The sequence below is a fragment of the Hippocampus bargibanti genome, linkage group LG14, assembly GCF_051943395.1.
Source record: "Hippocampus bargibanti isolate YZ-2025 linkage group LG14, ASM5194339v1, whole genome shotgun sequence".
Classification (NCBI taxonomy): Eukaryota; Metazoa; Chordata; class Actinopteri; order Syngnathiformes; family Syngnathidae; genus Hippocampus; species Hippocampus bargibanti.
Genome location: NC_142747.1, coordinates 8,545,347 through 8,822,086, shown reverse-complemented (window position 1 = coordinate 8,822,086; position 276,740 = coordinate 8,545,347). Strand labels below are relative to the sequence as shown.

General features: G+C 41.8%; 18 protein-coding genes, 1 long non-coding RNA gene and 1 pseudogene across 43 annotated transcripts in view; 8 read left to right on the top strand and 12 right to left on the bottom strand.

Moving 5' to 3' along the window:
- The window catches only part of dscamb (DS cell adhesion molecule b), a 114,845-nt gene extending 62,140 nt beyond the window's left edge, over positions 1–52,705 (top strand). The window contains exons 4-33 of one of the 4 annotated variants that reach the window (XM_089013631.1): positions 13,972–14,118; positions 15,025–15,303; positions 15,389–15,664; positions 17,202–17,498; positions 18,068–18,340; positions 20,217–20,495; positions 21,169–21,288; positions 24,459–24,638; positions 33,176–33,372; positions 33,556–33,652; positions 33,910–34,038; positions 34,764–34,931; positions 35,425–35,495; positions 35,917–36,160; positions 36,731–36,877; positions 37,357–37,512; positions 38,548–38,687; positions 38,830–38,983; positions 39,065–39,182; positions 39,379–39,545; positions 39,800–39,898; positions 40,097–40,285; positions 40,388–40,678; positions 41,669–41,845; positions 42,523–42,553; positions 42,644–42,759; positions 42,834–42,983; positions 44,305–44,505; positions 44,577–44,879; positions 50,097–52,705. In XM_089013631.1, coding sequence (XP_088869757.1) covers positions 13,972–14,118; positions 15,025–15,303; positions 15,389–15,664; positions 17,202–17,498; positions 18,068–18,340; positions 20,217–20,495; positions 21,169–21,288; positions 24,459–24,638; positions 33,176–33,372; positions 33,556–33,652; positions 33,910–34,038; positions 34,764–34,931; positions 35,425–35,495; positions 35,917–36,160; positions 36,731–36,877; positions 37,357–37,512; positions 38,548–38,687; positions 38,830–38,983; positions 39,065–39,182; positions 39,379–39,545; positions 39,800–39,898; positions 40,097–40,285; positions 40,388–40,678; positions 41,669–41,845; positions 42,523–42,553; positions 42,644–42,759; positions 42,834–42,983; positions 44,305–44,505; positions 44,577–44,879; positions 50,097–50,575 — 5,675 coding nt within the window. In that variant the 3' untranslated portion in view covers positions 50,576–52,705. Of the gene's footprint in view, positions 1–13,971; positions 14,119–15,024; positions 15,304–15,388; positions 15,665–17,201; positions 17,499–18,067; positions 18,341–20,216; positions 20,496–21,168; positions 21,289–24,458; positions 24,639–33,175; positions 33,373–33,555; positions 33,653–33,909; positions 34,039–34,763; positions 34,932–35,424; positions 35,496–35,916; positions 36,161–36,730; positions 36,878–37,356; positions 37,513–38,547; positions 38,688–38,829; positions 38,984–39,064; positions 39,183–39,378; positions 39,546–39,799; positions 39,899–40,096; positions 40,286–40,387; positions 40,679–41,668; positions 41,846–42,522; positions 42,554–42,643; positions 42,760–42,833; positions 42,999–44,304; positions 44,506–44,576; positions 44,880–50,096 lie in introns of all 4 variants that reach the window. The other 3 variants (XM_089013632.1, XM_089013629.1, XM_089013628.1) reach the window with 3 other exon arrangements.
- LOC148888184 (5S ribosomal RNA) lies at positions 26,197–26,315 on the top strand (annotated as a pseudogene).
- A 5,113-nt stretch (positions 52,706–57,818) lies between the features above and the next one.
- Positions 57,819–76,822, bottom strand: pcp4b (Purkinje cell protein 4b). Its single transcript, XM_089013609.1, has 3 exons — positions 76,715–76,822; positions 62,336–62,384; positions 57,819–58,381 (listed from the first exon to the last, which is right to left on the bottom strand). The coding sequence occupies exons 1-3, from the start codon at positions 76,721–76,723 to the stop codon at positions 58,251–58,253; spliced, it is 189 nt and encodes a 62-aa protein (XP_088869735.1). The 5' UTR covers positions 76,724–76,822; the 3' UTR covers positions 57,819–58,250.
- An 11,236-nt stretch (positions 76,823–88,058) lies between these two features.
- igsf5b (immunoglobulin superfamily, member 5b) lies at positions 88,059–97,357 on the bottom strand. 3 transcript variants are annotated; one of them, XM_089014253.1, is made up of 10 exons: positions 97,222–97,357; positions 96,987–97,094; positions 95,939–96,247; positions 94,266–94,393; positions 93,636–93,801; positions 92,938–93,069; positions 91,606–91,630; positions 89,652–89,740; positions 89,301–89,365; positions 88,059–88,592 (listed from the first exon to the last, which is right to left on the bottom strand). In XM_089014253.1, the coding sequence occupies exons 2-10, from the start codon at positions 97,033–97,035 to the stop codon at positions 88,482–88,484; spliced, it is 1,074 nt and encodes a 357-aa protein (XP_088870379.1). In that variant the 5' UTR covers positions 97,036–97,094; positions 97,222–97,357; the 3' UTR covers positions 88,059–88,481. The 3 variants fall into 3 exon arrangements, with proteins under 3 accessions (XP_088870379.1, XP_088870380.1, XP_088870381.1); XM_089014254.1 differs by lacking the exon at positions 89,301–89,365; XM_089014255.1 differs by lacking the exon at positions 89,652–89,740.
- A 227-nt stretch (positions 97,358–97,584) lies between these two features.
- sh3bgr (SH3 domain binding glutamate-rich protein) lies at positions 97,585–111,750 on the bottom strand. 9 transcript variants are annotated; one of them, XM_089013939.1, is made up of 12 exons: positions 111,561–111,750; positions 109,147–109,332; positions 108,987–109,067; positions 104,160–104,252; positions 103,429–103,566; positions 102,995–103,021; positions 102,457–102,480; positions 102,064–102,090; positions 101,040–101,069; positions 100,880–100,915; positions 100,746–100,809; positions 97,585–100,079 (listed from the first exon to the last, which is right to left on the bottom strand). In XM_089013939.1, exons 1-11 carry the CDS (start codon positions 111,603–111,605, stop codon positions 100,792–100,794), a joined length of 705 nt encoding a protein of 234 aa, XP_088870065.1. In that variant the 5' UTR covers positions 111,606–111,750; the 3' UTR covers positions 97,585–100,079; positions 100,746–100,791. The 9 variants fall into 9 exon arrangements, with proteins under 9 accessions (XP_088870065.1, XP_088870066.1, XP_088870067.1 ...); XM_089013940.1 differs by having other exon boundaries at positions 100,746–100,806; XM_089013941.1 differs by lacking the exon at positions 102,457–102,480.
- Positions 111,751–112,335: 585 nt separating this feature from the next.
- Positions 112,336–117,250, bottom strand: LOC148888179 (uncharacterized). Of its 2 annotated transcripts, XM_089013936.1 has the most exons (7): positions 117,064–117,250; positions 115,640–115,854; positions 115,328–115,573; positions 114,596–114,733; positions 114,426–114,495; positions 114,123–114,353; positions 112,336–113,979 (listed from the first exon to the last, which is right to left on the bottom strand). In XM_089013936.1, the coding sequence occupies exons 1-7, from the start codon at positions 117,248–117,250 to the stop codon at positions 113,522–113,524; spliced, it is 1,545 nt and encodes a 514-aa protein (XP_088870062.1). In that variant the 3' UTR covers positions 112,336–113,521. The 2 variants fall into 2 exon arrangements, with proteins under 2 accessions (XP_088870062.1, XP_088870063.1); XM_089013937.1 differs by lacking the exon at positions 115,328–115,573.
- Positions 117,251–118,081: 831 nt separating this feature from the next.
- Positions 118,082–125,639, bottom strand: LOC148888178 (uncharacterized). Of its 4 annotated transcripts, none has more exons than XM_089013935.1 (8): positions 124,869–125,639; positions 124,584–124,792; positions 122,884–123,129; positions 121,649–121,786; positions 121,474–121,543; positions 121,270–121,397; positions 121,070–121,145; positions 118,082–120,265 (listed from the first exon to the last, which is right to left on the bottom strand). In XM_089013935.1, the coding sequence occupies exons 1-8, from the start codon at positions 125,053–125,055 to the stop codon at positions 119,121–119,123; spliced, it is 2,199 nt and encodes a 732-aa protein (XP_088870061.1). In that variant the 5' UTR covers positions 125,056–125,639; the 3' UTR covers positions 118,082–119,120. The 4 variants fall into 4 exon arrangements, with proteins under 4 accessions (XP_088870061.1, XP_088870060.1, XP_088870057.1 ...); XM_089013934.1 differs by having other exon boundaries at positions 118,082–120,259; XM_089013931.1 differs by having other exon boundaries at positions 124,584–125,639.
- Positions 125,640–126,071: 432 nt separating this feature from the next.
- On the bottom strand, positions 126,072–132,201 carry LOC148888177 (lebercilin-like). Its single transcript, XM_089013938.1, has 8 exons — positions 130,568–132,201; positions 130,276–130,487; positions 129,002–129,247; positions 127,490–127,627; positions 127,279–127,348; positions 127,071–127,198; positions 126,852–126,927; positions 126,072–126,759 (listed from the first exon to the last, which is right to left on the bottom strand). Exons 1-8 carry the CDS (start codon positions 130,740–130,742, stop codon positions 126,323–126,325), a joined length of 1,482 nt encoding a protein of 493 aa, XP_088870064.1. The 5' UTR covers positions 130,743–132,201; the 3' UTR covers positions 126,072–126,322.
- A 202-nt stretch (positions 132,202–132,403) lies between these two features.
- get1 (guided entry of tail-anchored proteins factor 1) lies at positions 132,404–133,756 on the bottom strand. Its single transcript, XM_089013949.1, has 5 exons — positions 133,631–133,756; positions 133,343–133,508; positions 132,986–133,053; positions 132,759–132,873; positions 132,404–132,673 (listed from the first exon to the last, which is right to left on the bottom strand). Exons 1-5 carry the CDS (start codon positions 133,718–133,720, stop codon positions 132,600–132,602), a joined length of 513 nt encoding a protein of 170 aa, XP_088870075.1. The 5' UTR covers positions 133,721–133,756; the 3' UTR covers positions 132,404–132,599.
- A 486-nt stretch (positions 133,757–134,242) lies between these two features.
- hmgn1a (high mobility group nucleosome binding domain 1a) lies at positions 134,243–138,772 on the top strand. 2 transcript variants are annotated; one of them, XM_089013951.1, is made up of 6 exons: positions 134,243–134,406; positions 135,219–135,251; positions 137,498–137,527; positions 137,621–137,668; positions 137,743–137,853; positions 137,937–138,772. In XM_089013951.1, exons 1-6 carry the CDS (start codon positions 134,392–134,394, stop codon positions 137,991–137,993), a joined length of 294 nt encoding a protein of 97 aa, XP_088870077.1. In that variant the 5' UTR covers positions 134,243–134,391; the 3' UTR covers positions 137,994–138,772. The 2 variants fall into 2 exon arrangements, with proteins under 2 accessions (XP_088870077.1, XP_088870076.1); XM_089013950.1 differs by having other exon boundaries at positions 134,249–134,406; positions 137,734–137,853.
- On the bottom strand, positions 138,513–140,224 carry LOC148888174 (uncharacterized). The gene is made up of 2 exons (XR_016117182.1): positions 140,091–140,224; positions 138,513–139,746 (listed from the first exon to the last, which is right to left on the bottom strand). It is a non-coding gene; the product is annotated as an uncharacterized LOC148888174 (long non-coding RNA).
- Positions 139,687–157,313, top strand: brwd1 (bromodomain and WD repeat domain containing 1). Its single transcript, XM_089013930.1, has 44 exons — positions 139,687–139,876; positions 139,985–140,043; positions 140,160–140,189; positions 140,390–140,449; positions 141,275–141,425; positions 141,753–141,851; positions 142,161–142,321; positions 142,683–142,904; positions 144,659–144,759; positions 145,069–145,139; positions 145,235–145,335; positions 145,435–145,475; positions 145,587–145,688; positions 145,860–146,013; positions 146,095–146,229; positions 146,421–146,549; positions 146,668–146,816; positions 146,932–147,008; positions 147,093–147,296; positions 147,392–147,575; positions 147,763–147,853; positions 148,185–148,307; positions 148,410–148,477; positions 148,594–148,834; positions 149,285–149,401; positions 149,570–149,677; positions 149,845–149,969; positions 150,086–150,168; positions 150,474–150,585; positions 150,682–150,743; positions 150,924–151,079; positions 151,214–151,334; positions 151,456–151,581; positions 151,683–151,749; positions 152,107–152,157; positions 152,293–152,418; positions 152,510–152,662; positions 153,124–153,281; positions 153,379–153,551; positions 153,710–153,826; positions 153,943–154,137; positions 154,205–154,534; positions 154,649–154,780; positions 154,856–157,313. Exons 1-44 carry the CDS (start codon positions 139,840–139,842, stop codon positions 156,217–156,219), a joined length of 6,666 nt encoding a protein of 2,221 aa, XP_088870056.1. The 5' UTR covers positions 139,687–139,839; the 3' UTR covers positions 156,220–157,313.
- Positions 157,314–158,564: 1,251 nt separating this feature from the next.
- LOC148888172 (mitochondrial intermediate peptidase-like) lies at positions 158,565–197,036 on the top strand. Of its 3 annotated transcripts, XM_089014472.1 has the most exons (20): positions 158,565–158,903; positions 159,584–159,689; positions 159,860–160,033; positions 161,778–161,866; positions 161,944–162,030; positions 162,381–162,444; positions 162,536–162,718; positions 163,411–163,567; positions 164,639–164,687; positions 165,299–165,359; positions 165,451–165,503; positions 165,926–166,079; positions 166,176–166,253; positions 166,621–166,828; positions 167,661–167,770; positions 167,866–167,940; positions 168,048–168,164; positions 169,440–169,561; positions 169,639–169,712; positions 196,847–197,036. In XM_089014472.1, exons 1-20 carry the CDS (start codon positions 158,890–158,892, stop codon positions 196,945–196,947), a joined length of 2,076 nt encoding a protein of 691 aa, XP_088870598.1. In that variant the 5' UTR covers positions 158,565–158,889; the 3' UTR covers positions 196,948–197,036. The 3 variants fall into 3 exon arrangements, with proteins under 3 accessions (XP_088870598.1, XP_088870597.1, XP_088870599.1); XM_089014471.1 differs by lacking the exon at positions 158,565–158,903 and having other exon boundaries at positions 159,132–159,689; XM_089014473.1 differs by lacking the exons at positions 158,565–158,903; positions 159,860–160,033 and having other exon boundaries at positions 159,132–159,689.
- A 664-nt stretch (positions 197,037–197,700) lies between these two features.
- tnfrsf19 (tumor necrosis factor receptor superfamily, member 19) lies at positions 197,701–214,032 on the bottom strand. Of its 2 annotated transcripts, none has more exons than XM_089014474.1 (10): positions 213,896–214,032; positions 212,699–212,792; positions 212,492–212,605; positions 207,182–207,360; positions 206,906–206,991; positions 202,419–202,583; positions 202,156–202,284; positions 200,611–200,749; positions 199,909–200,093; positions 197,701–198,299 (listed from the first exon to the last, which is right to left on the bottom strand). In XM_089014474.1, the coding sequence occupies exons 2-10, from the start codon at positions 212,762–212,764 to the stop codon at positions 198,295–198,297; spliced, it is 1,068 nt and encodes a 355-aa protein (XP_088870600.1). In that variant the 5' UTR covers positions 212,765–212,792; positions 213,896–214,032; the 3' UTR covers positions 197,701–198,294. The 2 variants fall into 2 exon arrangements, with proteins under 2 accessions (XP_088870600.1, XP_088870601.1); XM_089014475.1 differs by having other exon boundaries at positions 200,611–200,701.
- Positions 214,033–217,739: 3,707 nt separating this feature from the next.
- sacs (sacsin molecular chaperone) lies at positions 217,740–239,331 on the top strand. The gene is made up of 11 exons (XM_089013276.1): positions 217,740–217,982; positions 218,267–218,380; positions 218,617–218,767; positions 220,836–220,926; positions 221,009–221,094; positions 221,189–221,300; positions 221,552–221,698; positions 222,843–224,331; positions 224,622–224,713; positions 224,875–224,901; positions 225,464–239,331. Exons 2-11 carry the CDS (start codon positions 218,358–218,360, stop codon positions 237,016–237,018), a joined length of 13,773 nt encoding a protein of 4,590 aa, XP_088869402.1. The 5' UTR covers positions 217,740–217,982; positions 218,267–218,357; the 3' UTR covers positions 237,019–239,331.
- Positions 239,332–240,957: 1,626 nt separating this feature from the next.
- Positions 240,958–257,680, bottom strand: sgcg (sarcoglycan, gamma). The gene is made up of 8 exons (XM_089013278.1): positions 257,364–257,680; positions 252,874–253,075; positions 248,399–248,503; positions 244,677–244,767; positions 244,485–244,601; positions 242,771–242,843; positions 242,551–242,674; positions 240,958–242,167 (listed from the first exon to the last, which is right to left on the bottom strand). The coding sequence occupies exons 2-8, from the start codon at positions 253,066–253,068 to the stop codon at positions 242,000–242,002; spliced, it is 873 nt and encodes a 290-aa protein (XP_088869404.1). The 5' UTR covers positions 253,069–253,075; positions 257,364–257,680; the 3' UTR covers positions 240,958–241,999.
- A 2,287-nt stretch (positions 257,681–259,967) lies between these two features.
- rps25 (ribosomal protein S25) lies at positions 259,968–261,275 on the bottom strand. Its single transcript, XM_089013894.1, has 5 exons — positions 261,207–261,275; positions 260,607–260,696; positions 260,354–260,537; positions 260,114–260,212; positions 259,968–260,032 (listed from the first exon to the last, which is right to left on the bottom strand). The coding sequence occupies exons 1-4, from the start codon at positions 261,207–261,209 to the stop codon at positions 260,118–260,120; spliced, it is 372 nt and encodes a 123-aa protein (XP_088870020.1). The 5' UTR covers positions 261,210–261,275; the 3' UTR covers positions 259,968–260,032; positions 260,114–260,117.
- Positions 261,276–261,381: 106 nt separating this feature from the next.
- trappc4 (trafficking protein particle complex subunit 4) lies at positions 261,382–262,797 on the top strand. The gene is made up of 5 exons (XM_089013893.1): positions 261,382–261,681; positions 261,991–262,165; positions 262,240–262,343; positions 262,430–262,556; positions 262,660–262,797. The coding sequence occupies exons 1-5, from the start codon at positions 261,507–261,509 to the stop codon at positions 262,736–262,738; spliced, it is 660 nt and encodes a 219-aa protein (XP_088870019.1). The 5' UTR covers positions 261,382–261,506; the 3' UTR covers positions 262,739–262,797.
- Positions 262,798–263,302: 505 nt separating this feature from the next.
- Positions 263,303–267,362, bottom strand: slc37a4a (solute carrier family 37 member 4a). The gene is made up of 8 exons (XM_089013892.1): positions 266,313–267,362; positions 265,975–266,207; positions 265,434–265,677; positions 265,013–265,171; positions 264,786–264,871; positions 263,911–264,024; positions 263,689–263,827; positions 263,303–263,469 (listed from the first exon to the last, which is right to left on the bottom strand). The coding sequence occupies exons 1-8, from the start codon at positions 266,458–266,460 to the stop codon at positions 263,303–263,305; spliced, it is 1,290 nt and encodes a 429-aa protein (XP_088870018.1). The 5' UTR covers positions 266,461–267,362.
- A 268-nt stretch (positions 267,363–267,630) lies between these two features.
- Positions 267,631–276,305, top strand: cfap45 (cilia and flagella associated protein 45). Of its 4 annotated transcripts, XM_089014517.1 has the most exons (13): positions 267,631–267,756; positions 268,226–268,327; positions 268,394–268,494; positions 268,666–268,810; positions 268,887–269,057; positions 272,675–272,853; positions 272,946–273,075; positions 273,140–273,286; positions 275,254–275,337; positions 275,411–275,524; positions 275,642–275,835; positions 275,909–276,133; positions 276,204–276,305. In XM_089014517.1, the coding sequence occupies exons 1-13, from the start codon at positions 267,754–267,756 to the stop codon at positions 276,262–276,264; spliced, it is 1,656 nt and encodes a 551-aa protein (XP_088870643.1). In that variant the 5' UTR covers positions 267,631–267,753; the 3' UTR covers positions 276,265–276,305. The 4 variants fall into 4 exon arrangements, with proteins under 4 accessions (XP_088870643.1, XP_088870645.1, XP_088870642.1 ...); XM_089014519.1 differs by lacking the exon at positions 275,254–275,337; XM_089014516.1 differs by having other exon boundaries at positions 268,226–268,494.
- The last annotated feature ends 435 nt before the right edge of the window (positions 276,306–276,740 follow it).

Below are 276,740 nucleotides of genomic sequence, written 5' to 3'. Positions count from 1 at the left end.
GTGTATGTGTGTGCGTGCGTGAGCGTGTGGCAACATCAGTGGTTTAATGGTTTGAATCTAACTTGGAGCAATTAAAAGGCGGGCCGCATGCGCCGGAGTGGGCTCCTATTCATTTCAGGGGAAATCGAGGTTGAAATGAGCCATTGTCGGGCCACACGACCGCTGTGCATACTGAGAGGTCAGCCCGCAGCAGCTCTGCTCAACACTGTGCTTTACCACAGAGGAGAGTCCCTGTCCGAGGCAGGAGGCCGCGGACAAGGAGCAGCAGTGTTTACTTTGAGCTGGAGAGGAAGGATGGAGGAAAGGATGGCCTGAGACAGGGATGCAGACAGATGCGACGAGGGGGCGGTGGGGGTGTAAGAGGAAGAAGATGGCAGTGAATGACAAGTGGCCTGAGATGAAGGTGCGGGGAGTAAGTCTAGAACGTGATGTGCAGTCAGGGGAAGCAGGTGAGGACGTGCTTCACCTATCATCATGGAAATATCAAATGAAAAAATAAATTAAACAGTTATATTTATTTAGTGATTTGTACTTTAAAGTTCTTTTCCATTTAACTTCACCGTTTTTGGATTTTTTTCAAAATCGCTGAATTTTTACATTTACAGTTCAAATAGTCAGTAGAGACTAGCGGTGAGGCAGCAGCCGGCTAAGCCTCACCATGGATTGCGCAATGACTATGCTACCTGTGCTGGCTTGCTCTGCAGTCAGACCGCATTGCTGTCCCTCTGCATATCGCAAGTAAAGTGTTCAAACACTTTTAGTATATGAACTAAATTTCTACAGTTTAGCTGCTGTATATAATGTACTGTACAGTCACTTTACATTATAAACACTGTACTACAGTTTAATTTTAAGCAGATTCTTTACTTACAGACAGTGTAGGTGTTAAAATAGCTGACATATTTCGGCGACTACTTCCGCCTTCGTCAGAGTGTACTACAGTGTTTAGTTTATTTTATTTTATAAAAACTGTGTGCATAGGTGAGGCACACAGTTCTCCTGCCTCATGACAGGGGGCACTGTTGATTCCAGAGATTCTTCTTGCAACTCCTCGGCTGCAGAATAATAGAATTAGTGACAGCAAGCGACAGTAAACAGTTAGCAAGTTAAGTGCAACCATCCAGTCATTTTTTCGTGTTGCTTGGCACTTATTTTCAGAATGGAGGATTACATATCTAAATTAAAAGAATTTTCTAAACTGGACTTTCAATCAAAGCAGGAGATAGTAATTAAAGGAAAACCAACACCGGACTGTAGAGCTCACAAACGGTGAGGGATGGATGTAAATCTCCTGGACAGCTTCTCAGCTTTTTTGGCCCAGAGGGATCTCATTGAAACTATTCCTGAGGCGACAAAGTTGCTCCAGCTCGTGCTCACTGTTCCAGCTACTACAGCATCAGAGGGGCGGTAATTCTCAGCACTTAAAAGACTGAAAACATACAGTCGGAACAGGACTGAGCAAGGACGACTTTCTTCACTGGCAGTGATCTCCGTTGAGACAGAAATACTTTAAAACCTGAAGAAAGATAAGGAAGGCTTCTACAAAGAAGTTATCGATGCCTTTATTTAGAAGGAGCTGCGCATGGACTTCATTTATCAGTAAAGGTAACACGATAACGTTTTTTTTATTATTTTTTTTCTATGCTACAGTTTGTATATATAAAGAATGCCATTTTGACATTTTGAACAAAACACGTTAACTGTTGCCAATTAAATGGTGAATAAGCTACTCTGTAGAGTTCATATGCTTGTAAATCTAACTGTGCTGAGGTCAGCGCCTCACCAGCCATGAACCTCATCACACGTCACTGGTCTAGAAGTACCTTTCGAAAAGACAAACCAACAAAAACATAATCTAGATTAGCAGCCAGTCAAGTGTAGGCCTTCACTCCGGAGGAACTAGTGCATTAAAAGAAGAGAGGTGGGGGGGGGGGGGGTAATTGGAATACTTTGTTTATCAAATTCTGTTCAGGCTTGATGTAATTTCTGTGATCAGGAGGAGGTGCTCTGACAATATGATCTTACTAAAGGCTAATCTTCGGTTTTAAAAGATTTCAGGGACCATTTTGAGTTTTAATGGAAAGGTGTGAAAAAAAATGAATAAATGGACAGGACTGGACCAATTGTCTTTCTGAATTGGCACCAAAATCTAATGGTTAGCAGGCCATAAAGTTTATCACAGTTCAATCAAAACAGATTGAGTAATGTTTGTCTGTGTAAACTCTCAGTCGTACAGGAGTGGTCCATCGATGAGAAGGTTTCTTCAGCCGTCATCTGTACAAATGTGAAGGTTTCGGACGTTTCGCCTCCTATCCAAGAGGCTTCGTCAGCGAACTAAAGTCTGACTGGTCGTATCGGCCCTATTTATATATCCCTAATGTCCAGACATGGTGGCGCCGGACACAGCTATGATAGGTCCCTACACTTTGAAAGGGGGGTAAAAGAAGCGATTCTTATAAAACAACAAAATCCTTCATTAAACCGGTCCGGTGGGGTGAGGTTCAATTTGGATCGTTCATACAATAGCCTGCTTAGGCAAAACAGGTTAGGCAACTTTCGTAATGCTGATGAGGGTCGTTATGCTGATGAGGTGATACCGGTGGGACTGGGGGTAATAGGCCAGTCGTTAGTCAGGAATGTAGGAACAATCAGTGGGGCCACAGGGAGGGGTCCTCTGCTCCCCCAACCTGAGAGTAGGGACCTATCATAGCTGTGTCCGGCGCCACCATCTCTGGACATTAGGGATATATAAATAGGGCCGATACGACCAGTCAGACTTTAGTTCGCTGACGAAGCCTCTTGGATAGGAGGCGAAACGTCCGAAACCTTCACATTTGTACAGATGACGGCTGAAGAAACCTTCTCATCGATTGAGTAATGTTACAATATAATGAATAATGTTAGCTTTTGTGCTTGCCTGAGGTGAAAAATATTCTTGAGAATCATTGACGGGCCGTGCATGTCACCCAGGCTTTCTGTAGTGCTATGTCTGAATCAGTCCACGGCTGCAAGTGTGGTGTGATTTACTACACGTCCACTAGAGGATGTCGTTGGCCAGGAAATAACTTGTGACTTGATGAAACTTAAGAAATACTGTCATTAAATTGTTCGCATTTTACGATAAACGTGTGGATTCATGTTAACCTCATAAAATTGCAATATTTTTTGCTATTTTTGCTAGCTTCAGAGCCATCCAACTTTAATGATGTCCATCTATTCTTGAAAAGTCCGTCCCTGAAAATGGCTTTAACAGTATATCTGCAACCAAATCTATTTGTTGTGGGTTGAAAAAAATAGTATTAAATCAACACAAACTACAGTAAAGTCTCGTTATATCGATATTCAAGGGAGTCCGAAAAAATATCGATATAACCGGGACTATCGATATATCCGACCCTCTTTGCATGTAATTTTCTCCATGCGTGCATAGAAATAGTATCGATATAACCGGGACTATCGATATATCCGATATCGATATAACGAGACTTTACTGTATGTATTTGCTTATGCAGCTCACTACAGATACAGTGTTCTAGCTCTGGCCCGTATGCTCTTATGACTAGCAGCTCGTGATACTATGATTGGCTCGTAACTAGCCAATCATGTCACTCGCCAATCATAATACGTGAAAACTCTGACGTTTCCAGCGCCTTCCAGCAGGCCTTGGGTTGCCAACTAAAAATCTGATTGGTGAAAGCAACAGTTTCATTAACACTTATTTTATGCGCCAGGGCCTGCAGAACTGAATGTGAAAGCAGACAAATGGATTTTTGACCCTGGTCACAAATGATGGCTGAAATTGGTTAAATGCTTAAAGGACAACCGACGTCCCTTTTTTGTTTCTTAACTGACATCAGAAAAACGTTTTATAGCATCTAAAATACCCAAAACACGCAGTATGATAATTTTAGTCAAAAGCAAAATACCAATAAAATGACTTGAAGTGTCCAAAATCTGCAAAAAAATTGAGCTGCGAATTGGGCATTTTCAGAAAGTCGCGGCCCTAGTTCATGACGTCACGCCAAGACGTCTTGCATTGCTGGAGAATCAAAACAATGGCTTCAGATTCGGAGAATATGCTTTCTTGTTACACATCCAGCTATGAATATGATTCAAATAGTTCTGAAGAGGAAAGCATACATGTTTGCAATCGATTAAAGAATTTATTCTGTGCCATTATGAGGCAACATTGAGGGGAAATGTCTCACCGAAAAAGAGGCACAAAATGGCAACCTCCCGTGGCCACCTCCGTTTCTACAGGCTGATAAATTCCTTATATGGAGCTTGCACGCCCTCTTCTGGCGGCTTTTGGGTGCAACACGAGATCCCCAGACCAAACAAGTACAGTGAGACCTCAACTCACAAACACCTTATCTTACAAACTTTTCGTCTCACAAACGTCAAATTTATGAAAATTAAACCTTATAATAAGAACTATTTTCATAATACACACCCACCACAGCTGGCGGAGTGATCTTCGGCGGAAGCACACGACCGAACAGCACCAGAGGTTAGGTTACCAACAGTCCTTATGGAAGGTGACTCTCCTTCCATACGCCATCAACAACCATCAAAAAGGTACATAAAACTTTATGTTACAGCACAGTTTATTTCTTAATTACAGTCCTCATGTAATGCGCCTCTCTTTCCAAACAGCAATTCCCTTTGACCTTCGACCTCCAACGCCATTCCATCATGCCTTAAATGACCATCACAAATGTAAATAAAGTGACTATGATACAATGCAGTGTATTTCTTTCATTACAATACAATAACACATTATACATAGAATAAGGTATGTTGTGTGTAGTTTTAAGGCTTATTTAGTTGAAAAGTATATTTTATGGAAACCCGGGAACAGATTATTCCCATTTTAATGGTTTCCTGTGGGATTTTTTTTTTTTTGAGATACACACTTTTCGCCTTACACACTGTCTGGGAACCAATTAAGTTCGTAAGTTGAGGTCTCACTGTACAGCAAAATACATTGACGTGATGGAAGGACCGCTAGAATGCGTCTTTTTTCGGTCAGGGACGTTCCTTAAGTGACATTACGTACGGACTCGTCACCAACTCAAAAACAAGACTTCCTGAATATTCAGCGCGAGTCTTAAAACGTAAAACATAGCTATATGCGGTGGAATCTTATTAAAATACGCTCAGTAGGAGTCATTTGAAGCCATTTTACAAATTATGGACACAACTTGTCCGGAGACGTCGGTTGTCCTTTAAATATGAAAATACACATCTGGAAGCAGCACAACAGGGGAAAAGCAATGAAAGAAAGCTCAAAGATAATTTGGAATTATTTAATAAGAATTCATGAATAAAATATAATTCACATTAGTCTGTCATTCAGATATTTTTAGGCCAGCAGAGAAGACCAGATGGCCAACCACTGTTGAGAATTTGTACCGATACGAAATGAAATTGCAAAAGCATAAACGGATCCATTTGGATGTGCAGAGCTCTCAAAAGGTGCGATGGGGGTTGCCTGCTACCACTGATGTGAGCTGGAAAGTACAGTGCTGACATGGCCCCTAGAAACCAACACACACACACACACACACACACACACACACACACACACACACACACACACACACACACACACACACACACACACACACACACACACACACACACAACGCACACGCACTCACACACACACACACACACACACACACACACTAAAAATGTCTCCCAAGACAATGCCTTAAAAATGTACACACAGCACATCATGTGCATGTTTCACACAACAAGAAGCTCGAAGTAACTTTGACCGCATTGGATCTTGGCGCCTGCATTCTAATCAACGTCATCCCGTCCCCGATTTGTTGAGTGCTACCTTATAATTCACTTTTGGGATTCAGCGATAGTTGCAAAATTTATTGTCGCAGCCCAAGACATTTGTGTCACATTATCCACTGTGGACACTGATCCTGTGCAGTGTGAAGTGTATCACTTCGTGTTTGGCTCTCCTGTCACAAAGATTTACGAGATTGCATGAGATTCAGAGCATTGAAGACTAAGGAAGGATTTTCATGCGACATCTCAAGCTTTTGCCAACTACAAAGGCTCTTTTTTGTAGTACTTATCATGATGATGATGATGATGATGATGATGATGATGATGATCTGTTATTATTACGGAGTGAGATCCTTCAGAGAGACCCACATCAAGGATAGTTTCGAAACAAATTATTCCAGTGGAATAAGCCTTCATGCGAGAAGGCCAGGATCGACAATAAATATGAGGCTCAAGGTTTGGCCAGTGCTTAGGATTGACAGGCTGCCTAGTACAGTGATACATTGCCAGTGATGCACAACTTTCTCCACTTCAGGGGCCATTGTGTTTTGATTTTGTTTGTATATATTTTTAGAAATGGATCACTGGGCAAAAAAAGCCAGTCTTCCAAACAAAGAAAGGCTTTCCATTAGAGCCGTGGTAAAATTTGTGTCTTTTGTAAACAAAGCAGAGCACAGTCAAGAGTACTTTCTGACAATCACAAAAAAGTAACATCAATATTTCAAACCTGAAAACTTTGCGCAAAAAAGAAAATGAAATTGGCATACAAGGGCAAATGAAAAAAGAAAAACTACATTCAAAATTAAAAGGGAACATGCCCATCCCCTCGTAGGGCACAGGGCAAAGCTACCTGATTTACGACTGGAAGTACCGATATTTATACTTTATGCCATAAAGTTATTGCTTAGAAAATTTCTGCAAATACGTAGTTGTGCCCACTATAACAGGTGCCATGTAGAAGTCATCCACTTAAAGGACAACCGACACCACTTTTTTGTTTCCTAACTGACATCAGAAAAACGTTTTATAGCATCTAAAATACCCAAAACACGCAGGATGATAGTTTTAGTAAAATTCGAAACACCAATAAAAATGACTTCAAGTGTCCAAAAACTACTTCAAATTGAACCCGGAAGTGGCCAGTTTCAGAAGGTCCCGCCCCCTTGTTCGTGATGTCACGCCTAGACATCTTGCCTTGCTCGAGAATCAAAACAATGGCTTCATATTCGGAGAAGATGCTTTCTTTTTACTCATCCAGTCATGAATATGATTCAAATAGTTCTGAAGAGCAAAGCGTAAATGTTTGCAATCGATTAAAGAAGTTATTCCGTCATTTTGATGCATCTGGACAGAAATGTAGCACCCAGGAAAGGCATAAAGTATTGCCAAAGCTTCGTTGGAAATGGGCTGATTTGTTTGTGTCAGTGAATATCAAATTGTTGTCTTGGTGCAACACACAACGATTCACCATCGCATTATTTAGGTGTTTTCCTTCTAATTTCGCCATCAACACGGATCAACACGAAGTTTACAGACCAAACAAAGTACCCAAATGCATTGTGTGTCGCTTTCTCCTGTTGTGACGTCAGGAATCGTCACCAACTCAAAAACAAGACTTCCTGAATATTCAGCGTGAGTCTTAAAATGTAAAATATAGCTACAGTATATGCGGTGGAATTTTTGTAAAACACGCTCAGTAGATGTCATTGCAAGTGATTTTACAAATTATGGACACAACTTGTCCGGAGGCGTCGGTTGTCCTTTAAAGAAACAAGTATTTATTTCTGCTTTCAGTCAACTACATTAACTACATTAAAATTAAAATTAAAATTTACTTCTGTCAGCAGCCACTGACTCAATTTCCCCCGTAGAAGAAGTAGTGGTCAGCCTCTACTGTAGCGCCTTATATTTGGAAAACTTTGATATATTATTATTATTATTATTATTATTACTAAACATTTCATCTCAAGCGCCTTTCAAAGCTCTCAAGGACACTTTACAGTCACAGGCAATCATAGATACAATAATAAATAAAATACAATTATAAATAGAATCCAATAAATAAAATACGTTATAAATTATAATTAATAATTGTAAATAGAAACAAGAGAGAGCTATGCAGAAAATGCAATGAATATTAGTTGTGTTAAGTTCATACTGTCTACTTGTTATCTAATTTACAAGAGATTCTTTTCTCACAGACAGTGGCTTTTCAATTTTAATAGTGGTGTTCAATTACCTTACATGTTTCGGCGTATACTTCCGCCTTCGTCAGAGTGTCACGGATGTTGTTGTTGTGACGCGCCTTTTTCAGCTGATGTTACTATGGGGGCATGACCTACCTGTCAGATCTGACAGGCAAGTCACGCCCCCCACTGTCAGCTCGTTCCTCCAGGAAATTATGCAATGCATATTGTATTTGGAAAACGTTTTATCCATTGAATGTGCACCTTATACTCCGGTGCTCCTTATACACCGGAAAATACGGTAAAGCATATCAATATCGAAAAGCAAAACTTGGAGAAATCACCATGTTTTTTTTTTGCGTTTTTTTTAGATTATGCACAACTCTCATTTATTGGTGATGTTAATTAATTTTAACAGATATTTGTTACATCTTTAGTTTTATTTTTATGCTTTATAAAGCTTTTTGGTCTGTATTACGGGGGGCTTGGAATCGATTAGGGCATTTACATGTAAAATGTGTCTCTAACAATATTTTCTGGCTAAATAATTTCTTCCAAAACCAATTAATTTAATAAAATATACAGACTCTTCCCTACTAGTTACAAACAACGGTACAAACAAACATTGTTGTAGTAACATATGTCATATTCTATTCAGTTGTACATGTTCATATTTTTATAGAGCATATATTTTATTAAATGTTTATTTTTCAGTACAAACCAATAGAGGTGACTTATACAAACCTTAAACATACTTATATAAACCTTAAACATATCTACAAAATATAGTACTGAAGCAACTTAAGAAACGAATTCACCTCACGAATGATCGTTAGGAACGTATCTCGTTTGTAAATTGGGGACCGCCTGTAGTCTAAACTCAAACGCTTCTAAGGTCTGTGTAATCGGTTTGGGTTGTGTTGCTTGTCCATTTTGTGGACGTTTACAGTCAGTGTTAGTGCATTCTATGTTGAATGTATGTTTGTAGCATGCAGTGTGTATGAGGTTTATGCTCTGTTTTCAACCTCGGTGTGTGTATTACACCGTCATCCGATGTGTACTTCAGTCCCTTCCAGAGCAACCAGAGGCATTGATTATTGAGGGGGCTGACCGCTCAACTCGGCGGATGCAGCACAATACATGTTCACGAGGGAGAACCATCAGTTGCCCTGACAACACCAGCGCCTGTCAACACCTCCGTTTTAATAGTGACAAATTGTATTTATTACATCAATGTTAATCCCCCCTACTCACTGAACACCCCCCAAGCCTCCCATCCCAAATCCCCTCAGATGAATTTAGCCATTTGCTCATCAAATTGTGTCGGCATAATTAGTGAGAAGTTGGAACAAAGTGTTATTATAAAGCACGAGCTCAAACGCATTGTCCAGAGTCATCTTCTGACCAATTACACATCATGCCACTCTCCTCCGGGTTGATTAAGTGGGAAGGGCAAAGGGCTTTTGATTTGTACTGAGTATTTGAAAGGTCGTGATTTGGTTTTTGCGCTAACATGGATCATTCATCATGCTGTGATAACAGCAAACCGGCATCCATATTACCTTAGAGCTGGGACAAAATATCCCTTTAGCACAGTAGCGTACTGTAGTTCCGCCGATGTTCTCCCCATCTCACTCCATTGGCCTGCATAGCAACACGCTATTTAATGGCACCGGCTTGTGCGGGGATTACTGGATTGCTCACCTCATCAAAGACATAAACAAGGACATGACTCTGAAACCTGGGAGACCCAACTTTCACTTTCAGCATTTTTGTGCTCGGAGCACGTGTTTTTGTGTGCTCAGCAAAGTGCACAGACGTTAGTGTGAAACTAATCCTTTCTCCACTTCCTCTGGTGTGAGGATGTTGCTAGTATGACATGAATGACAAAGCTGCCACGAAGAAGGCCTACTTCATTGAATCAGTGGAGAATGATGTTTGAAAGCAAGACTTGTTTTTCTGTCGTCATTTTATCAAGACAGCATCTTTCCATGTTTCGTTGTTTGGATTTGACGAAAGGATGAAAAAAAAAAACGATGTGTTAAAAAGCATTGAAAGGCTCTCATTCGTCAGTTGCAGTCGTCCCATTACTGTCCTCAAGCAAACCTCAGTGACCAGTCCCAGTACAAATCTGATGCGGCGTAGGAGCGCTCTCATGATTTATTGATGACGACATCCCTCACATGCTCGCTTGTTTATTAAATATGAATCGTTCATGGCAGTTGCACATTTTTTGCATGGATTACAACGCAGTAATAATTTATGATAAATCTGAGCCAGTTGTCAATATAAGGAAGTGGTTCCATAACATTGCTTGTCACAATAGTTTCCACTTTAAAGTACATTTGCATTTTACGTGTTTGTGGGCGTGTGCATCCGTGTGTGTTCGGGAGTCTGCGGAAATAACATTGTTCTTTCTGCGATTTCGACCTCATTTTAAGCCTTTAACTGCCATTCCCGAATTAAAAATATGACGTGGAGCGCCATTCCCAAATTTGTTCGGGTTTTTATTTTTCTTGCGGGGGTGCCAATAAAGCGCTGGTCAGACCTCTGGCAATTTTTTCCCTTCCACGAGAGGCCAACATTTGCCTTTTGTACAGCCGCCCCCACTTCCACTCCAGACCCATAAAATTTCGGAATTAACTCTTTTTTTCTGATGAAAGAAGAGAGTCGAAGGTTTCTAACGCAGTATTGATTGTTTATAGAGTCCTAAAAATCAATATTCTGTGGGTCCTGGAATGTGAGTGAAAATGACAAAAACCCTGGCAAGGGAGTGGACACATTTTTACACGTCTGGCAGTGAATGAGTTAAAGATTGCAGCAGCACTATACAACTCCAAATTAACATCTTCACATTCACATTCATAATTCCGTAACAGACGGAAGTAGCTTAGTTGCTTACTTTCTGTAATGTTTTAGTGAAGAGTTATTTCCACTGCTTGTCCCAACTTTGCTTGCCACTAAAATCATTGGTCAATGATAAAATGATTGGTCAACTATTTGAGGATGTTTATTTGTTAGTTTGGGGCTAAATGAGGAATTCAAGTCAAAAATATTATTTACGACAAACTTTAAACCTATCTTTATGATTAACATTGCACTTGTGGAATAGCAGTCAAGTGACAAAATCCCCCAGTTTTTAGCCATCCCAAGAGGCGGCCATTTTGCCACTTACTGTCCACTGAAAACGACATCACAGTAATGAACGGTTGAGGACCCTTTCATTACAATGGTAAACACAACTTAGGGTTGATTTCCTCTTTAAGCGTTCATTTATGAGTTCATTATTGTTTGTTTTTATTTGTCAAGAGTCACATACCCGAGAGGATAAAATCATATGGATGAAAAAAGAAAGATGTTTATGGTAGCAGCTGCAAGATTGCAATGTTCGGAGCAAACTAAACACTGCCATAGCATGTAGGACACACACACACAGCTGGAGAGAACGTGCAGGAGGCAGTAGAGGAAGTCGAATGAGCCAAATAGGAACACAGAGGTTTTTGAGGGTAAAGAAGACACAGAGACTCTCTTAGTATTCTCGCACTAATGCCAAAACCCTCACTTAAAACCAAGGACGCCTTTTTCAACAGAGTGTCAATGGCAGCTCTGTCATTCTTGTGCATTGCTGAAATCTATTCACACAGCAGGTGCATTCACAGAAAGACACTTTTACAGGTGCTCGAGGCTTTTTCAATCCAATTTTAATCGTGCCTTCGAAGAAAAACTTGAATCTCAAACTTGGATTATGCCTCAATGACATTCTTTCCAATACACTAATTCCATCTCATGTGCAAATAATGTCATTATTTTCCATTATTCAACTCAAACTTGAGTGATGCTTATCAACCTCTATATAACTTATTTTCCGTTGTATAAGTCACACCGGAGTTTAAGGCGCATCCACAATGAATGACAGAATAAGGCGCACCTTCAATCAATGACCAAATAAAAAAAAATCAAATATAATATATAAATATATGACGTTTTCCAAATATAACGTTACAGTAAAGGCTGAGGTTATGCATGACTTCTTCTACAGGAGGAAATGGAGTTGGTTGTAGTTGCGAGACCTGTTGTGGCTCAATATTACTTCACAGTATTAGTCGCAGGGTCATAGTTTGAAAAAAAATGAAGGCTTTTCGGTGTGCCTTATACAGCAGAAAATATGGTACATACATACATACATACATACATACATATTATATTGGTAATAATATATTTGATTTGTGATTTTTTGTTATAATAAGGGTATATAGGTTCAAAGTCAATGAAATGAAATTAAATTATTTTGATATCTAAATGTACCTCAAATGTATTTTGCTGAGAAAGAGCACCTGCCGCCTCTTGGCAAAGCGGTGATAATTTAGAAATTTTGTGACCTAATTTATTTGAGCTCATCTTAAAGATCACCTTTATAACGTGTTGCGGTTATTTTTTTCCTGCTTTTACCTGAGCGCAAGCAACCATTAGTGATGCAAGCTGTTGACAGAATCCATTTGATCGCAGTCCATCTTATTCTTTTCAGCCTCCCATTCCTCTCTCATTCGATCACACAATAAATTGAGCTATAATGTCTTCAAAAGACTCCGGTTGCATCGAAGCGCTTGAGAAAATTGCGGCGGCTGGCAAAATACAATTTTATCTCACTCAAGATGGATTCCACTGTGTGATTTCGAAGGACTAGTTCGGAAACAAAATGGAGAAGCTCACCGGGAGGAAGGAGAGAAAAGAATGAGAGTAGCAGAAGGGAGTTTACGGCTTCATAATAGACACTTGTGTTTCGTTGCACCAAAACGTCTTTTTACCTTATGCCCCATTTCATCACCCACTTGTTAAATATTGTGAGTCTTTTGCAGAAATGAAACATACACGCAGCCAGCAAGTTTGGAAAATTATATTTAACCGTCTCTTTGATTTCGTATCTTCCCCGCTCCTCATGCCCCAAGAAGATGTCCTACCACTATTGTCAGGAACGCTCACATGCACACATGCCACCAGCACCTAAACACACACGCGCATGCACACACACACACACACGCACACGCACACACACACACACACACACACACGCACGCACGCACACACACACGCACACACACGCACACACACACACACACTTGCACATGGTTAGACCCTCACTACTTGCCTCCATCTTCATAAATTTCACTTGCTCTGAGGATATTTCTACTGCATGTAAACCAGTAAAAGCCCTTCAAGACACCAAATCCGAGAGATCTATTGTCTATTCTATCTAGGTCAATGCTTACAATAGCTTTGCCATTCCTTCGCCTCTGCCACTTTGCCCCGCCCTTCACCAACACACACACACACACACACACACACACACACACACACACACACACACACACACACACACACACACACACACACACACACAAACACACACACACACACACACACACACACCACCCATTTGCCAAGCCCCACAAGGTTTCTTTTGTTTTGTTAGTTTAATCGTCAAAAATGTAAGCATAGTAAACTAACCTTTGCTTTTCTTCCATACAAATTAATCTCAAGAGTAGCATTAAAGAAAAACTTTTGCCGTTTGACATAATTACAGTGCATTTTAATGCTTCTGATTAACATTACACAGCTAATTGCTTTGGACTTTTTGTGTGCGAGCGTGCTGGTGTTGCATATGAAAATATGTGCGGTAACATGGCCGTTTAGTGGGATGGTTTCGTTTGTTATGTATCGGGGTTAACATTATGCGACCATAGGGTGCTTGCATATATTTTTTTAAGCTACACAGACAAACACAACTGCTTGCACATGCATTTTTCATGGAAGCTTGAAGCACCTATCTCGAAAGCCGTTATGGCCCCAAACCACTATTGTAAATATTAAAACTGCAACAGTCTACAATCCAAATACAATACCGTATCCTGTGTTTTGAAGGTATTTGAGCTGCAATAACTGCATAATGTGTGTGCGTCTGTGTGTTTGTGTTTTACAGGACAAAGATATCTCATCACGCCCACAGGAGCCTTGTACATTTCAGACGTCCTGCCTGAGGATGGGCTGAATAACTACCGTTGCACCACACGTCACCGCTACACCGGGGAGACTCGACAGAGCAACAGTGCACGTCTCATTGTGTCAGGTCCGTATGAAGTCACAATAGAAAAGAGACAGAGTGATGCACTGTCATAGGTTATATGACAATATTAGAAGGTCACTGGTGTTCTTTCATTGGATTATAGACGTCTGTACGTATGATGTCCAACAGCCACGGTCCCCATTTCCAAGTCGTCCATTCTCTATTCTCCGTTTTCTCTTCCTCTCTTGTAATTCCCCGAGCTCCACCACGTCTTGAGAAAATGAGCTTGTAGTTTTGGTGTAATCCGGTTGACTGATAAGGGGACAAAGCAAGAATTGGAAGAAAACAAAGTGTCCTTGGCCTAATATTTAAGAGTTTAGTGTTCTGCAAGTGAAGCTTAAATGCAATATGGCTGTAATGCTGCTCTATTTGTTAAAAGCTTGGCGGCTCAGAAAAGCACCAATTCAATTTCTATTTTGAAGTTGGTTGACACACACTTGCTCTTCCTCGCCTACCGCATTACATACCACAGGTGTGTATACCACAGGTATACCAAAGTCAAGCCCTAGATTTTTTTGGGCCCGCGAAAGCAAATAAGACTTGTGAAATTCCATGATGTTTGCTAAAATCTGAACCAAAGTGTCATATTTTTGGATGTAAACCACAATAACAGTCATTATTCTTGACTTCAGATCTGAAAACTACGTATTCATTAATTTGTTGTGTGCCTATATGTAATATGTGGAGGGGATTAAACATTCTAATGGCTTCCCCAAATTCATAACGGCCCTCGAGAGGAAACCATAACTACAATGTGGCCCGCGGCAAAAAATGACTTTGACACCCCTGTTATATACCATCAAGTACAGAATCTTCACTTGACATAATCAACATTTGATTCTGCTTCCAAATGCCGAGCGACACTCAAACCTCAATAACGCTAACTCTAAACTCACCTCTTTTATCCAGACCCCATAAATGCTGAGCCAGGCATCTTAGACGGCTTCGAACACTGCGACGTGATGATTAATCATCGGGTGGAGCTGCCCTGCAAGGCATCGGGCTACCCGTTCCCCAAGTACCGCTGGCTCAAGGACAACAGCCCCCTGGAGCCAGATAGTCGCTTCCGCCAGACCATCGCGGGTTTACTGATAGAGAACACACTGCCGAGTGACTCTGGGACGTATGTTTGTGAAGTTTGGAACAGCTATGGCAACGCAGAGGTCATGGGCCACCTGCACGTTAAACGTGAGGCTTTTTTTCAATTCTTATTAAGTTGCGTTGAGCAAAACCCTTCATGAAATTTCCTGTGAATGGTCCTTTGTATCCACAGAACCTTTGAAGGCAATGGTCAGCCCACGGAAGGTGAAAGGCAGCGTGGGTAGCAAGGTGTCGCTTTCATGTAGCGTGAGCGGCTCTGACGAGTATGAATTGTCGTGGTACCGTAATGGAGAGATCATTTACCCCGGCAACAACGTCCGTTTCACCGGTCTCAACCGGGAGAACCTCATCATGGAAGGAATATCAAAGAGTGATGGAGGGGCCTATCAGTGCTTTGCCAGGAAGGGCAAAATGTCTGCCCAGGACTTTGTGCAAGTCATCCTTGAAGGTAACAATTCAGTCACCGTTTGTGTACATGCATCATTAGCATAGCGCACCATTAGCATCATGATCCCTGATGCCAAAAACACATGCAAAATCACAGCACATGCATGTAATGTGGTTACCTCGGCAGTGTTGCTCAGGCAACTGTCTCCTGCAGCCACGAAACTGTAAAAAGATTATCTATAATCATGTGCGCAGCACACCCGGATTATCTGATAATAAATGGTGGATATTTCAAAATGGAGCTACACTCTTTGTTTGCCTAAGACAACATTCCACCTTCAAATCCCATCTCAAAACCCACCTATTTAAAATGGCATTTTCTGTGTAGCTCTGTCTCTTGTTTCTATTTATAATTGTATTTGATTTATTGTATTCTATATGTGATATTTGTGATTTTATTTATTATAGTACCTATGCTTGTCTGTGACTGTAAAGTGTCCTTGAGAGCTTTGAAAGACGCTTAAAATGAAAAGGATTATTATTATTATAACACCTCCCGAATGAAAATGTAATAAATATGGCTGCCGTCATGTGCCAAACCAAATGACAACAAATACAGAGAACATATTCTGGCAATTTGATAATATGATTATGATAGTTTAAGGCCTGTACAGGTCTTGCTGATAAGATGATCGTTTCAATTGGGTGTGTTGGAGGAAGGATTGATCTATAACAAGCAGGATACGGCTCCAGAGAAAGTGGAGTTTGCCAACCCATTTTTGACCCTTGAAACATCCATCCATCCATTTTCCGTACCGCTTATTCCTCATTAGGGTCGCGGGAGCCTATCTCAGCTGTCTTCGGGCACAAGGACAAGGACACTCTGAACTGGTTGCCAGCCAATCACAAGGCACACAAAGACATACAACAGTCACTCTCACACTCACACCTAGGGGCAATTTGGAGTGGTCAATCTGCCTGCCATGCATGTTTTTGGAGTGTGGGAGGAAACCGGAGCACCCGGAAAAACCCACACGGGCCCGGGGAGAACATGCAAACTCCACACAGGGAGGGGACGGACAGACGGCTCATGCCGTGATTGTGTAAATTATTTTCGTAGGTGCAATATCGTGTGAGATGTCTTGCAGGTTGTGCTTCGGTTTTAAGAAATTTCCTAGATAATTTAATGTCTCATCTGTCAATTAAGAGCTCTCAAGAGGTAACCAAAGTCAAAGTTGTAAGTCGATTAATTCAAAGGAGACTGTCCAATAATGTATGTCTGAGAAAGCTGGAAACAAAGATAATATTTGTCACTGCTTATCCAATTAGTGTCTGCCATCTCACCAATGTGGCACAGTTCATAAAAGTCATAGCTTTGTCTAATTTTACCTGCAGATTTTGATACCGTATGACAGCAATACAGACGATATAGAAAGCAATACATTGAAGACTTTCTACCCGTGAGAGTAAAGAGTGGCGATAATTTCTATCCACCCAGTATGATTGTACCCTGGTGATTGTGCCCTGAAATTGCATGTAGGTGGCCGCCATATTTTATTCATCAGCACATCCCCTTTGCGTCTCATCATCCTCCACAGATGGTACACCAAAGATCCTCTCCTCCTTCAGCGAAAAGGTGGTGAACCCAAATGAGCCCGTCTTCCTGGTATGCAACGTCAGGGGCACGCCGCCGCCTCGGTGCATGTGGTCTCTGGATGAGGACCCGGTCATTAAAGATAGCCATCATCACCTGGGACACTCCGAGACACATGAGGGCCACGTGGTCAGCCAGCTCAACGTGACCCACACGCAGGTGCAGGACGGCGGCGTGTACCGGTGCACGTGCAGCAACTCAGCCGGCCTTGTGTACCACCAGGCTCGAATAAACGTAAGAGGTGCTTGTCAAATCAGCTCCTCCAAAAACAACAATACACATACCTGTCTGTCTTTCTGAGTATCTGTCTGTCTGCTTGGATGTGGCACTCATCTAAGTGTTGAGAAAGAGAAATGTCAATTTGGTTGGTTTGTATTAGTGGGAACCTTTTTGTGTGTCTTCAGTCTGTTTTAACAACTTTCATTTATTTTGTTCATTCATATTTTTTTCTCCCCTCAGCATAACTTTTTTTTAAGTCATTGTGCTTTTTATGTACACGATATTACTTGAATTCAATCCTCCCCTCGGATTTTGAACACTTGAATCTGCATGTAATTCTGTCGCCTTCCGCTGAAACTAAAAAATTGAGGGCTAAGTAAAACAACAGCAATAATTCGCCAAGACGTCAAAGGACCACAGGGGAAGCTGTTTTCCATTTTATTAGCACTTGACATTGTTTTGTGTGATAACTCGCAAAGTGACTGTTTTGTGTACACATCACCGCAGCAAGCGACACAGCTCTCGCAGCCTTACACACCAGCCGATAAATGTCCTCATAAGGAGTTCTTTCTGAACCACTCCCATTCTCAGGCCGTGCCAGCATCCGTTTGATGAAAAACGTCACCGCCATCGCTGGACGGGATGCCTTCATTCATTGCCGTGTGATTGGCTATCCTTACTATTCCATCAAGTGGTACAAGAACTCAGCTTTGTTGCCATTCAATCATCGACAGCGGGCCTTCGAAAACAACGGCACGCTGAGGCTCACCAATGTGCAGCAGGTAGACGCAGGAGAGTATAACTGCAAAGTGATGGTCCAACCCAACAAGATGGACACCCAAAGTGTTCACCTCCGTGTGAGAGGTAAGTATCTATTTTATCTTTATGGTCTAATGTCGGCGGCACGGTGTTCGACTGATTTGCACGTCCGTCTCACAGTACAGGTGTGAGGTTCGATTCCAACTCAAGCATTCCTGTTTGGAGTTTTCTCCATGTGCCTGTATGGGTTTTCTCTTGGTTCTCCGGTTTCCTACCACATTCCAAAAACATGCCTTGCAGGTTAATAGAACACTATATGTAAATTGTCCTGTGGTGAGACGGTTCCATGTGAATGGCTGACAACAGTACACAGTGTACCCCGCCTACTGCCAAAGACACAGGATGAAAAACTACCAGAATACTATTCTGCCAACTTGTGGCCTGGCATGCATAGTACAATATACGTACAGTAGGTCCTTGTGTCTTTGCCCCTTGCAGGTCACTACATCCTAATTTGAAATAAATGTGAAGCAAAAAATTCTCATGTTTATTTTTAGCAAGACTAGATTCAATTCCAAAGTGCATCACTGAGAAAGGCTTGAGCAGGCAGATAAACTAGTAAGCTCACACAGGAAGGGAAGCAGCTAGCGGTTCAATATTTCCAATTCATCACAGACCAAGAACTATAGCTACCTGCTTCTTACCTCATCATGCTAGTTAATGAAGACTGTACGTGCGCTAATGATATCACAGAGCTGATCTCCGCCTAGCTCTTACAAGCTATAATTAGAAAGACGAAGGAGGGTTTCCCCATTATGCTCCATTTCCATCTGATCGGTATGCAAGGATGCCGCTGCTGCCACATTACACTGTGTCGTGAAGCAAGGAGAACAGAGGTGGTGAGAGAAGAGTGAGAACGCAAGAGAGGCCCATGGTCCAAAACAACACTTTCCAGCGGTGCCATGCTGGGAGAATGCATTTGTTAATTTCAACCCGCTCATGCTTAAAATACACAGCGATCTTCAGGGACCGCCAGAGTCCATTATCTCCATTTTGCTGGGGATTAAATAATCAGCCTCACTTATTTTCACAGTTATTTGATTTCACTGGACACTCAACCACATATGACTCGTGCAATTGCTGATGGTTTCCAAGAGACAAGCGTAATATAGCTTATTGCGTAACTCTGTCTTATGTTGGCGGGTTGCCTTTCTACCTTGAGTTCAAGCGCTATTCTTGTCATTGTTGATCAATGTCTTTACCACCCACACAGGAGTGTGGGATACATTAATTACAGTCCAGATTGTGCCTCCCTAATTACTGTAATTATTTAAATAAGCAGGCCATTTGGCAACATATTTTATGAAGGTATGTACAGGGTCGGTAACATAGAGTTTACAGTAGATGAGTGGGATCAAGTTACACTGCCAGAAAATGAGTACTGTTCGAATTCCGCTCTTAAATATCAGACAGGGCGGAAATATTGAACTTCTCCTGGAACTACTCCAACATAACTGTTTGGACAACGGTGTGGCTCAAAATATACAGAAATGTTTTTGAGCGGTAGAATTTTCATGGACATGCATTTAACTCCAGATGTATTTGGATAATGATGCCACCATGTTGGACACATGGTGTGGTATGCTTTGGATGAGAAGTTGTTTCTTTCTTTCTCAATATGCAATCCCCGGGACCATCATCATTTAATAAAACAAGCACTGGACGACTATGCATGAAATAAATGTAAACGTTGAAGCCCTTAAAGGTGAACGTCAGCAATTTAAGTACATATTCCAGAATTCTTCGCTTTTCAGTTTCTTTATGTTCCTCAATGACATTTCCAAAGAACCGTAGTAAGAAAATTACAGGATGTCGGTTGAATTCAAAGAAATAAATGCGCTCTGACATCTGAAATGATTTCTAATTATAGACTATCTACCTTTGTATGTCTCCCCACTTGTCTCCCCTGCTTTTTCTTCAGTCCCCCCCTACATTCAGCCCTTTGAGTTTCAGCGATTCACCATCGGTCAGCGTGTTTTCATCCCCTGCGTGGTGATGTCAGGTGACCGGCCTCTGGACATCACCTGGCAAAAAGATGGACGGCCTATTCCGACTAGTCTGGGCGTGACTGTGGATAACATTGATTTCACCAGCTCACTGAGAATCTCCAACCTGACGCCTGACCACAATGGCAACTACACGTGCATTGCCCGCAATGAAGCGGCCGCTGTGGAACATCAGAGTCAGCTAATTGTTCGAGGTGAGGCCAATGGCAACTCTGAACAGTGCATTATGGTACTCTGAAATATAGTAAAGTCTCGTTATATCGATATTCTCGGGAGTCCGAAAAAATATCGATATAACCGGGACTATCGATATATCCGACCCTGCGCGCATGTAATTTTCTCCTTCGTTCATAGAAATAGTATCGTAATAAGCGGTACTACCGATATAACCGATATCGATATAATGAGACTTTACTGTACTGTAGTTTCATTGGTAAGATACAATTCTACAAGATATAATTTAGAATATCTAGTCAGCCACACTGAGCCTAATCCATTCAAACGCCATGTAGGCATGATTGACATATGACATTTTTCATCAGCGTATGGGGTAGTTCTGGTTGAGTCCTGTGAATTCTGGCAACAAGCGATTACTGAATCTGTTAAGTATCTAAGAATTTAAACGACATGTTTTCCAATCATCATGATCCGCAATGATGAATACAGAAAAAAACAAACAAGCTAACAAAAAAAAAACATCAGCTGGTATGGACTTGTCCACCGTTCGTTCCTATGACGCACTGCTCGTTGAGCCCCATCATCCATGGTGGCCACGACTTTGTTCTCCGCCATTGCCCAAAGACCCCTCTCCACACTGACTTATCAAAGAATAACTCATTACATTTATAGACCACTCTGTGTGTAAAGTTCCTCCTCAGTTTGTGGTTCAACCCGAGGACCAAGATGGGATCTATGGGAAAACTGTCACTCTCAACTGCTCTGCTGAAGGATACCCACCACCCACCATTGTATGGGAGCACTCTAAAGGTACAATATTTGCCGTAAAATGATACTTTCACCTGAGAGACTCATCAGTAAGCACATACGATTCATTGGTCGGATTGGTCATTATTTTGTTTTGAGTTGGCTGAGTTGTATTTAGTTGGGTGGTGTGTGCATTTATACACATGAAGAAGTTGGGGCATATTGATGCATGCACAAAGCACACACATCCATCTACTCAGCTTTCAAGTTGTCACCCCAAATCCACGAGAAAGACCCCATGATGGAAAAAACAGGCAACACACCAGGGCATAAAAGAACAATAAGGGAGGCTGGCGTGCAGACTGGAAGGTAGCAGGTGAGTTCAACCTCACGAGTGGAGCGCATGAAGCGAGGTCCCAGGTGTTTGCTACCTCATCCATATAACTGGGGATGAAAGCTTCACCAACAGAAAGACTGCAACCGATGATGATTTGTGCAAGTGTGTTCATGCACTTCTATGATCAAAACAATGAAATACTGTTTTTCAACCTTTGATGGGATTCATGCACGCACATGTGTGTGCGTGGGGGGGGGGGGACAGAGAGAGAAAGAGAGAGAGAGAAACAGAGAGGGAGAGGAATAGGGAGAGTGGGTGGGAGGGGGGATGGAGTGAGGGGGGAGAGGGAGAGAGACAGAGAGAAAGACAGACAGACAGAGAGAGAGAGAGAGAGAGAGAGAGAGAGAGAGAGAGAGAGAGAGAGAGAGAGAGAGAGAGAGAGAGAGAGAGAGAGAGAGAGAGAGAGAGAGAGAGAGAGAGAGAGACAGAGACAGAGACAGAGACAGAGAGACAGGCATGATCATTTCTGATTGGCATCTAAGTCCCCTGTCAAAGATTTTCAAAGAACACCCGGTACATTAAAGTTATCAGAGTTAGAGGAACTGATACACATCATAAGTTTTTTGTCAAATATGCCTGGAATAAATCCACAGAAATATTCTTTGAAATATTAGAACATTTCTCGGTCGAAACTGAAATGGTTGTCTTAAATTCTGGAGTGACTTTAAGGGACTCTGTTTTTATAGCGAGGCATCACATACCTTGATTTCTGTTTTTTACTATCAAATTAAGTCTTGTTATGTGTGTTTGCCTTTCAATAAAGAGCTAGAGAGGAAAAGAAAATCACTAATTTGGATGATCTTTACATGCAGTTTTTTAATGTCTAACATAGTTGAAATGTGTTTGACTATAAATGAGCAAGGTGAAATCCAACATTTTCACAGTTAGCTCTCTTGATGGCTTAGCCCTTATCCTTGTTAGAGACACATCCAAGTTTCACACTCCTTTCTTTTAATAATTATGGACATCAACGGTGTCTACTTCACGAAGGAAAACCTATAAATCGAAGGCATATGGCATTTTGTGACATTTACGTAAGACTTCAGTTTTTCATGAACTGTATTTGTCATCAAGAAAAATCCATGTTGTGATTGTTTGATCATGACAGTGTTTTTAAAAGTCCTCAAACAAATAATTGTCCTCTTGTTTCGTTATCTTCTATACAAACAAAAAAGATCCTGAGAGTTGTCCACTCAAAACATGCATATTAATCCTTGCCTAAATACAGTCCATCCGACTGGCAAAGCCTCACATTGAGACTGATCTCCATCCGAGACCAATCTGTTGCCTTGTTCAACATGAGCATGACGGCCGCCCTGATTGCATCACATCGGTAGCTCAGCACTCGACGCCACAGTCTGCAGCTGTTGGCCGGTTTAAGGATTTAGACCCGGTGTTAAGAAACATGTTTACAATCCTTCCAAAATCTGAAGGGCTTTGTCATCAAATCTGTAAACACATGCACTCAAATGAAGCACACAGAGTGGGCATCGTAATCATCTTGGTCTGGGTCATGACAACATGTGATAATATGTTTTCATACACCCACGGGAAACTTAGTTAGGAATGAGAATATACTACATGATTGTTCAAAATCTGTGTGATTGCAAACTTGCCTCCAATGTCCAATGTCTGTTGTAATACTAACAAACCAACTAACCAACTAACTACCTAGCTAGATAGATAACTGACTAACTCACAAACCTCATTTAAAATGGAAATGCTTGGTAACTAATAGGAATAACAGAAAACCGCTTACATTTTATTTTTGAATTTATAGCCTCACTTTTTTAAGTTCTACTAAAAATGTTAACAAAAAATCACAAGCAGGCCAGACATAGCCCTTAAATAACATACGGCATGCACCATTCTTTTATCAGGCCCACCAGGGCTCAATTTGGTTCATTGAAATATTTAATGAATTGTGTGATTCATAAAATACAAACATTGTGAACATTTTTTTTCCAAGATGGCGCCTGAGGAGGCAGCCGTCAGCTAGTGCTCTCACGAGCCTTGCCTTTTTTGTAGTTTTTGTCTTGTTATTGTGTTTTCTCTTGTCACTTTGTGTTGTTGTGCGTCGTGTGGAGCGGATGCGGATTGTTTTTCAGCATTTTTGGCCACCACAATCATCAAGGATGAGACTCTGCTGAGCGGTTGCACCTTTCGGCAGCATGAATATGCAAGTACTGTTTTTGAATGGGAAGAATGTCGGTGCCATTTGACTGTCATCGCTGGACAGCTCTGGGGGCATTGTGCTTTTTTGCGCCTGTAATGGGCAGCATCTTCACAGCCCCGCTTTGTTTAGCGGAAAGGTCGGTGCTGTTGGACAGTCTGCGGTTGGATGGATGCATAGCTTGAGAAGCCCGCGATAAAATAAAGGAGCGTCAGTGCAAAGCGCCAATGTGTATGCAGAACTGTCGCGGCTTGGAATTGAAGCGGATTTTTGTGGGACAGGAGATGTGAGACAATGTATTTTCGTCAATGGATGCTACAGCTTCGTGTTTGCTTTCAAAATTTAGCTTGTAGTAGACGTGTAAATTCCACCATGACGTCCCTGATCCACTGCTGAAATGGATGTTTTGATCCTCACCATTTAGAACTGCTTCATGTCATCACAAAGAGGGTACAGGAAGTCTTTGTGCTGTTATATTATTTGTTATTTGTGTTTTTTTGTTTTTCCCAAGATGGTGGCGCGTGAACACTCATTCAAATGACCTCCATCGGTCCATTTTGAAAATCATGGCCTTTGAATAGAAACTTTTTCACCCCCTTGATATCCTGTACATGTAAGTCCTTCCTGTGTATTGACTGACCATTTTCCCTTTCGATGCCACAGGTGCAGGGGTCCCCCTTTTTCAACCCATCCTCCTAAACAGCGGCTCTCGCATCCAGCAGCTGAGTAATGGTTCTTTGCTGATCAAACACGTGTTGGAGGACGACAACGGCTTTTACCTGTGTAAGGTCAGCAACGATGTGGGCGCTGACGTCAGCAAGTCCATGTACCTCACAGTCAAGAGTAAGCCTCTTTTCCTCATCCATATCAGATGTTTCACTTGTGGGTGGTGTGTCTGCTTTGGTGTTGCAAAAAGTAACCATAGAAGATGGGCTGTGGCTGCAGTGGTTAGTGCACTTCAGATCCCTGGGATTAACCTGCCCAACCAGCCACCCACTCCCAATTCCTCCACAAAATTTGATAGATGCTCCTCGAAATGAAGTCGATGACTTGCAAAACTGCTCCACAAAGAAAAAACATATATTTCCAGTCTTATACATATGATGATGCTCAATCACGTTATAATGCAAGTAGAATTTTAGAATATGTAAAAATTTGGTTTATGTTTACATAGTTAGCATCTTTTACCTTAATGACCCAGTGCTTCGCGCAATCCGCCTCTCTGGCTCGATGTCTTGGCTTATCCTTCCTATGTGTTGTTTACATGGCGTTTTCCTAACAATTGTTCAAAATATGTATGTGAGCTCATTTGAAGTCTCTAAATTGTCCACAAGTGTAAATGATTCTTCTGTATAAGTGGCAAATAACAAACATTAACCTCTACAGTGATTTTTTTCCCCTGCTCATTTGTACAAAATGGAACTCCTTTCTTTTACTTGTGCCTTGGCAAAACAATACCTTAATCGCAAAAAATGAAAATCATGAAGATAGGATGTGATTTTTTTTTAGCGGCGCCTCTCCCACCCTCTGTTAGCTCCAAAGATAATAATGTGCATCGAAATCCCCTGTGAGAGGAGTATTTGATTATTAATACCGCCTGGCATGTTACGTATATTCATGTGTCAGTGTAATTAAGCCTTGCAGTGCGCAAAGGTTCCGATCCGCCATGCAGCCCGAGCCTCGGTTGCAGGCGTTTGCACAAACATATACTCTGGCTATCCATAGGTCACTTTCATCTTGACAGCAGCCAGTTGCTATGCAGCAATGGACCTTTGCCCTGACCTTGTTTGTTCTACTTTTCACCACGCACTGAGCGAATACCGGCTGCAACTTATTTTTGTTTGTTTGTGTGTGAATTCCAATTCTACTCTGTTGTATTTTCAGTCCATGTTCTTCTCATTTCCAAAGGCAGCAAAACAAAGGCCATAAAGGCAGGGTTAAAATAATTTATTGTGGAAGAATTTGAGAGAAATGGGGAAATGGTTACAGTACTTGTGTAGTGTATTTTCAATATTAATTCAATCGTTTAAGCATCGTGCAGTTGTCAACTCATGCCCTCCAATAATGTAGGAACAATTCAGCCATTATCCTCTCACATGTCCTAAACATACTCTGATCGTAAAATATAAAAGCCAATTCATACATGACCTCTTATATGGCCGTTCAGGATTTAAATTGGTCTATTTACAGAAAGTTGTAGAGAACAATTCCCATTTCCCCCTAATGAAGCAAAATACAAGAAGTGCCACTTTTTGTGTATTATTGAAATGGAAGCATCTCAAAGTACGGAATGCCAGTTTGGTGAACTCACTTTAATTTTATCGGGATGTCAGAAGATTTTTAAAATTAGTGAAACTTGGGACAAAAATGTTTTGATTTAAAACCCTGTATGTATATGCCTACGTACAGCCATACTACCCTGAGAATGCCCGATCTCGTCTGATCTCGGAAGCTAATCAGGCTCGGGCCTGGTTAGTACTTGGATGGGAGACCGCCTGGGAATACCAGGTGCTGTACATTGGCAGTGGGTAGGTCCTATAGACCTACACGGGTGTAAAGACGACCCCGCCATCCACGAGTCTCCGGAGCCTCTAAGGCGGTCTGGTGGCGAGATCCGCCACCTTTCCGGCAGCTCCTATGGGAGTAAACCCGAAATCAATCCGGTAATGGCGCACCTAAGGCGGTCTGGTGGCGAACTCCGCTACCTTTCCGGCAGCTCCTGCGACCATACTGACCCCAAATTGTATCAGCTCAGCTGTTCCTTGGTCCAGTCAGCGTGGTGGAGAGGGAGAGCAAGCTGCATAGGCGACAACCTGCTCTCCATAATACACCGCCCAGGCACACTGTCCACCGGGACAGTCATCCATGGTCAGCCATGACCGATGGAGGCCGACGACGATATACCTACATTTTTTAATCCAACATTTGCATAAAATTGTATGGTGTAACTACATTACTCTCCTTCAATATTTTATTTCACTGAGCAAACACCATCCTAATCACTTTGAACTTACTTTGCCATGGCTTTAGATTTAGCAGGCAAAAATAGACCGTGTTAAGAAGCAAAACCATTTAGAGCGCGGCCTCTTTTAATAGGACTTACTTAAAATTCATAGTGCCAATGCAAAATAAATCAGCAATTTCCTTCGAAGGGACCTTGGAGCGGAGATGATGGTAGGGGGCATCAGGGAGTAAGAAGAAGGGGCCGCCAGTGAATAAGAGATGAGCTTTAAATGTCTAATGCGCACAGCATCAGTTTCAATGAAGGATTTTAAATATCCACATTTATTAATGAAATAATATAGTACATTGCAAAAAACATAAACATTCACATACATATATAATATATGTATGTTTTATATAATGTATTATATAATATATATATATATATATATATATATATAATATATATATATATATATATATATATATATATATATATATATATATATATATATATATATATATAATATATATCGTCCATCTCTGCTTTGTTCCTGTTTCTGATTCCACAAAGGGTGCAGTTCCTTCCAACTATCGGCCAATAACCTATCTCTCCACAACATGTAAGCTCGTGTCAGGCATCATTGCGGCTAAGATAAGTGGACACATGGATCAATACATGAGCAAAGCACAGAAAGGCATTGATAGAGATACTAGAGGTGCCAAACATCAGCTGCTGGTTGACAGAACATTCGCACAAGACTGCAGGTCCCGACATACCAACCTGTGCACATCCTGGATTGATTACAAGAAAGCATATGACTCGATGCCACACACATGGATCACTGGATGCTTGGAGTTGTATAAGGTCAACAGACCCTGAGAGCCTTCGTTGCAAACTCGATGAGGATGTGGAAAACCACACTTGAAGCCAATGGCAAGCCACGCAAGTGTCCATCAAATGTGGAATATACCAAGGTGATGCACTCTCACCACTGCTGTTCTGCATAGGACTGAACCCCCTCAGCCAAATAATCACCAAGACAGGCTATGGATATCGCCTCAGAAATGGAGCTACATTCAGTCACCTCCTCTACATGGATGACATAAAGCTGTATGCTAAGAGTGAAAGGGACATAGATCCACACAACCAGGATCTACAGCAGTAACATCGGGATGTCATTCGAGCTGGAGAAATGTAGTTGTAGAAATGTTGTGGAGAGACAGGTTATTGGCCGATAGTTGGAAGGAACTGCACCCTTTGAGGAATCCTTCATGATCAGGATTGTTCGCCCTTCGGTTAGCCATCCTGGGTGAGTCCCATCCATCAGCAACTGGTTCATTTGTGCTGCTAGGCGCTCATGGAGAGCTGTGAGTTTCTTTAGCCAGTAGGTGTGGATCATATCCGGGCCTGGTGCCGTCCAGTTTTTCATACCTGAGACTCTTCCTTGTATATCTGCCGCTGTGATGGTAACTGGGTTCTGTTCAGGGAGGTTGCTGTGCTCCTCTTTCAGAGTCACCAGCCGTTGTGCACTGCTGTTATGTGCGACCTCCTTCTCCCATATGCCTTTCCAGTATCTTTCAGTTTCCAGCCTTGGAGGGTCTGCTCTGCTGTTAGAACCCTGCCACTGAGCGTACACTTTCGCAGGTTGTGTTGCGAACAGCCTGTTTATTCTTCTGGCCTCATTCTCTTTCGTGTACCTCTTTAGGCGACTGGACAAGGCCTGGAGCCTTTGTTTGGCAGTTTGGAGTGCTTCAGGTATGTTTATCTGCATGTACCTCTTGGGTATTTTTATTCACACCTCTCTGGATCTCCGTCTATTGACTCACATCTTTCCGAGCCGCCTTGATCTTGGCCTCCAACCGTCTTTTCCATGGTGGGTAATGAATCTCGTGGCTCTCATGGTTGCTCTTGTAGCCAAGCATCTCTAGGATCACTGATGCTGAGGTGTATATCAGCTCATTGGTTTCCGTGATCGTTCCGTCGGGATTGTTCTCAGTGCTGCATTCAGAGTTTCCATGAGACTTTCAGGTGGTACTTCACATAGCCGTTGTAATCGGTTTCTTAGTTGCCCAGTTTTCATTCTTGCCATGATCTTATCTCTCAGGTCAGTTGCTGCCTCGCTCAGCATTTCATTCATTGGGGCTGGCTTCCCAATCTCATCATTCATTGATGAATGATGAGATTGGGACATTGGGACATTGGGGCTTGCCTCCCAATCTATGGTTGAACCTCTTCCTCTGATGTGGCAGCCTGGGGCCCTTCATCTCGGAATTTGTGTTGTACCTCATTAATCTCAAGTTGTAATAGCAATTGCCGTTTGTGGATATTGGAACACTGAGCTACTAGTTGTTTCGTGGTCAACCGTGACTGTGGGTTTCGAAGTAACCATTCAGCCCCCATTCTCCGCATGTAACCCCTCTGACTAGGGTTGCTTGAGTAGTAGCAGCATTCCAAGAGAGCCATGTTATCGCATCTCGTCCATCTCCACTTTGTTCCAGTAGCCCATTTTTCATCAGGGTGCTCTGGTTCCCCAGCACCTGACGCAGACCTTGTTTGGCCGGGCGACGTCTGAGCCGGCATGTCATTCCATTTATTGTCTCTCATCATTTTTATGAGGTAGGCATTAGCATGAAGGGTCTTGCCCAAGCACCCACACTGGATGATGTTTTTGTGCTCATTTTCTCTGCCACAAGTGGGATTCGAACCCTCGTCTCCCATATGCCAAACTGATGCCTTATCAACTGAGCTATCCAGCCGCTATATATATGTATATATATTTCTGGACCGAGATATCCCATGTTGTTCCCGGGATCTGTTGCAACCACTCGTCGAGTTTGGGGGTCCGAGTGCTCCGACCACCACAGGCACGACTGTCACTTTTACCTTCCAGGCTCTCTTCAGCTCCTCTCTGAGCCCTTGTTTCTCGATTTTCTCATGTTCCTTCTTTCTGATGTTTCCGTCACTCGGCACTGCTACATCCACGACAACGGCCCTTTATCTATGACCCCGATATCTGGTTGGTTGGCCATTACCATCTTGTCAGTCTGTATCTGGAAGTCCCGCAGGATCTTTGCTCGGTCTTTCTCTACTACCTTGGGAGGTGTTTCCCATATTGACCTTGGGGTTTCCAGTCCATACTCCGCACAGATGTTTCGGTAGAGATGCCAGCCACCTGGTTATGGCGTTCCATGTAGGCTTCCCTGCCAGCATCTTACCGTATGTATATATATATATATATATATATATATATATATATATATATATATATATATATATATATACAGTAAAGTCTCGTTATAACGATATCGGATATATCGATAGTCCCGGTTATATCGATACTATTTCTATGCACGCACGGAGAAAATTATATGCAAACAGGGTCGGATATATCGATAGTCCCGGTTATATCGATATTTTTTTGGACTCCCTTGAATATCGATATAACGAGACTTTACTGTATATATATATATATAATGAAAAGCCTTTCTAAAAGTAAAAATTGTGCACATCTGTTTTTATGCTTCCATACACATGCCTATTCTAATGTGCGCGTTGAGACACCAGCGTGCCCAGCGGACCTGTCTGCCGCGTATGAATAATCAGAGTGGTCCCTCTCATCATTAAATCATGGTCGTGCTTGAGGAGGCGCATGGAACGAGGGAGCGAAAAAGGATCATAGTTAGCGCTGCAGGGGTACACGCTCTCTCTCCATCCTCTATCGTGTAGTGTGGCTGAGATGTGTCAAGAGCACGAGTTGCTCCGCTTGCCCGCTCCGTCCCACAGCAATGCTGCTGCTCTGACACATACTCATTCTATGTAATAACTCGGCACACCAAAATGGGATGAGGTTCATCTCTTTGTGAAAAAGTAGTCCAACTGTTTAACAACAATTTTGCACCCTTAGGTGTTTTATTCATCCAACTCCAGATTGTTCTTTTTTAGGTGACTGTTGTCCAATTTTGTCCTCCAAGAACATGATGATATTGAGATTTTACTTCCATCACGCAAAGCCCAATTCAATGATAGTTTTGCGTGGATTTTACCTCTGAACTGACATTGATGATAAGAAGAAGAACGAAAAATCCCATTATGTGTTTGGTGATACTGATGAGTTCATTCACACCTTCTGCTCAGAGCTTGAGAACGAATGGAATCCAATTCAGCAGCTTCACACTTTTGCCTCATCATTGTAGCCCAAAATCTTTTGACTTATCGGCCTTAAGTGAGAAGTATAAGTGTGAGAATGAATAAAAAAGATTCTGAGCGGCCTGGGTGAGAGACATGAACAGCTTTAAAACACACACACACACACACACACACACACACACACACACACACACACACACACACACACACACACACACACACACACACACACACACACACACACACACACACGCAGACACACACACACACAGACACACTCTCTCTCTCTCTCTCATGTGCCCTCACAGACTAGTTGTGTTGATAATGAGTCCGGTGTGTGGTTACGGCACTCTGCCAGATAGGCTCTTCCACGATCAGACCGATGGGAGTTCAGTCAAGAGTCACGGCTTTCTTCCTCGTCTCAGCAGCCTCTTCCTCAAAAATCTCCACGTTACCTCTCGCTGTCATCATCAAAGCAGGCGCAGAGAATTTATAAGAAGTGATATGCTCTCTGTGTGTTGCTGGAAATACACATGTATTTTTTTTTTCATGTGTTTACAGATAATGATACCAAACAGGATCGTTCTACAAACTGTGTGCCTAAACATGAACAAATAAATACATTACAAACATAAAATTTCAATAACAAGGTACATCTCCAAAGTTGGTATTTTTTATTTTATTGTTTTGCCTTTGGGTAGTGTCAGGAAGGGCATCCGATGTAAAAGCTTGGCCAAAACAAACATGCGGATCAAACCTCTAAAGATGGAGGACACTGATTTGCTGTGGCGACCCCTTGAAGGGAAAAGCCGAAAGGAAAAGAAGAGTTTTGCCTTTCAGGCACAAACAATTTTTTTGCACGAAAGAAAATGCATTTTCAAAAATTAGTGAGACATTCTTCACACACATTAGAATAATAAGTTTGCGTTCAAAACAGGCTAAACAGCTACAGATTCGACCAGTGGCGGCTGTGCATGTCCCTCCTATGCTTTCAGTAGTGCTTCATCTGAATCAATCAGCTGCGAGTGTGGTGTGATTGTTTTGACACGTCCACGAGAGGGTGCTGTTGTCCAGGAAATAACTTGTGACTTAAAGGAACTTAAGAAATACTCATCTCATCTAATTTTCCGTACCGCTTATTCCTCATTAGGGTCGCGGGGGTTGCTGGAGCCTATCTCAGCTGTCTTCGGGCACGAGGCGGGGGACACCCTGAATTGGTTGCCAGCCAATCGCAGGGCACACAAAGACATACAACAGTCACTCTCACACTCACACCTAGGGACAATTTGGAGTTGTCAATCTGCCTGCCATGCATGTTTTTTGAGTGTGGGAGGAAACCGGAGGACCCGTAGAAAAACCACTCGGGTCCGGGGAGAACATGCAAACTCCACACAGGGAGGCCGGAGTGGGACGCGAACCGGCGACCTCTGCACTATGAAGCCGGTGTGCTAACCACTCGGCTACCGCCCTTAAGAAATACTGTCATTAAATTATTTGAATTTTTACTATGAACGTGTGGATTCATGATAACCCCATAAAATTGCAATATTATTTGCTATTTTGCTAGCTTTGGAGTTGTCCAACCTTAATGATGTCCATCTATTCTGGAAAATTCCATCTTGAAAATGGCTTTAACAGTTTGTCTTCAACCAAATAAAATACCTCTTCTCCTTTAGCCATTGTGGGTTAACAAAACAGCTCTTAAATAAACACAATATATTTGCTTATGCAGCTCGCTACACAATGTCCTAGCTTGGGCCAGTATGCTCTTATCACTAGGCGAATGATAAACTATGATTGGCTAATGACTCGCCAATAATAGCGAAAACTCTGACGTTGCTAGCGCCTTCGAGCAGGCCTTGGGTTGCCAACTTGAACTCTGATTGGTTCAAGCAACAGTTTCATCAACATTGATTTTGATGCAACAGGGCCTTCAGAACTGATTGTTGAAGGCGTACAGGTAGATTTCTTACCTTGGTAATAAATGCAATGTGATTGATTAAATGCTTCAATATGAAAACACACATCTGTAATGCAACACAACAGGGGAAAGCAATGAAAGGACGCTCAAAGACAATTTGGAATTATTTAATACAAATTATATTTTTAGGCAAGTCGAGAAGGCCTTGCAGGCTCTGACGGCCCACCACTGGATTCTACACTCAATTGAGACCAGACTGTTGTTATTTAAGTCAATGTAGTTTTTTTTATATTTGGTGGTGTGCTCTGACTTGTGACGACAACCGTGATCCTAGTTTCCTGGTTTGTTTCTTCTTTCCCATTCTAGTTCCTGCGATGATCACATCGTATCCCAATACCACCTTGGCCACACAAGGCGAAGAGAAGAAGATGACCTGCATCGCCCATGGAGAGAAGCCCATCATGGTGCGCTGGGACAAAGAAGAACGCATCATCAACCCAGAGACCAGTCGATACATTGTCACTGTCAAGGAAGTGGCCGACGAAGTTATCTCAACGCTGGTGGTGTGTGTCAAAAGAGTCAGGCCAAACACAGCTACAATTTTTCTAAGGAAATATGTCTCTTGGGAAGTCATTGTCGGAAAATAAAATTAGTCTCTTGTCATCACATGATCTCCGTATTTCAGATTCTGATTCATTCAGATTCTTGAGTCACAGTGTGAAGAATTGTGCGTTTTCTCTTGACAGATTATGCCCACCGTGCGCGAGGACTCTGGCTTCTTCTCCTGCCATGCCATCAACTCCTTTGGAGAAGATCGAGGAATCATACAGCTTACTGTGCAAGGTAAAGCATTTCGAAAGGGATGATTGGGGAAAAAAAGTCCACTTAAATTCGTCAACTTGCGAATGTTGTATGTATACACATTGACATTTTTAAAACCAGCATTTCCTGCTCTTTGTTGTCTCCTTTGTATCATCTAGTTCTTCTTGTCCTTATATTTGTTTTTTCATGGACAGAAAAAAAGATTGGTATCAAAATAATTGCTCTGATCAAAGCTAAAGTTTTGAAATTGTATTTGTTTTATTCACATTTGACCGCAGAGCCCCCCGACCCACCTGAGGTGGAGATCCGAGAAGTCAAAGACAGGACCATAGCTCTTCGTTGGACAATGGGCTTTGATGGAAACAGCCCCATTATAGGATATGACATTGAATGCAAGAACAAATCAGGTATTGAACACCGATTTGATCTAAAAAGTGTGAGAGCAAAATAAAAATGGAATGAAGGCACTCCAATTGGTGTACCGAAGTCGTATCATAAAAGCACAATTTCACGAATCATGACGCTGCGTCACGAAAGGTCTAAACCGATATAATGCATCCTATCATTAAAAACACCATTCCCGAATTCAATCGGCAATTGAAAATATGATGTACAGCGCCATTCCTGAATTACTTTGGGTCTTGTTTTTTCTTGCTTGGGTGTCTATCAAGCGCAAGCCTCCGATAATGTTTTTTCCCTTCCACAAAGGGAAGCATTTCCCTTTTTTCCATGTTAGCGCTTTGTTCCAGCTTCAGCTGTTGTTAAAGTGCTATATAAACCAATATGCATGTATTGAATTGTATTTTGGACAGTCGCCGTCATTTCAAGCTCAAATATCTCCACACCCATATAACTTTGGAATTAACTCATTTTTTCTGATGAAGGAAGAGACTCTAAGGTTTCTTAAGCTGCATTGAATGTTTATATAGTACTAAAACACAACATTCTGTCGGTCCTGGAATTTGAGTGACATTGACAAAAACCCTGGCACTGGAGTGGACACATTTTTGCACAGGTCTGGCAGTGATCATTGTTTTCTTTTCATCTGATAAGCATGTTTTTATTGGGCTTGTGTCTACACGATGACGAGATATCATTTCTGATTGCCTGTCTTTCTGTCTTTTCCCTCCAGCTTCGTGGCTTTCAGCCCAAGTCACCAAAGATGTGTCACCGCAGCTCAACCAGGCCACCATCATTGACCTCCACCCTTCTTCCACTTACAACATTCGCATGGTTGCCAAGAACGTCATCGGCAACAGCAACCCGAGCAACGAACTCACCATCACCACTGATGAAGCCGGTTCGAAAACAACTCATTTTTATATATTTTTTGTCACATCATGGACTACCTAAGGCATTTTTCTCGCATCTTTGGATATCTGTCAGAGATAAGGGATAAGGGACAACTGCTAGGAGGCCTGTCTGCATTGCAATTTTGTAATATGATCCAATCATGAAAAAAATGCCCATCATTCCGCCGTATTAGCCATTTAAATAAATGTAAATGTATTTCGTACTTTTCCTGTGAGCGCATTCAATTAATGTGATTAAGCATGAAATTCAAAGTAAGTAAAGCATTTGTCACATTTAAATGTGAATATTGTTTTTTTTATTAAGCCATTAAGCTGCAAGGCACATTAAGACTCGTGAGCACTCACATCCCATATTTTTAACTCTACAGCGCCCTCTAGTGAATTTAAACCTGTCAACTAAATTGCTCTTGGTGGTTTCGAATCTGTCCCATTTAAGACACAAGTGCATGGTAATGGTGACTGATAGATTTCTTTCTGTAGCTCCTGATGGTCCCCCACAAGATGTTATTCTGGAGCCCACCTCCCCACAGAGCATCAAAGTTTCCTGGAAGGTATTTTAACATTGACAGCGGGGGTCTCAAGTCTGGCCCAGGGGGGCATTTAAAGCATGCTGCATGTTTCGTGTTTGTTGTTGTTGCTGTTTTTTTTTTTCAACCTGCTACAATTTCATTAAAGGAACTAAAAAACTGAAGAAGAACAAAATCTGCCATAGTGTTTCGATAATCAAAAAAAGAGTCTGTCGAGCTTGCCGTTCAAGTTATGGAAAGATTATTATCCTAAACCAAGTCAGTAATTGTTATGCTTTAATTGAATCAGGAAACAGGAAAGGAAATAAGATTAAAACAGAATTTTAAAACTTCTTCATCATGAATAAAGCTCAGTCATCGACAAAGAAGCCTCACGGCCGATCGGACTGCTCATTGTAATGAGATGCAATTCAAGATGGGGTGATTGATTATTCGTCTTTGGCAGCCTCCCCACAAGCACCTGCAGAACGGCGTCATCCGAGGCTACCAGGTGGGCTACAGGGAATATAGCCCCGGGGGAAGCCACCAGTTCACCATCATTAGCGTGGACACCACCGGAGACACGATGGAGAACATTGTGCTGGACAATCTCAAGAAGTTCACACAGTACAGCGTGGTTGTCCAAGCGGCTAACCGGGCTGGGACAGGTCCGTCCTCACAGCAGGTGGTCACCAAAACCTTGGAGGACGGTAAGCAGTGATTTTTCTTTTCGCTGAATGTCATTTGGAAAGCGTGGTCCACATAAGTGAGGAAAAGTGGTCCGCAGAAGACATAAACACGTGTAATTCGTGTGTGTAACTTGGCAAATTCTTATATTTAGGCATTTGCGTAAAAGCTGACAAACCATCCCTGACCTTTATTTATAGCTGAATGTCATTTGGAAAGGGTGGTCCCCATAAGTGATGACCCCCAGAAAACATGTAAAATGTGTGTCTGTGTATGTGTGTGTGTGTGTGTGTGTGTGGTATGCGTGTGCATGAGTGTGTGCGTGCGTGTGTGTGTGCGTGCGTGTGTGTGTGCATGCGTGTTTACATGTGCGTGGGTTTACATATGCATTTATATCCATGCTCATCGTGATTTGCAAATTGAGTTTATTCAAAATGTGACATTTTTCTTTTTTCATCCATACGGAAATAATATTTCCAGAGAATGGATAAGTACAGTTAAGCACCTAATACTGTTGCTATTTTCAAAAGTTCACATTTCTTGTATGTGTTGAAATACTACAGCAAGATTTATACCTATGCTTCTTTTCTCAGTGCCATCTCGGCCTCCTGAAAATGTGCTGGCTGTGGCCAAGTCCCCTGACGTTATCTCTCTCTCTTGGATTCAACTACCGAGAGAGGCTCTCAATGGCAACCTGCAGGGCTACAGAGTCATCTACTGGGCAAATTTGCCTGACGGAGGTATTCACAGACTGTTACTATTAATTATTATTCTTATTACTATTATTATTCTTCTTCTTCTTCTTTTCCTTTCGGCTTTTCCCTTCAATATTATTACTATTTATTATTATTGTTATTATTATTATTATTATTATTATTATTATTAGTAGTAGTAATATTGTTATTACTGTATTATTATTATTATATAATTGTAGTATTGCACTAGGTGGCACTGTTGCATCGTTATTCTGAACCAGAATGTGCTGTCACATTTTCGAAGAGTTTCTCTCAAGAGTATTATTTTATGTCACAATTTTCAAATTGCATTATGGCTATAACGTTTGCGATAAGAGTTTGGTGAATTTGATTGACGATACGGCGATGGCTCATACAAATTCAAAGTCAGAAGAGTGCAAATACATTTGATAACATAAATTCCATGATGAAACTAGTGCGGTGTCCCTTTCATCATGATAAATCTTGGCCCCTCCATGTGTTAGAACTCGGAGAAATCAGAAACATAACCACCAGTCAGTCATCTCTGGAACTGGATAATCTGGAGAAGTACACGAACTACAGCATTCAGGTGTTAGCCTTCACTAATGCTGGAGATGGTGTTCGAAGTGAGCAGATCTACGTGCGGACCAAAGAAGATGGTAAGACACCGCAATGGAAAACAAACACACAGCAAATGTTCCTGTTTTCTTGTTATTACATATATTCATTTGGATCTTTTGGGGATTGGATTTAAATTGTATTAGCCTTGATTAGTCTCGAAGTGGAGAAATTTACATTTCACAGCAGCAAAGTGAAATCTCATCTCATCTCATTTTCCGTACCGCTTAATCCTCATTAGGGTCGCGGGGGTTGCTGTAGCCTATTTCAGCTGTCTTCGGGCACGAGGCGGGGGACACCCTGAATTGGTTGCCAGCCAATCACAGGGCACACAAAGACTTACAACAGTCACTCTCACACTCACACCTAGGGACAATTTGGGGTGGTCAATCTGCCTGCCATTCATGTTTTTGGAGTGTGGGAGGAAACCGGAGGACCCGGAGAAAACCCACGCGGGTCCTCATTGTGGTGAAATGTGCACAACTGTTACAAGCTAAATGTTGAAAGCAAACACGAAGCTGTAGCATCCATTGGCGAAAAGTGATTGTCTCACATCTCCTGTCCCATGTAAATCCGCTTGAAATCCAAGCCGCGGCAGTTCCACATACGCATCGGCGCTCTGCGCTGATGCTCTTTTCTTCTCATCACGGGGTCCTCAGGCCATGCATCCATCCAGCCACAGACTGTCCAACAGCACCAACCTTTCCACTGAACAAAGTGGGGCTGTGAAAATGCTGCCCATTACAGGTGCAAAAGCACAATCGCCCCTGTGGTGTCCAGCGATGACATTCAAATGGCACCGACATTCCTCCCGAATCAAAAACAGCGCTGGCATATTCGTGCTGTCGAAAAAGCGCAACCGCTCAGCAGGGTTTCCTCCTTGATGAATGTCGTGGCCAAAAATGCTGAAAAACAATGTGTATCCGTTCCTCAGACGCACAACAACTGTAAGTGATAAAAGAAAACCCACAAACAACAAAAAGAAAGCAAGGCTCATGAGAGTACTTGTTGACGGCTGCCAGCTCGGGCGCCATCTTGGACTTCTTTCAAATTTGATTCATTTCTGTCCATCCTAGTTCCTGGTCCCCCTGCTGGCGTGAAGGCTGCCGCCTCCAGCAGCTCTGTGGTGTATGTTTCCTGGATGCCTCCTCTCAAACTCAATGGCATCATTAGGAAGTACATCGTCTTCTGCTCAAACCTGCATCCGATGGTAATAGTGTTTGTGTGCCACGGGATTACATTTTTTTGGGGGCATCGGTTTCATACTGTGAATGACTCAATGCCATGTGACAAGGATGTCGTAATAACCGTGGCCTTCCGCAGTGATACAGTAATCGCCTCTCCTCTCCAATTTGCAGGTGATGAGCGAGTTTGAAGCCTCTCCCGACATCTATTTCTACAGGATCACAAATTTGGCTCGCAACACGCAGTACAGCATCTGGGTGGTGGCTGTGACTGCCGCTGGTCATGGCAACAACAGCGAGAAAATCATCGTGGAGCCTCTGCCAAAAGGTGCGGTAGGCCTAGGATAGGTCCTCTAGCCTCATATCCTCCTCTCATCATTTTGTTCCAATCCTTGTGCCTTATATTTAGCTCCAGCCAGAATTTTAACCTTTAATGGTACAGTGACCACTCCTTGGATGAAGGACATTGTTCTGCCGTGCAAATATGTTGGGGAAAATCCTCCAATGATTAAGTGGCTCAAAGGAAAGTAAGTCAGACGTCAAGAATTGTCACAGCAAAAACATATTGTCTTCTTTTTGCCACTCATATCAAACTTGAAATTAACACAGTAACAATAAGGCTACATTCATTTGTTCACATTTCCAAAGTAATATGGGAGCATGCTTTGTTTTAGATTGCAATGTGTACAGTCTATATTACCCAATCTTTTGTTTTCTGCACAGTACCAATGGGACGCCTGCGCCTGTCGTGGTTGATGGCCGACGGAGCATCCATGCCAATGGTAGTTTCATCATCCGCACAGTCAAAGCAGAGGATTCCGGCAATTACAGCTGTGTGGCCAGCAACAACTGGGGCTCAGATGAGATCACGCTAAACTTGCAAGTTCAAGGCAAGTCACCGTGCACGGATAATCCATTAGAAAACAAAAAACAAAAAAACAACAAGACTACAAACAAAAAATGCCCATATTAGTTTCAACGCAACTAAGCAGTGGGATACCTAAATGGTTATTTATTTATTTATTTATTTATTTATTTATTTATTTATTTGCCTGTCTATCTGTCGGTCTGGCTGGCTGTTTTTTTTTTATCTATTTATTTTTTTATTTGCTGGTTTCTTCATTTTTATCGTTAACATCCGCAGTGCCTCCTGATCAGCCACGTCTCACAGTGACCAAGACCACCTCAACTTCAATCACATTGTCATGGATACCAGGAGACAATGGCGGAAGCTCCATCAGAGGTGAGATATTCTGGTATCAACTTCGGATGCACATTATTTATCAGATGAAACTTGGGAAACAGTGAACAGTCACGAATCAAATCACGCTTGGTGGGGACTCTCTTGGTGGGGAAATCAATCTATAGAAGAATAAGATTGTTATTATTGCTGTTGAGAGATTTTTTTTCAGAACGTATTGTGTCATCTTTTCATTGGCAGGATACATCCTGCAGTACTCAGAGGATAACAGCGAGCAGTGGGGAAGTTTTCCCATCAGTCCCAGCGAGCGTTTGTACCGTCTGGAAAATTTAAAGTGCGGCACTTGGTATAAATTCACTTTGACGGCCCAGAACGCTGTTGGGCCAGGCCGAATTAGTGAGATTATTGAAGCTAAAACTCACGGGAAAGGTATGATGGATTAATTGGTGCATGGATGACATGAATTGTGACGATCAGGTCAAAAAAAGCCAAGCTTCTGCTATACCGGCTGCGTGTGTGTCTGCTCTTCAGAACCGCAGTTTGCCAAAGAACATGAACTCTTCACCAGCATCAACTCTTCCCGCGCCAGACTTAATCTGGTTGGCTGGAACAACGGCGGCTGTCCAATCACCTCCTTCATACTCGAGTACAAAGCTGTGGACTCAGCCACCTGGACCACAGCTCAGCGCACGTCGCTGACCAAGAGCTACATCCTGTACGACCTGCAGGAAGCCACCTGGTACGACTTGCAAATGAAGGTCATCAACAGTGCTGGCTCAGCGGAAAAGAAGCTCACTTTTGCCACTCTGAGTATAGATGGAAGTGAGTTCGAAATTTGGACTCGTTCATTTCAAAGTAGGATTTTTTTTGTGAAACTGTTGGGGAGGAGGAAATGATGTTGTTCTATCTATCTATCTATCTATCTATCTATCTATCTATCTATCTATCTATCTATCTATCTATCTATCTATCTATCTATCTATCTATCTATCTATCTATCTATCTATCTATCTATCTATCTATCTATCTATCTCTGTGTCCGTGTGTCTGTCTGTCTGTCTATGACACTATGGAGAAATGCTTGCACAACTGTCATCTCTAAAGTGGCAAGGACATTTTGCTTCTGTCACACATCCAGGAGTGTAAGAAAACAACTCTTCTTCTGTCATATTTCATTGTAGTTGACAAAGCGAGAGCTTCACTGTGCAACTACAGAGTGTGCCATTCACACCGAAAGGATGCTTTTAAGGCGGACAGACAAGAGGCGATGAGAATGCCACACTCTATCCGACTCATTAATTTTATTTGAGGGCTTTTGCTTGAGGAATTTAAAAAGCCTGTCAGGATGGCAGACGTGTGAGCGTGGATGCGCTTTTCGCCGCATGTGGGCAAACATGATTTGGTGGGGGAGCTCGTCAGTTTGGCAGCTCAGCGACAGGAATAAAAGCTAACATTCAACACTAGTCTCCCGCGGATCATGGCAAAATGTATTCTCTAACTTGGGAAATCAAATAAAAACGGCTGATCCTTTGGAGAAGTATTATCATATTCAATTCACTGTCCACACAGGGTTCTTTATGCAATCTACACAATTGTATTGTATTGGTTTTCTCAAATTAAAAAAAAGACCAATCATTTTGTGGAGAAGGATTTGGCCTGTGGCACAATTCAACAGCGATAAATAAATAAATAAATAAATAAATACATCTATAAATCAATAAACGGAGGGATAAATAAATAAACAAATAAACCAATCAATCAATAAAATAATTGCTCATTTTAAAGAAAATAATCTAAATTGTTTCTTTCAAGGTACCATTCCTCCCCTGCTGAAAACGGGTGATCCCATCTCAGACAACATGTCAGGAAGCGGAAGTCTGAAGATGGTGGTGACCATCACGTCTCTCCTTGTGGTGGCCGCCCTGGTGTTCATCATGCTTATGGTGCTAAAGAGGAGACGCAGGGAGCAGAGGCTCAAAAGACTCCGAGGTTGGCCTTTGGATTAAAATTATTTTTGTCAAGAACTCATTCACTGCCAGATATGTGCAAAAGATATGTCAACTTCATTGCCAGGGTTTTTGTCATTTTCATTCAAATTCTAGGACCCACAGAATATTGCGTTTTAGGACTACATAAACATTCAATGCAGCGTAAGAAACCTTAGACTGTCTTCTTTCATCAGAAAAAATAGTAAATTCCCGAGTTATATGGGTGTGGAGATATTTGAGCTTGAAATGACGGCGGCTGTCCAAAATACAATTCAATACATGCATATTGGTTGGGTCTGGAGTAATATAAGGTGCGAGTGGGGACGGCTGTACAAAAAGCATATGTTGCGCCCTCGTGGAAGGGAAAAAACTTGCTTCATCGGCACCCTGCTCCCGAAGAAAAACCAAAACGCAAACAATTTTGGGAATCGCGCTCCACCTCATATATTCAATTCCCGAATAAATTCGGGTATGGCAGTGAATGAGTTAACATCGCCCAACCTTTTCATCTTCCACGCGTCTATCCAATATTTTCATGGTAAATCATGAATCTGTACTCGTGTGTAATTGTCTTTGTGTATGCATGCAAGAAAGAGCTACTACTTTCCACTTCTCATTTGAATTTTTAACAGCTTTATATTCTTCGTAACTTTCCTTATTTCATTGTTCACTTCCCAGACGCAAAAAGCCTGGCAGAAATGCTAATGAGGTGAGTATTTTACATCACAATCTATGCCTTGTACAATGTAAAGCAACAGGAAAAAATATATACCTTCCCGACCCCCATAAATGTGCACAGCAAGAACACTCGGACTCCAGAAAACGTCAACAAGCAGCAACAGACGCTAAGAATGCACATCGATATTCCGAGAGCGCAGTTGCTCATCGAAGAGAGAGACACGATGGAGACAATCGGTAAGACCTCGACTATCAACTAAAAGAAATAAAATTCCCACACGCTCTCCTATTTGCTTCATTCGACACGGCAGATGACCGGTCCACGGTGTTGCTGACCGATAACGACTTTGGCGACACAAACAAGCAGAAATCGTCCACGGTGACACATACGGTCCACTACCAGTCTCTTTCCCAATCCACTGGACCACTGGTGGATGTTTCCGATGCCAGGCCCGGAACCAGTGAGTCCCACCACTGTTAGTGCCCATTTTTATTTCCTCTTTTCAAAATATTCCATCTTGTTGTTGTACTTATTCCTGTGATCGTTTTCATGAACAAACCCTTTGAACATCCGTTACCGAATTGACAAAGTTCACCTTTGTGAATTTCTGAAAACTCGTCGCCTTATCAATGAGGTGACTTCCAGCTATGATGATGATGATCACTCAGCAACATTGCGATCAAGTAACTTGCTGTTTGTGCTCCAACGAAGCGAAACAAATGAAGAGTAGTTGTGTCGCTGCTTTCACCTGACACATTCGCATTCACACCTCCCCAGCCTTCTTGCGCTCACTTATGCATAAACTGTGCAGTCCCTAGATGGGAAACGTGACCGTGTAGCAATACAGATATATACTGTATGCACTTCATATTTTGTCTGGCATTGAAAAATTCCAGAATTTTCTACTCTGTATGAACGCTTATTTCTAACAGTGAAGTCACACCTTGTGAAAAGAGTATGCATCAAACTCCAATAACAGTGTCCAGAAAGAGCCTCTACCAAGGTCAGAGTGTTCCAAATCAACACTCTAGTTACTGCGCTGTCATGGCCGGCGCCTGTCCTCAATTAAAACGGAACTTAATGCCCCACGCGAAAATAAATACATGATGCCAAAACCATTCTGCACACCCTTCCAAAGTTACAATGAGGTGTGCTGAGAGTCAGAAATCATTTTTATTGTACACAGCGTACACACATTTTTATTTATTTATGTTTATTTCTTTATTACTATTAATTTTATGTATTTGTTCATTCATTTAGTTATTTATTTGTTTAGTTACTTGTTTGTTTGTTTGTTTGTTTGTGTTTGTCTATGTATCTCTTTTTTCTGTTTGTTTTGTTTATTTATTTGGTTTGTGTTTATTTGTTTCTGTATTTATTTATTTGCTTATTTATTTGCTGTTAAGTGCACAGCTGAATCTACTCTATGAGGTAGATGGCTGTTGGCCCACCCAAAAACTCCTCAACTATTTGCATTAACACCGACAATGGAAGGTTAATAACATGCAGTAGAAAATAGAAGCAAGATAAAATTGCGTGACTTTTGCATGTTCTTATTTCATACGTGAAATACATTTCACCTTGCAACACTATTTATTGCTCTTTATGCAATTGGGCACTCAGTCGCCACTTCATTAAGCCTCATTCACTCATGGGGCTCAGTTTTGGCTGACAAACTGAGCGTGACTATGAATGTATTCCTGCATGAACAAGTGTTATTAATCCCACTTTTTTCCTCATCGTTACGGCAAGATAAATTTGACACAGTTCTACCCCATCAGATCCCACCGCCAGACGCACTGCCAAAGCCGGTCCCGCCGCCGCACGAAGCCGATACGCCAGCCAGTGGACTCTGAACCGGCCGCACCCCACCAGCTCTTCACATACACTGACGACCGATTGGAGGCTCCCCACGCCACGCGCGAATGGATCTGTGGACAAGGAGAGCGACAGCTACAGTGTCAGCCCATCACAGGACACAGGTGGGTAACCAATGGACGGTATTCAGAACCGAATAGACTCTTATGCTTTTGGGTGTGGTTGTCATCCTTAGATCGAGCGCGAAGCAGCATGGTATCAACCGAGAGCGCCTCCTCCACCTATGAGGAGTTAGCCAGAGCCTACGAGCACGCCAAGATGGAGGAACAGCTCCGCCATGCAAAGTTCACCATCACCGAGTGCTTCATTTCTGACACCTCCTCCGAGCAGATGACAGCTGGGACCAACGACTACACCGACAGCCTGACCTCCAGCACGCCATCTGAGTCGGGCATCTGTCGCTTCACCGCCTCTCCACCCAAGCCTCAGGATGTCAGCCGTGTGATGAATATGGCCGCCCCCAAAGCGCATAGACCAGGTAAGGGTGTCATCGTGTCGATGCGTCAAGGAATCGGTTGCAATCGGTTTCTGTCAGGGTTGCAAAAGTCACTGCTGCTGGTCCCAACCAACAGTCTATTGCCCTAATCTCATATAGCGTCTCTTTTGGCTGCACTGCTTCCAATGTGTGTATGTCCCATTCCTTGTCCAATCAGATTGCAATATCTATGTGTGCCATACCAAATTTTATCTGCCCAGGACTTTCATTATCAATCATTGAATCAATGATGTCACCTAAACTCTACGAGCCAGAGGAGTGGTTATTTCAATCGAGCTCACTGGTCATGTATAACAGTAAAGTGTCCTTGATAGTTTTGAAAGGCGCTTATAACTGAAATGTATTACAAGTACAATAATAATAATAATAATAATAATAATAATAATAATAATAATTATTATTATTATTATTATTATTATTATTATTATTATTATTATTATTATTATTATTATTATTATTATTATTATTGTACTTGCAATAATAAAAGTTAAAATAACCAATACTAGTTAAATAAAAGTTTTGTCCCCAAGACCTGTGTACCAAAATATACGGGTACACACACACACACACACACACACACACACACACACACACACACACACACACACACACACACACACACGCACGCACGCACACACACGTGCACACACACACACACACACAAACACACACACACTGACTCACTCACTCACTCATCCCATGGCCTAGAAGGCCGTAGGGGTGCCATGATGGACATTTGGGCAGTCAGAGATCTCCAGCGCTCTCGGTCTTCAGCAGTTCGTAGCAGGGTGTGGAAGCTGCAGCCTGTCCATTCCTTAATGTTGTCCATCCAGCACTTTCTCTGTCTTCCTCTTCTCCGCTTCCCTTCCACTGTCCCCTCCAGGATGGTTTTGGATAGTGAGGTATGCCTTATAACGTGGCCAAACCAGGCCATTTTACGACGTTTCACCATTGAGAGTACAGGCTCTTGTTCTCCAGAAAGGGTGGTGACTAGCTGTCTGACGTAGTCATTTGTCTGGTGTTCCCTGTAAGATATATTGAGCATCCTTCTGTAGCTCTTATGCTCAAACGCCTTGATCCTTTACACACATATATAATGGATACAGTAAATCTTTTTGACATTCTCAATATTATATACTGTATGTACTGAATAGAACTGTGAGAGTGGCTGTCTTTACAGCAGTTCCTACATTTTGTTTTTCTGCTTATTCTTTTTCGTTTTGTCTTCCTTTCAGAAGTTTGCTGCTGTGAAATAGAAATTTCTCTCATGTGAGACAAATAAAGGTTATATCATCATCATCAATAGAGGATGCCAAAACATGTATTGAATATTATATATGTACATATATAAAAACTGCAAATTCTTTGTTGGTCAAGCTTTTAGATCAGGGGTCGGGAACCTTTATATTTAGAAATGCTTTTCAGCGAGAGCCACACGCACGCGCGCGCACACATACAAACGCTCACGTGCGCGCGCACACACACCCGCGGCCAGTTTTCAACAAAATATCAGAATGTATTATTTAAAATAACTTTGTGATAGTACTCACCGTTAACACGGATGGTTTTCGGTTCCTCGTGTTTGGTAAAAATCCAGGAAAACGATCGGAATGAAATTCAATTTGCCGGTCCAGAGGCGAAGTTACTGCTAGCTAGCCTGCACACGGCTCATAAGCTTCCACATTTGCTATCTGCAATCTACTTCTCGCAGAAGTATGTCGATGCTAACGTTAACATGGGGCTTGTTAAAATGTCACTGACATTCGACTGTTTCATCGATGGTATTGTTTCATTGCAAATTAGAATCAGAACATTTTCTCTCCTTTAATGCTCCAGTGCATTCACGCTGAAGTGCACAAGTTGGGCTCATCAACATGGCGCTTTCGGCCATTCTAGGTCAGTGTCATCCAATCAAAATTGCGCTTTCCGCCAACTGCAGCCCCAACGGGAAATGAACGATGAAAAAAACAACAATATGTATTATAATATGTAATATTTATCGGCGAGCCATATGCAATCATCAAAAGAACCAAATATGGCTCGCGAGCCATAGGTTCCCGACCCCTGTTTTAGATACTGGATGACTGTGGTTGGTAACTGAATAGAGGGTGCCAAAAAGATGTATTGTACCCATGAGAATTTCTGTGTTAGACACATCAGCCACTGGTGTGTTAATGGAGGTGGCATCTGAAAATTGAGCTTTAGATGAAGAGCAAATCAATATACCTACAGGTCATCCTTCATCATTTTGTGTGTGTGTGTGTGGGGAGGGGGGGTGCATGTGTGTGTGTGTGCAGCACCAAGGAGTGAGGTAAGGTGAACCGATCCATCGCTTTTTATTTCAGGTTTCATTCTCAATGTCAATGTCTTGAATATTTGTGCTGGGGACAAGCGTCTCAAATCACTCTAATGTCCCCCATTAAAATGTTGCTTTCAGAAACAAATAGCAATTTCGTGTCACACTGGAGCTTAGTCGGTGTGTTAGTTTGGTTCTCAAGGTATCAATTGAACGGTCAATGTCAGATAATCAGACTGCACAGAGAAAACAACCCCCCCCCCCCCCCCCACATCCCCCCAAGGTCAGTTCAGGACAGTCGATTGAGAGAGAAAGGCTTCAAATCCACGTCACAGTCAAATGGAAATACTGTATTGGATTGTCTCCATACTATGATGCAGTTATTTCTTTTTAATTGACATGTTAGAGGGATTATTATTATTATTATTATTATTATTATTATTATTATTATTATTATTATTATTATTTTGTGTTTGGGAGTCTTTTACTGAGCGAGTTGCTTGTTCTGTAGCCACAAAGGGACATAAGTCTTCTTGTGCCGGTCCCAAGCCCGGATAAATACAGAGGGTTGTGTCAGGAGGGCATCCGCCGTAAAAGCGTGGCCAAAACAAAAATGCGGATCAAACCTCGAAAGATGGAAGACACTGATTTGCTGTGGCGACCCCTTAAAGGGAAAAGCCAAAAGGAAAAGAAGAAGACACTCTATAGAGCATTGGATTGGATATGCCTTTAGTAGTCTCACAGTGGAGAAATTAACAATCGATATAATAATTTATAATAATTTATAATATACTTTCCGTCTGATCATTCAGGGTCTAAGAGTTTTATATATTTTCCGCATAATGGCTGCAATGAAAAGCTGATGTTCTGTTTCATAACCTGCAATATGGGCAAATTTATTACGTCCTTCCGTGCCATGGTTTGACTAAATGTAAGGCAACGCTGGCCTAGTAGGGAACTAATATCTTCTTACTTTATGTAATTGTGTCGACCACACAGCAGCAACACTTTTATCTCAGAAAACTATTTGTCAAATACAGTGATGTTTTTATTTGACTTTTAAATACAATACCTTTGCATGAATCATGTCAAATTCACTTTATTTCGGTTGCTTTTTCATAAATCAGATAGATACACAGTGGGTGAAGATTGCTATAAGATTAGAATAACGCAGTGGCGGTCCGTGCATTTCACACCGAGGCCTTCACTGAAGTCCTACTTAGTCCGACTTGAACAAATATCCCTCGTAATACCATAATTTATGACACAACGGCTGGAGATATCATTTACAAAGGCACACGCACGCAGTACTGGGCGTGGCATCACCTTAATCATCTACAACACAGGCTATTTTCCGGAGCAATTACACATCAATAAATCTGCATCAGCAATTAGAACTTGTCACTATAGGTGATACTGCAAACACTTAAAAATAAAAGGAAATTTAAAATCATTTGTCCGCAAAGTTTTATTAAGTCCACCAAGAATATGCAATCTTTAACAAGATTTTACGCAAAATTACAAAATGTCAGTGTAATATAAGAAAAACAACAAGACATTCACAAAACGAACTATTTGTTGAAAATAAAAGTAAACAAATCTTTTTCATTTGTTCTTGAGAATAGGCCTACATGCGACAGCGAGTTGTCCTCTCCTTCAGCTATTGTGGGTTAAAAAAGCGAGTAGATATACTTGGTTTTTCTGCTAAAGTTTCCGGGTCTGATCTGTTGTAGCTTGGTTGATTTGCATAGCGCTGCCTCCGCTGATGGCTGAGGTAAAGTGAGTATCCAATCACAGGACGCGTACATGTGATGTTCAACGCGAGGCCCTCTAGCTGGCCTTACTGTGCCAACTCGTGATATGATTGGCTATCGCAACTATATATCAACTACATGTGCCCGTTCATGTAAAGCGCACAGACGCCCTCACTGTTGATTCTGAAGGCGTCGGTCAGATTTCATGCAGCCTGGCGACACAAGCTAGCTGAATTCTGATTGGATTAAAAACTCTGACCTAAAACTACAACACTGAAAGGAGCATAACCAAATGGATATAATATAACATCAAGAAAACAGTATGTAGAATAATTATATATATATATATATATATATATATATAGATAGAAAAAAATACTTTTTTAATGAAATTGACTTTTATTATAATTATGATAATGATGTCTGATTATGTTAGGCCAGCAGAGAAGGCCTTGCTGGCTCTGATGGCCCACCACTGGAATAACGGTAATGTGTATCACAATACCTCCAGGTCCGAGGTGTACCCATGTCACCGTGCAAACGTTGACCACAATGACATTTCCAGCTCTGAGTGCGTTGTCATTTGAAGCGGCGGGATTCTAAAATTGGAGAAAGCATGTCAGAATTCCAACCTGCAGTCGTGGCAGAGGGAATAATGGAGCAGGAACAGTATGAGAGGGCAGAAGGCCCTCCCTAATGTCATCATGAGCCCAATTTGTAAAAGGTACCCTGGGGATAAATCCTCAGCGTTTTGACAGTAAAATAGATTTTTCTGGATTGTATTTGTCAGAAAATGGGATTACATCAGGAATTATATGTATTTTGAACTCTAATGTAATTCAGAAACTCTTGATATATTCTTTAAAAGTTAAGGGAGAGTTTTAAAACTGAATAAATTGGTGATGGAGAAAAAAGGTAATCTGCTTGCATCCCACACTTTTGAAATTTGTCAATGTTTGCATGCGCCTGTCATGTCGTTGGAGTCATATGAGAAGCACTTTTGAGAGGTCAGCCCTATGTACGGGTAGCGTGCGGTCATCTTTGATTGGCATCTGATTGATTGATCGATCGATTGATTGATTTATTGATTGATTGATTCAGTCGCCTTCAACGATCTTCTCTGTGCATTTATATGCTGTTGCCACCCAGGAGGAGAGCTGGTGCACTTGCCGCCTTACCTTCGCATGGACTTCCTTTTGAACCGTGGCGGGCACCGTGGCGGTGGAGCAGGCGGCGGCGCAGGCGGAGGGACGGGCGCAGCTTCCGCCGGCGCAATGGGAGAAACGAGAGGCGCTGCGGGAGGAGGAGCCATGGGCCAGACCTGCCTGGAACCCCAGAGGAGCCGTACCCTGAAGAGGCCCCCTCCGATGGAGCCCACCCTCATGGAAGTGCCCTCACCCAGGGAGGTGCAACAGTGGCAGTCGGGAACGGCGTCCACCCTCCCTCACAGGGATGTCCGGGAACGGGGAGAGGCGAGAGGTGAGGTCAGAGCAGAAGTCCCGCCCACTGGGGATCTGGCCCAAGCACAGGCTGCCAAGCTCAGCACATCCCAGGAGTCCCTGCTGGACTCCAGAGGACACCTGAAACAAAGCAACAACCCCTATGCCAAGTCATACACTCTGGTATAACGCTAGGATGAGCCTGCGGACTCGCTGCTGGACGACGGCCACACCGAGGATGGTTTTCCACAACACACTTTGTTGTATATAGAGCCGTCGTGTCTGACATGTGTCTGATGGTGATGCTTTTCCTTCTTTCTTTCTTTCTTTCTTTCTTTCTTTCTTTCTCTCGCCAAGTCAGTCTCTTTTGCTCTCGTTTCTTTCCTCTTCTGCTCTTTTGTGTTGCTTTGACACGTTTCAGTCCCTCGCACCTTTTTGGGAGCTTTTATTTTCTACTCGATTATTCTTTTATTCTGAAACACAAGAGGGTTTGACAAAGTGATTTATTTAATTATTGAGATCGGGGGGCTGGGGGAAATGCTATTGAATTTATATCAAGGACAATTAGAGACATAATTATGATTACTATTATACTATAAAATTTAGAAAATATTTTTTAAAAATTAAGTGTCATGGAGGAAGCTCACAAAGTACTCTGGAGGTGAAGAATGCTTTCATAATTTATTTTCATGAGTAAAGTGCGTTTGATGATCGGCCGACTGAGAAAGTTTAAGAACCAACCAATCGAGAAGAGATACGGCAATCATAATGTTTATCAACTTCGGGCGACTGCATGGCGGGAAACCACAAGAAAGGTATTTTCTTTTTGTTTGTGTGTCACATTAAAAAAAAATACAATGTGAATATATACAGTAAAAAGAAATCACTTTTATTTGTGGATATTATGGGGAAAATGATTTGGTTAATAAAGTCCTTAGTCATGTTTGCACACATCTGTTTTGGAACTCAAGGTTACTGATGTATTTATTTATTTTTTCTCAAACAAATCTCTTTGGACAACCTTTTTCTTCAACCTTTTATAACAGAGATAGCAAACTGGCATTAATCAACCCCCTTTTTTCTATATATTGGATTGGGTGTACCTTTATTCGTCTCACAGTGGAGGAATTTACATTTTACAGCAGCAAAGTTAGGAAAGGAAGAACAAAAATACAGGATCTGCTGGAAAGGTAGCCACTCTCGCTGCGCCATCTTGAAGTAAGAAAAAAAACAAAAAAAAAAACTAAATAACAAATAATATGACAACACAAAGACACAAAGAGTCATTCATTCTTCAGCACTTTCTGTACCCTCTTGGTGACATGATGCAGTTGTAAATGAAAGAGGAGAGGATCAAATTGTCCTTTTCAGCAGTAGATCAGGGATGTCATGGTGGAATGTGCACGTCCACCCCAAGCTAAATGTTGAAAGCAAACACGCAGCTGTAGCATCCATTGTCGACGAGAGATTGATTGTCTCACATCTCCTGTCCCACATAATTCAGCTTCGATTCCAAGCCGCGACAGTTCCACATACGCATCGGTGCTCTGCGCTGACGCTCCTTTCTTCTTATCGCGGGCTCCTCAAGCCATGCATCCATCCAGCCTGTCCAACAGCATCGACCTTTCCGCTGAACAAAGCGGGGCTGTGAAGATGCTGCCTATTACAGGCGCAAAAAAGCACAATACCCCCTGTGGTGTCCAGCGATGACAGTCAAATGCCACTGACATGCCTCCCATTCAAAAACAGAACTGGCATATTCATGCTGCCGAAAAGGCGCAACTGCTCAGCATAGTCTCCTCCTTTATGAATGGTGTGGCCAAAAATGCTGAAAAACAATCCGGATCCGTTCCACACGACATACAACAACACAAAGTGACAAAAGAAAACACAAAAACAAGACAAAAACAACCCTAAAAAACGCAAGGCTCGTGAGAACACTTGCTGACGCCTACCTCCTTGAGCGCCATCTTGTACGACATCTATATGATATATATGTGTTATTACAGTATTTACAATTGTTTTCCAACTTTTTCAAGTTTCAAAAGCTCACCTTCAATCATATAATCGAGTCTGTTTGAGGTCATATTACAGAAAATAACACAACCAAATAACTCGACAGGTAAAATAAACCCCCTCAAAAATACCCCTTCTATCCAACATGACCTGTCACGTGTCGAATCTGATTCCTGTACCCAGCTAATTGCCAGAGCACGTTCACACCAATGGACAATTTAGTCTTCAATAAGCCCAACATACAATTTGATTAGGAATGTGACTAGAAACAATGAAAATTAATCTCCTTGCCTTGGTCAACAGATGGCGCTCTGACACTTTTTAGATAGCCGGTTTTTCATATTGCCTCACCAAAAAGAACCAGCTCTTCCCAAATGGATCCTCAGTTTTTTTGTTGCTTACATTAATTTAATTACAAAAATAGTGCTAACGTATCTAATGCAAAAAACATACAATATATGATTTTTTTAAATTTATATGGCTTTATTTATATTTTTCTGAACGTAAACCATGGAGTACTACAAAAAATAAAGTACAAAAAGAAAGACCCATCGCAAAACAAAGACAAAACAAATTCCAATCTATGTGTATATTCCTAAGCTTTTAACTTCTTCTTGTCCTTTCGGCTTTTCCATTCAAGGGGTTGCCACAGCGAATCAGTAACCTCCATCTTCAGAGGTATGATACGCATGTTTGTTTTGGCCAAGCTTTTACATCGGATGCCCTTCCTGACACAACCCTCTGTATTTATCTGGGCTTGGGACCGGCACAAGAAGGCTTATGTCCCCTTGTGGCTACAGAACAAGCAACTCGCTCAGTAAAAGGCTCCAAAACACAAAATGGTCATCAGCACAGCAACAATCAAAAAAGCAAAACTATACTCACCATTTGATGACAATGCTCTGATCTTACCATGAAATGGGCTTAAGCTTTTAACTATTTGCAGTAAAACAACATAGCACGAATTTTGACCAATCACGTGCGGCTTCAAATGGGTGCGGGGAGTGAGGGGGAGGAGAAGCGGCTCCTCAAGCGGCCTCATCAGAGCCGGCTCCAGTCGTTCACTTCAAAGAGCCGTCTCCTGCAGTCCGTTCGTGCGCGACCGACACGTTTCTAGTTTGCAGACTTCAGCAGTCGTCGAGTGGTCGGAAGCTCTTGCAGCGAAATTTGTATAACGAGACATCATCAAGGGCAACCCTGCGGCCTTTGCAAGGGTGTACTTTCACCATTTGCAGATTTGCAGGCACACGGAACCTGGAACACTCAATAATTTATTTCAGAAGGCAGACAAAGATGAGGTGTACATTGTCATGATGAACAGATATGTATAAGACGCAAAGAATGCCGATGTGTGCTTGCGCTCAAATATCAAAAGTGATCACATCTTTTGGGAGTTGCAACCTCGGTGCCATTTGCTTTTTTCTTTTAAGTTTTTATTTCTTTTTTTTATGAGACCCTGTCAGTTTGCTTCTGAGCCAGTTATGGATGTATCCGCTTCCAGTGTGTCATGATCTGGTTGGCGACCAACGGGGGGCGCTGTCGGCCTCGCCTGCACCTGCACAGGTGCTGGTCGTCCCGATCAGATTGGCGACCAGCGGGTAGCGACGTCAGCCCTGCCGGCAGCCTCGCAGGTGCTGGTCGTTATAATCAATGACACTTAAAAAGACACCTGGCACGATCATCCGGGGCCGATTCATTGTTTGTTTGCTGCTTGTTTGCAGCATGCAGCGTGTACGTGTTTGTTTAACCTTGGCGGGCTTTTACTTTTGGTCTTCTTTTGCTACTTTGTATTTTTCCATTCAGATCATTTTGATGTTTTACATTTTGTTCCTGCTGACTTTATTTTAATACAATTTGTCAAACAACCTCCTGCTCCCTCCTGCCTGCTTTTTGGGATCCGAACCCGCCATCACCACCTCGCAAAACCGTGACAGAATGAATCGGCCAACCATCGGATCCCGCAGGTACATCGGACCCGTCTCATTTCCACCCTGTGCCTGGCAATGCTACGTCCACGTTAGCGCAAGCCTCGTCGAGTTTGAATTGCGTCACTCGACGAGCCGCAACGTCCACGTAAACGTCCGGCCGAGACCTCCTTCCAGGTGGCCGTCCAGGGTGACCCTGGGTGACTGGCATTGCACGCCCACGTCCAGCCACGCTGTCGTCGTGCATGACGGATTGAGTCTCATCCACGACGAGCCGTGCAACGTCCGCGTCAATGTCAGTCCGAGACCCCACTCACCGCTGGATCCCGGAGCGGCTCTGGACCCGTCTCGTTCCCCCGGAGCCGGGCAGTTCACGCCCACGTCGGCGTCCGGCCGAGACCTGGTCCCATACGGCCGTACGGGGTGCCATTCTGCGCCTGGCAGTTCGACGTCCACGCAGAGCCATGCGCCGTCGCGTGAACGTGCGAGAGGGATCGCACTCACGCCCACGACGATCCGTGCCGCGTCTTCGTCCACCCCAGGCCGAGTCCCGTTCCCATCAGGCCGCCGCCCGTCGTATGCTGGAGAGGCAGCGGTTGCCCTCTCCACCGACCGTTCCCTGGCGAGTGGACCTTTTGGGAGACTGTTGGGACTTCTGGAAGCAGCCCCTTGAAGGGGGGGTACTGTCATGATCTGGTTGGCGACCAACGGGGGGCGCTGTCGGCCTCGCCTGCACCTGCACAGGTGCTGGTCGTCCCGATCAGATTGGCGACCAGCGGGTAGCGACGTCAGCCCTGCCGGCAGCCTCGCAGGTGCTGGTCGTTATAATCAATGACACTTAAAAAGACACCTGGCACGATCATCCGGTGCCGATTCATTGTTTGTTTGCTGCTTGGTTGCAGCATGCATCGTGTACGTGTTTGTTTAACCTTGGCGGGCTTTTACTTTTGGTCTTCTTTTGCTACTTTGTATTTTTTCCATTCAGATCATTTTGATGTTTTACATTTTGTTACTGCTGACCTTTATTTTAATACAATTTGTCAAACAACCTCCTGCTCCCTCCTGCCTGCTTTTTGGGATCCGAACCCGCCATCACCACCACGCGAACCGTGACACAGTGCAGGCACCCAATTAAAAATTTTCGCCCCAGAAAATGACGGCAGTAAATCACAAGATTGTTATTTTTCATTTTTCAACCTAATACGCAATATCAAAGTCTTGCTGCGGGCCCCATAATAGTCACGATTTCCTCTCCAGGGCCATTATGAATTTGGAGAAGCCATTAGAATGTTTAATCCCTTCCACATATTACAGAGAGCACACAACAAATGAATGATTAACTAGTTTTGACATTTGAAGTAAAAAATGAATATTATTGTGGTTTCATGGGATAATTTGAAGGCATCATGGAATTTCACAAGTTTGATTTGCTTTGCGGGCCGAATAAAAAGATGAGGCTGGCCAGATTTGGCCCCCGGGCCTTGACCTTGACACCAGTGCCCTAATAGTTATACCGGTAATAATGTTATTACGCAACTTTTCAATGCAAAATTACCTTCTTGATTTTTCTCCCGTTCTGCATCATCTGGCTGTCCTGCTGGCTTTGCTCTTTTCCCCTTTTTCGTTGATGATAGTTGAGTGGAACCACCACATGCAGTCAGCCCACCCCCGCTTTCGCACCCCCGCATCACTTCTGTAGGGTCGCTGGTCATCAACTGTCGCTGAACATTACTTTTGTTCAAAAGACACGTGCATGTGCCAAAAGCCATTTGCAGGCTTATTACTGCTTGTCGCCTCAATATGCCACCTCAATGATTCAGTTAACTCGCTGCCGCCTCAGCTTTTACTTTTGTGTGCAATAATCCAGACAGTAGATTTTTACCTCACTGCAGTTTAACCGGCGGCCCAGTGGTCCACTGGTGAACGTGTCAACCTCACAGGAGGAGGTCCAGGTCCTATGTGGAGTTTGCATGTACTTCCCGTACCTATGTGGGTTTTCTTCGGGTGCTCCGGTTTCCTCCCATATTCCAAAAGGATGGGTGGCAGGTTTGTGGTACATTCTAAATTATCCCTAGATTTGAGTGTGAACGTGGATGGTTATAAATCAGAAAAAAAGCATGCACGTCGGACTTCATCTGAAATAATGAATCAACGCAACGCAAACACACAAACCCAATTATGTGACAAGATTAGAAACTCCGTACAACAATTCAGCTCCTTTTCTCCCTCCGTTTTCAATTATTTTAAGACATCTAATCTCACAAACTCAAACAAAGGTGATGATAATGCAAATTTGTCCGAAACAATTTTCAAAACAAAGCGTTTTTCTTTTGTATGGCATTAAATTGAAATCATTATGTAATCTTCCCCAGTGCGGAAGTCAGTTTCAAGTGTGAGGGACCGTGCGTGTCCTACATCAAGAATGCAAATGTGATGAATTTATCAGTCTCTGAGAGTTATTTCTGCTTGTTTTTTTTTGTCTATACTGAGAAATTCCAACAGTCACCACCATCCGGGACTAATCAAAATAACAACTCTGTTCTGCAAATGTCAAATAAATGACTTTTGGAGGCGTCTGCGCATAAGAGCAAATCCATGTTAAGAATTTTCACAGTAAGAGGATGATGATGTGAACTCATTGACGAATTCCATCTTTCAAGCACACGGAAGCAGACAGCAAATTATTTCACACTGCATACTCTTGTTATTAGTTTAATTTCACCAAGCTGTTGTCGCATCTGACACGCCCCGAATGACTCATGTAAATGTAATGACTGAAAGTAAGTAGATTTCAGTGGCGCGATGCAAGATGAGCGCATACGGAATTATACACTTCCATATCCATCCATGCGTGGCACAATCAGGAAAATCACTTTTTTGAAACCTTACGTAGATGATTAAATATGAATATTATCCGCGTGGTGTGAAATCGATTCCAGTAGCATCAAGACATTACCAACATTTAATTTCCATAAATGCCGCGTTTATCTCTGCATTCTGATCAGGCAACCTTCATTTCATAAAGCTCCACATCTGGGGCAGATCCACATTCAATGTCGCAGTCACTTGACCGCAAGCACAAAAATGAATTTGCCCCATCCGCAATACCCACCCTCCAATGTTTTCTGGCTCAGCGGAACAGAAAGCCTGCTATGAATTTTGCAGTTTCATCCTCGGTGCAAACGGCCCACATCGGATTGCATATACCAACATGTAATTAGGCTAAAACCGTAAAACCGTTCCGGTTTACTCAATATGCACGAGAGTTTCTAACTATCACAACTGCATCTAAATTCCAGGATGAAAACTTTACACTTGCATTCAACTTCATATACATATGTAATACATTTTCACAATATTGACTCTCTCGGTATATTAGCGATATGGAGACAATTGATACAACGTTGAAGTACAGCATTTTTACATTGTTTGCTGACTAAATGGTGAGTTATGACAGAATTAAAATCCACACATCGTACAAACACAAGGAACTTGTTCCACAAATGGCCTTTATTCTTTCAGTGTGCACATGCGGGTCTGCTAGAATGTGATGCGGGCTATTTAAAAATAAAAACATTGTCACTCAAATGCACATTTTGCTCCAACGCCATATTGATTCATTTGGGAACTAATGAGGCTGGGATGCACCCCCCATCCCAAAAAGAAAATAATAATAAACAAAATAATCCCATCACAAACACTATTTCACGATCTAACGGACAAATACGACAAGGAAAAAATGTTTCTTACAGCAGTTGATTAATAATAAATAGGACTGGGATAATATAATGTGTTTTTTTTCTTCCACAGACATGTTTAAGAGGGTGTTGCGTTCCTTCGCTTTCCCCCTAAAAACTCCATTATGACTGGAGTTCAAACAGGTACGACTCATGCAAATGTCAAGGTGTCACAGTCGCCGCCCACTACGACTTCTCGTCACGTTTTTTCTTCTGGAACTTCCTGAACTGGGACTGGATGGCTACGGCCGCCTTCTCAGTCTCTGGGTTCTCCATGTCAATGTCAAAGTCCTCCGGGACGTCCGCCTTGGATGCATCTGGGGGTGAGGAACACCATCGAGGCAGTTACACAAGGCAGTGTAGTTTCAAAGCCAGACGATTGCCATGGCCGACCTCCCAAATTCATGAGCTAAGTACCGTATTTTCCAGTGTATAAGGCACACCGGAGTATAAGGCGCACCCTCAATGAATGGTGTATTTTCTAAAATATTCCATATATAAGGCGCACTGGACGATAAGGCGCACCTTCAATTAAATATTTTTTTTCCAAATATAATTTATAAATAGATAAAAGATGTCCAAATACGTATAAGGCACATCACATTATAAGGCGCTTCAGTAGAGGCTGGGGTTACACAATACAGTACTACTTCTGTAGCGGGAAATGGAGTCGTTGACTGCTGACAGTAGTGCAAGACCTGTTGTGGCTTAATATTACTTCACACATAAGGCGCGCCTGCGTATAAAGCGGAGTGTCATCTTTTGAAGAACAGTCAGGCTGTTGGGTATGCCTTATACACCGCTGCTCACACACAGAAAAACTTATCCTGTGACTGCAGTGACCTTAAGAGTTTTGGAAGGCGCTTATAGGTGAAATGTATTATTATTATTATTATTATTATTATTATTATTATTATTATTATTATTATTATTATTATTACAGTAAAGCTAATTTAAAAAAGATGCAGGAATTGGGTCATCATCGCTAAGAGCCCACTGCAATCTATTTATAAAAAGGATAACTTTGATCTCTTAAGGTGAACTAAATTGAATCATTCATGGGCCTATTCAAAGCCGGAGGAGGAGGAGGAGCACTTGCTCTCACAATCTGTAAGTTGATGTGTTATATTAAATTTTATTGTAATATATACATATACCGGATAATATATACATATACCGGATATACCCTCTCCCTCCTTCCAAAAAAAAAAAAAAATATATATATATATATATATATATATATATATATATATATATATATATAGTCAGACCTCAACTTACAAACACCTTATCTTACAAATTTTTCGTCTTAAGAACCTCTAATTTATGAAAATTAAACCTTATAATAAGCACTATTTTCATAATACACACCCACCACGGCTGACGGAGTGATCTTCGGCGGAAGCACACGACCGAACAGCGCTCCAGCCGGCGCTACTTTGCACACCCCCTCTCATTGAATGCACACGTCGATCGCCTACTTGGAGCTTTTTGCTGATAATTTTACTATGATGAGACCGAAGAAAACCCACAATTCACTGTATTTCTTTCATTACAATACAATAGCACATTTATTATACATAGAATAAGGTATGTTGTGTGTAGTTTTAAGGCTTATTTAGTTAAAAACTATATTTTATGAAAACCCGGGGACGGATTATTCCCATTTTAATGATATATATATATATATATATATATATATATATATATATATATATATATATTGATGTCACGAGAGGCTGGGTCCTGGAGGGCAAATATGTACATTCCCCTAAGATGGCTTCACCCAGAGAAAGTTTTGGCCCCATCTGGTGGACGGAAGCAATTCAAACCCCACACCTGTGGCTGATCACGGCTTGATTGGCAAGCAGGGCTTTTAAGCCAGAGACTCTCTGAGTGTGGAGGCCGGGGAGACAAGCTCCATTGCTGTGCTCTGTGGAGAAACTGATTGCTGCATGGAACTTATCGCCAGTTGGGAACATACGACAGAACACTGGATTAGGACCCTTGCTAAAGGTGGCTAGGCTACCTAGGAAGGACATCAAGAGGGGTGAGGCCTATAAACACATGGAAAAGAACTCCGTCTTCAGTTTCACCTCAGAAGAGACTTTATTATGATTTAAGTATTGGAAGAGACGCCTGAAACCCTTTATTAAAACCTTTGTTTGCATTCAAACCTGTCGCCCATTACGCTCCTTGTCCTGTCCCGCTGAGATATATATATATATATATATATATATATATATATATATATATATATATATATATATATATATATATATATATATATATATATATACTGTATATATTTTTTATACATATAAATAACTAATAGTTTCTAATGTAACTTCATTAGAAACTACATTTACAATTACAATACATTTACAATACAGTTACTGTATTACTGTATTAAACAGTAACTATCGGAATATATTTTTTTTCATAAAGGAACCCTCACAAACCTGTTTTTAGGAAAATATTGAGAATACAGAAAATGTTTGCGTTACAAGTTTGCAAATTACTTTATAAACACACACCAAATGACAATGTCGTAGAGGTCTGTGATTATCTGTCTTAACATACGCGTGGAAAAGCAGTAGAATCCAAATCTCTGCAGTAATTTCCAGCACGATCAATTACAAAAGATATTACCAGTCGATGACGTTCTTTGCTTTGCGTCTGCTTTGGTTTATTGACAGAGAGATTAACAGGAAGCCTGATAAGTGATTTTTTATTTTTTTTTGCTTCCTCGGGCTTAAGCAAATCTAATCGTGCATATTCTCATTCGAGGATTTCAAGATGAGGGTCATCACAACCGTGTCTTTACACCAGTGACTGGGTCACACTGTGATTGCTCAAAGTAATTTATGAGAATGCTGCAAATCACTGCCACATACTCTAACCAAGGTTAGGGGACTTCAGAGAAAAAAATAGGCATTTGTATGAGGCAACAGCAGAACACGCAGTCTGAAAGGTCCCATCTATGCAACATTTATTTTGCTGAACAACGTGTCATTTTAAACAAATAACAGCGCTCTCAGTAGCCTGCTGACGGATGGCCCAGCTGTCCTGCTCTCACTCACACAATCCTTACCTCAAGGGACAACATATTACCAGGAAGTGACAGATGAGCTTTTTTTCAAATTTGTGGACTGTATGTCACTGCCATGTCGACAATGATGTAACACCCTGCCATGGTCAGTTTGTAATCAGATCTGAAGGCAAGCCCTTGGGTCCCATAAAGTAAGAATGCGTGTGTGTGTGTGTGTGTGTGTGTGTGTGTGTGTGTGTGTGTGTGTGTGTGTGTGTGTGTGTGTGTGTGTGTGTGTGTGTGTGTGTGTGTGTGTGTGTGTGTGTGTGTGTGTGTGTGTGTGTGTGTGTGCGCGTGATGGCAGCTGTCCTTCAGCCTGCGTCACTGTCACTCATTGGACGTGCGCCTTTAAAAGCTCACCATGAATACATGATATAAAACTCGGTGGTTTTATCCTTGCGTCTGCCTCATTCAATCATTCCCTCTCCTTCTTCCTGCAATGTCCCAGTTATTGCCTTAATTTAGAGAGAAAAAACATTTTGGATTGGATTGGATTGGATTGGATATGCCTTTATTAGTCTCACAGTGGAGAAATTTACATTTCACAGCAGCAAAGTGATTTTCAGATATGGGTTTATATTTGTAATTATGCCTATTTTCACTGATGTACTGGAGCTCGTTAGATTTTGGGTTCAGCCCCGATGAAAATGTGACAATGTCTCGAGAGGATGTCAGGCTATTCTTAAATAAGCAACAATGCTCCAAGATATCTCAAGGGACGTGCTGGGTTACTCTGACATCATGTAAGTTGCACCAGTGCACAAATCATATACTTAAAAAAAAAGATTTTTATATTTGATTAAAATTTCTCCTCTTCTGTATTGTGTTTGATATTCTCCGAATGCAATCAAATCAAATCTATGTACATACTCAATATGCAGAGCAATTTTTACTTTTCTCTAATTTTTAATCAGAATGCAATAAATTGTACTGCTTATGTGAACCACTATCTTTTATTGGTTGGTCTTTCTGGTTGCCTCTTAGACTGTGTTGAAATCAAGGCCGTAGAGATTTTTTTTCTCCAAAACCCTTTTAGCCTCTTGTCACTTGCACCTTTGCGATGAACAGATGATGACAACATCTAAATGTGTCGAGCGAGGCTTCCCAAATGCACTTTTTTATCTAAAGGTTCGCTGTATGATCCTTGTTGTTTGACCTCTAGAATGAGAATGCAGTTTACCTTGTCCAGAGGTTTTGTCGTTGCCAGCCGCAGGCCCAGCTCCTTGCCTCTGCAGAGAGAAGAGAAATCATTTGGTCAACAATATTTTTTTTTTTTTTACAACAATGTTTTTTAAAAGATAAAGTTTGGAAAAGTAACCCATTTAAAGCAAAAGTTAACCATTGTGGTATAAATGACATTATGCTATTTTTTACGACTAGAGTCATTATTATTTTTTAATTAGCAACCAATGTCCACTTCTTGACAGCACACGTTTTCAATACATCTATATTGTTTTGACCGAAAATATCTGAAAAAAGGTGCAGTTGTGGTTACATTTGTTTCACAAGCCAGGCATTCCGCAGTACAGCATATACCCTTATTGCATCACATCCTTCCCCGTTCTCCTTCACATCTGCGACTTGTTCAATAATTCAGCATCAGGTGCGCATCTCTCTCAAGTTATATCCCAGACCCAGAGCATGTGTTTACAAATGCTGCGATAGGTCAGCTATCTTCCAACTCATAAACACATTTAGACAGCAAACAGACAATATGTTTGAACAATATGTTTTTCACCCAATCACCCTCTCGGCATGCAGCGCATCTTTGACACACACGGACAGTTGGAAGATTGTGTCCAAGTGGCCACTATGACATCCGTGTCCGACTTTAAATTACCATGCAAGTGAGTTTGCAGTTCCTTCTAAAGCACTGCTTCTTAACCTGGGCTCGATCAAACCCTAAGGGTTCAATGAGTCGGTCTCAGGACTTCGACAAAGCATCGATCATGGAGGGTAAGACACAAGCGACTCAACGTGTTAATTAGTTGACAAGCCCACTTGGCCATCACTTGCTGCAAATGATCACATGACATTGCTTGGCCAATCAGTGCTGTGGGAAATGTAGTTCGATTTGTAATCAACATGTGAATGCTGGGATAGTATGGCGTACAATAAAAAAGTGTACTTATATTTTGATATATTAACTTTTTCATGTTTTTAATAAAAACTGTATTGTTTTTTTATCTTGAATCTGTTAAAATAAATCTATAGTTTTCACTCATGGAGGGTTCGTTGAATGTGCAAATTTACTGGTTGGGTTCGGTACCTCTAAAAAGGGTAAGAACCCCCGTTCTAAAGGTACTTTTTGAATCTTCTACGTTAATTTTACACTTCTATTTAATGTCTGTAACACATTCGACTGTATTTCTATAATTTCCCTTGAGAAAATGTGTTTTAAAATGCAGACAGGAGGGTGACGTTCAACCTCACAAAGTTTCTCTTATCATTTTCGGATGGAACTCATTTTGATTCTACCTTATAAAAAACCCAAATCTGTGTAAGATACATAAGAGGAGCCACTCAAAGGTTCATTTTCTTCTTGTTTCCCTTCTCAACAACAAAAACTAAGTTGAAGATCTCGTCATACTTCTGACATTCCGAATTAGAAACACATTGGGGTGTTGTGAAGGTTAACCAAACAGCGATAGGAAATGATTCAGTTTTAGCGTGCACTTGTAACATTGGTGACTCAGAACCATTTTCATGATAATATCCCCCCCCCCCCATTCATCCCAAGGTTTCCTATTTGTTCACATCAAGGCTTTAAAAACCGAATAATCCAGAAGGCATCCTCACATTTGTCCTATTTTCTCGGCTCGTCCCCCCGACATTACTAATTCAATGCTTTCAATGCATTTCGAAGTGTGTGCTGCATTTCAATGCCAACGAGAGGAATGGGGCGGTCCAGGGAAGGTTGAGCTTCACAGTGTCCTCTTTTTTTGGGGTGGATGCACAATATGCCCTTTTAAAATGTGATTCAAGTTTTATCTTTCTTGAGTGTTTATATTTATCCGTCAACCATCATTCTTATCACTTTGTCATTGGGGGTATCTTGGATTGGATTTGCCTTTATTAGTCTCGCAGTGGAGAAATTTACATTTCACAGCAGCAAAGTTATGAAAGGAATGAAAGTAGAAAAACAAAAGACAGGAGCTGCTGGAAAGGCAGCCACTCTCGCGGCGCCGTCTTGAAGTCAAAAGAACAAAAAAATAAAAAGAACAAATAACAAATAACATGACAACACAAAAACACAGAGAGTCATTCATTCTTAAGCATTTTCTGTACCCTCTTTGTTACACAAAGCAGTTCCGGATGAAAGAGGAGAGGATCAAAGCGTCTCTTCACCAATGGATTAGGGACATCATGGTGGAATGTGCACGTCAACTACAAGCTTACAAAGCAAACAGGCAGCTGTAGCATCCATTGACGAAAAGATATATACAGAAGGTGATTTTAATTCTAGAAAAAGATGGGATATTGGTGGGGGGGAATTGCTGTATTATTATTAGTTCTACAGTTAAGATAGAGCTTACCGAAAGACAAGACACGATTATTATACAATAGCATAATGTTTTGTTTCATGTGGAATAATAGGCAGACTCAATGTGTTGTAAGTATTTGGTGTTGTTATGTAAAACACATTTTCACTTGGATGCTCATGTGGGCAATAACTACATTTTTGAAGAATGGCCCAAAACAACTGTACCAGATTGGCGCTTTGTTGGTGAAATTCTCTCCTTGCTGAACTGCTAAACCTTTTTTGTCAGCTTTTTTTAGCCCAATTTGCACTCAAACTAAATAGTGCACTACCATATTTGGGTTGACAGTGGAATTACAGATAAACATTGTAGGCCCATCCAGGGGTGGGTTTTAGTTCATTTCGTTTATGGAACATGTTGCACTCATCGAGGTGTTGAGGTTGTGTCACGCTTATCAAGGCAGCAGGGAGGAAGAAGTGTTCTGCCTCCCTAACTCTGGGACTGAGCCAAGTGAAAATTGCCATAACAGTGAACAAGATTACTGAGCTGGGAAATGCTTGAAACACACACACACATAGAAACACAGTGGTCAACAAATCAGCTCACCTGTCAGGAGAATGCACACACACACACACACACACACACACACACACACACACACACACGCACACACACACACGCACACACACACACACACGCACACACGCACACGCACGCACGCACACGCACGCACGCACACGCACACGCACACACACACACACATGCACACAAACACACACACACACACACACACACACACACACACACACACACACACACACACACACACACACACACACAAGCTGTGAGAAGAACAAATGGGTATGTGGATGTGAAACCAATCAAGTGGAGCAAAAAGCCGTAATTACACTGATGAGGGTGATGGAGAGCAGTGATATTCAACTTGAATCTCTCATTTATCACGATTGGCCTCAGAGGGATGTAATGTTCATTGGGGGAAGTGCGCGCACACACGTACACATGCATGTACACAGCATGCCTCTGTGGCATACAATTCAGCCTTAATGACAACTTAAGCCTCCGGGCTCTCAATTTAAGGGAAATAATGAAATCACACAAATACAGCAAATAAATGGGCGCACCCACACAAAGGATGAGTCAAGCTGAATTTGAACAAAAAGATGCGCTCTCTGCATACGCTGTACTGCAAGCATGTTGCACATCTGCGAATATGTGAATAGATCTTCTCTGACATTCATCGGATGACGGCAACAACATCCGCTTCCTTTTTTTCCCTCCCCAATTCTCCTTCCTCTGTTGCTCTCTTGCTGGGTGGAAGCTGCCATTTGCCAGTGGCCTCAATTGCTCGTTAGTTTGCATGTTTTGTTAATTGCGATGACGAACAACAGATTTCACGTTTTCTGGGCGGTACTTTTGTAATGCACTTCAAGAGGAATATGCACTGTATCCTTAGGTGGACGGGACTTTTCTTTTGAGATGGAGGAATGATTACAAACAACTTATTGTTATGAAGATAATTAAAAATTAAGCCACCAAAAAATTTATCAAATAAATATTTGGAACAAATAAATATATAAATATAAATATACAAATAAAATAAATAAATAATGTACATCAATAAATAAACAAATAAATAAATAAAAGCATCCATCCATCCATCCATCCAGCCATCCATCCATCCATCCATCCATACATACATACATACATACATACATACATACATACATACATACATACATACATACATACATACATACATACATACATACATACATACATGCATGCATACATACATACATACATACATACATACATACATACATACATACATACATACATACATACACATCCTCACCGATGCGGGCTTGTATGGTGCACCCTTTCGCTACCAACACAGCATGTGTAAAACTTTCAACCCACATTTCTTCGTGTGAGCTACATTGGCTCTTACATAAAACATATTCCCATGAAGTCCACAGGGCATCATGAAACATTGCTAAATCAGTGCTAGATCAATAAGTCGGCACTGCTTTTTTTTAACATACTCCGCTGTTTGTTAAACTCAAGAAGAGGAAGTAGTGTAGGTGAGTCCTTATTGCTGTAATGCTGCAAGGAGGTAGAAGATGTATTGGTGTGAATTTCCGCTTCTATCTTTATTCTCTACGTATATAAGCTGAGAAAAAGCCTTACATCGTCTCGTCAAACTCTTTTTTTTCTAACTCACCCGTCTGTAGCACAATTTAATGAACCTTGAAATTGACGAAATTACATTTTATGGTGTTTCTCTCTTTAGTGCAAGCTTTGCTTCCGTCTGGGGTTTACTTTCCGCTATTTGGGATGGTGGTGAGGTTGGGACCTAACTAAGCAGAAAGCAAGTGAGATGACGTTCGGCATGGTCAGGAATTGGGATGACCTCAGGTTCAATCAGCCAGTCAATTTACAAAAGCCAGTTACTGTGGTTCTCAGTCACACGTTTAATCATGAGGCCATTCACTCCGCGACAAATGCTTGTTTGTAGTGATTAAAGAAATAGATCGACCTTTTGGAAAAAATAAAGGGGAAACTCTTATCAATATTTCAGCCTAAGTATTATAGCATTAAACATTATGTACTAAAACATGCATTGTTCTTTGGATGTTTATTTAGCGTTTGCTAAGATGACATGAATTTTCATTAGCTGTAGTTAAATAAATAAAAAAGCCTTTCAATTTTGTCAGGGGTTCGGTTCAACTTTTTGATGGCCGCAGCTGGAGGAGGTACCTTTTTCTGACTCAGTACTTTATTCAGACCACCCCATTGCGCTCCTTTCTCAGTAATTTAAATCTCCTCATATTTTGCTGATTGAGGGAAGTTCCGCTGTTGTCTCTGACCAAATGTAAAGTGCTTCCCTTTTCAGCAGCCACCAATAAGACCACTTTTCCCTCTTGCTCCATTTATGTCTTTTCTCTCAAAGGCGCAAAAGCGCCATGGTGGCAAGTGTTACATTACTGTTCATTGTTGCCATGGCAAAACTTGAGACGTACTCGCACTGGAAATGCCAGGATGCTGTTTTAATGTCCAAACTGTACAGCGGAAACACAGAATGTACATTGTCTTGCTGTTCTAGATCCGTACAGCATCCGCACTAATTTGTCAGATCCTCATTTCCGGTTTGTAAGAAGAGGGAATTAAAGAATCAATCGGACGTTGAAAGCTTCTTAGTTGGTTTATCTGCATAAATCTGATTCATAAGGAATGTTGGCATCTACAACCGAGAAATGTTATGGCTTTAACTCCTCCATCTGGATGAGCAGTGTTGACCCTTTCGAGAGGCTCGCCTGTTGGCGGTTGAACTCTACTACTTGCTGCCATCTCGTTCCAGGCGGACATCAGCTGTAAGAAGGTCCACGTGACATTGTGCGACGTAACAATGCGACCCAGATAACGCGCCCGTCTGTTTTTGTGGGTCAAGCGGCAGGAGAGCCCAGGAATGAACTGCAAGGAGCAAGGTGTTCAAATTAAAGACTAATTATGAGCAGCGGTGATGAATCCATCCTCTGCCATTCCCTTGGCACCAAAAGCGAAAAGCAGATCACACATGTGAAGATTAGCCCGACAGAAAAGCTGATCATCAATCAGCAAGCCATCATAAATTGTCACGTTTTGCAAGGTGGTGATGGCGGGTGCGGATCCCAAAAAGCAGCCAGGAGGGTGCAGGAGGTTGTATTTGAGAAATTGTATTAAAATAAAGTCAGCAGGAACAAAATGTAAAACATCAAAATCATCTGAATGGAAAAAATACAAAGTATCAAAAAAAAAAACAAGATTAAAAGTCCACCAAGATTAAACAAACACATGCACTGCACACAATGCATACAATTGCATCCAACAGCATACAATGTGTTCAACAGCATTCAATGACATTTAACAATTACCCGACACCGAATGGTCGTGCCAGGTGTCCTTTTGAGTGTGACTGATTGGAAACGACCGGCACCTGTGCAGGTGCAGGCGGGGGCCGACAGCGCCACCCGTTGGTCGCCAACCAGATCATGACATAAATAACGCACGATTCATGTTGTTAATTTTCTCAAAGTAGATTGGTGGATGAGGAAACATTTTAATTGGACTTAATTTTAATGGTGTGAATTGGCAGTTTACCAAATAGATCTCAAAATGAATCAAAACAGTAGTAGCCCTTAATCATTCATGTCACAACACCAATTCCTCAAAAGCCGCAAAGAACCACGACTGTCAAGTCATGTGGAGGTCGAGACAGCAACAATGACAGCAAATTTCTGCTGGACATTGGGAGTCTCGCAGAATTTCGAAAGGAACCCAAATCCTTTCAACAGATTCTGTCAAGATTTGTTTGGAGCCTGCCGTGTTCCAGTCGTAATTCCAGGTTATTAGATTCAGTGTCTTTTCACAAATTCTTTCCATTGGCTCACACGTTCAAACTCTCTTAGGGTCAAACCGGCTTCTGCAACCTCCCGACTTATTAGCTTGCCTCACCGTCCCCCGCAGTCGCCAAAGTGCTATTTTCAGCCTTCAATCTCTAGGGTGTGATTCTGTAATGATTTTGTACTGGGTAAATTTGCAGTATGCAGCAGGAATGTCGCTTTGCTAATTCCCCCGGCTTGCAGCATCCTCAACTTGTAAGGTGCATGCGGGGAAACATGATGAGCTTGCTCAAATGTGTGATTTACATGAGAGCCTTATACACAGTGTGCAAATAAGAGATTTTTCACCAAACAAGGTTTAAATACGAACATTCGGCCCATTTCTGGAATCACTCTGCTCGTTTTATGGCTGATTTGGCATGATAATTTATTGAGATAAATTCATGTATACATGGATGCTGTTCGCCAATGATATGGCTACAATTATCAGCTCATGCAGGGAAAGAACTCCCAATGCACCACTCTGACGTTTGTTGTCATCGTTCATACTATTTTTGCTATCGTGACGGATGGTGTGGTTGATAATTAAACTGATTAGATTCTCAATGATGACATCGATGAGGTAAAGCAAATTTTTTTATCATGGGAAATGGGCCCAACAATCATCCACTCTCATACATGAGGACAATTTAGAATGTTCCGTTAACCTGCCTAGCATGTTTTTGGAATGAGGGAGAAAAACCGCAGCACCCAGAGAAAACCCACGCAGGAATAGGAAATTTCAACACAGAGGCCAGAGTCGGAATCAAACCCTTCACCTCTACAATATGAGATCGACATGCTAACTAACCACTAGCCTATCAGGCCACCACATATATAATGTAAAATTGTTACACAGTACGATTCATGGTGACAATGCCACAAAAAAATAATTATGTTATGTTATGTTCTCAGGCTTTTCTTAATACAATAACAGCATGCCCAGACCACCAACCTTCCTAAATAATATTGGCAGGCTAAAATAAAATGTAGTCTACAATTTTGACTCATGTATTGGAGACCATGACTGCCACCAGCCCTGTAGAGCAGGCTCACAAATGAATATCCACATAAAAACAAGTTTAGTCCTTTTTAAAAAGTCAACCAGTCAGGGAGGGATTCATCCACATCTCCAGTGGCAAATGAGAAAGCAGATGCCAACTATGTGGGAGATTGCGACACAACAGAATTACACAATCCACAAAAATCCCATAATCCTGCAGAACACGCTCGAAAGCTGCTTAACATCTGAACATAGTGACACACCAGTTCCTTTTGGGGCTTTGATGGTCGGCAGAGTTTATCTTGTGGCCCCCATGGGGTCATAAATGTAGATTCTCACCCTTGGATAGATTGGGAGGATTAAACTCTTGATGACTCTGATGGTGAGAAAGCACTAAGGCAGGGGTCGGAAACCGATGGCTCTCAAGCCATATATGGCCCTTTTGATGATTGCATCTGTCTCGCAGATAAAACAAAATATTCTGGCTTTTTTGGCTGCTCATTTCCTGTTTAGGCTGCAATGGGTTAAAAGAGCAATTTTGAGGGGATATTGGCCTAGTTGGCTTCAGGAGCAATTTTGATTGGATGATACTGACTTATGTTGCCGTTGATGTCGGAACGGGTAAAATCCCCCTTTTGAATAAGTCCACTCGGTCATTGGCTCAAAGTTGATGACCAACAAAAAAAAGAAAAGAAAAAGAAAAAAGATGAGCATTGTACACTTCAGGTTGAATGAACCGAAGGATTCGCCTTTGTGAAGAGAACAGGTTCTGCCGTGATTCGAATTTGCAATAAAACAATGTCATCGATGAAACAGTCGAATCTCAGTGGCACGTCGACAAACCCAATGCTACGTACCTCAATATACTTCTGCGAGAGACTGCTGAAAGCAAGCGTGCAAGCTAATGAGCAGTGTGCGGGCTAGCTAGCAATAACTTCGCGGATGAACCCGGCAAGCTGGCGTTGGATCAAGGACGTCATGGTGGAATGTGCACGTCTAATACAAGCTAAATGTTGAAAGCAAACACGCAGCAGTAGCATCCATTGACGAAAAAAAGATTGTCTGACATCTCCTGTCGCACATAAATACGCTTCAATTCCAAGCCGCGACAGTTGCACATACGCATTGGCGCTCCTTTCTTCTTATCGCGGGCTCCTCAAGCCTTGCATCCATCCAGCCGCAGACTGTCCAACAGCACGACCTTTACGCTGAACAAAGCGGGGCTGTGAAGATGCTGACCATTACAGGCGCAAAAAAGCACAATGGCCCCATAGCTCTCCAACGATGACAGTCAAATGGCACCGACATTCCTCCCATTCAAAAACAGTACTGGCATATTCATGCTGCCCAATCACGACAAATGGAAAACAATTCATATTAATGGTGAGTATTATCACACAATTATTTTAAAGAATACATTCTGACATGTTGTTAAATTCTGCTCTTAGTCAAAAAGTTTCCCGACCCTAGCTCACTTGATTAACGGAATGGCGAGCAAGCGCTTCAACCCGGATATTAGTGGAAGACCAAACAAGAGAGGAAAACTGTCATGATCTGGTTGGCGACCAACGGGGGGCGCTGTCGGCCCCGCCTGCACCTGCACAGGTGCTGGTCGTCCCGATCAGATTGGCGACCAACGGGTAGCGATGTCAGCCCTGCCGGCAGCCTCGCAGGTGCTGGTCGTTATAATCACTGTCACTTAAAAGGACACCCGGCACGACCATCCGTTGTCGGTTCATTGTTTGCTGCTTGTTTGCTGCTTGTTTGCTGCAGGCATTGTGTATGCTGTGCATGTGTTTGTTTAACCTTGGCAGACTTTTACTTTTGGTCTCCTTTTTCTACTTTGTATTTTTTCCATTCAGATGATTTTGATGTTTTAGATTTTGTTCCTGCTGACCTTTAATTTAATACAATTTGTCAAACAACCTCCTGCTGCCTCCTGTCTGCTTTTTGGGATCCGCACCCGCCATCACCAACTCGCAAACCGTGACAGAATGAACCGACCAACCATCGGATCCCGCAGGTACATCGGACCTGTCTCATTTCCACCCTGTGCCTGGCAATGCTACGTCCACGTTAGCCCGAGCCTGGTCGAGTTTGAATTGCGTCACTCGACGAGCCGTAACGTCCACATAAACGTCCGGCGGAGACCTCCTTCCAGGTGGCCGTCCAGGGTGACACTGGGTGACTGGCAGTGCATGCCCACGTCCAGCCACGCTGTCGTTGTGCATGACGAATTGAGTCTCATCCACGACGAGCCGTGCAACGTCCGCGTCAACGTCAGTCCGAGACCTCACTCACCGCTGGATCCCGGAGCGGCTCTGGACTGGTGTCGTTCCCCCGGTGCCGGGCAGTTCACGCCCACGTCGGCGTCCGGCCGAAACCTGGTCCCATACGGCCGTACGGGGTGCCATTCTGCGCCTGGCAGTTCGACGTCCACGTTGAGCCATGCGCCGTCGCGTGAACGTGCGAGAGGGATCGCACTCACGCCCACGACGATCCGTGCCGCATCTTCGTCCACCTCAGGCCGAGTCCCGTTCCCATCAGGCCGCCGCCCGTCGTATGCTGGAGAGGCAGCGGTTGCCCTCTCCACCGATCGTTCCCTGCCGAGTGGACCTTTTATGGAGACTGTTGGGACTTCTGGAAGCAGCAGGGGGGGTACTGTCATGATCTGGTTGGCGACCAACGGGGGGCGCTGTCGGCCCTGCCTGCACCTGCACAGGTGCTGGTCGTCCCGATCAGATTGGCGACCAACGGGTAGCGACGCCAGCCCTGCCGGCAGCCTCGCAGGTGCTGGTCGTTATAATCACTGTCACTTAAAAGGACACCCGGCACGACCATCCGTTGTCGGTTCATTGTTTGCTGCTTGTTTGTTGCATGCTGTGCATGTGTTTATTTAACCTTGGCGGACTTTTACTCTTGGTCTTCTTTTGATACTTTGTATTTTTTCTGTTCAGTTGATTTTGATGTTTTACATTTTGTTCCTGCTGACCTTTATTTTAATACTTTTAATTTTAATTTTAATACTTTTAATACAATTTGTCAAACAACCTTCTACTCACTCCTGCCTGCTTCTTGGGATCCGCACCCGCCATCACCACCTTGCAAACCATGGCAAAAACAATGGGATGACGGCCCAACATTATCCCTAAAAGGTCTCCGGGCCTTCATAATTGTAACATGGTCACAATGCATCATCTTTCCAAATACATATCCAACACAGGAACATTCACCAGGCAATCAGCCGCAGTAGACGTAGAGGTCAAGGTCTGCAGTACCTGGTTGATTGGGAGGCTTATGACCATGGGTCACAATCCTGAGTACCCTGATCTTTATAAAAGACCCTGATTTTGATGACTGCCTTTCATCTGACACAGCGGGGAAAAAATCTAGTGTCAGCTGTAGGCTCCCATTGAAGTGGTGGTGTAGTGTTACAAGCCATGGGGTTTGTCCTTAGAGTTCCACTGTGCGCCCCTTCCTTCCGTTGTGCATGTCGGTGAGGCATCTCTTCAATCATTGCACCTGTCTCGCCTTCATACCTGCCAGTCTTCACCTCGTCTGCCACACTCTCCTCTGAAGCATAAAGGGCAGTTTGCAGATCCACACATTGCCAGTTTGTCAGCTCCCTTCCCTGGCATGTTTGCCGCTGCCCAAGCTTCCTGTACACCTGATATGGTTTCTCTTCCTGGCTTTGGTTCTTGCCTTCTTGACTTGGCCCTCAACTCTGACAAGACACAAGTACTGGGTTTATCGTTTCTCTCTGTGGGTCCTAAAGTACGCTTCACCTTTTATATCACTTTGGTGAGATTATCAATCCAAAGTAACCAGATTTCTTTTGTAAATTTTATTGATGAATACCACTCAATCAGTTTCAATTAAAGGTTACTTTTAGGGTTTTTTTTCAAGTGTAAGTTTTGACTCTACTCGTGCAATGTCTGCATATTTTTAAAGGTACAACACAAGACAGATTTGCTCGTTGGGGACTCGCATCATGCGGATGGAACAAGTTCAGTATAGCATTTAGCGCAACGGTTAGTGGTGACACTCGCAAGACCGAGACGGTCGAATTTGGAGACACATGCAACAACCTTTTGATGCGGCATTTTCATTGCAGTGTTATATCAAAGTAACAGAAGCTTAATTAGTAGCGCAAATAGTATTTTAAAGGACATATTTTAGTGTGGAAGCCCTTAACGAGTGCAATGGGTATACCATGTCTAGTAGCAGTGTCATTAGCTTAACCTCTTGTCTGTGCAAAGGGCTAAAAGGGGATTAAAACATCCCAGTCAGCGATTTGCCACTATCGAGAGGAACTGACATTTTATCTGTTGTCAGCTCGTTTATTTCTCTTTGACATGCACAAGCTGACAGAAGCTTTAGGGACTTGTTCTGCGGCTCTTTTAATCTTTTTTGGTGTTGTTCACTTGTGTCTCGGGTGGAAGAGGGAGAGGCGGTGGGAGTGAGAGTGTGGAGTATAATTAAAAAGTAAAGATGGAAAGCACCTGAGGGGATAATGTGCAGCTACATTCCTGGACACTATTTTTGGCACAATAACAAAATATTTCTGAAGTTTTTATATTGTCAGAGGGGGATTCAATGAACAATACTATGTTAACTATGCAATGGTCACTGCTGGCGTCTGTTTCTATTAGTTTGCTTACCATGTTTAGTGAGTTGGGTGAGATAAAATACTGACGACAAGCATGACCGTGCGTTTTCCTCACACATTCCAAAGGCATTCATGGCAGTTCTGATTGATCACACTACATTGTCCATAGGCACCCACCACGACCCATGGGAGGATAAAACTGTTTTGAAAATGGAAGGATGGATCGATGGATTGATCAAAGGATGGAATTTATTGTAACCCACCACCGAATTTACCGGTCAACAGTCCAATAATATGAGTGCCAGCATGTATCCCCCCCCCCCACCATTTCAATCACTGGATGGAATCTAGGCTCCCAATGCCCTTGGTCCTTGTGGGGACATGGGGTGGATACGGATGGTAGGATCGAGTGGACCTAATGTCGTTACTTGTGAGTTTATGAAAGAGAGTGGCCTGGGACAGAGAGGCTGGCATTGACTCATTCGTCTACAACTTCCTTCTTATTTATTCTAGTCATGTTTGGGGACTCTACATAGTTCAGACGTTGAATCGGCTTCACTCTGCTCTTAGCTGCTGTGACTAACATAAGGATCTCATTCTCACCTCATCTGACAGTAGCTGTAATGTAGCACCTTTATTAATCAACCGGAAATAGCAGCATCTCTTTGCTTTGTATATTAACGACAAATGAAAGGCTCGTAATTTTGCTGCAAGTGAAAGGGATTCGATTATTCAAACAGTTCTTGTGCGTGTGTGTGCGTGTGTACACCCGGTATGCATCTTTTATTAAGCCATCCAGCAAACAATTTGTTACGAACGGCGTGCGGTGAAGGCTGCTAATGTCTCCATTTGTCATTTGAGGTAATGACAGACATATATTTGAACGCAATCGTGCACTGAAAGTTTTTTGTCCTCCTTAATGTAAAGCTTGCTATTTGTGTACGCACAATTTTCACCTGAACCTGACCTTTCCTTTTTCTTTATTGGAATTGCGCAACAATAAAATGCAGAATCATTGCACCTTCAAATTACCGAATCAAGTATATATTGTAGTGATTGTGGTATACTACAAATTAGAAATGAGCATTTTCAGAACAATTGGAATTATTGACTGTTTTTACTTTACATTAACGATACTACATAATAATCATATTGTTTATTAGGGTATGCAAGGATTAACTTTTTTTCTGTTTCTCATGTTTGTATTGGTACCTCATGAACATTGTTAATCCAAACTGACCACCTTTATCTTTGTAATACATGTAGTTTATTTCCTGTAGCTGTTATGTGGAAAGCCATGAAATTTAATAAATCCAGCGAATCGCACAGCCAATGTATCTCAGTTTACTCACAACCGGGGGATTGTGCAGTAAAACACGCCATACTCATTTCCACACGGTACACCTACTATTCCCTCAACTAGAGCTCCCATTACACAAATATTCTATGATGATGTTGACAGTTATGCTTAATGCAACAAGAGATTCTCCTATATCCTGATCCATTCACTGGCAACGTTTTTCGCACAACGCTCAAATGCACAGCACAACATGCTCAGAATTGTCCATTGAAATGAATTCAAATACACGGCTTTTGGTGTCATATTGAATGTGTGTATGTCCTTGACATAAACATTCATATTTCACACAGTTGAGTCAAACAGTCAACTAACTTGTTTTTTAACATTGAGATGTCAGTTTCCAGTGGATGTCTAATGCCATCTTGTGACATTGTATTCCAAAAGCATGTCAGTTAAAAAAAAATATTTAATTAAATTAAACAATTAAAAAAAATAAAAACGAGCATCATTTGTTTTGAAGTGACTTTGGTTGCTCTTGTCTAGGAATTTAAAAAAAAGGCTCTTACATCGATGTTATAATTGCAATTAACATTGTCATTTGGTAGAAATTCACGCAAATATCCACTTTATGTACAAAAATAGTCCAATTATTCAACTAGCAAGTAGCGCGCAACCACTACCACTGTGCGTAAAAACCAACCAAAACGCGTCAGATGCTCTTACCTCGCTCATGTTGCACCTTGAGGTTGACGTTAGTTCTTGAAACAGGCTTGTTTCGTAGAGTGACTCGCCGCCCGCTCCGAAGCTTTTATAAAGTCCTCAAGCCGACTGCTCCGCGTCATCACGTCGCGGATAAACCAATAGCAGCGCCATAGGCGAGCGCCCCCTGCCAACCCACCCTAAAGTCACCACCCAACTCCCCTTCAACTCTTCATCACGGTGGAAGCCCCCTGCCGCGTTGATTAGCCTTAGGGAGGAGGCAGATATTCATGAATCACTTGGAAATATTTCAGGATTAACACTTTCACGCCCAAAGTTCCTGTTTGGAGCAACAGCTCATTTTGAACCCTTCTGCAACCATCACTGAGGTCATTTTAGGAAGACACACTTTATAACGTGAATCTTCCTAAAGGTTTTTGCAGTTTTTGCAGAGGGGTATTAATTATTAATTAATTAATTAATTAATTAATTAATTAATTAATTAAGGGGTAATAATAATAATAATAATTATTATTATTATTATTATTATTATTAGTAGTAGTAGTAGTAGTAGTAGTAGTAGTAGTAGTAGTAGTAGTAGTTGTAGTAGTATTGATGAGAAGGTTTCTTCAGCCGTTTCTTCAGCCGTCATCTGTATTTCTTTGAAGGTGTCGGATGTTTCGCTTCTTATACAAGAGCCGTTGTCAGCGTTGTTCGCTGATGGACCACTCCTGTACGACTGAGAGCTTACACAGACATTCTTATTATTATTATTAATATTATTATTATTATTATTATTATTATTATTATTATTATTATTATTATTATTATTATTATTGTTATTATTGTTATTATTGTTATTATTATTATTATTATACTAACCCTAGCCCTAAACTTAATAATAATAATAATAATACAAATTATTCTTATTCTTATTCTTATTCTTATTCTTATTTAATGATCATAATTATTATTATTATATTAGTATTGTCATGGTTTGCAAGATGGTGATGGCGGTTGTGGATCCCAAAAAGCAGGCAGGAGGGAGCAGGAGGTGGTGTTTGACAAATTGTATTAAAATAAAGTCAGCAGGAAGAAAATCTAAAACATCAAAAAGTATCAAAAGGAAACCAAGAGTAAAAGTCCGCCATGGTGACACAAACACATGCACAGCATACAATGCACACACAATGCACAATGCATACAATTGCATACAGTGACCCGACGCCGAATGGTCGTGCCGGGAGTCCTTTTGACTGCCACTGATTGGAACGACCAGCACCTGCGAGGCTTCAGGCAGGCCTGACAGCGCTACCCGTTGGTCGCCAACTAGATCATGACAGTACCTCCCCTTCAAGGCACTGCTTCTAGAAGTGCCAACAGTCTCCCAAAAGGTCCAACTCGCCAGGAAACAATGGTGGAGACTTCAACCCTTGCCTCTCCAGCATATGATGGGCGGTGGCCTGATGGGAACGGGACTCAGCCTGACGTGGACGAAGACGCGGCATGGATCGTCGTGGACGTGTGTGCGACCCTTCTAGCACAATCACGTGACGACGCATGGCTCGACGTGGACGTTGCACTGCCAGGCACAGAGTGGCACCCCGGACGGCCGTATGGGAACAGGTCTCGGCCGGCCACCCGTTGGTCAGCAACCAGATCATGACAAGTATTATCATTCTTCTTATTCTTGTTGTTGTTTAATCCCTACCAATCAATGTTTTAATATGTTCTAAATGGGCCAGCAATATTTTTTTCTTACTGTGTGGCCCGGTTGCAAATGTCCCAGGGCCCGAGACCTGTCCTCGGCCTGGGTGTTGCGGACCTTGCTGTAAAGCACCCATCTAAAAATAAAATACCGTTCATCAATGCATGTACAGTACCTCACCTCTTCAATATGTGTAACAGCATTGTCAGGGGAGATGAAATCGAGACATACAAAGACGGATGGGGGGGTATTGATTTTGTCTTCAGGGAAGGCGAGCGGTGAAATTCTTCAAAACATGGGAGACAGTGAATGTCGCCGTGAGGCAGGTCTCAGCATGGGATTGCAAAGCATGCCAAGTGGATTATGGGAAGATGCAATAGGGGGCACGTCCAGTAAAAAAAAGCACAAAAGCTTTTCACTCGACTTTACCTGGTAACAGCCTGATTAAAATAGCAACGTGAACAAAACACACTGTGCTTATGCACTTGCAGGAGTAGAAAACGCAGCCCTGCGTCTGTAAGGTGATGGAAAATGTCCCTGTTTGTTATGTTTTTGAACAGGAATTGTTTTACTGGAATCTCCTCAATGGTAAACAAAAACGTCCAACTTAACAATGTCTCTTTTCTTTGACGTTACTGTACAACAAATAAAGAAAGACATGAATCGCCTGTCCCCATTTTGGGGCTTTTTTTAAACAAAAAAACAACAGGAACAGAAGAATATGCTGCTCTTCAGGCCAAATTCTCCCAACAAGCAACACTTTTAACTATTTACCGACCTCCCAAATTTTAATATTGATGTTGACAATTTGAAAGATGGAAATGCTCAATAACTTTCAAACCTCATGGGCATAATTGGGCTTTATCTCCATGTGACAGATTCAATGCATCACAACGGGTACTTGGATCAATTTGTTTGCAACGATTAAACTGTTTAGGAGGCGGTGCTGACTGATATTGCCCTCTCCGATCATTACTCAGTTTTATTTGAAACATCAGCTCCTCCTAATTTCAACAGGGTGGAGCTGAGGTTAATCACAAAGCATTATATTGATGGAAAGATTCTTGAGAACATTCTTCGCTTGGGCTTTCATGCTATCACCAAGTCTGCCTTCAGCTTCTGTTGACCTTTTAAAAGTTTTCTTCTCTGAAGTTTTGACCACATATAATGGATTCCCCAAAGTCAGGAAAAAGTCACCATAGAAAAATGCCCTGCTGGTTAAAGCTCACAAAACAGTATGTAGACAAGCCAAGCATTGGCGGCACAAAAACAGAATCTGCGCTCACCTTAAACATGTCATTGAAATCTACAGAGCAAGGTTGAAATCTTAAAATCTTGGTTGAAGTCTTTGCATTTCCAAGGAACCATTTATGTTTAACTTGGACTTTTTAAACACTGTCTATTTCATACTTTTATGCAATATAAATTATTTTCACAACCAGGTATATACATGTCATACCACTTGCAGCAGTCATGTTTTATTAACCATGTCTCTCAGCCAGGATTAAATATTTGATGTCTTTGCACAATATGATTTTAATGGCTGGTCATGGCTACAATTCTTACAATATACACCCGACAATGGTGCCTGGTGCACACAAACTGCACTTTTTTTTTATCTGCTGATACCATACAGTGCACATGGTTCACATATTAAATCTGCATCATTCTGACTAAATCTGCGTGTAATTACGGCCGTAAGTGAAGTTAAGTGCTTTGAAATGTCTTAAGCTTTAGACTACGGTAACCTGAGTCGAGATGCATGGAAACATTAATACTTTTCAAAGAACCGGGCGTAACCATGTCTTGGTAGTTTCTAAAATTAGCACATTCAGGAATTTCAGTGCAGGTCTATGTGTCTATCTATCTTATAATTTATTTTGCATGATATAAAATATAGAATGATGAGGAAGATGTACAATAGCATTATTGTATATTACCGTGATCGGCGCAACAAAATGGTCTTTGAAGTTTGAAGTTGCATTCCCATTCACAGTCTATGGTCCAAGTCCCTCCAACACAACAAAACAGAAGAAGGGTTTTCATCACATGACGAAAGAATCCCAACGGTTTAATTAACAGATTATACTACAGGATGCGGGCGCCCATGTTGTTGTTTTTACAACATGAATGTCTTACGATCAAAATCCATCGATAATAGTGGGTAGTGCATCATATTATTTCCGCCAACAATTCCTCTCTGATGTGTTGTACTAATGCAGGATTGGACTTGTGCACCAGACGGTCTACGCAGGCTTTAATCAGTGAAGTGATTCAAAAGTCGAGGCGTCGAGTTTCCACTCTGATTCAAATCCCACAGTCAAGCAACAAGCTTCAGAGGAGAAGGCAGCCTCATTTCCCTTCATATCAGGTAGCTCATTTGTAAGCCTTGGAGCATTTTATGACTCAATTGAAAATTTCATGTCTTCACACGCTTGATTAAAGAACAACCATCCAGCGCTCACCATGGGCCCTTTGCAAATGTAGCTTTTATAATTTAGTGTTATTTAAAAAAAAACTGCTGCTTTGGCTTATTTACTACAGAAAAAGGAGTGAGATAATACAGGGAGTGTAAAAATAATATTACAGGGAGTGTAGAAATAATATTTCTTTATGTTTCTTTGTCACACGTCTGTGGTCAAGCTGGAAAGAATGTTAGCATTAAAGTTAGCAAAGGCACGGTGATCAAAATGTGGTTTGCTCAGAACATTTTTCAAAATGCTTTATAATACATCAACGTATCCCAATTGCGGTAGTGATATAGTGATGATATCTTTGCCGCTCACCTTCATATGACATTTAATTTTATATTGTATATTTTATGTTTTATATTTTTGCATTTTGCATTTTGCATTTTACATTTTACATTTGAGATGCATTTGTTTTTTTGTAATCAAAGTGTGGTATTGTGTTTATTCCTTAATAGTTGCATTATCTGTATTAAGCGCGATCCAGTCATTATATTGATTTTTGTCATGAGAGTCACAGATGTGCATAGTCACAAATCATTCATATGAGGCACATAAAGATTTGACACACAATCAAATGCGCTCAGTGGAGAAATGAAAAAATATTTAATTTGTTCAGGGTTATTTGAGATGGTAAATACCGAGCTGATGGGCAGTCATGACCTGTCAGAAACTTCTGAAGATTAGACAAACATTTCTCTCTCTGGCGGGAGTCTCAGAGTAACCAGAAGTTTCCATTATCACCACAAACACCCCCAGAAAAGGTGTGATTTGCATCAAAGAGTGACAAATACATATTAAGCGCTGCAATTCTTCTTGTCTCTTGACCCGAGAATGCCAGAGATCTTTTATTGAGACGCCATGCAACTATTGAAGACATTGAAAATCATAGTTCATCTTCTTTAAGACATGGTGGGTGGGGATAACATCGTCAGAAAACAAGAAAATGACATTCTAATGTGATCATAATATGAGGAATGTTGGCCACACAAACTAATACCTTTTTAACCACCTCTTCTGTACAGCAGCAGAGAAGTTTAGACAATTCAACATCAGATGGTATCCACACAGAGAGTAATAATAAACAGCAGAAATTATGAGTTTGATTAGAGCCCAGCCAGGAGACCAGCCGGGAGACCAGCCGGGAGACTACTGGCAACCCCACAAGTTCCAAGTCATAAATTAGAGCACTGGATGCCCAAATGTTTCTCCAGGCATTTTTTTAATCACACAAAGCAAAGGACACCCTGACATGCAGCACAAAAAGACTCCAGCAGAGCACAAAAGCGAACATCTTTGGTTGATCAATACACACAAGCATGGAGACGAATGCGTGATTATTCTCTCACCATACTAACTTGAAAGAAGACAAGTCTCATAATGAAACCAATTCAAGTACAGAACATTCAACAAAAGAATGTAATGGATTTCTTCCATTTGCCAAACAGTGCATGGAGAATTGCAAGGAAGTGGAGGGGTGAGACTTAAGACAATCAACCTTAATTATTGCTCTTTTTTATATTCGTAATTTCTACATGGGTGTAAAAAGAAAATGATTGTGGATTAACGTGCGTGGGATGACAGCTGGAGAGTCTCTGCAGAAGTCATGATGCAATTAGTCACAATAGCTGTGACCCACACGACTTGTTGGGTATACTGAAGATTGTAATATCACAGTACATTGTGTTCATTCTACATCTTTTTCCGCTCTTGGAAGTATTAATGTTCTCATTCCGAACCATTCAGAGAGGTGCTTTGTAGGCATGCGTAAGGAGAGTGAGTGCATGTAATGTTTCTATGTCCACAGCTTTCACTTGGTCAGTCTGGGGAGAAAAAAAATATATTTTTTCTCAGTTTACCATTACATCCATTTATTGATTTTGGAAGTATAAATGACTGAATGTGAACTCACATAACACAGTGAGTCACAAAGAGAGTGGAGGAAACAGAGACAGCATGGGATTGGAAATGACTCTGATGCAGTGGTATTACTCCGCTCAGCCAGGCAGCAGAATTCAGTCGGTGATGATACCCGTAGCGGTGTCGCCAAGAAGACTAAATCATCTGCAGTGAACCGCCTCGTTGGAAATAGGGAAAAAAATACATTTAGATTTCTATTTTTAGCCCCTCAATGAACTGCCCTTAGTTGTATACTTTGATGAATAGTTGTGAACCTCATGCATCGAAAAAATGTACACATTAATGGCAGTGTGGATGCATCAAAGATTTTAGCCTAAACTTTATTAATTGGAATTAATGACCCCAAAATGGTACAAATTCACTATCGCCGTGTGGGCTTGGAAGCGGAGGCTGATGTGTGAGAGGATTTCTTAAGTTATATCATCTGTGCAACTGTTCCGCTTTTAGCCTGGGAGCCCAAACGAAGCAACGGTCACCTAATTGCCACTGACCAAACAGCCTTGTTTGAATCAAGTCATCCCCAAAAGAAGGGGCACAGCTTTTTACACGTTAGCCACGTTAGTATGCACGGCTAGGCACAAATGCGCATAAAGCGGAAAAGAGGGTGACTAGTTATGTTTTAAAGCCTCTATTAAGCCATTATATATGAGGAATTTGGGCCAGTGCATCTTTTACATCAGTGCTAATGAACAAGAACTGGAAAGTAGACTGTAACACAACATTTGAGATGGCTTGCTGGGCAACAGAGAACTATTAGTCACAGGTTCCATTTTAAACACGGGCCAAGGAAAGAGGGTGCTGACGTGTCACTAATTGGTAGCAGGAAGTTGTTATTGTGTCTTGGGAACTGTATCCCATTCAATTTATGAAATTTCGATGATTCATATAGGGTACAGTATGAGGGACATTGCTAGCAACAATGACAAATACAGTGAGACCTCAACTTACGAACTTAATTGGTTCCCAGACAGAGCGTGTAAGGCGAAAAGTGTGTATCTCAAAAAAAAATCCCATAGGAAACCATTAAGATGGGAATAATCCGTTCCCGGGTTTCCATAAAATATACTTTTCAACTAAATAAGCCTTAAAACTACACACAACATACCTTATTTTATGTATAATAAATGTCCTATTGTATTGTAATGAAAGAAATACACTGCATTGTATCATAAAGTCACTTTATTTACATTTGTGATGGGCATTTATGCTTGATGGAATGGCGTTGGAGGTCGAAGGTCAAAGGGAATTGCTGTTTGGAAAGAGAGGCGCATTACACGAGGACTGTAATTAAAGAAATGTACTGTGCTGTAAAATAAAGTTTTATTTACCTTTTTGATGGTCGTTGATGGCTTATGGAAGGAGAGTCACTTTCCGTAAGGACTGTTGGTAACTTAACCTCTGATGCTGTTCGGTCATGTGCTTCCGCCGAAGATCACTCCGCCAGCCATGGTGGGTGTGTATTATGAAAATAGTGCTTATTATAAGGTTTAATTTTCATAAATTTGACGTTTGTAAGACGGAAAGTTTGTAAGATAAGGTGTTTGTAAGTTGAGGTCTCACTGTACGTTTGAATATTGCTCTTGGCTGCCGGTTGGGGTTAGCATATAGCATCCAGCCGACAGAAACCATGTTACACATAGCTGTGTCGTCTGCTGAAATATCTTTGAGGATAAATAAATTACAGAATTTTACATGATGGTCAGGTTTTCCACTTTTCTTTGGCCAAGAAAGCCAAAACAAATGAAGCTAAACTGGCACATACTGCTGCCAAAAAGTTGCTCACAGTCTTTCCCATTTTTTGATCTGCGCAAGTGACACCTGAGTAAGCCCTGGGGAGGTTTAATGTTAAGCCCAAGCAGGTCATATATGAGGCATCTCCACTTCTGCCTATCTCTGTCAGGGCCACTAGAGGAAATCTAATTTGTTTAATAGCCTGCTGCTTCGACGCCAAGCATGTGGGTGCGAGGAAACAGAAGGTAGCGATGATGAAAGCTTTGCACGAGAGAGAGGGGGGGACACTCTCTTCTCACATTCACTGATGAGTTGTGATTTCCAAAGTCAAGATCTGTGTCAGCCATCTGGTGACAAATAACAGCCCCAAACTATGCCAGCATTCTATTTTCTGTTTTCCATAATTAAAAAATAGGTCCCATCTTTGTGTTAATGATTGTCATATAGCTTCATAGGTTTACATTTAAATGTGCAACCTACTGATTTCCAAACCTTAAAATTTCTCATAGCCATTTTTTTCAGAAGATAAACCATCGGGAATATTTTTTTTTTAATAAATTCATCAAGTAATGGATTGTACACCAACCAGACACCACATCACGACTGGCACATTCTAATGAAAACCGAGTGGAAAGCTGGATCAAAAATATGCTGCATTAATTTATCAACGTGATTATGAGATACCTTGGAAAACCTGTCCACTATTTTGCATATCTTTTTTGTTTGGTTCTGTCCTGTCAGATTTCTCCACTGTTAAATACATAACTTAAAGGACAACCGACGTCTCCGGACAAGTTGTGTCCATAATTTGTAAAATGGCTTCAAATGACTTCTACTGAGCGTAGTTTAATAAGATTCCACCGCATATAGCTATATTTTAGGTTTTAAGACTCACGCTGAATATTCAGGAAGTCTTGTTCGGTCAGGAAGCCTGACCGAAAAAAAGACGCATTGTTGCGGTCCTTCCATCACGTCAATGTATTTTGCTGTACTTGTTTGGTCTGGGGACCTCGTGTTGCACCCAAAAGCTGCCAGAAGAGGGCGTCCAAGCTCCGTATAAGGAATTTATCTGCCTGTGGAAACGGAGGTGGTCACAGGAGGTCGCCATTTTGTGCCTCTTTTTCGTTGAGACATCTCCCCTCTGTTGCCTCTTAATGGCATGGAATAAATTCTTTAATCGATTGCAAACATGCTTTCCTCTTCAGAACTATTTGAATCATATTCATAACTGGAGGTGTAACAAGAAAGCATATTCTCCGAATCTGAAGCCATTGTTTTGATTCTGCAGCAATGCAAGACGTCTTGGCGTGACGTCACGAACTGGGGGCGGGACTTTCTGAAAAGGCCCAATTCGCAGCTAAATTTCTTTGCAGATTTTGGACACTTTAAGTCATTTTTATTAGTGTTTTGCATTTGAATAAAAATATCATCCTGCGTGTTTTGGGTATTTTACATGCTATAAAACGTTTTTCTGATGTCAGTTAAGAAACAAAAAAGTGACGTCGGTTGTCCTTTAAGTTGGGGAAACAGCATAGTATGTGACTTACGCACAAGTTCATATTCGATTATTTTTTTGGGTGCCGATAAAGCGCAGGCCATAGCTTCTGGCAAGTTTTTTACCTTCCACAAAAGGGCAGCATTTCTCTTTTTTCATTGTTAGTGCATTGTTCTAGCCTCAGTTGTTGTTAAAGTACAACATAAACCAAGATGTTTGTATTGTATTTTGGACAGCCGCCCCCATTTCAAGCTCATATAACTTCAGATCCATATAATTTAGGAACAAACTCTTTTTTTCTGAAGAAAGAAGATAGTTTAAGGTTTCTTACGCTGCATTGAATGTTTATATAGTCCTAAAAGTCAATATTCTGTGAATCCTGGAATTCAAGTGACAATGACAAAAACCCTGGCACTGGAGTGGGCAAATTTTCCACATCCTCTGGCAGTGAATGAGTTAATCACTCAGCTAGACAAATCTGAATGAAAATGCCTGAAGACATTTTAATGTGGGCGTGTAGGAACAAATGAAAAAAAAACTAATTGTCTCAACACTTCTGGACCTGGGTTTAAAAAAATGGTTATGTTTAATTTATGGCCTCAAGATCATTCATTTTAAGACCGGCAACAGCAGCTGGGGAGTTATTTGTTACTAAGCATTCTCGCCTTGACCTTGCAAGTAACAACCAACTCGTCTGTGTTAATTACAAAGGAGAGAAAACATGCTCATTGTCTTTTGCGTTTGGTTAGCCATTCTCTCAAGGTGCTTGTTGAAAATGACTGCACACGTGCAATCGGCAAAATCATGCACACCAACAATTATAAAGTAAGACATTTTCACTCTGACTTCATTCATGTGTAAGTATTTTACAAATATGCTTTGGGTTGCCGCCTGGTAGATCCTAACCCTGCACCCACTTTGCTTCTCTACGAAAGGCCGAGCCATATGCAGCTAATCAGTGTTGCCAGAATAGATAAATCAAATGTAGAAGCAAAGCTCCAATCAGGATATGCACCAACCTTGAATGAAATGAAAGTGTTTTTTCCATTTAACAAAACAGACAACGCTGATTGCTTTTTTTCCTGTCTTTCAAGCACTCCCAGGAGGTGACAAAGGACAGCATATTGCATCTCATCGTTCCTTTGTACTCTTGAATTATCATATGTGACACGTAATCAAATAAACATGCACCTTGGCTTACACCTAGTAGAAAAAATGCACAGATGTGAAAAATGTTTCTCCATGGGGAAAATGTTGGTTTTTGTGAGATTCATGTCATTCCCAATGATGAAACGATGTGGTGAAGGTCTGGCAGACTTTCATCCCCGACACTCCAGTCTTCATCCTTTGCCATTATGAAATGCAAATGTTATCTTCACGCAGAGATAAATCTGTTGTTACGTACGTCACTACGGAGACACTCACGACCCCGCAACCGCTCAAACAATCACGCTTGTGTTCATTTGCACGCCGTCGACGGCTCCTCCTCAAGTCCCCCGTGACTTGAACAATGAATCGGAGATGCATAAAAAAGCAAGAAGCCCTCAGTGGATTATGGTTGTTCTGAAAATGCACTTAAACACCAGGGCAGACTCCTCTTCAGATTAGATGATGATGACACTTGCTGTTCAAATGCTGTCATGTGTCTTTGTCCGCCACAGCGTGCATAAAATCAATCCAACCTAAGAGTCGCACCGGGTCCTCGCCTCCATCAGGGCATCAATCAATGTGCAGCAGAGATCCACCACCACCCCCAACTGCAGTGGCACAGTGATATTCTTAGAAGCCAATTATTGGGCATGTAAAGATAGCAAAAGAAGGAGGAGCTCCAAATGTGCACATTTGTAATGGTTGTTTCAATAAATTGGCCAGACGACTTGTTTCTTTTAGCGCCTCATTATCAAGAGAAATGCTCCTGGAAAAAGCAGACGTCTACAGTTAACCCGGCAGGGGATCTGCTACATCACAGGTGTCAAACTATTTTTTTTTTTGCTGCGGGCCACATTGTAGTTACGTTTTCCTCTCGGGAGCCGTGATGAATTTGGGTAAGCCATTAGAATGTTTAATGCCCTCCACATATTACATACAGAACACACAACAAATGAATGAATAACTCGTTTTCAAATTTGAAGTAAAAAATAATGACTGTTGTGGTTTACATGGGACGATTTGAAATTTTGGTTCAGACTTTAGCAAACATTATGGAAAATCACAAGTTTGATTTTCTTTCGCAGTTCGAATAAAATGATGTGGCAGGCCAGATTTGGCCCCCCCGGGCCTTAAGTTTGAGACCAGTGTGCTACATTGTCCAAATTACTCAAATAGACTTTAAATACTTGCTATTGGGGATTTTTGTATATCATCATGTCATCACATGACAACGTTTCGTTTTAACTAAAAGGTCTTGCACTGAATCAGTGGCTATACAAAAAAATGGAAAATCTTGGCGAAAATACTTTGCAACCACATTTAAACTGTTGTAACTCTCCGGGTGATCTTCGGGTTCTTCTCTGAAAGGTCAACTTGGGCGCGACCGTCGCTATGCACACATAGACTGCGAGATGTTACAACGTCAGGGACCTGAGGGACACAAAATACGGATTTAGTCGAAGAGGCCAATTTGAAAGTAGAAAGTCCCTATTTTTGTTGGAAGTTTTGAAAATGGTTGAGAGCAGCAGTAAATCTGTAGATGCTTTGCAGTGGTCCCCAGATTCTCAACATCACATCTCGCTAAGATTGACTCTTGATTCAATTCAAGTTGGCTCGGTTTTGTGACGCTAATATTAAACCCGCAAGCTACCAAAATGAGCAAAACGTATTTGGAAAGTTTCTTTGCCATGTCTTGAAGGCCCCGTGAGGATGAAACACAAAAGCCTCTGCCCATGAAAGCGATGCATCTGTGGAATGCCCAATATGAGCCATTGGCTCCCTAAATGAGCCACACTGTCAAAGATGATTTATCAACAAATGTTCTGAAGCTTGATCGCGGTATACTTTGTTGCTAATTGCATTGCTAACGCTAAAAAGTCATTCAATACTGGTGACAAAAAACTGGATTTGTGTTTATTGTTGGAACACTGGACTACCCCTAAGGAAGACCCAAACTCACACCAGAATTTAAAAAGGGTCTGTATAGTGGGCGGGCCGCAGCGGACAAAAGGTTGGGGACCACTGTTTGTGCGCACACCCATATACTCATTAAATCTATGGATTGAGTCTGTCAATATTAGCAGACTGAAGAATCCTTCTTTCTCCCTGATCTGTTGTTGTTGTCTTTCTCTAGCTTACCTTCTCAACGCTGACCAAATCCTTCCTGTTCTGAATTCCCTTGATTATCTCTTTGTAAACAGCATCTGCAAGGTGCGAGAAAATCAATTCAGCCCCATCTAACCTTACAGCTTGCAGATCAGCTACTTTTGCCTGATGGACGACGCTTCTGGGAACTCGCTCGTCATTGACCAAACTTGTCGAAAATTCACACTGATATACTGTACACTAAAGACGAAAATAATTTACTGGATGTGAATTGGGCCTACACTATTCTTTTTTCATCTATTGGTATATTTTTGTGCCAAGGAACAGTAGGCTTACTCGAGTACAATTTTGGCTACTCGACCCCCTTCTGCCTGTGATACTCACCTGTTGCGGCCTCACTCATAAATCCCAAGTTGACCGTGCCATTAGGAGACGCAGCAGGCACACTCAGGCCATTGTTCCATTCCCCACGACTGGAATTATCCAAACAAGCAAAGGTCACATTTAAAAACACATGTACTTGTTTCAGCTACTATGGAGTTTTGGTGTCATTAAACATTCAGGGCATGCCACCTGTCAAATCTGCCTGCTGCCATGTCAAGTGCTTGTACAGGGCGGAAAAATGGACAGATGCTGTCATTTTCGATCGTGGGCAGGGGTCTAGTTCTGTTCAAACCTTGGACTCACGCATTGAAATATTCTCGCCTTTCTGTGACAGTGTAAAGATCGGAATCATTTTGGACACAGACATTGACCCAGTCGACATGATTGACCAAAGCTCCTCGTCAGTTAGTTCGTGTTTCAGCAGTTGAAATCTTCCTTAAATGGAGGGAACAGTTGCCATAGGTTACCACCAATGTTTCCTTCTAAGCTGCGGGCTTCAACAATTGCACACTCTTCTCACCCTCGCAGCACACACAATGACACTGACATTTGGCACACGCACACGCACGCACACACACACACACACACACACACACACACACACGCACATGCACGCACACGCGCACACGCACGCACACACACACACACACACACACACACACACACACAAACATTAAATTTCTACACACATTGATGTATGTATACATAACACAACTACACTAACATCGAAAAGAGGCTGCAGACATTTGGTTCGCTCCATTCACAAAAAAAAACAATGTTGGGCCCCATATACAAACATTGTCTGTTTCAGAGATCAGTTGACTAGAAGTTATTGTTATTTATTAAATGACATGTCTTTTATTATTTATAAGTGGACAATGCGGAAACACATTTAAACAAATTACATTGATGTATTTATTTTCATTTTATTATTAAAAGGCACGTGCACTGAAATAAAAGTAATATGATTTTATTTATGTCACAAATATCTATTCGATAATTTGGTGTATTTTGATATAAAAGGTAGTTGTATTCATTTTTTTTGCAGGGGGGTGAACAGACCTGCATCATGTAATCAGGTTTTGGACAAGTGTGACACTGGTTTGACCAGCATATTCTATTAGCGAGCAAGCTAGCTTTCTATCTATTTGAGTTATTCTGGGTTGAGTGAACGCGGATGCGTGTAGCTGCCGCTGCTCACCCACAGAAAAACTTATCCTGTGACTGAAAAGTGACCTTAAAAGTTTTGAAAGGCGCTTATAAATGAAATGTATTATTATTATTATTATTATTATTATTATTATTATTATTGTTGTTGTTGTTGTTGTTGTTGTTGTTAATAATAATAATCACATGTGATTAAAAAAACCTGCATTGACTCGTGTAAATAGTGCAGCCATCTTATGTCAACTCAATACAGCTACATTTATCAAATCTGCTTTTAAGGTATGCTCACAGAATGCTCATGGAACTTAGAAGGAACATTGTGTTTATAAAACACGATTGTCAGCAGCAAAGTGAATATGATACTTTCTCTGCATTTCAAATACCGGTAGTTTATGCCTGCTCACAGATGTTATTTTTATTTATTTATTTATTTATTTATTTATGTAACTTACATCTCCACACAATCTTCACTTTGGGTTTCTCAGAGCCACTCATGTTGCAGGTCACTTGATACTCAATGCCAACTCGGGGCATGACATCATTAACGAATCTATTTATTTTAGGGGTGCCCGTGAATGTATTGCTGCCAGTCAGTCTTCTCCCCACGTTTGTTCAGTTCTACAGATTGACTGTAACATGTTTATTTCATGCAAGCTATTTCTAAATCTCAATTGATTTGGGAGCTCAATAATAAAAATACCCTGAATTTTAAAGGAAGCCAGATTGGTAATTATTTGCTTTCCACACTAGTTTTGGGAAATGCACATACAGACATTTGAAATCTTACCTTATTGTGTCTTGTGAGATTCTCTCTGAAGGGCAAACAGACAATGGTATTATTTTTAGGGTATGAATTGTAGAAATTAAGTTCCTGTCATATCACAGGTGTCAAGTCAAGGCCCAGGGGCTAGATCTGGCTCATTTTATGTGGCCCGCCAAAGCAAATCAAGCACGTCAAGTTCCGTGATGCTTGCTAAAATCTGAAGCAAAATTTCAAATTGTCATATAATCCACAATAACAGTTATTATTGTTGATTTGTGATTTTAAAAATAGTTATCATCCATTTGTTGTCCGCTGTCTATGTAATATTTGGAGGGGATAAAACATACATTTTCCCAAAATTCATTACGGCCCTCAATGGGAAACTCTAACTACAACGTGGCCGGTGACAAAGATGAGTTTGACACCCCTGCGTTACATAAAGCGTAGAGCAATTATGCTTTCTCACGGCATGAAGGACAGAGGACCACTATAAAACACAACAGCAATTATTAGTTTAGGATTCTGCTCTCATAGCCTTCCGGTTAGCTGAATTATAATGAGTTTTGTAACAAGGCTTCAACATCCTATCATAAGGGTGTAGACAATGTTAGCTCCAGTGAGACATATACGACCGTGACTATTTCAGGGAGAAAAACTGCCATTGTCATTTAATAATACCCCCTTCCCGGTCCCCTTCCCTCCTTAAGTCTCTGTGGGAAACCATGGCAGCTGATTCTATTTTTTTCTATAATTGCAAAGCACACATCACGTGGCTTGATTAAAGAGAGTGACAAAGCACCTTCATTGAGATGCAAACCATTCATCCAGCCTTTCTTGAGTTCAAATCACTGGGATGTAAAAATGAGAGTCAACGCGAAAGGAGCAGTCAGCAACAGAATGTGTCTGTCAAGAGTTAATCCCTTTGCCCCAAACCACAGCCGCGAGTCCCTTACTCTGCTTTCCAATTAGTTACGGGGATTACGACAACTTTTAAAATGTGTGACTCAGGGCATTTTTGTTTTTGTGCTGTTTTAATATTATATGTCATGGTGCAATATATGTATGTGTGTGTATGTACGTAATATTTCTCAGCTGCTCTCCCATTTTTACCTTTCACTTTTCAGTCACATGTCCAAAATTGGTCACATAAAAGTAGAGATCCATTTCTGATGACAACTAATCTTTGCTCTATACAGTCAGTAAAAAAATATCGTGTGTCCTTGGTGAAGGCCAACGTCACAGAGTGTAACCGCCTTCATTATACTTTAATCAACGTGTCTGTGCAGAAATGAGAAGAGGTGAGGTGATACTTTTTCCCCTTCCCCTTCCTTAAGCGATTCAAAGAAAAGTGCATACTTGCTTGTCTCCTTTCTTTATACCAAAGGACAGCAAAGATGCAGAGCAGGAGAAGAAGGAGCAGCGCGGTGAAGGAAGACATGACCGCCAATGGGACTGTGCAGTCATCTTCATCCTCCACCACCTCAGCAACTGAGGAAGGAAGGTCACATCGAGGGGGGAAAAAAGAGGCAAACTTGTGATTTTGTAAGTTGGATGCCATTTCACAAAAACAGACAATGAGAGCTGCAGGAGAAGAATAACTCCTTCTCGTCTATAATTGCTATTTTATTTTGAGATTTAAAAAAAACACATTGCATACACAAATCCAGTGATTACAGAAATCCAGTGATTTATTACAAATGTTTTTCAGTAAAGAAATAAATAATAAATACATTAAATAAATACATTAATAAATAAAAATAATAATGATAGTACTACTACTGCTGCGACTGCTATTACTACTACTTCTACTACTACCAATACTACTACTAATAATAATAATATGTCAGAATTGCTGTAAAATCAGCAGATGTGCCTGATTTTCACTGAGCAGCCCAGTGGCAGCCTTTGCAGTTTTCTCACCCATCCTTGTGAATTTGCACCTGGTAACAAGCAGATGACACACCATGAAGGACTGCCACATTGTTTTTCCCTTGGAACAGCTTTCATGGGGCATTCTCGCCTGCCGCTTTTATATGACTCTGGTTTTGTCTCACCTACTGTCAGACGGATGCTGCTCATCAGCGGCTCACGCAGGGCGGGCACTGAGACCAGACAGTCAACACATGAGGTTTTTGTCGCAGTCGTGCTGAGGTTGCTGCTCACAGTGAAGAGGTTGTTTCCGATGTGTTCACTGCTGAGGTTGTATTCACTCTGACTCAACTCCACACCATAGCCCAGACAGAGAAACATATGATTACTGGAGTTGCTCCATATTGCCATATTGAAACCATTTTCGGAAACAAATGGATGCTTTTCTCTCGAAATCAACCATGTTCTCATCCAGGCCACCTGAATTAATAAGACATTTACCCTGTTGACTCAATCACTTTGACGTGGAAGAGATAATTTACTAGTTGTGAGGGCAATTCGCTAATGACCCTAACACTAGTGGCGCCATCTGACATTAGTTAAGATTTTGCCAGCCAGAAAAACATGTGAAAAACACGGTCTTTAAACATGCCAATCATTTTCTCTTCCACTTTCCTAGAGTTATGTGTCAGCTTTACTATTCCGTCCAGTAACAGGCAATGCTGATGGGATCCGTCATCTGCCACCATGGCGTTAATTGACATAATTCTTACTGATTGTAACATGTGCCAGTATTGTTCTTCCAGTTTGTTTACCTTTTTACCATTGACTTCCCAATGCAAAGAAGGTTCAGGGTACCAACCCACGGCATCACACTCCAAGTGGACCAATTGCCCTTTTAAAGCTATTGCGTTGCCTCCAAAGACTGTCACTGTGCCTTTTTCTGAAATCAAACAACAGAACAGGTAAAGTCACACACTTGCATACATGTTGGAGCATCAGTTCTGTTTGCAATCACAAAATATATACCATAATATATACCATAATTTGGTAAGTCACAATATTTATTGCACTGTGATTCGTGTAATGATGACAAGTGTGACAGAAAATGGCGTACAGGGTGATCCAAGTAATTTGGAATTATAAAATAAACATCTGTAACTACCTGATCGAGGCCAATTCAAACAAGTAAAACAATGAAAGACGGAGGGAGGATCTGCCGCAGATGTGCAGCTCTCTTCCAACACCCAAATGTGAAGGCTATAGTGCACAAATCACAGAGTTGCTGACTGCAAAAGTAGACGTGCCAGGATGCGCTGATAATTTCAAGCCTGTGTCAGGTCAGAGCAATTGTCTGCTTTTAGACAGCCAAAGGGGTGTAGGATGTGTTGTGTGTGTCATGGAGGGTCGAGTGCTGTTTCACTAACAGTACTGTTAATGAGCAAATATGTCAGCGGGAATTTGCAGTTCTGACAAGGCTCTCTGTAATATATAGGAAAGGGTGATGGTTCATTGGCTTCCTCTTGCTTTTGTTTTACAGTAGGCTTATTTCTGCTGTGGGTTCTTTTTTCTGCTGAGTTCTCAATTTAGGGATAAAGATGCAAAAGAGGAGAAGGAGAAGGTCGCTGAAGGTAGCTGGATAGATGGATGATGGACGGATGGATGGAAGGACGTATGTATGTATGTATGTATGTATGGATGGATGGATGGACGGATGAATGGATGGATGGATGGATGGATGGATGGATGGATGGATGGATGGATGGATGGATGGAGTAACGCACAGGTGTCAAAGTCAAGGCCTGCGGGCCAAATCCGGCCCGCCACATCATTTTTTTCGGCCCGCGAAAGCAAATCAAACGTATGAAATTCCATGATGCTTGCTAAATTCTTAACCAAAATGTCATATTTTTGGATATAAACCACAATAAGTCATTATTCTTGACTTCAGATTTGATAACTAGTTATTCATTCATTTGTTGTGTGCTCTATATGTAATATGTGGATCGGATTAAACATTCTAATGGATTCCCCAAAATCATAACGGCCCTCGGGAGGAAACCATACCTATAATGTGGCCCGCGGCAAAAAATGACTTTGACACCACTGGTGTAACGTTTCGATTTAATACCAACGGGTGGCACTGTAGGGCCCCGCCTGCATCTGCACAGGTGTTAGTTGTTTTAATCAGTGGCAGTTAAAAGGACTCCTGGCACGGCCATTCAGTGTTGGCCATAGTTCGTTTCACAATGTCAGGTTTATTTCGTCTTACCATGTAGTATTCATGGTTTTGTTTGCTACTTTGGACCCTTTGGTTCTGATGACTGTATTGTTTGAGATTTGGTTAATGCTGACTTTATTTAATACCAATTGTCAAATACACCCTCTTCCTTCCTCCTGCTTACTATTTTGGGGTCCACCAACACCACCACCTTGCAAATCGTGACTGATGGAGGGATATTTAAAAGGGCAGAAATGTGATGTTGACCTTGAACAAAGAGACTTGCTGTTTTCTTGTCATTGCCCTCAAGGTTACAGCTCACTTGCCCCTCATGGAGCCTCTTCACACTCTTGAGAACAAAAACCCAACCATCTCCGTTCTGGTTTTTCTCTGCCGACACATTGGGAATTGGGGAGGAAAGCACGCCATGAATTCTGGAGATGGTGACCACCACAGTGCTGTTCAGTTCCCACAGCATCACATCCCACTCCGCACTCTGGGTACTGCAGGTAAAGCGGGCCTCGTCCCCACAAAGGACAGTCAAGCTGAGGGGTGACAGCTTTAGTAGAGTGGAAACTGCAAAACATTTAACGGAGAAGATTAAAGTGATGTTTTTGGGGCAATTATAACAGAATCTGACTCCATATTTGATCCCTGCATATTCACAACAATAAAAGAGCTGATCTGTTGCCAGCTGGCGCCGGGGAACTGTGTCGAAGTGAGTTGATACAATTGGACTCTGAAATAGATTCATTCTGTTCTATCAAATTTCATTTCCTATCTGGCAAAATTTGTGTGTTCTTTCCCATCTGAAAAATAAGGTGGAATTGGCAAGCATTCTCCAATGGAATGTAGTCCCCCATCAAAGGTACGCATAACGCAAAAAGAGATGTGGCCAAATTGGTTTATGCTACGGTGTTGATGTACATCTCCTTTGCGATGAACTTGGCATACAGGATCATAAATTATGTATCCATTTAGGAAATGAGGCCTGCAGAAGAAAAAAAATTAGGCCAAACAAACAGTTTATTGCAATCAGAAAATGGCACGCTAATGAGCATCATTTGAGCCTATTCCTATTGGGACCAAAGAACCAGTGACTGTGAATTCCCATGGCCACTGTTTCCATCTTACTGATATTATATGGAAGAAAACTCAGAACAAAGTGCAGGCAGATCATTAGTAGCTCCTCTAACTAGATGGCCTTTGGGTGTAAACAGAAGTGGTGCCACACTTACAAATGTGCCGTGCCTGTTAACGGATATTTCACCGGCATCATGACATCATCAACATCAGCAGTTAACTTAATACTCACCTTGAGTGCTGCACAACAGAAGAACAATCAGCAGAACAAAATAGTCCATAATTATGCATCTCAATGGATGAAATGATTTTGCAACGCGGCATTCAAACTGGAATGTGCCTGTACAAAATGACAATAAATCAACATTGTATTCTATTCTAAATGAGGATTTAATGAGTACAAATGAATAAAAATAAAATAAAAAATAATAAATAAATAAAGATGAATTGTAGTGCGTCTGACTTACCTCATTGCCGTTGTGGAATATCAGACGTAATAGCACACGTTGAATGTATTCCAATAATACACTACCTCAATATGTGTGAGGGTCCGCTACATCACCCAAAAAAGTCTTGTTAAATATTAGCAAAATGAACTTTGCCCAGCAAACCAACCCCCTCATACACACACACACACAAATACACACACACACAGCGCTCAGACAGTAAACAGTGGCCCTTGTATCAGCAGACTTCTCACAGGGCACAAAAAGAAACCCCAATTAAAGAACTGAACCCCACACTGGATAATGCCTGTATACATCACACTAAAAAAGGTTGCATTGAAAATCATAATTTGTCAACTTTTCAAGAGAGCTTAGAAAATTGAGAAGTGTGCGAGAACAAAGGTTTATTTGCCAAAGTGAGGAAACAGCATTCCGTTGTCAAAGAGCCCATACATCACTCCGCTCAATGAAGGTCAGTCAGCAAAGAAATATTAACTGTAGAGATGGGTGAGAAGGAGGGGGGGACACATGCTGTGGTTGTTGTGGTGACTTTCGGCTTGTCACAGTGGGGCTGCTTGGGGGTTCTCGAGAAACTTTCAGAAAGTTTGAACCTCTGGTGTGTTTCACTTGATAAATTGCAAGTCGATTGCTTTGACCAATTGTGGTGGGCGGTGTTTTGTTCAATGTGCTAAAGTGACAGATGTGTATATCAAATAAATGTCTAAAAATGGATTGCCTAAAGTAAATGCTCCGTGCATAAAATGGCTACAATTCACTCATGAAAATGCATCTTATATCAAACCCGCAAAATTACTTATTGATTGTTTTAGTTGACATCCATCCATTTTCCATATAGCTTGTTTTCATTCGGGTTGAGGGTGAGATAGAGCTAAGCTGAGTTCCATTTGGGTAAAAGATGGAGTGGGGGGTATACTGAGGACTGTTCGCCAATCAATGGCAGGAAACGGAGACAAACAAGATTCATGCATCAACAATTCGAGGCTTCAATTCACCAAATAAGTATTTTTTTATTTGGATAAAAAAAATGATATCAATAAACAGCAACATGCAAACCAACACACCCAAAATTCTCCAGCTCGGTGTCCCCTACGCTCTGCCAGTGGATCCTCAGCTTCCTGACGGGATGGACACAACAGGTGAGACTGGGAAAAATATAATCAACACGTACCACTAGCACTGGAGCGCCACAGGGATGCATTCTCTCTCCACCGCTCTCCTCCCTCTACACGAACAATTGCACCTCAACACAGCCAGCTGTCAAATTTATGAAGCTCACAGACGACACCACTGTCATCGGTCTCATCATTGCTGACAAGTGGAGCAGCTGGAGCTCTGGTGCTGCCGACACAAGTTCGAGCTGAACACACTCAAGACGGTAGAGATGATCATGGACTTCAGGATACATCCATCACCTCACCTGCCGCTCACACTATCCAACTGCCCCATGTCAACCGTCGAGACTTTCAAGTTCCTGAGAATAAGTCTCCCAGAACATGAAGTGGGAGGTCAACACTAACTCCGTCTTGAGAAAGGCCCAACATAGGATGTACTTCCTGAGGCTGCTGACGAAGCATGGCCTGACACAGGAGGTGCCACGACAGTTCTACACGGCAGTCATCGAATCAGTCCTATGTTCCTCCATCACTGTGTAGTCTGCCACAACAATGCACAAAATACAACTTTCACGGACAGTTAGGATGGCGAAAAAAATCATTGGCACCACCCTTCCCACTCTCGAGGACTTGCACACTATAGGAACCAGGACAAGGGCATGAAAAATCCTACTGGACCGTCCACACCCTGCCCACCACCTTTTCCAGCTACTCCCCTCAGGCAGGCGTTACCGATCCATGTGCACCAATACGGCAGACATTTAAACAGTTTCTTCCCCCTAGCCTTTAACCCTCGAAACAGTAACCCAAATATAACTGTATATATCATACTTGTCATGACTTTTTTAAGGTAATACAAGTGCGGTGTGTTCTACCGAAGACAAAATTCTTTGTGTTCTACACATTTGGCCAATAAAGATGATTCTGATTCTAAACAAACAACGGCTGGGGTACTTGCACTTATATATTTTGTGACACCCTAAACCTGTTCAAGCTTTCTTGATACCAAAATGTGAGCTGACCTATATGATGAAAACGACCAGGCTCAGAATAGTGTTCTATTGATCCATAAATTTGCAAACACTTACACATTATCACCACCTAATTGTGATCTTTTTTTTAACCAGTTTCACTTTATTGGCTTTTCCATTGCATCTACATGTTAGTCATATATTTCTTTGAACTAAGTGCATTGTTTTCAACAAACAGCTTTGCCAGAGGTCATTACAGTGATGAATTAGCTTGTGTATGTGCTCGTCTTCCTCATTAGAAATATGTGTTTGTCGCATCCAGGCAGCTAGTGTGTTTGCATTGCATTGATAAAGCTTTTGAAGGATAAAATTCAAAGTGGGAGGAAGTCTAACCCCCTAAACAGAACTTGAGGAAAGAACAAAACTGTATGCCAGGATCAGTTTTAGCCTTTAGATGTAAAAAAAAAAAAAAAGATGTTAAATAATTTTAAAGACATTTGCAGCACTGTGGTACTCTGCACATTTTTTGATTGTGTTAGTCAATGTCGAAATGTAAAATATAAAAATTCAATCCATCGCTGCGGTAGGAAGATGGCCATGGTGACTTTTCACTTGACATCTTCAAGCCCATGACCAGCATTTTCTTTGGTTTGTTTTCTTTGTTCCAAGGCGGGTGCAGCGCCGCCTTGGGGGAGGAGTCAAGACGCTGCCTAAAGGAGCCCAAGTGGCCAATGGTCAGGGGTCAGGGACAGTTGTCACGGGAGGCTCCTTCAGGCTGGGCAGACAGAGAAGAAAAAAAATGAGGTCACTCATTTCCAAAGTGGATGTGATGGTGGAGGCAGCCGCCACCACTCTGCCAGTGCACCACCCAATCCAGCAACTCCTCCGCAGGCACATATGAATCTCAGTTGGCAGATTTCGCTAACGCACTGTGACAGGGGCTGACATGGCTCAGGAGGGATTGCAATTTCTGCAAAACTCGCTCTTCCAGAACCTGCGTATTTCTTGACGGGGTCATAAAAGCCCAAGACGCATAGCCTAACTAAACGAGAGACTCTGCAGAGTACGATGATGTAAAATGGGGATCATCACTGCCCCACAGAACTCCAAATTGTTGACTTTTGTATTTTGAATGTGACAACAGATTATCATCAAAGCATGCTTGTGATCAATGAAGCTACGGCCACGGAGGAATAACTGATTGAGAATGTAATCATAAAAAATAAAAATACAGCAACAAAGCCATTGTTTCACATCAAACTCATTCATGAGCAGACAATCAAATTGCTTTGTTGTCATCTCCAATCATCACATGTGGGATCCATTTCTTCAAAAGCAGAAATGTTGATACCGATCCATCATGGGATCAGATGGGCTTGTGTAGCAAATATATCAAGAAAACTCTACTGTCACCCAGTGGTAGAGAATAGATGGCATTTACCGAAAAATGGGAGGCCGTCCGTCCGTGTGTTCCCTTGGCGCAACTGCTAAGCCTCTTCTTCCTGCTGCAAGAAACCATGTTATATTGATGACAAAGAGGTCAGTGGAGTATTAATACTAGCAGTCAATAATAACCTGTGTTTCTTCCAAGTATTCTTCTTCTTCTTCACCCTGTTGGAAAGATTGAGTGATAAAGGACAGAAAAATGACTACCAAGTGAAGCTGGCAGAACGGTAGGTTGCAAGATTATGCTCTTTCAATGATTATTTAAAAAAAAGTGGAGGTAACTAGATACCTCTTCTTCTACGTCAGCCTCATCTTCTTCCTATAAAAAAACATAAATTAATATAATTAACACATGCAATAAGAAAACAGCATGTTAACTCATTCACTACCATCCCCGAATTTATTCAGGAATTGAAAAAAAATGGGTGCCAATAAAGTTCAGGTTACACCTCTGGCAACGTTTTTTCCCTTCCACAGGGAAGGGAAAATAACTACATACCAATATAACCTAGGAATTAACTTTTTTTTCTGATGAAAGAAGAGAGTGTAAGGTTTCTAGCGCTGTATTCTGTGTTTTTGTAGTCCTAAAACTCAATATTCTGTGGGTCCTGGAATTTTAGTGACAATGACAAAAACCCTGGCACTGGACACATTTTTGCACATTGGCAGTGAACGAGTTAAAAAGGTCTCATTTAAAAAAACATGAAACATTAAGATCCTGAATAAAAGACACAAAACATTGTTGGAGTGATGATGTATGTCAGAGCTCACACATTTATGAATCTCAGCATTCACACAGAAAAGAAGAAAGAATAATGGACAAAGAAAACTATAAAAGCCAATTACATGAACTATCACATGGCCTTTTTCTTCCTCAACCTGCAATTTAAAAAAAATGTTTGACGGTGATTAAGGAAAAAAAGATAGACAGGGCATAAACTAAAGCAGCCAAGCATAGCATATGAGGCAAGACAGGCGCAGAAAGTTGGAATGTCAAAACAAAACATGACGTCAAACTCAATTGAAAGATTTTGACTTCATTCATTTCCCAAATCAAGATTACATTTTTATTTGATATTCACAAAACCTTTGAAACCATCTGAATGGCTACAGGCGGAGATGCAAAAATGTCAAATTGTTTTGTAAGAAATTTACTATCATGTTGCAAATAGTGTTAATGCTAATATCTCGTAAACACCAAGTTATGTAAGAAACTGTTATTCAAGGAATGTCTGATGAATTGGAAACTAGGAGGGAAGTTGGAAAGAGAAGAGCAACTCAAGCTAAGACAAAAAGTAAAGTTGTGTTTCTACCTCAAGCTGCCGTAGTTCATCCTCCTCCTAGAAAAAATAATAACAAGACTGCAGGTTAACTGGCATTGGGGAGCAAAAGAGCAGCAAAGAAATTTAGACAGCGTCTAAATCAAAAAAAATTAAAAAAGATGGGATAGTTGAAGTTGTCAGGAGGCATTGATGGGACTGAAATGAAGATCCGGTTAGAAGAGAGGGGAAAAAAGAGGGGGAGAAAACAAGGAAAAAAAAGAGTTAAGAAAAGATGGATGGGAGCAAAAGAGCGTGACAAAAATCATTCTAATGTCATAGCCTGTCAAGAACGTCAAACCCACGCGAGATGACTGGTGGAGGGTGGGCGGGGTGGGAGTGTGGGGGGGCGTCTGTTGAAACGGATGATGGCCAGTTCACAATTACCTCTGACCGCAAATCCTCTTCCTCCTGGAGCAAGCAAACCAGGAAATGGACACGGGGACACACACAGCGTGCATAAAGAGGCAGAAAGAGGTTGTGTCAATAAAGTTATGAAAGACAAGAGCGCTGGAGTGTTCCGCCATCAATTAAGACGAAATGGCCGTTGCATGTCAATTAAGTCCTTTAAAGGCATCAGTGCATTTATTTAAACGTAAACGGAATGAGAAGAGCTGCTTCCATTGGCTGCCAAGCAAGCTGTGTTCACTCCCACACACCACTTTTGGTTTTGATATTCCAATAGCTGCCATTTCGCAAAGGGAAACGCTTAGGAGAATATTTCCATCAACTGATGAGTTAAAAGTGGAACATACAACACATTAAAGCAGCACAAACAGGAAGACATTCACCACATGATCTTTTTTTCTTTCCGATACTCATTTTATGCAGCCGTTGTCTGATCTGAAGGTATGATTTGTTTCTATCGGAGGACAAGAACATTGGATTTTTTCCCCAGAAACTTTAAAAGCAAAAATGAACATACCTGCTCTTCATCTTCCTCTGCATGACCCTGTTAACAGAAAGACAAAATGGACTGGATAAACACTAACAAAGTTGAATCACGAACAACAAATGCTTTGTGATGACCTGTTGAAGCGGCTGAAAAGGAATTACAGTCAGGTTTATTTTGAAAATAAAATTGGCATTAAGACATTTGAGAGGAGAAAGACAAATAAAATGGCGAAATAACCTCGGACTTTTGACTCAAAGAATGAGAACGTTTGTGAATTAGAGAGAAAAAAAAAAAACTCAAGAGAATTGAATGGGTTGGGCGGTGGACAGGATCCAGGGAAGACAAAGGCTTAAATGAGGAAAAAAAATGACCTTAAAGGGAATTTGCTGATGCTAAAAGAGAAATTAGAGCATTTTAGGAATGTTTGGATGAAAAGCAAAATCAAGTTAGAGGTCATCAGTTACTGTATCTTCGGGTTCATCATCTTGTCTTCCTTCCGTGGCTTCGTTTCCTTCATGCTCCACTTCCTCCTCAAGACGTTCGCCTTCCTCTGTGTCCTCCTGGTCTCCATCTGCGTCCCCATTACGATCTACCTCTGGAACCTTTTTTTAATTAATTGACAACAACAAACTAGTGATGAGGGTAAATAAATTATATTTGGGAGACAGCAAATGCAAAGTGAGTGGCACACACTGGATACAGGCTGTAAATTGAAAAAAAAAAAAAGATTTTAGTGCACACAAAAAGAGAATTAAAAAAATGAAATAGACGCAGATAATACAAGAACATGGTCAGCTTCTAAAAATCAAATCCCACTCTGGTTTGCCATGTTACTTGTATAACATTGCCAACAACATTGAATATACTATGTGCATCACATTACATACATTTTTATGGTTAGCAATCATTCACATTCCAAATTGAAAACATCACGTCCTTGCTTTCCTGTCGTTACTTGGAAAAACGGAAACATGTGGACGAAACGGTGTTGGGAAAAAAAAACTCTGCATCATTGTGAGCACAGTGATGGTGTTTTTAGCAGTTGTGAATTTCAAATGTCTCAGTCACCATGGTAACACAAAAAGAGGAGTTAACGTGAAGACTGGGCAGGTGCACCTGAAGGAGCGTGAGAGTGATCAAGCTAACAGGACGTGCGGTTTGGACAGCAAGCAAAGACGGATCAATGAAACGTTACTCTGGATTCTTCTTGGATTCCGTCCTCAGTGGTTCCTTCAACGTGAGTGCCGTTTTCCAAAATGTGGTCTTCCTCGTCAGCCTGCAGTGCTTCCTGTTGAGGAAAAGGTTCAAGTCAACAACAGGGCATCATGCCAACCGTTTGGAAAGTTCCGGAGGGACAGTGAAGTCCAAATAGACTCCTTATTAAAACAGTTGCACCTTAATGAAAACTAGTCAGTAGAAAGAACTTCAAAAACTCAACAATATTCTTTAGGAATTTCCCAACAATTGTAAAAAGTGGAGTTCCGATTAAGGTTTTCTGCTGCCAATTTTGACATCGATCATCCATGAGTGAGATTGGCCAATGATGATTCTGACACTGATCACATAGATTATTTTATTAGCATAGCATTATTTCAATTTATATTTGCATGATGTTTTAATCATCAATTAATCTGTCTGTTTTTTTTCGATTAATTGATGTAACACACACACATAGTATATTTTTTTTTCAATGTACAGCATAAACAGACTATATAAACTCATTCACTGCCATTCCCGAATTGAAAAGCATGACGTGGAGCGCCATTCCCAAATTTGTTCGGGTTTTGGGTTTTTTTGCCCTCGAGGGGGGGGGGGGGGGGGGGGCTGATAAAGCGATGGTCAGAACTCTGGTAATATTTTTCCCTCCCACAAGGGGGTTGCATTTGCCTTTGGTACAGCCACCACCATTTCAAGCCCAGTTAACTCCTGACCCATATACTGTAATTTGGGAATTAACGCTGTATTTCTGATGAAAAAAGATAGTCTAAGGTTTCTTATGCTGTATTGAATATTTATGTCATCCAAAAACTCAATATTTTGTGGGTCCTGCAATTTAAGTGAAAATGACAAAACCCCTTGCACTGGAGTGGGCACATTTTTGCACATCGTCCGACAGTGAATGAGTTAAATATTTCAGCTCAGCTGCTTCACTGTTATAAATTGGGAATTTATCCATTGTGAAACGAATAAAGATTTTCTTATTCTTATCCTTATAAATGGAGTCAACAAAACAAAGGTGACTGAACTGGATAGGGAAGGGGGTATGTCAGAGCTGGACGATGAGGAAATGTGGTATCAGTCAGCTGCCCGAAGAGAATCCATCTGCGGAGATCTAGACCTCCTCTCTGATCATTTCAGTCAACCCCCACCATCTTAAGCTGAAAACACAAGTCTATCTTCACCAGCTTGTCCATCCGAGCCATTACATGGAGACCCTGTGGTGGACACTGGTCTCAAGGAAGGTGAGCTTACCTCTGCTATTCAGTCTGAGAGGGATCTAGAGCCGGTCTATGAACCCACCGAAATATCAAGCCTGTCGTCCGTTTAAATTATGACTAGCCTGGGTACTCCACTAACGGGTACTGTTGCCTTAAGACTGACCGTGAGTTAAATAATAATAATAATAATACATTTTATTTCAAGCGCCTTTCAAAACACCCAAGGACACTTTACAATAAAAACAATAGAACACAGCACATAACAATAAAACCATAAGTAAAATGATAAATAATAAAATAGCAGAGAGAATTAGACATTGAAAGCAATTTTAAACAAATGGGTTTTGAGATGAGCCTTGAAAATAGGGAGGGAGTCAATATTACGGATGTTGGGTGGGAGTGAATTCCAGAGTTTGGGAGCAGAGCGGCTGAAAGCTCTGCATCCCATCGTGGTGAGACGGGCAGAGGGCACATAGAGGTGAAGGGAGGATGAGGATCTGAGGGACCGAGAGGGAACAGAGATTTGAAGCAGGTCAGAAAGATAGGGAGGAGCAAGGTTATGGATGGCTTTGAAAGTAAACAGAAGTATTTTGAATTCGATACGATGTTTAACCGGTAGCCAGTGGAGTTGCTGGAGTACAGGGGTGATGTGGTGAAAGGAGGGGGTTTTAGTGATGATCCGGGCTGAAGAATTTTGGACGAGTTGGAGTTTATGGAGAAATTTCTGATTGACACCGAAGAGAAGTGCGTTGCAATAATCGATGCGGGAGGTGACAAGACTGTGGATGAGGATAGCAGCGGAGTGAGGGGTGAGCGAGGGACGGAGACGGTTAATATTACGGAGGTGGAAATAAGCAGACCGAGTAATGTTATTAATATGGGAGTGAAAGGAAAGTGAGCTATCGAGGATGACACCCAGACTCTTGACCTGAGGGGAGGGGGACACGGTAGAACTGTCAATGGTGAGGGAGAAACTGTTAGTTTTGTGGAGGGTGGATTTGGTACCGACAAGAAGAAGTTCAGTTTTTTCACTGTTGAGCTTGAGAAAGTTATGGGAAAGCCAGGATTTAATTTCTGAGAGGCAACATGAGAGGGATGAAGGTGGAAGAGAAGCGTCGGGTTTGCTGGAGAGGTAGAGTTGGGTGTCATCCGCGAAGCAGTGAAAGTGAATGCCAAACTTACGGAAAATATTGCCAAGAGGAAGTAGGTAGATAATAAAGAGAAGTGGCCCCAGGACAGACCCTTGAGGCACACCAGAGGACACCGGAGAGGACCGTGAGGTGAACGAGTTGATTTGGATGAATTGTGCGCGATCAGAGAGATAGGAATGAAACCAGCGGAGTGGGGTGTGGGTGATGCCTAGGGTGGAAAGTCTGTCGAGAAGGATAGGGTGGGAAATGGTGTCAAAAGCTGAGGTCAGGTCGAGAAGAATGAGGATGGAGAGTGAACCGGCATCGGCTGCCATAAAAAGATCATTCGTGATTTTTTAAATAACGCGAACATGGCTCCTAGTTAATTTTCATCTTCCTTATTTCGGGTCACGCACTCATCCCCTATATCACGGACTAGTATCGGTCCACGGCCCGGAGGTTGGGGATCGCTGACTTATACTTTAAGATTATTTCCCAGGGAGTAACGTGTAAGGTTAACTTCGACAGAGCAGTTAACAGGCATTGCAATATCTCTATTACAGCGAAAATCAATACCTTAAAGGACAACCGACGCCTCCGGTCAAGTTGTGTCCATAATTTGTAAAATCACTTCAAATGACTTATACTGAGCGTATTTTACAAAGATTCCACCGCATATAGCTATATTGTACGTTTTAAGACTCACGCCGAATATTCAGGAAGTCTTGTTTTCGAGTTGATGATGATCCCCTACGTGACGTCACATTTGGAACACCCCTGACCGAGAAAGCGACACACAATGCATTTTGCGGTACTTTGTTTGGTGTGAAAACTTTGCGTTGATCCGTGTTGATGCCGTAATTAGAAGGAAAACACATAAATAACGTGATGGTGAATCGTTGTGTGTTGCACCAACTACAGTGGAACTACAGTGGAACCTCGGTTTTCGAACGATTCACAGTTCGAACAAATCGGAGTCCGAACAAAATATTCGAGAAATTCGTGCTTTGTAGTTCGAACACCAATCGGTGTTCGAACGCCTGAACAGCTTAAGGGTGTATCGCTCTCTCCGTGACCAACTGTTGTCACTTGCGGACGTGCTGCGTTTTGCTCTAGCGTTTAATATAAGTGTACGAAGAGTTTTAGCCCCTAATCATGCCTCCAAAGAAAGTAAGTCCTGCTACAAGTGAAAAAAGAAAAGTAGTGCGTACAACTATTGCATTTAAGAAAGAAATAATTGCAAAATGTGAAGGAGGTGTGCGAGTGTTATGGCGAAATCTACATCAGTACGATATTAAAGAATAAGGAGGCTGTGAAATCTAGTGATGTGGCTGTGGGAGTGAGAGCAAGTGTCATTGGATAGATATTTTAAAAGACAACCGACGTCTCCGGACAAGTTGTGTCCATAATTTGTAAAATGGCTTCAAATGACTTCTACTGAGCGTATTTTAAAAAGATTCCACCGCATTTAGCTATATTTTACGTTTTAAGACTCGTGCTGAATATTCAGGAAGTCTTGTTTTTGAGTTGTACTTGTTTGGTCTGAAAACTTTGTGTTGCACCAAAAACAGGCAGAAGAGGGTGACACAGCTCCGTCTAAGGAATTAATCAGCCTGTGGAAACGGGCTGATTAATTCCATACACGGAGCTTTGTCGCCATTTTCTGCCTCCTTTTTGGTGATACATTTCCCCCCCCCTATTGCCGCAAAATGGCACAGAATAAATTCTTTAATCGATTGCAAACATGTATGCTTTCCTCTTCAGAACTATTTGAATCATATTCATAACTGGATGAGTAACAAGGAATGTCTGATGAATCCGAATCTGAAGGCATTGTTTCGATTCTCCAGCAAGGCAAGACAAGACGTCTTGGGGTGACACCACGACGAAGGGGGCGGGACCTTCTGAAACTGGCCATTTCCGGGTTAATTTTTTTGCAGATTTTGGACACTTTAAGTCCTTTTTATTAGTGTTTTGCATTTGACTAAAAATATCATACTGCGTGTTTTGGGTATTTTAGATGCTATAAAACGTTTTTCTGATGTCAGTTAAGAAACAAAAAAGTGATGTCGGTTGTCCTTTAAGTCATTTTTATTGGTGTTTTGCATCTCATCTCATCTCATTTTCCGTACCGCTTATTCCTCATTAGGGTCGCGGGGGTTGCTGGAGCCTATCTCAGCTGTCTTCGGGCACGAGGCGGGGAACACCCTCAATTGGTGGCCAGCCAATCGCAGGGCAGGTGTTTTGCATTTGACTACAAATATCACCCTGCGTGTTTAGGGTATTTAAGATGCTATAAAACGTTTTTTCTGATGTCAGTTAGTTAAACAAAAATGTGGTGTCGGTTGTCCTTTAATGCAGCTGTTTTGTTAAAGATGAAATAAAATAAGCATTTTAAGGATCATGGCAGTTTTGAGGGAGAAATTGAAGTCATGAATAGAATTAAGTCTTGACCTTTGAACCAGGAGGAGGGGCCAGCCCCAGGAAGGCATATACAGAGTTGTCTTCCTTGGCATCAAAGAACGTCTCATAGTCCTGAATAAAGACATCAAATGATTAACAAATATATAAACACATTATAATCATCACATTGGTTTGACTATATAACACGTACCCCACAGTAGCTCTCTTCGTTGAAGATCTGAGGGGGCAGTGGTATGCCATTGGAGGGTTTCTTCTCCTCTGGTACATTCTGCCTCATCCACTTGCGGTTGTCTTCATTGCAGGCAATGTCCAGTTGTGTGTAGTCCACCTTCAGTGCTTCTAGGAAGCCTACCACATCTTGTTGCTTCTTTTTGATCTGGAATTAGAATAAACGCACTCCCTTTGACCAAAAAACTAGTTGCGGTACTGTATGAATAAAAAAAAAAAGTTTTTATGAAGAATATATTCGAACTCATTCACTGCCAGACGTGCAAAAAATATGTCCGCTCCAATGCCGTGGTTTTTGTCATCGTCACTTGAATTCCAAATCCCACAGAATATTGAGTTATAGGACTATATTCAATAAAGTGTTAGAAACCTTAGGTTTAAAGAGTTTGATGGTTCTCTTTATTTGTAAGTAGGTTCGTTGTCAGATCTCCCAGGCAGGTGACGCGCAGAGCTTGATCGTGGCGTGGAGTTGAGCAAGTCGTGCCGTGATGTCCGTCCGACGCCCGGCGTGAGCCGGGCGTGAGTCTGAGCTGATTCTGCCCCGTGGTTCGCCCAATCTCTCTGTCCTGCGACAGCTCCTTTTATACAATTTACAAGCGTGTGCTATGCGTCAGGGTGATACGCACATCAAGGAGATCAAGAAATTGAAAGACATGAAAGTGTTGAAAGGCGCACTTCAAAATCATACACTCGTGTGACGCAACAGGGCTCCCCTCCTGGATCCGAAGTCGGTGAAAACGATGAAGGAAAAAGAAATAAAAACAAAAGTAATTCTGCGACATGGTGAGGCCAGGCAAGATGACGGTCACCGGGCATGGCAGGCGTCGGTGGGGAGGTTGCCGAGGAGGTTTCGTGGTGCCTGAAGTCGTTGTACGGGAGCACGGCAAAGAGTGCTCTACGACTGCCAGTTTGAGTCGATCGATGGAAACTTCCCACGCGGCCGTCGAGTCGATGCCGGAAGGTCTTCTCACCGTGAGTTGTTGGACAATCGATGAAGGATTGAGAGGACGAAGGTGCGTGGGTTTGGCCATGCTGCCGGGCACGGACAGGCGGGTCATCGGCGACGGTGGCGTTGATCGCGCTGTCATGGCGGTCTGCAGGACGCTGAGGAAGAACGCTGACGTCGGCGGCCGTGTCGGCATGAAGCGTCTTCCCGAAGTCCGATCGTGGACATAAGCGATGTCCGACGATGTCCGATCGTGGACATATATGATGTCCGATCGTGGACATAAGCGATGTCCGACGATGTGCGATCGTGGACATATACGATGCAGCTAGTTGCAGAGTCGCCAGGCGAATTGGACGATGTCGGCCATCAGGGTGCGGCAGGTTTCACGGTGGGGTCGGGGCGCCCACGGGTGGTGGCGGCCCATCGGGAGCTTGGCTTGAGGGGTCTTGCTGTGAAGATGCCGGGTTCACGGGCGGCTGGGAAATCTGGATATTTCCATTTGGAGAGTTGATTGGTCTGAGGAGGAGGGAAAAAATGCTCCTGGCTGGCTCGCCAATAAAGAGTTTGATGGTTCTCTTTATTTGTAAGTAGGTTCGTTGTCAGATCTCCCAGGCAGGTGACGCGCAGAGCTTGATCGTGGCGTGGAGTTGAGCAAGTCGTGCCGTGATGTCCGTCCGACGCCCGGCGTGAGCCGGGCGTGAGTCTGAGCTGATTCTGCCCCGTGGTTCGCCCAATCTCTCTGTCCTGCGACAGCTCCTTTTATACAATTTACAAGCGTGTGCTATGCGTCAGGGTGATACGCACATCAAGGAGATCAAGAAATTGAAAGACATGAAAGTGTTGAAAGGCGCACTTCAAAATCATACACTCGTGTGACGCAACAGGTTGTCTTCTTTCTTCAGAATACTTAATTCCTGAATTATCGGTCTGGAGTTATATGAGCTTGAAATGAGAGTGGCTGTCCAAAATACAATGCAATAAATACATATTGTTTTATATAGCGCTCAATTATTTTTTTCATCTGTTATATCCAACAAAATACAGCAAAGGCAGAACAATGAAATACCCTTCCACTACAAATGACAGACGGTACTTTTTTTGTCTGAGATTTGGGAGGTTAGGAAATGCTGAGAAGCAACCCGGTTGCATTTTCTCGCTCATGTATACAAACGGGGCCGAGCACAGGCAGAATCGGGAAAACTCAACAGCGCCTTCCAAGAGGGGTGGTGGTCTTCAACCTCCGCGCCCTGCCAACCTCAATAATCGCTAAAGCGTGATCCATTCGCCAACGTGGGAATTCGGTAATAAGAACTTGCGGCCCTCAATCGACTGGGCTTTGCTTGCACATGTGTTGCCAAACAGATCTTTGCCAAATTATTCAAAGGCGACTGGCGCTGAGAGTCAAACTTGTGAGTGTTCAAACTTACCGCAGTGGATCCCGATGAGGTGGCGAGAAACACTTTGATAACCATTATGTTGCTATTTTCTTTTTCGAGAAAGCAACAAGTAGGCTCTGAAAGGAGAAGCTCCCTCCTCTATTATTAGAAAACATACACGGACGCGCGCGCGTACGCGCGGAGAGCGCTGAGGGTTATTTTTTGCCACTGGGCTCCATCACTGGTGGCTTCTGGTGGCAACCTAAGAGCCCCGCCACTGATTGGCAGCTTGAAATGTCAGTTGCCCTCGTTCCTGCAAAGTTAGCCTCGAGCTCTTTGGTGAGCATACATGCACAGAAATAGCAACGACCTTTGCACTGTTTGTTTTTCTTCTTTCTTGGCTTTTTTGCGCCTATCAGTCACCCAAGTATTTACATTTTGGGTTTTTTCCGTGCATCCATCACAGTAGCATTTATTTTTCTTCAATCGTGAAATAGTATTTCACAATTGAAGAAAAAATAAATACTAGTGATGGATGCACAGAAAAAAAATATTCCACTATTTCAAATAGTGGTTCAAACTACTGCCATCAAAGTTGTGGCTTTATACTTTACCAAGAAAGAATATTCAGATCCTGAGTTGGGCTTGGGATAGGACTGACATGCAGGGTAGGTCTGCATTATTTGATCTATTTATTGCATGCCCACATCAGCATCAGCCTCATCATGTTTGCGCGATTTTTTTTTCTGAGTGGAGAGGAAACTGGAAGCAGCGGTTAGAAAACATACAAGTTTATGTCAAAAATATTACTCGTACCATTGTCGGTGCAGTGCAGTTACATCTGCCGTATCATCAGCCTGATTTAAGAAAAAGAAAATTCCTTTAATATAAATGTTCATTGCTGTAGTGTAATTTACAACATATATCAGAATATACACATGCATGTACAAAAGGAATGATTAGACATTGAAAGCTGCATAAACAGTCATACCCTAAAGTGTTGAGGGTTGGTTCCTTGCTCAATTAGTCTTGGGCAGTGACAAGGACATAGTGTTTCCATTGATCCACAAGAGGTCCTCTGCTCTTCTGCATTTTTTGTATCATTTGATTTTGTACCTGCATCTTTGATTCCCAACTCACAATTCAAGCCCTTGGTTAAACTGTGGACAATGTAGGAAAGACATTGGCAACAGTTTACCACGTCCAATGAGGGTATTTCGGTAGTTTTCCACGCTCAACCAAGAGTCAAATTGTCAGTGCTCTTGTACAGAGAAAGAGAAAGACCCCAGTTTTAAATATCCACCACAATAGAGCTGAGGTAGATAAGATTGACAGTCAAATCAATGCTCCAACTGTCACCAATTTTAACCAGGATCTTTTGTTTTAAATTAGATGCCAACTGAGACATCTCAATGTGTTTTTAAAGTTGGGCTCATAATGGCTGAGGTAGATGAGGTTCAAGAAAAGATTGTAAAAAATATACAATCAAAGTTCACATAATTTTAAAATGAGCTTCAAACGTTCAGACGATTTTCTGAAATCCAAGCTATACAAATGCTGAATACTGAGGTAGTAGGCGTTATCATCAGTCCATGTTTGGTTGTGTCTTATCATGGTTGAATTGATTGTTTTGTTTGTTTTTTAATCCTGAACACCAATCAGTCTTCCGTTCAAAGAGACTACACATTTACAGCTCTTGGGTTCATTAAATGATCCCCGGGATATATGCCTTTTCATTGTCAGTGAAGCGATAACTACATTACAGAATCTCCAATTGAGTTTAACAAGCTAAATCTTAGCTTTCATTGACCCTTCAAGAGTGATTGGTGTGCAAGTCGAATTTGGTGTAGGGAGTGAGCATTTGTTTTGCTTGGCTTCAGTTTTAATTCCATGTGAGTAAAAAAAAGAATACATCCCAATCCTTAAAAAAAGAACTGCTGTTAAAACCAGCTGGTACAAAACGGTTGCATGGATGTCAAATGCTCAACCAAGTTGAGTAAAAAAAATAGAGCTCATGTTTGTGAGTCATCGTGGTTTGACTCCAAATCAGAGGCTGCCGATGGCTCTAAAGGGACCACTTCAGATTGAGGTGTCTGGGTCACCTGTGGGGAGTTACTATCTACAGTTTCTGATTTCCAAGCTGGTGAATTTGCAGAACGCGGTCGGGTCAAACTGACCCCTTTCCTCTGTCTCTGTAATAGTCTATATTCGTTTAGGGTCAGCCCCGGGTAGGCTGGTTTCCCCCTGTGCAAGTTCTCAACCACTGGTGAGAAAAAGTATTTACGACCTTGGAGTTTAGAGCGTCCAAACACTTTTGGTTCAGGCGGCGCTGGGATCCAAACAACCGTCTTCTCTTCTTGTTTCACCGGCTGCTCCAGTGCCATGTCGGAATTCTTCCCTTCAGACATGTCGCCCTCACTCATCGACTTCACCTCGGCTGGCTGAGTGAGGGACTCCTTCACTTCTGAAACTAACAAATATTCACACATGGGTTCATCATATTGTCATACAGAGTTGCACATGGGTTCATCATATTGTCATACAGAGTTGTCCAAAATGGTAGGACTGTGTCATACTGATGTTGGGTTACACCGATAAACATGAATAGCTCACCTGAAGCATCCTCCAAGTCACTCCTTGGACCTTCGATGGTATATGATTCCTGAGGTCCACTCTCTTGATAAACACGTCTATCAGCGGTAGGAGTATTGCTCACGGGTTTCAGACATGTTTGAAGCTTGTCCTTGTCTTCAGACTCAGAAATGTCCGACTTGGCACGACTCTCGGCCTCACTGCGAGGCGTGGAGATGACGACCTCCGTCTGGACCATTTTGTTGAGTTTGCCTGGAGAAACAGAGACAAGTCTTGAAACGTCACTGGAAATACCAGTTGCATTGAGATGTTGCCTTAATTTACCTTTCTTTTTTGGTTGGTTCTGGAGTCTGAAGGCATAAATATTGTGAATCTCCAACTCTCTCTTTATGTCCTGGTCAAATAAAGAATGTGAACATCATCATCAAACATTTCAATGCACATATTGACAATTTTTGATCTCCAATTTCTATTGGGGGATTCAACAAAATTACCCTTGTTTCTTTTGATAATTCATAAACTTGTGTTTGTAGACAAAAAGATGTCTTCCTAGCCGTATTTATTTTCCTGTGCTCTGTTGCTGCTTGGCGAGTGAGGGACCCCCGTAGCAACGTGTTACACCTTTCCAAATCCTGTAACATATAGAGAACAATTACTAAAATAATCATAATCCAACTCAGTATTGTTCATAGTTCATTTACATGCAACATAACCAGATATGACAAAGGTGCAACCCATGATAAAATGCTGACAAACGGCTTCCGAGATCCAGATTTCCAAAATACTGGTTGTTTTCAGCACATCCCAAACTCAGACCAGTCTTATATCAAATAATTATTGCCTGTTTAAATGAATGAAAATTTAATTTGGCAATCCCGTGGGTAATTATATTATAGAAATATATGAGTTTTGTCATTTAAAAATGTAAACGCTTGCTGAGATGTATTGAAATAAATGGTTGCAGTGATACTCATCTTTCCTCATGATTGCAAGACTGAATTCATATTATATATTATATATATATCAGATTTCACCTGAATATCTCTATCTCTCTCTGTCTGTCTATATATATATAATTGCCTCCTATGAAGGGCAACGGAGTATATCCTGACTACATTTGAACTACTGAAAATGATATTGTCCGAGTTAGGTGACTCTACCTGCAAGCTAAAAAAAGGGGGCCGTTAAATGGGCTGGCACTACCTCTTCTCATTTTGGTAACATACATTTATTCGCTTGTCCTTCTCCTGCAGCTCTATGGAGACCTCATTTAGCTTGCGAGATAGTTCGTCCTTCGCTGGCAAGGCCTGTTCCTTGATGACCCTCTGCTGGAGCTGATGAATCCTGTCTTTAACATTGGTCAACTCCTTCTCTGTGACTTGTAGCTTCCATGCCAGGTTGTTACGGCATGTGCGCGTCCCACACAGCAACTTTTGCAAGTCTCTGACTTCGCCGTCGTTCTGATTTAGTACCTAGGCAGAACATCAGTTGTGGTTTTGTGAATAACCTAAGTTTCAGAGGAAACACTGTACACCTACCTCAGAAACACCCTCCTCAGAGTCTTGGAATTGTTGCAGTGCCACTGTATGGCGATGTTGAACTTTCTTCAACAGCTTGGTTTCTGTCTTGACTTCCACGAGTTGCAGCTTCAGGTCATAGTTCTGGTTTTTCAGCTCATTTATGCTGTTTGAGTACGATGAATGGATCCTGGTCTTTGTAGCAGAATTAATTGGAGGCAACTTTAACTTAATTTCTGAAAAACATTCAAGGTGGTGATTTGGATTGTGCCTCTAGCAATGCATAAAACTCTTCATGTTTGTTACCTTTTCAAAATACACTCATCATGCATGTGTTTGTAATTGTTTGGTAAATGTAGTTTCGCTAATTAGCATAATTGGAACTGTGCTCAGGACACCTTCTCCATAGCTTCTGTGGCTCCTACAAACGCTCACGGATATTTAGATCTAAGATCTCAATAATCTTTTTTCCCTTTAAGTATTTTTACAATGCTGTCTGCTGGAGGGCCCATAACTTGCAGCTCAGTCCAGGATTTCAGGCATTGGGCGTCAAATATCACTCCAGAATAAATCTTGAGATTTAATTGTAACCTGCACAATTTAAAGCACCCCCATGCCAGACGCAGCATGGCAGCTCCAGAATAACATTCCTTTATTCATGCTTAAATCTTTTAATTAACTCTTGTGATGTTTTTCTTTCCTGATCAAAACAAAACCAGATCAGACCATTGTACCTACTTGGAACATGGAAGTATATTTTATTTGGTTCTGGGGATGATTTGCTATGTCCTACACAAGGAGCCTTGAATTTATGATGAAAATGTAAATGATCAAGCCTGCCTGGAGAAAAATGTGCTGGTCGGCTTGGTCATCCCAAGTGATAATGAAACAAGACATATGACTAAAACACAATGGCAAAAAATGGATGCTTGAATTGCCCTTCTGCGAGCCTTGATTGTACATATATCAGAAGAGTGTAAACCTTCATTCAGGACAAGGCACTCTTGTAGCCTAAATCTGAAATAAAAGTGTTTGTGTCTAGTCGCTCCCTCTCGATGAACGACATTATGAAATTTAACAGTTTGCATTGTCAAAAAGAACTAACCATTATCAACCATTTTTTCTCAGTGTTAACTGTCAAACGTGATACTATTATGGTCATGTGCGAATTGGTATTAAAAATGTCACATTATTTAATTATAAAATATCTTTTACCAAGAACTTTTATAAAATTTTTTCAATAGCTGCTGTAATACTGTTGGGTTTCACATAGGAAATTTAGGGGAGAAGAAATCTCATAAAAGTTGTAACAATATTCATCATTCAAATAAAATTACACCCATAGTATTTTTTTATCGAGATGAAATAAATGGTCAGTTTAAATACATACACATTTGTGTCTAAACATTCAATTAACAATGTCATAAAGACTACAATGAACATACCTTCAGTTTTTTTGTATGGATTATATTTCTTGTCTGGAGTGGTTTTGTGAGTCTGTGTTTTGGTTTGGAAGACCACGGTGCGTGGCTGTGGGTTGAGTCTGGGCAGTGAGCCTGATTGCGCGTTGCTTTTGCCTCCTGCAGCGTCAACCCGTGTCTTGATTGAAAAGGCCCTCTGACTCATCCTCATCGCCTAGTCGCAGACCTCTTCTCACCGGGAAAGAGCACATCGAAACCGAAGGAGGCGGCCCGAAAACGGCATCGCATCTTGCGGAGGACACGTCAAGGCTGTGACAGGCCGAGTGCGACTTGAGTGCCGCTTTCGTTGTCGCCAATGATGACGCCACGATCCTCGTATCAGAGCACAGAGGCAGATGACACCGACAGAAATACAGCTGGACGACAGGCGTGACGTCACCGTAGGTTGACTGTCCAATGTTTGAGCAGCTGGGTAGTCCAGATGCCAGCCGACGGGGCAAAGTCACAACAGCGACCTAAATAAAGGAATACGTCACGCGGTTAACGAAGCACATGCACTTACTAATACTCTACTAAAGTTTTTTTTTCAGGTATCTGCGCTTCACTTGAATTGGCCTTTTTTTCAGACGACATTTTACTTTTACTTCCTCCATTTAAGCACATATATGTCCATTGATACATCGACCAACGAATGTCTCTTCATTTGAAATTTTCAAGTGAAAAATATCTCAACGGGAAAATATTTCCTCTTGTTAAGAAAGAAATTTCAAAAAGCGAAAGGTAAAGAATACAAAGTAGGCGTTGGTCGCAGCTCCGACTTTGGTGAACGCAATTTAGTTTTCACTGCTCTGCCATTGGCTATTGCCGAGCATCATTCTAGAATCCCATTGGTTAAGAGGGACCTCTACCGGATCTAAACTGGTTGGCATCCAATCACAGGGCACACGGAGACAACAACCGTCCACACCAATGATGAAATTATTGTACAAGTCTTTTTTTTATTTTGGTTCAAAAAAAACTTCAGCAATGTGCAAAAATAATTTGTGGTACATTCATACGCCTGCACAAACACAATAGCACAATAAATATCTAAGAGTCCTTTATAAAATACAATTTCAAGTATATACATAATTGTCATTCCTGGACTAATGCCGCTATTATGTATTCTCCTGGTCCAAAAGTAATGTGCAAACGTTTTCAAAGTATTGTTTCTCCGACTGTTCTATTCAAGGGTGTTTCAAGTTTCACAGTGAACTCTGACCTGGAGTGACCAACAGCTTGAAGGAGGCAGGCTTAGCTTTAGTGGAAGATGATGAAAATTGAGCCTTTTCATTTAGTCAGATAGGCATGAGGCTCCCATTTTTTGACAGTAAGACAACAGGTACCAAGGAACACATTTAAGTAATGTAATGGGTTAAAAAAAAACTGGTTATGTTTTTTACATCGCTAGTGGGTGAGAAAATGTCCGCTACAATATACAGGTCAGAGTATGTATTGTTTTTCATTTGATTGCTTATGTATCCATCCTTCAAAGGGATTTTCACATGTTTACTCTTATTCATTGACTTTTCAAGACAACGAATGATATGCCATTAATCAATTTTTAGCAACATTAGAATGTAATGTCACTGGTCACAAGGTTTGCTCGGTTAATGCAAAAGGACACATTTGTTACGATCAAAATCAACAAGTGAATAACGATGACTGGGAGTTGTCCTCATGTAAAGACTTGCACTATAGTGCGAAAGGTGATAAAAATACTAATTGACAAGTGACTTAAAGAACGCCTCCTTGGTCCGTGTCATACCTCTCCAGTTTCATTGAAATTAATTAGGTCGTTTTTGCATCATCCTGCTCTCAAAGAAACCAGGAAGTTGCATGTAAACAGAGCAGGAAGTTAGTGAATTTGAACAAAATGTACACATGTACAATATAATGTCTTGTGCCCTCAAGTGTCTATACATCCCAGAAGGGCAATGAAGCCAACTGGGCACAAGGTAGTTCTATACCACTGATGCAACTCAATGGAGAGCCAGGGCCCCCCAACAAAAAATGGGGTTCAATTGGCCATTCCTGTTGCTTTAAGTCCATGTTGGGGAGTCATTATGTTTTGATTCCAAATCCGAGCTGTCACTCGCGGCATCCTGTTGGCTCGTCTGGTCGTCGCTCAGATAGACGTCCTCGGTTATTTCTGCAGAGCGTCTCCGATTGCGACAGTAAAGGGTTTCCTCTTTGACTGGCATGCTTGACCCTTTGTGATACCGCAAATGCACGCCGCTGTAGGCTGGCTTGCCCAGATGCAGGTTCTTTGTAACTGGGGTGAAGTTATATTTCCGCCGATTTTTGGGACGTGAGAATTGTTTTGGTTCACGTGGCGTTACCACCCTGTTGTCGTTGAGAAGGGACGACAAAGAGCATTGTTTGTATGTCCGAATGTCTTTCTGATCTCCTTTCTCCTTCCTCTTTTCCTGTTGTTTCACCTCCTCCACAATCACCACCGTCTCCTCCTCTTCCTCATCTTCCTCCTCCACCACCTTCTGTTCGAGTTCCTGCTCCTCTCTCTCATCTCGCGCCTCCGTCATCTCTTCTGATTTCCTTTCCTCGACCACTTCCCTCTCCTCGACTTCCTCCTCCATCTCGATGTTCCCCACCGCCTCTTCAGCGTCCTCCTTCTCCACTTCCTCTCCCCTCCCATCCTTCATCATCTCTTTCTTATTATTCCCCTCATCATCGTCCTCCCCACCATTATTCTTTTTCTTCTCATCCTCCTTAATCTTCACCAGGTGGATTTCCACGACGTTTTCCTCCCCCTCCTCTTGCTCCTCATCTTCGTCCTCATAGTCCCATTCCTCCCCCTCCTCCCCTTCCCCTATTGTTTGATCAAATGTCTCCTCTAACCTCGTTTCCTCTGACTTTTGTTCTTTTCCCTCCGTTTCCTCAGTTTCCTCATCAACATTTTGGTCCATTCCTTCATCCTCATAATCTTCATCATCATGCTCCTCTTTTCCCTCCTTTCCTTCACCGTTGTGCTCCTCATACCTTCCTTGGCCTTCTCTATCCTCATTCTCCTCTTCCTCCTGCTCCTCTTCCTCCTCCTTGTCATCTTCATCCTTGCTCTTTTCCTTTTCCTCATTGTCTTCCTCCTCACTCTCCTCTGACTCCTGCGTATCTTCTGATGAATCCCGTCTTTCCTCTTGGTGATAATGGTTATCCCCGCTGGCTGAAACTAACACGTATTTTTGTCAATTCACACATTTTGCAACAGCTATCAAAATGGATCAATATCGAAATGACATCTTTGATAATACTGCCTTTGATAATCATGCTGAATGAAGTCATTATTGTTACATTCATGAAAATTTTTCATCTATTTACCTTTTTTTACGGTAATTGGATTATTATCTCATTCACTGCCATTCACAAATGTATTCGGAATTGAAAATATGAGGTACAGCGCCATTTCCGAATTTGTTCGGGTTTTGGTTTTTCTAGCGGGGGTGCCAATAAAGCGCTGGCTAGACCTCTGGCAATGTTTTTCTGTTCCACGAGGGGGCAGCATTTCCCCCTTTTTTCCATGTTAGCGCTTTCTTACAGCTTCAGCTCTTGTTAATAATAATTATAATAATACATTTCATTTATAAGCGCCTTTCAAAACTCTCAAGGACACTTTACAGTCACAGGATTAAAGCGCTATCTAAACCAATATGTTACTATGGCATTTTATTTTAGACAGCCGCCCTCATTTCAAGCTCATATAACTCCAGATTCATAGAACTTAGGAATTAACTCTTTTTTGACGAAAGAAGAGAGTCTAAGGATTACTACACTGCATTGAATGTTTATGTAGTCCGAAAACTCAATATTCTGTGGGTCCTGGAATTCGAGTCACAATGACAAAAAAAAACGGGCACTGGAGTGGACAGTTTTGCACGTCTGGCAGTGAATGAGTTAACATTTGTCCTGAACCAGTACAGGTTTGAACCACTATGTTCAGTGGTAAAATGAGTCTTAAGTGGCACAATCGCCTCACCTGATTTTCGGGCAGAACGCTTCTGGTTGTTCTTCCTGCTTTGTTCAGTTGTACGAGATTTGCGTCGTGCATAATTCTGAAAAGCATAATCATAGTTATTCATTTTTTGATATGAGTAGCCAAATTATTGGGCCTCCTATATGCATACACATGAAATGATGAGGCCAAAGTCCAACACTGCAATTATTTAAATGGCGTACCGAGCTGCCAGGGCTCTTCCACCTTTGGAGCCTTCCATCAGTCTCAGAAGGGTCCGACTTGATCCGACTGTCGGCCTCACTGTTTGTCGAGCCAAGGTCCTCCGTCTGGACCATCTTGCTTTGATTGACTGCTAATCACAAAAGTGTGTCAAATGCCACCAACAATGAACGAGGAAACAAAAAAAAGTCTTTTTGGAACTGTACCTTTTCTTCCACTTTTTCGTGATCGGATAGCATTTCTATGATTTGTCTCTGCTTCTCTTGTTCTGTCAAACTTGAATAAGGAATACAAAATGTAAATTACCGTAAATACTGTCTTGACAAACCAAGTATTTTTTTTAATTACAAATGAAACTATACCAGACTTCTTTCAACTTACTTGAGCTTTCTTGGATAATTCAGAAACTGTGCTTTGTAGGCCCAGAGACACCTCATTGCTCTTGGACATCTTTTTGTATTCTGTTGCTACATGGCGATTGAGTGAGCCTTGAAGCAACATGTTACTCTTCTCCAAGAACTACAATAAATAATGGGAAAAAAGACATAAAAATGAAATCATGGAACCACCTCTTTTCAGTTATTGTAGTTTCCGCTGCTCAGGAATTACAACGAATGGTTGGACCTATTACCACTTAGCACAAATAGAATCGTGAATGGAACACGTGTATTTTTGTCATCCCGTGATTGCATTTACTAATTCAGACAATTATGTATGTTGATCTGAATGGTGCCAACCCACGAATGAGAACATACGTAAATGTTCATGCTCATGTGGAATTGACATTTTGATACTCTTACGGCGGAATTTTTGAACAATGCTCTGCTCACTGGCCTCCCATTAGGTACACATGCATATTCAACATATTCAAATGCAGTTGTTCATAAGTCATTCACTGCCATTCCCAAATTTATTTGGGTATTCTCAAATTTGTTTGGTTTTGTTTTTTGTTGCAGGATGTGCGGTGCCGATAAACCGCTAGTTAGACCTCTGGCAATGTGTTTTCCCTTCCACGAGGGGGAAGCATTTGTCTTTTGTACAGCAGCCGCAAATTTCACCTCATATTACTCCAGACCCATATAATTTAGGAATCAACTCTTTTTTCTAATGAAATAAGAGAGTCTAAGGTTTCTTACACTCCATTGAATGTTTATGTACTCCTAAAACTCAATATTCTGTGGGTCCTGGCAAAATCCCTGGCACTGCAGTGGACACATTTTTGCACAAGTCTGGCAGTGAATGAGTTAAACTTGTTAGAGATCATGAACCTAAACGGTTACAGGCTCATTCACTGAACTTTCATTCGAGAAAAATAAAAATGGGACAGGGGGAAACGTAAATAATTTTTTAAAAAATTATTTATTTATTTTACTATGGCAGAGGCTTTGTTGAACCTCTGAGACTGATTCGCCGAACCCATCAGGTTGGATTGAACCCACATTGAGAAACTCTAAAAAACACTGAAAACAAGTCCTATGTTCTCAAAGCAACTCAGTGAAACCAGTATAATCCATATAAAGGCACACATATCTTGAACGAGATCTTATGAGATCGTACAAGTGCACCAGGTAGTGAATGTTAGTATCCCATTGAGCCGTGTTGCCCCTAAAACATACCTGTATCCTCCTGTCTTTCTCCTCCAGCTGAATGGTAAACTCACTGAGCCTTCGAGTGAGTTCCTCCTTCTCCAGCAGGTGAGGGTTTCGGTTGACCCTCCACTGAAGGTGACTAATCCTGTCTTTGCAGTCCAACAACTCCCTCTCTGTGCTTTGCAGCTTTCTTGCCAGCTTATCACGGCCCGAGCGTGTCTCAGTGAGCAACTTCCGCAAAGCTTTTACTTCGTTTCTGTGCTGGTCTTGTATCTAGAAAATCCAATCACAGACAACATTACAAGACAAAAGAAATAGCCATACTGACATTACTTCTCTATTTGCACTTTCCGGGAACTACAGTAAAGTCTCTTTATATCGATATCGGTTATGTCGATCGTGCTGCTTATTACGATACTATTTCTATGAACGCAAGGAGAAAATTTACATGCCGCAGGATCGGATATATCGATAGTCCGGTTATATCGATATTTTTTCAGACTCCCGAGAATATCGATATAACGAGACTTTACTGTACTTCCATTCCTTTCCGTTCTAAGCTTAAAGGATCTCCTTCCATGCAACGTTAAATGCAGTAGATCATAATTCACCTTGAACAGTTTGCAAGCATGGGTAGGATTTAATGGAAAACAACATTTTTTCTTGTTCTACTTGGAGGACATTCTTTATTGTTTTATTTATTAATTATCGTGTATTGTGACCATTGTAAGTGTTAATTCTAATCTAACAGCCATTACATCTGGGGTTTTTCAAAGGTCTGTTGCTGGATCCTTTTTTTTAGTCTGGATATGCTACAAATTCTTCAGAATGCGGATGTTGGTTATCATGGCTAAGCAAATGATATGCTCTTATTTTTTTCTGTCAATGTCCCCAAATTACACAAATTCACCAAACACACGAATGTTGTCCAAACATTTTGGCTTTTTGAAACTGTCTTTAAAACAAATCAAGTGTAAAACTTTGAGCGTGATTCAAAAGTAAAATAAAACTTAAAACCCCTCACCATTTGTTACTTACATCTTGCAAGATGTCAAGTTCACGGTTTGAGAAATTAGCTCAGTTACCATGCGATTAAGTCCACACTACCTCTGAATATCAAAGATGGCAAAGAGGTGAAAGTGTTCAGACTATTTGCTTGATTCATCAAAAGGTGTGCACTTTTTCTCTGAGAACTTCCGGGTTGATGGTGAGGTACCCATCACTTGTTAGATTTTTGTTTTGTCTTGGGCTCATGATATGCAAAAAGCACTGAATATAAAGCACTATATGGAGCAAATATCACATCTACAGTGATAAAACAATTTGTAAACAAAAGAAAGCAGCAAACTAAGATTAAGTCTGAGTCATGCCATGTCAAATGCCAAAGAATTCACATGAGTTTTATCTGATTTTTCAAGATGGGCAGCGTTAAATTAACATTTATGCAGGAATTGTATTGGTTGACAGATTCAGATCTGAATTTCAGCAGTTATGAATTACAAAAAAAAGTACCAGCCAAAGAACACTGTTAAGGGTTGTATGCACCAATCAGCAGAAACTAGTCCACATTCTTGTTTCAAGTCTTGTTGTTGTTGTTGTTGTCACGATGACCACAAAAACTGCACAAATCAAAGCAAGAAATGACTGCTGCGTGGCGTTGTGTGCTGGTGACATTAACGAGCATCATTTTCTCACACAGTACCAGTGCCATACAAAAGGCGACCCACCTGAGAAATACTCCCATCCAAATCTTGATATTGCTGCAGCGCCACCGTGTGGCGATGCAGAACGTTCTTCAATATTTTGTTCTCAGTCTTCGAATCTTTAAGTTGCTGTTGCAGCACAAAATTCTGGTTCTTAAGCTCCTTAATGTTGTTTGCAGACTGCTCCCTCAACTTCGCTGTGTCCCTAATTGGTGGCAATTTCAACTTGCAAGCTAAATGGATGACATTTTTTGCACGGTGGTTAGAGACGTATAAATATTTATAGCAAAGTGCGCCGTGTTTGAATACCTTCACTTCGCCTATAAGGGTTGAGTTTGTCCTCTTGGGCTTTGTATGAATGTGACTTAGTTTGCAAAGAGCAGCGCTGGCCGATGAGGAGTTTGGGCAGGGAGCATGGTTGGGATTCTCTGATGCATCGTGCAGCATCCCCCTCGGCCCCTGACCTCGGTGCAAAGTCCCGCTGGTTCACGCTCATCGCTCCCTTGCAACAACTTTTTATCCCTTCTACATGCGCATTGCAAAAAAACTTTCAACGCCGCTGCAAAAGGCGGCCAGACGCCAATGGAAATCCACGGCTAACGTTACTGGGCTGTGAACCTGCAAATCCGACTTCAGTGTTGCTTTTAATGACGCAATCGGTTGTAACCTCATATCAGAGCACAGATACAGACGACGCCTACTCATATTACAGGTGGACGACGCGGGCGACATCATACAAATTGGATGATGTCAATAGTTGGCAAGTGGGCGCGACTACAACAACTTCTCTGTAGAATTGAGTCATACCCCAGAGGTCACTTGAAGTGAAATGAGGCGGTGTTTGCGAGCCCCCCTCCGGATTCCACGAGCAAAAAGTTAGGAACACTGAGGTTTTGGGTCAAATTTCAGGATTAACCAACATGAACGCCATGTTATTTACTTACAAGTTTCCTTTCGAATGCAACGCTCCTGCATTATTTGGCGGGGGCGGCGGTTAAAACCTGCTGTTCTCTAACTAAAAAGGTGAAAGGCATCAAAAGTGTTTGATCCACGATTCAACCAATACAATTCCTGCATAAATGTTAATTTAACGCTGCCCATCTTGAAAAATCAGATAAAACTCATGTGAATTATTTGGCATTTGACATGGCATGACTCAGACTTAATCTTAGTTTGCTGCTTTCTTTTGTTTACAAATTATTGTTTTATCACTATAGATGTGATATTTGCTCCATATAGTGCTTTATATTCAGTGCTTTTTGCACATCATGAGCCCAAGACAAAACAAAAATCTAACAAGTGATGGGTACCTCACCATCAACCCGGAAGTTCTCAGAGAAAAAGTGCACACCTTTTGATGAATCAAGCAAATAGTCTGAACACTTTCACCTCTTTGCCATCTTTGATATTCAGAGGTAGTGTGGACTTAATCGCATGGTAACTGAGCTAATTTCTCAAACCGTGAACTTGACATCTTGCAAGATGTAAGTAACAAATGGTGAGGGGTTTTAAGTTTGATTTTACTTTTGAATCACGCTCATACAAAAATATTTTAGGCAAATTCGTGCACAATGTGTTTAGTTGGCAGGCCAACGTAATAAGTAAAAACATGACATCAGTGTCAAAATGATAAGGATTTTAACAAATCCAAACATAAACACACACACACACACACAAAAAAAGATTGTCAATTATGATAACAACCACTGCAGCCAATAGTTACTTTCCTTACTGAGGAGTTGGAAGCACCGGTCAAAAATATATCATCTTGAATGTGTCCCACAGGGAGATTCACAGCTGCCAAAAAGACTTGAGTAGGAAAGATCCAGATCAGGTTGAGAATTCTGGTAGTCATGCGGGGGAGCATCTTCTTCCTCGAATTTCCATGTTGGTGCTTGTTTTCGAGTCTGACTCTCACATGACATCCGGTCCAATCCACTGTAAGCTGGTTTTCCCAAGTGCAGATTTATCGTCATAGGACTATACACGTACTTACGACGAAATTGGGCACGTTTGTGTCCTTTTTGTTGAGGTGGCGTTTTGACAATTGTCTCATCAAAGCTACAAGAATCAGGGCTTTTTTGTTTGGATATCCAGTCCTCATCGTGTTCCTCTTCCATTGATTCATGTGAAGCAACCGTTACCTCCTTTTTGTCACAATGGTCTCCTGCCATTTGTTGGGTGGGGATTTCCTGAAAGTCTGATTTTTTTGTTGTTGTTTAGTTTTACTTTTCACAAAATGTTTGGGTGTGTTTATGTCGACCACAATTACAAGACAAAATAGTGGCTTACCTGTACATTTCTTTGGAAGCTCCATATTTCTCTTAATCTTCACGTATCGAACTGCTAAAGACCCCCGTGGGATATCCTGAAAAACATCCAACCGCAATCATTATTCTCACCCGGAGACTATTCTCCCCACAAATAAATAGAAAACAATGGTATCATTGTGTGTGAAAGAGTGAAATAGTACTTCATTCAAATTTCTCAAATGTTATTTGAATCACATACTGTGCTGGTTGATTTCAGCCATTGTTGCATCTCATCGTCAGACTCAGGAGAGCCGGACTTGTATGAAGATGCCTTTTCGCTCGTCATAGGGGCTATTTCATCAGTCTGGACCATCTTGTTGAATGTTTCTGCAAATTAAAAATGAGATTCACGTATTAGCCATGATTGTCACAAGAAGCAAAGTGCAGACGAGGCTAAGCTACGGAACCTTTTTTGTTTGCCGAAGGTTCGAATCGCAGCGTGACTATGTTGTGGTCTTCCAGTTCTTTCTTTCGTTCCTGTTCAAATAAAACCACCAAAATTAGATGATTTACCACATCTTCACAAGGCTTAGTATCAGTGTGATTGAGCTGAAATTACACAGATCACAATTAATGTGGTTATTGTAATATGAGACACACGGCTGGTTTTAAACCTACTTTAATTTCTCTGGTTAACTCGTAAACCCGTGCTTGCAGAGAGAAGAACACGTCGTAGCTCTTGGAAAGTTTTCGTTGCTCTGCTGCTATGTGGCGATGGAGTGTGCTTTGAAGCAACTTGTTATTTTTCTCCAACTCCTAGAAAGGATTAAACAAAAGTAAATTAACTAATTCACTGCCTAACGATGTGCAAATAGGTTTCCACTCCATGCTATGGTTTTTGTCATTTTCACTCAAATCGCAGGACCCACAAACGATTGAGTTTTAGGATTACATAAACGTTCAATGTAGCGTAAGAAACCTTAGAGTCTAAGGTTTCTTACGCTTTTTTCCTGATGAAAGAAGAGGGTCTAAGGCTTAGTCTCTTCTTTCATCAGAAAAAAAATAATGTGTCGAATTTATTTCTTATCTAGAGTTATCCACAGTGAAAGTGGGGGTGGCTGTACCAAAGGCAACTGCTCCCCGTGGAGAAAAAAAACAACCCGAACAGATTCAGTAATGGCGCTTCACGTCATGCTTTTCAATTCCCGTAATAAATTCGGGAATAGCAGTGAATGAGTTAATAATCACAATTGTACACTGTTGAACATGATGAGCACACCTGTTCCCCACATACAGATTAATTTGTCCTCAAATTGTTTTTTTCATGTATTTCAGTATTAGTTGTGAAGTACTTTTGGTCACTTGAAAAGTGGGGAGCTTCAAATACAAGGCGCTCTGTCCTCACTTGTAAAACATCCATCTTCTTTCATCTTAGGCAACTGGCTAAAATAAAACCTCTCTCATGAGCACCTTGAAGTAGTAATTCATGCCTTTGTCACATCTCGGCTCGATGACTGTAATGCACTTTACTTTGGAGTCAGCCAATCCTCCTTGAAGCGTTTAGGATCATCCAGAATGCTGCTGCTCTCCTCTTGACTGGTACTCGTAAGAAGGAGCACATAACTACTAGTCTGGCATCCCTTCACTGGCTCCAGATACATTTTGGAGTTCTTTTCAGTATCTTATTATTTGTCTTCAAATCTTTAAATGGCCTCGCTACTCCTTACCTCTCCAAGCTCCTACACACCTTTCAGGTCTGCTGACCAGACATTATTAAATGTGCCGAAAAACTAATCGGAGGCTCAGACGCGATTGAGCCTTTTCCGTTGCTGGTGCCACTCTCTGGCATGACCTGCCACCGAACATTCGGCAAGCCCTCTCGCTGCCCATCTTTAAAACCCGTCTCAAAACTCAATTGTACTCTTTGGCATTTGAATCAGCATGATTCCGACTTGATCGTGGTTTCACTTGGTTACACTCATCCCTTTGTATAGGAAATGCATGGAGAGGCTCAATTTCGCAAATTTGCTCACTGGTCCAATAAAATGCTCCAATTCTAGATGACGGAAAACAGATATCACACTGATATCTGATGAAGTAATTTAGTTTTTCTACCCACCACATGCATTCTATTGTGCTGATATACAGTCTGGTACTCTACCTCCTGAGCCATGCTGCTCCTAAACATACCCATATCCGCTTGTTTTTCTCCTTCAGATTCACGGTAGCCTCATCCAACCTGCGGCTGAGCTCTTCCCTTTCCAGCATGGTGGGATTATCAAATATCTGCGATTCAAGCTGCAGGATCTTGTCTTTTGAGTCCAACAACTCCTTCTCGGACTCTTGCAGCTTTTTTGCTAACATGTCACAGCTGTTGTGTGTCTTGCCAAGCAAATTCCTCATGGCCTTGACCTCATTGATGTGCTGATCTTGTATCTAGAACACATATATGTTGAGACATTCTAATGAAACATGTGTTGCAAAAGTATATTCAGTGCCATTTAACATTTTTATCTCTTGCCGCATTTCTGGTTTAAAATATTTGTATAAAGTAGGACGCAAGATTGCAGTGCAACCAAATTAATTCTTTACTTGACGACTACTTTTTTTTATTAAAAAAAAATGCACTACAGCCATCTCACTCAAAAGTGCTCAGAGTATTTCCGAAGAATGCAATATTGACCTACATGACAGAAAACGAATAGAGCACATGTGTGTGTATTCAATCTCAGTGTAAATGCATCCCCATTCGCCAATGGTCTGCGGTTTTGCTAAAGCGCAAATAGCACCACCAAGGCCAAGGAAGACACTAGGCCAAATTGTGATGTTTAAAGTAGGATTTCAAAAGTCTTGTCACAAAAAAGAATTCCACTCAATGACTCACATCACACAAAGCCAACTCATGGCTATAGAAAATATAATGAGCCTAATAGCATCCAGTGTACTACTGCCATAATTAGAGTGAGGCTATAATGGTCTTGTGGATCAAAACCGGAAGTATAACCTGAGATGCCAATCAATTTAAGTCATGAATAATTTCAGGTTTATCCTACTCATCTATAAGTAGACGTGCATACATTCCGTAGCATTGTCAACTTTTATTTTTCTGTCTTTTAAGGTCACTATTTGACTGGAAAAAACAGGGCTGCGTCACACGTAGAAAAATAATTATACAAATACAGACGAAACGGTGTGGTGTTGGTAGTTTACTAGACACATCACATATTGTGGTTTGAGAGCCATTATTTTCTTCAAAACTGAATTAAATGGTCTGTTTTCCCGAAGTATGAGGTCCTCAAATTGTCCCCCAATTATCGACTAAGCCGTTCAGATTGTTTCCAAACTTCCGTTGTAGTGACGTTTTCCATCTACGGCGGGGTTTTACATTTCAAAAAATATATAATTCTAAAAAGTGGTGAGGGTGCGCGGAGATAACAGTGCAAAATGAGTTAATAAACACCAACCTGAGATAGACTGCCTTCTAATCGTTGATATTCTTGGACAGCCACAGAGTGGCGATGTAGGACATTCTTCATCGCTTTGGACCGCGTCTTGAATACTACCAACTGCAGCTGGAGGTCCCCATTTTGTCGTTTCAGATCTCTAATGGCGAGGTTTGTTGACAGTTCATAAGGATTAGGTTTGTCGTTGATGGGAGGCAACTTCAGTCTGTAATCTAAAATTTCGTAGTTTATTGTGAATAGCAGTGACAAAGGACGCAGAAATTCCAAAACGACGTGTCACCAAAATAAATACCTCCACTCTTTCTGTATGGACCCAGTTTGTCATCTAAAGTACTGCGTGCATGAGACTTGGTCGGCCCTGTAAAGATTGTAGGCAGGGAGCACGTTGTAGATGCTTTTCCATTGCACGTTACATCATTGCTTTCCTCCTTTGTCTTCGGTGCCAAGTCTGGCAGTTCCACATTCATCACCTAGCTTTAGGGAGAAAAAAAGAAAACGGCAACCGGCACCACCAAAGCTGCCACACTTCAAATCAGACTGCTTCCAACCCCTCCGACCTCGAGCCTTTATGGTGTCATTAAGTCAAAACAAAGAGTGAGGAGAAATGTCACGAACGGTCGATAAATTGGTGTGATATCACGTGACCACGTTGTTGACGAAGAAAAACGCTGAATATTGTTTGGAGTTTGAATTTACGGATGAGGCTGGTCATTCATAGACGCGGTCGGCGAAAGAAAAGTGCAATGCGTGATAAAACTGCTTATTTTAAATGCGTTATCCCCTTGTATTTATATTTGTTGTGTTTAATGCTCAACGTCCAAATGAATCATGCATATATCTTCTTTTCCTTGAGGCTTTTCCCTTCAAGGGGTCGCCACAGCAAATCAGTGTTCTCCATCTTTAGAGATTTGATCCGCATGTTTTTTTGGCCAAGCTTTTACGTCGGATGCCCTTCCTGACACAACCTTCTGTATTTATCCGGGCTTGGGCCGGGCACAAGAAGTCCCTTTGTGGCTACAGAACAAGCAACTCGCTCAGCAAACACAAAATGGTAATCGGCACAGCAACATATATATTGTTCACATTTTTTGTTGGCATGAAATCAATTAGGCGGCTGGGTGATCCAGTGGTTAGTATATTGCTTGACCTCACTGTGCAGAGGTACTGTGTTCAATTCCAGCTTTGACGTCCCTGTGTGTGCATGTTCTTCCCACGCCTGCATCTGATTTCACCAGGTACATACTCTGGTTTCCTCCCACATTCCAAAGACATGCATGGCAGGTTAATTGAGCACTCAAAATTAAGTGTACCATCCCAATTTAAAACAATACAGAACAGTTCTGTATTTTATTATGTCACACACAAATGTGAACACTGACTAAACAATAACAAAAGAAAATAAATATTAAAATCAGCAACATAGTATATTGGCAGGAGGTCCTGTTGACATCCACCCAGCATTTCAGAAGGTGGAAGTCGTGCACCATTAACACTGTGTATCGTGGGGTCGGGCACTGCTGGGGTTGAAGCCACCAAGGTTGTAATAAAAAAGCTCCTTGCTTACAAAGCCTCAGTTGTGGATGAGATCCACCCAGAGTTCCTCAAGCCTCTGGATCAGTGGTTCTTAACCCGGGTTCAATCGAACCCTATGGCTTCGGTGAGTCGGTCTCAGGGGTTCAGTGGATCCTCCGCCACAGAGGTCCAACCCTCAGTCTAGTCTGCAGTTAGTAGGCACATATGAAACTGGTGGGGTTCGGTGCCTTCAACAAGATTAAGAACCACTGCTCTGGATGTTGTGGGGCGAGGACGGCTGACAGGCATCTGCAACATTGCATGGCCATCGAAAAACGTGCCTCTGGATTGGCAGACTGGTGATGGTTCTTCTTTTTCAGGAGGAGGAGTGGAGGTTGTGTTATTTCCAACAATAGATGCAATGGAATGGCTAATTTTCTTCCTTTAATATGTGTTCTGTTAAAAGTAAATATATAATTGTCAGGTTTTGCTGAATTAAAATACTGCCTGAAATCAGATGGGATAAGATCCAGCAGGCCCATTGACCGCGTGGGGATAAGTAGTTTGGATAACGGACGTACAAAATTTGTACCAAAATGTCTGTCTCAAAAAGGTATGATTTTGTAGATGTTTTTTATTAAAAGCTTTTTCGTAATGTGTTCATTAAAAAATACAAAGCAATAAATTATACACTTAACTCAAAAAAACTGCAGGGCATGCTTGTTTTTCCCCATGCCAGAACCAAATGAGTGACTATATGTAGATTAACACAAACAACGTTTATTGGAACTCGACTACTGTATCACTCGTTTCTAGTTGAAGGCATGAAGTCCCAGCATAACCACCTTATTGCAAACTACCAACCAGCATGTAATTCCCACTCCCCCTGGAAAAGCAAAAGATAATTTTCAGGATTTGATGATGATGAGAGAATGACAAGGAATACATTGCAACCGCAATCAGAGGATTACCTGGGACTCCAGTTGGGAAAGCCACAAGCCGTTCAACGGGGGCGATCCATTTACTGGGAACCACTAGTACTGGGTCAGAGTAATACTTCCAAATCAAAGAAATCATCAGAGCAGCCTGACAAACACCAAAAATACATAGTTAGACCAGGCACCACTTTTTACATGCAATTAAGGTGGAATGATTTAAAAAGGTTAGTTTAGCATCTGAAATGAAGAGGCAGACCTACCTGCAGTAGATAAAAGATAATGTTGACAACCCATTTCATTTTGGCTTGTTGTGCAGTCCTTGATTTCACTGTCGAGAGGAGAAAACAATTTATTCACCTGTCTCATAGTGTGCTCATGTCAATTAGTCAGCAGGCAGTTGTGCGTTAAATGGGAAGTAGAACAGTGATACCTTGACTTGCAGGTTTAATTTTAACTGACTTTAGTTGATTGTTAAATAAATTTCCCCACTGAAATGCAGACACTGCATAAAACTGAATGATAAGAAGTGACATCTTACGTTGGGAGTCTATTTGCTGTAATAAATATTTCAGCTGTATGTGTGTGTATAAAAGAGGGAGTGAAGAAAAACAAGTTACCATGTGTTTTGAGCTGATCTGTCATCTTGTTTGTTTTGCGCTCTAACCGGGCATATCGAGCAAATTCATCCATCATGCTAATTGAAGACAGCTCTTTCTTCATCGCCTGGATCTCAGCCCTCATCTCGTTCTCTTGTTCAGCATCTTTTTGCACCATCTTGGAGAGCTGGAGACATTTCCACAGGGTGAGATGTCAATTCCAAAACATGGCTGTTACTTCGACAAGCATTATCATGAAGACAAAGAACACGCGCAGTCGTTAATGACTGAGGCGTCAACTATACTTACAAACGACGAGATGTTCGGCAAAACTGTTTTCATGAGATTGCAAAGGAAAACCGACCCCAGCACGAGAAACCAAGCATAACAGGCCGCCATGTTAACTGTTGTCTTACATTCTTCGCAAACAAATTTGGAGTCCTGGTTTTTCGAATATGGTGCACTACCTCCACCTGGTGGATGGAGTGCGGTGCCATTTGCTGTTTTGAAAATAATCGTTCGCTCACGACGATAGGACGACATCCCGCTCTATTTTTATATTACATACGTGGCCTTGTTTTCACTTTGAGGGTTGATGGTTGTTTGCTTAGGGTGCGTGGGGTGAGTGAACACATAAAATCTGCACTCATTTAATATGGATGGCTGGCTGGCTTGGTGGATAGATAGATGGCTGGATAGATAGATGGATAGATAGAGGGACGGATCGACAGACGGATAGACAGATAGATGGACGGAGGGACAGAAACAAAGGTGAATGGCGTGTGGTCTTGTCCACACAGGTAAGTTGCGATGGTTCAAAAATATGTTGCCTCCTCCTCTACACCAATTGGCGCAAAATAGAGGCGGGACCGAATGTTTTCTGCGACGTCGGTAGGCTAAGGTTCAACTCACGTTAAACTCGAAGTCCAATCCAGTTTCGTCTCGTTCATGTACTCCTCGGACGTTCATTTGAAGTTGTAGGCACAGTGTTTTGGAGGTAAATACCTTCAAGGTGTGGTGTGTGCTGACTTATTTCGAAGTGGCAAAGGCTCTTTACAACCTTGACAATAATGGGAAAAACGAAGGTATGTTGTATACAACCGTTTTCAAGTCCCACATCTGCTAATGTGTTTTTTTACTCATTAATTAATCAAATGTGTATTTACGCGTCGTCCTCGCGAACCGTACTGGGTGGCGCCTTTTTACTTGGTAGGCCTGCGTGTTTTTAAATTCGATCTGATTTCGGTGATTTTGAAACGTATAAACTAGAAAACAAAGCGTGGAGTCCGCTAGGAGACAAAGAGGTGTAACCTTCGTCAGTTGAGACACAGGTTGCCATTTGGGGAAACGCACCGTAAAATTGCTCACAAACATCTAAATTTCGCAGCTTGCATGGCAAAATGTGTGCATCTCAAAAATATCTACGAGTGCACCGTTAATAATTCGACGTTAATTACACATTTCGAGGTGCAGAGACAGCGTGTCGTGGAGAAAAATAGCTTGTATGCGCGTCACCGACGTCCTTTCCCTCTGAGCGCCATAGCAGCCCAAAAAGACACGCCTCTCCCTTTCATAAAAAGCCTGTACAGTCACGTCGGGAATCTATTTCTTTCTTCGTGTGGTTTTTATTTCATAAATCGCCATGAACGCGTGGTAGAGTAGGCGAGAGGCCGTTAAACGTCGCGCGCATAGACTCTTACATTTTAAATCTATCTCGACTTAATCGATAATGTATAATCAGGCTGGAGCGGTTGTCTCTAAAACATTGCATACTGTCGTTATGACTTGAGGGAAGGGAGCGGTGCCCATCCCCCCTTTTGCATCACACGCCCACTTGACGATAGCAGTTTTTGTTGTTCCTGCTTTTAATATATTCTCCCCCCTCCTTTCGTCACAGGGGACAGAGGCTCCGGCAGATGCATGCCCAGCGGTTTGTAGTGACGACTTTTTCAATTGCAATGCTGTTACTCGCACCCAATGCACGTTTTATTGCTGTTTTGATCAGAGGGGGTCCTTTTGGCATGTTGGGGTGACCAAAATGCTGTATTGAAACTGAATCGTTTTAACATATATATACTTTACTCATCCAAAATGAAATGTCATGTTCCAGCAATCTGCACAGTGAAAGCATTGCAAAGCAGGCATGCCAACTAACCAGTAATATTCAAAATGGAAGTTGTAATAAGTTTGTAATGAAATTCCGCAATGAAGTGCACTATAGTTAAAAGATTAGTTCTTATTCTTTGAATAGTTAGTCAATCAGTTGCAAGCGAAGTCATGTAGTCTAGGTATTGATAGGTCTTATAGGAGTTTATATTTCTTACTTTCCTTATATTCTGTACCTCTTTGTCCTGCATCATATTGTGAAGTTTCCCGTTGCAATGCAGTCCAAATGAAATGTGACATTCTCATACCTGCCAACTACTCCAGTTTTGCGGTAAAAACTCGTTTTCATTATCCCATTCCAGGTTACGAGTTAATAATTAAATTTACGGTTTCAAATAGAGAGCAATAAATCCAAACTCGTCAAAATAGTAAGTACTGTACTCAACGTTAATTCAAAACACATGCGATCGGCACAGTGTTAGCTTCTTTTAGATGAAGCGTGCGTGTGGTATGGGTCTTTTTTTACTTCATGTTACTTTCGGGAGGAGTGAACGCTGGCGCGTGTGGCTGCCGCTGCTCACCCGCAGAAAAAAATATCCTGTGACTGTAAAGTGTCCTTGAGTTTTGAAAAGGCGCTTATGAATGAAATGTATTAGTTTTTATTATTATTATTATCTCATCTCATTTTCCGTACCGCTTATTCCTCCTTAGGGTCGCGGGGGTTGCTGGAGCCTATCTCAGCTGTCTTCGGGCACGAGGCGGGGGACACCCTGAATTGGTTGCCAGCCAATCGCAGGGCACACAAAGACATACAACAGTCACTCTCACACCGAGGGACAATTTGGAGTGGTCAATCTGCCTGCCATGCATGTTTTTGGAGTGTGGGAGGAAACCGGAGGACCCGGAGAAGACCCACGCGGGCCCGGGGAGAACATGCAAACTCCATACAGGGAGGCCGGACCGGGACGTGAACCGGCGACCTCTGCACTGTGAAGCCGGTGTGCTAACCACTCGACTACCGGGCCGCCCTTATTATTATTATTATTATTATTATTATTATTATTATTATTATTATTATTATTATTATTATTATTATTATTATTATTATTATTATTATTTCCTGGAATCCAGAGTGACAGCTCATTTCTGGGGTCGAGACTAAAGAGATAGCGTCGTTTTTATCATTTTCGTATAATGGCATCTGCTGGAGAAAAATCAACAAAAGTGTGAAAAGTAAAAGAAAACTACAGTAGTTTCGTGAGGAATACTCCCAAGCATTTCCAGGAGTTAGACTTTGCTCAAGGAAAGATGAAAATGACGCAAGTTTCAGTTTCATACCTGTCAACCTTGGCTAATAGCTGCTTGTATAAATGATTACAATTCCTGTATAAAAGTTCTAGTACACTGTACATTATATGAAATGATGAAAAAAAAGACGCTAACCCCAGAATTAGAATCAGAATCATCTTTATTGCCAAGTATGTAGCACACACACGCTGCACTAGTATCAACATCAAAAAATTGCAAAGAGGCACTATATAGTTCCATTTGGGCTACTGTTCAAAGAGTTAATGGCTTGGGGGAAGCTGTTTAAATGTAACAGGCAGAAATACAGACGGTTTACTTCGCATGTGCAGTAACCTGGACCCCGGCGTATTACTAGGCTTTTCTGGTTTCAGAAGTTGGCAGGTCTGCGAGCATGGGCATGGATCTAAAGTAGTCAAGCTAAAATGTAACATGTCTATGTCTGCATTTTCTTCCTTCCGTCACTGTATGGTGGACGATCGTTAATTCTTGTGACAATAATAGAGATGCTAATTATCCTTATTCCAAGCCAGTGGTCTTCCTTTTACTGCAGTTATTGTGTTAGTGTGATTTAAAAAAAAAAGTACATAGAAATGTTTATTCATCGCGCGAATGAGATATTGTCTGACCTCAAGTCCGATATTGCATGCTTATAAAGATGACAGCAGCAATTTTACAACAGAATTGGACAAAAAAGACGCTTGTGAGAATTAATTTTGTTGTGAGGTATATATTCTGTCATTAACATGTGTTGTCCTTCTTCAGCCAAAACGAAAATCTCCACGGTTATTAGCTGTAAGTTTTTTAAATTTTGTTTCCCTCTAATGTACTGCACTAATGCTGTGGGTTTAACAATTCATTATGTGTGTACTTGTTCGTGTTTCACAGAAAGAGGCAGAAACTAAAACAGAAACCAAACCGGAGCCAACAAAGAACGTATGTAATGTTTAATAATCAACTGATACTTAGAATTCCTAAGTGCTTTATACTGAACATTGTAGGCACCCAAGAACCAAAATGTGAAGGAGGTACCCAAGGGCAAGCAAGACCAGAAGAAAGAGGAACCGCAGGATGAAAAACAAGAGGACTCTGCTGAAAATGGGGAGGCCAAAGTTGAAGAGGTAGCTTCAAGTTAAAACATGAATGTTGTTTTTTTGGGGCAAAAAGAAGTACCAAGTTCATAGATTTCATCCTCGTTTTGCAGGCAGCTGCAGCAGACGGAAAGAAGGATAAGACCGGAGCGGATAAAACAGATGAATAGAAGTGACTCAACTTATCTACTTCCCTGTACCTTCTTTAATGTCAAGTGCACATCCTGTTTTCAACTGCTAATATTTGGGACAGCAGCATTTTTAGGGACATGAATGCAAACATGTTTAAGATCTTTTTTTCTTCCAACTCCATTGAATTTCGCGGCTCTTGTGAAGGGAATGTTTTGACCCATGTCTTCTTCTTTTCCTTTCGACTTTTCCCTTCAGAGATTGCCACATTTTTTGGCCTATGTATTGGGTTTTATTTCCCCTTTATTTTCCTCCAACTTCTTATTTAGATTTTTCGGTCATCATCAGAAATCTGATGTAAAACTATGAGTTAACATGGAACTTCTCGAAGGGTTTTTAAAAATATACTGTTTTTAGCCATCTGTAAAACACAATCACTGTGGTTGTTAAAATGAATGTTTGAACATGTTTATTGGAATGATTCTTATTTTCTCCACTGTAAAATCATGATTTTTGGTCTTACAGTGTCCTGCATGTTTGTGTTTGTTGCATCTTCAGAACACGTGCACGGTACAATTTTAAAATGTGTCCTTTTCAACAGAAAAAAAATAATATTAAGTAGCCATCTATATTCATCCGGTGATGGCAGATTTTTTTTTTAGCTATGGCCAATGCTTTCTCACTCTGTTGCCACTTCTGTCATCAATATGTTCACGTTTCAAATTCGTGGCTATACGTATTGTGACTTTGGGACATCGCCACCAATGTACATTTTTGTTCTGATTGGTTTTTTTAACGGTTAATAAAAACATTATTTTTACCTTGTGCTTACATTTTTATGAAAGCATTCAGTAAAAACATTGAGGTGAAGGTGGTTATATTGTAGGTAAATGCAAACTAACGACTTGACCACTTCTTTAGTTTATGATAGACTTCCAAATGATTACCATTTTTAGTTTCATGTTCACCCAAAAAATAATGATTGGAAAATGTAAAAATATGAGGTGTTACGTTCAATAACGTCAATGAAGTAAGTTTGGATGCCTGTAAACAAGCATCACTTGCTTGCATGCAAATTTCCTCATTGTGGGACGAATAAAGGTTTTCTGATTGATCCTAGTACAATATTCATCTGTTTTCCCCTTCCAGTGATGGCTCTAAAATAAATGTACAAGTACAATATTGAATATTAAAATAATACATGTATGTTCACTAAGGTGACACGCATCTCGAGGGACTTCGACTTTGTCACCGTTCTAGTTCAAATCCCACTGTGGATGAAGTGTACGAATAGTGACTCGTCAAAACCGATGTCATTCAGAGGCGGCAATATTTTAATACAGGACATGTCAGTCGTTACATAATCTTAACTAAAATACACAAATTCAATTGCAAATGACGGAAGACCAGCTCTATCAACCACAACCAGTTCGATTTGTCCGTCCATTACTCGTGACGTCATGCGCCGGACTCGCGACCTTGGTCAAAAAGGAAGGGGCGCCTTGCGTAAATGTCGCCTTGCATTTAAAAGGATTGTGTTTTTAAACGTCGTCACGTTGAATTCCACGTTTACATATACACGGGGTACGAGTAGGTTAGTTTAATTTCGCCAACCGAGAAGATAACGTGCCGGATTTTTTTGGTCTTTTGTTGAATTCGCTCCTCCCCCTCTCCCTTTTCCTGTGTGTGTGGCTCTGTGGCGGAAGTCTGTGGTTTCTCGGAGGCCTCATCCTTCCAATGGCGACTGCGAACAGGCTGACTAGCAAGCGGGAGCAACCGTGGAGGGGGTCAGACCTGTGTGACGGAAATTAAATAAATATATATCATATATTTCGTCGTTTTTCTATAGTTAGCCCTTAATTGTGCTTCTCTCCAAGTCAAAGTCAAATGGCCAAAAATCGGAAAGTTTCGCTCCTTGAGACGGGTAAGCCGCATAAGGAACCCCAGTTCATCGCTCAATTTACTACATCTACTCATTTACTGCATCTGTTAATTACATTACACCAATCGCTCCGGTGTCTTTTAATTTCAGAGCTCTATTACTTGATATCTCGTTTCCTAACAACGGGTCCCTGTCGGAGAACGGCCGAGGTGAGCTAGCATACGCAACCTTTTAGGTTATATTTCAAAATACTTGCCTTAGCTCCTTGATAACAACCATGTCAGAGGTAGTCGCAATTAAGTACCCCTTTCCACTCCACTTGCAGGTCCTGGTGAGCGAACTTGAGGAATATCAGGTATGCGTTTTTGCTTCGTGATGTGTGCTTTATATGCGATACGTTGGTCTTGAGTCTGTACTTGCAACGTATTTAGACTTTTAGTGCTTATTTAGGACTCATCCCATTGATATCACTCTCGTTTTACAAGCTATTTACACGTCTTACGTGGTCCTGTTTTGTGTTGAGACTCCGGTTTCACCAAAGTCTGTTTTCGACAGCTCTTACCACGGAGATTGGACTGGCTGGGAAACGAGCACCCGAGATCATATGAAGATGTGGTAGGAGTTATTTTGAGTTTTGTACAATTATTATATTCATTGTAGCAAATGTGTCACGACAGGATCCCACGCTTAGCACGTTTACTCTTTGTTCTTATGTCTTTCAACTACAATCGGTTTTATTTGAACCGTGAAATTGTTTAAAGTCACAACTTGTCCCGGAACCATAAGTCAACGCGAATTCAGATAAAATCGCCGCAGGCGTTTGTGTACCACAAGGTTTTATTTATAATTTAGCCTCGACAGTTGTGCTGCAGATCGGGTGGGTAGTTTGGCTTCGCTTGCTTGCGAGGCCCTTGTTGGCCAATCAGATGCACAGATGCGCTTTCTGTGAGTTGTTTTGCCTGTGACCAGTTTCCTGATTGGTCGATTAAAACTCAATGTTTTGCAGAGGTAGCAACGCCTCATAGAAAAGCCTTAACCGTCTTTTCCACTAATATTTCGTTAAACCATGACTATAAACATGATCAACTTAATACACAGTTAATATACATGTAATAATGAGAAGCACTTTTGATTCCTCGGATAATTGGGCGGATTAATATTGTGAGACCAAGCCAGTCAATATCAAATTGATGTGACTTTGAAAAAATATGGAGCTTTTATGAATGTAAATTGTTCAGTCCAAGATACAGTAATGTCCTTGAATGCATGTTGTTAAAGAAATACTAGATTTCCTTCCAACACACAAACAGGCAAGGCAAAGACAAATAGTCGTTTTAGAATGTTTAAGACATTTACTGTTATTCAAATTAGCAAATCAATTGAGTGATCTATTCAGTTTTTTACACTGTCATGTGGTTTTCTTCTCCCATTCCCTCACAGGTTGTGGCTAACAGACATGTTGCACCAGACCATTTGTTACAAATATGTAAGCAGATCGGACCTATTCTTGACAAAAACGTGCCATCCTGTGTCCCTGGTGTGCACTCACTCTTGGGGTCCGGGAAGCAATCAATGCTCAGGACCTCGAAAGGTACCATAGTGATTTGTTGTCCTTTCTTTTTGTGGCATACTGGTTTACTTTGAGTAGCATATAATTACCTGTTATTTTCAGCTGGGGAAAACATGCATGCACACAAACATGCACTCGCGCGCACACATACACATACACATACACACACGCACACATTTATAGCGTGGTCCCCACTGTTTTTATTTTGATATTTTGACTCCTGGATGAATGTCTTCAATTTTGTGATTTCCTAATTTGCAAGAAACCATTTAAAATGCACTTTACTGTTTGCCAATTACTTTACACTGTCCTAAATGTTTTTGTTTTTTATTCATTTTGTGTTTCCAGAATATGATGGTGTACGATTGAAAAATTCATCATACGCAGCCCTTCACAGGGGCAGACCACCAGAGTGGTCTTTAAACATCAAGAAACCTTCACATATAGGTAGGCCTACCCTTGTTCAAAACTGTTTCCACTATTAATGTGACACCTAGCCCGTATACAATAAAAAATAAATGTCAAAATCCACAACCATAAGAGGGTCCGCACATGGTTTTTATTTTACATGTTAAGGGTCAGATTATTGGCAAAAGAGTTTTTGAAATGGTCTTTTATTATAATTTTCGTTCCTAAAAAACTGGCATTTGAACAGTCTTAGCTTTTGATATCTGATGTACCTCCCGTCCTTCTCACTATTGTGTTCATGTTGAAGTTGCCTCCCTCTCTTGAAAGTTTGCATCTCGTCGCTAACAGTGAACATCTGCCGAGGAAGAGAGCTGACAGGAGCACAGCGCGACAGCTCAATCAACCCTGTCAGCAACTATGGGCGCATGCATTTGCATCGGCGGATCCTGGGGCATTTGTCTGCTGTGTATTGCATTGCATTTGATCGCACTGGTCTCAGGATCTTCACAGTAAGAACACACTTTAATATTGGCCCAGTTAAAACTGTAACATAATACTTTACTTTTTTTAATCTGTAACGGATTATTTTATTACAGACAGTGGTGTTATAGGTTATTTAATGACCTGACATGTTTCAGCATGTACTTCCGCCTTCATCAGAGTCTGACAGAGTCTGACTGATGAAGATGTAAACTGAATCTGTTACAAATTAGATAACAAGGAGACAGTATGAACTTAACACAATAGTACTTTACAATCACAACCTTTCAAAATATAACATCCGGTGATGTGTATACGTCATTTAAAAATAAAAAAACCTCACACTGCATGGATATCCTTTAATGTTAGCCTTTCTCTCTTATTCGTAAGGGCTCAGATGACTGTTTGGTGAAGATTTGGTCTTCTTTTGACGGGCGGCTTCATTCGACATTGCGAGGACACTCTGCTGAAATCACAGATTTGGCCGTCAGTTATGAGAATACGCTCATTGCTGCGGGAAGCTGTGACAAAACCATTCGTGTGTGGTGCCTTCGAACTTGTGCGCCTGTGGCTGTGCTGCAGGGGCACAGTGGATCAATTACCTCCCTACAGGTAAGTTCATGCCTTATTTTCGGGGATGCATCTGGGCCGCGCCCTTGTGCTACTTACTCATTTTGACAGCCATTGTCAAAATGATCCGTGATCCGCCGGAAACTGCCAAAAGAGCTAATTGAATATTAATTTACCCATGGTGCATTGCATTATTTACATCCAACATAGTGGATGGTTGCAACATAGAGTGTTAGTACATGAGTAAAACTCTAAAATAAATTAAAAACAGGCAGCAAACTTACATATTCGCCGCGAGAGTGGCTGCCCTTCCAGCAGCTGCTGCATTTTGTTTTTCTACTTTCATTCCCTTCATAACTTTGCTGCTGTGAAATGTAAATTTCTCCACTGCGAGACTAATAAAGGCAAATCCAATCCAATATTCTCGATTTTTAAAAAACAATCGAATAAGTCTGCGGGGGATAGTGACATTTCGTTGAGCAAACTCAAACTGCTGTTAATGATTCGAATATAGTGGATAATGGTAATAATTTCAGAGCTGTTGCAGCATATTGGAAATCTTCAAAGCAGAGATATTTGTTTAAGTAGACACGAGTAAGAGATATTGTGCTATGTCTGTTCTCTTTGTCTTCTCTGTAATACCATGCAATATCAAAATAGCACAGGGTTGATCGTGTAGTAACTAAAAAATTGAAAATGTAAAATTAAATGTTAAATAAATTATTTGACTTGAATTAAAGGTGTTTGTTGATATATTATAGAAATAGATATTACTCAAATAATGTTTTTTCATTTGCAATTCAGAAATATCATGCTCCAATGAATGTGTTTTGGTTTATTTCAAATCGTTTTGTATACTTTGACAAAGTAGTAACATCGGGTCCATCAATTTTAGAATATATCCCCCTTTTCAGACACAAGGGGGCCGACTGACCCCCTTTTTAAATTTCCCAAAAGCATCCCTGCATTTTTTTTTAACTTCACAATACGACATGAAAAGTATTCAGACCCCCTTAAATTTTTCGGTTTACATTTCGCATCACATTTTTCCCTGATGAACCTTTGTTTCATTTCATTGTGCCTCTTCTGTTTATGTTTGATCATGTAATCGGAATTTGACATTTAACAGCGTTAACTTGGATCTTGTAATTAACTGTTAACTTGTATCATTGTATAAGATGATCATGTTATCTGGAAGTGTCGCAATGCAAAGTTGGCTGCTGTGCAAGGTTGTGCGTCAGACCTCATTATGCTTATCTACAAGTGTAGCTGTGCAAGGTTGTGATTTTCCTGTATGTCAGACGTTAACCCCTCCCAAGAAGAGAAAAAAAAGGTATTTCGGGTGCCACACCCCACTGTTTGGAGAATCACACCATCACAGATGTGTAAATGGTGTAACTCCATCAATTATAGCCGAAATAAATCTCATCGTTGTCCAAAGGGGAATGATATGACGATACTATTTTGCTTGTGCATGTTGTTTCAGGTCAGGTCTCACATAGAGACCAGTCTGTCTTTCTCAATGAATTCCAAGCAATATAATTCAACACAGCCAGACTCCTCTTTCTTCATTTTTTTCTGCCTGTCAATATTGCTGCGGTAAAAAAATAGTTCAAATGATTTTAGCAAGTGACTGCAGTAGGACAAAGTGAAAAATGTCAATGAATACATGAATACTTTCTGACCTTGCTCTATATACTCTAAGCGATGCCGTTTTGAATACTGTGCACATTTCAGCGGGTTCAGACAGTATGTAAATTTAATGGAATTAGTTTGATGAATTTATGTTCTTTCAGTTTTCACCATTTGCCAAGGGCTCAAAACGTTACATGTTGTCCACTGGTACTGATGCTACGGTATGCTTTTGGCAGTGGGATGTCAACAACATCAACTTCAGGTGGGTGTAACTTTAAACTGAATATTCCTTGTCTTCTCTCACATAATGGAAAATCTTAAATGAATGACTGGTGAATTAATAAGTGCCTTGTTCTCTGCGTGGAGAGCCCCCACCATGACCCATGGGCATTTGTATAGCAAGCGCATTTTACAATGTACAGTAGTTATGAGAAAGATAAAGATAAAACGGCATCCATTTTTCCAGGTTGCAAATTTGGTTTTAATGTTTAAGAAAAAGCCTATAATGGAAAATTACATTTTGTATACGAACTGAAATATACTGTTATACTAATTAAATGTTTCCTAAAAGTGATCGTCCACACAAGTTTATAGAGCGTCCGAGACCTGGAGTTCAGACCGTGTGCTCATCATTCAGTCCAGGTAATCATTCCAACCGCTGTGTATGTTGTTCGTAAATTAAGAAGGTCTCTTATTTCAGTGTTAGATCCCTAAGTGCTCCTTTGCCGTCTTTGCAGGTGGAATTTTCTTAGCCACGGGAAGCACTGATGATGTCATCAGAATATATTACGTAGGAACTGGAAATCCAGAAAAGATATCAGAGCTCCATGAGCACACAGTAAGTTGACTTTGCTAAACTTTCAGCAGAATATTAGCTTTGATTCAACAAAACCAGTGTTTCCACTCTTAACCATCGATATATGTTGGTTCTGTTTAGGACAAAGTTGACAGCATCCAATTTTGCCACTCAGGTGAAAGGTATGCATTTAATAAATGATTTTATTTAAACGTCTAACCCATCACTGATTGCAGATGTCAGTGTTTCCTTCATTAAAAAGTGTGATGTTTAACATTTTTGTAACTTGCCAGGTTTGTGAGTGGAAGTCGGGATGGGACCGCAAGGATTTGGAGGCTCCATCAGCGCCAGCAGTGGAGATGCATCTTGCTCAACATGTCCACCACTCTCCCTGGGTAAGCATGGTGTTTGCTATCTAGATAAAATCATTTCCCATCAAGCGACCATCCCTACACGTGATTTGTTTGAACCTGTTGTCTGGAAAAATGTCCTTTGTGGAATACGTATGAAATATTGGCATGATTTTAGAAACTGTTGAATTAATACAGTAACCTTTTCTTCTTTAGTGCCGAGCCAATGAATGAGGAAGAAAGCTACTTCAAACCCAAAGTCACCATGGTAGCCTGGGATTGCCATGATAATACGGTCATCACCACCGTCAGTAACTATCTGATCAAAGTGTGGAACTCCTACACAGGACAGCTGCTACATGTCCTCAAAGTAATCTTACACAGCATGTTGCACCTAATTATTTTAAAATCAAAGCATCATGAAAATAACTAATATAAACCTTGTTTTCAGGGCCATGAGGCTGAAGTGTTTGTCCTTGAGCCGCATCCCTTCGACGCCCGGATTATTCTGTCAGCAGGCCATGATGGAAATGTTTTCATATGGGACTTGCTGCGAGGGACAAGCACACAGCACTATTTCAACATGGTACATAACATACATTTGACGAAATGGCGTTCAAGGAACTTACTTGATAGTCTTCACCTTCTCGCGATTTGTTGGTAGCAAAACAATTTAGAACCATGTTGGCATTACAGGGAGGTTTTGACTTTGCGAAGAGTTAGTCTCAAACTTGTATTATTATTATTATTATTTTATTTATTTATTTTTTAATCTAGATTGAGGGCCAAGGTTATGGAGCAGTTTTCGACTGCAAGTTCACTCCTGATGGCCAACGTTTTGCCTGTACAGACTCCCATGGGCATCTGCTCATCTTTGGCTTTGGAAGCTCAAAACCTTATGAAAAGGCAAGAAAAATCACACTAAAGTTTGTGGAAACTGAATCTGTGTGAAATATCCATAACAGGTTCAAAACGCCCAGATTCAAATCTTGTTTAATGTCTTTTTCTCTTGGTCCACATAAAGCTTCCTGACCAGGTTTTCTTCCATACGGACTACAGACCTTTAATTCGAGACGCCAATGGCTTTGTGCTTGATGAGCAGACACAACAGGCCCCACATCTCATGCCCCCACCTTTTCTAGTCGACGTGGATGGAAACCCACATCCACCAAGGTGGACTGACAGTTGTTTGCCGTCAATATTCTTTCCTCTCTGTGTTTTGACTTCTCAGAATGGTGATAATCAAGGGCTTTGGCACTTTAAATTTAAATCAAATGTCGGTTTCCAGGTATCAGCGGCTTGTTCCAGGCCGAGAGAATGTTGCAGCTGAACACTTGGTTCCTCAGCTGGGCTATGTTGCTACTAGTAAGAACAAAAAACAACAGTATATGAATATGCTAATTTAAACCTGTGGTCAATCCTCACATTATTCCTTGATATCTTGTTCAGGTGACGGAGAGGTAGTGGAGCAAGTTATTAGTCAGCAGACTGCCGAAGTTGAGGAGGTTGGCGTCAGACGCGGCAGCCTACTCGACGAGGCCATCCGAAATCTTCAGCAGCAACAGGAGCGTCGGAACCAGGTTGGCTCAAGTGCGGGTCCTGTCGAAATCCAGGTGGCAGCAATACCACCAGCCCCAAGCACTCCACGTAGAGGTACAATTGTTTGGGCTCATTCATATCATATTTGAATCCTTGTTTTGTTTGTCTTGATGAATACACTTCGAATATATTTTTCCTTTTTGTTGCAGTGTCTGTAAATGATCGCGCAGAAGTACAATCTCCTCCTAATGTGGGTTTGCGGCGGAGTGGACAGGTGGAAGGTGTCAGGCAAATGCACCAGAATGCACCGCGCAGTCAAATGGCCACAGAGAGAGACCTACAGGCCTGGAGACGCCGGGTGGTGGTGCCAGAGCTCTCCCCGAGCAGCTACAGGTAGACCCAAATCTGACACATCTGAAACTTGAACATAGCTTGTGAACTTGAATGAGTTGTATGTTCAGTAAAAAATCTAGTCACTTAATACTAAAAATAAATTACATTTCACCAGGAATTACTATATGTTTCATGTTTTTTTGGACACAACAAGGATATATGTTGTCTATTTTTTAATTCATTCCAGAGACCAAGTGGACATAAGGGTTGCCAAAGGGGAAGAAGAGGTGGCCTTATACAATGCCAAGAAGCGACGCATTATGTACAGCAGCTGCCGAGTAGGTTCTCTTCTTTCTCCTGTTTTTTGTTTTGTAGGCGTAATAGTCAGAATTACTGCAGCTTTGTATTCCTAGCATTTTTTGCACATTTAGTCAGGTGTAGCTTTTGTAGTGTCAGCTTTTACACCCTTGTACGGCAATACAATCTCTTCACAATGAAGAGACACGGTGTTCCGCATCTACCAATCAGAGGAAAGCTGTCCATATGAAAATCCCTAATTTTAATCTTATTTTTGATTATTTGCAATGCACCTGGGACAAATAAAAAAAAATCACAAGCAAATCATGATCTCAAGCATTTACAAACCTTTCCACATAAATATTGTCTCAGGATGATTCGGATGAGGAGCCTCCTCTTGCAAAGCGAGCGCAAAGTCGCAGTGACACGCTGGAATTCTTCGACCTGTCATGTGAGGAGGGTGAGGAGACAGCAAGCTCCGATGCTCACACCGAGGTATCAGATTCACCACTCTTTTGTGACCTGTTTCAATATGTCATTTTGCTGGAGTCAGTCACTTTATTGGATAGTAAATGGTCTGCTGTGTTATCTGTCCAGGACAATGACTTAGATGGCAGTGAATTGGATTCCTCTAATGATGAGGAGTGGAATAGTGATAGCCCAAGGTATTTACATATCATAGTTAGTATTTACGTAGCACACTAAACCTGCTGATCTGTTTTCCCAAGTGCAGTTGCTAACATTTTGCATGGATTCATTGATGTGGTTTAAAATTTTGCAGTCACTCATCCAGTGAGTATTCGGACTGGACAGCGGATGCTGGCATCAATCTGCAGCCATCGACTCCCTTGTCATCGCGTAAACGAGTACGGCGCCCGCTCAGCAGTTCTGAAGAGGAGGAGGAAGACAACGAAGAGGAGGAAGACAAAGAGCAGCGACAGCAGCAACAGAGTGATGGGGAGGGGAAGAATGGAGTAAAAGGAAAAGAGAAAACCAAGAAACCAAAGAACAAGTCTCCCAGAGTGAGTTGAGAAGTACTGCTGTTCAACTGGGCTGCTTAATTAGATAGGTGACTTTCTCTAGGCTGTTGTGTCACTGTGACCTTTACGCCTGGTTTGGCGTCTTACTGCGACATTTGCACACATTAATTGATTGAATGTGAGTGAGTCTCTCTTGTCAATATACCATCCATATTTCTGTCACACCGCATATCTTTGTTGATTGCCGCCATCTTTTTGTGGATTCATAAAAACTCAATACCGTCAAAACAGTTCACATCTCTGGGAGTTCACGTCGCATTGCCAAGCAATGAATGCATGCACGACCAGCTCATAGTAACCAATATTACTGACTTTACACCCCTGCATTGAACTCTGTATTTTACTAATTACTAAAAACTTCTTGTACTGTTTGCCCCAATCCAGTCTCTTCCTCTGAATGCTAAATCTCCTTTTTCTATACTCTTTAATCAGCGGCCGAAGGTCAGACCATCCATCAACAGAGAAGTGTCCAACGAATTTCGACCCTCGTTGTGGATCACTGATGTCATTCCGAGGAAATCTCCTTTTGTTCCCCAAATGGGTGATGAGGTGTGATTTTAAAAATTAAATTCTCTTCAATGTTATCATCAGTCCATTTGCTGTTGATGCTTCTCATGTGTCTATATTGACTTTATATTACCATAGTTCCTTTCCACATTTTTTCCTATTGGGTAACTGTATGCTTGTGTGCCTGTGTAATCTTTTTTTCTATTTTAGGTGATTTACTTCCGACAAGGCCACGAGGCTTATGTTGAGGCTGTAAGACGTAATGATTTGTACCCCATCAATTTAGACAAACAGCCCTGGAAGAAAATGGAACTTCGGGTAAGACAAATCAAAGGAGGAGGACTCTTAAGCAGTTAAATTAATAGTCGCTCATGTTGGTCTAATTACATATACCCAGTTTATTCTCGACCGAGGAAAAGAATAGTTATTCTCATCAAATTGTACTTTATGTTCCTGGGGGAAAAGTCCTACGGCTTCTTTTTCAGGACCAAGAATTTGTGAAGATTACTGGAATCAAATATGAAGTCTGCCCTCCGACACTCTGCTGTTTGAAAATGACTCTGATCGACCATGGCACGGGTAAAATCACAGACAAGTCCTTCTCTGTCAAGTAAGTCACTTTTGCCAGGTATCATGCAAGATGGAAAGAAAAAAATAGAAAAGTAAGTGAACCTGCGAATTTTGGATTTATTTTACTCAACTAGAACAACTGATTACTCTTTACAGATATCATGACATGCCTGATGTAATAGATTTCCTGGTGCTGAGGCAAAGTTATGATGAAGCACTTCGGAGAAACTGGCAACCAGGTGAGTTGCGGGTAGAGTGAACGCTGGCGCGAATGGCTGCCGCTGCACCCGCACAAAAAAAAAATCCTGTGTCTGTAAAGTGTCCTTGAGAGTTTTAAAAGGCGCTTAGAAATTAAATGTATGTATTATTTGTATTATTTGTATAAATGTATTATTTGTCTCAAGACCTCATGCATGAAATCACCCAGAAGCCTGTCTTGCTGGGCAGCGCATTTTATTGTATTGATATTCCCTGCAAACTGATGAGTAGTTATCTGTGACACATGTGTACTATTTCACAAATACACGGTTTGCCCTATTCTCAGGTGATCGATTCCGCTCAGTGATAGACGACGCCTGGTGGTTTGGGACCATCATTTGTCAGGAGCCATACCAGTCAGAATATTCTGACAGTCTCTTTCAGTGCTTTAAAGTCAGGTGGGTGATAATCAAGACAGAATGATTTCCCTGGATAGTATCAGAAACTTGCCTTTGTCACAAATGTGATGGTGCAATGTTTTTCAATTTCTTTAGATGGGACAATGGGGAAAATGAAAAGCTGAGTCCTTGGGATATGGAGCCAATTCCAGATGATGGTAATGTTCGGCCATCCACTAAGCCAGTGCTGGCATATTTGACTGAAATGCTGAAGCAACAATAGTCTGTTTTGCCACCCTATTCTGAAGGGACATCCCTGATAATTTCTTTTTTGTACAGTCTCACCTAGTTTTTACTGACATTGCTGATATCTCATTCAATGTTTCTCTGCTCTGCAGCTGAGCTTCCAGAGACGGAAGGAGGCAGCATCCCTGTTACGGCAGAGGAGATGAGCGAGTTGATGTACAAGCCTCTAAAGGGAGAGTGGGGGGAGAGGAGCCGGGACCAAGAGTGTGAGCGAATCGTTGGTGGTATTGCTGAGCTCATCACCGTCGGTGTGTACTATCTACTCATTGATGCGTTTTTGCTGTTCAATCCAATTAAATGTCACATAACTGTCCGAATTTTTGCGTTCACCCTCAATGAAAAATGATCAAACTAACACTCCCTTCTGCTGTTTGTATCACAGAGATTGCTGCTCCTTTCTCCGGACCTGTAGACCTGATCCAATATCCCACCTACTGTACTGTGATTGCTTACCCAACTGATCTGGACACCATAAGATTCCGACTCTTGAACAAATACTACAGGTTGGTCTTGATCCTACACATCATTTATGGAATTATTTTTATTTTACTCAGTCCAGATTTATTTAAATGTCGGTACTGTATTGGACAGTATGCCCTGACACACATTTCTGTTGGTCCACAGACGCCTATCAGCATTAATTTGGGATGTCCGATACATTGCACACAATGCCCGCACTTTCAACGAGCCAAGGAGCAAGATTGCCCACTCTGCAAAAATCATTAGCAATGTCCTGCAGAAATTTGTCAAGTAGGTCCCTGAATTTCCTATGTGGGGAAGATATGTTATTCTCCAACAAATTATAGTTTGCAAATTGCACATTTAGAGTGACTTAGTTTTCCTTTCTGCAGTAATCCTAGATGCGCAGACATCATGGAGATTTATAGTGTTGTTGAAGAAATGGATGAAGATGATGAGGTAAGGTCATCAACTACTTTTTATACTGACATTTTCCTGGTGTATTATTTTCCAAAACTTTAATTATCTTATCTTCACGTTTGAAAAGTAAACATTGTTTTCACAGTATATTAAAACACAATTTCAGAATCAGTGAATGTTTATGGTTCGAATCATTTATGTGAGTAAATGTAGTGAGATATGAATCTAAATTTTACCATAGCTCGCTTGCATTTGGTATGTATTCATATTTACAATGTTGGCTGAATTTGACAGAAAAATAAAAACATCTGTGTGTATGTTTATAAATTCTATTTGCAGTGATTGGCCCACACAGCATTATGAAATAAATATGAAAAATATTTGTTTTTCTGACAGGAAGCAGATCCTGAGGCACCAGGAACTTCCTCGGGACACAGGCTGCGTCAGGTGAACGTCATACTCTTGCTCATCTGTTGGAACTGTCTGAACTTCACTCTATAGGAATATGAATGTGAATGGTAGGAAATATTGCATCTTGAGATGAAGACTTTGTTTCATGTCCTCCTTCCCTACTATTTGCAGCGTTCTGTGGAGGTGCTCCCAGACAGAGATGCCTGGAAGGAGCAGTGTAAAAATCTGCTCAATTACATATTTGAGTGTGAGGACTCTGAGCCATTCAGACAGCCTGTGGATCCTGAGAACTATCCTGTCAGTTAAATACTGCATCATAATTCTACAATCAAACCCTCTGTTTTTTCACTAGCGGTTGCATTCTTAACTGTTTGCTTTGTGTCTCCAGGATTACCATGATATCATTGACACACCAATGGACTTGGGGACTGTAAGACGGACCTTGGGGGAAGAGCGTTATGAAAATCCCATTGAGCTTTGCAAAGACACACGCTTAATATTTGCAAATGCTAAAGCTTACACACCCAACAAACGCTCCAAGGTAAGAACACAAACTGGGTTTTTTAGAATTTTGTCTAACTGGTGTGAATAAGGTCTCCATACTTTATATCTTCCATTTAAGGTTACCTGCTAGACCACAGGTGTCAAAGTCAAGGCCCGGGGGCCAAATCCGGCCCACCACATCATTTTATTCGGCCCGCGAAAGCAAATCAATCTTGTGAAATTCCATGATGTGTGCTAAAATCCTAACCAAAATTTCTGATTTTTGGATGTAAACCACAATAACAGTCATTATTCTTGACTTCAGATTTGAAAACTAGTTATTCATTAATTTATTGTGCGCTCAATATGTAATATGTGGAGGGGATTAAACATTCTAATGGATTCCCCAAATTCATAACGGCCCTCGAGAGGAAACCATAACTACAATGTGGCCCTCGGCAAAAAAATGACTTTGACACCACTGTGCTAGACTCTTTTTTTTTTTTTTTTTTCTTGCAGATTTACAGCATGACGTTGCGTCTCTCCGCCTTCTTCGAGGAGCAAATTAGAACAATCATATCAGATTACAAAACAGCGGTGAAGAGCAATGCCAGGCTCCGTCGCAGCCAGCGGTTCAAAAAGAAAACGCAACATGACCCGTCCGTCAGCACCCAAAGGTGTGTTTGTTTCCCTGGTTTTGTTTCAATCAAATATAGAGGCATGTCAAAACAAAGAATTGACATTGAGGTGTGACTATCAATATACTCTCTTCAGTCAAAAGAGATATTGTGTCAAAACTCAGGAAGAAGTTGAGTTTGTGACCAGGGCCAAATCTACCTCAGCAAAAACCTTGGTTCCCGAGCGAACCAGGAAGCCCCGAGGCAGCAGCACCGGTCACAGCTCCTCGGAGGATGACTCCGCTTCGAAAGGTGCTTCGTCAACAGCAGGTACAAAGAAATATAGTTTCCCCATATTATATCAGGCAAACCAATTGCTTCATTGTCTTTTGCAAAGCTCAGATATTATAGCTCAGTAATGATTCAGTTTCTTCCTTTTCGAGTTTTCGTGTTTGTCATTGTAAGGAATTTTGGGCTTTGTTCCTCAGAGTCCGACAGCGAACTCAGCGAGTCGGAGGAAGAGACACGTCCAGGTTGCTCCAAACATCAAAGCAAACAGAAATCAAGAGTTACAAGAGGCACCTCTTCCAAGCACCGTAAAAAGGGTCAGTCATGCCTCATGTTGGAGAATCAGTACACTTTGTTCAGTCAAATTACCTGTAGTATGTATTGCTTTAATACGAATGTATTTTTTAATTTAATTGTATTTTATTTTTGCTAGTCTCCGAGAGTGACAGCGATGAGAAGGAGCTTGAGGAAGAAGAGGAGGAGCCATTTGACAGTGAAGGTGCCGGGCAAGAGAATGAAGAATCATCTTCCCATTCTTCAGGTCGTTGCTATCACAGTAGAGCAGCAAAGAGTCGCAGCACACGTCTGACCAGAAACACTGCTGCCGCTGCTGACAGGACAAAGACAGGTATAAGTGTATCATCCAATGTTAAGATTCAACCAAACATCACCATTGTCCATTATTGTGTATGCAGAGGCTAGAGCGGAGATGAACGGTCATGTGAGCTGGTCCTCCGCCAGGGACAGGCGTCAGCTCCAGGACTCCGACAGAGAAGATGGAGAAGAGGAAGACAAAATAACTATCCGCAGATCACTCAAGAGGAAAACGGCGAGAGCAGCTGTCAACAGGATAAAACTCCTTGAAGCATCAGATGAGGATGATGATGATGATGATGTTGAGAAGGATGTGGAGGAAGATGACGATGAAGAGGAGCCAATAAGGAGCCGTTCCCGCAAGACTTCTCGGGCCAGCAAACGCACCACAGTGCTTCAGAGCAGCTCTGAGTCAGACAGAGAGCAACTGGGTGGGTGGCTGTGTTCTTTGTATTCTGTACTAATTTTGCCATCCTACTTTGATGAAAATATTGTTTGAGAAGGCTTACTATTGGTAAATTTTACATTTGATTCTTTTTCTCCAGCTTCTGTAAATTCAAAGAAATTGTCAGAAGAACCCCAGCGTGGGAAAAACAGTAATGACAGCAGCTCTTCAAGCTCCTCTCACAAAAAGCTGACTGTTCATACGAGAATATCAACCACCACTAAGGGCAATGGTGTGTTACTTGTTCTTATATATTTTTAAATCCTAAAGTGGTCTTTGAAAAAAAAAATCACTGCTTCTCTTGCAGGAACTATGACTTGTGTGAACGGAAACGGCCCAAAACACAAGTTGGAAAGCAGCTCTGAGGAGGAGGAAGAAGCTACTGAAGAGAGTTCTGGAAATGCGAAGGAGAAGCATGATAATCAGGGAGATGCATGTCAGAAGCCAAGTAGATCTTCAGCCAGGAAGAGTAGGATTATCAGTGAGGAGGAAGCGGAGGGAGAGGAAGAGAGCACTAAACAAAAGGCCACTCGCCGCCACCTTCCCATAAGTTCAGATGAAGAGGAATGTCCTCAACGACGGCCACACCAAAATGGAAGAACCAAGGAGGAAACTCCACTCAAAGACTCTAAAAAGACTAAAGGGTCAATGTTTAAAAGCCAGAATCGACAAAAACCCACCTCAGCCAATAAACCAGATGCAGGTGATTCCAAAGTGCTCAGTCGTACACCGAAGAAATACTACAAGAAAAGATTGAAAAAAGATGAACGGAGTGAAGCTGAAAGCAGTCGCTCCAGTGATAATATTGAGCACAAGAACAGGAGGTCTGCAAGGAACCACAACAAGCCGAAACGACCTCATAATAACACTTCTGCTTTCGCAAGTTCTGAGCAGGACTTTAAATCCAAGAAGTCGAGGAGAAAACGTTCCACCGGTTCATCTGACGAAGAGTCGGATGAGTCGGGCAACGCGTCCAACAAGCGTCTTAATCTAAGAGTGCTGCCTAAAAAGAAATATATCAGCGACAGCTCTGCTTCCGAAGAAGACTGCGTGACCCGGAGCAAAATGAAAAATGGTAACAAAGCAGGCTCAGTTCCTCGGGAAGACTCCTGCGATACGAGCAAGGGGAAGAAAACCTCTCCGAACGAAAGCAAGATTCTAATGTCTTCCAAAAGAAAACGGACTTGCTCCTCGGGATCTGAAGATGAAGAGAGAGACTCAGTGGCCAAGAACAACAAGAGTGGCAAACGTCCTAAACAGGAATCAAAACAAGACAAGGAAGAGAATGCCTTTCCCGAGTCAAATTCCAGCAAAGAGGAAAGCGATGTCAGACGCTCCCGGAGAGGCAAGAGCAAGAAGCGGCCTCAACCCGAAAGGTGGAAAGAAAGCTGCAGCAGTAATCGCAGTTCAGACTCTGACAGGGAGCAGTCATCCACAGCCAGTGAAAACACATATGCCAGCTCAGGGTCCCACAACAGTCCAAAGAGGAGGAGCTCAAGGCGGGCAAAGCATGGCCAAAGGACTGCTCCTCGCCAATTAAGGCAACGCCGGCCATTAGTCGTCTTGGAGGAAGAGGACAGTGACGAGTCGTACAGCAAACCACAGAACGAGGGCCGCGTTAACACCCGGAACAGGGGGAAACGGACTGTCCTTTATCATGACAGCGAGTGAAGGCTGAAGAGGAGTGACAACTGGAGACTGTAAAGACGCTTGATGTTATGGTAGCAGCACTGGTTTCCTTGAAAAATGCTGTGAATCTGTTTCTTTCAGGGATATTTATATTTTCTATGAAAAACACATTTATAGATGTAATACAAATTCAAGCATTTGAACTGCTGGTCTTCACTAGGATATACAGATCAAAACGTCATCTGCTAATCCTGCTTATTAGTGTGGCCAGCAGAGTCAAATTTTGAGGAATCTTCGGTGCTATCTAATATACCTCTGTTAAAACTAAGCATATTGCTGGCTTGCACTAAGAAACACTGTAAGGAGGTATTTCATACACTAGTTTTGCATTAGAAACTCAGGGGTCAACTAAGTTTACTGTAGTCTCAGATGTGCATTTTTTTTGGGGGGGGGGGGGGGGTTGACAAGCAACAATTCCAGATGTGCGAACGTCAAAGCACACGTAACTGACAAACCCATTCACATTGTCACTTAAGACTCCAGCACTCCTTTGTGAATTCATGATACATGTAAATATTTTTGCCTGTATCATGAGTTCACGCGAGCCAAATGATTGAAATGCTTTCCCATTACATTGGTCTTGTTTTTTTTTTCTTCATTTCCCTTTGGATTTGTGTTGTACCTGTAAATATAGGTCTGGAGAAAGAATTGATTGGCTATTATGTCAGTCGTAAGGTGTTTATTTCATGTGTTTTTTTTTTACCTTAAACTTCGTCTTGCCAGATGTCATGAATTGGTACTTTTTTGCCAAGTACGAGTAACTAGATGTACTAAATGCAAAATACTGCGGTTTCTCATATTGGGAAGACATTTAATTGTCCTGTGTTACTTTCAGTGTTAAATTGTTTTTCATAGTTGACAACATGGTTCGGTTCGGTTTGGTTTATTCAGGATTCCCTTAATGCGGTTGCTTTCACATTTTGCTTAATGGTTTTCGTACTACACCTTCAATAAACAGATTTCAATTGGAAATCAAATAACCAAGTGTGGTTTTGGCAGAAAACCCGCCATTCATTTTCAGTAATTAAGTTAACCTTGCACGCACATATACAGTACGTAGTTGACAGTGACGTGCAGTCAGGGAAGGCAGGTGAGGCCATGCCTCACCTGTCATCATGGAAATATCAAATGAAAAAATAAACAGTTACATTTATTTAGTGATTTGTACTTTAAAGTTTTTTTCCATTTAATTTCACCATTTTCGGATTTTTTTTCAAAATCGCTGAATTTTCACATTTACCGTTCAAATACTAAGTAGAGACAAGCGGTGAGGCAGCAGCCGGCTGAGCCTCACCATGTATTGCGCAATGACTGCTAACTGCTGGCTTGCTCTGCAGTGAGACTGCATTGCTGTCCCTCTGCATATCACTATTAAAGTGGTCAATCACTTAGTATATGAACTACATTTCTACAGTTTAGCTGGTGTATAATGTACAGTCACTGTACATTATAAATACTGTACTACGGTGTTTATTTTATTTTATCAAAACTGCATAGGTGAGGCACACAGTTCTCCTGCCTCATGACAGGGGGCGCTGGTGATTCCAGAGATTCTTCTTGCGACTCCTCGTCAGCAGCATAATAGAATTAGTGACAGCATGCTACAGTAAACAGCAAGTTAAGTGCAACCATCCAGTAACTTTTTCGTGTTGCTTTGCCTTATTTTCAGAACGGAGCATTACATATCTAAATGGAAATATTTTTCTAAACTGGACTTTCAATCGAAGCAGGAGATAATAATTAAAGGAAGACCAACACCGGACTTTATAGCTCACAAACGGTGAGGGATGGATGTAAATGTCCTGGACAGCTCCTCAGCTTTTTGGCCCAAACGGATCTAATTGAAACTACGTATTCCTGAGGCGACAAAGTCGCTCCAGCTCGTGCTCACTGTTCCAGCTACTACGGCATCAGCGGAGCGGTCATTCTCAGCACTGAAAAGACTGAAAACATACAGTCGGAACAGGACTGAGCAAGGATGACTTTCTTCACTGGCAGTGATCTCCATTGAGACAGAGAGACTTTTAAAACTGAAGAAAGATAAGGAAGGCTTCTACAAAGAATTGAACGATGCCTTTCTTCAGAAGGAGCGGCGCATGGACTTCATTTATAAGTAAAGGTAACACGATAACATTTTTTTTAATTATTTTTTTCTATGCTACAGTTTGTATATATAAAGCATGCTGACATGACATTTTAAACAAAACAGGTTAACCGTTCCCAATCAAATGATGAATAAGCTACTCTGTAGATTTCATATGTTTGTAAATCTGACTGTGATTACGTCAGTGCCTCACCAGCCATGAACCTCACCGCACGTCGCTGGTAGACGATAATGCGGGGAATGTAATAATCACGAGGAATATATTGGGGTATTACACCCGCCCCGACCCCCAATTAAGTTTTTGTTTTTTTGATGAAGACGAAGATTGAAGAGGGGAGGGTGGTGAGCACGCCGGTTTCACAGTGCAGAGGCTCCGTTCTCGCGTGGGTAATCTCCGGGTCCTCAGGTTTCCCCCGGTTTTGTGAAAGTAAACATGCATGGCAGGCAGATTGAACACTCCCAAATGTCTCCAGGTGTGAGAGTGACTGTTTGGGTGTCCCACGCTTGGTACCCGAAGACTGCTGGGCTCCAGCACCCCCGCGACCCTAATGTGGATTAAGCGGTACGGATAATGGATGGATGGATGGATGGTGTGAAGAATGACCGCTGTGGGGGAAAAAAATGAAACGGGGCGATATTTGAAACTTTTTGTCAACAAAATGCTAAATTATTCTCCCTGCCCTCTTTTTTCAAGCGGTTGATTCCCATTTCTTTTTATTGTGTAGTAACTGTCTTTTATTTGAGTTTTAAAAAACGCATAACGTCGCCTATATATGACGTCACGTAGTTTTCTCATTACGCACTTTCGACACATTCTTGTTTCGTCTAAATTCTGATATTGTCGTGTTGCCGGTGTTAACAATTGTAGGAGACGTCATATATTAATACCTATTTTTTTATACTTACTTTTTAGGCTGTTCATGAAAAATGCGTTCTATAACACATGGCGTGAAATGTGCAGCAGGAAACCGGCATGTCATTTGTGTTTGTTGATGTGTCTACCAGTAACGCATCGTCTTGTCATTGACATTTTAGAGTGTTGATTTTATTTTCCACATTGTTTATCATTTTGATAAATTAGTCTCAACCTTTTCGGATCAACCCAGCACCGAACCTAGGATAGCATGTCCTTTGACAGCTTCAGTAGGCACAAGAAGAAGCAAAAGTAGCGGACGGCAGTTCAATAACAGGGCAGACCAACATGTCGCCAAGTAAAACTTTGCTTTACTGTTTGAAGCATAGAGGTCTGTGGACGTCTTTTCACAAGAATGTCACAACATGGTCACCTGTTGGGACAGCTTTCAATGCCAAACTGCACAAGAGACTGGACGTGTTTGAAAAAAATGTGGTGAGTACGACTGTAAATTTCTATATTTAACCTTCCCAGAATCTGTACCCTCTCCGTTTTTGCGATTAACGCAATGAAACTAATCATTTTAAAAATGAATCTCATAAACCAATTTTACTCGATAGGCAGCCATCTAAACATAACTTCATGTTGGTAATGTTTGACTGTAGGGTTTGTTTGGCCTGCCAGAGCTGACTTCTCCTGTTGGATTCCAGTTAGCTACAGATCGGGCTCTAAAGAACACAGAGCTGCTGGTCGAAAAAGTATGTACTTCTGCTCCCGGTGTGGAGACTGTCACAGCTTTTGATCAGCTCTCTGATGGTCTTTGTAAAGTGGCGGACTTGGTAAGTTTAAAGAGTTTGACGGTTCTCTTTATTTGTAAGTAGGTTCGTTGTCAGATCTCCCAGGCAGGTGACGCGCAGGGCTTGATCGCGGCGTGGAGTCGAGCAAGTCGTGCCGTGATGTCCGTCCGACGCCCGGCGTAAGCCGGGCGTGAGTCTGAGATGATTCTGCCCCGTGGTTCGCCCCAATCTCTCTGTCCCGCGACAGCTCCTTTTATACAATTTTCAAGCGTGTGCTATGCGTCAGGGTGAGACGCACATCAAGGACATCAAGGAATTGAAAGACATGAAAGGGTTGAAAAGCGCACTTCAAAATCATACTTCATACATAGGCTCCCCTCCTGGATCCGAAGTCGGTGAAAGCGATGAAGGAAAAACAAATAAAAACAAAAGTCATTCTGCGACATGGTGAGGCCAGGCAAGATGACGGTCACCGGGCATGGCAGGCGTCGGTGGGGAGGTTGCCGAGGAGGTTTCGTGGTGCCTGAAGTCGTTGTACGGGAGCACGGCAAAGAGTGCTCTACGACTGCCAGTTTGAGTCGATCGATGGAAACTTTCCTCGCGGCCGTCGAGTCGATGCCGGAAGGTCTTCTCACCGTGAGTTGTTCGGCTGGTATCGGTCAAGTCGGAGAATCGATGAGGGATTGTGAGGACGAAGGTGCGTGGGGTTGGCCATGCTGCCGCGCACGGACAGGCCGGTCATCGGCGACGGTGGCGATGATCGCGTTGCCATGGCGCTCTGCAGGACGCTGAGGAAGAACGCTGACGTCGGCGGCCGTGTCGGCCATGAAGCGTCTTCCCGAAGTCCGATCGTGGACATAAGCGATGTCCGATCGTGGACATATACGATGTCCGATCGTGGACATAAGCGATGTCCGACGATGTGCGATCGTGGACATATACGATGCAGCTAGTTGCAGAGTCGCCAGGCGAATTGGACGATGTTGGCCATCAGGGTGCGGCAGGTTTCACGGTGGGGTCGGGGCGCCCATGGGTGGTGGCGGCCCATCGGGAGCTCGGCTTGAGGGGTCTTGCTGTGAAGATGCCGCGTTCACAGGCGGCTGGGAAATCTGGTTCTTTCCATTTGGAGAGTTGATTGGGCTGAGGAGGAGGGAAAAAAATCCTCCTGGCTCGCTCGCCAATAAAGAGTTTGATGTTTCTCTATATTTGTAAGTAGGTTCGTTGTCAGATCTCCCAGGCAGGTGACGCGCAGAGCTTGATCGTGGCGTGGAGTTGAGCAAGTCGTGCCGTGATGTCCGTCCGACGCCCGGCATAAGCCGGGCGTGAGTCTGAGATGATTCTGCCCCGTGGTTCGCCCCAATCTCTCTGTCCCGCGACAGCTCCTTTTATACAATTTTCAAGCGTGTGCTATGCGTCAGGGTGAGACGCACATCAAGGACATCAAGGAATTGAAAGACATGAAAGGGTTGAAAAGCGCACTTCAAAATCATACACAAGTGTGACGCAACAAGTTCATCAGCGAGTTCTAGACTAGGGTGCTATGACCCTGAAATAAAATATCAAACAAAAAAATCAGAGTTCAGTATTTGTTCTCATTCCATTGTAGAAAAAATAACATTATTCAGTTTTTGTACTATTTTTCCCCTTTTCACTTTACTTTATTTCTCCCAATACCAAACATGGGGTCTGGGCAGGTGATATGCTAAATGTTTCAAGACCCACAATCCCACATTCCTAATTGTCTTAATTTATCTGAGTTGTATGCTGAGTGTCTCTCCATTTCCAGGCGGATTTTGTGAAAGTAGCACATCCTGATTCAGTATACCGCGATGCTGCAGAGAAGACCTGCATTGAGATTGGCACAGTTGTGGAGAAGTAAAAGAGTAACACGATCAGATTACATCAAGACTGTCCTGTCATCTGATTAAGAAATTATTCTTACTATGTTTCAGGTTGAACACCAATGTGGAGCTATGTAACACTTTGAAGAGTTTGCTTGACAGGCCAGAACTTATGGCTCAGCTGGACCCAGACACAAGGTAGAATAAGAATCATAAAACCTTTATTCGTCCCACACTGGGGAAATTTGCAGTCCACAGCAGCAATTTGAAAGGGGGTGGGGTGGGGGTGAAATGATAGAAAAACAAGATATTCTAAACTCCTCCTCTTCTTTTCCTTTCGGCTTTTTCCTTCAAGGGGTCGCCACAGCAACTAAACAATGTCCCAATATTTTTTTTTTCTGATTCAGCAACATCAAAATACATTTAGCACAAAAGTAGGTGTTGGCCAATGCTTGAAGCATTTGTTACCTCATCTTAGATGATCCTATGTCCCAATGTAATTTTACATATTTAAAAGATAACCATATATTCCTTTCCTGTCTTTGCAGGAAAGTCGCAGAGTTATTCTTGTTTGACTTTGAAATCAGTGGTATTCATCTCAATGAGAAACTGGTGAGAGACCTGTTGCATGTGGAGAAATCATCCCCTCTGTCAACCAGACAGAAATGACACGTCTTTCTCTTTGTATCCTTTCGCATCACAGAGGAAAGAGGCAGTTGCTCTCCACGTGAAGCTCTTGGATTTAAACAATGAATTCCTGGTTGGCTCTCACATGCCCAACAGAATTGCCAGGTCTGCCATTCCCGAACACCTCCACTTGCACTTTGCAAGCTCAGGAAGTTTTGTGGAGGTTGGAGGATTGCACGCAGACTCTCCGGATGATTTGGTGTGTAACCAGAAATAGAACATTACACTCGTTAGTCAGTAGGCGGCGCCTTTGAATCACAACTCTTTCAAGAAGTTCCTTCAAGGCCTTGTTTTATCATGTACCGGTAATTTATTTAATATTTAATTTATCCTGCTAAACCAGCGGTGTCAAACATACGGCTGGCGGGCCGGAACCGCCCCCCCCTGGAGGTTTGATCAGGCCCGCAGGATAATTTAAAAGTGGAAAAAATGCAAAAACGACATGGAATTGATATTTTTAATGAAGTGCAATACAAGAATGGTACTTTTTCGATGAACGCAGAAGAAAACAGCAGTGATTTTTTTTCAACCGCGGTTTCAACACCCTCATTAGACAAAATGTCATTATCCAAATAGAGAAAAGTAGATGAGTGTAGAGTTTTAAATGAAAAATTAACCATGTTATACTTTTTACAGAGATGCGTTGGAAACGTTTGTGTTTGGTGTGTTTTCAACAAGTTTCGGTATTGAAGGAATGATATTTGGTTATTTATGCATGTATGGTATAATTTTCTACCGAGGCCATATGTGGCCCACTATGTGAAATGAATTTGACACCTCTGCTCTAAACAGTGCTTAATTCCTTTTTATGTGTTGAATTATTTTTTTTATATTAATATTGGTAAAATATTTTGTGTGTGTAGAGACCTGTCTCAATGATGTCTTTTGTAGATACGAGAAATTGCCTACAGGATTTACCTCTATCCAAACGCGGATCTGATGGAATGTTTGGAAGAGCTTCTGAGATGCAGATACAAGTTGGCTACACTGGTGGGATACGAGTCCTATGCCCACAGAGCCTTGAAAGGAACGATGGCAGCAACCCCAGGTTCAGTCATATGCCAGTACTGTTGGTAGGATTTAAGATGTATAGTTTATGTTTATAGGGTTGAAACTGCAAAAAACGAACTGCGGGCGCTGGTAGCATTTCAGTCTTGTATATGTCGAAACTTTTCCTTTTTTTCTTGGCATCATCGTCAGTGCCACCTTTCACCATCTGCATGTGTTGTGAATTTGACAATGTCTGTTTACTCCTTCGCCATGCAATAGTCACATAATAGTTGAGTCAATTTGACTTTCCAGAAACAGGGTAAAGCGGGACTTCAGACTCCACCAAAATGGTGACATTTCTTCCAAGAGTTTGTGACAATGCAGTCAAAATTTTACTCTTACCGTGCATTATGTTGCTGATAAACGTCTGAATTTTATACTTATGCCAGTGTTTGAAATAACGTCTGCCCGAAGGCCGGGGGCGTATAACATTTACGTCGGGCGTACAACTTTCAAAACGTCTCGGCCCGGGTGGCCGACAACTTCTTCAAGACAATCAAATAAAAAGAAAGTTTTTTTTTCAAATCAAACGTTTGTTTGCGCTTAGAAAGAGCAGGACACGTGGCTTTTAGCAGACAACGTAATGCAGACATTGCATTGTGCACCATGACGACAAACGACAACGGCAGCAAAATCTTCAGCAAGGGATATTTACCATAAATTAAGCTAGGGAGCATTTGTGGTAGGTACTTCCTTAATTTAAAAAAATCCTTTATACTTCGCAACAATGTTTTGTTTTTTGTTTTTTTGCGATTAGTCGTTTTATTGTGTTTGAAGTTGTGAACAATGGGGCAGGGAACTTTATGGCCGGGCAGGCAACTTTTCTGAGTTGTCTGCCCTGGTGTCCGCTAACTTTTTGTCATGAGCTTCAGACACTGCTTATGCCCTTGAAATTTTAGATTAGGATCTAATGTTCTCCTAGTAAAGAGGGGAAAACATAGTATAGAGCCCTGTTAGTGTTATTATCGAAATTGTCTTCACACATTCAAGTTCCACAAATAATTTGGGCTTTTTATATGTTGATGATGTGATTTGTTTTGTGTGCTGCATGTATTTTTGTATCTTGCAGAAACAGTGATGAGATTTCTTCAGTTGTTAACAGACAAGCTGTCAGACAGGTACAGTTAAAAGAAAGAAGCATTTATCATACTATCTGTCATAGATTCATTTTTAACATGTTCCACAAACACCTCTTGTTGTAGTGTACAGCACATGTGTCAAAGTCAAGGCACGCGGGCCAAATCCGGCCCGCCACATCATTTTTTTCGGCCCGCGAGAGCAAATCAAACTTGTTAAATTCCATGATGATTGCTAAAATCTGAGCCAAAATTTCATGTTTTTGGATGTCAACCACAATAAAAGTCATTATTCTTGACTTCAGATTTGAAAACGAGTTATTCATTAATTTGCTGTGTGCTCTGTAATATTTCGAGGTATATGTAATATATGAAGGGATTCAACATTCTAATGGGTTCCCCAAATTAATAAATGTTAATAAAATTTCCTCGAGAAGAAACCATAACTACAATGTGGCCCGCGGCAAAAAATGACTTTGACACCCCTGGTGTACAGCATTATATTTGTATATCGATGCCAATTGATCAAAACCACCTAAATATAAAGTTGAGTTGCGGCTGGTCAGTGTCCGTTTGCCAGCCAATTTATCTGACTCTAGTCATCTAGCTTTTATTCTCTTCTCTTATTTGGTCTCTTCCTCCCAACGTCACAGAACGGCAAAGGACTTTAGTATGATGAGTAACATGAAGAAAAAACTCAACCCTCTGCATTCTGTGGGTACAATTCTGTTCCTGTTACCACTATATTCCATGTGAAAACATTTTTCTTCCCCTGAGAATTCACAATGTTGGTGGGTTGATGCAGGAGCTCATGCCGTGGGATCACCCCTTCCTGAGTGGCGTCTTGCGTGCTGAAAGGTTCGGAATTTGTATTAATTTTTTTTAGCTGTAATTGACTGCATTTTCAATAGATTTTGGCAAGTAGATTTTTGAAATAGATTCTTCTGCACTATATCAAGATTAGGTTAGTGATGTTTTGAACCTGAACAAGCAAAGACGTCTGTTCATGTATCATTTTCAATTTAGCAAAATGCTAAAAAAATCAGGTTTTGGGATTTATGGGCTATGGGTGAACAAGCTTGAGTTGCAACCTTTTTATTTTCACTCAGTTACTTCATTGGATACAGTAATAGAAAAAAATGGGAGTGTGCCGTTTCCCCAAAATGAATACTCCTCTGTTTCAGTTGTTGCTCTGTACACCCGTGCAAGATCAAGGATAACAATTGCAGTCAATCTTACATCAGTGTTTCGCTTATCTTTTGTTTTTGTTCACGATTCAGGTTCAATATCGAGCCCAGTCTCTACAGCCCCTACTTTTCTCTGGGGGCCTGCATGGAGGGTTTGAACATTCTCTTCTCTCAGCTCTTTGGTGTTTCCCTCATGTCTGAACACCCCAGCGCTGGAGAGGTGTGGAGTGTTGATGTGCGCAAATTGGTACGCTCTTGTCTATATGCTTCATGACATGTTGTTGCCTGATATTTGGATGTACTCCAAATTTCATTTTTTCCATGCGTGTGTGTGCGCTTCCAGGCTGTGGTTCATGAAACTGAAGGATTACTTGGATATATCTATTGTGACTTTTTCCATCGGCGAGACAAACCTCATCAGGTGGGCATTCGCTCAGTCTTTTTTATTCATCTGCTGCTCACACATACGAGTGTCATAATCTCATCACAAAATAAAACATGGCAGCCATGCACCCACATCATAATCCAATCATCTGTGATTGTCCTTCAGTTAAAATGGCTCACTAACCAATGTTGTTGAGGAAATTAATTTTTGCTTATTGTGGAGTCAATATAGTCGCTCTTCCCCCCTCCCCAAAATCCAAGAATCATATCAACCTGCAAAAAAAAGTCACAAGTGCAACAAATGTAAATGGGCTTTCATTTGAATCGTGCATTTCCACCTTCAAGGTACTCAAAGATTAAAAAACAAGAAGCCTGGTCTCTCTCTTTCTTCCTCCCCCATATAGGATTGTCACTTCACCATCCGAGGTGGTCGCTGGTGCCAGGAAACAGAACAGTACCAGCTGCCCGTCGTGGTTCTGATGCTGAGTTTACCCCACCCCACCAGAAATGCCCCCACCCTGTTATCCCCCGGCATGATGGAGAACCTTTTCCACGAAATGGGTCACGCCATGCATTCAATGCTGGGACGCACTCGTTACCAACATGTTACGGGTGAGCTCAATCTCAGAATCAGAATAATCTTCATTGGCAAATTATGTAGAACACGCAAGGAATTTGTCTCCGGTAGAATGTGTTGCACTAGTAACATAATATAAAGCCTAATCGAATCTAATCTAATCTAATCCAACTAACGTAAATGGTGCCTCTCAGGAGCAACTGTGAGACACTGTGCAAAGTATCAAGTATCATGGATCGGTAGCGCCTGCCTGAGGGGAGTCACTGGAAAAGGTGGCGGGCAGGGTGCGGAGGGTCCAGTAGGATTTTTCGTGCTCTTGTCCTGATTCTTGGAGTGTGCAAGTCCTCGAGAGTGGGTAGGGCAGTGCCAATGATTTTTTTTCCCACCCTCCGAACTGTCCTTTGAAGTCGGATTGTGTTCATTTTTGTGGCGGCCCCGATCCAAACCGTGATGGAAGAACACAGCATTGATTTGATGATTGCCGTGTAGAAATGTTGTAGCACATCCGGTGTCAGGCCATGCTTTTTCAGCAGCCTCAGGAAGCCTTATTGTTACACTATATGCAGTAGAAAACCCTTCATAATCAAATCGGATCCATAAAATAGAGAGAAGATTATTCATTTAAAAAGTTTGGACTAACACATATAATTTTCAGATTTTTTTTTTTATTATATTGTTTATTACAGTGTACAACTGTACACTGATATGGATCAGGCTGTCCGATGAATGGCCAAAACTGCAATACAACGAAAGAATGCAACAAAAATATGTTAAACCACCCAAATTCGGCCAAAATGGTTAATTAAATCAAAATGTGTTTTAAAATATATTTTAAGAAACAGAAACAAACTGTTTTTGATCCTCCAGGAACTAGATGTGCAACAGATTTCGCAGAAGTCCCTTCCATCCTCATGGAGTACTTTGCCGCCGATTATCGAGTCGTCAGCCAGTTTGCACGTCATTATGAAACCGGACAGGTATACTACAAGCATATAGACACGGAGCAAGAAGTGTTTAAGAAATATATGGTGACGGTCAATAAATGACGAGTGGTGTTTCAATGTCTCTTTAGCCTCTCCCTGAGAGTATGGTGACTCGTCTGTTTGAGTCCAAGAAGGTATGCGGTGCAGCAGACACTCAGCTGCAGGTACTACTCAATAATTTTCTGTAATTCATAATGCATCAAGATTTTTTTCTTCTCATTTTAACATCAACCGTGTACAATCAGTGATGTTCTATGTTGTCCCTGCGCAGATTTTCTATGCTGCGCTGGACCAGGTTTACCACGGTAAACCCCAAAATCGCTCCACCACTGAAATTCTGCAGGAGTTGCAGCAGGAGTTCTACGGCTTGCCTTACACACCCAATACGGTACGTTTACTGTATATCTCTCATATAAATCCCACACACATTTACTGCCATGAGCTGTGGGTAAGAGGAGACAAGGGAGAAGGGAATCGAAAACAAAGTCACAGTAGAGACAAGCAACAGCCTTTATTGAGCACTTGCTCTAAAATAAATTATATGCATCATGTAAAGACATTACAAAGCTGCTGTATCCATGCCCATAATTCAGTATTTCTTCCCCCACACTTCCACTTATGCCTCTCTTCTTTCTCAGATGCTACTTCCACATAGTTTAGTTTTATCATATGTTTCCCCCATTTCACCAATCGCTGAAAGCTGCATAAGACATTTACCTCAGTCAACTACAGAAGGATATATTTCCCAGTTTGAGCAGGTCTGCTCTGCCTCACTCTCAAGGATTGGGGTTTGCAGATGGACAAAAATGGTGGGCCGCTATCTACATCGTAATAAAATCATACCACCGCTTTGATTTATTATTCAAACCTAGTCGGTGTTACATTTTGTTATCTCAGTCTTCGTTTCACATTTCTAAATGTAGTTGAGATTTCAGCCTGAGCATTGTGATAGTCTCCACTTCCATTACATTATCGTTATCTTCAACCACCCTTTTTGAAATTGTCTTGATAGCAGTCATGTTATTTAGATTATAAAAGCAGACTTTAAGCAACAATCTCCTGAAGCACTGTTGCACTTTTGTTGTCGTAGCAAGCTGGTTTAAATTCTGCTTTTCTTGTGGTTGTCTGAGCTGCTTGTGTGATTTCTGTTGCCAAGATAAGTCTTGACTGTTACGCTGATGCATCTCACTCAAGGGTCTTCTTCAGTTTCAACGTCTTTAATTAAAGCAACGATAGGTCAATCATAAATTTGGATTTATATGTAATCTGTAGCCTTTTTGTCTTCTTTAACTCTGGGAATTGCTGTTTTTAGCAACTTCCTGAATTCCTCACTCAGTCCAACCGAGAATTGAGCTCATATGAGAACATCTTAAAGGTCGTAGAGAAGGACCCCGGGGCAAATGCAGAAAGAATAGAGAAGAGGAACCCATTTACTGTTTTGGAATTTCCACATTGTGTCCTTTGAAATGGGAGCTCCCTTCTTGTGTTTTGATGTTTTGTCAGAGGGGGGAAAGGGAGCAAGATAATAATGGCAATAAAGACAGCCACCAAAGATGAGAATGACATCTTCACTTTGACACCATTCCCGATGGTCCTTCTCATGTATTCGCTTTATATCCTATCAAAAACGTCCTTTGAATTCAACGGGATGTCTCCTTCACAGGCATGGCAGCTAAGATTTAGCCACCTGATCGGTTATGGCGCCAAGTACTATTCTTACCTCATGTCCAGAGCTGTGGCCTCCATGGTGTGGAAGCAGTGCTTCATTCAAGACCCTTTAAACAGGTGGCAGCTTTTGCATTAAAACGCCACTCGAACGAACTCGAACTAATCCTCTGTCACCTCTCGCATGTGTCTGTCAGGGACATGGGTGAGCGGTATCGTCGAGAGATGTTAACCCATGGAGGAGCCAAGGAGCCCATGTTGATGGTGGAAGGTAACACAAACTCCGTCTCAGATAAATCACAGTGACTAGTGATCGTGGGTACACTGTTCCCTCCTTGAATCACTGCATCTGTTGACCCCCGTGGGTCTCCCTTTCCTTAAATTATTTCCAAAACTGATAAGGCAATAGACTTCAGGCACCCACACACACACACACACACACACACACACACACACACACACACACACACACACACACACACACACACACACACACATTCCTGTTTGAACGACTTTGTGAGGTCCGGGTAACTCCACATCAGGAGTGAGGACCACCCTTTCTGATAAGTTTAGAGAAGAACCAGTGTTATATTTGAACACTAGATGTCCCCCTAACTGCATTTCCCACTTCAACTTGTTTAAAAAACAAAGCAATAAGAAGTGGACTTGAGAGTGGAATCACTAGACAAGTGAGGTCCGAATGGGTAAATCCCGGGACCTCACTCATATAGTGAATTATGTTCGAAACATCGTTTTATTTATTTAATTTTTTTGTTTGGTTGATTCAGTTGAGTTTTCAAACCACTTTTTGTATCAACTTTTACCTCTCATTATCACCTACAATTACACGGCAGACATTTTGTATTTTAATTGTGTGTATATATATACAGTAAAGTCTCGTTATATCAATATTCAAGGGAGTCCGAAAAAATATCGATATAACCGGGACTATCGATATATCCGACCCTGTTTGTGTGTAATTTTCTCAGTGCGTGCATAGAAATAGTATCGATATATATATATATATATATATATATATATATATATATATATATATATATAGACTATATATATATATATATATATATATATATATACAGAGAGAGAGAGAGAGAGAGAGAGAGAGAGAGAGAGAGAGAGAGAGAGAGAGAGAGAGAGAGAGAGAGAGAGAGAGAGAGAGAGAGAGAGAGAGAGAGAGAGAGAGACTGTTTAATGAATAACTTGATAGTTTTAACTTAAAATAAATGGAATTCCTTATTTATATGTTCATATCAACCGGAAGCTGGTCTGGTCGATTGCTGTATCATAACTACTTTGGTAAAGTGACCCATGCTTTTGCTCAATGAATTTCCATAACCAAATCAAATAAACTAAAACTTTATTTTAACATGATGTCAACATGAAATCTGTCCTGAAGCAAAACATTTTTAACAACAGTAAAAGGGAATATAATACAAAATTAAATACTCTTGTAAGAAACTAGAACATGTACTAAAGTGCATATTTGTGAAGAAAAAGGCATGCACATCAAAACAAATTTGTTGTATCATTAAAACTGAAGAACCCGAGAAGTGGATCTTCTTTTGAGTGTCACAATTTTGTTGTGGACAAAGTTCTTTATGTCTTTCCAGGATCTTTGAGCCAAAGTCTGCGGCTCTTTCTTAATGCAGTCAGTACACTGTTCTTTCCCAGGCACTTGATGCCCTTTTATCAGTCTCTTCATGTGTTTTTCCACAGCAGCCTTTTCTTCTTCACTCCACGGTCTCCTCAAATTTACTCTGGGAGAGCCTAAATATGATGACAATTGCAATTTAATGATACTCACAAAGACCACTTGTGGCAGCATTACAGTGTGGATTATATACATAAAATAAATAGACTTACCTTTCTTTTTCTCTGACTTTGAATTTTCATGCTCTTTGGAAGCAATTTTTTTTCTTGGACTCAAATCTACAAAGAAAGGAGACATTGCTAATTTGACACTCATGGGCAAATACGGTGCATGCATTTTAACTTGTTAAATTATGGAGAGAAAAAAATATTTCTGGATCCAAAATTAAAAGTTAGTGCGAACCAATACCTCAAGGTAAGACTAATAGCCAAAAAAAGCTTCCAGTTTACCATCTGAGTCAGAAGTTCTTTTCCGTTTGCCATGACAGCGCTTTGCTCGTTTTTTTGTCACGTCACCTTAAAGTAAAACAAGCAAAATGACACCTTGCACTTGTTATGGTGGGACAGGGAGCCATTTCAAAAGGAATCATTTGGAATTCTACAGGGATGCATCTGGGAAATTAAAAAAGTGGCCCCCTTGTGTCTGAAAAGGGGTCAAATTCTAAAATTGATAGGGCCTGATTTAACTAGATTGCCAAAGTATACAAAACCATTTGAAATAAACCAAAGACATTTTCTATATTCGGTTTACGAACGTTACATTTTTGAAACTTTTACCTTGGCATACGAACTTTACCTTGGCATACAAACTTTTTTGTACACGGAGCTGCCTCAATGAGTGATGTGTCGTTCGCGAACGAGCCCATGAAGAACTAGATACAATTATCACAGAGAAAGCACCTACAAGGGATCATTCCTCAAGATGGTGAAAGAAGAAGGTTACGTTCCTCATCAAGTGTTTCATGCTGATGAAACTGGCCACTTCATTCCATCAAGCCATCACAAAGGTCAATAAAACCACTTTATTATACAGTACAGTTAATTTTTTTAATTATAAGACCGTAGCACATTTATTATCCATAAAATAATGTATATTTTGTGTAGTTTTAAGGCTTAGAAAATTAGAAAGTAGAAAATTATGTTTTATGAGGACCTGGGAACGGGTTATTCCCATTTTAAGGGTTTCCTCTGGGAAATTATTTTTGGGATACAAACTTTTTGCCTTCCACACTGTCTGGGAACCAATTAAGTTCGTAAGCCAGGGTATCACTGTATATACCTGTTCGATCAACACTAAGTTTTTAAATAATAATGAACAAATTGTTATTCTGTCAAGTGTGGTGAGTATTGTGCTACTTATGATTTCAATCTCATCACAACTTCCTCAGTCGTATTTTTTTTTAGCCTGCAGACCCCATATGTCAGCAAATGCTCCCTCACCTCTGGCCCATTCTTGTTGACCAAGAGAACTACATGATACCTCATACTTCATGACAACGGCCGTGAAAAAAAAAGAGGAGATATTCGAACCCTTGGGATGTCCGTTCATCGCCCCCAGCCACAGAAAGCTGACTCTTAAATCAGAATCTAATGATGCCTGCAGACACAGTAGTAGCATACTTATTCATCCTACAATTTTACCTTCAATGACATTTTCTTTTCTTTTCCCCCACGGTTTGATTCTGCTAGAGCCTGCTTTGGGGATATAATCTGTGCAGAAAAGAAAAAGATTGAAAATTAGTCCTAACCAGGGCAGATTTATTAATCTTACAATTTACCTTCATCCACATTTTCATTTCTTTTTTCCCCTGAATTTGTGCTGCTTGAGCCTGTTTTGGGGATATCATCTTTGCAGAAAATAAGATTGAAAGTTAGTGTAAAGTATACTTATTAATCTTACAATTTACCTTCATCCACATTTGCCTTTCTTTTCCCTCTCGGTTTGGTGCTACTAGAGCCTGCTTTGGGTATATCATCTGTGCAGAAAAGAAAGAAAGAAGGTATAGAAGTAACAATCAGGTTTTTCTTTATGCCAGTCTCAAAATGATTTTTTTTAAATATGATGACATTTCAGTGAATGCTTACCAGAAAAAGATAATTTAATGGTGTCAAGATTCTTTCCACTAAGTGTTCCAGTGCCTTGCTCCATTGCAAAAAGCAGCTTGCTGATTTTTGCAATTTGAAAAGTTTTATCAGTCTGTCTGTAAAAATCTCGGTGCACTCTGATGTCGTGTCCCATGAACCTTGCGACTTGTTCCAATTCCTGTTCACTAAGATCCAACAGCTGACACAGTGTCGCAACCTGTTTCCTCAGTTTGGTAGACCTTAGGAATTGAGGGTTTTCTGCGTTGCTTTCTTTCGCAAATTTGCGCAGACAGTCACATCCCCGGATATTTGTTATTGCACCTGGTCTTGCAAAAAGATAGGGATTCTCAGCAGGTATCCCTGCATCTTGTCGCCTTTGAATTAAAACGTTGATGGACTCCTTCATTCTTTCTGTAAAAAACACTGGGACCTTTCTGCCCCTTTTGCCCCGGACTTCAATGCGAGTTAAGAGCTTGCTTAACTCTTTTTCCAATGGTGAAAGTGTTTCAAAAATGTCCTGATTGACTGGATTTGTGCTGGCATTCTGGTAGGTCTCGAGAGTCAAACGTGATGCTTCCCCTTCACGCCGCTTGTTAAAAACAATCATTTGTGCCAGAACAGATTCATTCAATTTACGAAAAGCACTTAAACTCATCCCTTGGGTCAATTCAGCCTTTGCCTCCTCTTCAACCACTCTAAGGTGGTCCCTGAGTGTGATGACATCCTTGGTAAGAGGAATATCATCTTGTTTATTCCATCTTTTTTCATCTATTGTTTGATGAGCACTGACTGATACATGGTTTTTCCAGTTTTTTTCGAGGAGTTCCAGAAATTTTTTTGCCTTTCTCTCTGCCAGGTCGTCATCCTCCATCAGAGTCTGTCCAATAAGGACTTCCACTGCTCCTTTCAAACAAAATCCTAATTTAAGAGCTGTGGAGGGTTTCCCATATTCATTTTTCCCTGGACTGAACGCAGTGAGTTTCTTTGCGACATTTATAACAGTATTAAACTTCAAAGGCGTACACAAATCCTGCAGACCCGCGATGGTCTTATCCATTTTTTTAGCAATAAGCATGAACCGTCCCAATTCCCTCATTCGTTGCGCAATGTACTGGTGCTTGGACTTGACACAGCCATGTTTGGAATACAGTGATTCGCCATACTTGCAAATTAGGAAATCCTTTCGTATGTGAAACGATACAGGATCTTGTCTCATGTTATTGATAATTGTTTCATATCCCTCTGATGATGCGGCTGTTGGGAGGAGACTGGCAGCAATATTTTGGACCCTCTTTCCTTTCCTTCGCTTGTCGTCTTTGCATAGCTCTCTTGCTCTACATATTGAATGATGTTTCCACAGACATTTTTTTAAAAACAACCCATAACATGATGGGCAGGGCAAATAATCATCGGTGGAGGCGGCATCGGTTGGCTGCTTCCATGTGACAAGTTCCCCTTGTCCATCTTTTAGAACCGTGCTGTTATGTTTGAAGTCTCCCTTGTTCCGAAGCTGTTCCAATAGGGACTTTCTTTTTTTGGATCCTGATGGAAAGCTGAACGCGAAAGCAACTTCTTTAAATTCCATATGTTTCCTTTCTAAATGTCTTGCCATCTTCAAATTTGATTGGCCACAGTAGAAACAATAATGCCTTTTGTCCCAAACACGTTTGCCTTCTTTTCTTGAACACGTTTTTATGGTTACAGATGGATCTTCTTTGCTCATCTTTTGTTTTTTGTTTTTTCTTTGAACATAGGTTAATGGGTTACTTTGTTTTCTAATTGCAGACGTGACTCTACGCTGGTCTGCTTCATATGTCTGTTGACTTGTAGAGTCTTCATTGTATGTGTCATGACAGGGCATATTTTTGACCTTTGGAAGGGATATCTCTTCATCAACACTCGAATCAGTGGATGATGTATAGGTAGGTTTGTATTCCACATCTGATCCAGAATGACTGTCCAAGTCAGAAAAATCGCTCTCTTCAGTGGGATTGTCCATCTGTTATAAATATAAAAAAGTAAAAAGATCAGAAAATACCATTGCAAATAATACTACTAAGTAGTACTGATTTATGTTTATACGATGAGATAGGTCATAATGAGGACTGCCTGTGGGATAAAATATTAATCGTGTATATATTAACAAGTCCTCCATGGTAGTTAGTTGCCACTACACATTTAGCGAATTAGCTGCGTCACAATAAGAGACTGATTTCCAAGTATTCGGCAAACAAATAACAATGATGGCTGGTATGGATTGCGGAGGAAACAATTTTCCATGTGAGCTGTACCCAGGCCAATATTTTCATAGATTTATTAATCGGCAATTTCTGTATATAATTACAATATTTATTTTAACTCTTTCAGCGTATTATGTCTTGTTTTTAATTAAAGCGTATGTTCATTTCTGTCTGGCCAATAGAGTGCCACAACTGCAATTTATCATTAAAAAGATGCCAGAAAAGAACGAAAAGCTAAACAAACATATACTGTAGACAATATGCATCTCACCTAATATAAGTTTTTTCAGCCTAAATGCAGAGCTTTTGTTGATCCATATAACCGTTGTGTTGATAAGGGGTCGCAATATAGTAATTTGTCCAAAGTACTTTGTGTTCTGGAAATTGATTTGTATTTTACGTTGTGTTTTTGCAACGTTACATTACATAGATGGTAAGACACTGTCTTTGGCTGTAACCACAGGCGCATATAGCCATGGAAGAAAATTTGACACCACCATGTTTTCTTTATGTTCATTTTCATTTTCATGTCTGGTGCTACAAAAAGTGTATTAAGTGAATCACTGAAATAAAAGGTATTATGGAATACTCAAATACACTATTTTTTACAGTAAAACGTCATAGCTATTGTTAAGAATGTATGGAGTGATTTTTGTCATTAGAAAAACTTTGAAATTCATCCAATAGTGCATGTGTTCAAGTATTTTGAATTGTTTTTGTTGTCGTTAATATTTTGGTCCAAGAAAACATTCCTTTACTGTATGAAGCATTTACAACGAGTAAAAAAACTAAAGAAACAATGGAGCTCAATTTTTTTCCATAGCTGTATATAATCAGTGCATACGCACACATACATATATTTACTTAGATACACAGTAGATACACATTAAATGGAAGTGTGCAACAAAATAGTAATACTGAAATGTACCTGAATTGCTGTGTTGACATCATCTTGCTGGGCCTAATGCAATAAAAGTAAATAGATTAATATTCAGGTGCTAAAGAAAAACAATGTCAGTTAACGGAACACAAACAAAATAAGAATGATGGTCACGTTCAAATTGATAACGCATTTAATTTACACTAAACTATCAATTCCAATGAAAAGTGAAGTGTGCCAAATTGTCCTGAAACATACCTGGGTAGTCATTTTCTTGATGTTTTTCTCCAAGTCCTTATCCAAAATAATATAAGATATTTTGATAACCTAAAAAATTCAGGCGGTGGGATTAAAAAAAGTCATCAGTACAGCTCAAATGGGTTATCATTTGCATTCAACGTGAATCATGTGATCTAACAAATAACGCTCCTTCACGTGGTATTTAAAAAAAAACTCATAATACAATGAAATCCTCTACACGTGACCAGGGGTGGTCAAAGTAAATAAATCAAATGTCATTTGGTATCACCGTAGCTGTGCTTTTGTTTTTATTGTGTGCCATTTGTTTTTTATCGTGCTTCCAAATTTGGCTGTGCGTTTTTTTCGCTTGTGCTACATTAATGTGTTGTTTAAATTACGTTCTATTGGCTGGCCCGACGCGACAACGATTGGGACCACATGGGCACTTCTGAAATACTGACCGGACTTAAGTTTCGATTTACGTTGCTACGTGCTTCTCACTCAATACGTATTACACTATTACTACCCAATAGTCTAGCTTCATTTTATTCTCTGCTCAATTAACATGACGACGCTTTCACTCTCATTCTGATAAAACACGAAAGTTCGAATCCTGTAGTAATTTCTTAGAATGACACATTTGTAAGAAAAATATTCAAAACTTGAATTCCTTACCTGATTTAATTCCGAAATCTTATTCGTTCACTCCTTTGGGCTGATGGGCTGGTTGTGCGCTCGCAGTTTATTAAATTGATGAACACGCACTGTAAGAGTGTCCTGGGGGGGGGGGCTGCAAAAAAAACTTTGTTCATGCGCAGTGCGCATGGCGTCCTGGAGCCTGAGCGCTCTTAATTGCTTGATCAAAGTGTGGGCGCCATCCTGCAGAAAGTCTCAGTGCACTAATACGTGGGGGAGGGGTATGCAGAGTCACTCTGTCTAACAGTGAAGGTTTACAACAACTCAACTTTGATTGAGGTCTATTGTATTTCAAGGCTGAGAATGATACATTTTGAGCAAGATTGTGTTTTAATTAAACTGTATGAACTCCAATCACACATACCTCTAACATAAATACAGCAAATAAAACTATATGTATTAAACTAACACGAAAAAGAATAATTATTCTTAGAGAAGCATAATTATCAAACGCTGATATGTGGGTGTTATGAAACACAATTATTTACTTATTTAATGCCATTCATAAGATATACATAGTAGTTAGTTTCATAGTTTCAATGCCCAAGGCAAAATAAAACAATTGACTTTTTTTGTATGTGCAGTTTTATGGCGGATGGGAATTGCAGACAGTCACACAGTTGAACCGAAGGTTTTACAGTGTGAAAATAGGCCTCACATTCATGACCAAATGGTAAAAATAATTATCAAAATTGACACAGCTTTTCTTAAAGCATTTTGACCCATCCACTGCAATGTGGGCAAACAGCTGTTCATATCCAAAAAAGCATATTTAATGAACAGTACTTTGTTTTAACTGCCAGAGAGCCAGATGTATAGAGAGCAGGAACATTCTCTGATTTGACGTGTCACCATCCTCATGTCATTTCTCCACTGCGAGACGAATAAAGGTCCATTCAATCCAATCCAATGTTATCTCTTCAACCAACACCAAAAACAAGCTTCACAAGATGTACAGCAAAATAAGTTACATTGCAGAGTTTGAATAAGTTTCGTAATGCATCCAACGACAAGGATGACAGAGGACAGTTCTACTGCTGTCTCTCTCTTCGATAAAAACCAAGGAAAGCGGGAATCATCAGCCGCAGAGGGGACAAGGATGGTGAGATAAAATGGTCATGCAACATCACCACACCAAAGTCAAGGCAGAATATCATCTTCTGTTGTGATCAAAATTACACCTGATGTTCTTCAATCGGCATTTCAGCTGTCCATGTCCTCGCCAATAGAAAAGATTCTCCAGGAAAAGACAAATTTGGAGGGGAAGCATGTATTTCAAGAGAAATTGAAGCCATTGGATCAGACTGACTTGCATGCATACCACGGAATTCAGTTATTAGCCAGAGTGCACAGGTCATGGGGAGAAGCAACTGAAAGTCTGTGGGATGAAGAGTATGTAAAGCCAATCTTTCAAGAAACAATGTCTCAAAAGAAATTCCACACATCTCATGTGATCTGATTTGACAACTTTCAGACAGCACTTGCTCAATAAACCTGGCAAATATGTCATGAAAATGTGGGCAGCCTATGATGTAAAATGTAGGTATGCATGGAATATGCAAGTCTATCCTGGAAGACTACCTGGAGGAGGATCTGAGAAGAATCAGAGGACGCATGTGGTACTGAAGATGAATGAAAGACTGCAAAGTCATTATATCACGTGACAAATTCAATTTACCGCCATGTGTAGATAAACTTCAGGAGAACTTCCCAGTAAATTTCTGAAGCTGTGGGGATGATGTCTCCTCAGTATTTGTCAGGTGTGGTGTGTAATAGAAGGGTTTCAGCTAGGATGAAAGGAAAGGTGTATAAAACCGTGGTGACAGTGGCACTGAAGAAAAGAAAGGAAGCAGAGCGTGAGGTAGCAGAGCCGAAGATGTTGAGGTTTTCTTTGGGAGTGACCAGGTTGGATAGGATCAGGAATGAGTACATTAGAGGGACAAGCCATATTAGAGGCTTTGGAGAGAAAGTCAGAGAGGCCAGACTGAGATGGTTTGGACATGTCCAGAGGAGAGATAGAGTGATTATATCGGGAGGAGGATGCTGAGCCTTGAACTGCCAGGCAGGAGACCGAGAGGAAGACCAAAGAGGAGGTTTCTGGATGTTGTCAAAGAGGACATGAAGATAGCTGGTGTGAGAGAAGACGATGCACAAAACTGGGTTAGATGGAGGACACCGATTTGCTGTGGCGTCCCCTGAAGGAAAAAGCCCAAAGGAAAAGAAGAGGATAGAAAATATGTTGTTTCTTTTCAAGTATATTTACAAGATCTCAGATGCAGTTGTTGCTGATGTCAACTATTATTTGACTGTAGAAATACAGGTAAAAATGACCCACAACATAATCAACACATTTTTTCAACTTAATATCATGGTTTAAAAACTCACATGAAAATGTATAATTATTCTTAGAGCAGCATAATTATCCAACGCTAAGATGGAAGTGCAATGAAAATATTTATTTATAAGATGCAATTCATAAGATACAGTTTCAATGTCCAAAGCAGTGACTGTTTTTTTAGCTTGTTGGCAGTCTGCTCATTGATTTCTAAACGAGTGGGGGATGGGAATTAGAGACAGACAGTTGCAGAAAGTGGGCGGGAGTGGGGGAGGGGAAGACAGTAAGGTTAGAGCGTGAGAACAGACCTCAACTGATGATCAAAATTGCCACAGCTTTTTTTAAACTTTGATTGAGGTCTGTTTTGAAGGGGGGTATGATAAATTGTGTTCAATATCAACTTTTAATAACTAGTAACAACAATGTCACATAGCACTGCATCTGCCGTATTCTTTATGGCATGAACACATTCACATTTGGCATGAACACATTCACAAATGCTCATCTCTACTCTTTGTCTCGTTTCAACTACTCTTTCTTTAATCAACACATTTTTTCAACATAATATCATGGTTTAAAAACTCACATGAAAATTTATAATTATTCTTGACAATTCATAAGATGTATGAACCCATACTGCTGTTCACAAATGCTCACCTCTACTCTTTGGCTAGTTTCAACTACTATTTCGGCATTGCAATAGAGTGCAGAATCTTTTTTTTTTCTTCATCCGCGCTGCGTAGGCGGGGAGACGCGCACAGTCTCTGTGTCACTAATTAAGTGGGGGAGGGGTAGTGCAACAGTCACCAAGTCTCACTGAGAATTCTCCCACGGCATTTTTTCAACTTTGATTGAGGTATATTTTAAGGCTGAGAACGATACGTTTTGAGCAACATCGTGTTTTAATTAAACTATATGAACTCCAATGTCACATACCTCTAACATAGGTACAGCAAATAAAACTATATGTATTAAACTAACATGGAAAATTATAATTGGTCCTTAAGTGCCACTGAAGAAAAGACAGGAAGCAGAGCTGGAGGTAGCAGAGCTGAAGATGTTGAGGTTTTCTTTGGGAGTGAACAGGTTGGATAGGATCAGGAATGAGATTATCAGAGGGACAAGCCATATTAGAGGCCTTGGAGAGAATGTCAGAAAGGCCAGACTGAGATGGTTTGGACTGTAGAAATACAGGTAAAAATGACCCACAACATAATCAACACATTTTTTCAACTTAATATCATGGTTTAAAAACTCACATGAAAATGTATAATTATTCTTAGAGCAGCATAATTATCCAACGCTAAGATGGAAGTGCAATGAAAATATTTATTTATAAGATGCAATTCATAAGATACAGTTTCAATGTCCAAAGCAGTGACTGTTTTTTAGCTTGTTGGCAGTCTGCTCATTGATTTCTAAACGAGTGGGGGATGGGAATTAGAGACAGACACAGTTGCAGAAAGTGGCCGGGAGTGGCGGAGGGGAAGACAGTAAGGTTAGAGCGTGAGAACAGACCTCAACTGATGATCAAAATTGCCACAGCTTTTTTTAAACTTTGATTGAGGTCTGTTTTGAAGGGGGGTATGATAAATTGTGTTCAATATCAACTTTTAATAACTCGTAACAACAATGTCACATAGCACTGCATCTGCCGTACTCGTTTTTGGCATGAACCCATACTGCTGTTCACAAATGCTCACCTCTACTCTTTGGCTAGTTTCAACTACTCTTTCAAATTGCTCGGCACCATGGCGCTGTTGGATTGGATTTGCCTTTATTAGTCTCACAGTGGAGAAATTTACATTTCACAGCAGCAAAGTGATGAAAGGAATGAAAGTAGAAAAACAACATACATGAGCTGCTGGAAAGGCAGCTTCTCGCCACGCAACAGGCATAATGGAGAAGGTGTTGTCTCATTGCCGATCAAAATAAATCCATACGAAAGATAGCTTTCACTATGTTGCCTTAAGGTCATCGTCTTTGCTTTATTTTCCCCAACACTAATACTAGGGCCTTCATCCGGGTCAGAATCTTGTACACAACCCAATTCGGAGTTTGCAGTTGCCCTTTTTACTCCTAACTCCTTTAACTCCTTGACTGTCACCACGACCTCTCACATGCATCATTAAGTTTCTCGGAGGAACGAGACGATCGGCTACATGTTGCCACATGGACAAATATTTAATTACCCCCCTAGTGTTTACAGCATGGACACTGGACAATGACAATGATTGCAGAAAATGATTAATATGTGTTTTATGTCTGTGTAAGCTCTCAGTCGTACAGGAGTGGTCCATCGATGAAAAGGTTTCTTCAGCCGTCATCTGTACTTCTTTGAAGGTGTCGGACGTTTCGCTTCATCTCCAAGAAGCTGACGAAGCTTCTTGGAGATGAAGCGAAACGTCCGGCATGAAGCAAAATGCTGAAGAACAGCTGAAGAAACCTTTTCATCAATATGTGTTTTCAAATGTGAGCTCTTGAGCTCAATACATTTAGCACCATTTAGCACAACTCATTTGTCTGCAACAGCATGGTTTGAACATTCATTTCATAGGCAATCCCTCAGTTTTGCAGACAAATCATGTAGATTAGACATGTCAAATTCAGGCCCACGGGCCAATTTTGGCCTGCACTACAATTATATTTGGCCCGCGAAATGATTTCAAATATGTATTACATCTGGCCCGCCGCCCCATGTTACAGCACATGTACCGCGAAAGGTGTCTACAATTTGAATTCTCTGTGCAGAGCCAGACTCCAGAAATTGATGCACTTGCATGTAAAAGCGATGCCAAGTATTCAGCTTGTATACTTGTGCATCACCAGAGTAACTGAGCAGTGAAAAAAAACTAAAATGGATAAATATTATTTTATTTACTGGTGGCATCGTCTATTCAAAGTTGAAAGAGATATAGTTTAGGTGTTGGCCTTGATGTGATGTCTGTGATGAAATGATTTAAATTACAATTAGAATGAATAAAGTTAAAGATATAGAAGCCTGATGTTTTTTTCAGTTTTTGTTTTTATTATTTTCTTAAACCTATTCTGATTTCAGTATTTAAGCAAAAATTCAGTTGTAATTTATTAGGATAGTTAATAAAGTACATTAGTTGACTGTATGTTAAAGATAATAAAAACAAACAAATTAATTTTGAAAAAAATGGTCTGGCCCTCGACAATTTTCTTTTTTTAATATTGGCCCTCTTTGAATTTGAGTTTAACAACCACTGGTGTAGATCATGAACCTCGGACACAGGCCCCATCTCACTTTCATTTGAAAAAAAATTAGCCGCCTCCCCGTCGTTCACGCACAGAGAGCCGGCTCGTTGGTGAACACAACACATATCATTCGCTCCTGAAAAGAATCACTATCAACATGAAAGAAGATGGACTGGATTACATCGCAGCCGGAATATTAAAAGGTAATTTCCGTTTAACTTTTGCGATATATTGACACCCGCGTTGCTATATTAGGTAACGCTAAGTTCGACATTCAAATTAGGTTCATGCAAGCTAAAAACGTGTGTTCAGCTAACGTTAGCATTAACAGTTACATCATTATCTATGCAGTGTGTATGCATATCTATCTACACAATAGCACTTTATAGAGAGGTGTATTGGATTTCATTTAGTATTTTCGAGTGCAATAGTACTTTTGTCTAATAGACGTGAATGTTAGTTACGTTTTGACTTTAGGATTTCAGCCCAACGCTAGCCTTAAATCTAAATCTAATATTTACTTGTGTTACATAGTTTGTGAACAGTGTTGCATAATTGAACAATGTTGTGGATTGTTGACAATGAAGCTTTTTTTACGAATTAAATTTCCTGGATAATGTAGGCCTTAGTATCAATGTTGCATGAGCAAATTTAAGTGGCAAATAGTAATTGACACAACGGCCAGTGACACTGCATCTTTTGATGGCTAAATTTGTTGCTTGGGGTTTTTTCTAGCTTCACAAATTACAGAGAGCCAACAAGACCACATCAAACTCCAAGAAATATGCAAGGTCAAGCCCAAGACTGAGGATCCTTGACGCATATTCTTGTTTCAGAGAAGTTGATCATATACAGGTAAAACTCAGAAAATTTGAATCTTGTGAAAACATTCATTCGTTTAAGTGATTCAATTTAAAAGGTGAAATGAATATATTATTTACTCATAACATGATTTGCAAGATATTTTGAGGTTTTATTTGTGAGAATTTTGATTATTATGGCTTATACCAGACATTGGCAAACGACGGCCCGCGGGCCACATACGGCCCGTCAGGATTTTTAATCCGGCCCACCGAACTTGTCCAAATTATAGTAAAAACTGACTCATGACAAAAAGCTAGCGGACACCAGGGCAGACAACTCTGAAAAGTTGCTGGCCTTATATTCCAGGTATCCGCGAAATAGTATGTAAATGCCATATCTTGCATATTCCATGAGGCAAATGTTTGAACTGCTAAGGGCTATTTTCCACGTTAGAAAGACATTTAATAAATTGGGTTGTAGTGTGCTTACTGTGCTGAGGTTCGCACACACTGCATTTAATGCTTTAGTATATCCGGCCCAAACACTGCCTCCATATGCTCCTGGCCTGGCCGGCCCCTCTGTCAAATTTTAGAACCCATTATGGCCCGCCAGTCAATAAGTTTGCCCACCCCTGATCTACAAGGACAGTTTGTGGACTTCTCTCACGCAGTGGTCTCTATGGCCTAGTTTGTGCTCAGAAACTAGCATTAAACAGAAGACAACGAAACAATCGTGTTGCATTTGCTCAAGCCCACAGCTTGCAGAAACGATGGACAGTGGAAAAGTAGCAGAAGGTTGATTTTTCTGATGAATCGTCCATTGAACTGCATCCCAATCGCCGCAAATACTGCAGAAGACCTGTTGGAACCCACATGGACCTGTGGCGTCACCGGTGCGCACCGCGGCTTTGATGTCTTTCAAGCCCTTGGTCTCCTTGAAGTGCGTCTCAGCCTGACACATGTCACACGCTTGAAAATTATATAAAAGTAGCCGTTGCGGGACAGAGAGAATCAGACTCATCTCGGACTCAGACCCAGACAGACACGCAGCTCGCAGAGACCTGCTCAGCATCACACGGAGTTTCACAGCACAACTTGCTCGACTCCACGCCACGATCAAGTTCTGCGTGTCACCTGCCTGGGAGATTGGGAGATCTGACAACAAACCTACTTACAAATAAAGAGAAACATCTTTATTGGCGAGCCAGCCAGGAGGATTTTTTTTCTTCTCCTCCTCAGCCCAATCAACTCTCCTAATGGAAAGAGACCAGATTTCCGCCGTCTCCCTCAAACCCCCCCCCCTTCCACCCCAGGCACGATGACATGGAGCTCTGGAGTTCCAAGTGGTTGACTCCCAATTCGTCAACCGTGCCATCACCCAGGAGACCAGCAAATTCCACTATGTGGTCGCAGCCCTCACTCCGGAGTTGGCTGGTCGTGTGGGCCGAGTCATCTTTGACCCTCCGGCCGAGAATCCTTACGCGGCCCTGAAACAGGAAATCCTGAGGCACACCACCCTCATGAAACACATGAGGTACACAGCCTTGAGGCATGACGTCGAGCTGGGAGACAGCCGGCCCTCCCAGCTCCTGCAATGCCTCGAGACGGTGGCGGGCAACAGCATCAAGGACCAGAGTTTCCTGTCTTCATAGAGAAGCTGTCCCCGATGATCCAAGCAGTCCTGGCAACAACCCACCCGACTCCACCTTGCAGGAGTTGGCCGCCCTCGCCGACAAAGTTGTGGAGGCGTACGCGGGGCAGCCTACCGTTTCTGCCATGCAGCTTCTTCCGACGCCAGGGCCCTCGACTGATGCTCTCCAACTGCTCATCGACGAGATCCGTGCCCCGCGAACCGAAATCCGGGAACGCAGCCACAGTCGAGAACGCCGCCGTAATCACGGACGCGGCCCCATTCGAGAGCGCAGCCCAAGCCGCAACCGACCTGACCAACCCCAGTCGGACGACCCTACCTGCCCCCGACGTTGTTCACCACATTGTTACTGCTGATCCCGCGAAGTTTCAACGCTTTCGCCGCCTTGCCCCGGCGAAACAACGGATTGCCGAAGCCGAATTCAACCACATGCTTCAGCTCGGTATTATCCGTCCATCGGACAGTAGATAGGCATCCCCGCTGCACATGGTCCCCATGGCGAAGGTGGGCGACTGGCGTCCCCGCGGTGACTACCGTGCGCTGAATTTTGTCACAGTTCCTGACCGCTACCCTCTTCCTCACATCCACAACTGCGTGTCCTTCCTCCACGGACAAACAGTGTTCTCCACCGTCGATCTGGTAAGAGCCTACCACCAGATCCCTGTCGCGAAAGTGGATGTGTCGAAGACGGCCGTCACTACCCCATTTGGCTCGTTTGAGTTCCTGCGCATGCCATTTGGCCTCCGGCCTTCTGCTGTGCCTACATCGACGACATCCTCATCGCCAGCGACTCCCAAGAGGAGCACCTGCAGCACCTGGAAATGGTCTTCAAGCGTCTGGACGAGCACGGCCTGGTTGTCAACTCCGACAAGTGTGTTTCTGGGCAACCCAAGATCAAGTTCCTTGGCCACCTAGTCGATGGCAAAGGAGTAGGCCCTCTAGTTGGCAAGGTGCAGGCTATCCGTGACTTTCCCACACCCGAGACGGTAACCCAATTACAACGATTCCTCGGGATGGTAAACTTCTACCGCCGCTTCATCCCGAACTGTGCCGAGGCTGCCCTGCCACTAAACTCGCTGACTGGCAACAAGAAGAAGAACATTGCTGTCGACCTCTCCGAGCAATTAAAGGCTTTTCAACGGCTGAAGGATCTCGTTTCCTATGCAACACTCCTAGCTCACCCAAGCCCCGATGGTCAGTTGTCTCTCATGGTTGACGCCTCCACGGTTGCAATCGGTGCGGTTCTCCACGACGGCTTTAATGGTGACTCTCGACCCATCGCCTTCTTGTCCAAGGCCCTCCAGCCGGCCGAACGCCGGTACTCCACCTTTGGCCGGGAACTTCTTGGCGTCTACCTTAGCGTGAAGCACTTCCGGCACTTCATCGAGGGTGGCCGTGTCATCATCTTTACCGACCACAAGCCACTCCTCTCCGCCATCCCCTCGGCATCGACGAAGTACCTGGAGCGAGAAGTTTGGCACTTGGACTACCTCTCGCAATTTGACCTTGAGTTTCGCCACGTCCAGGGGGCTCAAAACGAGGTCGCAGACGCCCTTTCTTGGGGTGAGATCAACGAGATCCAGTTCCCAGACGGTCTTGACTACGACGAGATGGCAGCAGCCCAGGTACGAGAAGGTCTGACCGACCATGCCAACGACCCCAACATCATCGCTGTCCCTCTCCCTAACTCTGGCTGCACGATCCTGTACGTCCAGTCCGACGGCGTCCCTCGACCACTGGTTCCAGACTCCTTCCGGCGAAAGGTGTTCAACTCTCTGCACAGTCTCTCTCATCCTGGAATTTGTGGTACGACCAAGTTGCTGGCGAAAAGGTTTTCCTGGAAAGGACTGCAGAGGGATGCGCGAGACTGGGTGCGCGGCTGTCTACGATGCCAACGCTCAAAGGACCAGCGCCATACGAAGTCACCCGTGGGAATTTTTGACACGCCGAACGGCCGGTTCAGTCAAGTCCACATAGATCTTGTCGGACTCCTTCCCCCCTCCCGTGGCTTCCGGTACTTGTTGACTTGCATTGACCGTTTCACCCGATGGTGCGAAGCCCTTCCCTTGTCCGACTGCGGGTTCGAAGCTGTTGTCGGTGCCTTCCTCCAACACTGGGTCGCCCGCTTTGGATCACTGAAGTCCATCACCACCGATCGTGGAGCCCAGTTCGAGTCTGCACTATTTGGCAAGCTGTGCAAGTTTCTGGGATATGAAAGACACCGGACGACGGCCTACCACCCAGCTGCGAACGGCATGGTTGAGCGCTTCCATCACCAACTGAAGGCCTCCCTGATGTCTTCCGACAATGCCGAACACTGGGTGGATAACCTGCCTCCAGTGTTGCTGGGCATCCGCTCCACGCTAAAACCCGACATCAACTCGACTCCAGCGGAGCTGGTATATGGCGCCAGTTTACAACTGCCTGGTGAGCTGCTCAACCTGACCGACGCAACGACTATCGACGTCAATGATCTGCTCACCCGCCTCCGGCAGTTTGCGCTGGCTCTGCGGCCCTGGCCGCCGCGAACATCGTACCGACCGACGCAGGTGGATCCCGCACTCCAGACATGTACGCATGTCTTCATGCGGTGTGATCGGGTGCGCAAGCCCCTCCAGCCCCCTTACGTTGGCCCGTATTCCGTCCTCTCCCGTGGTGAGAAGACGTTCTGGATTCAAATCAACGGCCGCGAGGATACAGTCTCCATCGACTGACTCAAATGTCAATGCCCCCCATGTCTGGTGATCGACCTTCTTCGTACCTGGCCTTTCCGTGTGGCCGAACGACCCGGAGCTGCAGACGTGTGCACCTCCCAGAACGGCTCACCTCCTAACGGCTCTTCTGAGCGCATCCGGCTCGTTTTTTCCTGCGGAACATCTTCATAGAGAAGCTGCCCCCGATGATCCAAGCAGTCCTGGCAACAACACCACCTGACTCCACCTTGCAGGAGTTGGTCGCCCTCGCCGACAAAGTTGCAGAGGCGTACGCGCGGCAGCCTACCGTTTCTGCCATGCAGCTTCCTCCGACGCCAGGGCCCTCGACTGATGCTCTCCAACTGCTCATCGACGAGATGCGTGCCCTGCGAACCGAAATCCGGGAATACAGCCACAGTCGAGAACGCTGCCGTAATCACCATTCGAGAGTGCAGCCCAAGCCGCAACCGACCTAACCAACACCAGTCGGACGACCCTACCTGCCCCCGTCATTGTTCACCACATGGTGACCGCTGGTCCCGCGAAGTTTCAACGCTTTCGCCGCCTTGCCCCAGTGAAACAACGGATTGCTGAAGCCGAATTCAACCACATGCTTCAGCTCGGTATTATCCGTCCATCGGACAGTAAATGGGCCTCCCTGCTGCACATGGTCCCCATGGCGAAGGTGGGCGACTGGCGTCCCCGCGGTGACTACCGTGCGCTGAATTTTGTCACAGTTCCTGACCGCTACCCTCTTCCTCACATCCACGACTGCGTGTCCTTCCTCCACGGACAAACAGTGTTCTCCACCGTCGATCTGGTAAGAGCCTACCACCACATCCCTGTCGCGAAAGAGGATGTGTCGAAGACGGCCGTCACCACCCCATTTGGCTCGTTGGAGTTCTTGCGCATGCCATTCGGCCTCCGGAACGCCTCTCAGACTTTTCAATGCTTCATCGACTCTGTCCTCCGCGGTCTTGACTTCTGCTGTGCCTACATCGACGACATCCTCATCGCCAGCGACTCCCAAGAGGAGCACCTGCAGCACCTGAAAACGGTCTTCAAGCGTCTGGACGAGCACGGCCTGGTCGTCACCTCCGACAAGTGCGTTTCTGGGCAACCCAAGATCAAGTTCCTCGGCCACCTAGTCGATGGCAAAGGAGTACGTCCTCTACCTGGCAAGGTGCAGGCTATCCGTGACTTTCCCACACCCGAGACGGTAACCCAATTACAACAATTCCTCGGGATGGTAAATTTCTACCGCCGCTTCATCCCGAACTGTGCCGAGGCTGCCCTGCCACTAAACTCGCTGACTGGCAACAAGAAGAACATTCTCAGACCCAGACACATGCAGCTCGCAGACACCTGCTCAGCATCGCACAGAGTTTGACAGCACGACTTGCTCGACTCCACACCATGATCAATCTCTGCATGTCACCTGCCTGGGAGATCTCACAACGAACCTACTTACAAATAAAGAGAAACATCAAACTCTTTAGATCCAAGATTCACCTAGAAAACAGTCGTTTGGTGGAGGAAAAATCATGGTTTGGGGTTACATCCAGTATGGGGGTGTGCATGAAGAATCAAGAAATTCTTGCTGCTCGTTACATTCCAAACTGCAAGAGAGGGCAAATTCTGCAACAGTGCTCCTTCTCATCCACATCAAAGTTCCTGAAAGCGAAGGTCAAGGTGCTCCAGGATTGGCCAGCCCAGTCACCAGACATGAATGTTATTGAACATGTCTGGGGTAAGATGAAGAAGAAAGCTTGGAAGATGAAACCGAAGAATCTTGATGAACTCTGGGAGTCCTGCAAGACTGTTTTGTTTGCCATTCCAGATGACTTCATCAATAAATTAATTGAGTCCTTGCCGAGACGTATGTATGCAGTCCTCCAAGCTCACAAGAGCCATACACAATATGAATTCTTTTTCTAATGCATCAAGACTTTATGTTCTGACGTTATTGTAGCATATTTGTGTATTCAAAATGAAATATATGTATAATTTCTACATTATTTTTGTATGCGACAAGACTTTTGTCCAAGCAAAATCTGACCTTTCTGTCCAAAACTTTATTTTGATATAATGTGCATTGCCTTTCATATAAGCCATTTGTGATTCCAATTGATGAACTCCAAGTCAAGTTCTTATTTGTTGTTCCTACAACTTGGATAAGCAGCAAGACTTTTGTCAGGCACTCTAGCTTATGAAAACTGCTAAATCAATTTAAAACCACCACAAAAGACATTCATTGTGAATAAATATATCAGTATTTATTTGAGTGCAGTCGGGTTATATATACTGTACTGTCATAAGAAAGTCGTAATGTCTTGATAAAAAAATGCAGTTCATCCAGTAATGGTCTGTATTGCTGTTTGGCACAAATCATGCTTATGTAGGACTAACATGATATAGTTCAAATAGTTTTTCTTCTCCTCCCCCAACATCTGAATATGCTGTTTTTGCCAGGGTTGTTACCATCAGCTGTTGCACCTTTGCAGAAGCTGGGAAATGCAGGTGAGGCCCTCTTGCATATCTTGAAGGTAAGTCTTTATTTCATTTTGAATGGCTCGACAAGTACCACACACACATGCTGCTTGAAACGTGCAAATTATTCTTTTAACAGCCAAAATATATTATTGTGTGTTCTGGGAGAGGTGGTTAACCACTTTACTTATTACGTATTATTACGTCTGTGTAAGCTCTGTCGTACAGGAGTGGTCCATCGATGAGAAGGTTTCTTCAGCCGTCATCTGTACAATTTTGAAACGTATTATTACGTATTGTGCTATTTATCATGTTAATCTCATCACAACTTTCTCGCTTATATATATTTTTTTTAACCCGCAGAAGACCCAACTGAACATGTCAGCAAATGCTCCCTCAACTCTGGCCCCAATCTTGTTGACCAAGAGAACTACATGATCATCATTGGGACCGCCAAAGGGTGTAAATATGCTTACAGCTGTCACTTCATTCATTCATCATCCATCGACCCACACGCCCCACACATCCATTTATTTATTTATTTATTTATTTATTTATTTATTTAGTTATTTATTTATTTATTTATTTATTTAACTTATTGCTTTAAGGTCCATCCGCACTCGCACCCAGGGACAACTTTTGAAATAGAATATCACTTTACTATTTCTGTTTAATGTGCTAATTTGAATACAAACAAGAAGTTACTTACCAATGACTCAGTCCTTGTGCTTCTTTCACGATGTATGTATTTACTTTTACTCAAGTGCCCCTTTTTTCTGTGATGTTTTTTAAAAGTAACAAGACAGTTGAGTACACATTTATTCTGCCACCTCTGTCCTTGTATGTATTTTGCAAAAGATGAGACTGATGCCCTAAATATAAGAGTAAATAATAGTTCCATCACTCATACATCAGAATATAAAACCCAGTAAAATACTCACATAGGTCTTACCTTACTGTTAGAAATGTACACTTCTAATTACAAATGTGGAGTTATAAAATGACAACATAAACTTTGCTCAGTATGTCATTCATGGAATGAACATGAAGCAAATGTAAATTTCTCCACTCTATCTAATTTTTTAAACCTGTTCATTCAATGTATTTTTTTCAGTGGTTTGACTTAAGGTATAATTTTGGATGGGTCTGAGGCCATATTCCAATGTTGGGTTCACAAAACGACTTCTATTTCAGAACATTATGTTTTGTTAAAAAATTAATTAAACTTAGACAAATATTACATGTAATGAAAATGAATCAGTTTTACTTTCTAATAACCCCATGAGACTGTTTTCTCCAGTTTGAATTTTGCTGGAACATAAATATCTAAAAATCCAAAAGATGGCGGTAGAGAGTCCAAAGTGTGTGTATCCAAGTGAAATAAAAATACACACACAAAATGAATGTTGATGCGTTTGTGAGGACCTCCCTGAAAATAATCATAAAAATATATTTAAGTTATGAGCACCTTTCAAAACTCTCAAGGACACTTTACAGTCACAGGCTAAGTTATTCTGACGGTGAGCAGCTTTGAGAGATGCATATTAGACCTTCTAGAAGCCTTTTCAATGAAAAACTTGTGAGGACCGACCTAACGGTCCTCACAAGTCAAAAATGTCCTCACTACGTATGGTATAAAATCATTGTGGACCTCACAAGTATAGCCGTACAAACACACACACACACACACACACACACACACACACACACATACTGTAAATAAATACATAAATATACAAATAAATAAATAGATGAATAAATAAATGAACAAATAAATGAATACATAAATGAACAGATAGGGCAACCTGGTAGTTGAGTGGTTAACACGCCGGCTTCACAGTGCAGAGGTTGTGGGTTCAAGTCCCGCTTCGGCCTCCCTGTGTAGAGTTTGCATGGTATCCCTGGGCCCGCGTGGGTTTTATCCGGGTCCTCCGGTTTCCTCCCACATTCCAAATACATGCACGGCAGGCTGATAGAACATGGGTGAGCGTTATTGTCGAGAGATGTTAACCCATGGAGGAGCCAAGGAGCCCATGTTGATGGTGGAATTGTCCTGAGGTATGTGTTTGGAGGATGGATGGATGGATTAACAGATAAATTGATAAATGAACAGATAACAAAATAATAAATCAATGAAAGACTTCGGACATCCACATATCGAAACCTCACGACTGCCATTTGTTTGATACATTTATCAAACCCACAGAATATTGAGTTTTAGAACCACTTAAACATTTAATACAGCATTAGAAACCTTTGACTCTTCTTTCATTGGAAAAAAAGAGTTAATTCCTAAATTATATGGGTCTGGAGTTTTATGAGCTTGAAATCTTGAAATAAGTACACTGTCCAAAATACAATGTAATACATACATATTGGTTTGTATAGCGCTTTAACAACAGCTGAAGCTGGAACAAAGCGCAAGCGTGGAAAAAAGGGCAATGCTGCCCCCTTGTGGAAAAGAAAAAAACATTTCCTGAGGCCGTGGCCAGCACTTTATTGGCACTCAAGCATGAAAAAAAACAGCAACAAACAAATTCGGGAATGGCGCTCTCATATTTTCAATTCCCGAATAAATTTGTGAATGGCAGTGAATGAGTTAAGAAAGCTGATGTAAGCATGTAATTCTGCAGACAACACACTTATGACAGACACTTTGACACTTAAAGGACAACCGACGTCACTTTTTTGTTTCTTAACTGACATCAGAAAACCGTTTTATAACATCTAAAATACCCAAAACACGCAGTATGATATTTTTATTGAAATGTACACCAATAAAAATGACTTAAGGTGTCCAAAATATGCAAAAAAAATGAGCTGCAAATTGGGCATTTTCAGAAAGTCCCGCCCCCAGTTCATGACATCACGCCAAGACGTCTTGCATTGCTGGAGAATCAAAACAATGGCTTCAGATTCGGAGAATATGCTTTCTTGTTACACATCCTGTTATGAATATGATTAAAATAGTTCTGAAGAGGAAACCATACATGTTTGCAATCGATTAAAGAATTTATTCCGTGCCATTATGAGGCAACATTAAGGGGAAATCTCTCACCGAAAAAGAGGCACAAAATGGCGACCTCCTGTGGCCACCTCTGTTTCCACAGGCTGATAAATTCCTTATATGGGGCTTGGACGCCCTCTTCTGTCAGCTTTTGGGTGCAACGCGAGGTCCCCAGACCAAACAAGTACAGCAAAATACATTGACATGATGGAAGGACCACTACAATGCGTCTTTTTTCGGTCACGTACGGACTCGTCACCAACTCAAAAACAAGACTTCCTGAATATTCAGCGTGAGTCTTAAAACGTAAAATATAGCTATATGCGGTGGAATCTTATTAAAATACGCTCAGTAGAAGTCATTTGAAGCCATTTTACAAATTAGGGACACAACTTGTCCGGAGACGTCAGTTGTCCTTTAAATGATGCTGAATCACTACTTTCGAGGATGGCCATCTACCAATAATGCCTGGTAAATCCAGTGCTTCTCAGTACAGTAATTCAACCACTTTTCTTTGGGGAGGGGGGCAGTGAATCTTTTTTGTTGTTATGTAAGAAATTTGAAGCTATACAATGACTCACCTGCAGCATTTTGACATGTCAGTGTGGGATGTTCACAAAAATGATTAGTACCGACCCGCAGCCACTCGACATTTCTAAACTTGTTTTTGTATAAACAGCCATCACCAACTACTGACCTGGCATATATATTCAGACACTGTGCCCCCCCTGTCAGTGTGAATGGCTCATTTCCCACATCCTCAGGCTGTGGCGTGCCTGGACAAGACTTCCATAGGAAAAGCCGTGTGGGGAATTAAGAACAAAAACATTTACAGACACTTGGGAGCGTTAATTTGAAAATTTTCCCCAAGGGTCTTCACCTCCCGCTCACAACACTGTGCACCACTTCCAGCTGCAACCGGGCCTCTGAAATAGCTGCCAAGCCCTCATATCTGATTGTTGTTACTAGCGCTGCTGTTCTGCCAAAGCCCCATTTTGGGGTGAGTGGTGAATGCAATCCTGATCCTCCAGGGAAGTCTGAAGAAATTCTCATCCAACCCTGTGGTTATTTTTCTTCGCTAATTCAATGTCTCTTGTAAGAAGAAATTGGTAGCATCGATTCAGTTGCTGCTGTCTTTCTTTCTGTAAACCAGAAAATTCATCATTGTTTGTCTTTTTTTGTTTTCATATTTTGTCATTCACATTAAGGTTACAGTAATTCATTTCCAATGTCAGGAGTTTTTTTTATGGGGCAGTGTCAAAGTAACATTTTCAGACAATTACGGAGGGTCATCGGAGACTGGGGGAAGGATACACGATCCAGATCCCCATAATCCTTTCAAACAACGGCCCTTGTAAATTGAGGTGTGTAACTTTCCCTTCAGCAAGACAGCAGTGAGGACATGCCACGGAATTGCCCCGGCTCATCAAAAGACTGCACAGTTCTATTTATTCATGCTGCCGACTGTTTTCTTCTAGTGACAGGGTTGAAATTTTAACCTGGAAAGAGGCACGAGTTCAGAATTAAACTCTCCATTCGCTTCATGCAGGAGATAAAACTGCAGAGGCTCATGTTACTGCATGGAGAGGTTCATATTCATTTTAAATTAACATGGCTAAACCGAAAAGATTTGTAATCTTCTGCTATGTACTGCAAAGCATTAGGATTGGGTGGACACGGTTGACAGGGCTCGGGGTTGTTAGGCGGTCACGTAGGTCGTCACTGGATTCGATACGCATCTCCTCCCACCATCCTCTTAAGTAAATAAACAAGCCATCCAGTACGCTTTCTCGTAAAACTGAAATGGAGTGTCGTCATTGACAAACATCCTCAGATGGCAATTAGCAGAAGCAGATTTTTCTCCGCACTCTGAGGAATTTTAAGAATTGCAGCTGTGTGACACAGTTTAAAATATTTTGTGCGCTTGGATAGGGTTGAGACCGGTTATGTGGGGTCTTTTTTTTCCCTTTAAGGGTCCATCTTGCTCACTGTTTCTCTTGTTTTCTTCTTCTCCCCTTACTTTCCCTTCAACAATCCAATCAGATCCTTCTGACTGTTGTTATGTCTTTGAGGTTATCTTCGCATTCTCCTGCAAACTCTTCCAGTGATCTGGGCTTAGAGAGATGTCACTCTCAGGCGCTTGTTCTTGAACACCAAGTCGAGATGCAGTTTAAAAGCTTCGTCGAAAGTTCTTTCATGCTCGTCTTAAAAGCTGTCTGTTTTGTCCATAATAATTATTAGTCATGAAACATACCTCGCAATTAACTTTTAGGCATAATTTTGGCTGTTAACGTGATCCCATCTAGTGTATCTAGGTGAGTGGGTGGGTGATTTGAACCAGCAAGTTTTTCCTCTGAACAAAGCGACTTCAAAGCCAGCGTCATACTGAAGTGCAAAGCCAGCAAATGAGTCTTCCACGCATGAGCTCACGTAGAAATGTACAAAACGCATTCCGTGCTCATGTTCACTCGGTTGTGTCATAATAGTCTCTTCTTGACGATCACATGTCTTGAGTTCACCTGTTTGCACTGGAATTTTGTTTTTGAGGAAAGCGTTTTTTTGGTAAAAACTGCAAGCTTGTATACATAGCCATTTATAATAATAATTTACAAGAGCCTTTCAAAGCACCCAAGGACACTTTACAAGCAAAAAGAACAATAAAACAAGCACCAGAACAATCAAACCACAAATAAAATTCTAAATAATAAAAGAGCTGATTTGAATGCGATTTTAAACAGATGGGTTTTACTCTCTCATTAATAAAACTGTTGAAACCAAAAGTGAGTACCGTGTTTTCCGGTCTATAAGGCGCACCCAAAAGCCTTAATTAGTATCTTCAAAAGATGACCCTGCGCCTTACACGCTGGTGCCTTATGTGAAGTAGTATTGAGCCACAACAGGTCTCACAACTACTGTCAGCAGCCACCAATGCCATTTCCGACTGTAAAAGAAGTGTGTCCCCAACCGCATTTTAAGGCGCTGCGCCTTAAAATGTGGCGTGCCTTATATTTGGAAAACTATTGTATATATATTATATTTGGAAAACTTTTTTCACTCATTGAAGTTGTGCCTTATAGTCCAGGACACCTTATACAGTATATGGCAAAGTTTGAAAATACACCATTCATTGGGGTGCTACGCCTTATACCCCGGTGCACCTTAAACACCAAAAATACGGTACAACCACCCCAAAGTGAAAATGTTTCAAAATGTTAATAATGTCCCAAAATATCCTGATTTTGTTTGGCCCCCCCATCTGTACATGATACGAACTAAATGGATCGACCATAAGTACATCCTGACCCCCCCCCCCACCCCCCAAAAAAAACAATAAATAAAAAAAAACACTAGTCCTGTATAAATCTTGGTGTTTGTATGTTTTTGTATCACAGGTATGCTTCAAAGACGGCCGACCATCGAGGATTTTGTGGAGGCGCTGGTGTCAGAGCTCCAACCAAATTTTGAGACGTTCATCATGGACTCGGAAGGATGAAACATGCTCTTTTTTGGGGGGGCCTCACAAATATGTTTTCTAAAGTCATAAAATGTATGTGTTCTAAAATAATCTGAGGAAACAGGCAATGCCTTCTCTTTGATTTTTTTTCATGTGTTTCATGGAATATCCTTTTTTCTTGCATGTTCATTTCCATTGGGGTTATGGGTGAATTTGAGCCTAATCCGGCTTACTTTTTTTCTGGTTTTAACCACTAGAAGATAATTTCTACTTTTACCAGAATCTCGTTATATTTACATATATCTTTGATTTTAGTTGATATATATTTCCTCTTAAAACAACTTTTCTGCTTCTTATGGGGAAAAATATGTTTCTTGGTATTGTTTCAACAATGATCATTATTCAGAAGTCTACCTCGACACTATCACTATATTTGGGATGGGCCAGATCAAATTTCGTTGTCATATTTGGTTCCCCTCACCAGCTTGTTGTAAATCCCCATGAAACCCCGACCCATTTTGGCAACGGTCCTGTAATATTAGCACCTTGTCCTAGGTCATACTAAAGCCATACACAGACATGAGCCTGAGCTTGGTTTACCTGTAGTTCATATTAACACTTTCAAGCGGTTGTTAGCAGCTGAGGTGATGCTGCAGCTACTTCCTGCAACTGTTTGACGCCCCGTCAACATTAGCTTTTATCCTGGAACGGTTCTGAACGGGAGGCATAAAGTGGTTACGAAAGGCAGCAGACACCAGACAACCTGCTTTGGTCAACAGTAGTGGGAAGCAATAGAGTTGAAATACTTTATTTTTCTGGTATCCTTTGACTTTGGTAGGTTGGTTGGTTGGTTGAGCGACATTTGGAGATTATAAAGAGTGAGATACCGTAGCTAGAGAAGCTAAAGTAATGAGTATTTGTCTGTTCAAGTGTTTTATTTACAAACGTGTATATGGACCAACAACACTACACATGCAGCACAGTGTGCTGAGCACACAATCAGTCAAAATATGACCACTATTTATAATTGTACATGATCTACAAGTCGCTTGAACGATTGCTCTTTCGTATGTTTAGAAGATTGTCTCTCACCTGGATGATTTCTCCAAGGTGCGACTTTACACGTGAAACACCAGCACGGCGTAATCTAGTCAACTGTCCTCCAAATTGAAACACGTTCACTTGTGGAAACAGCGGACAATTCACGTCGTTGTTTTCGGTTGGGCTAGAGGTCAGCTGTGGCTTGCGACCCCATTGGAGAGCGTGTCAAATGGGAGCAAGCCGGACGGAGTGCTAAATTGGGTGTGAAAGGAGATCCGTCCACTGTGCCCTCCGCCGTTGTTGTTGTTGATGACTCCAGGCTGCTGGAGGCCCAAGCAATGCGTGTCATCCTGAAAGACCAAGGCCAACACACGCTGATTATTAACGTAACGAAGCCGTGACTGACACAGGAATACTTTTAAGTCTGCTCTTGTTTCTCGTACCAGCTGTTGTTCACGCACACTCGTCTGCTGCCAGAATACTTAAAGGACAACTGACGTCTCCGGACAAGTTGCGTCCATAATTTGTAAAATGGCTTCAAATTACTTCTACTGAGCGTATTTTAAAAAGATTCCACCGCATATAGCTATATTTTACGTTTTAAGACTCGCGCTGAATATTCAGGAAGTCTTGTTTTTGAGTTGGTGACTAGTCCGTACGTGACGTCACTAAAGGAACGCCCCCTGACCGAAAAAAAGACACATTGTAGCAGTCCTTCCATCACGTCAATGTATTTTGCTGTATTGTTTGGTCTGAAAACCTTGTGTTGCACCCAAAAGCCGCCAGAAGAGGGTGTCCAAGCTCCATATAAGGAATTTATCAGCCTGTGGAAACAGAGGTGGCCACGGGAGGTCGCCATTTTGTGCCTCTTTTCTGGTCATCGTTTATCCCCAATGTTGCCTCAAAATGGCATGGAATAAATTCTTTAATCGATTGCAAACATGCTTTCCTCTTCAGAACTATTTGAATCATATTCATAACTGGAGGTGTAACAAGAAAGCATATTCTCCGAATCTGAAGCCATTGTTTTGATTCTCAAGCAATGCAAGGCGTCTTGGTGTGACATCACAAACTGGGGGCGGGACTTTCTGAAAAAGCCCAATTCGCAGCTCAATTTCTTGCAGATTTTGGACACTTTAAGTCATTTTTATTGGTGTTTTGCATTTGACTAAAAATATCATACTGCGTGTTTTGGGTATTTTAGATGCTATAAAACGTTTTTCTGATGTCAGTTAAGAAACAAAAAGGTGACGTCGGTTGTCCTTGAATATTTTTGGCCGACTTTTCAAGAAAAACAGTCTTTGCTGTCATGTATGTCTTTTACGTAAGTCACTGTTGTTCCCATAAAGTAGAGATAATATGTGCCCAAGTTTTTGATTGGATTAACCTTTATTAGTCTTGCAGTGGAGAAATTTACATATCGCAGGATTCTGTTTGTTCATGTCGCTTGTGTGTGTTCAAGTTGTATTTGTTTACAATGTAACAATTTTAGATGACATTGATAGTCAACTTCCATTGGCCTGGAGGGTATTTCTCATACACATATCACACAACTAATTAATGGATACCTAGTTTTGAAAACAAAAATGAGAAAATGCTCACAATATCTCCCTGTGACTGTAAAGTGACCTTGAGAGTTTTGAAAGGCGCTTATAAATTAAATGTATTAATATTATTATTATTATTATTAGATCTCCACGTTATTATGCTTTACATATGCTGTGTTAAAATTTTCATTTATACTTTGGCAAGCATCATGGAAGTTCACATTTTGCTTTTGCAGGCCACATAAAATGATGTGGACCTTGACTTTTGACACCTGTGCATTATCTCATACCATTCAGCTAGCATATGTATTTTTTAACAATTATTTTATATATATTTTTTTTTTGTGAGGCCAAAAAGGAATAAAAAAGATATTCAAGCGAGGTGGTTGCCTCAGGTAGTAGGTCACCTCACCCTCTCTGGTGGACGACGGCCTCTCGCTGAGTTGTCTTTCCGGGGAATTCTCACTTCGGCCAAGCCCACCCACCGCTCCCTTGTCATCTTCTTCAGTAACTTCCGGATTCCGGAAACCCTCCGAGGTGGCCTCTGTAGGTCCATTCTGAACATGTCCCGCCACTTCATCCTCTTCATCCGAGTTGCTGGAAAGTGTGGTGGTACAATTACAAAGAAATGACTGATACCAGTCTGCCGGCAGGCCACACCTTGGCGCCTTTTGACATTCACGCTTTGTTCTTAACTTCAAAGCTTCCAATTAATTAAGTCGGGTTGAATAATTGCAACATAAGTGAGGGCAGAGGAGCTGTCGTGGGTCCACCATCTTGATAGCATCTAACATTTTAGTCATTATGATTGACGCATAATCTGTTCTTTGACTATATATTCCGTGATCAAAGGGTGGAACTAAAATCTTTGCGTGTTCTCCTATTTCGATAATTCGGCACTGCCTCTTTTATGTTGAACTCGCACCCTTGATTCAATCCTTTCCCCCCCTCTTCATAAAAAAATACATTTCATTTATACTCTTGGACTACATGGTGCGGTAAGATGTTGTAGCTGGCTAGCTTTTTGCTTATGTACAGGCCCCATAAATACACTATCCTTCTGGGAAAATTAACAGTCTTTCCTTAAATTCTCAATGGCCCCTGGGCTCCTCACCTGTCATTGAGGCTGCCGTTAGAGTCAAAGCGTGCCTTGTCCAGACTGCAGCTCTCCTCGCAGCATAGTGATGGGATCAGGTGCACCGGTCCTGAGCACCACACACAAAGTACAAACTGACCACGGTTATTTGGGATTTCTGTGAAACAAAGGTTTCAGTTCATCAAATCAATTCTAATCATACGGAGACCACCATGGCATTTTTTTCCCTGAATACAATAATCCGGAAGAAACCCTGCAATGTACTGAAGCCCCGCTAAATGAAGCAGTATGGAGGGATCACTGTCCATCACTCCTAAAACCGGATACAAATGGATGGGTTGCACCTGAAAGGGAATTTAGTTGAAAAACTGTTCTCTACATACCATAAGTGACTTGCTGTTAAAACTCCTGAACCAGAGGAGGCATTTTTGTCGCTATGAAACTAGAGCCATCCGTTGTCAATAGAGCCTGTCATACTGTACTGACGCTCCCCACCTTACGAACGAGATACGTTCCAAGCGGTCGTACGTAAGGTGAATTTGTTCGTGAATTGCTTCAGTGCAACATTTTGCATAGAATGTATGCGTCTTTCTGGAGCGTCAACTGGGAAGAAGGATTTCCTTCATTGGCAACACTTCAGCATAACCGGGCGCTGATTGGTCAGCCTTGGTGTCCGTCGCATAAACAACCAGTCTTTGAATCCTCCAATGTGTCTGTGTGCGTGTGTGTGCGCAAGCGAGCTCGGCCGGAAAAAAGGTGCGCAATACAAAATATAACCTACAGCATTTTTGTCCAAACATTTTTTGACATACAGTACCCGCAAATTGTTCTTATGTATCGTTTTTCGTAACTCCGATGTAAGTTGGGGCGCGTCTTTATTTTACAGTGTATGAGGCGCACCCCCAATGAATGGTGTATTCCTAAACCTTTTCCATATATAAGGCGCATATTCAATGGATGAAACATGTTTTCCAAATATAAGGCACACCACATTATAAGGCGCTATAGTAGAGGCTGGACTTACGCACGACTTCTATCGGGAGAAATGGAGTCGGTGGCTGTTGACAGTTGTTGCGAGACCTGTTGTTACTCAATATTACTCTACATATAAGGCGCACCTGCGTATAAGATGCAGGATCATCTTCAAAAATAAATAAAAAAACAAGGCTTTTGGGTGCAAAATACATGAAAGCTGGTTAAGCATTATCGAAAATCGATGTTATGTTGACTCAATACAGTTACAGATATCACTTTTGACGCTTTTTATACTATACAGTTCTTTATGAAAGTTATACATATATTATATGAGTTATACATTTCAGTCCTCGGACATTTAGAATCAGAAATCCTTTAATAATCCCACAATGGGGACATTTGAAATTTATATTATGCTTAGAATACTTTCTTTTTATCTTTTCATCCCCCCCTCACCCCCTTTCAAATTGTTGCTGTAGATTGCAAATTTCCCCATTGTGGGACTATTAAAGGATTTCTGATTCTGATACAGTATGTACATGTAAGTGCACTGAATGAAGCACCCGGCAAAATACATATTGTGCATACCACATGCGTGTCCGTGGCCAAGGTGACACTGGCAGCAGGCTCCTCGGGGAAAGCCTTGGAGCCAGCGCGGGTCCAGGCAGGACATCTCAGCCCCGCTGTATTGACATTCTTCGAACCTCAGAGATGCCGCTGGTTTAACAAGTCGCACAAATGACCACACTAATTCCATTCAACCGAGAAAAATTTTCTAGCTACAGCGTGCGTGGTACACCATCGTTTGTTCTGACTCCACATTCACACAAGTTTGTTACGGAGTGACTCACCACCAGGCTTTTTCTCCTGTAGCTGCCTCTTGCAGTAGATGATGCAGAGGACCAGCAGGGCCAGTAGCACCGTAGCCAGTGCGGTGCAGATGACCACAGCTAAGGCCACATCGCGAGGACTGGACACCACAGAGAGCAAGGGCACCAGGTTTACCCGGCCAATGCCTGCATATGAACGCACACACAGTTTGCGGACACCCTGAACCGGTTGCTAGTCATTCGCCGGGCACATATAGAATGACAACCCTGCACGCTCACAGACACGCCTATGGACAATTTAGAATTGTCCATTAAACTGCCATGCGTGTTTTTAGAAGGTGGGAGGAAATCAGAGTACCCAGAGAACATGGGTGGAACATGCTAACTCTACACAGAATGGCACCTTTGTTTATTCTGCTAAATGGGGGATAGCAGTATCTGAACAATACATCAAACAAAGTTCAAAAATAAGATTCAGATCTCTGAGACAAATTAAATATGACCTATAACTTGTTTTTCATCAGACTGCCACAGCTCTGCACCAAAACTATCATCGCCGTGCGCAAAATAGAATATGAATGTCCAGTGAAGCAAAGCCCATGCTGCTAACCTGTTCACCAAACAGAGACGCTCCATAAAAGACACAACTAGACAAAGGTGAGCATAACAAAGTCTCATCCCATCCTTATTTACATAAGGATGTCCTCTTGAAAGACGGATCGCCGATCTTTATACGAGTGTGTTTGATGTGGCTACCGTCCAGATTAAACACAACGCAGCCGAGAAGGAATATCAGCTGCTCTCAGAACACAAAAGAAAGTCTGTTATCGGACACCAAGCAGCTGGGGCAAATAAACTCCGGTCGGTAGAAGACAGCTCACCTGTTGATTGTATCTCCGCATTGAGCAGGACAGAAAACGACCACCCCACCCCGAGTCTGTCTTTTTACTTTTTATCTTTTGTAAAAACAACCTGGGACTTCCTCCCCGAACTATAGCAAAATCTATAACACCCTTTGGCCTAGTTTATAAATCCAACAACAATCCAAGGCATTCTGACAAACAACGTGCGTCTCTGCATGCGTTTATCTTGATTTCCCAGATATCAAGACTGTTTTTGCGTGCCATTAGAGGCTTAAGGACTCCATAAAACATGATCTTATTTTGACTCAGTCGAAAAAGTCATCGGAGGAAAGGGAGGAGGAAGAAATGGTAGCTTTTAGATTTACTATCGACAGCCTCCCCTGCACAGCTGCAATGCTGCTCCGGCCCCAGTGAAGCCTATTAGAATGATCAAGCCTTTTGGTTTTCACCACCCTTCTCAAGATAACATGAGATGGAGGCTAACAGCCGCCTATGTCCTCAAACAATGGCTTTTTTGTTTCAAAGGGCCTCCTTCCAGTATGACGATTGGACGGCGCATAACTGGACTAACCTGGACCTGTAATGTGCAGCATTTTCACAGCCCCATTTTGTTCAGCGGAAAGGTTGGTGCTATTGGATAGTCTGCGGCTGGATGGGTGAATCTGACCTTCTTCAAATTTCTATTCCCTTTCGTTCCCTCAGGTCCTCTTCCTCCCTCCACCTCTCTGTGCCCCCTGCCAGTCTCAGCACAATGGTTAACAGAGCTTTCAGCTGCTCTGCCCCCATACTCTGGAATTCACTTCCTCCCAACATTCTTAACATTGATTCTCTTCCCACCTTCAAACCCCATCTCAAAATCTCATCTCATCTCATTTTCCGTACCGCTTATTCCTCATTAGGGTCGCGGGGGTTGCTGGAGCCTATCTCAGCTGTCTTCGGGCACGAGGCGGGGGACACCCTGAATTGGTTGCCAGCCAATCGCAAGGCACACAAAGACATACAACAGTCACTCTCACACTCACACCTAGGGACAATTTGGAGTGGTCAATCTGCCTGCCATGCATGTTTTTGGAGTGTGGGAGGAAACCGGAGGACCCGGAGAAAACCCACACGGGTCCGGGGAGAACATGCAAACTCCACACAGGGAGGCCGGACCGGGACGCGAACCGGCGACCTCTGCACTGTGAAGCCGGTGTACTAACCACTCGACTACCGGGCCGCGATCTCAAAATCCAACTATTTGAAATTGCATTTTCTGTGTAGCTTTATCTCTTGTTTCTATTTATAATTGTATTTTATTTATTATTGTATCAGTTTTTCTATGTATCAGTTTTTATTGTATCAGTTTTTCTATGCTTGTCTGTGACTGTAAAGTGAGAGCTTTGAAAAGGTGCTTGAAAATTAAAATGTTTTATAATGAAGATGGATGAGAAGGTTTCTTCAGCCGTCATCTGTACAAAAGTGAAGGTTTCGGACGTTTCGCCTCCTATCCAAGAGGCTTCGTCAGCGAACTAAAGTTCTTTTACTTACTTTAGTTCGCTGACGAAGCCTCTTGGATAGGAGGCGAAACGTCCGAAACCTTCACTTTTGTACAGATGACGGCTGAAGAAACCTTCTCATCGATGGACCACTCCTGTACGACTGAGAGCTTACACAGACGTATAATGAAGATGGTGCCGCGAGAATGGCTGCCTTTACAGCAGCTCCTGTATTATGTTTTTGCTGCTGTGAAATGTAAATTTCTCCCCTGTGAGATGATTAAAGGCTCATCTAATGTAATCTAATCTAATGTTAACATTGATAATGTCGACTACAACGACAACAAACAAGAGCACACAAAAGAGAGCAACCCCCCACACACAAAAGACATTTTTAAAGAGTTGCACAATGTCCCCAGAGCCATCTGCGTTTATTTAACACTAAGCTTCGCAACCTGGCTAGGACTCCTTTGAAGCAGATTTGCCACAACCGTCCTGGAAAACAGCTGCCCTCTCCTACACAAACAGGAAGTCACGCTCAATTACCAAACGGTCGAGTTCACTTGGCTCTTTGTTTTAGGTGGAAACATGCAATCATTAACTTCCTCTAATGGTTGCAGTGGAGAAGATAATTGAGTCTGAGGCTGATTGGAAAGACCCTTGTGCCTCTTTTTTTGAGTGGTCGATATGTATAAATGACTTGAAATAACAAGGTTTCGACTCCTGGCAATGTGAACGAGTGTACGCTACATCTCTGCTTGGGGGTGGAACTTGTTAGAGATCCAGTTCCCAGTCGTGCTGTATACTTTGTCTCCACCCCAGTCATAGTTAAAGTTTAGTTTTTTTTTTTTTTTCGATGTCTTCTTATTCTTTTCCTTTCAGTTTTTCTCCTCAGGGGTCGCCACAGCAAATCAGTGTCCTCCATCTAACCTGCTTTTGTGCATCCTCTTCTCTCACACCAGCTCCCTTCATGTCCTCTTTGACAACATCCATAAAACTCCTCTTTGGTCTTCCTCTCAGTCTCCTCCTGCCTGGCAGTTCAAGGTTCAGTGTCCTTCTACCAATATATTCACTCTGTGTCCTCTGGACATGTCCACACCATCTGTCTAAACCAGTGTGGTCTTTCTGACTTTCTCTCCAAAGCCTCTAATATGAGATGTCCCTGTAACGTACTAATTCCTGATCCTATCCAACCTGGTCACTCCCGAAGAATACCTCAACATCTTCATCTCTGCTACCTCCAGCTCTGTTTCCTGTCTTTTCTTCATTGGCACTGTCTCCAGTCAAAACTTTATTCCCATGCACTGCTCTAAATTGCTGAATTATCTTATATTCATACACGTTTATCAGAGTGTTAAAAAGTGGGATGAACAAAGCTAATTTACGCCACCTGTATAACACATTACAAACAAAAATGTATTAGAGATTTTAGAATGACTCTGGAACAAACGCCTGAGGTCAGCCAATCCAGCTGGTCCAGAATGCTCCTGCTCGCCTCTTGACTGGTATTCATAAGAGGCAGCACTTAACTCCTACTCTGGCATCCCTTCATTATACATTTTAGTATTATTTGTCTTCAAATCTTTAAATGGCCTTTGTCCTCCTTACCTCTACGAGCTCATCCACCTCTACACACCTTCCTGACATCTTAGGTCTGCTGACCAGACATTATCAGATGTGCCAAAAACTAATTGGAGCCTCAGAGGGGATCAAGGCTTTTCCGCTGCTGGTTCCACTATCCGTAATGACCTGCCACTGAACATTCGGCAAACCCCCTCGCTGCCCATCTTTAAAACCCATCTCAAAACTCACTTGTACTCTTTGGCATTCGACTCAGCATGATTACAACTTTCTTGCTTTCACTCCCTGGTGTTTTCTACTAACTTTGTGACTGCTTTATTTCTTGTATATGATAGCTATCCATGTTAAGTGCTTTGTTGCAGCTTCAGCTGTTGTTAAAGCGCTATATAAATCAATATTTATTGTATTGTTATGCTGTGGGAATGTGGCCATTTTGAAAATAGTACAAAATGGAGGCCCGGTCGGTGTTCACTCAGACATTATGCTTGACATTGGGGGTTTCACTGTAATCATGATGACGTGATACAGTATCCTGGTGATGGTTAAGTGTGGTAGACAAGTGAATGGGAAAAGGAAAGGTGCTTACATTGAGGCTCATACTGAGGCGGAGGGTCTCCACAGGGTATACACTCCATGTCTTGGAAACCACTTAATTTGGTCTTCCTATAATATCTGTTAAGAAGATGTGTACAAGCTTCCTCAAAATGTGGTTGAATGGGACAAGCGTCCGACGCTGGATAATTACAATCACAATGTCTCTTTTTTCCCCCAGAAATAATGTCTCATGATATTGTCTCATGTCATGTAGCGATACACTTTCACTACAGCGGTATATGACAAATACACGTGTTTGTGCTCTCACCCAGGCCGGCACTCTCCACACACAGCATTGCTGGTAGCGGAACAGTTGCTCTTCTGGAAGCGGTTGATGAGTCCACAGTCCATACAAGGCTTACACTTGTGGAGACTCTGGTCTTCCTTGAAGCGACTGTTCCTGCACGGCACACACCGGGCATCTTCTCCATAACCAAAGCCACATTCCTGAGGGGGGTTAAAAGGAAGAAACACACTCAGGTTGGTGCAGCTGGTGAGAAAACTGCTTGAATAAAGACTCATGGTCATAATATTTGGTTCGTGGGATCAGAGGAGAACACCTAATCGCATGTTATTGACAATAGCTATTTCAGGACCGGTGAACCGTTTAGGGCCAAGATAATCAAGATAAGCATTCATTACTCCCCAGGGGGGAAATTCAAATGTGCAAAGATAACAAAACATAGAGCAAAGATGGACCTTTAAATATAATGACACTGAATTAACTCATTCACTGCCAGACGATGTGCAAAAATGTGACCACTCCAGTGCCAGGGTTTTTGTCATTGTCACTCAAATTGCAGGACCCACAGAATATTGAGTTTTAGGACTACAAAAACATTCAATGCAGTGTAAAAAAACTTAGACTCTCTTCTTTCATCAGAAAAAAAGAGTTAATTCCTAAATTATATGGGTCTGAAGTTATATGACCTTGAAATAAGGGCGGCTGTCCAAAATACAATGTGGTGCATACATACAGGCATTGGTTTATATAGCGCTTTAACAACAGCTGAAGCTGTAACAAAGCAATAACACAGAAAAAAGGGAAATTCAGCCCCTTGTGGAAGGGAAAAACATTGCCAGAGGTCTGACCAGCGCTTTATTGCTTTAGTGGCATCCCCGCAAGTAAAACCAAAACACGAAAAAATTCGGGAATGTGAATAAATTCCTGAATAAATTCGGGGATGGCAGTGAATGAGTTAATAGCATTCTAAAAAAATGGGGAGATGTAGTTTTGGGTGTCTTGGGTGATATCACACGATAACAGATGCCCCCCAGTTATCCCATATTGTAATGTCAAGCTTTGGCAACACACAGGGAAGGAGGCGCTCATATATCTTGAAAGCGAAGGTCAACTTCAAACAACTACCAAACAACATCTTCCCTTCTCTCCTCGCCCGTGTCGCGTTTCATTGTCCGGGCATGCAGTCTTTCTGGAATGTGGGCACAGGAGTGTGGTATGGGGTTGTAGGGGCGGGGGTGAACTGGCCAAAAATGAAAAGGGGTTTTCGAGGCAAAGATGTGACACAGTGATGGCACCGCAGAGGAGGAGGAGGAATGGAGTCCCCAGAAAGCAAATCCATGCACGCCTGATACGAAACACTTGGGTCAAGCGGGGCCTTCAGAAGGATTCTTGCAGCTGTTGTTATGACCCTTCCATTTCAGGCCTCGCTGTCCATCAGCAAAATGTTTGAGATGGATAAACGGGTGTGAAGTAGGCGGCCGCCAACCAAATATTACAGAGAAGTAAAATAAGTGGAACTTATCCAAGGTGTTTGATAGAGTCAAAGTCAGGGCACTCGCAAACGCAATCGTAACATTTCTTCTTGACAAGGGCTCTATTTCAACTCTAATCGACAAATTGATTGTGTCCCAAGACCTTTTTTTTGTTCCAGGTGCAGAGGACTGAGAACATATCATTCACCTGCATGGAGAGATCCATTATTTGTGAGATTCGATGAAGCTCACATCGGGGAGATCAATCATCTGACCTGGTAATGAAGTAATTGTGATTGCGGAGCTGAACCGTTTCTTCTGGATCGCTGAAAAGGTTTCTTCAGCCATCATCTGTACTTCTTTGAAGGTGTCGGACGTCTCGCTTCTCATCCAAGAGGCTGAACAAAAATTTTGCTGGTAACTTTGGCCCTATATATATATCCCTACTGTCCAGAGGTGGCGGTACCAAATCTCTTCCGTGAGGCTACACTGATTACTTCTATTGTCCTGACTGATTATGGTCTATAACTGACCTGATTGCCTCATTTGCTCTGGTTACCATCATCGATGGACCACTCCTGTACGACTGAGAGCTTACACAAACGTTTCTTTTGGAGAATATTGCAGATATTAAATGGCTCTTCAAAAAGCTCTGATGCTTCTGTGGCTAAACAATTATGTCTTTCATCCAAAAGTTCTTTGCCCCACCAGTATTATTGAAGGAGGAAATATTAGAGGCTTGCGACATACTACAAGATGTTGACATATGAAGGTCATGCGCCTGCCTTTTGGAAACTGGCTGTTTTCCAGTCTGCACTAGAATGGAATTCGTTTCCCTCTGTCATGCTTGAAACATTACAAAATGTGTTTTTATTTTAATCTGACAAACAAAGGATTGGAATACGGTTGGAAAAAAATGTGTATAATAGATCTTGGCTCTTTGTGGGTGGTTCTTTTTGCTGTAGTGTGTACGAAGGGGCTAATTGAAGCTTGCCAGCTTTAAAAAAGCTTCCAGAGGCAAACTTCCATTGCTTACTGGGCCGCATTCCTTCGGGATCTCGATGGCAGCTGCGCAGGGGAAATCCAAAAGTCTGCCTGGCTCCTAAATAGTCACCTTTGAATCTCTACAGATTGTCTTAGTTAATGAAAGTAGAGCCTGTTCTTTGGGAAACCTGAAGGCAGGCCCGGGGTTCTCTGCTGCGAAAGAATGAGGCAGACAGCCAATTATTAACTCGGACCCTGGGGTGCTAGCAGCATTCATGCCTGTTAAAGCCGGCAGAAGAACACGAAGGCTGTCGAAGCCCTTCACTACGACATGAAAGGCAACTGCTCTTCCACGCATGTGCACAACACATGTCAAGAGTTTATTTTCACCAGGTCTTAAAGGACAAACGACGCCACTTTTTTGTTTTTTAATTGATACCAGAAAAACGTTTTATAGCATCTAAAATACCCAAAACACGCAGTATGATATTTTTAGTCAAATGCAAAACACCAATAAAAATGAACATGAAAAATTAAAGTGTCAAAATCTGCAAAAAAATAGAGCTGCGAATTGCGCATTTTCAGAAAGTTCCGCCCCCAGTTCATGACGTCACGCCAAGACTTGCATTGCTAGTGAATCAAAACAATGGCTTCAGATTCGGAGAATATGCTTTCTTGTTACGCATCCAGTTATGAATATGATTCAAATAGTTCTGAAGAAGAAAGCATACATGTTTATTTTTGCCATTTGGAGGCAACATTGGGGGAAAATCTCTCACCCAAAAAAAGAGGCACAAAATGGCCTGTGGCCTCTGGCCACCTCCGTTTACACAGGCTGATAAATTCCTTATATGGCGCTAGGACGCCCTCTTCTGGCATCCTGGCGGCTTTTGGACAAGTACAGCAAAATACATTGACGTGATGGAAGGACCGCTACAATGCGTCTTTTTCACGGTGAAGGGCGGTCCTTTAGTGACGTCACGTACGGACTCGTCACCAACTCAAAAACAAGACTTCTTCATATTCAGCCTGAGTCTTAAAACGTAAATTATAGCTATATGCATTGGAAACTTTGTAAAATACGCTCAGTAGAAGTCATTTGAAGCCATTTTACAAATTATGGACACAACTTGTCCGGAGACGTCGGTTGTCCTTTAATGCTGATCTGTGGCATATGTCAAAGCCAGTTTGGTGAATGGTGTTAAATTGAGGAGAACTTCCACAAGGGGGCGGGGATAATAAGTACTGTATTTTCCGCACTAAAAGGCTTACATTTTTTTCAAGAGTTGACCATGCGTTATATAATCCAGTGCGCTTCATAATCCAATGTGCTTTATATATGAAATGAACTGATGAAAGCCATCTTCATGTGTTTCTTTTGTGTGTTTACAGTTGAACAAGGTTGGTCATATTCCTTTCATAACTTTTCTGCTGTGAATTGTGAATGTCGCCACTACGACATGAACAAAGGTTAATCTAATCTAATCTAATCTAATGCATGATTAACATTGAGTTATGATATTGCTTTCGAGTTATTATTTGAGTTATTATTGTTATTGCTTTGACCTATTACGAGTATTATTATATTGTGATTGAACTAACATTTAATTTACTGTAACAGCCTAAGAATGTTTTTACGTGTTTACTAATGGAGGAAAAGTGGCATATTAGCTTTTATTTGTCTCGCAGTGGAGGATTTTCCTTTCACAGCAGTGTGATATACAGTGAATATCACACTACATGTTGTACCTTGCTGTTGTTAAAAGATAAACCGTGTCAGGAAAATACTAATACTTTACCTCGGAGAAAATAATAAAAATATTGTTTACGCATTTTGGGAGTGAATGGAGTTATCAGAAACCACCTTATATATGGAAAAAGTTTAAAAATATGTAATTCGTTGAAGGTGCGCCTAATAATGCGTGGAAGAGCAGAAGATATGGTACATGTGAATTTATGAATAGCAAATTATGAATAGGCGGGATTCACTGCTTCTGCAAACACCAGAAGCGTTGATTCCGGTGCCATCAGTTTTTAGTCAAGGGGGCGGCACAAAAATATGATATTTAACACATTTACACCGAACATGTTCATATGAACACAGATAAATTCATTAAAAAAAAGTCTAAATAAAATCAAAACAGAGTATTAAATAGGTTCAAACTGAGTGTATAATTAACAATAATCTAATTATATATAATTAACAATAAATAATTTGGAAACAAACAACATTTATGCATTTATCTGTGTTCAGATGAATATGCATAAATGGGTTAAAATGAGAAAAAAAGATGTGATTGTTCATTCCTCTATCATATGTCAAGGAAATCCCCAACTTGTAACAATGTTGTCTTTTTGACATTTGAGACCAGTGCCACTCAAATAAATACGCTAAGTGTCGGGAAGAAAAAAAATCCATGACCAACTCTCCAAGCGGCAAGTTTAGGAATACCTTAAACAAAGTGGAGACAATGAGTTGCAGAAGGTACCACAGAAAGACGGGAAACAATGAATGGCATTCGACTGTAGAAGGTCAAAAGTATGGGTTTGGCTGCAGACGAATGCCAATAACAGATTAGCCGTTCTCTGCATGAATGAGAGGAAGTCATTAATTATGTTGTTTGCCTGGATGAAATGGAATTTTCGTGAACTTCAGTTCATTCCGTGCATGAACTGAAAAGTTCCCCCCCGTCCCCCTTTTTTTTCACGTGACTAATCCAATCTACTTTCATTTTGCAGTTCATGGAAGCTGCTGAAGCAGCAGTGGAATGAATCATGTACAGTAGGTAGAATACAAAATAAACAGCCTTCGGGCAAATAGTTTAACAGAACTTTTTACAAGAGAGAAAACACACAGACAAGATGTTCTTTTCCTGACCTTTGATAGCTCATGTCCTGCGCCGCATTGCACGCAGGATTTACAATTCCCAAACTGGTCCTTGTACTCCTGCTCTCTGCATTCCCTGCTCTCCTCTTCAGCCCTTGCAGGATTCTGATAAAATCTTGATATAGTCAGATAAAAAGAACAACAACAAAAGCCTAGTGAGGGCACATCTACCGCGAAAAATAAGAAAAAAACACTTACCAGAGTTGAATATAGGAGATGTAAAGTAATTATAAGAGAGGTGGAGTTTTGAATTATCCAAACCATTGTGCTGAGCCACTTCTGCAGCTAGCATCTGAAAAAGAGGGAAAATATAGTTTCAGTTCTCTTTCTGACTTATTCTTTCACACTTTTTTTGGAAAGTCCTCTACGGGGAAGCTATATACATTACATTTATGAAAATGTCATGCAGCGACTAAAGAAATGTTTAATTCTGTACATTATATGTATTGGTGGGTCAGTACCACTGAAAGCAAAAAAATATTTATTGCATCTTAATTTTGGGGTAGTGTGCAAACATCAGTTAAGGCAATACAAAAAAAAATCAGTGTTTTGAGTGAAAAGTAATTTGATATCGTTATTAGCATGTGACTATAAAGTGTCCTTGAGAGTTATGAGAGGCGCTTAAAAATGAAATGTATTATTATTATTAGTAGTAGTAGTAGTAGTAGTAGTAGTAGTAGTAGTAGTATTCATCCATTTTCCGTACCGCTTATTCCTCATTAGGGTTGCGGGGGACAAACAACAGTCACTCTCACACTCACACTTAGGGACAATTTTGAGTGTTTACTATTATTATTATTATTATTATTATTATTATTATTATTATTATTATTATTATTATTATTATGTAACAAACACTTCACTTAGGTTTGGGAAGAGTGAACAAATCTTAAAGTCGAAAATGTATGTTGTCGAAAAGGCTATGTAGACGAACTTTTACTGCTTTCCCCAACCAATAAGGACGCAGATCGGCAGAGCTACACAACTGTGAGGAAGAAGCTGCTCCTGCAGCTGCTGCTGCCGCTGCTGGACTCTACCAGTAACTCTGGCATTAAATATACATGTACTGCATCTACATCTTCTAAATCATATTGCAGCGATAAGTAGGCAGTCGTCAGAATAATAATGGTAGTCTGTAACCTTAATAACCCAAAAATAAGACGACACAAACACAACAGCAACCAATGAAATAGTCCAACCTGAACTTCAGAACAGATTTACGAGTGGCAACGAGAACGTCTTGAAGTCTACTTTTTATTCATTGCACAGCTTCTGCGTGACGCAAGGCTCACTTTTTTTGTGTAGTGTGTATTGACACGATTGCAGTGTTCCGGCACACAAGACAAAAGGGTGATCAACCCAAGGCAAAGATCGAAACTGATTTGAAGGTTTTACCTGCTAGCTAAGAACTTGTGGGTCCAAATTCAAATCACGCGCTGTCCAAAGGGATGTGATGTTCTAGTGTCAACGCGTCCCCGGAGCAGGAGAAACTGGTCTCGCAGTGCACCACATGAAAGCGGCTCCCAAGACAAACTCGGCGCTCTGATCAAAGGCGGAGCAGAAGGGGGCGGGGCTATTGGCATCTTTCTGATTTGAGATCTGTCGATCACGGTAGGACGCCAGTTTAGTTCACTTCAAATCTGATCTGAGACCAGACGTATCGCAAAGCTGCTCTGTGATCAGACGCTTCTATACGCCTGACCCCATCGAGTTTTTGGCTGATGTGGCAATATCGGAAAAAATGGGAGAAGACCAGGGGTGAGCCGCCAGGGCCTGCAATTCCTTCTCTCTGAATCACTGGCTAATGTTGATTATATTTTGTCCATGTTTTTTTTTTTAGTAAATAATGCCAAGTGGTCTTTCAGCTTCCTTTCATTACTTTGTCATTGTTGTGCTGCTTCCAGATGTATTTTGTATTTAAGCATTTAACCAATCACATTTCAGCCATGATTTCTTACCAGGGTCAGAAATCTACCTGTACGCCTTCACAATCAGTTCTGCAGGCCCTGCAGCATAAAAATCAATGTCGATGAAACTGTTGCTTTAACCAATTAGAGTTCAATTTGGTAACTGCTGGACGGCACTGGAAGCGTCAGAGTTTTCGTAAACTATGATTGGCTAGTCACATGATTGGCAAGTCACTGGCCAATCATAGTGTCATTCACAGTTAGTGATAAGAGCATACTGGCCTGAGCTAGCACACTGTATCCGTAGAGAGCTGCATAAGCAAGTTTATTGTTGTGTCAATTTAATAGTGGTTTGGTCATCTCACAATGGCTGAAGGAGGGGAAAAAATGGATTTGGTTGGAGATATATTGTTAAAGCCATTTTCAAGACTGACTTTTCAAGAATATATTTCAAGAATGTCATTAAGAAAGGTTTCACAGCTCCGAAGCTAGCAAAAATGGCAAATAATATTGCAATTTTATGAGGTTATCGTGAATCCACACGTTCATAGTAAAAATTCGAACAGTTTAATGACAGTATTTCTTAAGTTGCAAGTTATTTCCTGGGTAATGCCATACTCTAGTGGATTGATTCAGACGTAGCACTACTGAAGGCTTAGGGTTGACATGCACGGCCCGCCACTGGCAATTAGAAAGCAGAAAGAAAGCAATTAGAATATGTTTCATTCCCTCCGCGTATTACATATAAACTGCACAACAAATCAATGAAATACTACTTTGTAAATCTGAAGTCAAGAATAATGACTGTGATTGTGGTTTATATACGACAATGTAAAATTTGGGTTCGGCCTTTAGCAAGCATCATGGCACTTGACAAGTTTGATTTGCTTTTGCAGGCCGAATAAAAGATGTGACGGGCCTTGACTTTGACACCTATGTTTTATATCATTTTTCTTCACGACAGTTAAATGTGGGCAATTCCTCTCGGTTTGGGCCAGAAACAAGTCAACACCCTGAATTGGTTACTAAATGATTGCAGGGCACAATAAAAGCCAATTTTCACTGACATCCTCGCTAATGAACAATTTAGTCTCAATGAACCTGAGAAAACAAAGTCATCAAAACGTTTTGTTTTTCCCACACTGCACTTCATTTGTCTTGCTAAATTTATACTTAACCTTTTTTTCAGGAAATGCAGCAACGAATGACTTTGTGGTTGTTCAGATCTGTATTGCATCATCCTGAGGGCTATTTCTAACATATTGGTAGAAATCTTCAAACCACCATAAATAATACTTTTTTTACCACGGTGAATTCAAGTTCATGGCGATTATGTTTGGAAGAACAGGATGAAGTCAACTCGGAATTGATTCTGTTTCGGTCATTGGACCAAATGGGAGAAACCAACATTGATGTTAGGTCACCATCTGCTGGAATATTTTCACAATTGCTGAAATGTCTTTGGCTCGATATTTTTTCTTTCGCTTGTTTGCTGAGAATTATATTGCCAGTTCGTTTTCATTCTTATTATTTGCCATATGTAATTAATTTGTAATGCCATTTTTCCTTGAAGAACATGCGACTTTAATTTCTTCAGTTTCTTTTGTTTTTCTTTTTTTGTACACCGTTCCATATTTCATGCATTTATTTGTTCCCGGGCCACATTCATGTAATTCTGCAGACAACACAATTATGACAGACACTTTGGCATTAAAGGACAACCAACGTCACTTTTTCTTTTTTTTAATTGACATCAGAAAACCGTTTTATAGCATAGTACGGACTCGTCACCAACTCAAAAACAAGACTTCCTGAATATTCAGCGTATGTCTTAAAACGTAAAATATAGCTATATGCGGTGGAATCTTATTAAAATACGCTTAGTAGAAGTCATTTGAAACCATTTTACAAATTATGGACACAACTTGTCCGAAGACGTCGGTTGTCCTTTAAGTTCGTCGCTTCTGCTGTGCAGGATACTGTCACTTTAAGAAACTTGTGCTTTTGACAAATGACTGCAGCGTCGAGGTGACCTCGCAAATCCCCCGCAAGGTCTTGGATATTTGTCATGAAGTCTGATTTCATGAACTAACTAGAATTGTTGTGGTATGATCGGTCGAGAATATGTTTTACTTTTAGTTACACAGCAAAAGAGAACACTTCGAGGGTGCTGACTCTCTCTCTCTCTCTCTCGCTCTCTCTCTCTCTCTCTCTCTCTCTCTCTCTCTCTCTCTCTCTCTCTCTCTCTCTCTCTCTCTCTCTCTCTCTCTCTCTCTCTCTCTCTCTCTCTCTCTCTCTCTCTCTCTCTCTCTCTCTCTCTCTCTCTCTCTCTCTCTCTCTCTCTCTCTCCAATGCGGCAGCTTTAAGATGCATGAACCTTGTTGAGGTGACAGATCATGGGACACATGATCATGTTATGTATCGCAATAGATAATTATGAGACTTTATTTATCTCATCCAAAAACAATTATTCTCAGGTAAGTGGTGCTCTACTTATAACCATTGTTTTTGTAAACTGAAACTGCAGACTGGATTGAGGTTTCCATGAGCCTCCTCGACACTCAAGTGGGGGTATATTTTTTTTGAGCTGAATTTGTTTTCCTTTGTATGTTGTTGATTAATTATTCACTGTGCCAAATTGGCTGACGAGTGTTCCATCACGAAGTTGATCTAAGGATCTTGCAACGCGTTGGTATTTCAGCCACATCGTGACTTCAACTCCTTAGTCCATAAGTAAGAGGACATACTTGTTCGTCTATTATTTCTCATGATGAATACATTGCAAACACGCTTGGTAAATTTTCATTTCAGCAGTTGTGATTTGCCGGATTAAAAGTGGGAAAAATCCGAGAAAGCTTTGAATTCACAAAATAAAATACGCACTTTTTATATTAAATCCATAAGGCGCCTGTTTTTCTTAGGTCTTTTAAATTTGGATGAAATGAAAGATTACTTCCGATGCTATAGGAGACGAGAGTAATACAAGAGGCTTCTTCTCTTGGCGTCACAACACTCTTTGTACATTCACTACAAAAGAAAGATACATTTTGTCAAACGTGCTCAATTTACAATACTTAAGAGTAGTTTGAAATAAATCTAAACTACCACACGTATATTATTATCACTTAATACAACACATTTACTTGAAAATGCTTAATTTCCACAACTGCGCATGCGCGCCGCATCCTCCACGCATAACCGACCAAAACTACGAAATTTCGACTAAGTGCTTGCGCAAGATTGACGATATGTCGTTCGAGAAGAATACATTATGTGGATTAATTCCTATTTAACGTTAGGGAAAAATATACCTTTATTTAGTTTGTTTGTGAATTTTTACCGTGTCGGAAGTCAGTGGGTTTGACCCATCTCGCTTCATGTCTCCTCCTGACCAGGCTAATTCATTTTTATTCTTAGAACATTTCCTTTGAAGGAGGCGATATCGTGATGGGAGGAAAACACCATGCCGTTTTTTTGTTGACGTTGTTACAACCAGTGGTTCCTGGAATACGTCCTGGCCTAAAATTGACAACGATTTAAGGGAACCTTTATTGTTGCGCTTTGGCCAGACACAAGTGAGTGCTATTGAGACAGCCGGATAACATAACATAACATAACATAACATAACATAACATAACATAACATAACATAACATAACATAACATAACATAACATAACACTGCGCCGTGCTGAGCGCACAAAGAAAGACCTCTTATTTTCGTTGGTCTTCCAAATATATTCTCTGCATCTTGCTATGTTGCACACAATTTGTTGTCAGCTTGATGTCACTATTTATGGCAGATTGATATTCAAGAGACTCGTTCTTCATGGAAGTAACGGGATTCTTGTTGTGTCGCAGCCCCAATGGAGTACATGTATTCATTCAACACCAGAACGTAGTCCCATGAAAGTGTGTCTGCGCTGGCACACTTAGCAGCGACAGCAACGACATGGCAAACTGTCCACAACAGTGGTAAGTTAAGATTAAAAGAAATTAAGCAGCATGAAAAAATATACTGGTTATCAGGTCCCCCTCACAGTACTGGTGTGCCTGTGTGGGTTTTCTCTGGGTACTCAAGTTTCCTCCCACATTTTGTGAACACTCTAAATTGTCTAAATTATTATCGTTTTCCTCATAAGACAATATGACATTTTACAACTGCTGCGTTTTCCACTTTTACCTCAATTTCATCTTTTCCTTTGCTGAAGGTTGCCTCGGGTAAATGTCAGTCATGACTACTTTGGCCGAAGGTCCTACCAGGTCTCTCCTTTGACATCACTGTGCGAGATGAAACAGTTACTCTACGAAGACACAAACCTGCCTGTCCGGGAGCAGCGACTCGTTCATAATGGCAAAGTGGTACGTTCTATCTCCACCAAGCACAGTGAGGGGTTGAGGTTTTATTCGCAATACTCAAGGGTGGGATGAAACCAGCTGCACAATGAGCAACTCGACTGAACAACATTTACAGCAACAAAATATGTTTCTTGGCATGAAGCAAGATCTACAGTAGCTGGCTACTTCCAAGCGGTGCCATGATGGATTATATTAATAATACATTTCATTTATAACTCTCAAGGTCACTTTACTGTCACAGGATAAGTTTTTCTAGTACTGGTACATGTATTACGGTATTGTACAGTAAAATTCAACGACATGATAGGGGCACTTTTTTTATGTCCAAAGAATCCAATATAATGGCCTCCTCTTTTCTTATTTCATATGCCCAGATTACAGTTTTTTTCTTTGAAAACATCACATGCCGAGTTCAGTTCTAGTGCTGCTCTGTGCATTTGTCATCACGTTGTACAAGTAAGGCTACCCCCCATAACAGATGGAGAACTGAATTCTCCTTCTGTGATTAGAAAGGAATGTGTAAGGTGTGTTGTGTAGCTACAGGCCAAATGTTGAGATCCTCATTCCGACCATTGAGTTGATTGACTTTGGGAAAACAATCAAGTGAAGGCCATATGACATTTGTCAGTCGTCTTCAAAAAACATATTGATTTTTAAAAACAATATATTTTCACATAAACATTGAGAACATGTATCTGTGGTAGGTTTTGGTTCAGTGAACATGCCTGGGAGGTGACCTCCCATTGGTCGACGAGCTTGACTGAAAGCACCAGGTGCTGACCGTTGCTCCACGGCTCTCCTTATCTCATACGCAAAAAATAGTTGCAGGCCACGCCAACATGCTAATAATAATAATAATAATAATAATAATAATAATAATAATAATAATAATAATAATAATAATAATAATAATAATAATACATTTGAAGTGCCTTTCAAAGCTCTCAAGGACACTTTACAGTCACTATAATAAATAAAATACAATCACATAGAATGCAATAAATACAATACAATTATAAATAGAAACAAGAGAGAGAGCTACACAAAAATGCAATTTAAATAGGTGGGTTTTGAGATGGGACTTGAAGGTGGGAAGAGAATCAATGTTACGAAGGGGAGGGAGGAAGAGGATCTGAGGGAACGAGAGGGAATAGAAATTTGAAGGTCAGATAGGCATGGGGAGGAAAGGTTATGGATAGCTTTAAATGTATAAAGAAGAATTTTAAAGTTGATTCTATATTTGACCGGAAGCCAGTGGAGCTCTTGGAGGACGGTTTATGAAGATTACACACGTCATGAACCTGCATTTTACACAAGAATTGTAGAGTCACCAACCACATCATCAGTATGACACGATGCTGCTGAAATATGAGAAAATATGAAACATGGCAACAACATAGATGTTTAAAAGCATATTCCTTGTAATTGATTAATTTCTGTTAAATTCTTAGCTTGATGATTGTGATGGTGGAGTTTCATTAGACCTCATTGTGCAAAAGTCTGTGTTTCATCCAGAGGAGTCGGTTGGATCACTGTTTTTTTTCTATAATTGCAGAAATGCTTTCTATCATAGTTTCATTACACTTAGTGCAATATCGGTGCACCATCAGAAATACACACTGATTATGCTCATTAGAGTTTTTTTTGCATCCTTCTTGGGAAGTGTGTAGACTAATTTATGACCGCACTGTGGCCTGGCCATGAAGACGGTGATGACTGAGCCACACAGTTGGCCGCTCACTTAATACTGTTCACGTAGGAACCGCAGAGCACAGTGGGTCACGCTTTCACCTTGGACATACCATAATAGCGCCATGGGTGCTAACCTTCATGCTGCGTCATTTTGAATAATGAGATGGCATAAAGATGATCTGTTCCGGAATGCCTGCGTGGTGTGATAAAAGCAACAGTGTAGTGGTAATGTCTTGTGTGTAGCATTATTCTGTGTTTGTAAAATGAAGTTCTTTTTCATGTTTTAATATTTTGCTGGTTGAACGCCATTTGACTAACTCTTGCATTTAATTAGATTTTTTTCATTCCTTCTCATTGATATAAATCATGTTCTTTATAGCTGGATGATAGCATTCCGATTGGCACTTTGCTGCCTATGGGAAGTCCTGAGGTATCTTTGACACTGCTGGGAAGAGGCATCAAAGGCGGAGGTAACGTTCAAACTGACGACGTTGTTGTAATGTCTTCCACTTCCTGTCGAGAACATCTGTTGATTCAGTTTTCCTTTGGCAGGGAGATTCGGGCAGACTGCGCCACCACTGGTTGAATTTCTCAAAGATATTCTGAGGAGGTACCCTGAAGGTGGACAGATTCTGAAAGTAAGTCTTGGTGCAAATTTACATGACAACCATTGAGGAAAAGCAACTTTAGAAAAAAAAAACAAAAGCAACACATCTATGTCATACTTAAAAGGAGCTGATTCAAAATGCCGAGGATGCTGGAGCCACCGAGGTCAAGTTCATGTATGACGAGACCGAGTATGGGGTGGAGTCACTGTGGTCACCTGACATGGCTGAGCATCAAGGTTGGTTCTGAACAATCAAACTGGGCTGATAAACCCTGATATGGTTTTCTAACAAGAAGACCAGTTTCCCTTTTTTTGTTATGACCTGAGCGATTTATTAATCATTTAAAAAATTTTATGCCAAATAAAGTTTCATTCAAATCAAAACTTGCCTGATTAAGCCCACTGGGAGATTTGGTATGGAATGAACTATTAACAGCTATTTGTGGTGTTTTACCTTAACGGATTATTGCCATCTTGTTTTTTTTCAGGTACGGCACTGTATGTCTACAATGATGCCGTCTTCACTGCAGAGGACTGGAATGGGATTCAGGAGATCGCCAGGAGCAGAAAGAGAGATGACCCGCTGAAAGTTGGACGATTTGGGATTGGATTCAACTCAGTCTACCATATTTCAGGTTGTTGCTTGGAAAGACAGTGTGTCTTTACCTCTCGCATATTCTTGCGTGGTGATTCCTCCTGAGTATTAATTGTTTTCAGGTGACGCCCTGTATTCACAATCTGTTTAAGATTTAGAATATGAATTTCCAAGATAAAGTGATACCTCGGTTTACGAACGCTTGAGCTAATGAATTTTTCGCTTTAGGAACGTTAAATTCGAGAGAATATAATCTTGGCATTTTTCGGGAAACACACGGAGCGCCACAATGACTGATGGGTCGTTCGCGAACAACCCGGTTCTTGGAGCTGGATCTCTGAAGTGAACGAAGAGAGCCTCCTAACAAGGAGCTGGAAATGGCAGCCGACTTTTTGAAACTGAAAAGGCAAACGACAGAGCTTGATAGCACACAAAAAAAACAAAAGTGAAAAGGTGAGAAAATAGATAGAAAACACTGTGAAATTTGGACTCGTTTCAACTTTATTGATAGTTCTAAAGGCAGAGAGTAGACTGAAAGGTTAAAATATCCCATCAATCAGTCTCCACAAATAATCCGTACAAGCCATCTGTACAATTTGAAGCGAAAAGACAAGCAAGGGAACCAGCTATTAATTGGATTGGATATTGGATATGCCTTTATTAGTCTCACAGTGGAGAAATTTACATTTTCACAGCAGCAAAGTGATGTAAGTAATGAAGTTTCTAGTGTGTCTGCCTGCATCTGTTGCTGTTGCAATATCACAACTTCCAAGATGTACAACCGAGAGATCCTTGAGAGACTTTATGCAAAAAGCTATCAACCCAGCTAAATAAAACACAATAGATGAGGTAAACAAAGGTAAATAAAATGACTTTATTATATAGTACAGTTTATTTCTTTAATTACAATGCCATAGCACATTTATTATACATAAAATAAGGTATATTTTGTGTAGTTTTAAGGCTTATTTAGTAGAAAAATATGTTTTATGGGGACCTGGGAATGGATAATTCTCATTTTAATGGTTTCCTATGGGAAATTAATGTTTGGAATACACATTTTTCGCCTTACATACACACTGGGAACCAATTAAGTTCGTAAGCCAAGGTATCACTGTATTCAACAATTATGATCATATGCATCCCATCACTAAAACTCATGTCATACCTCCGTATTTGTTTAGATGTTCCCAGTATATTCAGTGGAGACCAGATTGCCATGCTGGACCCTCACCAGACCCTGTTTGGAGCCAATGAGTCAGGACAGTGTTGGAATTTAAAGACGGACGTTGAGGAGATCTCCAAATTGTCGGACCAATTTGCCCCATATGTGGGCATATTTGGGAGCTGTGCGAAAACCATCACGGATGGCTGCTTTCCCGGGACACTGTTCCGTTTTCCACTACGCATGAAATCGTCCCAGCTCAGCGGCAACCTTTACAACAAAGAAAAAGTTTTAGAACTTTTTGACTCATTCAAAGCTGACGCAGACACAGTGTTGCTTTTTCTGAAGTGTGTTCAGAAGATCTCTTTGCACATTCGCGAAACTGATGGTACGGAGCGAATGTTGTTTCAAGTTACATCTCAAGAAAACACCGATGATAAACTCGAGAGAATAAACTCGCTGACGACTTTGGCTGAGGCGGTTGACAGCTACAGCAACCATGTTCCCAGTTCGGCCGTCACCTGCGTCACTTACCAGGTCAGCATCGAGACTAAGGATCAACGCAAGAAAGAGTCTCGGCGGATGAAGTGGCTTGTGTGTAATGGCGTTGGTGGGAGAGGAATGTGCACTGAGTTGGATTCTCTCGCAGATGATCTTAAGTTCATGCCTACCATTGGCATCGCTCTGCCTTTGTCGTTGGTGGACAGAGAGAATGAAGGGGCCGCCACTGGTTTCTCAGGACGAGCGTTTTGCTTCCTTCCCCTCCCTCCTGGTGAGGAGAGTGAGACAGGACTTCCTGTACATGTCAGCGGGTTCTTTGGCCTCACAGATAACCGCAGGAGTATCAAGTGGCGGGATGTGGACCAGTGGCGGGATCCAGCTGCATTATGGAATGAGCTACTTATAATCACTGTCATCCCTCAGGCTTATTTGATTCTCATCACCGAGGTTATCAAAAGGGTACGAACCAAAACAGACCAAGACTTTCCATTGACCCCGAGAAGGACCTACATGGCCTGGCCAGACCCAGACCGGGTCAAATCCCGGTGGAAACCCATCCTCCAGCCCCTGTTTCATGACCTCCTTCGGAACCATGTCTTCTATTCCCTCAGTGAAAGTTGGGTCAATTTGGACCAAGCTGTGTTTTCAGAGCTGAACCTTGACAAAGACATTTCACAGACTGTCATTAACTACCTCCAAAGCTCAGGGATGCAGGTGGTACAGGTGCCTCTGGAAGTGGACTCAGTCCTGGTGGCCTTCGGCACTCTCGAGTCAATAGAAGTGAGAAAGGTCACTCCACCCTTACTACGGCAGATTGTCAGGAAGTCCAAACATAAAGGGCCCTTAGAGGAGAAGCTGCTGCTGCTGGAATTTGTGCTGAGTGACGCGGATTACAGTGACCTAATTGGACTGGAGCTCCTGCCCCTTCAAGATGGAACGGTGGCAACATTTTCATCTTCTGTCACTGAAAAAGATTATGTTTACATTCCATCTGCTGAGTATCCCAGGTGATGACAGTTTTTTTTTAACTCTACTTGTCCTATAAACAGATCAGTGGAACGTTGATGTAGGAGGAGGAACAAAACTGTCTGCATGTATGTACAGCAACAAATCACTGTGTAGCACCAAACCTCATATTTACACACAATAGCTTGATACTGTCCGGTTTCAGTCAGTTGTATCTGGAGGTTCTTGAAAATATTTATTCATCGTTAAATAACAATGTTTTGTTTTGTTTGTTTTAAAGGGGGACCATCTTGTTTTTAAGTAATCATATTAATATTGTATTTGTCATCAGGTCTCTCTACCCAGGGCTTGAGGGTCGGTTCATTCTAGAACATATTAAACCTTCAGTAATGGGGAGACTCATGGAAGCAGCCAAAAGCAGAGGTAATGTAGTATTATGTTGAATTTTATTCATCTAAAGATTGTTTTGCTGATTGTTTTGCAAAAACATGTCAGCAAATGATGTTTAATTCATTTTGTATTGAAATGAAATATAATAAACGATAGTCTTATTCATTTTACACTTTCAAAATCTGTCACTACAGTTCAGCGGTATCTTTGGGGGTGCTCAGGTATGTTGGTATCAAAGATGTGTCCAATGTTGACCTTCTCACTACTAACACAAACTTATGCATGGCTGGAAAGGAGCTCGAACTAATTGTTGAAATTTCTACAGTGACTAAAACCAAGTCCTGCACTTGCGTTTTCATTCACATTTCATGTCATAAGGCAGGTAGCTAGGCCGATAGCTCGCTGTACTATCCTCTGTCTTCTTCTTTGATGTCGTGACCAACGCACGCAATCACACACCTAACCAAGCAATAATGGAAAAATCCCCCAAAAGTTGAAAATGGAAATTCTACCAAGTAAAACGATTTCAAACCACACCCACCCACGCACGTTTATCCAAAATTACGATATCTTCTGAGATTTTACGTCACACCACTCGGTGCAGAGTCCATTTTTAATCTGTTAAACCACGAACACATTTCTGCATTTTGTTCGATGATGAATTCTTTGAAAACAATACATGGCTTGGAATGTGTCATCGTATTTCCATTGGAGTTGATCTAATGCATTGTTGCAAGTTTGGTCAACTCATTGACTCATTGTTTTTCTTTGAAACGTGACCAGGAAGACCTTGTACTCAGCTACAAACGTTGAATCCGGACCGCTCAGCACGACTCATCAAGGAGATCTTGTCAACAACTTGGCCAAATAGAGACTTTGTGACCCAATGGGAACCAGGAAACCAAGAGCTGAAGCACCCAACACTTTCTTGGTTAAAGATGGTTTGGAAACATCTCTACATTCATTTTGCTGATGACCTAAGTACCTTTGACGATATGCCTTTGATTCCGTTTGTGCCGCTGGAGGAATGCATGGAAAAGGTTCAACTTTTGCGTCTCAAATGTCCATCTCCAATCCTTCTCGCAGAAGAGAACGAAACTCAGCTGCTTGATGAATGCCTTCTTGAACTTATGGAAAAACTTGGCGCTGTGGTCATGAAAAAACAGGATTCGTGTTTGCAGCATCCCCAGCTCAAAAATTACATCCATCCGTGCTCTCCCGGAATGTTGCTACGTATTATGGGTAGATTATCAATGCAACGATTAGTTAGCCAAGTGTCATCTTTCTCTGTGCAAGAGAGGATTACACTCAGAAACTTCCTCTCTGGGTTGTCTGATGTCACAGAAAAAGAAAAGCACACTCTACTTGAACTTTCCATCTTCGAGAGAGTTGGCACCTGTGCAGAAGGTGCTTCAGCGTTTACATCACTGAGAGGGGTCAGAGCTTTGCATCACCGAGCAAAGTACCCACCGGATATAAAATTATCTCTGTGCTTGGTTGGCTCCCGAGATGAAGAGTCCAGTCGCCTCATCAAAAAGCTAAAAGTAGCGCAAGTGAAAACAAGTGAGTTTTTGAAAACGATAATCCATGATATTCAGAGTGGATTCTACACGCCAGATGAGATAACCAAAATTATGATTTGGGCACTGAAACATTTGGCCTTCCTAAAGAATGAAAATTCATCTGTCATTGGATGGCTTTCTGCAATTAAATTCATTGAACTGCCTTGTGGGACAATAGTGACAGCCTCTGAACTTTTTGACCCAGATCTGGAGATTCTGCAGTGTTTGTTTTACATGGAAGAAGAAACCAGATTTCCCACTCATATATTCACCTCATCCGCCGATGTTCTCCATTCTCTCCGTCAGTTGGGGTTAAGAAATGAAGTACAACTCAGTGAGAAAGATGTTCTTCAAGCAGCAAAGACAATAGAGGATTTACAAAGTCAGCAGGATCCTGAGTGGGATTCCATAATAAAAAAGGCAAGAACACTTCTGCAGATTCTCAACAAACAAACCAAACTAGTGAAATCGGCAGATACTCAGGCGTCTTTGTTAAAACTCAGTTGGGTACCTGTCTGCAAAGAAAGACCTCCCAACTACCCCCGATCCCTGACTTGGGTTGGAGATAATCTGAACATCAGCTCTCTGGTCGACATGTGTCACATATCTCATGCTACTCTCGTGGGGTCCTCTGTTGCCCTGGTCGAACACACCTCGGCCGGGATGAAGAAAGCACTGAAACTGACTGTCGAGCCACGGGTGGATCAGGTCTTGCAGCACCTCAAAGCTGTGAATGACTGGCATACATCTCAGTCCTTCACAACAGAGGATTGGTATCAGTTCCAGCAGATCCTGTTTGAAATATATGGCTTCATGCAAGCTCATCTTGAGGACGCTAGAGAAGCAATGACAGCATTGACTTTTGATTGGGTGTGGACTGGGAAGACATTCTCACCTCCTAGCCAAGCAGTGTTAAAACCCCTGCCCAATTTAGACCTCCAGCCATATTTGTACTCACTCCCCAAAACAATGAGAAAGTTTCACAAGCTGTTCAAGTTTTGCGGTTCACTTGAAGAAGTTTGTCCAATCCATGTGCTGGATGTCATAACCACCATCCGAAGAAGAAGCGAAGGCGAGATCACCAAGGAGGAAAGCAAACACGATGTCCTGCTCTTGATCAATATTCTGCGGTGGCTTTACAACAATCAAATAGGCATTGACACAAACATGCATGTTCCTATTCTTAATTACAAGGATCCAAGCAAATTGGCAATGAGACCCATTCACGAATGCACCTACTGTGACATCAAAGTAGACGATTTAAATGACCTTCTTGAAGATGCATCAGAGCCGATCATATTGGTCCATGACGACATCCCCATGAAAACCGCCGAGTGGCTGAAAGTGCCATGTCTTAGCACGAGGCTGATAAACCCAGAGAATCTTGGCTTTGAACAATCAGGTCAACGTGAACCTCTCACAGTTCGAATAAAGAACATCTTGGAGGAATATCCATCTGTCGCAGACATTTTTAAAGAGCTTCTCCAGAATGCAGATGATGCAAGTGCAACAGAGTGTAGTTTTCTTATTGACATGAGAAAAAACACAGATATCCGAGAAAATCTCCTTGACCCGGGAATGATTGTGTGCCATGGACCGTCCTTGTGGTCTTTCAACAACTCGGTCTTCACAGATACAGACTTCCTCAACATTACTAGGTTAGGCGGATCAATGAAAAGATGTGAGGCTGACAAAGTTGGCAAGTTTGGCTTGGGCTTCAACTCAGTTTATCACATCAGTGATATCCCCATTATCATGAGCAGAGAGTACATGATCATGTTTGATCCAAATATCAATCACATTAGCAAGCACATCAGAGACAAATCCAACCCAGGGATCAAAATCAACTGGAGCAAACAACAGAGACGTTTAAGGAAATTCCCAAACCAGTTCAAACCTTTCATAAATGTTTTCAATTGCAAGCTTCCTCTTGCCCAAGATTTACCATACAAATACAATGGAACCCTATTCAGGCTTCCATTCAGAACCGAGCAGGAGGCCTCGGTGAGTGAAATTAGTAGTTTGTACTACAACACCACCGCCATCTACTCCCTTGTTGACGAGTTCAGTATATGTGGCCATCGGTTCATTCTGTTCACACAGCATGTTGGTTGTATGGTCCTAAAGTACCTGAAATATGAAGAACCAAATCCTGCTGGAGCTCAAGATGTTGTTACCATAAACAAGAGTGTGTGGTCATCCAAAGCCTCATATGGACCTCTGAGTATCCTCAATTTTGCAGCTAAAGTAATGAAAAAGGTTGCAAGCACCAATAGGGTACCCACAGACATTCCCAAATCCGGCTGCATCATTCGCGTTATAGTGGAAGAGTTTCATAATGTCTTCAAACGTATTGTGGACCTCCAATCCCCACTCTTCAGGGGCTCAGAGGAAGATCCAAACCAGTATTTTGAATTGGCCACCAAAGGCATTCAGACAAGACGGTTAACAGATGAAATACACCAGAAAGCAGTTGAGGTTACCAACTGGCTGATTTGCTCATGCATGGATGTAACTGAGGCACTTAAATTTTCGCTCAGCGATAGTGGGAAAAGGCTTGGACTTGTGCCTTGCGGTGGGGTGGCTGTTCTACTTACAGAAGAGGAGAACAAGAAATGGACCATTAGGTCAAATGCCATTCCAATAGGAGAGGTGTTCTGCTACCTGCCTCTCAGAATAAAAACAGGCCTACCAGTTCACATCAATGGGTGCTTTGCTGTGACTTCGAACCGCAAAGAGATTTGGAAAACAGACACAAAAGGAAGATGGAATTCCGTTTTCATGAGACATGTCATTGTTCAGGCCTATTTAGCAGCGCTCACAATGCTTCGTCTGATGGCTGAAAGTGGAGAGCTCGTAGACTACAGCTATTACGCGACATGGCCCGATCCAAGTCAGGTTCACGATGACTTCACATTAGTCAGTCAAGGCGTCTACCAAGAAATAGCCAAGGGGGGTGATGAAGAGCAAGCCAAGTTTTTTTCTGATGGCACAGCCTGGGTGTCGATAAAATATGTCAGGTTTCTCGACGATGCACTCCTCTGTAAGGCAGACATAGGTCCTGCCGCTTTCAAGATTTTCTTAAAATATCTCAAGAAGAGTGGCTCCCAAAATCTTTGTGCAGTTGAACTACCTGATTGGGTGAAGGAGGGATTTGATGATGCTGGATGTAAAAAGACCTTGATGGAAAACACAGTGACGGAGAAGGAGTTCTTCACAGATGTGTTTTTACCTCACATCGAGGAAATTGAAAAAGAACTTCGAAATCCCTTAATGCTGTATATCCTGAATGACAAAATGGAAGAATTTGCACCAATTCTCAAGGAAACTCCTTGTATCCCCTGCTCCAGTGCCAACAAGGAATTAGTTTTACCCTCACGACTTATTCATCCAGAAGGAAGAGTCGCCAAACTCTACAGCACTGATGATGGAAGATTTCCTGCCGGAACTTCTAAAGACTACCTAAACCCAGTATGCTTAGTCAATCTCCTGCAGCTGGGCATGATGAAGGATGATCTCTTGTGGGAAGATTTGATTGAACGTGCTGAATCAGTTGATGCTTTGAACGAGTGTGATCATGCAGCCGCATGCTTTCGCAGCAGCGTACTGCTCAGCCTCATCGATGAGAAACTTAAGATGAGTGACACAGGATCACCTGAGCTGGTAGAAAAACTATGTGACATCAAGTTCCTCCCGTTTCTAACAAGGCCTGCAGGCTTCTCACTACCATGGCATGGTAATAGTTTCTCCCCAACAACCATGTTCTCCGCAAGAGAGATCTTTACAACTGAGCATCAGGACATTGTATGTCTGATGAAGACAGTGTTGAATGAGAACTCACCGTCTTTCAAAGGTTGTGGCGCAATGTCATTGGCTGTGAAAGACTGCCTGGGACTAATAAAGAAGCCCTCAGTTGAACTGGTGATCAGTCAGCTCAAGAAACTATCTCAGGCATTTGATGGTGTCACTCTTTATCAAGAAAACATCACAAATGCCTGTTACAAGTATCTGCATGAGGAGATGCTTCAAAGTGAGAAAACAAAAGGGAAATTAACTGTGGAACTAAAAACGTTCAACTCTATTTTGGTAGAGAACACCTACGTGAATCCCTCCAAAGTTGCATTCCACTTAAATTTTGATGCTGCTCCACACCTTTACCAGCTCCCGAACAAATACAAGAACAGCTGCCGTGAGCTCTTTGAAAATGTCGGCGTACAGCCAAGCTTCACAGTTAATGACTTTTCGTCAGTACTTGAAGTTATGAAACAACAATGTGGGCAAAGGGCACTGACTGAAGAAAACTTCCAGCTGAGCCGCCGAATTGTCAGTGAGGGAATATGGAGCTTGGTACGTGATAAAACTCCAGAATATTGTCAAGCAAATTATGGTGCCATCCTTCTTCCAGACTCCAAGTTAACACTCCAGGCATCAAAATCTCTATGCTACAATGACTGCCCTTGGATCAAAGTCAGAGACTGCTCTGTGAAGTACTGCCATGGAGATATTCCAAGAGAGGTGGCTGTGAAACTTGGAGCGGTTCCGAAACGTCACAAGGCTTTGGAGAGGTATGCATCAAATGTTTGTTTCACTGCACCTGGAAGTGAGTTTGGTCAAAAGGAAAAACTTACAAGTCGAATCAAAAGCATCCTGGATGCATATCCATCCGAGAAAGAGATGCTGAAAGAGCTGCTTCAAAATGCAGATGATGCCAAAGCTTCTGAAATCTACTTTGTCTTTGATCCCAGAACACACCCCACCGAGAGAATATTTGACGATAAATGGATTCCAATGCAAGGTCCCGCACTTTGTGTGTACAACAATCAGCCTTTTACTGAAGATGATATCCGAGGAATACAGAACCTTGGAAGAGGAACAAAAGAGGCAAATCCAGGAAAAACTGGACAATATGGCATAGGATTTAACTCTGTCTATCACATTACCGATTGTCCCTCATTCATCTCAAACAATGACATCCTGTGCATATTTGATCCACACGCACACTATGCACCTGGCGCAACATCCGTGAGCCCTGGAAGAATGTTCAGAGATTTGGACTTTGACTTCCGATCTCAATTCTCCGATGTTCTCAATTTGTATTTGGGAGCTCATTTTAAATTAGAACGCAGCACAATGTTCCGATTCCCCATTCGCTCTACGGCTATGGCGAAGATATCAGAAATCAGCTCCGTCCCAGCGTCAGACAGAATGGTTCAAAACCTCCTGGAAAAGCTAAAGAACGATGGTGCGGAGCTTCTTATGTTCTTGAACCACATGGAAAAAATATCAATCTGTGAAGTTAACACTGGAACAGGAGACCTGAATGTACTCTACTCTGTGATTGCAAAAATCACCGAGAGCGATCGCTTAAAACGCAAACAGTTCCATGCCTCTGTCATTGACAGTGTGACCAAAAAGAAGAAGCTCACTGCTATTCCAGTTCAACAGATAACTTACACAATGGACATAGAGGACACAGAAGGTAATATGACCACTTGGATGATCTGCAATCGTTCTGGCTTCCCAAACATCGAACTTGTCTCAAAAAGTGTGATATCAGCGCACAAGAATGAGGACATAACGCTATTTCCACGTGGAGGAGTCGCCGCATGCGTTAGCCACAACTACAAAAAAAACCACAGAGCTTTCTGCTTTCTGCCACTTTCGCTCGAAACCGGACTCCCCTTTCATGTCAATGGACATTTTGCCCTAGACTCTGCCCGAAGAAACCTGTGGAGAGATGACAATGGAGTTGGAGTGAGGAGTGACTGGAATAATAATTTGATGACGTCACTGATAGCACCCGCTTGTGTGGAACTGCTGATTCAGATCAAACGACGATGTTTCCCTGGTCCTGATCCAACGATGACCATCCTACAAGGAACCCCCCTTCACGTTGCAAAAGATATCTTGAAAAAGTTTTTGTTTTTCTTCCCAGTCAACAGAATCGACATTCAGCCAGATTGGTACTGCCTGGTCAAAGCCGTGTACGGCTGCATCCACGTGGACCTTAAGCGCCTTCTCCCTGTCGTCAGAGCGCCACAAATGGACAACTCTGACATGCACTCGGTCATTTACATCTCATGGGCAACCACATCCACGGCCCCCAAGGGTCGAGCCTTTTTTGACAATCTGCTACAGGATGAACTGCAGAACCTGAAAACCACAGAGTACAATATCACATCCAGAAAATCGGTTGCCGAAAATGTTTACAGACTAAAGACCTTGCTTCTTGACATAGGTTTCAACCTGGTTCACAGTTGTGACGAGACGGCAAATCTCTACTTGTGTTTGGAAGATGCAGGGATAGCAGTGAGTTATGTCACACCGGCGGAAGTCCGCAGCTTTCTTCACACCTTCTCATCCCCAGACACCTCCTGTCTTGTCGGAAAGCTACCCTGCCGCCTTCAACAGTCCAACTACAAACATGTTCATAATTTGAAGCTCATTGTTGATTACTGCTTCAAAGATGTTGAGATGGATGGAACCGTAATTGAAGGCCTCCCTCTGTTGCTCACGATGGACAATATTCTTCAAGTATTTGATTCCAAAAGACAGAAATTTCTAACCTCACACCATGAGCTCATTCCGACCAGAAAGGAGTTGTTCGTAAATACAATGCATCTCAAATACAGCGGCATCCTGTTGAACGCCGGACTCGCAAAGATATTTGACATCAGCAGCTTTGGTGATCTTCTGGGATCTGTTCTTCCAAGAGAGTATCGAACAAAGGTTCCCATTAAGTGGCGAGACACATTTGGAAGTGAATCCTGGCTTAAGGGTCTATGGAACTTCATCAGCGAGAATATGGCGCTCATGGAGGAGCAGCAGGATAGCAAACCAAATTTTGACACAGTCCTTGACATCCTCAAGGACTGGGCTTTGGTACCTGGTATCAAGTTCATGGCGAGAGAAAAGCTTGTTATTCCCGAATGTGACATGCTTTTACCTCTGAGTTTAATGAGTGTTGCCATATTTCCCCATGGCCAAAATGACAAAATATTCCACACCCTCATGAAAGCGGGTTGCATTCAACTTGCTGCAAACAAAATCTGTGTCAAAGAAAATCCACTCCTGCCGTTTCTGTCACACCATTCGGCAAACATTGAAAATCCATCAAGTGTTCTGAAAGCTCTTGAGTACATGATTCAAATGTCTGCATTCAAGTCCGGAAGCCTATCCGATAAGGACTTTGAGGCTCTTCTGTTGTATTTCACCTGCAACCTAGCGAGCCTCACTCAACAGGATGCACACAGCCTAAAACTGCTCCCTTGCTTCAAAGCTCTGAGCGGAAGATACATCAGCATTTCAAATTACGGCTCCACTTATGTACTTGCAAAAAACATTCCCACTGCCGATATTGAAAAGTGGACCCACACAGCAACATGTGCATTCCTTGCCGAAAGCCCGCAATTGAGAGAGCTGTACACTTTCCTTGGCTGCATGCCAATTGATGATATTCAAATTTACCTTCACCATCTCCTGCCAAAATTTGAAACTCTTTCCTACAACGCCAAAGTCGAACATATTGTCTACTTGAAGGACAGACTATTATCAATGGAAGAGTTGTGTGAAACGAAGGATCATTTGTTTGACAAATTGGAAAAGCTGACATTTATCTATGACTACTCAAACAGACTCAGGTCTGCAAAGTTTTTCTTTGACCAAACAGTTAAGGTGTTTGAAGTTATGCTTCCTGCCAAGTCGTTCATACCAAGCGATTTCTTCAGGAAAATTGAACAATTGTCAAAACCCACGAATGCATCATTGTCGCTCACGTCCTGGATAACCTTTTTGAGGAAAATTGGCTTGAAGCATGAAGTGTCCCAGCAGCAAATTATTCAGTTTGCAAAAGAGGTCAGCATCAAATCTCAAACAGAGAGCTGGACCAAAGACAAAGTGCAAAACATCATCGATATTCTCCTGAATCATATTTTCAAAGAAAGGGTGGACTTGTTTCAAAGTACTTTTCTGAAAGAGCTCTCGTTAGTACCATTCCTTTGTCCCGAGAGAGCGCCCAAAGAATTGATCAAGCTTCATTCGCAATACCAAGAAATGAGTGGAACACTTCCTCTTATTCGGTTCAGCGGATCTCAAGTCAATCCTAAATTCAAACAAATGGATGTAATTCACTTACTTTGGACAGCTTGCCCAATTTTGCCCGAAAAAGCTACCCCTTCAAGCATCAAGGAACAGGAGGGTAGCACATTAACTGGACAAGAGCAACTTGACCAAGTGCTCTCCACATTGGGGGTCAACTTGGACCCGCCATTGGAAAAAGTAATTGGTAACTGCAAGAATGTCTGCAACATATCCAATCCAGATGATGACATGGTAAAAACGAGGAACAAAGTTTTGAGGTCCACATATGAGTTCTTAAATGCAGATAAAAGAGATTTTCGCTTACAACTTCGCGGGGTGGCTTTTGTCATGGTGGAGGATGGCTTTAAATTGTTGAAACCAGAAGAAGTTGTGATCAATTTGGACAATGAATCTGACTTCAAGCCCTACTTATACAAATTACCCCTGGACCTTGGCACCTTCCATCAACTGTTTAAACTTCTTGGCACAGAGGATGTTGTGTCAACCAAACAATATGTTGAGGTGCTGTGTCGGATATACAGAAGTTCTGAAGGCAAACAGCTTGATCCAAATGAAATGAGGACCGTGAAAAGGGCGGTGTCCGGATTGTTCAAGGCTCTTCACAACGAGCCCGTGGAAATGCGGAGAGATCTGGAGAGTCTCCGAGATTTGCTCTTTTATCTGCCAAGTCATGATGGAAGATTAGCCAAATCCTGTAGTTTGGTCTATGATGATGCTCCACACTACAAGAGTCGAATCCAGGGTAACGTTGGCGTTCAGATGCTTGTGGATCTGAGCCAATGCTATCTGGGCAAAGATCACACGTTCCATACCAAGTTAATCATGCTGCTTCCTCAGAATCTAAGACCGAGACTACTGAGCAGCATTCTTGAAGAGCTACTGGACGAAGAGTCCCCCAAAATGTGCCAGTTTGGAGCTCTGTGTTCACTTCAAGGTCGCCTCCAGTTGTTGCTCTCGTCCGAACAATTCATCACAGGACTGATCCGGATAATGAAGCACGAGAATGACAATGCGTACCTTGTCAATGAAGAAAAAGCCATACGGCTCTGCAAAGCACTTTGCGAAGGATTGAAAGTATCTTGTTTTGAGAAGCTCCAGACAACCTTAAGAGTAAAAGGATGTAGCCCTATCCTGCATAGCCGCAGTGAAACCCTAGCCTTCCTCAAAAGATACGGCACTGCTGTCATTCACCTGTACGTCCAGCATTCCGACAGCAAAGACATCAATTTTCTTTTAGCTCTGGCCATGACACTGAAGTCTGCTACGAATAATCTGATCTCCGACACCTCTTATCTAATCGCCATGTTGGGCTGCAATGACATCTACCGTATCACAGAGAAGCTGGACAACCTCGGTGTCAAGTACGACTCCATGGAGCCCTCCAAACTTGAGCTACCCCTCCCCGGAACACCAATTCCTCCTGAGATACATCATACCCTCCTCATGGACCCGATGAATGTTTTTTACCCTGGAGAATATGTGGGTTATCTTGTTGACTCTGAAGGAGGAGATGTCTATGGCTCTTATCATCCCACATACACATATGCAATCGTTGTTCAGGAAGTAGAACGAGAAGGGGAGGAAAATGCTTTCCTGGGGAAATGTTTTCAGATTGACATTGGCTACAGCGAGTACAAAATAGTCAGTTCCCTTGACTTGTACAAATTTTCAAGACACGACGAAAGTAGTAACACGCAGGAAAGCAGCGCACCGTCAACGCCCACAAGTCCAGACAGTCGCACCTCGAGCCAGCAAATCGCCCACCATCTTTTTGCTAGCAGAGACAACCAGAGACCTCCCATGCAAAAACAGTCCCCCAAAAAGATCAAGCTGAAAGCTCTGCCGGAAATCCTGAAAGAAGTCACCTCGGTTGTTGAGCAAGCTTGGAAACTTCCAGAGACGGAAAAAAAGAAAATCCTCCGCCGACTATATCTCAAATGGCACCCGGACAAAAACGCGGAGAATTTGGACATTGCAACGGAGGTTTTTAAGCATTTGCAGAACGAAATCAACCGAATGGAAAAGCAGCCTTTGGCTGACCCGCAGAATACCGACAGATCATCCAGGAGACCTTTCTCAACATCCTCCGCTCGCTTTCAGTCAGATAAGTTCTCCTTCCAAAGGTTTTATTCTTCTTGGAACCAAGAAGCAACAAGTCACAAGTCGGATAGGCAACAGTCGAGTGGAGACTACCCAAGCTACGCTGCTTCACAGTCACACAACCACCGCTTTTTCGTACCGCCGACTTTTAAGACAGTTGGAAACCCCGTGGAGGCTCGCAGGTGGTTGAGACAAGCCCGAGCCAACTACTCTGCGGCCCGCAACGACCTCCACAAAAACGCCAATGAGTGGGTCTGCTTTAAATGCTACCTGGCCACAAAGGTTGCCCTCATCGCCGCAGACTACGCCGTCCGAGGAAAGTCGGATAAAGACGTAAAGCCAACGGCCCTGGCGCAAAAAGTTGAAGAGTACAACTCTCATTTGTCTGGACTCGCCGCGGATGTTCAGATCTTAGAAGGCTATGGCGTGGACAGTCTGCGAACGCGCTACCCTGATCTTCTGCCTTATCCACAGATCCCCAATGACAGATTCACATCTGAAGTAGCCATGAGAGTGATGGAATGTACAGCGAGGATTATCATAAAGCTTGAAAACTTTGTCCAGCAAAAAATATGAATGCACTGGTGACCAGCGGATGTGTGCAATATGGAGGTATCTCCAAAAGTTACGGTTACCGATGCACGTGTGGCCGAGTATATGTCTCCCGTTACAGATCGGGCTGCAACAATCCACATTTTTTGTTAGAAATGTGCGGATCGGATGTAGCTATAATTGGCTCAGCAATGTTGTGTTTACCATAGTTTCGGATGTTAAGATTTTCTTTTCTTTCAGTACTTATTTTTACTTGCTATTTTTTTTACAAGATTCTATTTATCTATTGTATTGCCACAGAAACAGGAATGTAAACAATGTGCTCAAACTGGAAAGAGTGCAGGTACCGTATTTTCCGGACTATAAGGCGCACCCACAGTGGATGGTGTACAGTGGGGCCTCGGTTTACGAACACCTTGCCTTATGAGTTTTTCGGTTTACGAGCGTTAGTTACATTTATGAAAATTAAACCTTGGCATACGCACTACATTTCGGGATACACATGAAGCGCCGCCCCACCACAGCTTGCGGAGTAATTTTTGGCGAAAGAACACCAAACCACACGACCGAACAGCGCCCCAGCTGGCCTACCTTTCCACACCCCCTTTCTTTGAGTGCACACGTCGATCGTCTTCAAGGATTTTTTTACAGATACTTTTGCTGTTATGGGACCGAAAAAGACCCCACCACAGGCTCGTGTTCAGCCGAAGAAGACACAAAACAAAATGACAGTCGAGGAGAAGAAGGAGATCATTGAGAAACACGAACGAGGTGTGCGTTTGTGTGACTTAGCAGCTCAGTACCAGTATGCTAAGTTAACCATTGCTACCATCCTTCGGAACAAAGAAGCTTTTAAAGGTGCTCGTGTTGCTAAAGGTATTTCCGTTTTGGCTAAACAACGGTCTCGGGCAATAGAAGAGGTTGAAAAACTTCTGTTAATTTGGATTCACGAAAAGCAGCTAGCCGGCAACAGCGTAAGTGAAGCAATTATATCTGAGAAAGCACAGCTAATTCACTCTGATATCGTCATGCGGCAACCTGGAAGTTCGCCGTTTATTGATACAAGGGATCATTCCTCGAAATGGTGAAAGAAGAAGGCTACATTCCTCAGCAAGTATTTAATGCAGATGAGACCGACCTTTTTTGGAAAAAGATGCCTAACCGGACTTTCATAACACAGGAAGAGAAGTCTGAACCCCATTCTATCAAGCCATCAAAGACCATCACAAAGATGAGAAGGTTTCTTCAGCCGTCATCTGTACTTCAAAAAGTACAGATGACGGCTGAAGAAACCTTCTCATCGATGGACCACTCCTGTACGACTGAGAGCTTACACAGACGGACCATCACAAAGATAAATAAAACGACTTTATTATATAGTCCAGTTTTTTTCTTTAATTACAGTCTTTATGGAATGTGATTCCTTTCAAACAACAATTCTCTCCGACCTGCCACCCCATTCCATCAAGCCATCAACGCCCATCACAAAGGTAAATAAAACGACTTTATTATACAGTGCAGTGTATTTCTTTCATTACAATACAATAGCACATTTATTATACATAGAATAATGTATATTGTTTGTAGTTTTAAGGCTTATTTAGTTGAAAATTATATTTTATAGAGACCTGGGAACGGATTATTCTCATTTTATTGGTTTCCGATGGGAAATTAATTTTTGGGATACACACGTTTCGCCATACACACTGTCTGGGAACCAATTAAGTGCGTAAGCCAAGGTCCCGCTGTATTTTCAAACCTTTTCCAGATATAAGGCGCACCGAATTATAAGGCGCTCCTTCAATGAATGACATGTTTCAAAAAGTTTTCCGTATGTAAGGCTCACCACATAAGGGCACAAAGTAGAGGCTGGGGTTACGTTTTGATATAACCCTGCATGGACCACGCACTACTTCCTCTACAGGGGGAAACTGAGTCTCAATATGGCTCAATATTACTTCACACATAAGGCGAACCGGAGTACAAGGTGCAGGGTTGTCTTTTGAAGAAACAGGGCTTTTGGGTGCACCTTATACACCGGAAAATACAGTAAATTGTAAGTATTCAAAGTTGTTATGCAATGTCTCTCTTTCATTTATTATACTACTGTATTTGTATATTGTATTTGTTTCATTCATGCCAAAGTTGGACATTTGCTGCAGTCATAGTCTTCTGCTTTTTGGGTGAAGCACCTTACAAAAATATATTTATTTATGGTCTTGCACTTGTCTCATCTTCCTGGAACAATCCATTGTAAATTTGAGCTTTTTAGTCTGTCTTTTGTTAGTTCTTGTTAATTTCACCGGAGAAATGTCAAATATAGAAATATTGCATTCAGATTTTGTCACTATGAATCATCTTTACCTGATCAAATGGAATTAGTCTGTGTGTTACACTGCACACACCACGATTCAATTTATTGAACAATTCACATAAACAGTGCTGGAATAATTTTTAACTCATTCGCTGCCATTCCCGAATTCATTAGGGAATTGAAAAGTGTGACGTGGAGCGCCATTCCCGAATCAGTTCGGGTTTTAGTTTATCTTGCGGGGGTGCCGATAAAGCGCTGGTCAGACCTCTGGCAATGTTTTTTTTTTTCCTTTCCACGTGGAGGCAGCATTTTTGTCAGTGTTAGCGCTTTGTTACAACTTCAGCTGTTGTTAAAGCGGTACATAAATCGACGTGTATATGTATCGTATTGTATTTTGTACAGCCGGTTCTGTGGGTCCTAGAATTCAAGTGGCAATGACAAAAACCGTGGCACTGGAGTGGACACATTTTTGCACATCGTCTGGTAGTGAATGAGTTAAGGTCAATTTGGGTCCAGCTGGAACATACAAGTTTCTCCTCTAACCTTCTCAACATGAGAAAATACAGTAAAGTCTCGTTATATCGATATTCAAGGGAGTCCAAAAAAATATCGATATAACCGGGACTATCGATATATCCGACCCTGTTTGCATGTAATTTTCTCAGTGCGTGCATAGAAATAGTATCGATATAACCGGGACTATCGATATATCCGATATCGATATAACGAGACTTTACTGTAGGTCACTTTTTTTCCTATCAAGGGTGATTCACATATTTAGCTGCACTGGAAATGTCTCCAAATGTCATTGTGGTCTGTTATTACATGAAGAAGTTTGAGTAGAGAACTTGAATTGAAGTACAGGTACAATCGAATTGTGTCATGTGAATGTAAGCTGTGCCATCAGAAGGCTCGATACATTATTTCAACATCATATTGCTTGGAAATTCAAATGCTTATAGCGGAAATTTTTTAGGGTTATACGTTTGTTGACTCTTCTAGTCTTGATGGTTATGTTACAAACGATAAACGTTTTCATGGTTGAAAACAAATGTGACCTTGTCGAAATGCCCCCGTATTGTTGGTGCACAATGGCGCTATTTGAGAAAATGTACTCAAGCAGAAAAACTGGAATGGAAATTCTCAGAGATGTTTTCCTCAACTAAGAAATTATTTAATTTTTCTACTTTTTGAGCAAGTACGTTTGGATGGTTGTGTCCAAAATGAATACCACATACAGACAGAAACTCAGCAGGGTCAATCGTCTGTACACTTGAAGTAATAGAAATGTCCACAAGATAGCGACAGAGAACTAAAATGGGGTAATGGAGTGTTTCCCTATTAGATGGAATGTTCCTCCTCAAGTTAATTAAGTGACATGAAATATTCACTCAGGAGTATACATATGATACTTTTGCTTTAACCTGCTGAAAACGCTCCGCCTTCATGCAAATTTTAAATGATATTGCTTAAATGTGTTTGAATAGAATAGCACTATATTTATTGGCGATCCAAAATCATTTGAAAAGTTCCATACTTTTTCGGTATGCCAAATTTAACAACAGCTGTATCATAAAACGCCACTGTTATAATAATGTGTGCTATGTCAAGGAAAAAAGACGATTTTATGGCACAAATAATTTTATTGTTGAATATTTGTCATTATCTTCTTTTAAGGGTGAGGGAAGGTCTTAAAAAAATCAAACATTAAACAATATACTTTGTTTTTGCATGACACAGTTTAACAAAAAGGACAAATTCAACTAGATGTAGCGCTGTTATCAAAATATCCACCCTGTAATCCAGTTTGCTACATATATAATCTATTAAACCAAATTATTCTTATTATTGTATTATCTTTTTATCTAATCAGATAATCAGGTCCAAAATGCATGTCACATAAAAAAAGTTTTGAAAAAGATAAGTGTGGCCAGTGTCAAAGAGGTATCAATTTAATATTCCGGTTCAAGTTTGTAGTAGCGCAGCAGAGAATGTTTAATCCTCATATACTGCTAAATCAGGTAAATATTAGTTCTGCGATGCTCCAAAATAAAAACAATAACAATGATGATTAAAAGAACATGATGCCAAATTAATGTCAATCAAACCCAGATAATAAATCATGTTCACAATCATGTTTGAATACAGCTCGTGCGTCGAACCTAACTGGATTGTTTGGCCGTGCCCAATGAAACTGGTACATCATCATTTTCCCCTCATTCTTCCACAATAAGGCAAACATGCTAAATACCAAACCAAAACACAAAGCCTAGAGCATCAAAAAATAAAAATAACTAATATACATCAAAGATATCCTGTTTTATTTTTTTTCCTAACCACACTCCAAGCCTTATGTATCACTTTCTATTGCACCACTAGATTATATTGCATAGGATGTAAGCCGCAAAGCAGCTCCTCATTGCCCAGCCATGATACATGCGTGTACGTGTGTGTGTGTGTTTAAATATAGCACATCCTCAAGCAAACAAAACTATCTATGCTAGTGGGGATCTTGTAGTGATGTGATCCACACAAGTTTCAAGTATCAAAAAAGGGGAAAAAAATGAAAACAAACATTTGTGAACGAACGACACACACACACGCGCACACACACACACACACACACACACACACACACACACACACACACACACACACACACACACACACACACACACACACACACACATCTTAGCACTCCTGGTTATCACTACAAGTAGAGGTGACGCCAGCCTTGGACAGAAAGAGTTTTCCACTGGGACACACGCACACCTCAAATAGACCGTCTGCATTTCCAGAAACTCCTCCTTGGCTCTGGGGCAGATTGACCATGCGCACTGTCTCGGCATCCAGCACCAACTGGACAAGAGAGAAGGAATGCTTATCATTCCAGTCATAGCAGTACCACTGAGCTGAGGTCGTAATGGAAATGGCATGGCACTCGTGTTCAAATCAAGGCTCGAGGGCCAGTTCCAGCCTGCAACATCATTTTACGTGGCCTCGAAAGCAAATGTGCATTCTCAAATGTGCATTTCTAAAATTGAGACCACCATTTTAAATTGACTTTTGTTTTATTGGGTCAGCTGTAACCAATCCTTATGAATTCTGCCCAACAACAAAAGACCAGGGCGGTTTTCCAGACATAAAATGAAATATATTATTATTATAAAAATAAAGCAGTCCGTTTCCACCCTGTAACTCGACATGTTGACATTCCAATGAGAGAAGTGTGTGGTCCTTACCAGTCCCACGCTTGACTGCAGAACGACATCCATCTTGGAAGCCGCTTCAATGTTACCAGCTGAGGCTTTTAGATGAATTCCCTTTGGAGCATCCATAGTGAGTGAACGAGTGGGAGACTCCAACCTGAGGAGGAAAAAAGAAAAATATCACTTGGAAGAGCAAGCATCCATCCGTCATGGCGGACTGACAAGATGACAACAATTTGGCTGACGTGCTCACTTTAGGTCTTTGAGGAGTTCCGACTTCAGAAGTGGAACCTCCACTGAATGTTGGAACAGTGCTCCTTCGGGACCTCGGAGTGAAGAAATAACAATTAAAAAAAGATGATCATGCAATCAAGAAGAATCGGAAGACCACATGCAAATTGTCCCAATTGCCAAAGTATCAAAAGATGAGACAGTATCTTTTTTTACATACAGTAGCTCTAAACCAACAGTGGTTCAAATCAAGTCTTCTTCTTTTCCTTTCGTTTTTTCCCTTCAAGGGGTCACCACAGCAAATCAGTGTCCTCCATCTTCAGAGGTTTGATTTGCATGTTTGTTTTGGCCAAGCTTTTATGTCGGATCCCCTTCCTGACACAACCCTCTGTATTAATCCAGACTTGGGACCGGCACAAGAAGACACTGGCTTGTGTCCCCTTGTGGCTACAGGACAAGCAACTCTATAAACTTAATATATAAACCAAGTAATAGTTCCATACAGCGATCTATCCACCCACCCAAACACAAAATGCTCATCGGCACAGCAACATTCAAATAAAGTATGTTAAAATCAAGGAAAGAAAATATTTCTATTCTTGGTTTTCGAAAAAAATCGAATCTTTTGTTAGCTGAAAATCATGCGTTGGACCTCGATTTCCCATCATGTATTACAATGTGCCAATAAATATCTTCAATGGCAAAATTTAATTGTAGTGTTGCGACGTCCAATTTGCAGGATACGTGTACACATGAACAAACAAAGTGATGCACGGTGTCACAAACTGCTACAACTGATTTGTTTTGGCTGTTTTTCTGCTTTGCCAAACACGAGCAAGAACTATATTTGAAACTCTGTTCCATTCAAAGCGAGTTGGCTTGTCAGGCCTGCGGCCATGTGGGAAGAGGAGTGGGGATGACCTCCACTCAGTTTGACTCAAACGAACGAGCAGATGCGCGCTGGAGACAAATGAAGGGCGACAAGCCAAGTCAATGAAAGAATCACAATGTGTTTCCTTGGGGTGGGCGAGCTTGATTTGGACTCCTGTGCTCTGCGCAGTAAACTGACTCCGGGCGTCATGGAGCCATCGGGTGACGACCTCCACCCCTCCCCTGCCCCCATCCACAACACACAGTGGAAGAAGAAGTCTGCTGCAGTCTATCCCAGCCATCTTCGGGTAGCAGGGGGGGGACATCCTGACCCGGTTGCCAGGGAACACAGAGACAAACAACTACCTGTGCTCAAACTGAGTGTTCAATCTCCCATCCCCGTGCATGATTTTTGAACATGGGAGGAAACTGGAGTGCCCAGAGAAAATCCACGCAGGCACAGGGGAGAACATGCAAACTCCACATAGGGAGGCCAGAGGAGGTATCGAACCCACAACCTCTGCACTGTAAGGTTGATGCACTCACCACTGGACTGCTGGGCTGCCTTATTGATTTTTTTAATCAACATTTGTTTCCCAGATCCTCATAATTTCAGTTTCTGACCAGACTTAGTGGTCAATGGAAAATAAAACATTTCCCCTTGCATTAGAAAATAATGATCAAGTGCCTATTCTTTTTATTACATGACCATCTCACTCATATTTCTGTTTGTGCAATTTCTGGACTGTCACTTGGAAATTTTAATGAATCCGATTTATCATCCAATTCACCGATTACGCATAATGACACACACGGGATAAGCTTTCATCACACTTAATTTTCATTTTGTGACGCTCCCTTTGTACCTGTGATGCGCAATTTGTCTGGTCCAATCGTAGTCTGTTTGCTATCTGCAGAAAAGAGCATGTCACCAGAGGAGCCGATGAGCAAGTTTGGAGTGTATCCTTCAACCTGTCGCGGACCTGCAATGACATTTATGACAATTGAAAATGATTCAGTTATTTTGGGTGTGTTCTCTCTCTCGCTCTGCGTCTTACCGACAGACATCCTCCCAGTGACATCGCCATTTTCATCACGGGCATTGAGATGCACATTTTCCGTATCTGAGTGTACAAGTAGCGCAGAGTCCTGGAATGAAAGGAAATTTGGATCTGAGCTAGAATGACAAACAACAAGGATATTCTGGAAACATGTCATACAAATCACATCAAGAAATTATTCTGAAAATGTGGTATACAACCCCCACACCCAAGTGGTCCGTCGAATCAGATAGGTAAATGTAAATGTAAGCATATTATAGTGTATTCAACCTTTTATTTTTTAAACTAGCACAATGGACTATTACTAAGTGCAGATCGGTTGTATTTAACTGTTTTATTTGCACTAAGATATATATATATATATATATATATATATATATATATATATATATATATATATATATATATATATATATATATATATATATATATATACAGTAAAGTCTCGTTATATCGATATCGGTTATATCGATAGTACCGCTTATTACGATACTATTTTCATTTCCCTTGCACATTTCTAGTCTTTTTATGTATAATTAGTACCGTTTAGTACGATACCCGGTTATTACGATAATGCGGTTATTACGGTGCTCCTTTTCATCCCCCGCCGGCCATTTTTGTTGTTTATATCGATATATCCGTCGCGCCATTGGTCAACTTGGTCACGTGTCTTGTTACGTGAGCCGCCACCGGTCGCGCCATTGGTCGACTTGGTCACATGAGCCGCCATCGGTCGCGCTATTGGTCGACTTGGCCGTGTGACTTTGTCACGTGACACGCCATCGGTCGCGCCATTGGTCAACTTGGTCACGTGTCTTGGTTACGTGTCACGCCATCAGTCGCGCCATTGGTCGACTTGGTCAGGTGACTTGGTTACGTGCCCAGCACCCGTGTAGCAGAGCCATTTTCATTTTCAGACGCTAGCTCGTGTGTAGCAGACGAGATTGAAGTGTTTGTGTTAAAAGGTAAAAATGGGAAGCAGAAGAAGATTGATGACTTTTTTAAATTGTATACATAATACAGTAAGATGTAAGCGTTGCAGTTTCCCTGTTGTGTTATGTACATGCCCACTGTACTGTATATGAATGCAATCGTTTTTTGCAACAATGTTTCTTGTTTTGTCTGCTGAAGCGCGATGATTTTGAAAATTATTAACATTCCATACTGTGTATTAAAGGACAGCCGATGTCACTTTTTATTCAAATGCAAATAAAAATGACTTCACGCCAAGACGTCTTGCATTGCTTGTGAATCCAAACAATGGCTTCAGATTCGGATAATATGCTTTCTTGTTACACATCCAGTTATGAATATGTTTCAAATACACTGTAGTTCTGAAGATTAAAGCATAGATGTTTACAATCATTAAAGAATTATATGTGCCATTTTGAGGCAACATTGGGGGAACATCTCTCACCCAAAAAAAAAGGGAGCTAATGGCCAGCTCCGTTTCTTATATGGCGCTTGGCTGCCCTCTTTTGGCGGCTTTTGTTTAATGCAGTTCGGCGCAGGAACAGATATATCGATAGTCCCGGTTATATCGATATTTTTTCGGACTCCCTTGAATATCGATATAACGAGACTTTACTGTATATATCACAGTTTATCCAAATTACCTCATTCACTTCACGGTCCTCCCGTGTCTTCTGGTGTGCCCCAAGGGTCTGTTCTGGGGCCCCTTCTCTTTATTATATACCTTCTTCCCCTTGGTGATATCTTCCGCAAATTTGGCATTCATTGGTTTTATTGTAAAGTGTCCTTGGGTGTTTTGAAAGGCGCTTGAAATAAAATGTATTATTATTTTCACTGCTTCGCGGATGACACCCAACTCTACCTCTCCAGTAAACCCGACGCCTCTCTTCCACCTGCATCCCTTACACTTTGCCTCTCAGAAATCAAATCCTGGTTTTCTCATAAGTTTCTCAAACTAAACAGCGAAAAAACTGAACTTCTCCTTGTCGGTACAAAATCCACCCTTCACAAAACAAACAGTTTCTCTCTCAACATTGACAGGTCTACCGTGTCCCCCGCCCTTCAGGTTAAGAGCCTGGGTGTCATCCTTGATAGCACACTATCTTTTCACTCCCATATAAATAACATAACCCGGTCTGCATATTTTCACCTCCGCAATATCAATCGTCTCCGTCCTTCTCTCACCCCTCACACCATTGCTATCCTCGTCCACAGTCTCGTCACCTCCCGTATCGATTACTGTAATTCACTTCTTTTCGGGGTCAATCAAAAATGTCTCCATAAACTCCAACTAGTCCAAAATTCCTCAGCCCGGATCATCACAAAAAAACCCTCATTTCACCACATCACTCCTGTCCTCCAACAGCTCCACTGGCTCCCTGTTAAACTCCGTATTGAATTCAAGATACTTCTGTTTACATTTAAAGCCATCCATAACCTTGCCCCCCCTATCTGTCTGTGTGTGTGTGTGTGTGTGTGTGTGTGTGTGTGTGTGTGTGTGTGTGTGTGTGTGTGTGTGTGTGTGTGTTTTTCATCATTTAATTAAATCGTGGCTAAAGTACAGTTCACTGTCTTGTTTGGTGTATAAGGTGTATAAGAAGCGTGTAATCCCAGCCTGTACTGTAGCACCTTAAAATGTGGTGTGCCTTATATTTGGAAAACTTCTATGTATTTATATATTATATTTGGAAAACATTTTTCATTCATTGAAGAGTCCGGTGCACCTCATATATGAAAAAGGTTTGAAAACACACCATTCATTTGGCGTGCGCCTTATACTCCGGAAAATGTGGTAATTTTTGAGCATTCCGCAACATATAAGGTATCTTTGTTGGTTTGTCGCTATTGTAGAGCGCTGAAGTACAGTCAGGGTTGCCATGACAATGAAATTGAAGTCATTCTCCTCAAGACAAGCCAAATGCAGCTGAGCGGAACATAAGGTCCAGGTTACATCTGGGCGCTTTATGTTATTTCTTACGCTAGGAGACAGGTTAGCAATCCCACGCTCAACAGTCCAAAGGCGTTTGGATGTTTTCCTCATGCTTGCGTGGGTTTTCTGTGGCTACACCACCTTGCATCCACATTTATAAAAAACATGCTTGCACTTGCCATTTGATTGGCACATGCCACCTGGCCATCTGTCAGCCAAAGAAAGTCAAACGAAAAACGCGAGAGTAAACAGATGGACGGATAGCATGTTGAGCCCGTGTCGAGCTGCCTAGTACTGTGACAGACACACGGCAAATTTGAATCGGATGCAAATGAAATTCGACTGGTGTTGCGTGCCAAAAAGGGGAATCCGAGGCAGATGGAAACTGATATCCTGACGCACGGAATAACGAGTGAAGGGGACTCGCCGACGTCAAGCGTCAAACACAACAAATGTCTTGATAATGACGTCTTTTAAGTTTGAAAAAAAATAAACTGCTATGAGCAATAAAAACCATGACATGGAAACAACTGCAGCAAAGTGTTCCCATATGGTGCTCACAGGCGGGCCATAAATCGGGTTTCCACCGCAAAACAAAATCCTTGAGGTTCATCGGAAGCTCTGTGCAGGAGCTTGGGCGCGGTGGGAGACGATTGCTCGCCTTCCAAACTGCCTCTGAAAGGACTCAGAAAAGGACAGTATGCCAGAAACCAAAGAGGCACACATGCCAACAATCGGGTACGGGTGGTTAATGACAACTTTGCTGAACGTCTTAATTAACGGGGTAAGAAAAAGAGAGTAGAGAAAGTTCACTTACATCCCTGGAGTGGATCTCCTCGGAGTAGAGAGGCAACAGGAACTCAGATTCACCCTTGTCCAACTTGACGCCGTTTGAGTCGACTTGCAGGAGGCCCATTCCTTCCTGAGCTCACAAAGCAATTTTTTAAACTGATTACGGACACCCTTAGCCTTAAAGGAAAACCGACGTCTCAGGACAAGTTGTGTCCATAATTTGTAAAATGGCTTCAAATGACTTCTACTGAGCGTATTTTAATAAGATTCCACCGCATATGGCTATATTTTACGTTTTAAGACTCGCGTTGAATATTCAGGGGACCTCGTGTTGCACCCAAAATCCACCAGAAGGCAAGAAGAGGGCGTCCGAGCACCATATAAGGAATTTATCAGCCTGTGGAAACGGAGATGGTCACAGGTGGTCGGCATTTTGTGCCTCTTTTTTTGGGTGAGAGATTTTCCCCCAATGTTGCCTCAAAATGGCAAAAATAAATTATTTAATCGATTGCAAACATTTATGCTTTCCTCTTCAGAACTATTTGAATCATATTCATAACTGGATGTGGAACAAGAAAGCATCTTCTCCGAATCTGAAGCCATTGTTTTGATTCACAAGCAATGCAAGATGTCTTGGCGTGACATCACGAACTGGGGGCGGGGCTTTCTGAAAATGCCCAATTCGCAGCTCAATTTTTTTGCAGATTTTGGACACTTTAAGTCATTTTTATTAGTGTTTTGCATTTGACAAAAAATATCATACTGCGTGTTTTGGGTATTTTAGATGCTACAAAACGTTTTTCTGGTGTCAGTTAAAAAACAAAAAAGTGACGTTGGTTGTCCTGTAAAGGTAAGTTGTGAGAGACCGTTTTTTTTGTCATGCTTTAATTTATGTAGATTAATCTCCAACACTAACAACTTTCACACCCCACAGATGCCAAACTGCAAGTATGCGGGAGTCCGCTGTACTGATTTAATTGGAATTGTGCACAGTTGTCATCCACATACCATATTTTCCAGTGTACAGTGTAAGCCACACCCAAGGGCCTTAATTTTTTTTCAAAAGATGACCCTGCGCCTTATACGCAGGAGCACCTTATATGTGAAGTAATATTAAGGCACAACAGGTGTCGCAACTATTGTCAGCGACCACTGACTCCACACCCCGTAGAAGTAGTGCATAACCCCAGCCTCTACTGTAATGCCTTACAATGTGGTCTGCTTTATATTTGGAAACTGTTTATACAGTGATACCTCGGCTTACGAAAGCTTTAGCTCACGAATCTTTCACCATACGAACATTAAATTTGCGAGAATATAATCTTATAACAATAATAATAATAATAATAATAATAATAATAATAATAATATTACATTTAATTTCTAAGCGGCTTTCAAAACTCTCAAGGACATTTTACAGTCACAGGATTTTTTTTATGCGGGATACGAACTAGTTTTCGGCGGACGAACCAAACCACACAGCGCCACGGTGGCTGGCGGACTAATTTTCCACACCTACTTACTTTGAGTGCACTCAGTGCAGACGTGGTTTGTTATCGAGTGGAGCACTTTTGCTATTATGGGACCGAAAAAACACCGCACCACGTGCTAGTGTTAAGCCAAAGAGGACACAAAAGAAAATTATGGTCGAGCAGAAGAAGGAGATCATCGAAAAACGCGAACGAGGTGTGCGTTTGTGTGACTTAGCGTCCCAGTACCAGGATGCTAAATTGACCATTGCTACATGTGGCTAAGGGTGTTTCTCTGTTGTCTAGGCTAGTTGAAAAACTTCTGTTGATTTGGATTAACGAAAAGCAGCTAGCAGGGGACCGTGTGAGTGAGGGTATTATCGCAGAGAAAGCACGGCAATTTCACTCAGATATGATCAAGAAGCAACTACATCAACGACCATCACAAAGGTAAATAAAACGACTTTATTATACTGTACAGTTTATTTATTTACTATCAAATAGCACATTTATTATACATAAAATAATGCATATTTTGTGTAGTTTTGAGGCTTATTTAGTAGAAAATTATTTTTATGGGAACCTGGGAACGGATTATTCTCATTTTTAATAGTTGATGGAAAATAAATATTTGGCAGATGAACTTTTCACCTTACAGACACTTTCTGGGAACCAATTAAGTTTGTAAGCTGAGGTATCACTGTATCTGGAAAAAAGTTTGAAAATACACCAAATGTACACTCTGGTGCGCCTTATAGACCGGAAAATATGGTACTTGCTCACAAATTAATTAGTTTCGTGGCAAAATTCTAATTCATATAAAAGTTGCTTTGGCATCATCTGCAGTTTCCTTATACCAAGTAACTCCCAGTGTGTGTCATTGTGGGTATGAGTTTCATTTATATAGGCCATGACCGGTCTAATAGAAAAATAGTGCTTTGCCACAATGTTGTGGAATCTAAAGGCAATTCTATACCTCTTTAAGGGAGCATCAATTACTCCTTTTTTTGTTTAATTCACGGCAGGATGCCAATCTACTCAAATAGGTGAGGAACAATGTATTTCAAAGTAAATTGGATTGGATTTGGATTGGATTTTCCTATCCAATTTACTTTGAAATTGAGAGTATTCCTTGATGTGTGACTGTGAATGTTACTGCAAACTCTTCCTGAACTCACAATTCCCTCACCAAAATGAGGACGTGGTTAAAATTTAAATTTAAATCATCATTTTGTCTTTTCTTAGTTTTTTTATATAATGTGCTGTGTCAGACTTCTGGCAATATTTTTCCCTTCCACGAGGGGGCAGCATTTGCTTTTTGTCCATGTTAGCGTTTTGTTACAGTTTCAGCTGTCGATAAAGCACAAAACAAATAAATACGTATTTATTGTATCGTATTTTGTACAGCCGCCCCCATTTTAAGCTCAGATGACTCCAGACCCATATTCCATAGGAATGAAGTCCTTTTTCTCAATTACAGAAGAGAGTCCAAGGTTTCTAACGCTGTATTGAATGCTTATGTAGTCCTAAAGCTCAATATTCTGTGGGTCCTACAATTTGAATGAAAATAACAAAAACCTTGGCACTGGACTGGACACATTACAGTGAGACCTCAACTTACAAACACCGTATCTGACAAACTTTTCGTCTTAAGAACCTCAAATTTATGAAAATTAAACCTTATAATAAGCACTATTTTCATAATACACACCCACCACGGCTGGCGGAGTGATCTTCGGCGGAAGCACACGACCGAACAGCGCTCCAGCCGGCGCTACTTTCCACACCCCCTGCACACGTCGATCGCCTACTTGGAGCTTTTTGCTGATAATTTTACGAAGATGGGACCGAAAAAAAAACCACCACAGGCTTGTGTTCAGCCCAAGAAGACACAAAATAAATTCACCGTCGCTGAGAAGAAGGAGATAATTGAAAAACACGAACGAGGTGTGCGTTTGTGTGATTTAGTGGCCGAGCACGGCTATGCTAAGTCAACCATTGCTCCCATTCTCCGGAACAGAGAAGCCATCAAAGGTGCGTCTCTAGTAAAAGGTGTTTCCGTGCTCTCAAAGCGACGGTCTCGGGCAATCGAAAAAGTTGAAAAACTTCTGTTAATTTGGATTCACGAAAAGCAGCTATCCGGCGACAGCGTGAGTAAAGCTATTTTAAAGCACGGCTAATTCACGCCGATATCGCCATGCGCCAACCTGGAAGTTCGGCGCTTATTGAGGATTTTAAAGCCAGTAACGGATGGTTCGAGAACATCTGAGGGCGACGAGGAGAAGGCAATGTTGGCAAAGTGGATGATGTGCAGGCTTTTACCGAACAGTTCCATCCAGAAAAGACTGGCTATGACAATCATCAACATGATGAACGATAATGTGATGCCTCAGCTTCGTAAGACCTCACAAGTCAGAAAGCAACAGGTGTCAATTAAGAGGTTTTTAATCAGCAAAAATGATGAGGAGTCTCCAAAGAAAAAAGAAGAGAAGCCACACCAGAGGTTACGTTACCTACAGTACATATGGAAGGTGACTGTCCTTCCATAAGCCATCAACGACCATCAAAAAGGTAAATAAGACTTTATTTTACAGCACAGTTTATTTCTTTAATTACAGTCCTCATGTAATGTTCCTCTCTTTGTGACTTTATGATACAATGCAGTGTATTCCTTTCATTACAATACAATACCACATTTATTATACATAGAATAAGGTATGTTGTGTGTAGTTTTAAGGATTATTTAGCAAAAAAACTATATTTTATGGAAACCCGGGAACGGATTATTCACATTTTAATGGTTTCCTATGGGATTTTTTTTTAGATACACACTTTTCGCCTTACACACGTCTGGGAACCAATTAAGTTCGTAAGTTGAGGTCTCACTGTATTGTCCATCGTCTGGCAGTGAATGAGTGAAGAAATTTCTTCCAGAATCAATACATTTCTGCACTTGACGTAGCACTGCACTTCGTTTGGAATAATCACAGTTTGACATCGAAAATCTGCTTAAAAAGCCGGTGGCATTTACCGAGTTGAACCACATGACCCGAAAGATCCAAATGGTGAGAGCCAGGTTGACCACCAGGATGATGATGAGCAGAAGGACAAAGAGGTAGAGGCAGCGCTTCCGCCAGCCATAGATGCCGACCTTGTAGATGTGCTCGGGCACGGGTCCGGGCATGCCACTGCCCTCTGCGCTGCTCTCATACTGCTCACCCGCCATCTGTGATCTGCAGAGCACAAAGACATCATCAAAATAAGACACCAGCACATGAAAAAAGACAGGACTGTAATCATATAATGCTGGTGCGTGTATGTTTTACTTAAAAGTCACGTCATTAGGTCCGCGTGCACAATGTAGTTTTACTCTTGAGAGTAAATTCTGAATATGCTAAAAGAAAAGAAAATCAGGCGCGATGCTTAACTGTTTAAAAATGTATATTGTGGCAATATACATTTTCAAAAACCACCATGTAGAAGAAGACGTTTTTTTAGCACGAAATGAATGACCATCTGTAGTAAGGCGTTTTTGAGCTGAAAAATACTACCATGTATGTTAAGGCATTTTCAGCCGGAAAAAAACAATGAGCCGTAAAAACAAGCATGTGTGGTAAGGTGTTTTTTGTACAAAAAATAATGACCATTTACTGTATCGAAATGTGTTTTCAGCTAAAAAAAAACACTATGTATAGTAAGGTGTTTTTAGCCCAAAAAGAAATGACCATATATAGTAAGGCGCTTTTATCCCCCCAAAAAACCCCACCATGTATAGTAAGCCGTTTTTTGCATGAAAAACAAGACCAAATATATAGTAAGGCGTTTTTATTAGAAAAAAAAATGATTATGTATCGTTAGGTATTTTTTGCTGGAAAAAAAACGACCATGTAAAGCGGTTTCTAGCCCCTCAAATAGGGATGTAACTCATAGGTAAAGTATGTGCTTTGCATTTATCAGAGCCTGTGTTCAATCCCCACCATCTCTGCTTAGGAGTTTAACAAAGTTACCCATTGTGGGACTGTTATGGGCATTCTTATAAAAAAAACGACTATATAAGGTAAGGCGTTTTTGACATGAAAAAAAAACTACCATGTATAGTGAGGCATTTTTAGCACGAAATTAACTACTATGTATACATACTTAGGTGTTTTTACCAAAGGAAAAAAAACAGATACAGTATAATAAGACGTTTTTCGCTTGAAAAAAACACCATGTATATAGTAAGGCGTTTTTAGCTGCAAAAAACAACCATGTATAGTAAGCCGTTTTTAGCTGAAAAAAAATGACCATGTATTGTAAGTCTTTTTTGTCTGAAAAAAGGCGTTTTTAGCTGGAAAAAAAACGACCATGTATAAAAAGGTGTTTTTACCGAATAAAACGCCCATGTATTTTCAGCCGTTTGTATACTATGAAGGGCGTTTTTTTTTTTTTTGCTGTAATAAAAAACGGTGATATATGGTAAGGTGTTTTTAAGCCCCAAAAATGACTATGTATAGTAATACGTCTGTGTAAGCTCTCAGTCGTACAGGAGTGGTCCATCGATGAGAAGGTTTCTTCAGCCGTCATCTGTACTTTTTGAAGATGTCGGACGTTTCGCCTCCTATCCAAGAGGCTTCGTCAGCAAACTAAAGTCTGACTGGTCGTATTGGCCCTATTTATATATCCCTAATGTCCAGACATGGCGGCGCCGGACACAGCTATGATAGGTCCCTACTCTCAGGTTGGGTGTGTGTGTGTGTATATATATATATATATATATATATATATATATATATATATATATATATATATATATATATATATATATATATATATATATATATATATATATTGTGATGTCACGAGAGGCTGTGTCCTGGAGGGCAAATACATCCCCCTAAGATGGCTCCACCCAGAGAGAGTCTTGGCCCCATCTGGTGGAAGGCAGCAATTCAAACCACACACCTGCAGCTGATCACGGCTTGATTGGCAAGCAAGGCTCTTAAGGCAGAGAGCCTCTGAGTGTGGAGGCCGAGGGAAGACAAGCTCGATTGCTGTACGCTGTGGAGGAACTGATCGCTGCATGAAACTCATTGCCAGTTGGGACCATACGACGGAACTCTGGATTTGGACCCTTGCTAAAGGTGGCTAGGCTACCGAGGAAGGACATCAAGAGGGGTGAGGCCTAGAAGCACCTGGAAAAGAACTCTGTCTTCAGTTTCACCTCAGAAGAGACTTTATCTTGATTTAAGTATTGAAAGAGACACTATTCAAACCGTTGTTGCTTGTGATTTCCCTCTGAAACCCTTTATTAAAACCTTTGTTTGTATTCAAACCTGTCGCCCATTGCGCTCCTTGTCCTGTCCCGCTGAAGTCCGAAAAAATATCGATATAACCGGGACTATCGATATATCCGACCCTGTTTGCATGTAATTTTCTCCGTGCGTGCATAGAAATAGTATCGATATAACCGGGACTATCGATATATCCGATATCGATATAACGAGACTTTCTCTGTGTATATAGATATATATATATATATATCGATATATCCGATATCGATATAACGATATATATATATATATATATATATATATATATATATATATATATATATATATATCCCTACTGTCCAGTGGTGGTGGTGCCAGGCCTCTGCTGTGATAGCTCCCTCCTCTAAGGTTGGGGGGAGCAGAGGACTATTCCCTGAAACTACACTGATTGCTTCTATTGTCCCGACTGATTATGGTCTAAGACTGGCCTGATGACCCCATTCACTCTGGTATCACCTCATAAGCATGACCAAGCCTATGTGGCAACAATCTAAGAGGTCTGTTGTAAGCACGATCCAAACAAAAGATTTAGTGAAGGGTTTTGCTCTTTTATAAAAAATAGCTTCTTTTACTCCCCTTTCAAACCAGTTATTTTATTTTGCCAAGATTTTAACTTCACTGTCGTCAAATGAGTGGTTGCTAGCTTTTAGGTGGAGATGTACTGCAGATTGAGACCCACTCGCAGTATCCCTGTGATATTGATAGTCTTTTTTTGATAATTTGTTTCGTCTGCCCAATGTATTGCTCTGTCCACTCCTGTACGACTGAGAGCTTACACAGATGCACCATGTTACTTTTTTAAAAACTATTCATCTGCATTAGGAACCACAAGAAGTTTGTACATTAGTGTCTCTACTTACACAATTCTTTACTTTACTATTTACATTTTTTTAAGAACCAACAAATTTCATCATTACAGTTATCACTGTAATGCAAATGATGGTAACAGAGGTACAGTCCAATTTTTGGCAACACAAAGGTATATTTTAGGACAATTTTGTTTTATTTATGTGAAAAAGAAGTTGGGACATTGAGAGGATGAAGTCATTTATTTTTCTTTTTTGACACCAAAATGCCAATGAAGACATAAAGAAGGAATGACACCATAACCTGATTGAACAACGCCGCCTTGTGTGTTCAGTGCTTCGTCTTCTCCATGAGAAGAGCCAAAGTAGAAAACCGAGGCCACCCGTAACTGTGCTCCTCGTTAATGATGCGACTTATAGTTTACGACTGAGTGTAGATCGGGTGCACTAAAAGGGCCTAGATCAGTCCTCGTGGAGTCGCTCGTTACGATGTTAATGAAGGCCATGAACTTGTTCGTTTCAAGGCATCATCTGGGTCATCGACACAACGAGCTCGCAACTTTTCCTTAGGAGCCAAACAAAAGTACTCCCCGAGCTACCAGGAATGTTACGGGGTAACATTTTTAAGGAAAATATATTTGCCTCCAGTCCAAGCTTTTATTTTGTAAAGTATTACTATTTCCTTCATTTAAATTTTCTTACCGGTACTATATAGTTAGCGTTTTATGACTTAGTGTTTTTTTCCTGCATACCAATATGAATTTCTGCATGTAACATTATCGCTGTTGCCCACGCAACTTGATAACTTTCTATCGATTACATATCATCCTATTTCTTCAATACACTCCGATAATGTTGCATTGTCACATGTGAGGACTTTTTACTTGCAGCTTTGCAGCGAACACGCCTTTATGTTAAACCACAGCAAAGTTAACCAATGAGGGGGGGGTTTGGCAGCAAAATCTGAACACAACTAAATGACTGAAGATGATGTATTGCGGAACCATAAATGGAAAAAGTCCTGAAAGGATTTGATTAAAAACTATGCCCACAAGAAAAGGAACTACCCGTCTTTCCCTCTAACGTTTTAGCTTCTATAAATAGAGGACACTACTGGGTTGGAAATATATTTTAGAAATGGCACAACAGGATGCAAGCGTACACACAACACACTTGAATGATTTAGTTCATGGTCACATTAAATAATCCACTAGAAATATCACTCATGCTGACATTGTGTTTGTTTTGAGTTATTTTAGTATTGCTGCCCTTGTATGGTAACACTTATCTTGCGTGCGGTCAAGAGTTCGGCGTGAGATATGGAGATGTTAAAAAAGAGGTCAAATGTTCCACGAAAGACCAAGTGACCCGCGATTTTGGAAAAGGGGAACAAGAATACTCACTGCGATCGTGGCGAGGTCTTCGTTTCTGTCTGAGAGGAGTTCGAAGAGCAGCGGTGGAGCTCCTCGCCGTCTGACAGCCGCTCAACAGCTGCGGTCGATAAATCCACTCAGGCACCAGGCGGCGCTCCCGCTGTCCCGCGGACCGTCTCTGCCTCTCATTCTGCCGTTCACCCAAATATATGAGAGAGGGACGGGGAGAGAGCCAGAGAGTGAGACTGAAACAGTGGGTTAGTGAATGAGTGGAGTGAGAGAGACAGAAAAAGAGTGCGAGCTAGAGTGAGTGAAAGAGTGACTGAGAGAACCAAAGAGTGAGAGGGTGAGAAAGCTAGTGAGAGCCAGAGTGAGTAAGAATGAACGAGGGAGAGACAGAGACCAAGAGAGTGAGTTAGAGTGAAATAGAGACCTAAAGAGTGAGTGAAACATAGTGAGAGGGGACCAGAGTGAGAGACCAAGAGAAAATAGTGAGAGACCTTGAGTGAGATGGCCAGAGAGTGAGTGGGCCAGAGTGCCTGCGAAGGACTGATAGAGATGAGAGAGCCCGAGTGAGAGTAGGTGGGAGTGAGAGAACATAGCTCGTGTTTTAACTGTCCTTTTCTCAAATGACTTTCAACTTTGGTGAATTTAGCAAGAGGGTAAGTAAGCAACAGTTGAGAAGCACAATATTCCCCATTGATGATTTTACAGTTCAGTATTTTTTTAAGAATGATGGATCTCGTAAATTCTGTGAATTATCGATGAAAAGGTTTCTTCAGCCGTCATCTGTACTTCTTTGAATGTGTCAGACGTTTCGCTTCTTATCCAAGATGCTTCTTCAGCGAACTAAAGTCTTACTGGTAGTATCGGCCCTATATATATCAGAATCAGAATCATCTTTATTGCCAAGTATGTAGGACACACAAGGAATTTGTTTCCGGTAGAACACGCTGCACTAGTATCGTTGTCAAAAAAACTGCTAAGTGGCACTATACAGTTCCATTTATATATATATACATCCCTAATGTCCAGACATGGCGGCGCCGGACACTGCTATGATAGGTCCCTACTCTCAGGTTGGGGGGAGCAGAGGACCACTCCCTGCAGCCCTACCGATTGTGCCTACATTCCTGACCAACGACTGGTCTGATTGCCCCACTTTAGTTTTTTTTTATGAGAATCGCTTCTTTAACTCCCCTTTCAAACCATCTATGTTCTTTTGCTAAGATTTTAACCTCATTGTCATCAAATGAGTGGTTGCTAGCTTTTAGGTGCATATGTACTGCCGATTGAGGTCCACTCGTATTATCCCTGCGATGTTGATAGTGTTTTTTTTAGAATTTGTTTAATTCTCCCAATGTATTGCTCTTTACAATGTATTGAAGACATGCAATACAATTGGTGTTGAGGTTCAATTTGGATCGTTCATACAATAGCCTGCTTAGGCAAAACAGGTTGGCAATATTCGTAATGCTGATGAGGTGATAGCGGAGGGAGTGGGGCAATCAAGCCAGTCGTTAGTCAGGAATGTAGGAACAATCGGTGGGGCTGCAGGGAGTGGTTCTCTCCTCCCCCCAACCTGAGAGTAGGGACCTATCATAGCAGTGTCCGGCGCCGCCATCTCTGGACATTAGGGATATATATATATATATATATATATATATATATAGGGCCGATACTACCAGTAAGACGTTAGTTCGCTGACGAAGCGAAACTCTGTGACAGGCAGCATCAGAAATATGACTTGGGGTGTTACAAACATGCCTTCACGTGTGAAATGTGGGTATATTCAATCATTGTATTTATTTTTATTAATGCAATGAGGCTCATCCCAGGTTTTTAAATCATATGGTACTGTGAAGAATGTAATCATGCTGCTGTGTTTAAAATAAAGACCGAGACACAAATAAAAACACTTTTTGGGAACAAACATGTTCTGTATTGTCATGTTTTGCTCTTCCTGTATCACTTCGTTCACAACAAAACGGAACCTACTCTTGACATAAGTGAAAACATGAGTTGATAACGTTGATAGCGAATATAAACTGTGAGGAATCACACAAAATGCCCAGACTTTAGATAATGCAGATTGCACAGGCTTAAAACGAGCAGTCCTATATGGTTTATTGTTAAAATGAGAAAGGCATGCAGTCGTCAATGCCACCGTACGTTCTCCATGTCAGGTGGTTGTTAGCTGAGCAGCAGATGTCATCCACAGACAGACTCCATTGACCAGGGAGTTTCTCTGAACTATTCTTAAATAGAAGTTTTTATTCAAGAATGAAATTCTCTCGACCGTAAACCCGACTTAAAACAATGCAAACAAGCTTTTGTGCGATGTAAATTACTTGGCAATCCCCGACAAATAACGTACACACAGAACACTAAAATGGAATGCATGTTTTTGTCCACATAGCGTACTGTTGGCGGGGAACCATTGATATGAAATGTTAAAAATTCAGTGTTTGTCTCTTGTAAAGGTGAGGAACTACTTGCACCCCAATAAACGAGTTACTGCAGATTAAAGTGTAATATCATGAGTGCGCTTCAACAGCGCCGAGTAGGAAGTGATTGTTGCATTATTGTGTGCAGCGCATGAATTTTATAAATTACAAACAATACATCACAGGATTTGTCTTTACATTTTATTCAACTACCTTCACAAAGAGCACATCAAAGGAAACACACAGAAGAACCTGAAAGAGAGAATGACGCCAGGTCAGGGGGGATCGAGACGAAATAAGTCCGGGCACGATTTTTTTTCAAACAGTTGTTACCTTCTTATGCTTTCTCTGGTGCTACCTCCTCATCTCCACCTTTGGTGTTACGAGTGTAGATAAGTTGGGCTCTGTGCTTTGACACCAACTTGATCATGCCTGCAACAAAACGGCATTGAGTTATATGATTCACATACGCACAGCCATGTCCATTGGGTGATGTCAAATGATGTACATCTCTTTGTCCATTTAACATTTTCAATTGGGATTAAAAAATAAAACTTCAAACGAGAGATTCACCTTTAGCGAGGAGTTCCTGCAGGGCGTTCCTGGCCAGGGAGCCACGGATCTTCAGCCTTTCAGACACAACAGCGGGTGTGATGAGCTTGTAGTTTGGAACTTCTTTGTACAGCTTTTCATAAGTGGCCTTGTCGAAGAGGATCAGGTTGTTGAGCTTGTCCCTCACCTTTCCCTTGGACCACTTCTGCTCAACCACACAAACATAAAAAGAGTCAATTGCTGCCAGAAGAAACACTTCATTATGAATCAATACCTTCTTCTTGGCTTTGCCTCCAGACTTATTAACTGGGTCTTTGTCTTTCTTGGACTTCCCAGTGTCCTTTTTCTTGTCTGTCTTGGGAGGCTAAATGCGAGGAAAGTGGGAACATTAATTTTCATGCACGCCCAAATACAATCAAAGCATGTGTCATCGTTTGTCAAGTTCATATATACACAATGACGCCAAGCAATTACACATGGATATCAAAAAGTGCCAGCACACAAACTTGACCACTTCACCGGCATAGAAAAGGCTTTTTGGTGTCCCTAGGCATCACAAGGTACACTTATCAAACTGAAAATATTCATCAACTAAAACGCCTACTTATCAGAATTTATGCGCGTACAAGACCCGTTGTTTCATTGTTCCACTGCTTTTATGAGTTCCTCGCTTACAATCGGTACGAAAGCGTGGCGGAATTAGCACACCAGCTAACCAGCGTCACCTTTTTGACCGTTTGCTTCTATTTTGATGAAAATGAAATCAAGCACACATCGTTCGCCGTATATCCCGACTTTTCGCTGGTCAGCTGAAGTCATAGGAATGCGTGGATTTGTTGGCTAACTCGTTTTAGGCCACGCTTATGGGGCTCACCATGTTTCCTCGTCAAGATGTCGGAGCGAAAGGAAGTTAGCCCCTGCATGAAGACATTAGACAACCCGTATATGCGGAAGTCCAGTGGAGGATTGTGGGAATATGAGTTATCGCGATGTTTCCGTTTCCACATGAATGCTCCAACGCCATTAACCTTATGAAAAGGATCAACGTTTTTCGGATAATTGCCGGAGTACATCAACAACGACGGGACAATAAAATGCAACAATAAAAAATAAAAATAATAAACCACCCTGCACTGTTATTGTCATGTGACCGCCCCTGTCAGACCTCGCCAAGATGGTGATCTTCAGTGTGTATGTAGTCAACAAGGCTGGAGGTTTAATTTACCAGTATGACAACTATGTGCCAAGAGCAGAGGCTGAAAAGACGTTTAGTTATCCCTTAGACTTGGTGCTTAAGCATCACGATGAGAAAGTGGTCGTATCGTTTGGGCAGAGGGACGGAATCAAAGGTAAATGACTCAAATATTGACGCTGACTAGCATTCGTTTGAGCTCATCATACCCTGATTGCTTGCAAATAGAAAGGTAGTGCGGTGTTTCAGTAAACTGGGAGTTTATTTTAAAAGTCTAAGCTCCAACAAATAACCACAACCTATTTTTATACTTCAATGAACAATGCCCGTAAAATACGGTGATCGTGCATTGTTACAAGGAAATATAGCAAAACTCAAATTTAAGTTATTGCACCCACAAACAAAAGTATTGTTGATCAGTCTCAATTGATGTCTCGAAGTTGTGATAACATTTTAATTCTTCCAGTGGGCCACGCAGTTCTCTCCATAAATGGGATTGATGTGATGGGAAAGAGTACAGCGGATGGCAAGGACATTTTGGAATATTTGAAAGACCCGTCCAATTATCCAGTTTCGATTCGATTCGGACGGGCCCGGCTCAGCTCCAATGAGAAGCTGATGTTGGCGTCTATGTTCCATTCGTAAGTCAGATTCAGGATTGCTGTTTTCATTCCTAATAGTCTTGCACATTTTCAGCGTCTTTTGTTTTCCCCAGGTTGTTTGCTATCGGATCGCAGCTGTCTCCAGAGCCTGGAAGTTCAGGGATTGAGATGCTGGAAACAGATGTCTTCAAACTCCATTGTTTCCAGACTCTCACAGGTGGCGTGTGAAGCAAATTTGCACACAGTTAAAATGAATGTCATATTACTATTCTCATAAAATTGAACTTTTTTTTGTCCTCTCAGGAATAAAATTCATAGTGCTTGCAGACCCGCGACAAGCCAGCATTGACGCTCTCCTGAGGAAAATATATGAGATCTATGCAGATTTTGCTCTTAAGAATCCATTCTACTCACTTGAGATGCCTATCAGGTACACACGGTCATTTTAACCTTTCGCTCCAATGCAATTGGGAATTCTAAGTGTATTTTACCGTTTATAGGTAGTTGACTATTTTTGAATGTTCTATTTCCAGATGTGAACTGTTTGATCAGAACTTAAAAAGTGCCCTAGAGATTGCAGAGAAGGCCGGAAACTTTGGAGTTGGGTCGTGAAACTGAAAAAAAATAATCAAACACTATTGTTTTGTTCTTGTCAGTTTATCATTTTTTTGTTGTGTCCCATTGACAATACCATGAGTACACTGTATATACGTTTTGTTTTGTAAAGACTAATAAACTCAAATAATATTCCAAGTGACAATTGTTTGCAATGTAGCACACAAGAACATTGAAAATGAATCTTAAGAGTAGGTTCATGTCATGAAGTAAAAAATGTCAAAGTTGAACATCTGTAAATTACATATAAAAACTATGCTGATACAGTTTACGGTTTTATCACAAGTTTGAGGTGGCGGGGGGGACACTACAAATGAGAACAACTTGGAAATGATTAGTTGCCCAGAGGTGAAGGGTGGGGGTGATCCACCCTATTTCAGTCGTTGTCTTGTTAAATTAATGATGACTTAGACAGTGTAACAGTTTTTGCATACAAGCATGTTCCACGTTTTTGCTTATTTTACATGCTGAATAATGTAATTTGTATAAAATAAATCTGCTTAAAACCAAGATAATACGACGACGGCTTCACATGTATCTTCTTGGAGGGAAATTGAAATCTTAGTCAGACTTCTTGGACATGTAACCCATCTTGGTGCGAATGTTACGTAGCAGGAAGAAGCAGACAACTGTGATGCCGCAGACAATCTCTGCAATCCAGAAGGCCATTTCCCAGCTGTGGTGTTTGGCAATTGTGCTGAATGGGAGCCCAGAGAGGAATCCACCAACTGAGGAAGAAATCAAATCTGCTGAATTTCTTATCTTAAAATTATGAAGAAAAAAATATTTTAATTCAATTGTGGGGAGTTTACCAATCAAACTTTCCAAAATGTTCCAAAACTTTCCAAAAGGCATTTTTACAACTCTGTTTTATTCTAACAAATTTGTAATAATCATATATATATAATGAGAGTCACGAAGCAGAGCTCAGATGCTCATCCACTTACTGTTAGCCATCAGAGCCACGATAGCATGCGATGTCCCACAGTAGTTAGACGGAGCACTCTCATTGGCGATAACACCAAACAAGGCTATTGGACCGTAGGAGGAGAAACCGAAAGCAGCGCCCAAAAAGAGTATCCACACCTTCAGGTACACACAGTCGATATGAATTTCAACACATTTGCCTGTGATCTCACACAGTATCTTCATGTTGCGTCATCAATTACCTTTGGGCTGTCCGGAGTGACCGTGACTCGAAACAGGTACATGGACACAAACATGGCTGCCATCATCAGGATCAGGACAAAGTGACGAGGATTGCCGTAGATTGTTTTGCCTTGCTGTACAGGGGAAAGGTAAATTTGGTTGATGAAGCTTCTGGGAGACATGTCTGTGTAAGCTCTCAGTCGTAAAGGAGTGGTCCATCGATGAAAAAGGTTTCTGCAGCCGTCATCTGTACTTCTTTAAAGGTGTCGGACATTTCGCTCCTCATCTGAAAAGCTTCGTCAGCTAACTAAATTTGTGCTGGTAGCTCTGGCCCTATATATATATATATATATATATATATATATATATATATATATATATATATATATATCCAACAGCAGGGACCTATCAAAACAGAGGTCTGGCACCACCACCTCTGTCCATTAGGGATATATCCTGTGGGAGACACTGTAAAATATGCCTTTGGGGTTTTCAAGCAAATCAGGTTGTTGAGATACATTTTATTTTTTGTTTATGTATGACCTATAAAAGATTGCATCATGATAAATTTTAACATGCATTGTAATTTATGGCTCTGACAATTCAGAATAAAAAATGTTTTTGCTAAACCTAACTCTTTACCCATGAATTATGAAATACTTAGTAAAACTATATTTCATTATAATTAGGATTATAAAAATTGATGTACTTGAGAAAAAAATAAAAAGCGAAAAAAAGTGGACATGTTTTGTCGCGTCTGTGATTCGAAAGTAAAAAGATCACAATTTGCTGACCAGTGTAACTGAATTGTGCATTCTGTGGTGTGCACGTACCAAACAAAATGCAAATCACAGGGACAGAAGTGATTCAAATTTGTTTGGGCTTGCTCACTCACTTTGGCAACAGCTTTGTCAGAGTAATAACCTGCTGCCAGACTGCCTAAAAGACCTCCCAACTCCAGCGCACTCATGTATGAGCTACCTACAAAGAAGAAAGTAGTGAATCAACACAGACAACACCACATAAACAGTGCAGATACAGCATTTTCCATCACCGCACAATTGAGTCTTCAATGCCAGCTTCCAGATTCAACTAGAATGCCACTCGTCGCATATCACATACCCATAAGCGTAGACTGGCCTTTGTCCTGAATGAGAAACAGCTGTCCCCAGTCTGTGCAGGCTGTCTTCACCCCGAACACCACCAGATAACTCAGGGAAAGCAGCCACAGGTAAGGTGAGAGCAGAAACTCAGACAGAGTGCTCTCATCACTGGAGGACCCTGAAGGAGACAAAACATGGAAGAGAAAATGACATGCAATGTCTCCAAGAAAGGTTTCATCATCCAAGCTGTATTCCGATTTCATCAATCCATAGCAATTTTCTCAAAATAGTATTTGATCTTGTCAAATGACATAGTGGATGACTAACGATGAGGCCGACCACTCGTACTCCCACCGGTGAAGTGCCCCAACATCAAGTTGCTGGATAGAAGACTGTCCACCGTAGGTAGGAAGAAAGTATTTCTGAGTCAGTAGACTCACCTCCTTTGCTTTTCTTGGCCGCCATTTCAATATTCGGTAGCCCCACATCCTTGGGTTCATTCTTGATGACCAACAGGCAGATAAACGACAACACCAAACAGATGAGTCCGGACACGCAGAGGATGGTCCTCCAGCTGTAACTTTGGACCAGTACTGTGGCGATAAGAGGGCCCAAGCTGCCAGCCAGATTCATACTGCACGACAGGATCGCCCACCATGTTCCAAATTGTGAAGGCTCAAACCACTAAGAGGAAAGATGAAATGCGGTCATTGTGATTCATGAGACGGACTCCTTCTTTTCCTTTCGGCTTTTCCCTACAAGAGGTCGCCACAGCAAATCAGTGTCCTCCATCTTTAGAGGTTTGATCCGCATGTTTGTTTTGGCCAAGCTTTTACGTCGGATGCCCTTCCTGCCACAACCCTCTGTATTTATCCGCGCTTGGATGAAATATATGTATACTTGAATGTATGCATGTATGTATACATATATACAACACCCACATTGTAGGATGCAGCACAGTAATGTACAGTGTTGCGCTACCTTGCGTAGCACCCTGCCACAGGGAGGCCAGCCGAGGCCTTGGCCCAAGCCGTTGAGAAACCACAGGGTAGAGAAAACCACCACAGTGGATGACCAGGAGAAGACGACGTTGATGCCTCCCACCGCAAACAAGCCAATAGAGAAGAGCCAGCGAGCACTGATCCGGTCTGAAAGCACTCCACTGATGAACTTACTGATAGCGTAGGCCAAAGACTGACTGCTGGTTATCATGCCTGAGCAAGCAGAACACACCAACAACACGGATGTGACACATAAATGGAGCAAGATGGCAATGGTTCAAAATACAGGAATAAATCATGGGACAGGTTCAAGCATACCGAGATCATCCTTGTCCAGTTCAATCTCCTCCATCAGTGAAGGCATCACAAAAGAGAATGTCTTTCTGTTAAAGTAGTAAAGACTGTAGCCAACAAACATGGCCAAAAATATAGTGGCCCGATAGTATCCGTAACTTGCTCTACCCATAACTGCAGATGTTAAAAAAATAAAAATACAAATCTATATATACGTGTAGATATATTTGAAAAGAAAACTCCGGGAGGAGATCAGCAGCCGGTGCCTGCCGGTGAACTTTGCTTCAGGATCTACAATGTAGGAGCAGCTGCTGTTGACAACTGAGGACTGTTTGTAATCTGGCCAAGTTAATGGTCAACTCCCAAACACCAGAAATGATTTAATCTGTCCTATCGATGGGTATTACAGGACAGGTATGCTCTTTGTTATGATCATATAATCCTGAAAAAAGATTGCCACGATTCCGATAAACTAAACAAAAAAAAACAATCAAAAATTAACAATGACCTTAAATTATGCTGCCATTTGCTCAACTGGGATGGTATGAAACCCTTGGACTAATTAAGTTAATTATTTACTGTCATTTTTTTTCTTTATACAAGCATAAAGCTACATTTTCAAATTAAACAGCGAAACTGAAAATGCTGTTGATCCGCTATGTTCATAATAGCGTGCATCAATTTCAACGACATCGTTTCCAAATTAACCATTGCCGCAATGACGTTTCCGCATCGCGTGAACCATATTCAGCCAATCACAGCGCGGTTAAACTCACCGTGACCAGTTTGCAACCGGGCAACTTTTACGAGAAACGTACGGAACACATTTAGTCTTAGCATAAAACAACATATGCATTTGATGTAACTTCTATATCGCACAACACACGGTTAATACTCAGAAACGCCCGGTAACGTGTGCTCGCGTGCACTAAGTTATAACATTATAACAACGAGCCGATGCCGACTTCCCTTTTCAAGCCGATGATATTATATACGTAAACTACGCAATAACACAATGCTTTCATTTCGATGATTGAGTTAATTCATCCGACAGATTTCACTTTTTCGGTCAACCCCGCCTCCCCCGCTTCTTCTTCGTTTTTTTATCCGAGGTGATGTTCAACTCGTGCTTCGGCATACTTGCGCGTCCTATGGGTTTGCTTTTGAAGGGTGACGCGAGACAGAAACATTACAAAAAACGACAGAATAAAAAAGCAAACTGTTTTTCATTGATTATTTCAAGTGTTTTTCGCTCTGTTCTTTTTTAATTGAATAATAAGCATATACTGAAATATATAAAGATACTCCCTTGCAGCATCTTCATATTGTTTCTATGGCAACACGACAACATGACCACAGAAGTTCCCTGTAATGCGCTACGGGCATATTTTGTACCTCGCTCTATTATTTTAGGTTGAGAAACATTCTACAGTTTTGACTACATTGAAACGAAGAAGAAAGCAAAATGGTATGGTTTGAACATTTTTGTTTCCCATTGTTTTTACTTTTTTTGTTTTGCTTTGCACTTCATAACGCGTTGTGTAATTTGTTTTGCAAATGATGTAAAATAAGTTAAGGTCATTTGCGTGTTAGGATGGATTATAAATTAGCTTTTGATAGTACAAAAATCACACATATGTCAATAATAATAATAATAATAATAATATTGTATTTATAAGCGCACTTTCAAGGAGACTGTAGTCACAGGATAAGTTTTTTTCTGCGGGTGAGCAGCAGTACCTAATTATGGATTTCATGGTTCATACATCCTAAATCTATACTTTACAATGAACATCTGTTAAAACATATCACAGGTAAGTTAAAATGTGACATGAAAAATAATCAACGACCATAATATAAATTCAAAATCAGTCATGATTTGTTTGTGTGAATGGTACCTAACAGTGATAATGATTCGGGAAATGTAAACCTTTCAGAGTGAGAGTTCTTCTGCTTTAAATATGAGAAGACAACATCTCTACTGCACACTAGCCCCCTCCTCCCGGGTGGATGAAAGCCTGTTTGAAAAAAAGACGCCGGTTAGTGTGTGTCCTCTACCTCCTGCATCTGTTAAACTGTCAGGTGAAGGGGTCTTTGTTGTCCAGAGATCATCACGTTCGGCCCCGAAGGCAAAGGATGAGGTGGTGCAAAAGCAGATGGGCGACACAATCCAAATTGTCACGAAAGACCTCGTACGCAATCTCAGGTAATCGCCTTGCAAATGGTTGACAAATAGTCTGGTGTACCCTGCCTCTCACCCAAAAACAACCCGGATAGACGACGTGACTATCTGAGCATGCGATTAATGGTGACTATTTGTTATCTTATGTGCGATTAATCGGCATGTATAACTAACAATGTATGTTTATGCGGCCAGGGTTCCGTGCAGTGATCCTTCTGGACAGTCCATCATTCTGCCATTATCTGACTTTGAGCGGATCACCGGCAGATCCAACGTTCTCTCCAAGGATGAGAAAAAGGCCTTAAAGGAGGCACATACGAGTAGGAAAGAGAAAGAAATGGTAGCAAATATTCCAAAAAAGGTCAATTTTGTAACTTTATTTGAAAGTGCATTTCCAGTTGTCTCCTTGTTCATAGTTTGCAGCCGAGGAAATGAAACGGCAGATGTTCCAGGCTGACGTGCGCCGTCGGGAGAAGCGGGCTCTGAGTGAGGTGGAGATGGAGGTCCGCGAGCGAGCGCAGCATCTGCTGGAGCGAGCCGATGCTCTGAGAATGGAGCAAGAGGAAGAGATTAGAGAACTCAATAAGGTAGGATCAATGTGAAGTTAAGGCATCTATTTTGGATACACTGGATCAGAACTAGCCCATCCCATTATATGTTTGTTTTTATGGATAAGCGGTTTCGATCCTGGATGGATGGATTTGCATTTGATCTTTTTACAACATTTAGCTCCAAATATTTATTAAGATATAATAAAAAAAAACTTTACACACGATATACATTTTAACTCATTCACTGCCAGACGTGCAAAAATGTGTCCACTCCAGTGCGAAGGTTTTAGTCATTGTCACTCGAATTCCAGGGCCAACAGAATATTGAGTTTTAGGACTACATAAACATTCAATGGCGTGTAAGAAACATTAGACTCTGTTCTTTCATCAGAAAAAAAGTTATTTCCTAAATTATATCATTCTAGAGTTATATGAGCTTGAAATGAGGGAGGCTGTCCAAAATACAATTCAATACATACATATTGGTTTATCAACAACAGCTGAAGCAGGAACAAAGTGTTACGATACTCGAGGCAAGGACGCCGGGCTCGAGTGGCGAGGGAAGGAGGGAAGGCTTGGATCCGAAATGCAACGGCGAGACAGAGATCAGGGTAAAGTCTTTTACTGAGACACGCATGCAAAACAACAAAATCATAAATTGGGGAATGTGCGTAAAGGCAATGGAACAAATAGCGAACCTGACAGCAAGGTAGTAGTGGGGGTGACTTCCGAAAATACTCCGACAATGACTGAGAGAAGCGATCGGCAGATATAGGCAGAAGGCACAATGAGTATATGACAATCAGCTGTGGAACACCAGGTGAGAGATTGCGTATTATTGCGTATGGTGATGTCGTTCAGACCCCTGTAGTCGACACACGGGCGCAGGGATCCGGCTTTCTTGTCAATAAAGAAGAACCCTGCGCCCAGCGGAGAACGTGACGGGCGGATGAGTCCCGCCGCCAGGGAGGAGTCTATGTAGGTGCTCAAGGCTTCAGTTTGGGAGATGTGAAAAAGTCTGGAGTCCGGTAGTGGAGCCCCTGACTGCAGTTCGATGGCACAGTCATACGGTCGGTGGGGCGGCAGGGATTGGGCGTGGTCCTTGCTGAACACCTCGCGCAGGTCGTGGTAGCACTGCGGCACGCCCTTGAGGCAGATGACCTCGGGCGGGCCACCGCGGGAGGGGTCTTGCCCCGCCGTCGCCGACCGCAGGCAGTTAGCGTAGCAGTAGGGGCTCCAGCCCTGAATGGTGGGACCCTCCCAGGAGATGGACGGGTCATGGGTACGGAGCCACGGGAGGCCCAGTACCAATGGCACGTTCCGGGAGGGCATAACTAAAAATTGTCTGTGTTCCACATGATTGCCCGCTATCCTGAGTTTAAGCGGGGCAGTAATGTGGGTGACTTCAGCTAAAAGACGACCGTCAAGATCAAGGATCTCCTTACGGGGAAGGAGATCCATCAGTTGACAGCCCACAGAGTCAGCCAGCTGACAGCCCACAGAGTCAGCCAGCTGACAGCCCACAGAGTCAGCCACCCGTCGGCCCCCCCGAGTCCACTAGCGCCCGCACCGTCTGGGGGCCGGATGGGCCGATGATGTCACCGTCCAGCTCTAGTCGCGTAACGGGGGCCATGGGCTTGGCCTCCAGGGGTCACCGCGGTCGCCGTTTCGACGGGGACTTACAGGGGCCGGAGGTCTTGGGCTGGGGGCCTGGGGTGCGACGAGCCCCGGGGGTGGTGCGGTTGTCCCCCCCCTCCCATCTGCATGGGTTCGGGGGATCCCTCCAGGCGCCGCACATGCTCTCTGCTGGGTGTAGTGGTCCGCGGGTCGCCTTGTTCCCTCTGCCGCTCTCTCAGACGGAGATCCAGGCCGATGACAGCGTCCACCAGGTCGTCGAAAGAGGTGCCGGTGTCGCGGGTGGCCAACTCATCCTTGAGTGTGGTGCTAAGTCCTTGACGAAACACCCCCCTCAGTGCTGGGTCGTTGTACCCGCTGCCGGCGGCCTGGATCCGGAAGGCGACGGAGTACTCCGCCGCGGAGCGGGATCCCTGGACACAGCTGTGGAGCCGTCCCACGGCCTCGACCTCCGTCACCGGATGATGGAAGACCCGGCGAAGCTCTGCCACAAAGTCCGGGTACGACGCGCACAGCTCCGGCCAGGACTCCCTGACGGCCAGCACCCATGTCTCAGCGATCCCCGTGAGCAGGCTGGTGATAAACGCTACCTTGACCTCGTCGCTATCGTAGGTGTTGGGTTGTTGCTCGAAGACGAGCGCGCATTGCATAAGGAATTGCGCGCATCGTTCGGTTTCGCCAGCGTAGCGGGAGGGGTGGGGTAGCTGAATCTCTCGTCTGCCCACGGGAGGGGCGGGGGTAGTGAGAGAGGCAATGCGTGTCTCGGCGGACTCCATGCGTTGAGCCAGCGCGGCGGTAACATGGCGTATTTCCTCAACGGCTTGGGCCAGCTGGCTCACACGCTCCGCCTGCAAGGCTAGGGCGGCGATGGTTCTGTCTTCGCCGGCGGCATCCATGGTGGTCGGAGTATTACGTTACGATACTCGAGGCAAGGACGCCGGGCTCGAGTGGCGAGGGAAGGAGGGAAAGCTTGGATCCGAAATGCAACGGCGAGACAGAGATCAGGGTAAAGTCTTTTACTGAGTCACGCATGCAAAACAACAAAATCATAAATTGGGGAATGTGCGTAAAGGCAATGGAAGAAATAGCAAACCTGACAGTAAGGTAGTAGTGGGGGTGACTTCCGAAAATACTCCGACAATGACTGAGAGAAGCGATCGGCAGATATAGGCAGAAGGCACAATGAGTATATGACAATCAGCTGTGGAACCCCAGGTGAGAGAAGGAGGGAGGTGACGGGAGGGGCGGGGCGTGCCCAGGACGGCGACGAGATGTGACTCAAAGCGCTAACTTGGAAAACAGAAAAATGCTGCCCCCTTCTGGAAGGGAAAAAATATTGCCAGAGGTCTGGCCAGCGTTTTATCGGCATCCAAGCAAGAAAAAACAAAACCCGAACTAATTCGGGAATGGTGCTCTACGTCACAGGTGTCAAAGTCAAGGCACGCGGGCCAAATCCGACCCACCACATCATTTTTTTTTCGGCCCGCGAAAGCAAATCAAACTTGTTACATTCCATGATGATTGCTAAAATTTGAGCCAAAATGTCATATTTTTGGATGTCAACCACAATAAAAGTCATTATTCTTGACTTCAGATTTGAAAACGAGTTATTCATTAATTTGCTATATTTGAAGGGATTTAAACATTCTATTGGGTTCCCCAAATTCATAATGGCCCTCGAGAGGAAACCATAACTACAATGTGGCCCGCGGCAAAAAAATGACTTTGTCCCCCCTGCAGTCTACGTCATATTTTCAATTCATGATTAAATTTGTGAATGTCAAGTTAAATGAAATATTTTTTTTTTTTTTTTTAATTTAAGTGTCATATTAATATTCAAGCTGTGCATGGTCACACCGGTGAATTACACTAATATGATAATGAAACATGCGCTAATGTAGTCTAAATATCACAATGGTGATATTTGTTCCAACATAGCTAATAGCTATAGCCAGATAGCTAAAAAAAATAGTGGGTACTTTACGTGATGATGAACTCCATGCTTGCGGACTCCTCAGGTGATTCTCGGGGCTCAGTGCCAAGCCACACGAGACGCCCAAATCCAGGAGAAGAAGCAAATCCAGATGGAGACGCTGGAAGAGGAGAAGCGTCTGGATGCCATGATGGAAGCTGAGCGCCGCAAGTTACTGGGCAGGGTGGAGCAAAATGATGAACTACGTAAACAGGAGAGGATCAGGTGACCACTCTGCTACCAAGAGAAAATAAAAATATTACAATAACAATACAACACCATTGTTCTCATCTGGAGTGTTGTGGTGTTTTCTCCAGTGGGAAACAACAAATCTTTGAGCAAATCCAGCAGCGTCTGGAGGAGAAGCTGGTACGAGAGGAGCTGAAAGAGCAAGAAAAACACGAGACCAGGGAAAAGCAAGCCAGGATGAACATGGAGGACATCATGGTAGCCCAAAATAAGATTGTCAGTTGAAATGCACAGCTGGGTTTGACCACCTGTCTCATCCCAGGCCTTGACGAAGAGGCGGGAGGAACAGCAGCGTCTGCACCAGGAGGTCATGCGCATCAATGATGAGACACTGAGAGCGAGGGAGCAGAGGAGGGAACAGGAGAAACTCGCGGACGTCAAAGAAATGGAGTACATCCAAAACAAATTGGTTAGACTGTAATTACCGTGAAGATGAAGAACATACATTTTGTGCCGTCATTTAACGGACAGAGTTCTTCAACAGGGGGTCACACTCACATCAGAAGTTGGGGCGGGTCTTGCCAGTTTTGCTGCTAGGGAACATCCGGTTGGGGGTTCGGGTTGGAGACCTCTGCTCTGAATTGTACTGAGGTGTGAATTGGATTAGCCTTTATTAGTCTTGCAGTGGAGAAGTACATTTCACAGCAGCAAAGTTATGGACGGAAGAGGAAGGGAATGGAAGAAGTAGAAAAACAAAATACAAGAGCTGCTGTAAAGTCAAAAGAACAAAATAATATGACAACACCAAGACACAGTCATTCAATTCTAAACACTTTCTGCACCCTCTTTGTAGTATGAAGCAGTTCTAGATGAAAGAGGAGAGGATCAAAATGTCTTTTTCACCAGTGGATCAGGGATGTCATGGTGGAATGTGCAAGTCTGCTACAAGCTAAATGTTGAAAGTAAACACGAAACTGTAGCATTCTTTGACAAGAGATTGTCTCACATCTCCTGTCCCAGTTACTGTAAATCCGCTTCAAGTCCGAGCAAGTTTTACACACGCATCGGCGCTCTGCGCTGACGCTCCTTTCTTGTCAGCGCAGGCTACTCAAGCCATGCATCCATCCAGCCGCAGACTGTCCAAAAGCATCGACCTTTCCGCTGAACAAAGCGGGGCTGTGAAGATGCTGCCCATTACAGGCGCAAAAAAGCATAATCCACCCAGAGCTGTCCAGCAATGACAGTCAAATGGCACGACATTCCTTGCAATCAAAAACAGTTCTGGCGTATTTGTACTGCCGAAAAGGCGCAACCGCTCATCAGAGTCGCCTCTTATGTGTCCTTAATGTGAGTTTGAATGGCTGTTTGTGGATGCGATACCGTATACCAGGGGTCTCAAACTCAAATTGACCCGGGGGCCGCTGGAGGCAGAGTCTGGGTGAGGCTGGGCCGCATCAGGATTTTTCCACAAGAAAATCACAGATAAAACATTCCAACGTTCTCAAAATCTTTATTTTTAACACACAAAAATGAATTAAATGTATACATGGAAAAATGAATAAAAATAAATTAACCAGTAATAACTACATAAAATAATTATAATGATCATAAGGCAGATACAGACAACAGAAAAAACACAGGAAAACTATTTTAATAGTTTCAAATGTCGGTATTCACATTTCTTTAACCTTTAACTTTCTTAACATAAAGAAAATATTGAACATGAACTGTCCTAAACATGGCTTCTCTTGCCTACATGTTCAGCTCCACACACAAGTTTCATTCATATCAATTATGCGGGCCGCACTAACAATCTTTCATGTCAAGGCGGGCCGCAAAATATTCTTTCGAGGGCCGCAGTTGGCCCGCGGGCCGCGAGTTTGAGACCAATGCGCATAAACAATGGCCAGTCCAGGAACAACGTTGTTGGTATTACGTTGCGGATTAATTAACCAGTAGATGAATTAACCACCGGGTGATTTAACTCAAGCAGTCACGTGACAATTCCTGCATCTCGCCCCAAAGTCAGCTTGGGCAGGCTTCAGCGTATCTGTGACGAAGACAAGTGGGATATAAAATAAAATTAAAAAAAACGCGTTAGGTTGCCGTATTTTCTGGTGTGTAAGACGCACCCAAAAGCCTTGATTTTCCTCAAAAGATGATAATGTGCATTATACGCAGGTGCGCCTTATATGCGAAGTAATATTGAGCCACAACAGGTCTCGCAACAACTGTCAACAGCCACAGACTACATTTCCCTCGGTAGAAGTAGTGCGTAACCACAGCCTCTACTGTAGCACCTTATAATGTGGTGTGCCTTATATTTGGGAAACTTGTATGTATTTATACATTATATTTGGAAAACTTTTTTTCATTCATTGAAGGTGCGCCTTATAGTCCAGTCTTCTTCTTTTCCTTTCGGCTTTTCCCTTCAAGGGGTCGCCACAGCGAATCACTGTCCTCCATCTTCAGAGGTTTGATTCTCATGTTTGTTTTGGCCAAGCTGCGCTTTATACTCCGGTGCGCCTCATACACCAGAAAATACGGTACTTATTTGGCATTACCGTACCTTTACGCTCCGTATCTCCTGCAGCAACGGGAAGCTGAGTATGAAGAGGAACAGAAGAGGATGAAGAAGGAGAAGGAGCTGGAGATCGCCAAACTGAGAGCTCAGCAGGAGAGAGCGAGAGACCACAAAGCCGACCAGGTTGGGAATGACAACCATTTGGGGATTTTCTCAAGAGTGACGAATGGTTCATTGTCGAAATGGGTCGTTTTGGGGACAGCTGGTGAATATTTGACAGGGGTTATCCTCTAAATACAGGATGAGCTCCGTGCCAAGAGGAACCAAGAAATTGCCGACAGGGAATGGAGAAGGAAGGAGATGGAGATGGCTTCTAGGAAGGCTCAGGAAGAGGCCATGCTTCGAGCCGCTCGCCTGGAGCAGGTTCATCTTAAAGAACGGCTCTTGTCCATCGAAGCCGGACGAGAGAAGGCGGAGTTTGAGAGGGTTTTGAAGTGAGAGATGACAATGACTTGCTTGTTCGGGTGATTTCCATTTCTCATTTAGCTAACTGTCCCCGTCACGTAGGGTTCAACAGGAGGCGAGCGTCAGACAGAAAGAAGAAGACCAAAAGCGGCGCCAGAAAGCGCTATGCCACGCAGAGGCCATCAGGCGGCAGGTGAAGGAGCTGGAAATGGCCAACTTGGCCAAGTGCAAAGAGACCTTTAAGGAGGCCGAGAAACTGAGCGAGGAGGCTCGGCAGAGACACGAGCGCATCGCTGACATCAAACGCAAGAAGCTAAAGGAGCTCAAGTAAGTACACATTTTCTGGAGACTTTTCTCATTTGTGTCATCCAAATGTCTTTTTTTTTTCCACATGCAGGGCTATCGGGCTCAGTGAGAAATACTGCAGCGAGGTGGAAAGGAAAACATGGCTGCTTTGATCGATTTATCTGAGATGAGTCAATAAACAAATTTATCCCGAGCAGAGTTTGTCTTTTGATGGACTTGGATTTGCTTGTCATCCAACATTCTGATGGCTCAGTTTTGCGGGTGACCTCATCGCTTTTAGTTGACAGACCTGGTGGATCCAGGCTGAAAATCAGATTTCCCAACTTTGAGGTAATGATTACAAAAAATGTTGAATCAGGAAAAAAAATCATTGTAATGAATACTTCAATTAATTAAAAAAGGATTGTAATTTACATGTCCAACCAATAATCCGCACAATCAAACAATAGCATAATAGTTGTATTAAGTTCACCCTGTCTACTTGATATCTAATTTAAAACAGATTCTTATCTTACAGACAGTGTATTGTCGGTGTTCAAATACCTGACATGTTTCGGCGTCTATTTCCGCCTTCGTCGAAGGCGTAAGTAGCGCTGGTCAGACCACTGGCAATGTTTTTTCCCTTCCA

Excerpts from the sequence above, each read along its gene's own strand:
- pcp4b (XM_089013609.1), bottom strand. Across the intron at positions 58,382-62,335 it reads CGACAAAACCTCTGGACAAG|ATGCATCCAAGGCGGACGTC; the intron begins GTAAACTGCATT and ends CCTCACCCCCAG.
- igsf5b (XM_089014253.1), bottom strand. The coding sequence starts at position 97,035 with ATGGACTATTTTGTTCTGCTGATTGTTCTTCTGTTGTGCAGCACTCAA. Across the intron at positions 94,394-95,938 it reads AGCAAGTCTCTTTGTTCAAG|AAAAAGGCACAGTGACAGTC; the intron begins GTCAACATCACA and ends GTTTGATTTCAG. Across the intron at positions 89,366-89,651 it reads TATGAGTGAGGCCGCAACAG|ATGCTGTTTACAAAGAGATA; the intron begins GTGAGTATCACA and ends CGCACCTTGCAG.
- sh3bgr (XM_089013939.1), bottom strand. The coding sequence starts at position 111,605 with ATGGTTATCAAAGTGTTTCTCGCCACCTCATCGGGATCCACTGCG. Across the intron at positions 102,091-102,456 it reads AAGAGGATTTGCGGTCAGAG|GAGGAGGATGAACTACGGCA; the intron begins GTAATTGTGAAC and ends TATTTTTTCTAG. Across the intron at positions 100,916-101,039 it reads AGGCTGACGTAGAAGAAGAG|GGTGAAGAAGAAGAAGAATA; the intron begins GTATCTAGTTAC and ends TCTTTCCAACAG.
- LOC148888179 (XM_089013936.1), bottom strand. The coding sequence starts at position 117,250 with ATGAGGATGAGTCAGAGGGCCTTTTCAATCAAGACACGGGTTGACGCT. Across the intron at positions 114,496-114,595 it reads AATTATCAAAAGAAACAAGG|GACATAAAGAGAGAGTTGGA; the intron begins GTAATTTTGTTG and ends TTATTTGACCAG. Across the intron at positions 113,980-114,122 it reads TGACTTGGAGGATGCTTCAG|TTTCAGAAGTGAAGGAGTCC; the intron begins GTGAGCTATTCA and ends AATATTTGTTAG.
- LOC148888178 (XM_089013931.1), bottom strand. The coding sequence starts at position 125,006 with ATGCTGCACGATGCATCAGAGAATCCCAACCATGCTCCCTGCCCAAAC. Across the intron at positions 121,544-121,648 it reads AATTATCCAAGAAAGCTCAA|TTTGACAGAACAAGAGAAGC; the intron begins GTAAGTTGAAAG and ends TCCTTATTCAAG. Across the intron at positions 120,266-121,069 it reads GCGTTCTGCCCGAAAATCAG|TTTCAGCCAGCGGGGATAAC; the intron begins GTGAGGCGATTG and ends AATACGTGTTAG.
- LOC148888177 (XM_089013938.1), bottom strand. The coding sequence starts at position 130,742 with ATGAATGTGGAACTGCCAGACTTGGCACCGAAGACAAAGGAGGAAAGC. Across the intron at positions 130,488-130,567 it reads TCCATACAGAAAGAGTGGAG|ATTACAGACTGAAGTTGCCT; the intron begins GTATTTATTTTG and ends ACGAAATTTTAG. Across the intron at positions 127,199-127,278 it reads ACCTTCGGCAAACAAAAAAG|AAACATTCAACAAGATGGTC; the intron begins GTTCCGTAGCTT and ends TTTAATTTGCAG.
- get1 (XM_089013949.1), bottom strand. The coding sequence starts at position 133,720 with ATGGCGGCCTGTTATGCTTGGTTTCTCGTGCTGGGGTCGGTTTTCCTT. Across the intron at positions 133,054-133,342 it reads AGATCAGCTCAAAACACATG|TGAAATCAAGGACTGCACAA; the intron begins GTAACTTGTTTT and ends TCCTCTCGACAG. Across the intron at positions 132,874-132,985 it reads TTATCTTTTATCTACTGCAG|GCTGCTCTGATGATTTCTTT; the intron begins GTAGGTCTGCCT and ends GGTGTTTGTCAG.
- hmgn1a (XM_089013950.1), top strand. Across the intron at positions 135,252-137,497 it reads CGGCAGATGCATGCCCAGCG|CCAAAACGAAAATCTCCACG; the intron begins GTTTGTAGTGAC and ends GTCCTTCTTCAG. Across the intron at positions 137,528-137,620 it reads AATCTCCACGGTTATTAGCT|AAAGAGGCAGAAACTAAAAC; the intron begins GTAAGTTTTTTA and ends CGTGTTTCACAG.
- brwd1 (XM_089013930.1), top strand. The coding sequence starts at position 139,840 with ATGGCCAAAAATCGGAAAGTTTCGCTCCTTGAGACGG. Across the intron at positions 149,402-149,569 it reads TTCCCCAAATGGGTGATGAG|GTGATTTACTTCCGACAAGG; the intron begins GTGTGATTTTAA and ends TTTCTATTTTAG. Across the intron at positions 151,335-151,455 it reads CTCTTGAACAAATACTACAG|ACGCCTATCAGCATTAATTT; the intron begins GTTGGTCTTGAT and ends GTTGGTCCACAG.
- LOC148888172 (XM_089014471.1), top strand. The coding sequence starts at position 159,543 with ATGTCGCCAAGTAAAACTTTGCTTTACTGTTTGAAGCATAGAGGTCTG. Across the intron at positions 160,034-161,777 it reads TTTGTAAAGTGGCGGACTTG|GCGGATTTTGTGAAAGTAGC; the intron begins GTAAGTTTAAAG and ends CTCCATTTCCAG. Across the intron at positions 166,254-166,620 it reads GGCGAGACAAACCTCATCAG|GATTGTCACTTCACCATCCG; the intron begins GTGGGCATTCGC and ends TCCCCCATATAG.
- tnfrsf19 (XM_089014474.1), bottom strand. The coding sequence starts at position 212,764 with ATGGTTTGGATAATTCAAAACTCCACCTCTCTTATAATTACTTTACAT. Across the intron at positions 206,992-207,181 it reads TGTGGAGAGTGCCGGCCTGG|ATATTATAGGAAGACCAAAT; the intron begins GTGAGAGCACAA and ends TCTTCTTAACAG. Across the intron at positions 202,584-206,905 it reads GCCTCAGTATGAGCCTCAAT|GCATTGGCCGGGTAAACCTG; the intron begins GTAAGCACCTTT and ends GTTCATATGCAG.
- sacs (XM_089013276.1), top strand. The coding sequence starts at position 218,358 with ATGGCAAACTGTCCACAACAGTG. Across the intron at positions 218,768-220,835 it reads TCGTTCATAATGGCAAAGTG|CTGGATGATAGCATTCCGAT; the intron begins GTACGTTCTATC and ends TGTTCTTTATAG. Across the intron at positions 224,902-225,463 it reads GTATCTTTGGGGGTGCTCAG|GAAGACCTTGTACTCAGCTA; the intron begins GTATGTTGGTAT and ends AAACGTGACCAG.
- sgcg (XM_089013278.1), bottom strand. The coding sequence starts at position 253,068 with ATGGCGGGTGAGCAGTATGAGAGCAGCGCAGAGGGCAGTGGCATGCCC. Across the intron at positions 248,504-252,873 it reads GGGTCATGTGGTTCAACTCG|GAAGGAATGGGCCTCCTGCA; the intron begins GTAAATGCCACC and ends TTGTGAGCTCAG. Across the intron at positions 244,768-248,398 it reads AGGAGATCCACTCCAGGGAT|GACTCTGCGCTACTTGTACA; the intron begins GTAAGTGAACTT and ends CTTTCATTCCAG.
- rps25 (XM_089013894.1), bottom strand. Across the intron at positions 260,538-260,606 it reads GAGGCAAAGCCAAGAAGAAG|AAGTGGTCCAAGGGAAAGGT; the intron begins GTATTGATTCAT and ends GTGGTTGAGCAG. Across the intron at positions 260,213-260,353 it reads GCAGGAACTCCTCGCTAAAG|GCATGATCAAGTTGGTGTCA; the intron begins GTGAATCTCTCG and ends GTTTTGTTGCAG.
- trappc4 (XM_089013893.1), top strand. The coding sequence starts at position 261,507 with ATGGTGATCTTCAGTGTGTATGTAGTCAACAAGGCTGGAGGTTTAATT. Across the intron at positions 261,682-261,990 it reads GCAGAGGGACGGAATCAAAG|TGGGCCACGCAGTTCTCTCC; the intron begins GTAAATGACTCA and ends TAATTCTTCCAG. Across the intron at positions 262,344-262,429 it reads TTGTTTCCAGACTCTCACAG|GAATAAAATTCATAGTGCTT; the intron begins GTGGCGTGTGAA and ends TTGTCCTCTCAG.
- slc37a4a (XM_089013892.1), bottom strand. The coding sequence starts at position 266,460 with ATGGGTAGAGCAAGTTACGGATACTATCGGGCCACTATATTTTTGGCC. Across the intron at positions 265,678-265,974 it reads GTGGCAGGGTGCTACGCAAG|TGGTTTGAGCCTTCACAATT; the intron begins GTAGCGCAACAC and ends CTTTCCTCTTAG. Across the intron at positions 264,025-264,785 it reads CTGACAAAGCTGTTGCCAAA|CAAGGCAAAACAATCTACGG; the intron begins GTGAGTGAGCAA and ends TCCCCTGTACAG.
- cfap45 (XM_089014516.1), top strand. Across the intron at positions 275,525-275,641 it reads GAGACCACAAAGCCGACCAG|GATGAGCTCCGTGCCAAGAG; the intron begins GTTGGGAATGAC and ends CTCTAAATACAG. Across the intron at positions 275,836-275,908 it reads GAGTTTGAGAGGGTTTTGAA|GGTTCAACAGGAGGCGAGCG; the intron begins GTGAGAGATGAC and ends CCCGTCACGTAG.